General features: G+C 42.7%; 3 protein-coding genes across 10 annotated transcripts; 1 reads left to right on the forward strand and 2 right to left on the reverse strand.

Moving 5' to 3' along the window:
- Positions 1–50,188: 50,188 nt before the first annotated feature.
- KLHL25 (kelch like family member 25) lies at positions 50,189–68,733 on the forward strand. 4 transcript variants are annotated; one of them, XM_071568448.1, is made up of 3 exons: positions 50,189–50,460; positions 60,527–62,356; positions 67,243–68,733. In XM_071568448.1, the coding sequence occupies exon 2, from the start codon at positions 60,544–60,546 to the stop codon at positions 62,311–62,313; it is 1,770 nt and encodes a 589-aa protein (XP_071424549.1). In that variant the 5' UTR covers positions 50,189–50,460; positions 60,527–60,543; the 3' UTR covers positions 62,314–62,356; positions 67,243–68,733. The 4 variants fall into 4 exon arrangements, with proteins under 4 accessions (XP_071424549.1, XP_071424550.1, XP_071424554.1 ...); XM_071568453.1 differs by lacking the exon at positions 50,189–50,460 and adding an exon at positions 55,623–55,640; XM_071568452.1 differs by lacking the exon at positions 50,189–50,460 and adding an exon at positions 55,673–55,712.
- Positions 68,734–75,278: 6,545 nt separating this feature from the next.
- Positions 75,279–168,040, reverse strand: AKAP13 (A-kinase anchoring protein 13). 5 transcript variants are annotated; one of them, XM_071568497.1, is made up of 33 exons: positions 167,973–168,040; positions 163,824–163,900; positions 136,073–136,154; positions 133,610–133,746; positions 126,929–127,275; positions 123,812–123,865; positions 120,908–120,970; positions 118,606–118,789; positions 117,218–117,326; positions 109,428–109,470; positions 108,196–108,301; positions 102,886–103,057; positions 99,699–99,766; positions 99,149–99,215; positions 97,823–97,961; positions 96,743–96,858; positions 96,045–96,191; positions 95,145–95,395; positions 94,386–94,511; positions 94,175–94,292; positions 93,398–93,646; positions 91,643–91,719; positions 90,131–90,312; positions 89,966–90,048; positions 89,418–89,597; positions 88,515–88,679; positions 87,328–87,396; positions 86,356–86,426; positions 85,786–85,830; positions 84,588–84,638; positions 83,774–84,214; positions 81,712–82,021; positions 75,279–80,876 (listed from the first exon to the last, which is right to left on the reverse strand). In XM_071568497.1, the coding sequence occupies exons 2-33, from the start codon at positions 163,887–163,889 to the stop codon at positions 80,827–80,829; spliced, it is 4,368 nt and encodes a 1,455-aa protein (XP_071424598.1). In that variant the 5' UTR covers positions 163,890–163,900; positions 167,973–168,040; the 3' UTR covers positions 75,279–80,826. The 5 variants fall into 5 exon arrangements, with proteins under 5 accessions (XP_071424598.1, XP_071424597.1, XP_071424596.1 ...); XM_071568496.1 differs by lacking the exon at positions 167,973–168,040 and adding an exon at positions 167,409–167,619; XM_071568495.1 differs by lacking the exons at positions 163,824–163,900; positions 167,973–168,040 and adding an exon at positions 145,454–146,195.
- A 17,051-nt stretch (positions 168,041–185,091) lies between these two features.
- On the reverse strand, positions 185,092–285,510 carry LOC139677991 (A-kinase anchor protein 13-like). The gene is made up of 7 exons (XM_071568500.1): positions 285,441–285,510; positions 261,420–261,474; positions 231,894–231,990; positions 220,603–220,647; positions 204,725–204,872; positions 193,807–194,103; positions 185,092–185,279 (listed from the first exon to the last, which is right to left on the reverse strand). Exons 4-7 carry the CDS (start codon positions 220,633–220,635, stop codon positions 185,092–185,094), a joined length of 666 nt encoding a protein of 221 aa, XP_071424601.1. The 5' UTR covers positions 220,636–220,647; positions 231,894–231,990; positions 261,420–261,474; positions 285,441–285,510.
- Between the last annotated feature and the right edge of the window lie 2,848 nt (positions 285,511–288,358).

The raw sequence follows: 288,358 nt of genomic DNA on the forward strand, positions 1-288,358 counted from the left end.
CAGCAGTTATGCTGTATTTTGAATTTCTAAGTTTTAACTGTCATTGGTCATGATAAACTAAAGAAACATACTCATATTTTTTGTGAAGAGTTGTTTGAAAAGCCATATCCAGAGTAATAAATGGTTTATTGTTAGACTAGCAGAATATGTCTCATGGAGGATTTACTTGGTGCCTCTTAGTTCTGGTGCTGCTCAATATTTTCATTAATAACCAGAATGATAAAATAGAAGCTAAACTTATTAAATTTAGTCACAACATTTCTACTCAGAGCAACTAAATTCACTACAGAGGACAGGTTTAAAATTCAGCTCAGAAGAGATAAGCAGGAATGGTCAACAATATAAATACAGAGTGGCGACAACTGGTTAAATAACTGTATGAAAGGGGATCTAGAGTAACCACTAAGCTGAAAAAGAGGCAAAAATATCACACTGTTGAGAAAGGGACAAACCATGCTGGGATACAAATAGCAGTAAGGCCTATGAGATGCATGAAAACAGCTTTTTGTTGCCCTTGGTTGGACTGGTGTGTGTTTAGCTGAGAACTGCAGTGTGTTAGTGGCACCACACGGATCCACTAAGGGAGAGCAGTAAAACAACGTGACCTACAAGGAGCCAGTGAAGGAAATGGGGCTGCTTGACTCACAAAGAACAAGATGGGAAGAGAAGGAAAAACCTACTCTCATGCTCAATGTATAAACCAGGATGGATGAGTGAGCAGCTGTGTGGTATTCAGTTGCAAGCAGGGGTTAAACCACAGCAGCACCCTGAGTAACTCTGCTTGGTATTGACCTTCGTATGTGCTTGAGACCTGCATTCAGACTCCTCTCCAGTTTGTGAGGAGATGACACTGGAGCACAATCAGGAATTTTTGGGATGCTGTTTTGTTTTATTTGCACTGAGATTGTATTTATTTTATTTCATCTGACAGCTGTTTTAGACCATTTCATTCTGCTGGAAGCATGATCAGGTCCAAAATGTGGGTTGTAAATAGCTGAGAAAACTGCACATTTAAGTCTAATTTTATGTGCAGCATCTTTTATTAATGTTACAACATTTATTGTGTATTTTAAGTCATCATTGATTTTTATTAAAAGAAGATATTTTTATTCTATGTGCATGCTGCCAGCAAAATAAAATATTATGTTTTTCTCCCCTCAGTATGAATTCTCATTAATCTTCCCTAAGTGCACAAGAAAGCAAGAAGCCAACTCTTTCAGTTCAAGGCAGCATCAATGCCCAAACTCTGTGACTGAGACATTGTCATGTATTCATTCCACCAGGACCCAGACAAGCAGCTTGATTGCATAAACCAACATGTGCAAGGTGGGGGACGAGGCAACAAAACACTCCCCTGTGACTTATTACATCTGGGAATGATTAGTTGATGTTATTATACAATTAAGATTCAGAAGAGAGGGATTAAATAGCCAGTAAGAACACTGAAATATTTTAAGGTGTGTGCAGGCAGCTGGGAGCTGTGGGTAAGGCCAGGCATGCAAAAATGACTGCATTTTGCTCTCAGTCTCCTGGTGCTTTCTGAAGTCCTCTTGGGTCTTAGTGATGATACAAAGGTTTTCCAGCAGTATAACAGTGCATGCTGAAGAGATCCCAGACTCCACAAGAAGCCTCATTCATTAAGAGTTCTGCTACCTGGCATAAGTAAATATGTAATGGGTAAAATGGTTTTTGTTTGATTTTCAGCTAGATTGGGTAATATAGCTTTGCATTAATTGAAAGCTTGAGCCTGACCTTGCATTATAAACTGGGGAGCAGACTCTAAGGATGTGGTTGCTTAATAGACTGGAATGCAGGTAAACCAGCTCTCAGACAATTTTGGTTCTGGGCATTTTGATAAGACACCTGCAAGCATCAGCTATAATAATAATGAAGCCAGGACAGTGGGGTTAATGCAAACATGGAATAAATATGAATGAGTAAATGCTGCAACTGAAAATGGGGTATGAGAATGTATACAATTAAGGAAATTAATACATAAAGTAGATACTTGGTGTGTGAAAGCATACAGAAGTCTCTAAAACTCTTTTCCCTAAGACTCTAACTTCAGCCCTGGAGGATCACCGTGTCATGCCATACCAAGGAGCCTGTGAACACATGAAAGACAGAAGTGCCTGCTGGTTGGTTTTGTGTGTTTGAGCATTGCTTTGATTTTAATGATAAAAAGGGATCCTTTATCTCTGATTTATCTTTTACTATACAGGTGTGCAAAAATCAAAGTGCTAATTTCAGGTACCTGTTCAGGCACATGAGCCTGCAAAGGAGGACACCCAGTCAAGATACATCCAACCATTTGCAGTCACAACAACCTCCCTCAGCATCACCTCACACCAAGAGGGTCTGCTGAAGGTTCTGGCACTACTAGGATTGTGTGGGCCTAGATGGGAACACCAGATCTGTGAGAAAACAACCTCTGTTTTTCTCCCAGAAAAAACATTCTCAAAAAAAGTGGTTCATTTCTAAGCTTACCTTCACCCAAGCACATCCCAGTACTTAAAGAGCATCCATCAAGGAGAAAGAAGTGCTGTTCCAGATGCCATCAAACACTCCACAGAAACAAAGTCCACTCACCCACCCTCCCTACAAGTTTTGAGGCTCAGTGGCTTTTTGTCTTTTCCTAGTCATCCAATTAAGGCCATGTAATCAGCTGTTCAATACTACAATCAGCCCCAGCAATCAGCCTCCTGCCTCTGCCACTGATGAATGCCTGGAAGGGACCTCACAGTCAAGAGACAAATTGGCCACTTTGTTGAAAAAACAACAAAACAAAACGAAGTGAGGGTGGAGGTGCATTTATGACCCCAGATTTGGGGGCCCAGGAAGGAGGCTGGTATCTTGCTGATGCCTTCAGTGCAAGTCAGAATTTGCCAGCTGCTCTGCAGTTGCTGTGAACAAAGGCTATTGGAGTGTACTGGCTTGTGTCACCCAAGAGACTGATCTGACCTAACTCTGCATGAGCCTGAAACCAGGGGAGAGTGGTGCATGGGTTGCTCTGGATGTTATCATAGGTTATCATATGTGTTGCTGAACTGTAACAAAATTACTGTCAGAACTCTCTCTTGATTCAATATGTGTTAGAGAAACCATCTCAAACATTCAGTTAATGGACAACCCTTGCTTTCTCTCTGGCAGATTAGGTTTGACAAGGTAAAAATAAATCTAGGACTACTGAGCTCCTGTTAAATGCATTTTCATGGTCCTTAAAGCCTAAGATGTGAATTTTGTCCCTGCTTTGTATCCAAAAGAGAAAACAGACATGCAATGAAGGCCTTTTTCTTGTGAATCATTATTAAGTTCCCCAAGTTACTCTTTATTTTACCCAGTCTTCATAGACCCAGATCACTGCTGGTGATTTCTTTGCCCAAAGCTCCATAACAGAGGCAGATGGGAAGCAGCTGAGAGACAGAGGAGCCATGATCCTCCTGTATTTCATCCAGATCATGGCTGGCAATTGACAGTGTTCTTGCCTGAGAAATCATCTCCATCTCAGAAATCACCTTTGAAAAGGAAAGATTTGTTCTTGTGTTTCAGATGCATCACTCATTTTGCTTATTGATCCATTAATTATGGTCTGTGTCTTTTGATGGTCAGGACAGAGCAGCAAACTGGGATGATTGTTCCAGTGTGACTCTTGAGAGATAGAATTAGCAAAGCTGTTCATATCAGTCACTGTAACAAGGTTATAATGTAAACCACTGAACAATTAGGTGGGAGATTTACCTCCCTGTCTTAAAAGCGTTTTTATTACTTAATCAATCACAAGCAATTTATAAACAAGGCTGAAGTTTTACATAGAGCCATAAACCTATCTTATTTGCTTCCACAACAAAGCAGGAAAAACAGACTCCAAGTTTCAAAAGACATTTGATCAATTAAAAAAAAATAAAAAGCAGAACTACCTTAAAAGAAGATAAATTATTTTTCAAAGGGAGGAAGGACTTTAGCAGAAGCTGGAGGAAAAGTCCATCTTTCTGTCTGTTTGCTAGTCTATAACATCATCCACAAGAGTGGCTTGAGGTAGTAGTGTTGCAAAGTGAAAATGTGAATCATTTGAGGCAGAGGCTTTGTTTGTACCTGCCTTTCTCAAGCTGGATTGCAGCCACTGAATGCCAGTACAGTGTAATTGCAAAATAAAAGTATTAAGAAGGCTGAGTCAGCAATGTCATGTGTGCTCCAGATGCCCTTTTGCTTTCAGAGCTTCTGACTCAGTGCTGGGACAGGATTGCATTAAGAATCTGGTTGGTAGAGACAGGATACCTCTGAGGACAGCTTCTCCAAGCCACAGAGTGCCCAGACCCTCCTCACTTTCTCCTTTGATTTGTCTTGTGATTAGAATGGATTTCTGGCAGTAACTCACAGGCGGGATTTCAGCAGACAGAAGCAGCTGATCATGGGGTGCACCACAGACATATACAAAGATGCCCCAGCCTGAATCCTTCCTTAGCCAGTGTGTTCAGGAGGCTGTTCTGCATCCTTATACCACCACTTCCCCAGCATTTACTGGTTGGACCAGTTAGATTTCCATACTGGGCTGTTACCTTGATTATAGATGAAATCAGCAGTTTCTGGCTGTGTGTGTTTTAGTTGGTTTGGCAGCAATCCCTGCTCTACCAGTCCCTCTACCTCTGACATTCAGTGTCTCAGCAATACTGCTGACTTCTGCGAAACTGGGGCACCGACACAGACATGAAAGTCCTGCTTTGGCAAGAGCTACTGAAGAGCTCTGCACTGCACTACATGCTAGAGCTGGACTGAAGGCTGAACTCACCTCAGTTTGCAGTGATCTAATTTTTCCACCATCAGCTTTTTTTCTGCTTTTGAGTGCTCTTATCTCACAACTTCCAGTCTTGATTCTTCTACTATTTCACACCCCACCTGTTACCTCTTTATTTACACCATTCCAAAGCAGAAATATACTGATTTGATTTAGAAAAGTGTTACTTCTATACATCCCTCACTTCTAGGAACTGCCCAAGATGCAGATGGATGGCAAAACAACTGGCTTTCTGATAGGGTGATTTTGGAGGAATAAATGGAGAGGATGCTCTTGTGTTTGCAGTATTGTGAGTCTAAGGCAGGCTAACTTCAGAGAACACAGGGATCTTCACCCAACCCCACTTCACCACATCTGCAACTGAGGAGATATATAAATCCATCCTGCTCTCCACCCCAGGACAGCCACACCCCACAGTGGGGAACAGAGACCTTTCTCTTCCTAAGGGCAGTGATAGAACCTCAAAATGCCCTGACAGGCAGTCACTTCTGCCCTGTACTCCTTGCAGGAACACCCTTGTAACACCACCCACCTCAAACCCCAGGCTCAGACCTTAATTGGGTAGGTGATAACAACAAGAAGCAGCTCAGGGAGGCACTTTGGACTTCACAGTTTTTCTCAAACTGACTGCCCCTTGTTTCAGGTTAATCTGTGCAGGAGGCAGCAACCATTCTCTATAGCTCCATCGTGACAGGACAAAAAAGCTGCCTAATGAACAGACCTGTTTCCAAAGTATTCCTGATTGAGACTTCCTCTCCCTGTGCCAGGTAGGAGTCTCCCATGTTGGGTGGGCTCTTTGCAGTTGCAGTGTCTGAGCCCCCAGGACTGCTGGGTAACAGCAGGGTGAGCTGCAGGGTGGCATTGCTCGTGGGCCTCACATTTCAAGACCTAGTAGGAACAAATGTGTCATCACATCGTTCAGTGATTTAATGTCTCTCAGTGGTTTTGACAAATAGAAGCTTCCTGGTTTCAATTCATACACTTTTATTGCAGATAATGAAAGTCAGATGCTCACTAGTTCAGCACTGAGGTCTTGCACAGCTCAAGCCCAGCTTTTGCCCCAGAGTGACAGGACAAGTCACAGTCAGAAAATATCACCCTGCACCTTTGGGGTACAGATTCCTGCCCCATCCTGAGATTTAAGAACATATTTACCATAATAAATATATCATAAAAATATAGCAAAAGATTTTAAAATTAAGAGAGGAGGAAGTGTTGATCCTTGTGATCCTTTCCACCATAACAGTCACAAATAATTGCAGCACATAGTTCCTTAAAGTATATATAGCATGGAATTATCATTGGATGATTTAGTGTCCCAGCCCACCACACTTGTACAAAATAAATACTTCTAATTGGCAATGAAAACTCAAGATAGGTTTCATTGTATCCTGGCCCTTATTATCAACATTATTTATTATAGATCAAGTACTGACAAATGCTTTCTGTGTTTTACAGGCATAAGGAGATAAAGACCCTGTTCCATTAAATATACAAACAGTGTTTAACTGAAGGCCACCAAGAAACTCGTTAAAGTCAATACCCATTTATCTTCTCAGGGGACTATCCATAGACTAATTTGGTCTTGTGAAATTCTCCTCTTTGAAGGCCAGATACAATGTACTGGGAAGGAGATTGTCCCCAAAACTGTGCTCCATCACAACTTTTTCTTCTATGAGGTTATATTGGGATTTAACACAGTGAGGAAAAGAAACAGGTGATGTGTAGCAACATCCATGTTTTGGTAAATTCCCCAGAAGACAAGGCAATGAGTGGAGACAACAGGACTTTGGTATCTAAGCAATTCAATAATATGTTTTATTGCTCAAATAAAAAGCTCTGGCTGCTCATGCCAAAGACAGAAATGTGAATATTGTTTCAGTACTCTCTGAAAAGCTTCTGACCTATTCCTCTTCCAGAGCACACAGCACATAGATGGGTCCACAGCAGCTGTGGGAGATTTCCTTTCAAGTTTTTTCCAAACAAACATCAGCTAACTAGAAATTTTATTGAAAGCTAACACAGATTATTTAATTTCTTTATAATGTTGAGCTGTTGGTGGTCTGAAAGCAGACTTTCTAGTGAGATTCACAATGAATGTTCAAATATGTACTAAAAATGCCATAAGAGTAAGCCACTATGGCATCTCAGCATTTGTTAGTCCAATTCTTCTGGACACTAAAAGTGAACTTTACTTCACTGAGTATATCACAACACCCAGGGAGATTTTAGGTGGTTTCATTGAAAATTCATGAACCTCTTTGAATTAGCTAACCCAATTCCTCCACCACTACTGCAAAGACTGGCTGGATCAGCAGAGGTTTCAGGGGTGAATTTTACAATTGTGTGCTGCTTTCAGATGCGCAGCTCTTCAAGACCTCTTCAGCTTGCAGGTCTTGCATTTTATTTCTGCAGATGTTTAAAATTGCATGTGGGACCTAAAAAGAAATATTCTGTTTATTTATGTGCACCTGCACTGTGACATTTCATGAGCTACTGAAATCAGGTTGAGTGGTAGGTTTTATATATTACCACTTTTTTATGGGATAAATGATACCTTGTACTTTGCCCTGTTTCTTACTCCCAGTCTGGCTTCAGCAGTGATGCACATCCATCTAGAGTATCTCAAATGCTGAAATTTAGAAACATTTACTTCCCATCCCACTTCTGCCATTTTTCTGAGTTGCAGACCATTGATTAATACAATAAGCCTCATCAACTACAAATGCAGTACAGCAGTTATTGAGCTAATCTATCTTATTTCTAAGCAGTTTTTTATCATGTAATTATTGTAATTACTTTAACAGACAAAAAACTTCAAGTAATGGGAGCTTTCTTCTCCACTCAAGCCAGAAATTAGCAAAAGAGCTTTTCTCTTGTTTATTTAAGCTCCAGAAGTAGCATGGGATTTTCAAAAGAATAAGAGGATATCACAAGTTTTACAGCTTCTGAACAAGGATAAGCTTTAAACTGTGGAAGAAGATGACTGAAATGAGGGGTAGTCAGAATAGCAGTTGCTGTATCTAGGATGGATATCTCATCTCCCACTTGTAAAGAGCATATGTGACCAGTGGATTTTGCTCCCAACTTTTATGAACAAAATCAGAGCGTGTTTTCTGAGACTAAGGATGAAAACCAATGGTGTGGATACTATTACAGAACCATAGAATCATTTAGGCTGGAAAAGAACTTTGAGTTCAACCATCAACCCAGCACTGCCAAGCCCATCACTAAACCATGTTCCCACATCTAACACATCTTTTAAATATCTCCAGGAATGGTGACTTCACCCTTTCTCTGAGCAGCCTGTTCCAATGCCTGACAACACTTTCGGTGAAGTTTTTCTTATATCATATCTAAACCTTTTTAGGCCATTTTTCCTACAATGCTCATGAGATACTGAACAGGAGGTGGTAGAAATATGGAAAAAACAAACTCACATGATGCTGCTCTTATTCAGCAGAATCCGTATTTGGAACATAGTTTTATTTATTTGCTCTTTAAAAACAAAAGATTTTATATGAAATATTCAAGTTTAATATTCTTTACTTTCTCTTTTCCCTCAGTTTTCTTTCTCTGTTGTATTTTCCCTCATGTTTCTCTTTTTTCCCCTGTTTATCACAGAAAAGGAGGCTCAAATAGGAATAAATAATGCATATGGAAAAACTTCATTCACAAAAATATTCACATATAGAGGAAAGAAAATGTAGTCAGTTCAACAAGTATTATCAACAAAAACCCCACAATTCTCTGAGAAGGGATTAACCATCAAATGTAAATAATGAGCACCCTTTGGCAAATGTCTTCATACTTCTGCCCTCACCTCAAACATATCATAAACCTGCAGAGCTGTGAAAAGCTCTCTGGGAACAGTCAGTTTAATTGCCAGAGGTTTTCTCCTCAATACTACATTTGCAAATGCTGTAAAATGCACTCCTGAAACCTTTCTGTGTGGCATTACTTTGCAGTGCTTTGTGTGGCCAGGTACTGAAAAATCACTTGGCTATTTCCAGCTCTGTGGTTCTGTGATCCAAAATAAGGATTTGAGCTTTTGTGACTTTAAAAGTCTCTGGGCTCCACTTTCTGGGGGCACTGGGGACGCAGGAGGGTATGATGTGGTTGGCATTGCTTCTCCACCCTCAGCCCATCTGAGGACATGCAGCCATTGAAAGGTATCCCTGCCCATGGTAGGGGGGGAATTGGAAATAGGACATCATTAAGGTCCCTTCCAAACCAAACCATCCTGTGATTTTTATGATGATGATTCTATGATCACACCCTTCCCTGCATCTGCTCTGCAAAGATTAAATTCCTTCCAAATAGGTCGATGGTTTGATCTTCAGTAAAATAAATTTCACTCTTTTTCACAGTTAAACTCTTCCCAGCTCTCTGGACAGGAGCTGAGAGCAAAGCAGAGGAACCAGACACTACACGATGAACAGCAGAAATGCTCAGCAGTTTACTGCCCTCCCTGACACCTGCTCCCTTGGAGGTACATTTTACCCTATATATCATCTCTAAATGGGACAGGCATAGTTGTGTCCACATATTTCTGCCTTTCAGTGCCCATTGCACCTGTAGAAATCATGCCTTTTATGCCATGGGGCTAGTTAGCCCAGCTAGCCAGTGGATCAGGGAGATCCTGGGAAAGCACACCCCATGCTCATAAATTAGGTGCCGGCAACTTTGGAAATTGGCCCTTGTCATCTCAAAGCACGTTCCCTTCCACACCATTACTGCAGAGCTGTTATGGGATTCACCAGGGCGAGAAGCATTTCTGGGCACTCTGTGAGGCAGCACAAAATGCACACTGATGTACCTTGCATAAAAACATGGACTTTAATTGTGCAGGATCTTGCTATGCCAACTTTGTCAAAGCTGGTTTCTTCTTCTGCTAGGCTCTTTCTTTCAGAGCAGGAGCTGTGATGTTTCTCAGGGAAGTTCCAGCCACCTGGAAGGATCAGGCTCATCTCTTCCTGCCTCATCAGCTCTCCAGTTCTTTTCAACATTCATTTTAAAATAAATTTTCCCTCTTCTCTTTGCATCTATCTCTTAATTTGGCTCACACCCTGTTATGAGTTTTCTGATTGAAATTTATTCACCAGACAATGTCTTTATGACTGTTTTGCCTCATTTAATTCTAAAAAATAATTTGCAACCCAGTTTTTCTAGAAGTCTCCTTACAAAATAACTTTTTGTTTTATGTTATGGGCAAAATCTGCAAAGCTCTTAGATTGCTGCATGCAGGACATTAATTCCAGTTTGTGAACATGTTTCTCTGGAATCCTGCAGCTCTATAAGTGGAATTACTTTGATGAGTAAACTGCCAAATCAACACTTGTCTCACTCTCTTTAAAAAATGATTAAATCAACTCTCCTTCACCTGCCACAGAAACAAAGAAAACAGACGGATCCCCTTGTTGTGACTCAACATTTTCAGCAGTTACCAAGTGCTGTCATGATTACTTTTTTTCTCTTCTGTGAATAGTTTTGAATTCACATTTTATGGCAGAAGTAATAAAGGTAAAATTTCCATTTTCTTCCCACTTTCATGTGTTTCTGCTACTTGAAAAGATTTCAGAAACTGCAGAAATTGATGGATTAGGATTGAGAATGGGATAGAGGTGACAGCTAAAGCTGGGTCACTGTGTAGCCCCAGCTGCACAGATGGAATAGCACTGCTATCTGGTGGCTGCTCCATGACTCATGGAAAATACCTTGGTTGTCTCAGGCCTCTATTTGGAGGCCAGGTATACATAGCACAGAGGTTTACCACACAGCTGATCCCAGCAGAAAAGCCAAGGATTAGCCAGGCTGCTGAGCTTAAACTACTTTGACTGACAGGAAAAAAAAATAGGAAAGGGAAAAAAAGCAAAGAGCAGTTGAGAAGGGTGAAATGGGGAGAATATATATTTGCCAGATTGCTGGGGGACATGGAAAGGTTTGCAAAAAGTTGTTTCCAACATGACAGTTTCCTGATTGTCATCAGATTTCACTCTGCAAAAAATGAAACAGATAATATCAGCATGTCCCACTTGTAACAGTCACGGAATTGAAAGCTGTCATGTTGGTGCTCAAAACATGTTTTTGAAAAGAAAATGAATGTTTCTTTTGTTGGAAAAAAAATATTGTTTTAAAGAGCTGACATCTGAACTAAATGTTTCAGTCATGTTGAAATGTTACACTTTGACCACAATGGGAATGTAGGATGTGGATATGGTTCATTTAATACAGTATTTCCAGTCTTTTCACCCCTACCTTAGTCTGGTGGCAAAATCAGATGAAACAAAAAATGTTTTCAAGCAGAACACCAGGATCCCAGCCAGATTTTGTCAAGAAAGTAATTTGGAAGAAAACAGTTTAATTAGAAACAATGCAGACCATCACTGCAGTTTAGCTTTTGTATGTACAGAAATGAGTCAGCCATAAGTTCTGGATCCATAGGGATGCCCATGAGTGGGGCTACTCCCAGTAAAACATCCTATGGCCAGCCAAAACCATCCATCTGTGCTGAGGATCTGCAATTCTGTGTTGATGAGCAAAAGATGTGGCACAGAGAGGTCTGGACCCATGAGCTGAAGTTGTTAATTACAACAGACCCTCACTTCACCTTGAGTTTGACCGTCAGAATAAGCATTGGTATTGGCTGAGGTGAAATGAAGCAGCGAAATCCATTCTGCAGAGATCATTCAGGAACTTTCAGGCCCATCTAAGGAAGCCTTGCTTTCTCCTTGACAGTTTAAAGACCAGCTGGGAACAACTGCAACTGTGACTTGCTGCTCTAAATATAGAATAACACAAATTATCACATGCTGACAGGCTTCAGTTCCATGGATGAGTCTGCCAGCAAGGCCTTGAAAGCATCTCCACTCGGCCGCCTGCAGATAAACCTGCTGGGAATAATGTGGTGAGTCATTTTCTTCATTGTATAGACCAGCTCATCTCATGCTCTCCCCCATCCCTCTCAAGTTAAACTGAGTCTACATGAGCACCCTATTCCTTTTTATCACAATAGAGGTTCTTTCTCATTGACATAATATGATGGGGGAGAATTATACCCCTGCATTAGACAGTGCCTGATTTTTCCTATAGCAACACTAATAAATCTGTGCCTGGCACTCTATCATGTACATAAATCTGGCCCTGCAGACCACCAGCCAATGTATTTTCCTAGTTCTCACACAATTAAAGGTGCCAAAGCTTTTTCCCTCTTAAGTCACACTTCTGACAATCCTACTAAAACAGTATTAAGGAGGGAAAGAGTCAGCATCAGACCAGCAAGCTGTGAAATGTAACAGCGTTGAGATGTTTTGCATTCCTGCAATTAACCTTCTTAATGCAAATTTATTACAGCTTTGGAAAAAAACACAAAAACAAAAACAAACATTGTGAATTTTTAAAAAGACATTCACAGCAAGTGTTAGAAAGAAGCATTCTAACCATTTCAATGCTATTCCTCAAAATATTAGTTGGGAGATTTGTAGTAAAATAATTTGTGTGATGTCTGTGTACAAATAGTACCCATTGTCTGGAGAATGCACCTTGTACTCAGCAAAGGAGAGGAGTGCCTGCTTGCCCATCACTGAAGAGGACTGTTATTAAGATTGAGCAATGAGTAGACACATTTAACCCTCAAAACCAGTAGAATTAGTCCTTTTCTCCACTTTTTCTACAAAGCCAAATCCGAGATTTTCCCTGAAGGAGCACTAAGTCAAAGCTGTTAAAAAGACTTGAAGGACTCATCAAGCAACAAAGATGAGCAATTGGTTCGTGTTTTCATAGCACTGGGAATGGCACCTATTTGTGGGACCAGCCAGAATAAAAGGAATTTGAGTTGCAGGTGGATGTAGAGGATAAAATGGTGGTGATTTAAAGAAACCACATGTGCAAAGCAGATTCTCAGGACTCAGAAGGACTCTGACCAAACACACAGTAACAAGGAAAACAGAACAGGCAAATGCAGACGGGGTTTATCCTTCTGGGACAGGTTTGTTTGTATTCTACTCATAAAGTTACTGCAAAGGCCTGGAGAATCCTGGGCTATTTATTTTATTATCATGTGTCCCTGGAAATGTAACTGCAAACCTCAAGGGAGCAATTCATACCACCAAAGTCTTATCACCTGTCCAGATAATCATGGAAAAGAGAAAGGCCACTTCAGCTAGCCTAGGATACAAATTACACTCCAGAAGCGCTTATCTGTCACCACTGGTGTATGGGGAGCCTGGGGCGATCAGACTAGAGCAAGTGAATCTCCTGATCCCAGTGGACCACAGGGTAGAGCCATGAGAAAAACAAGAGCATGTTTAAGCCATGGGAGAGCAATTGGACCATGGGCCCTCTTTCTGTGATGGCACCCTCTGCCCAAAAGTGTGCCACAGCAGGATATTCCCAAAATTCTCTGAGATGTAGGATACAGTTCTTTGACATACCATGGATTGTCCTTTTCCAATGTGAAATTATTCAGGCAGCAAAGTTCCAACCAGCAGCCTCCAAGTCTCCTACCCAGAACATGGCAAGTCCCAAAGCCTTTGTTCTCTCCTCATGGTGTTTCATCTCCTGAGAGAATCAGCACTGCAACAGGGAACAGTTTGTTCTGTTTCCTTGATCCTCTCCCTGCTGATGCCTTATATCCTTTCCTTACACGGCTCCATTAATGCCTTGCTTTGAGCACATGAATGCAGGTAGTTTGTGAATCTCCTTCACTCCAGGGACTGGGATAACTCCTTATTCAGGATGGAAAAGCATATAAACAGAATATTTAACAAAATGACTGTAAGCAGTCAGTTATACTTGAACAAAGAACTGCAAACTAATGGCCCTGTAATGTGCTTTATACCTGCTTCTTCTCTCAAACTGCACCGCAAGCTATTTACAATTCACATTCCACATACCCCTGCATCTGAAATGTCTTTATTTTTCACTTGCTTGCTGATTAAGTGACAGAGTCTAATCTCAACACAGCCTCCAAAGTCGCATCAAACACAAATCTTCCCAGAGATAACCAAAAGAGCTGTTCTATTTATTTCCAATCTTTTTCAACTCAGTATTTGCATATTAGAGTGGCTATTGGGGAGAGAAAAGTCACAGATACAAATCTGACATTCAGATGTCAGCTTCTCCATAAATAAGGTCAACTGTGATGAGGACACTTGCTAGTCTCCAATTATAGGTCTCCTAATGCGTAAATAATGCTAATGAATGGCATCTGCCATGGAGCACAACTCATAAAGAAGATGTTAATCAAAGCCAACCCAGCTGAAATTTGCCCCTCTTGCTGTTTCCCGGCCTTTTGATTCACAGGAGATTAAGACGTTGACTTGAAAGCGGCTTGAATCATTGGGTGTACATAGCTGGGCTCTGCCCAGCCCTCCTGGATCAAAATGTGTCCCCTGTCACCTTCTCCCTTTCCTGGGCATCCTTCCCAGCCCAGAGCAAAGAGTGGCCTAATTTTACAAACTAGGGCAAGCTCAGCTCAGGTTCCAGCCCAGGCGCTACCACCTGCAATTCAATCCCTGTGGAAAGAGGATCTTGGTCCTTTCCAAGGGAACACTGGCCACAGCTGCGAGGACAAGTTCTCTAAGCCTATCTTCAAGAGCCGACAGGGTAGATGAGGGCTCAGTGAGTTTAGTAGCTTGGAGAGAGGGAGCTGACATAGACAGTGCTTGAGCCTGGCAGGAGTGCCAGCATTTGACCTCTTGCTGTATTTTCTCAGGTAAATAGCTCCCTGCAGGGCTATATGATTCCAATTGCACAGCACCTGTAGCTGGGGCTAATTGGTGACTCCTTTTTATCACCTCTCCAGTATCATCTGGATAAACTGGCTGTATCACTCTACAGGCCCAGAAACGTGAGTAGGGTAACAGGCTGAAGATGAGAACACAGGGCTGGAAGCCAAATGCTTCTGGGGCTTGTCCTTCAGGCATCTTGGTTCCTCACTAATACTTTTATCCTCTCCCCTCATAAATCTCTGTTTGCACCAGGTTGGTATTTTTTGCTTTTTTTAGAGCAGTGTCATGGCAGCTTCCCAAGTTGGAACCCCTGGTGCAACCTTCAAACAGAAAGCGAAAGGCTCTCATGACCAACAAGGCGATAGTGGCACAGGTAGCAACATGCAAGGCAGCTGCTGAACACCTGGGCTCTGTACCTGGTTTGGCCTTGGATTCCAGGGTAACCCAGTTAAGCTTTTTGTGTTTCAGGAGCTGCTTGCAGCCATCTTTGTAAAGTACTTGAAGGCTTTGAGGATAGATAATTCACAGCAGCAAGGACTTGCTAAAATCTGGATGGGGTATTTTGTCTTTCTCAGATCAGGGCAATAAAGTACCAATGCAAAGAGAAAGGCAGCAACAGTTAACACTAGGAAAGAATTGACTTCCATCTGGTACAATAACTTCCTTTGGGCTTTTCTCCAGCTCTACCTCAATAATCTCCTTTTATTACCCTTTATATGAGTTTCAAATTCCCCGTCTGCAGAGGCTGGCAGAGAGGGAGGTGGAGCTGCTCTTCTGAGACAGCACTCTTGGCTTTCTTTGACCTGGTGACTATAAGCTGGAGCTCAGAGCAAAAGCTCTGGTGAGAAATGTGGGGAAACTGCAAGAGAGAAAAGTCCAGTGCTCTCCAACCTCCATGCTCCTCCATGCAGCAGCAACATGAACCCATAAGCCTGGAGTTTCCCAAATGAACTTGTTGGTGTTACTCTGGGGTTGAAAAGGGAGATTAGCAAGCGAGAGGGCAAGGGATACCCACAATAGAGAGCATGAGAAAGGCAGGAGCTACCTGCAGCTGAATGCAAATGCACTTGCAAAGCTTTGTTTGTAAGCAGCATGAGAAAAAAGCTGTGGATTAAAACCAGCTTTTGGAGTAGCAATAAGACAGCAGCACTGCTGTGAAAGCCAGTGGCTCGCAGCTCACCACGAGCCTTTCAGCTTTTTCCTGGCCTCACCAGGAAGGTGCTTATTTACAGTTTCTTAAGAGGACAGAGAGGAGAGATGTCTGGATAGGGAAGGAGTGGTCACAGGGAAAGGCAGAAATTTTCTCACTTTTTAAGAAGCACCAGTGAGCTGTGAATCTTGGAGCATCATCTTTGCTTCCCTAGTTGTTCTGTATCACTGTATGGACTTCCCTCAGCACTCATGCAAAGCAACATGTGGAGTTGCCCCTCCTGCCTGAGAGAGCCTCTCCCCCTCTATACAATGAGACATGTGCAGTGCTCATGTGAAAACAAGACCAAACCTTGTTGAAGGTACTGCAACACCAGCAGACCTTGTGTTACTGATGTAGTACAAAAGTCTGGGAATTTGTTTTGTGATGTTTTTTCTTCAAGCTAGCAGGTAATCATTCAGTCAGATCAACGATTTCAGTCTCTAAGACTTTTCTTCATTACTGCATTTAATGAAAAGTATTTAAAATCCTTACATCATCAGCCTAAAACCAGTAAATAAGAACAGCTCACACTCAGACAGCAAAGTCTGGCTGTGGAGGTTGCCTGTGACCTCAGAGTCTTTTGCCTTATTTCAGGGATTTTCTTATTAATAGGAATTCAGTGGCACAAAAGGAATGGCTAACAACTTTTGGATCACGAAGTTTCCTCTTCGTATTCAATGCAAATGGGTCGAAGCAGTCATACAATACAAAATTTGCTAATATACTATCATCTGCTCATATATTATAAGACTTGCTTATTGCTCTGGTGATTGACTTATTTTTAGTAAGCAAGAAGCTGAGCATCGTGTGCCTTCCAAGTGCTTGAGCACAATTATTGTATTGATTTGATGTGACAGTAGCTCTGTGTTTAAGGTGGTTTATGTTTTTTAATTTGCAATTAAATAAAAGGATGTCTTCTCCCCAAGATGGCTGATGGTTGTTTATACCCTGCAGTAGTTGATGAAGCAAACTTTTATTTGACTTCATAAAACATTCTTGTTCTGTCACTCTGAAGCACATTAACTAGAGTTCTCAGAGTGGTTTCTTACCTAGCAAAAGATAAAGCTAAACTCCAATCTATTTTAAAGTAGGCAAGGTAACAACATCAATGTTGCAATGGAACTATAATGAAGTAAGTGAGCTGGCAATATTGTACTATTGATAAAAGTAATAGTGATAATATATTTCTATAGCACCTTTCATCCTGAAATGCTCCAGGTATTCACATGTTCCTTTGCTCTCTCTATGCCTCCCTTCTTCTCTTTCACTGTATATATATAAATATATATCTACATATATTTTATTTAAACCTTCCTCTTCTTCCACGGATTATGTCTTCTCAACTTTGCAGAAAGGAATAACCTTGATAGCTACTTAAAATCAGGTACTGCACAATGGTTACAGAGCTATGGATGAGATTGCTCCATTGTTCATGGCTTGAAGGGAATAACCCTCCTATGGAAGCTCCCCAATGTCTCACCCATAAGCAGGCATCTCTTTATGCTCATGCTGCTTGACTACTTCACAAATCTGAGGTGCAGCACAAAAAATTGAAAAATAACATTTTCTCTTTGAAAACTGTGCACAGTAGCTCTGCAGCTCACTGTCAGGGAAAGAGTTGTAAATGTGAGGTGGGCACATCTGTGGGTCCCTCTCTCCTCCACATACCATGTGTGACAATGGCAGGAGATAACTGATCTTCCACCCACACATGCCATAATCTCATCTCAATGTCCCACTCTTAAATATGGAAAATTTCCTCTGTCAAGGCTGCCAAAAAAAGATGAAAATTGTCACTGAGTGTTCCCTTAAAAGCTTGTTTCATTATCTCTTGAAGATCACAGAATATTTTCTACCATCTTCAGTGGCTTTGAGTTGATCCCAATTCATTACAGAGTTAATGGATATTTGCCAGCACCTGATAGTTCAACTTGGAGGGTCTATCAGCCCTTGCTTTGGTGCCTGCCAAGCTAAAGAGTTAATTAACTGGAGGACATTTAAAACCAATGCATATTTCAAGCATAGAAAAGGCCTGGTTTTGCTGACCTCCATCCAGCTGGCCTTTGCCCAGAGCTATAACCTCCAAGTGGTGCCATTGCCATCTCTCCATTACCTTCGTGATTCCAGAGATTCCTCCTCACATGAATGTGGCATGCAGAAACACAAAACACCAGTGGGGTCAAATGTTTCCAAATGTTGTGTAGCACATCTCTCTGGCCTTGGGTGGGCCACCAAAAATTCCACAGATTCTGGGCTATCCATTCATCAATGTAAATTGAGTTCTCATGTTTGCCGTGCCATAGGAAACATGTGTTGATTATCAGATGATGTACTATAGCTTATATACAGCAAAATTACTTTGTCACCCTATGCTTGTTCAGACAGAAACAGGCTGACATAGTAATTCGCCTGTATATAAGACCTGAAAATTGATTTGTTTTGACTGCAGCAATCCCAGTTTTGCATGAATATTCCAGCAAGCAATTATAACAGAAATGTAGTAGAGACTAATATTATTGAATACTCCCCTCAAGAAGACTATTAAACTAGTCAACATGTCATTCTTTGCCATTATTTAGCCCAGAGATCTGACATAAGGAGTTGCCTCCATCCCATGTAGGAACCAGTTTGTGTCATGTGATCTCAACATCTACCTCAACCAACCAAAGTAATAAATTATGAATATAAAGGACTCTAAACACTGTTGATAGCCAACATTTATAAGCAGCCTACATGCTAAAATGTGCATTCTATTGTCTGATCAATTTTTAGGGCAGACAGGACAATTACATCATCCAGCTACCACGAAGGAGAGGCCATTGTATTTCACTTTATCAGCTTTAAATAACAGGACACAGACATTTCAGTGCAATGCATTGTTGAGATATTGGTGCACAGACCCCAAACAAGTTTTAGTAGTAGTTGAAGGCAGATGTGAGTTTATGACAGACAGATACATTTCTGGCAAGTTCTACCACGAATGAAAGTGAGATTAACATCAGATTCACTCTGCAAGGGGATGGAGTGGGACGGAAAGATCAGAACATTTATACACAAGAGAAACTCTGATTAAAGGATAATTCTGTAATGTCTTAGTTATTGTGTGTGTCATTTCTGAGTCTCATGTTTAATCTCAAATCTTCTAATTTTGTGGGGAGAAGAGACAGCAAATGAAGAACAAATATATAGCACATAACATAGTATTGCAGAGTAAAAGAATTAAAAATCTCTTTTTCTTCCATCATAGATAAAGCCTTTATTTCAAAATTTCTTTAACTCCACATACAATAATAACCTCTTATTTAATTACAGGTGTTGCTTTGAAGTGACTGATTTTAGAGCTATTCATTTTCCAAAACTTTCACATTGCTCTCAGTTTAAAACACATTTAAAGAAACAGTTTAAGACTATGTATAATTTTAAAAAACATGTTCAAAAAAGCCCAGCTTGTAAAAGGATACAAATTTATTATTCCCTTCTTAACAGAAAACATGTTATCAGAATATCATAATTTACATATTTGTCAAATTCCTTGGAGTAAAAGTCCTCCAAAACTAATGGCTGAGTATAGAAGAACCAGAAGAAATTTTTAGAAAACTAGGAAGCCCACATGAGCCCGCTGAAATACCCTTATCTGGATACACCTCCTGCCCCTGGCTTCAGGGGAACTGTGCTGTCCTGCACCAGCTCCAGATGTGGCCATGTGTTAACTGAAACAGACCCACTGAAACCTAAAGTGTCAGAGAGACCTCAAAACCCCCACATTTTCTTTTCCCCAGGACTTTTGATCTGACAAACAAACTTATAAAAAAAAAAGAAAGGCAACTTAAAGTGAATGATTTATTTCATGCTATGCAGGAGTCTGAGAGAGTTATGTGGTGCTTAGATTAATAATGACACAGTCTGTCTTGTGTGAAGAAATGACCTGGCCCAATTGGTCCCAATTCTCTCAGCTCATGAAAACCTTGTGGCAAACCTTGCCATGACAAGGAAAGATTGAACAATGGGGACTTTGTGGTTTAAGAAGCAGCAATTTTGCACCTTACTTACTTAAGTCTGCACATTTTCCTTCAGTAGAAATGTACGTGGCAGTCTCAGGCCACCCCTGAAATGCAGGTACAAGAGCTGTCTCTAAAGCTTTCAGCAGACCTCTGGCAAACTGCTCCCAGGCACTGCTTCCCATATAGTTGTTTGCAGGAACCACATAAATACAGTTTCTAAGTGCAGGTTTAGTTTAGACATTAGGAAGAAGCTCTTCACTCTGAGGGTGGTAAGGCACTGGAACAGGTTGCCCAGAGAAGCTGTGGATGCCCCCATACCTGAAAGTGTTCCAGACAAGACTTGGATGGGGCTTTGAGCAAACTGATATAGTGAAAGGTGTTCCTGCGCAGAGAATCATAGAATCACAGAATGGTTTGGGTTGGAAGGGACCTCAGAAATGATCTAGTTAGTTCCAACACCCCTTCCAACCCCTTCCACCAGGCCAGGTGGCTCAGACTCCCATTCAACCTGAACTTGAATCACAGCAGGGGGTTTTATGAGATGGTCTTGAAAGTGCCTTTCAGCCCAAACCATTCTGTGGTTATGTTTATAAACTGCTTTGTGACACAGGCCAGATTCAGATGTCCCATTCCAGGAACAGGGGATTCAGAGAGCACCTTAAACATCACTGTCTCTCTGCACAGGAGTTTAGAACTGCAGCAAGGGCTTAAGTAAACACAGACTCTTCACGCACCACATGCCCAGAAGTGCCAACAAGATCCCATCATCCTCCTGTTCTTCACACATTACTCAGTTTCAGTGCTGAAAGCAGGACCCAGGACTCAGAGCCTGCTGGGAACAAAGCCACCCTGATACTGTTGTATTTTGCTTCTCAAAACAGCAGACTTTAACTCAGCATCAATGCAATGTTGTAGTCACACTGTGAGATGTAGGACCACAAACAACAGGCATAGGAAAAGTCTTTCCAATCCTGAAGACAAATTTCTAGAACTACAAAGCTGTTCTTATTCCATATACTGGAGAAAAAAAAACCAAACTCTTTTGAAGACTCTTGACACAAGAACCCTAGTCTGTATCTGATTCGGTGACTTCAGTCTTGGGACTTGCCTGTGCTGTACTCTGCTTTTGAAATCAGAAGCACATCCATATGAGTGTGATTCCGAGACTAATGGCTTCTTTTTAAAGAGGATTATTCCTGGCCAGTGCAGGCATATGGTGCTGGGAACCCCAGTGGTGTTGGACACTGCTGTGCTGGATACATGCACAAGTATATGTGGGTGCTGGGATGCCTCTGCTTCAGGCAGCACAGTGCACTAGCCATGATACATTTCCTACAACCTAGTTTACAATCCAAATCAGAACATGATTTGCTGTTTTAAGGAGACTGCAATTCTCTCTCCTGCTATTTCTCTCTCTGTCCCTCTCAGAGATCTTGGACTCAAAATTGATCCTAATAAGCCAGCACTGAATACTTCAGTGAATACACCTGTGAATATTTCAATTTCTTTGCACAAGATTACCTGTGCTGTGAACCTTCAATTTTTATTGTATCTTATAGCATCAAAAGTAGTCACCTAAGGCTGTGCAAAGAAAGAATTGCAAGTAGCTGGCTAACACAATAGGTGAAAGAAGTAATTTTCTTCTTGTTGACAGAAAAGCTTATTAATTACAAACACCCCTTTGGGTCATAGGCACAGGCACTGTATTTATTCACTTGAATTATATTAAGGATTTATGCCCTAAGAGGGTCAATGAGCCCCTTCCAGACAGTCAGGGATGTCCAGTGAAGCCTTTGTGTTTCTTAGTGGCAGTATCACACATGGGGACCCTCCTGGGGCCGGTGACCATCCTGTGCCCACTCCCTCAGTGACAAGCATCTGTTCCTTTGAGCTCTGCATTACCCTGACTTCACTCAAACACAGACTTCAGCAGCCAGGAGTTACATGCAACCTCTCCGTGGGACAGGCAAAGGAGTCACCAGAGGTAACCAAGTGAAGAAATCTGAGTACAAGTCCAGGGGCAAGAAGAGCAATAAAGAAATGAGAGATGTTTTCTCGGTGTGCTGTGCACTGAAAGTGCATCTCCAAACACATGGGCCCCGCAGCACGCAGACAGATTGCAGCCAGATTTTTGTGGCAGTTCCTTTGGGAGCAGAAGCTTCTATTTGTGAAAAGTTCACAAAGGCTGGAAGTGATTTTAACCTAGAAAAGCACATGTAAAAACACGAACCTGTTCCCATTGCAGAAACTACATGTTTTGTGTTTAATTTTAAAGATTTTAAAAGATTGAAAAGTGGGAGCTTGGCAATTAAGAAAGAAAATGAACTCTGGGGTGAATCCTGACCTAATGCTCTTCTTCTCCCCTTCTCCTAGAGTGGATGGAGATTTTTTTTAAGCTAAAAAGGCACATAATTTGGAAGTCAGGAGAAGAAAGCTGTTATTTTTTTAGCATGCTGCAGACACCCCGTGGAATTAGCTATTGCAGCAGGTCAACAAGTCAAATAGTTTGTAAGGATTCAAACTGACTCAGATAGTCTTATGAAGACAGACAACCACTGGCAAGAGCACAACATCCTGCTAAAGGAGACAGGGAGAAGATCAAGCTGCCTTCTTCAGACCCAGCTTGTCAGCCAATCTCACCTGCAGAGAGGACAAAGAAATGGCCACTAATGCAACAGCACAGGAGGAACAGCCTCAGAGAAGGAGGAAGCATCTATTACAAAGTGCTACTAAATCTTACCCACTGCGTCTGTTCTCCTCTCCCTCCTCGGGATGCTGAAATAACTCTCTTCATCAGCTCCTGCTCTCAGCCTCATGGGTTGACAGAGTTCTTTAGGAGATAGTAGTCTTATCTCTGGGAAATATTTTCAGAGAAAAAAAACCAATCCAAATCAAGTTACATTCGGAAGGACTAAATGAATTGTTTCCACACATCACATAATGCTGCCTCCAAATAGGCATTTTGCTTCAGATCAGGAGTGGGATTTTGAAGTAAATCTCCCAGTCATCAATTTACCAGGCATTGGTTCTGATTGCAGAGCTGTTTTGATGCCCATGAACTGGATTCCTTTTGGAGAAAATTAAACCAGAAGCTCCAGTCCAAATGTGCAGCAAATGTGCTCCAAACGCTGAGGCAGACACAAGACATAATGACCAAGTTAATGTTTGGTCCTACAGACAGCTTTGGATCATTTGTATGATGGAGACATTTGGTCCATGGGACCAGATTAGGTCTAGCCAGAAATAAAACTCCCAAGCTTCATGCATCACAGCAGAAGTGCCCCAGCATGAGCTGCTTCAAACTATTCTTCCACTTCTACTCCACTCCTTTGCTTACTCATCTGATATAACCTGGAAATCAGAGGCAGGTCTACACATACAGCTTTCCCTATCTAGTCAAAGAAAGAGAAATTAAGAGAAATTCAAATGCATAGGCATCCAAGCAAAAATAATGAAGGTCAACAAGGGCAATTTCTGCCTCGACAGGAAATGTTTGTCTCTATCAAGAAGTGATGGAGATGACACCACAGGCATTTTGTGCAGGCCAAAACCATGCCCAGACCCCAGTCCCTTGTGTTCCCTTTTGAAGGAAATCTCTAGACTAACAGTTGAGTCATAAAACCCACAAACGTGCTACCAGATAACAAACACATTAATGACAGGCAGCTCCAGATACAAACTTAAGACACTTCATTTCAGCATTGGATACAGGAGAAAAATGCCAACCCTGGGCTTTCTATCTTTGCTTTCTGAAAAGAAAAGCCTGAATCCATATGCAAAATAAATTTACTTATTAACCAAAATATTTCTTATCTCAGCCTGATATATTTAAGCCTTCATTCTTGCATTCCTTTGGGTTATTTCAAAAGTTTAAAGAGAAGACAAATGTTAGAAGTAAAAAGATCTTTTTTATTTTTAAGATCCAACAGCAAACTAAATGTTAATCTTACATGTTTTTTCTAGACTCAGGTCAAATCCATCATCTTGAATCCTTGGGGATCATCATCCTCTGATTTTTTTTGCTTAGGTTCCAAATCTTTTTCCTTAACTAAATTTAAACATTCCTTCAAAGTAGTTAAAGAACATTCTTTTTTTCTTTTTTTTTCTTTTTTTTTTTTTTGTATCAGGAGTTGCCAGCAAGGAGGACCCCTATTGATTCTGCTTTACTTTTTTGATGGAAATACTGGCAATCTTATGGATGTTTGTAAGCAGGATGGAACTTTAATGGTTTTGATCAGTCAAACCAATTTAAAAGGTGCCAGGTCATTGGTGGACATGTTGCAATGGTATTTTATTCAGATAAACTGTGGATAAAAATTGAACAGGTATCTTCTCTGTGGGATTTTCCACACACAATTTTAACAATTCAAAAGTAAGCTGTATTTTGAAAGCAAGCTATATTTTCACCCTTTTCTACTCGAGGAAAAAATCTGCTGCTGTCACTCATGCTGTGAGTTCGAGGTCAATCCTGTACAACAGGTCATGGCCTGTACAACAAGTCCAGAGCAAAATGGTGGGGGTGGTTTTCCAGAATCAGAGCTAACTTAAGCACCGCATTCCTCTCTCTCCAAAGCTTCACAAGCAGGGAAGGACAGAGATATTCCAGTCTAGATTTGAACCAGAATCCTGGGGAAAGGTTAATTTTCAGAATCACAAGTTGTTCGGAACTCTGAACCAGTACCAAACTCTGTCTCTTCTCTAATGAGAAACAGTTTTGTGCATCTCTTCACACACCCAGGGAATATTGCTCAGCTTGACCTCTCTCCAACTTTATGATTGGAAGGAGTATGATACACAGGAAGCAAAATCTCCAGACTGAAACACTGCCAGAAAATTCCCCCACTGAGTGTAAAAATGAGATACAAAATTGGATTTCAACCAATTTAAAGTTTTAGGAAAAGAATAGACTGTGGCCTAGCATATCAGAACAACATTATCCCACTGATTCACTCTGGCAGGTTGACCAGGCTGCTCTCATTAGTTCCAGCACAGCAATATTAAAATCTGAATATTGTCTCTAAGGCAAAAAAAGAGGTCAGTGGAGGGAAACAACTGTTTCTGCAAGAGGCCCTGCTGGTCTATATGCACTGACTGCTCCATAAAGTCATCAGTGAATGATGGATATGTGCCACAAGCCTTTTCTCACTCTTAAGGTGACATTTCTTGAGATACATAACCATGTGGGGGGGGTGAGACTGTCCTACCCCTGCCCATCCTATGGACAGTGCAGCTGCTGACCATGGCTTTCCAATGCTGTCACTCATGTCCTCTTTTCCACTCTGGGTTGTACCAGTTTCTCTTTCCTTTTAGGATGCTACTGAATCACATCAAACTGAAGTCCTTTCAGCAGTTCCACCCAGGATCAATGAAATCAGAGTCCTCCTGAGGCCTCTGTTTCTCAGGACTCGTCTCCCTCTCAGCTTCCCCTAGGACTGCAGCATGCCTGGGCATATCATACACAGCACCCAAATGCATCTTAAATAGCCTGGATGTAGAGTTCTGAACCCCTCTCTACACCATCAGGCACAGGAAGCCACTGCTGCACTGTATCATGTCTGCACTGAGTCGCCACTGTGGTTTTCTCTGACAGATTAAGAAGAGATTTATTTCTCTCCTTCAAGTGCTTTTTATGCTGCCACCAAGCTCAGATTTCAAACTTGAGCTTGATTGGGCTTTAATGGATTTTCTACACAGCATGGCCATTGAGCACCTCCTGTGTGCCTCTGGAGTGACTTTGCTGCACAGGGATATAAAGTGCTTAAATGGTAGATGGTGCTGTTACCCACTTAGCTACCAAGGTCTGGTTCTAAACCACGTCACAAATCCATCTAACATTGCTCCTGATAGCACAGCTTGCAGGAGCTGGTATCCATCTTTTCAGCCGAGGTTAATCAGCACTTGAAAATATTATACCTTAGAGAGAATATTTATTCATTTGTTACTTTGTTCCAGGGCTCAAGCAGGGACCAGCTCATGCTGTCAGGCTGCCTACCAAGAGTGCTTGCTTTGGACAGGAAGTAAATGGAAACACCAAAAAATTACTCCGTGGTGAATCTCCATCCAAGGGGGAGCTTTGCAACCCTTTTCTACAGAGAAAAGAGAAATGAAACAAAAAACAGCAAAACTCAACTGAGACAGTGACATATAGTGAGAGAAAGGCAGGAGATTGCATAATGTCCTGGATATCTGGACTCAAATCAGTGCTCTAAAAGGCAATTTTGCCTGATGAAAGATCCATAAGAGGTTCACCTCAGTCCAGCTGTTATTTACAGTTTTGGCATGGCAGGTACCCACCAGACAAGGTGACTGAAGTGGCATCAGCAGCTGATGGGGATTCAGAGCTATGGGGCAGGTAGTTCTGTGGGTCAGAGCAGGGTGCTGGGCTGACCCCAGACTGACACAGCCTCTGGGGCAGGAGAGGGCAGGGAGGAGGGTTTTCTACATCACATTCTGAATCAGCAAGTAACTCCTCACACTACAACCTGCCCTTTGCAGATAACCTGTACATGACAGCAAAACAGACAGGAACTAGCAGCTTACAGGTTGTTTTTTTTCTAAAAGAAAAATCTAAACAGTCCCTATGAATATTTTGATTATCTCAGGTCTTCCAGAGCTGTGAAGAAATTGAAATTTCCCCTTTAGTGTTTGTCCATTGCCTCTTCAATAGATACAAGCCTCACCAAGCACCCACACTAAATCTGCCAACACTTATTTTCCACCATCTGCATAGTAATTGAATGAGGAGCTGAGTCTAATATCCTTAAATTCCCATTTTGACATGCTGGAGAGCTCCTGGCGCATAAGGTGCAAGGGGTTATTTAGTCTCAGATTACTGACCCAGAATGAAGAAATCCAAGTACCAGCTTTCCTCTCCTCTCTTCCCTCACCTCAGTGGCTTTGTCAATTAAATATTCCCTATCTCTTCAGCAGAGACAGCTCTCGTATCACCAGGTCCATCCACCCTATTCTTAATTGCTTAAAGAGTCTCCTTCCAGCTGGATCCTTATGTGTTTGTTGGACATGGTCACTGGTGGTTGTTTTTCTTCTTCCTTCACTTTGCCACAAACTCTGTTTTCTTGACATATTCCTGTGTTCCCATTCAGGGTCTCAGTGATTCTTCACATCAAAGCACCAGGGAGCACCTGGTCTGTGAGATGAACTTCTCAGATGACACTCTTCCTCTAAGTAGCCCCAAGCCTCAGTCTGCGCAATAATCTGAATGAAATTGCAATTTTTGCAGCTCAAACCTATTCTCTCTGTACTTGAAAAGTGGTCTGTTTTCTCAGAGGAACCCTCCTTCTGCTTCCACCCAAACAAAGCTCTCTTGGAGGCTGTGAAACAGGCTGATTTGCTGGTGGAGGCGGGAAGGCCATGCTGTGCATCATTAACTGGTGAAGACCTTGTTCCTTCACTCCTGTGAGCTGCCTATCTCTAAAAAAAATAATGCTCCCTTATGCCTTATGTCACTTAGAGCTGAGTACAAAACTCATCCCTTTGACTTTGCATTCCCAAAATACACTACCAAAGCCCACAAAGACCCTCAGGCACATCTTTGTCCCCTATGGAGCTCCTCAAGGCCTCCCGTTCTGTAACTTCTGATATTTTAGGATTAGGTGTCTTGATCCCAAGCTTATCCTGCCAGCCCCACTCATCACTTGGAAATGCAAAACCTTCAAAAACACAAAAAAATCCCACCTTGGAGTACCCTGAGATAAAATATTAGTGCATGAGACAATAAAATGTGCAGTGGTGGTGGTAAATCAGGTAACTGATCCAGCCCCACCACCTCAGTGCCTGAATCTTGTTAACATTTTCAGGGCAGGTGTGTCTGAGCATGGTCCAGCACCACATCACTGGTCAGCTGTTGCTGTGGGAACTCTGACCTGTCTTTTACATCAAGCAAACTCAAGAGGATAAATCAGATTTGCAAGCAGTGATCTGAATGACAACGAAGAATCACCAGCTCACCCTTGTCCATATAGTGACTCCTCCAAGGCTTCCCCTTACTGAGTGTGCAGCAGAGCTGCCTCTGTTCACTGCTTGAAAGCTCATCTTCAGAGTTAGGTAAGGAGTCGGTGTGCAAGCACAGGGATACTATAAAAACACCTGTTTGAACAAATCCCAGCTCGGTTTTGGCTCTGTTGGTATGCTATGGAAAACCAAACTGGTGATCAGTGCATTCTTCAGTCCTTCCCATGGAAATGGTGCTGCTCAGACACAACACAGAAAAATATTCCTTTTCGTTGGATCCTCCTTGTATGTGCACTGAGCATGGCTTGAGTGGGGGATCCTTCCACATTACATGGGGAAGAAGCTCCACCAGCATGCGGATGCTCTCACACCTGATGTTGTCCAGCAGCCAGTGGGGGAATGGCAGATCTTTGGTGGGTTTGCTCTGTGTTGGTGTCACCAGGTCTCCCTCAGGAAGCCACACAGGGAATGAAACTACTACATGAAATTTGCAGCACAGCCTCAATCTGAGAGGAGAAATTTGGCCTTGGACCAGAGAATAGATGGAAAGCTGCCCTGCTCTTCAAAGCTGAGGTCAGCACAAGACTTTTTAAAATACATCTTTTCTCCTAAAGTGTGATTTTTTTTTCCTAAGCATGGTGAATTCATCTTTACTGCAGATATCAAATCTCACAGCACTGAGAACAAAGGAGCCTGTACTATATAGCACAGTTCCTTTTTATGACTTTATTTTTAGTAGTATGCAATGACACAAAAGCATTTAGTTAAAATAAAACAGTAGTTAGTGTGAAAATAAGCCATAAAATACACTACAGGGCTCATATTTTGTTTAAGATTTACTAAATATATGGGAAAGACAAAAGCTTTGGAGGATTTTCCATTAATACAAAATATTATTTGCTCTTTGTCAAGGGAGAACTCTCACTAAGTGTTTTAAAACACAACATTACCCATCAAAAGCATGAAAGCTTCCTAGATTTTATGAAAGCTTAATAGCTAGTGAAATGTTATTAAAAATAGCAAGTCTCACACTTTACAAATTCCGTAGTAAATTTTAATATGAGAAATCAGATAAACATAATACCCACAGAAGATTCAGGTCTAGTTTGGAGAACAAATTGCCAAAAGCAATGAGGAGCAGATACCAAAACTGACATGAAACAGAAACTGAAGCAGGTTTCTCAAGTGCCTGAAATGACACAAGTGCATAGAAATATGGTGAAAAGAAACAAAGTGGTTTAAAATTGTTTTTGTTCCCTTAACATTGAAAATTATAATTTATTTAAGCTACATGTTTTTATCTACCCATCACATTGTTCAGTGTCTATGAATAGTAAATGTGTGGAAATGTAATTTTGGCATAAGAAGTTAGTTTAGCCAATGGAAAATTTATTGCAATTCAGAATTAACTTTCCAAGTTCACACAAACCATGGATCCCACTTTTACAATCCAATCCTCAGAAGCCCCCCTGTATTTTTGCAGTTAACATAATATTTGTCAGAGATGTATAGGAAAGAACATCCAGAGGAACATTCAGGCTCTCATCTTCCTTACAGTTTTGCCCTCTCCCGTCAAGTTATGCAGATCCTTGGGTGCACATATAACCCTAGGCAGAAACAAATGCTGCTCCTGCCTTTGCACAAGTTGGAAATGAAGTGCCTCTGACTAACACCTCTGCTGCTTCAGCTAGGAAGGCAGAAGAACACATTATTCAGAGGTTTCCTCTTTTCCTCATCTGTATGCATGTTGCATAATGTGTAGTACTTTAACATCAGGACAAAAATTTTTATTATGCAAACTTATTGTGACTATCAAGTTCTCATTGAGCATTAACAAGCTCTGAAATATACTATTAAATGTGTCACTTTAACTTCAAATTGAAGCCTATGTATCTTTAATTAATAAGTAGATGTATATGAATGTAGCAGATGCTGCCAGTAACTATCTTATTGGGTTAGGGGATGGCAAGAGTTCTTCCTCAGCCCTGGCTGGGAGAGCAGATTCTCCTTTTATAAACTTGGAAGCCAGTGTACAACCATGTGCATAACAAAAACCAGGCTGTAGCTCCAGAAAAGAGGGCACACTTAATTAGACCTTTTGTCTCCTCTGTGTCTCTGATCTCCACCTCCTCACTATCATGATTTTGCCCTTTTCTTCTCTCGTTCCCATCTGCAGCTGGAATCAAAGGGTGTATGTAGGAGGAGTATTGTGGGCAGGATTTCAAGGGAATGGTAGAATGCTTCAGCTGGCTGATACATAGAAACAAATAAGCCACTGGAAGTCTCCCAAAGGCTGCAGAGCATGGCCAGAACATGGACAGGAACTAGGGAAAGAAGCATCCTCATACTAGTTGCTGCTTTCTATCCTCTGAGCCAGTTCCTCACCAACTCCACCTGGGAGCAGACCTGCCTGAGGTAAAGGAGAGTACTTACAGGAGGCAAAGATTCCATTTCTAATCTTCACATCCTCTGGAAGAACACCTTCCAACCCATGGTAAATTTTTTAGCTAGAGCGGCTGTGACAGAGATGCTTGTCATCCCTTGATCCTGTAAAAAGGGATGGAATATTCATGGAACCCTAAAAACCCCTTAAAACCCTCCTGGTTCTGGTCAAAAATTGCCAGAGACACCTATGCCATGGGCACTACACCCAGCACGTGGACTTCCTCGGCTCTTTGAAGAGCAGGAAGGGGGACTAAAGAGAAGCAAAGTGATGGTTATCTTTAATAACAGGCTGTTACTGAAAGGTGGGATAAGCTGATTACAGTGCAGGCTGGGTGTAATTTTAAATAATTGACATAGCACTTAGAACTCATATCAGGATGCTTTTTCACTGCTCATGCATCAAAAGGAATTAAATACATTAAATAAACGTATTAGAGGGGTGAAGTACATCAAGTTGGTAAATGGATACAATCTGATATTATGCAAATTCAGATCAAGTAGCAGGAGATGATTTTGCTTGCATTGCCTCTAGCTAAAAAAGAGCAGTGAAAGGACGCTGTACCTATTCCTTCCTGCCTTTGCTATTGGGATTTGTTAGCTGTATCTCAGAGCCTGCTGCCCTTCAAACCCAGATCAGGACCCAAAATAAGGGGGGAATTCGCTCTTTGCTGTGATCCCAGTAACCCTTGCACCTGGTTGTTCAAGGTCACGTGTACTCCTTTTAAATAGGTTCCTCCGTGCCATTTGATCTATGTCAGATATGAAAGTAGGAAAGAGGAAAATCCCTAGAGCCTTAACTGAAAAGAGAAAATATCAGTAGCTCTAACTGTCTAAGCTTCTGTAGATCATAGACCATTGAATTCAACCTGGTATTTCTGTTCAGTCTAAGCATTTGTGCCTGTCAAAACTGTCCAGGCATCTGATCTGGGAACTGAAGAGACTTTCACCTGAAGAAACTACAGCTTCCCTTGCTAGTTCTTTCCAATGGTTAATTTTCCCCATTATCAAATCATAGGTAAGTTATATATCCTCCAACTTTAGTGTAGTATTGCCTCTAACAATTCGTATGAACGTGCCTCATATGCTCCTGGGCTGCTCTCTGTGTGCGTGAGTGTTTGTGTGCCTGTGTTGTCTCTTCCCATTTTTTAAGTCATTTAAACAAAGAAATCTTATTTAAGACACTGGTTGAGGAATGAAGTTATCTTCATAAGTCTAATGTAGAAAGAGAAATCTAGGCCAGAGAAGGATCTTAGGAATTCAACTGTCTTACACGTCTTTTTTGGAAAAGCTAGCAAATTTTAAGGATATCTTTTTCCTGGTAGGAGGAGCAGGAATTTAAATCAGTCTCTTGTGGTCCCATTGGTTTAAGCATCCGTATCTTGTGGATGTCAGCAAAGCCAAACTGTTCTGCTGAGTTTCTATAATCTACCAGACCACTCCAACATAGTCACGGTCCTTTGCTCTAATCTAACATGTCACCAATTTCACCAGCTGGCAAACCCAGCAACAGTGGCATTGTCTGCTTTACAGATAACAAGCATCTTAATAGGGGGCAATTAAATATTCATTTAGGAACTGATGGGAATCGAGTCGCAGGGGAGTCAGTCTTCTAAAAAGCCCTATTCCACCAATAATTGCCTCATCCGTGTAAAAAATTTGTGTCTCCAAATTGAAGGCTCTAATCTTGGTTGCCTAAACAGCTGGTAGAATTTGTTTCTATATTTCTCTCTCCCTTCATATTGCTGTGCAGGGTTGTTCATAGTATGACATGGTAAGAACACCAGTAGCTCTCTCTGTCCAGTTGGACAGGAAAAAGACCAAGTGACAACACAAAGAGGGGAAGAAAAAAACAAATCAAAAAAGGACTGAAACAAGAGGTCATTTGAAGGGCATGAGGGGTCATTCTTTTGCATTAAATTTTCTTTACTCCAGCTATAGTAATAAAATTTCCAACACACTGTCACTTCATCTCCAGTTCATTGAATTCTTCTCTGATGGGCAGTTAGTTGCAAAGTATCCCTTTCAATGCACAAGGTGTGTGAGAAAGAGCTTCTTTGTCTTCAGAAAGAAACCATCTCTGCTTTTGAACTACTTCCTTCAACACTGATAAAAAAGGCCTTTTATCCTTCTTTAAGGGCATCCATTTTAAGCTGGAGTCAGTTAGCTTTTCAAAGTTAACACAACTCGATCAAAACTGAGTTTGCCTTGGAAACTGCACATTAACTAGAATGTGGTGTTTGATTAAGGAAGCAGAGGAAAAGTACAATGAGAAAAGTTCTCTGACTTTTTAAATATCTCCTGTAGGAAGCATTCAGGCACTACCTCATCTTTGCTGCCACTTAAAGAGGAGGGAAAGACAATACAGTGTAGCTGTAATTTAATAGCCTGTGAGGGATATGCCAACTCAAATGCTCTTCTACAAGAAGTCTGGCTGATTTTTCCAGTTCTTCATGGGGCTACAGGTAATGCTGGAAGCTGCTGGAGGAAACTAAGGATGCAAGAAATCTGCTTATCCCATATCTCTGTGGTAAAAGCCCAGGTTCACCTCATGGCACTTCTACCCTCCAGCCTGACTGAAGGGATTGTGGCACAAAATACACCAGCTAAAGGACTAAGAAATTATTTTGGCTTCTCAATTCAGCTTGATGAGGTAAATGTATGTGGATGCAAATATGGATGATCTGGAGAAAAGCAGCTCAACTCATGGAAAACAATCAATCATTTTGAGAAATCAAATTATTTGTATATAGATCACCAAAGAGTAAATAATTTTTGGATGCTTCCATCTTGGCTATAAGCAGGCTGAATTCGCTTAGATAACATGTTAAAATAATTCAACCACTGAGACTTCTGTAAAGCCACAATTATTATGAGAAAAAAATGAACTTCATAACATCTTTTTGCTATTACATTCTGGACTTGATGTCCTGAAACATTTCATCCCACTGTGCTGTACCACTAGCAAAATTTATCCTGGTCTCTATTTCTTCTTCAGAGTATTTTATTGCAGAAAGAGAAAGAATACTATAGGCAGAATAGAGACTCTGATTTGCAGAAACACAAGTGATTGCAATCTAGTCATACAGTTTCATATTGTGACTATAATAGCATGGGTATTTCAGCTCATAAAGCAATTTCTTGATAGTCCTCCAGAGAATCTGTAACAAAATTAAGTCCCATAGGTTGTCTTAGAGGGGCTGATAATATTGCTGCTGCAAGAGTTCATGTGTTTCAGACCTCAGTGACTCTTCTCAGCCCTACTGCCCATGATGTGCTTCTTAAGACAAATATTCCACTGAAAGAGCTAAGCCAATTTCCTGTACTTTAGTGGCAATTTACTAAACCTTTCTTTAAGAAGCACATATTTTTAGTGATAGGGGAATCTCTTCAGTGCCCAAGCTATAATTTTGTTGAATATTCAACTGTAGGTTATACACATTTACGAGAGTGAAAATAATCATGTAATTAAGCTTGCCACATAAATTATCATGTGTTTATCTTATTTATATAGCAAATCCCTCCACTAGAAAGTGATTCTCAAATCACAGTCTACAAAGAAATGCTGAATACACAAATTTATACCACAAGACCCAAAATGCTCTATCTCAGAAATGCTTTAATGCACTTCAAGCCAAACAGGGATTTCCAAAGGAGCAAGGAGTGTTTCTGCTTCAAGTAACTGCACTGGTTCCAGGCCACCCCTGCCAGGAGGGGCCAGTCTGACAGCTGGCATGAGCAGAGATACCTAACTCAGTTCCCTTTATTTGGGAGAATTGTCCTAACCGCAAAAATGTGCACAGTGAGAAAGGCAGAGACATGCCATTCTCCACAGAGGGGCCCTGGTTTCATCTTTCTTTCAGGGAAAAACATACATATTAGAGGTATGTCCACACTGAAAACCTGAGGTAGCTCTCCAGGAGACTCCCCATGGCAAACACCTGTCACTCCATCCTCCTGGTTCCTTTTGGGGGCCACAGTATAAGTATATAAAGGAGGGCTATGAATACAGTGAAGAGTTTGGAGGGGAAGTGGCAGAGATCATTTGGGTTGTCCATCCTGGAGGAGAGGAGGGTGAGGGCAGAGCTCATCATGGGCTGCAGCTTCTCACAAGGGGCAGCTCCGAAGTTTGCTCTCTGTGACCAGGGCCAGGACCCAAAGGAACGGCTGGAGCTATACCAGGGGAGGTTTAGGCTGGATATTAGAAAAAGCTGCTTCACCCAGTAAAGTGGCTGAGCACTGGAACAGGCTCCCCAGGGAAGTGGTCACAGCCTGAAGCGTTTGGACAGCGTTCTCGGGCACATGCTGGGGTTGGAGTGGTGTGCAGGGCAAGGAGCTAGACTTAGATGGGTCCCTTCCAGCTGAGGATATGCTGTGATTCTATTATTTCATGGCTTCTGATGCTTCAGGAGCGGAGCTGCCTGTCCGCGCCGTGGATCCCGCCAGGGCACAGGGATGCGCTGGCGGCGAGTGCCATCTTGTGGGGACTAAACCTTGGAGCCGGGACACGAACAGCCCAAGGCAGCCACGGAGCGAGGGGGATGCTCGGAGTGCAGCGAGACCCGCTGCTGCGATTCCAGCCGGGACAGCACCCACCGCCCAATTCCCCCTCCTCAGAGGCTGATTCGTGTAACCTTTCTCCTATTCCATCAGCTATCCAGAGCGTAGGGATTAGAGCAGAAAAATAACAGTACACTTGCAGTTCAGGCAGCTGAAGGTGTTGTGTCTTTTAGATAAAGGTATCCCAATCTCCCAAAAAACTATGGGCACATCACATCTGTTGTTACCAAATCCATACTACTGCTGTTCGTTGAAGTTCACCCTGTATCAAGGTCTCGCTATGTCAGCACATTTCAAGGCAGTCCTTAATTTGGAGTGTAAGATCTCCATCCTTCAAAAAAAGAGCACTCATTTTAGATTTTTCACACAGAGCAGTAAATACTACATCTTTGCACGAGCTGGGGCCAAGGAAGACCAACACGCTATGATTTTTCTTTTCTACTGGGTGTCACACTTCAGAGCCTTCAGCAAGTAAAGGTGAGAGAAATCACTTAGTGGCACATTTTGCTCCTTTTTGCCCCAAGCTGAAATTGTCTGTGCACTGCAGTTTGTAAAACTCTCCATCCACAGTGTCCAAGGAATTCTAGAGTAATTTCCTTGTGTAAGACAGGTCAACATGAATAAGCAGAGCTGAATAAATCACAGCACATGAATGTTAAGTGAGATTCTGAAAATCATGAATTGAGTCATTGGAACAGCTGACACAAAGCAGTTCATTGTCATAATCATGGAATGCATTCCCATCTACCCTCCATAACATCCCAAACAAATTCTGCCATTGGGAATACCAGAGAAACATCATGGATATAAATGGGGACAGAATTTGGCCAGCTCACATTCTATAGCATTTGTAGATCTCATTTTATAGACTATTTAGCTGCAATTATCCTCCAGTGCTGAGCCAAATGCACATCTGATAAAAGCCACTCTGGGTAACATCCATAAAGACAACAGAAAGGGATCAACTTTAACATCTATTTAATACATCCAGGTCGTCTTCTAATAAGACTCACACCAGAGTACCAGCTCCAGAAGCCTTTTCTTTCTTTGAGGCTCTTACCTACTTAGTTTTCAATAAGCTGAAACCCACTTTCCTTTGTAAAAGTTTTTTCAAGCCCTCAAGATCTCAGTAAACCACATCTCTGCTTCAGTTCTCTTGTTGTAATCTGTAATCCACCTCCCCAGTTCACACCCACACTAAGTAATTTCTTCACCTCCCTGCATCTCCACAGCCTTCATCTTTCCTGCTTGCAGTCACTCATGGCCACCTTGAGCTTCTCAGTCAGCTGCTCCAGTCCAGCTAGAAATAAGAGGTATCAGTCTGGACACTGGTAGAGATAAATTTGACTTTGTATTCCTTAGCCAGCCACACTTAGAGCCCTCCTACTTCCCACATGGTTCTGGGGAAATCTCAGACCCGCTGTTAGCTTAAACCTCCAAGGAGGAGGACGTCATCCCTGTTCTAAGGGGTTTGATGTAATTTGCCAGCAATGGGGGGTCCATTTTCCTGGCTAGACCCATCAATCTCATCACTGTCTACTACCCAAGAGCACCAGGAGACAAAGGAGACTGCTTGCAAGCCTGCTCTGTCTTTAATTCAAACCATTTTAATTCCTCCTTCCCCTTTCGGAAGGCATTGGTCCCACGCTACTGCTGCTTTGGGGTGTTTGTGGTTCCCTCTGAAAGGCTGTTGAGCTGACAGGCCCACTGTGCTCTTTCCATAGGTGCCCTGATGCTTTCTCAGCAGACACACGTTCATTGGAGCAATTGTTCCATACACATCAGCTATGAGACGATTTGCCATTCTGTGTGGGGAAAATAAGACATTGCAAAATCAGAAAAGCATGTAAAAAAAAAGGAGTCTAAGAACCCCATCCTCCCTGCAGCTTCTTCCCAGTGGGGAAAGTTAACCTGGGAACACACAAAATGTAATGGAGAAATAAAATGCTTTCTAATGCATGACTGGAATAAAGCAGCATGACACGGTTAGCTTGGCGTTGCATTCTGATCAGTCAGATGGCAAAGACATCATGCTTCACTTAGCCCCAATGCACCCACTGTGTGACAAGTATGAAAAGATATGTCGAAGGGAAAGGAAGAGAAGGCTGTTTTGGGACCAAAAGACCTTTCTGACCCCACCCCTGCACTCACAAAAGGGGTCCTGAATAGGATCCCAAATGAGCCTGGGGAATATTCATATGTTCTTAATTTACCATGACTGCTGCCTACTAGCTCCAGAGAAGCTGGATTAATAAACTGCCTTTCGCTTGTGACACCTCAGCATGAATTTTGCATTAGACTCAATTCAGTAAAGTTCACAACTGACACACTTGCTTTTATGACAATCCTTTTCAATTGTTTTTTGCACTGGGATGTCATAAAGATGTTTGAGGTTTTTTTCTGGTGAGGAACTGTCTTTTATCTTGAAAAAGAGCTTTTATAGCCCACTCATACCAATAGCACTCTTGAATTAAACTGGAAAGCCAAGCCCCTGGTCTGTTTATACTATTAACAAGACAGGCGTTTTTTAGTGTCAATGAAAGCAGTGACGTGCTTGCTTCAGAGCTGGGCTTGTCACAGCAGAAAATTTCAATGCAGTGGGGGTGGTGATGATTAAAACGCAAAGAGGACACAATGTCTGATAAGATCAGCAGAACCTTTTGGAATTATTAATGGAAAGCAAGTGGATCATGTCCACCAATTAGAGCTTACATGGCACTTGCTAAATTTATCAGACCATGAATCTGTTCTTCCTTAATTGATAAGCAGGTGGCATGGCTGATCTGCATCCAGATTTGAAGGAGAGATAAAAGTGGATGGATAGATGGATGGATGAATAAATGGATGATCTGATTATGAGATATGTTTATCTCTTAATGATACACCTTAGTTAGATATTACCTCTCAGCAGCAGTTACTCAGGTCAGGGATCACTCAAAAGACAAATCTCTATTGGAGCTAGATGAAAATGAGGGGTATAGGTTTGGAGAACTATTTGGGAGAGACTTGGACTGCAGTCTGACAAAATAACAGAAATCAAAGTTGGCTGGATTATTTCATTCCTGACCTGAGGTGCAGGCTCAAAGCCGTTATACGGAATTCAGCCCTGCAAAACCTTACTGAAACCAGTTCCTGAACTAAAATCAGTTCCTGAACAGTTTCATCTGTGAAACAGGGAAAATACTACCATACTAGTTTTTTCTCTAACCCTTTGTCTTTTGGGCCTCTTCAGATAACATCTTTCAGAGAAGGAAATGTTCCTTACTATGCATAGAGTTTTAATCTCTCTTGGGGTCTCACACATACTCAAAGCCATCTGGTTGGATTTGCAAAGACAGAGTAGGCTGATGTGTGCAAAGACCTACTATCCACCTGCTCTCTGTAGCTCCTCCCATTTGCTCCTGTGCTGCATGAAAGGGAACTTGGTGCTATGCTTCAATCCCAAATGCACTCTGGTTCCTTTTTTATAAAATCTGAGCACAAGCTGGGGCAGATTTAAGGCCTGGTGTGTGGAAGGGAAACACATTTTCCAGACAGCAGGTTCAAAGTGCCTATGTAGATCCTTCCCTTCCTCCACAGAATTCTCAAAGCAGATGGAAATCCAGCTCCTGAAATAATCTAAACACCTGATGACCCTGAAACATCTCGGCTTAAATATATAGAGGACAACCTGGAAAGAGTAAGAAGATTTCATCCATGTGTACTTTGGATGACTGCACCTCTGTGTTTCATAGCCCCAGTTTGATAAACCACAGTTTGGTTCAAGAGCTTATCCCAAATAAGCCACCAAGATCTATATATTACCTCAAAGTTGGCTGGGAAAAGTGATTCTTCAGTTATATAAAATGTATTGCAATTACTGTGCTAACAAAGCCAGGTGTCTTAGTTGTTCCTTCGTTCAGAGAAGCAGGAGAAGCAGCACATCTAAAAATGCCTTAAAACCAGCTCTTTGGATAACCAGGGCAGTACTTCATGGATATCTGCTCAGATTAGTCTGACTGTGCTCCCTTGCAAAGGGTCAAACCTCCCATTTTTCACCAGGGATAGAGCTCTAGTTTCTGGCTTCTCAGGTGTCCAACTGCAATACCGTGATTATAGTTGTTCAGAGCTGGTTCTTTGTTGTTTGGGCTGTGAATTAGGGAAAACTGACCCTGAGATTAGCTCAGTTTGTTAGAGCCTGGTGCCAATGATGCCAAGGTTGTGGGTTCGGTTCCTGTAAGGGCCATTCACTTGAGAGTTGGCATTGATGATGCTTGTGGGTCTCTTCCAACTCAGAATATTCTGAGATTTCAAGGGGGAGACAAAATTATGTGATGTACCAAAGAATTCAGACTTCTTACAGGGCTCAGAGGAAAGAATTGATGCAGTCAGGAATTATCAGCCATAGGAAGGAAAAAGACACAGGAACCCAAGAGACATTCCCAGTCTCTGCTAACTTTACAAAAAAACCATCCTGCAAACCCTGTCCTTCCAGACCTTCCTGTTAGGAGCAGCTCCTTCCCTCCCTCCCTAAAAACACTATCTTCTGTTTGATGTGCTGTTTCCATAGCAACATTTAACTAATATAAACCCCCTGGCCCCTGTGCAGCACAGGTAGTATCTGCAACTAGCTTTAAACATGAAATAAAAGCAAGAGGTTCAGCCTGCAAAAGGCCCAGCTCCAATTTGAAGTGTGTTTACAACAGCAGAGCAGTGCCTGTGCACTGAGGAAGGGAAGAGATGCTCTGTCTTTTAATTGCACAAGATGTACATAGCAGGTAATTAATATGGAGCAAAGTCTGGAGATGCCTGAGCTTCCAGCCCTCTGAGCAGCAGTGCAGCACCAGCACCTCAGATCCTGCATGTGGGATGCAGCAGCTCCACACACAATGCAGCATCCTCTGAACATCTCTGCAGCTCCCTGGGTACCCCTTGATGCACAATGATTTGAGGACAAGGGCCAGGGCTCACTCTCCACCTGCCACCACAGCTGTCCCACTCAGTCCCCCTTTCCTCAGTGGCTGTGAGGTCAGGACCCAGATATTTGTAATTAACACTCCCTACACCCTCTCTCCCCTCCTTTGGGAGCCATTTTAGGATCTCCTGATGGAAAGCATGAGGGCTGCAATTGCAGCAAGGCATCAGAAACAAACTGCTCTTGTGGATTGTATGAATCGCAGATGTGTGGACACTCTTCTGCTAATAAATTCTGGGTTGCAAACAGATCAGGTGTGTGATGTTGTGGTTTCTAAAGATAACAAAGCCTCTGTGTTTTTACTTATTCTGGCAGAGCACCTTCACAGCCTAGTGTTTCCAGGGAGTTAAGAACAGGTAAAAGGAACTGTAGACATAGAAGAGAAGGCACAATATTTTCTCTGAGCCAGCAAACCCCTCTTCTGATTCCTTTGGTTTCACTGTTTGTCTGATTTAATATGAAAGCATCTAAGAAATCCCCTGGAATAAGGGCCTCTGAGCTAGGGTTGTCATATAATCTTGCACAGTCCCAGGAATCAGAGATTTTGGGTGAAATCAGTCTAATACAAGATACCACCCAGGTAGACAACACACCACAAGGTGTCCTCTCCTCCTCCCTTTTAGTAATCTAATCCTTGCCGTTTTTTTCAAGAAGAACTTGTGCATGTGGCAGTGGGACTCCTTGAATTTGCAAAGGTCCTTAATTTCATGGTCTGAACTAGACCTTTAGAGTCAAAATTAAACAGGTGGCAAGGACTGGTGTTGAGATTCCTCTGAAGGAAGGTGATGCTTGAATCCTGCTCTAAAGGCCAGACATTTTCCAGCTGCCTCTAAAAACTCACTACAAAAGACAGAGAAGATCCATCGCCCTTTTGTGTGTGAACACGGGTTTTCATTCACACCCCTCAGGTTTTCTGGTCTGCAGTGGGAAGGTAAGGTAAGCCAGAGATTTAAGGAAATAATCAATATTGTTCCCTTCAAATCCAGCACTGGGAGAAGCAAATTTCAGTCTTTCTCTCACAGAGGTGTGGAAGGGATTTGCTCTGGGTGTCAGTAGCTTGAATTCATCCTGGAATTCAGAATGAACATCTCATTTATCTGAAAAATTTTGTTATGCCAGAGCTTCTCATCAAGTCTAATTGTTGTGGCATATCAGTTTGCCTCCTGAAACTTAATTCTCGTAGATGTAAAGAGAAAAAAATTAATCCAGTTTGAATTTCACAGTGAACAATTTTTGGATGGAAAATGGTTTTACAGTGGGGAAAAAAATATATATATTTAATGAGTCTTTGCTGGAAATCTTGCATTTAAAAAAATTGAAGAAATTTAAACTACTGAAAAACATAAATAATGGAATCTGGAGTCTGTAGCTGGTTGTCATTGAAATTCAGAGTAAGGTAAAGAGAAGATTTGCATAAATATGGTACTTTATTTTCCTCACGATTTTCACTGGCATGGAGAAAACAGGGGAAGGAGAAAAAAAGGGAACTTCCCCGCTTGGGTGCAAAAATTGCTGATCTCCCAGGGCCCTGGCAATGGTCTGTTTGTTAATCCCCCTGTGAAAAGCACTTTGAAACCGCTTTGAAACTCTCCTATGGGACAGAAAAATCAACAGCCAAACCACAGACCTTAGGGGATCATTTCTGTGGCTGAAACAACACTCTAAATCTCTGTTACTTCAGCTTTATGAAACCATTATTATTTACTAGTACGTAATATTATTGATTTGGACATGAGGTGATATAAGAACTAATGCAGGCAGGCAGGACTGATATGGGGCTGGCAGCTCAGTTTAAGTTTACAGTAAGCACTTCTGAAATCAGCCTAATTATCAGTGACACCAGTGAGCATCTGGACCCTGCTGAGGGTTTGGCAGAGATAAGCTTAAAGGTTTACTTCTCAGCAGAAGAATTCAAGGAGGTGTCTGTGCTTACTGGTGGGATGTCAGGTCTGAAGAAAAATAATTGAAGTAAATCAGTGGAAATGGACCTCTAAATTCAAACACATACCAAGTATTACAGCTTTCAGCTAGAAAAGCTTCACAATCAGAGCGGAGTCTGACTGCATAGAAAGATGAAACATTGCACAAATTATTTGAATATATGGTGCTGTATCACATAAAAAAAGCCAGAAAGGTGGAGGAATCTCCAGCCTGAAAGACATTCAGAGCTCAGCCAGACAAGTCCCTGAGTAAGCTGGTCTAGCTAGGCTTCTGCTAAGCTAAGTGTTGGGCCAGATGATTGCCTGTGGTCCAGCCCAAATTATTGCATGGCTTGAAGACTGTATCACTTCTATATGCCAGTTCAAATGCAGAGAAAATACTGAACAGCATAAATACCTTTTAAAAAATTCTTAAAGCTTCAGTCCTCTGAATTGCATATTAACATGGGTGTAGTAGCCTTTTAGGAGGCAGCATCCTCCAGTCTGCTTGTAATATTATGATCCTGTATTTATTGGTATTTTTGATGCTTCTTAAATTTCACAGCCTGTCAATGGCTAGCAGGTTGTCTCCAGCAGATGTTAATACAGCTATTCGAATGCAGAAGCTGGAATTCAAAGGGCAATATTGGCAGGTGATTATTCACAGGGAGAAGTAAAAAGACTTAGGAAAGAAACAGTGTCCAATTATTTGGTTGCAGCATGTGAGAGTATATTTTGTAATGAAGTCTTAAATCTTTGTAAGGATTCTTCCTTGGTTATGAAGCAGAAATTGAAACACATTTCAGAAGATTCAGGCCTGAAGAAGAGAGCAGGGTGTGGACATGATGGTCTCATTAGGAAGAGGAATTCCTGCCAAGGGTAGTGCTTTTCCCTTGAGCAGAGGAACCTCACAGCAGGTAATAGCTTTTTTTCCCCTCTATCACATATTCAAATTGCTGCAAACACTGTTTTACTCAGTGCTGAGCATGGATTTTGCATAAGGGCATGTCCTTAGACTAATAAAGCCCAGGAACAAAAATAAAGCAGACTTGGGCCAACACGGGAGGAAGGAGACAGGAAAAAGCTAATGTGAAGAATACTTTAAATTACTTGGGTTTGAAATCTCATCTAAAATCAGCTTCTCACCTAAACTCACTGATGTGGCAGTTGGAGACTGAGCCAGCCTGTGCTCTTCAGCACAATAATGCTGCACCACCGCCCAGCTTTTATCTGGATTTTTAAATGGCAAGGGTTTTGGCACACATATGGTGAAAATTTAGTTCTATAGGTTCTCTCTCTTCCATCATTTCCCTCATCATCAGCAACAACAGAAACTGTGCAGGCAAGATCCAGAGATTTTTAGTGCATCCAGGGTTTCCAACCACCCATCTGAAAGAATATTGTATAGCCTTGGATGGGAGATGCTACTTGGAAGGGAGTAACTAAGGGATAGTGGGGAAGATGATTTGTTTGTTTGATTTTGGACAATTACCTTTCACACTTTCATAAATGGTTAAAATAATTGCAAGGAACTTGGACATTGACAATTTTCGTATATGCATTTTATGTAAATCTAAAATAGAAATGGAGGGTCGAGTTCACTTGGGAGCTTGGGCAGTTTGTGAAATGAATGTTCACCACTAGAGGACTCTACAGTAATAGTTAATTGTCTCTTTTTTCTTTTTCTTTTTTTTTTCACTATATGCTCCCGCTGTTAATCCTTTCTCTGAGGACAAGAAAGATTGGTCAAGAAGTCCCAGGTGGGGAAATGTGCCTTTACAGCCTAGATTTTGAAACAAGTTCTCAGACAAAGCCAGTTTGGAGTCATTGAGCTTTTTGCCCTGTTTAAAATGGAGAATAAATGATCCCATTTTCAAGAAAACAATTCACATGTCATATCGCTGGGAAGGGGGTTGCTGAGGACCTCCTGGGATCACCTTTTCATTCCTGCACTTACCCATGCCAAAAGGATGTTTGGGCTCATGGAGGTGGACAGCCCAGGGACATAGACTTCAAATCGTAGGGCTGAGCAGGATGCACCGACGCAGTGCTGGGGCTGAGTCACAGCAAGGCTGTCTGTCCTCTCCCTCTCCTCCTAACATGATGCTGTCAGGACCCCTGCCCAGCTCCAGGCTGCTTCCTCTGGAGTCCCTTGGCTCCCCTCAATACCCCCAAGCCAAAGAGGGCAGCCAAAAGGCCTGTTGTGTCCCCGGTCACACTTCCTCTCTGCCTTTCTCAGATTCAAGGGATGGCAGAAAACTGGCCATTGATGGATAAATTAGGGGTTTGGAAGCACTTTTGGTTTTTTTCTTTTCCCTCTGGAACCACTCAGAAGGAAGTCTAGGTCTAAAACACAGACATTTAAACTCCAGGCAGCCAGCCAAAGTCTGCGTCTGCTCTCGGACTGGGAACACTGAAAAGATTCACACTGGATCAACAGCAGCCCTGCTTGAAGCCCCATGTGCTGATGCATGTGCATGAGCTGACACCAGCTCTCCAGCTGTCCTTAGGAAGCTGAGACCTTGTACTGTTTGCCATTTGTCAGGTTCTTGAGCTCCAACACTCTGGAGTCAGCTGAGTCCAACGTTTGTGCTGGCAGGATGGCCTCATTTAGCACGATCTCATGGTGTGAGGACATCTCTCCTTCAACCAGGCTGCTAGGTCTCCCAATCTTACCAGTCCACTGGCAAGAAACAGCAGGAAGATGGCTACTCTGACACCTTGCATGTCTCAGCTTTTATCACAGGAAGGTAATGCTGGAGAACAGTTCCTTGGACTGCCTCTGAAGAGAAGGGGGCAATGCATCCATCCACCTGCATTGCAAAGGAAGACCTGACTCATGCAGCCCCCTGCTAACACAGTTTGGCTTGTGCTGCCTCCAGAAGACAGAAGCACCTCTGCACTTGACCTTCCCTGATTTCTGTGGCCTTGGACACTTGCAATGGGTGCCTTTCTGCAAAAACTGCTCCCACCGCCTGCTCCCACCACACACCGTGGAGATACAGTGCTTGGGAGAAGGCCAGTTGCAGGTCAGCATGCACATGGGTACAGCCACTGCTTCCATCACTGGTGGAGTCTTTTACAAATTAGATCAGAAATAAATCTGCTGTCAGTGAGCTACAGGCAGTCAGAAAATCTCTAAGGTTTCTCTCAGATACATGATGAGGGTCATGATGTTTAATGGGATACAGAGCACACTCACAGCCCATGGGAGGCTGTTCAGAGCCAGACAGCCAAGTCAGGGGCTCAAAATTGTGGTGGTGGGGGCACAGCATGCCCTGGAATAAGGGTGATCAGGGCCTACACCTTCATCATCTGCAGCTAAGTCCTTCGTCAGGGGGGACCACTATTACTACTAGTTGCCCTGAGGTTTGTGCCAGACCAGGATTTGACATCCTTCTGATGCGTAATGGTGTTGAAGGCAAAAATGGTTTAAGATCCTATTACCTTTCTCTTCACTACTATTTGGAATTGCTGAATGTTGCCTCAGTGCCAAGAAAATTCTTTCCTTTACTGCAGCTCTAATCACTTGTTCCAAAATGCCTTTGATCTCCAGTGATTTTCTGGCAATGTTCAGAAAGTATTGTTTGAAATCAGTAATAATCCCTGTTTATTAACATCTTTTAGGTGTAAGGGACCTGGGTGTTGTTTTACCCCTGCAGAATGTTTCCAGGGCTATTGGAAGGAGGGTGTGCAACCAGGAAAATGTGGTCCCCACTGGACTGCCCATGAGGTGCACATTGTTACAGGCATCTGAAGTGATATAGAGAGCACAGGTGCACAGAGCAGTCCCAGGCACTATGCCAGGGCACAGAATCATGGAATAGCTTGGGATATTCCCAAGAGACCTTAAAAGATCATCCAGTCTGACATCCCCCGCAATGAGCAGGAGCATCTTCAACTAGACCAGGTTGATCAGATGAGCTGTTGTGAACCAAGCAGGGGAGAAAGAGGACATTAAAACAAGATGGAGGTTTAAATGCAAAACTTCAGCAAAACAGGTATCTCTGCAGTGCTGGCAAAATTAGCAGCTGGGGCCAGTCTCTTGGTGAAATGCTTGGCAATCTTGTTTTGCAAACAGCTCTGTAGTGGTGCTTTGGTATCCTAAAGAAAAGACACCAACATAAGGACATAGAGTCTTGCCTGCCTGCCTGAACCTCTGAAGGAAGCTGGCAGGGCTGAAAAGGGAAGGAGGAACAATGCCCTTGTATGCACAGGCACTGCACATCATTGGGCTTCTTTTGTGCTCGAACACCTAACCGGAATGAACAAGAGAACACTTTCCACCATCTTCTTCTTTATTTCCTTCGAGTTTCTATAGAGGGATCAGTCATCCTGGGCGAGGTGTGTGTTATTGATCTTTCAGATTCTGCTATCCTCATTTGTGGTACTTGCTATAAGATCTCAGCTACCCTTTAAACTTGCAACACCGCAACAAGTCAGAGCAGCCAGGGTAGGATCTGACTCCATTTTTAGGCTAGAATTATTTGCTTCGAAACTGAAAACAAAATCACTTGACCATTTGCAAATGAAATCAAATAAGTCTTTGACAACTATATTTTTATTTTGAGTGGCTTGGATGAATTTCAGCATGGGGAAAATCTCTGGGTGAGCCTATCACATTATGCGCTTAATTTGGACTTGGTCCAGTGAGGATTTTTGGTGATTTTTTTATCTCCTTCCCCGTGTTTTTCAGGCTCGTGTACACACAGCCATTGTCCAAGGGATGGGATACCCTCTGAATGCCTAATTAAGCTCCGATTAGCATTTCTTCTAGGAGCAGATGCAGCTTTTCCAGCCCAGCAAACAATGCCATCTGTTGTTCCCTGGCTGGAAGTTCCATCCCAAAGTCTGCTCTGCTTCTATATTTAATTGTGAAGTTTCCTGCTGCCAAAAAAGTAAGGTCGTTTAAATTTGGCATCAGGAGGAAAAGGCGGAGAGGGAAGGAGATTGGATTTTTATTGTTACTGCAGGGAATGCTAAATTGGTTTATTCTGACTGGCAGCTCTGCAGCCTGCCCTACTGTGCAGGACAAGCTCAAGGGTGAAACCTTTGATCAACACTCACTGCAGCTTTGCATCCTCTCCTTGATGTCAGGGCTGCCTCTGCAGGGAGTCTTCAGCAGCTTTTCCTAGCTGTGCTACCACCAGTTCCCTGGATGGATGAATTCAGGGTGATAGCATGGTCCTCAGGCACTGGCACTCATAGCATTGTGCTGTGACCTTCTCTGAAGACTTTTGGTATTCATAACAGAGGAAAGTAATCACAAACAACTTTGTCTATGTTCCCAGTAGCCTTGGGGAAAAACTGAATTTGCATGGCCTTGACCAACCCACTGTGACTGCCAACAAGGAAGCCAATTGGAGTACTGATTTTTGGGGATTTGTCAACTGGCTTCTGGCTTGAGACCGACTAAACTAATTTCACACAGACCACTTAGCAGCCATTAACTGGTTGTGACATGACCTGTGATGGACTGCAGTGACCCAGAGGAGAAAAGACTAATTTTACTATTTAACCTTTTGGAGACTGGGATGTTGGAGGATGGAAATATTCACGGAAAAAATATAAATAGATGCACAGAAGTCTTTTGGCCAGATTTCATCCCTCCTACTACTTCTATGAACATCAGCTACTTAGCTACCTCAGGAGCTACATCTATGATATAAATGGATAAAACCCGTTAGTGAATTTTGGCTGGGGTAAATCTTTTGACTCTCTGTCTTTGGGAAAGCGAGGATTTAATGGGAACCAGGCAATTAGCGTTGATTTCTGTAATAAGTTAAATATTTAACTTTGCAAACATTTAAATTTTCCATCCATAATGAATGTTATCCTAAATATATATTGCCAAATGGTAAACACTATTATTCAAAACTTCTTTGTCTTTTTTTTTCCCCAAAAATTTTTTAAAAAGTAACTCTTCCCTTTGATGGTTCATCCTGAAGGAGGGGATCTTGGTCAGCAGTTTCCCAAATTATTCTCAAAAAGTTGCAGAATCCTCTCTCCCCAGCTGGCTGACATCAACTACACACCATGTACATCAAACCAAAAGCCAATGCAAGGTATGATTTGTTTAATAATGCAAGAGAATTTCCCCTTTACACTGAAATCATAACCACAGCACTAGTCAGTCCCTCAAAACCCCTCTGGGATGCTTGAGGCAAGTACCATATGTAAGGAGCTGGTATTAACATTCATCATAAATTAAGCTTCTTTCCCCTATGTATTCCTCGTTCTTAAATCCTCTTTAACAAGAGATTTAAAAACATTTTAAAATGTCTGCCAGGGTTTTACCCTTTCCTATTAAGCATTCTCATTGTGCTACCCCTGCCTTCTCAGATGTCTGGCTCCCCATCTCCTTCACGGTGAGGACCTAGTTGCCAGTCTGTATGTCTGGTGTGCCCATCACTGCCCTATCTGACCTTCTGCTGCTCCCTCAGAACAAAAGCTGGTCTCCTAATCCCATCTGCTTGAGCATCTTAACACCAGATGTGTGCAGTACTACAGCACAGGATGTTTCCTGCAGTGTTTCCTGGGACTGCCCTCTGTTTATCTCTGCCACAGATGGCGGAGTGAGGGAGTTACACAGCTCAGAAACTGGTGGGTGGGAGATTAGCGATAGACGTCGTGTCTTAGAAGTGTCTTTTCAGGTAAAGTTTTGCAGGGAGCTCTCCTGAGCTTTGCAGTTCCCTAAGATAAGCAGCTGCCAGAATTCTCCTTGCCATGTTGCAGGGTACAGACTGGGTTCACACAGACAGGTTGCTGGGACAGCATTTTGCTTCTGTAGTAGCACTCTGAATGTGCTTTGGAATTAAGAAATACGGCCTTGCTTTTCTCCACATACGCTTTTCATACTCCGGAGAAGTTGGGTGGAACTCAGAAGGAAAAGGGAAAACTAATCTAGTCTTTCATGTCGTTATAGTTTAACAGATGTGTTTCAGGATGCCACCACACCCGTCTCTTGCACAAATCCCTGTTGTCTTCCTGAACAGCTCATTAAAGTTATTAGCAGGCTCCAGGACAATTTTCAATCTAAGAGCAGCTGTGCTTGTAGCTGGAAGAACAGCAGCACTCCAAGAGTTAAATTGCAATGATCTGGAACAACACAGATCCAAACCCCAGGAATTTGATACAGTTCAACATCTTCTGTGTACTTTGTTATTTACCATGCACAGCTTCTGCCAGCTGTAGCTGACCTTCTGTTTCAAGCTGGGAAGAGAAAAAGGGACTGTATTTTGTATTTATTGGATTTTTTTGTTTCAGTATATCCCCATAGCAGCAACCTTTCACCTCCTCCCATGCTCACACGGCATAAAATTGGCCTTGCACGGAGCACTTCAATGCAGTCACTGCTGTGAAACCGGGACAAGCAGTGGTAGTTACTTTGGTGGGAAACTTGAGAAATTTCCTTCTCTAGATGGAAGGAGTAGCCCTTAAATAGTCCATCCCTGGGTGTACAGGAGGTTCAGCACACTTTGAACCTGGATATTCCCACCCAGCTCGTATCTGAGGAGATACACTTAATAGAACTGTTAGTTTTTCCCCTTGAATATTATTGAGGAACATTTGTGACTTAGTATAGGGAGTAGGACCCTGGAGAAATGGGGTCGTGGGAGAAGATAAGGAACAGTTCTTCCCTGCCTCCTGTGTGTATTCAGAATTTGTGTAGACAAAATAACCCTCTTTCAGCTTCTTTTTTCTGAAAGATGAAACGCTCCACACATCCCAGGGAAGGCACAGCCACTCACAGCAAAATTATTCTACAGGGCAGGTCCGCAGTTACCTGCTGTGCCTCACTGCAGGGCGGGGGTTGGAAAACACGGGTGGGATCTGAGGCACTGCTGTTTCCAGCAGCTCTAGTGTTATGTGAAAATGTTATTGTTTCGAAAAGTGTTATTGTTTCTAAATGAGTTTCCCCAGTTCAGCCCACGGGTGTTGATGAAGGCAGCTCTTCCAGATGACGGCGCTGCCCCACGGGTAGTCCCCATGCAGGGACACGGACAGCGGGCGGTCTCCACGTGATCCCAACCCCCGCAGCTTCTGCGGGGAGCGGGACCCCGCGGGCGGGCTCCCTGACCTTCGCATTCCCCACGCACTCGGATTCTGCTGAGCCCGGCGATTTCACACATCTGCCTGGATTTCAGCACAGTTTCGCTGACTTTCCCTGTCCCGCCGCAGGCGTGGGTGGGAGGCGGGTGGGGGACAGGCCAGGACATCGCTCCGTGGGATGCCGATTCTGCGGGACACGCAGAACCGGGGGGGGGGGCGGCCGGGTAGGATCCTGCAACGCGCTGACTCAGGGTGGGCAAAGGCCGGGGCAGAGGGAACGGGTTTGTGCCGTGGGGCTGGCAGAAGTGTCCCTTCCCGGGACGCGGCCGGCGCTGGACCGGCCCCCGCGGGAGCTGAGACGGCTTGGCCTTTAGGACCCGGCGTGGCACGGCTTGCCCTCGTCCCGCCCCCAGGGCGCCTTTGTCTTCTCCTATTGGTCATTCGTCCGGAGGGGGCGTGGCGGAATAGGCGTATCACCGGCACGGCGCCTGCTGATTGGTCGCGACGGCGGCGGCCGGCCACGCCCCCGCGGTCCCACGCGCGGCCGGTCCCGCCCGGCGGGTACATTGTGCGCGGGAGCGCGCGGGGCCGCGCAACGCTCCGCAACGCTCCGCAACGCTCCGCGCTCCGTCCCGGCAGCCCTCCTTCCATCACTGCAGCTCTCCTTCCATCCCTGCATCCCTCCTTCCAGCCTCTCATCCCTCCTTCTAGATCTGCATCCCTCCTTCCAGCCCCGCATCCCTCTCTTCAGCCCCGCATCCCGCGTTCCATCCTTGCATCCCTCCTTCCAGCCCTCCCTCTGTCCCCGCCCTCCGTCCCGGGAGGTTTCGCCTCTGCCAAGAGACGGTGAGTGATTCCCCACCCAGGTTTGGGTTCACGCGGCCCCCACCACACCCGCTCCGGCCCCCTCCGAGCAAGGGGTTTGCGGTGGATTGGGAGCCGGGAGGGGCGGGGATGTGCTGGACCCCCGAGTGTCGCCCCCGGTACCGGCCAGGGGTTCGCTGGGGTTCGGAGCATCGTGTGCCGTAGGGAGGAAGCATCAGGAAAAGGTTTGGGGAGGAGAAGGGCTTTTCGCTTCCAAAACAAAAAATGAATCGAAAAAATGAAAAAAAAAATATTAAACCCCAGCTGTTAGTCTCTTGGATATGAGAGTAGAGTGGCGCTGCTTTTTTAGTTTTGGGGGTTTTTTCCCCTCTTCTCTTCTACATATAGATCTCAAATTTGTGCTCTAAGGAACACAACTTCCATGGCCTCTGATGAAATCGGTTCGAGCAGCCCTGTCTAGAGAAGTGACCAGGTTTATGGGAGTGACTGAGCTGAACTGACAGAGGAGAAAAAATAGTCTTCCTCCCTCTGCTGTCCTCACGGCCCCCTTGGCATTTAAAAAAGTTAAAAGCCTGTTTGGTAGTTGTTTGTTTGCTCTTTTGTTTGTTGGAGGTTTTTTTCTTTTTTCTTTATTTTCTTTAATCCGTCTACTTATAGTTGTTCAGGTGGGGGGCTTAGGTCTGCCAAATCTTTGCTTGGAAAATCTGTCCTCAGCCTTTCATAAGCCGACAGCCGAGTGTCTCATACTATTCCCGTGGAGAGCCCCAGTGTCGTGACTGTTTTCTGTTTTCCTTTCCTGGCAATGTCTGTGTGTGTTCCCTTGTGATCTGCAGGACTGAGTTACACAGTCGGGATGCCGTGTAGTCTTCCCCCGAACAAACCTCTTCCTCTCCAGGACAGATCCAGAGCCACAAGAAAAACAAGCTGACTCTATAACCTTTATACTTTGGCAACTTCCCTTGTCTTTCCTTCTTCCTTCCTGTGTCTTGTGACACTGTTTTTTATTGAACTTACCTTAGGAGCAATTCGAGATGTGTGTAACACACCCCACGTGTTTCCTGGGGGTGGGCAGTTGCTGCTGTTGGCTCAGCTGCTCTGGTGACAGGCTCCTTCCAGAGTTCTGTGCTCTCCTGTGCATTCTATTCTCTGCTCACCTCTCAAGGGGTGTGACTCCTTAGTACCGTGGGACCCTTCCTGGGACCTCTCTGTTTTCCTTGTCCTGTTGGCTGCTTTGGATCAAACCTTATCTGAAAACATGTGTTGTCTCTTTTGTGTCTTAAACCCCAAACTTCTACTCTGGTTTATCTCTGATAAGGCCGTAAGGCACCTGGGGAGGAGGCATAGGTGGAAGTTGGCTCTGCAGCAGGAGTGTGTGAGGTGGGCACAAGATTCTCAGGACTAAACCAAAATGAGAATTGCTGCAGAAACAAACTGGTTGCACCGTAATATAGACATGGGAGACTGTAAGCAGCTTCAGCACTGAGGAGCTTAAATTTCCCAACCTTTTTTTGTTAATTTTCTTAAGTATTTAGATTGTTATCTGAAGTCCTCCTGCCTCAGCGTGTGTGCAGAGCATGGTGTTCTCTCGTGCTGTGTTTGGGGCAGGTTCAATTAGCTCAAGCAGAGAGCACGGTGGCTCAGATGTGCTTTGGGGGAGGAGATAAGGCCAGTTGAAAAAGGTTTGGCTGAAGGAGCTAGGCAAAAGAAATTTGTGAAGGTGACAGCTTGAGGACAGAAGGCAAGATGTTGCACGACATGTATGCCACATGTGTGAAAATGAGCATGTGTCTGATATATAATATAGTCCCTCTCCAGCTCTGGACAGAGTGGAGTGCTGGACAGGGTCTGGGGTGGGGACGAGTCTGCACATACCCATGTGTACATATGCAAATGTGACTTATGATAGCATTTCTGTCTCTGTGGTGGCAACCAGCCGCTCCCCAAAGCCTGCAGGAGTTTGGGTCCCTCCTAGGAGCCAGTTTAGGCAATGTTCAGGAGGTGGACGAGTGAAACAGGAAGGGCAGGATGTGGTCATCTGTGGAGGTGGAAGAGGACAGGCAGCACTTTGCAAGGTGGGGAGGGAAGTGGCAGTGTTACGAAAGAGTGTTGAGCAGTGGCTTGGCTTGGGCGTGAGTAGGTGGAGCAGGACAGGAAGAGCTGGCCTGGGGTGTCCATGGCCTCTGGTGCTCAGGGACTGTGGAAGGGGCAGGTTTGAGGAAATGTCAGCACTTGAATGGAGGGGTAGATTTACTCCTGTTTTTTACAGACTGCAATTGAATTGCAGTGTCACTGGCACTGCTGAAACAGTGGCTGCAGGAAAGCTGGCTAGGAAGCATTTAGCTGTAACAAGCCACCACAAGCCCCCTGGCCTGCCCTTTAATCACCAACACACTGGCCTGTCTTTGCTTATCAGCTTTATATTCCCACAGTGACTATTAGTATCACACCAGCCTGTACAGACAGCTCTGTCTTCCCTCCATTGCTCAGGCCTGGGAATGTTTCTTGTCCTGTAACAACTGTCTGCTTGCTGACCATTACACTTTGCAAAGACTACCAGTTTTATATAGCAGCCTGTCAGATTGTGGTGAGGCAAATTTATTACTGTACCACACTGGCAATCACTCTGGTGTGCCTGCAGTGTGTGCACAGATGCCCAGGACAGCCTGGGCTGCTGCAGTGCTCCCACTGTGGCCCAGAACTTGCTAGCTGAGTGTGTGGTTTGATGCTGTGTGAGTACTGAAATGGAAAAATCAGAGATGGGTGTCAGATTTGTTCCTTCTGTCCAGAGCCAGAGGGCAGTGAGCCTGTCTCACAGCCCCAGACACTTCAGTATCTGTCAGTGCTTTACAATCCAGTTGGGAATGGCTGTCCTCCATGCCCATCAACATCAAGGGCTAATTGATTTTGAAGGCATGAGGGCCTCCCATCTCCATGGTTCTGAACTCCAGCCAGAATTGCAAATGAGCAAGCCAAACCTGGCAGTTGTACTATGATCTCTTGCCTGGCAAGGGAGTGGGGAAGACAAAACAAAACCCCAGCTTAACTGGCCAGGCCCAAAATTGAAATCCTGCCCTGACAGCAGGCAGACAGACCTGTTTGGTATGAATGTCCATGGCTTATGGTTAGCCTGGCCACTGGAGCACTTGGCTCTGCCAGCCTCAGTGCCAGGAGCCAGGCACAGTACACAGAGAGTGGGAGGATCTGAATATGATCTCTGGAGTCAGCAACTGCCGTGGTTATTCTGGCATTAATTTGGCATACACCACATCTCATCTCCTAAACTCTCCCTGGGAAGTGGCATGTGGTTCCTCTGTATTTGAAGCACCAAGGGCCTTTTGCCTTTGCAGCACATTAGCAAGTTGGCTTGCTTGAAAAGGACTTTATCCTGCCCATATGGGGCTGGGCGAGACGCTGAGTTCAAGCAGACTATTTCCATTCTGGAGCTTTTTTGAGTATAATCTGGGAGAGGGGATTGCGAACGCTTGCCTCCTCTGCAGCCCTCCATTCATTTTGCAGAGCGCCTGTGATTGATCTGGCAGAATGGGATGTATTCACGAGCGGAGCTGGAGGGCAGGCGGGAGGACAAAACCCCACCACAGCCTCTGAAATGAATCACGGGCTCTGAAAAGATCTGCTGGAGTTAAGGCGTAGCAATGAAAAGCTATTGTCTGGAGCCTGGACTGTGGCTAAAAGCGTTATTTATCCCGATTTGGGTAGTGGTTGTAAGAGGGTGTGGTATTCCCAGGAATGGCAAAGCCAATGTGCTTAGTGATGAATGTGAACTCTATTTGATTGCCTCACAGGTAGCTCAAGAAGGTTTATGGAGTATCTCAGTTGCAGTGTAGCAAGTCCAGTACCTGATTTGCAAATAAAACTGCATTTATTGTGTGCAAAGTGGGTGTCCTATGAGTATTTTATTGTGTTTGGAACCAGGATCGCCTTTGGCTCAGATTAGTTCATCTCATAGATTTGAGGCACTACTGCCCCTTTTACCAGTGCTTTTGCACAAACCAAGAACCTCACTAATTGGTACATCTTGACAATAATAGTTTTGTTTTCCATGGCAAGTGGCATTGAATAGAATCTTGTGGTGGCTTTGGGCTCAGAGTGGGACATGCGTTTAAAGGAAGGAATGGTGGGTACTGGTGAGAATGGGATATGAGGATATGAGTGGGATATGAAACTCATACCAAGTTTCTGAAACTGACTTTCAAAACATTCATGTATGTACCCGGATCTTCTCCAGACAATCTGATTCCTGGAGCCTACAGAATTGGGCTTGGAAAACCTCCCAGTTTCTGTCTAAGCCAACAGAAGGAGCCTTTTACATCGTCTCTCTGTTTTCTGTCTAGGATGTACAGGCTAGACTAGGAAGTGAGAAAACGAGAAGAAATGATAAGGATTCCTTCCATTCTCAAAGTCTGGGGCAGGATCAGAAATTCTGTTCTGGGGGGATGGAGTCAGCTGCCTTTCCTTTGCTTGCCTGTTTGCAAATATGATGAAACATCAAGAGTTTGTCAGGAAGGGCAAATGCAGAGCAATACCCTCTGATTCATGGCAGTTATGTTGTCTGAATTCCAGTGTGCAAAATCACAGTTGCATCTTTGCTGTGTTAGTCATCCAGAAGAGAACAAGAACAAATTTGGCTGACACCAGCAAACCACTAAATTCACCAGGATTGCTGGAGATGAACCCAACTTGTTAGAGAGCAAAATCTGCATCCAGGCACACAGGAGCATGGCCAATGCAGAGAGTGTGCCTGGGAGATGATGTGGTGAAGGTCCTTTGCTGCCCACCTGACAGCAGCCCAGGCTCCGTGCTCAACAAGTGGGGTGCTGCACTAAATGCCAGGTGCTATTTAATTCCTTTCATCTCAAGCACTCTTTACAGAAGGGCATTATTAGTATTGGGGATTTCAAGCAGATCCAAGCTGTATATCTGACAGTCCACTGTGTTGTGCAAGGACAGGAGAACCAGCTGAAAACATCTTTACATTTGTTCCTTCGCTCCTCTTGTTTTTTATCTCCCTCCCCCACCACCTCTTCCTGTTTTCTGCTGAGTTTTTTCCGCTTTTGAAGCTCGAGCTATGTCTGAGTACGTGAATGCCTGCATGTAACAGATCCCCTTTCTCAACCCTTTTGATGGTCTCCAGTGCTGAGAAATCACGTCTGTAACAGCTGTATCTGGCTCCGTGTTTGACAGTATGTTTTCTCACTGCTCTTTCTCCTAAGCAGCTTTGCAAGGAGCTCTTTCCTCTGAAGCAAACACAATAGGTGATTTTCTGTTTCTATTTTGCTACTCTCTACAGTAAAAAGGGGGAGTTTGTTTTATACCAGTAATTTTGGCCTGGGAGAGCACTGCTGGCCTAAGGACCAGATGGTGGAGTCAATGAAAGTGTTGAAAAAGTACAACTATTTGGGATGAGGGAACAGCAGGAGCATTCGTAGTGGGTAGATAATTGATCCTACTGCTTCCAGGGAGAAGTTGACCTTTGTGTGAGTTCAAGATGGTATTTCCCCCCACAGGGTTAATATTGTGAAATTGGAGTGAAAATAAAAATGGATCTTATTCCTATTGTCTCTGCCTGCTCAAGGTGGGTCTGCTCTGGTTTGGAAGGAGTGGCTCTAGGTTGTAGTACAGCCCATGCATGGAGGGCCCATATATCTGACTTCTTGGGAATTAATCTTCACTGCAGCATGAAGAGCTTCTTCCAGGTCTTCTGAGCCGAGCCAGCAGGGAACCTTACTGCTTATTTATTTACTTATTTACAGCTTTAGATAGTTCATGGTTGAGTAGGACAAAAAGAAATGCTTTCTGGTTGCTGCTTCTCTGATTGGCAAACAGAAAATGCCAGCTTGGGATCATGGAATTTGGGCTCTTTGTTGGTGTTTAGCCAACCTTTGCAGTCTTGGGAGAACACATACAAATCCTGTAGTTTTGCCCTTCTAAGCAGGAATTATTCTTGATACCCTGAAGTCCCACTGGGGAACATATTCACTCTCAAATCTTGTCCTCTTGAAAGAAGCAGGATCTCAGCTGGCAATTCCCTGCAGATAGTAAATTAATTTGGAGATTTATGGAGGGGCTACTGGTTTGAGATGGAGGGGAAGCTCCAAGTCTGGCTAAATATAGTTTGTGTGTCAATGGTGCTTTTGAGCTGTCCTCTCATAAGCAGTTCTTTTGTGATTGGGGACAGGGCCTGATACAGCTTCAAAGTGTCTGTCTAAGAGGTGCTTGGATTTTTCAACAGCTGATAGAGTGTTTCCTGAAGTTCTCCTAAATGACCCATTCCAGCAGGGTTACAACATGGTGACCCACCAGCCTGGGAGGGACAGCCTTCTTCTGGGACCTGGTTTATAGGAAGCAAGAGGCTAATGGACGGGACAGTTGTGCTTCTTTGAGTGGGGAGTTTGGCCAGCTCTGTGCTTTTGGATTTCCCCCCTGTCTTTTCCAGCATTGTCCTGTCCAGAGAGATTGCTGGGCTATTTTCTTCATGAGCTGAGGTTTGAGGGGTCTCCTCTCCCTGAGCCAACTCCTTCCCTCCTTTGGGGTTGCTGTCTGCCCTGTCTGGGTGAGTGGAAGGAGTTTCAAAGCATCCTTATCTTACTCTGCTGGAAAAAACCTGTCTTTCCTATCCTGGCTGTACAAAGGCTGCAGACAGCCAGGGGAATACTGCAGCCAGCAGACAGCATTGGATAGCTGTCAAAAAGCTGATGCCCCTCTGCCCTCATCCATATGGAAGAAGGATTATCATCTGCCTCTGCATGCAGTTAAGATCCTTTTAAAAGGTTATGCAGTAGATAGTTATTTTTTCAATAACTGCCTTTCAAAGGAAAAAAAAAAGAATGTAGCCTGGAGAAATCCAAGCCCCAGATTGTTCAGGTCATGCCTTCTGCTATTCTCATTGACATGGCTGTTCCAGCGACAGCTTCCTGCATGATGGAAGATGCAGCTGGGAGCTCTGATAACCCCCAGGCTCTCACAGAGCTGGTGGAAGCTTGGCAGGAACCACTGACAGGTTACTTTGTGTAAAATATTCCTTGTTCTGAGTGGCTCTGCTTTTTCTCTTTAGCTCAGGAGTTGGGTAAGGGGAGTAAGGAATGTGGTAGGGGCCAAATTCTGCTCTGCATGCCTGTGCTTCTGAGAAGTGCACACATCATGGGTCCAGCCTGTTCATCGCTGCAGTTAAACATTGTTTAAATCGAAGCATACTTTTGTGCACATCATGAAATTGTAGAAGATCATTTACCTACAGGCTTCTGAGGTTTGTAAACTGCTAAGTTTTGGAGGAAACCCACCAGGTGCTGCTGCCTTCAATTTCTGTTTGTCTGATACAGGTGAGATGACAGCAAGGTCTCTGGTAGACTGAGAGATGTTGTGAGGTGTGTTTGCTACTTTCTGCTTGTGCTCAGCTATGGCAGGATTCAAGAAGCCCTCAGAAAAAAACTGTTTGGATGTTGCTGAAAACCACAAGCAAGACTTGCTGGTGAGATGGCTGCAGCCCAGAGTTCAGAAGCTGCTTTAGTTTCAGTTTAATGGTCTGTCTAGCCCTGCTCATCTGTGACCAGTGACATCCAGTGTCATAACCTGGCTCCAGGAGAGGCCAAGTAAAGGGGCTGTGACTGTGGCCTCCTTAGGTTTCAGTCTTGCAGCTGCACTGAGGATTAGTTGGTGGCCTGTAGTGGGACAAGATATGAAAAGCAGTGCTGGGGACTGAACTGGAACCTGCCAGTTTATTCCCTGGATTTTGTTCAATACACATAGGATAGAAATACTGTTTGCAACCAAGTTCTCTGGGTTAGATATTTGATGCTAGAAGCCTGAGATTTTAGATATATATGTATCTGTATGTGTGTATGTGTATGTGTATATATATATATATATATATATATATATATATATCAAATGGCTTTGGTGCAGCTTTTATATAGACATTTTCATTTTCTAAATGACCTGCTCCTTCCAGTCTGAGTAGCTGCTTTTTTAATCATTGCTGCCTTCCTGCAATCTTTGTGTTTGTTTCCATAGCTGTCCTATATAAATGGCTTCATTTCTTGTGCATAAGCAAATCAAAGGTTGACATTGAATGGCTGATCTGAGCTGTGAGCAAAGAAAGCAGTGGCAATGCCAGGGTGGTTTCTGAGGTTGTGGGAATAGGCACCTAAATCAATAGCTTTTAGCAGACTCATAAATGTTTCATTTGTATTCCTCGCTTCAGAGTTGGCAAAGGAATCCATATAACCTCTTAAATCAGTGTTGTTCCTGCACTGGGTGTAGCTGTTGGAAACCTTTCCTTCAGATGCACTTCGAAGTGCTGTTCCATAATGGCATTTTCCTTCTTGTTTTGGAGCCTTGATTCTGCACAGCCTCCAATCACAAGTGAAATGAGCTTGTCAGCCTCAACCCCAGGCTGCAGGGGTTTTGGTGGTGCCATGTACATATCCAACCTGATTACCTGCGTCAGTGCTCCTGCCGTGACTCGGAGGCTGAGTAGGAATTGCTTGAGCAACCTGTCATTTCTGCATGGGAAAGCACAGAGATTTTTCCCTGGACCATGACACAGCCCTAAGGAATGAGTGAGGCCTTGGGAAGACCAACCTCAGTAATTCATAGCAGCAGGTGGGGAAGCAGCAACATGCCCACAACTTTTGTCCAATTTGGACTCTTTTGGAGGCGCTAAAGAAGCAGGGGTAGGAAGTGCATGACCAGAGCCTGAATCAGGCAGCATATCTGGCCATCCGCCTCCACTTAAGGTCATCCACCCATGGAGTGTGGGAGGGTTGTGCAGCTCCAGGTCACTGCCAGGTCAAGGCTGTGACCTGCGGCAGCCTGGGAGCTCTGTGTCCCTGCTCTCAGCCTTTCGTGGTTTCCCCTGAGACCCCCAGTGCTGGGCTGGGGTGATGGTGAGCTCAGCATGGCTGGGGAAGAGAGGGTTGAATTGCAGCACTTGTGTTTGCAGGATAGAAAGACCCTTGAGGAACCTCAGGCAAGTTCAAAAAAAACATCCAACCAACATGAACATCTAAAAAACCTTCCCCAGCTGTCTGGCTAATGGCTGATTTCTGAACAGCAGTGGCTGCAGTGGAGGTACACCAGGATGACCCCATTTTTCTCCTTTTTGGATTAGTTTTTCAAACCTTGGGACAGTTATGCTATGAACTTAGTATTGACTTTCTTCTGCAAGAGAGAGCTGTTTGCACATCTGTCTATCTGCTTTAGTCACATGGGGAACAAAATACAGCTGGTTAAAATATTTTGGAGTAAATGACTTGCATTTTATCATCTAGGCAGTATTAATTTGATTACCCCAAAGGGGTTTTCTTTTACAGGCAAAGAATGATACCGGGTAGCACTCAAATGAAATAGTAGCTAATAAAAGCCCTCTGTTTGCTTCTGCCTGTCTGGTAAAAAGCGTAATTTGGCCGTCTCTTTTGTTTTATTCTGATGTGAATCTGTCCTACAAAACATTTCAGTCATGTGAAGTGTCTGGTGAGTTTTATCATCAAAAGCTACAACAAATGGCTTTGGTAAAATTTGTTCAAAACTCCTGGCTTGTGCTGGTAGTTAAATATTCCATAAATAAAACCTCTAGCAATTACTTTCCCTAAACCTGCAGCAATCTATATGAAAATCAGAAGCCAGACTTGATTTCTGCTGAGCCAAGAACAGACTGATGCCCTTTGTCCTGGATAGTCTGCTTTCTCAATGCTGTTTTCTAAGGAAAAATAACTCTTCTGCGGTTTGCCAATACCCTCTAGGGGCTGTTGAGACAATCTACCACCAAGTTTGGGGTTTGATTGCTTCACTTTGTTGCTCTGTTGTTGAAACCAAAGTGGAGAATTTCCCCCTTCACCCTGCTCTGCTTTTCCACCCTGTTCAGCCTGAGTTAAATTTTTTGGAGGGTGTGAAGGTGCAGGAGGCAGGGGCTCTGCAAACCAGGGTGCAGGAGCACAAGGCTGTCACCTGGTGCTTCACGTTTGAGATCCATTGGTGGTGTATGAGGGTTGGATAACAAATGTGTGAGTCTTCCATGCCTTACATCAGTAAGGACAAGGGAATAATGGTTTTCCTGTTTGTTCCTCTGCAGGCAAGAGCTCTGCCATCATGTCAGTCAGTGTCCACGAGAACCGTAAATCCCGGACTAGCACCGGCTCCATGAACATCTTGCTTTTTCACAAAGCTTCACACCCAGACTGTGTCTTGTCCCATTTGAACACCCTGCGGAAGCACTGCATGTTCACTGATGTCACGCTTTGGGCAGGAAACAGGTCATTCCCGTGCCATCGGGCAGTCCTGGCTGCCTCCAGTAGGTACTTTGAGGCCATGTTTAGCAATGGCCTCCGGGAGAGCCTGGATGATGAGGTGAACTTCCACGACAGCCTCCACCCAGAGGTTCTGGAGCTACTGCTGGACTTTGCTTACTCCTCTCGGATCATTATCAATGAGGAGAATGCTGAGTCCCTCCTGGAAGCTGGAGACATGCTGCAGTTCCATGATGTCCGAGATGCAGCAGCTGAGTTCTTGGAGAAAAACCTCTATCCTTCCAACTGTCTGGGCATGATGCTGCTCTCGGATGCTCATCAGTGCCGACGGCTCTATGAGCTCTCCTGGAGGATGTGCCTGGTCAACTTTGAGACTGTTCACAAGAGTGAGGACTTCAACAATCTTTCCAAGGACACTTTGCTGGATCTCATTTCCAGTGATGAGCTAGAAATTGAAGATGAAGAAAAAGTCTTCAAGGCTGTCATCCAGTGGGTGAAATACGATCTGGATGAGCGTAAGGCTTATCTCCCAGAGCTTCTGAGGAATGTTCGCCTGGCTTTGCTGCCTTCTGAATGCCTCAAGGAAGCCTTGGCTTGCGAGGACTTGATCATGGTGGATGAAAGGAACAAGCTTGTCTTGGATGAAGCTATTCAATGCAAGAAGAAGATCCTCCAGAATGATGGAGTGGTCACCAGTCCTTGTGCCAGGCCTCGCAAAGCTGGGCACACTTTGCTGATCCTGGGAGGACAGACCTTCATGTGTGATAAGATTTACCAAGTAGACCACAAAGCAAAGGAAATTATCCCCAAAGCAGACCTGCCAAGTCCACGGAAGGAGTTTAGTGCCTGTGCTATTGGCTGCAAAGTGTATATCACTGGAGGCAGAGGCTCAGAGAACGGGGTCTCAAAAGATGTGTGGGTGTATGACACTGTGCATGAGGAATGGTCCAAAGCTGCCCCAATGTTAATTGCTCGGTTTGGACACGGCTCAGCTGAACTGGAAAACTGCCTTTATGTGGTTGGTGGACACACTGCAGTAGCTGGAGTCTTTCCTGCATCTCCTTCTGTTTCCTTGAAGCAAGTGGAGAAGTATGATCCCATATCCAACAAATGGACAATGGTGGCTCCTTTGAGAGATGGAGTGAGCAACGCTGCAGTGGTGAGCGCCAGGCTCAAGCTTTTTGTCTTTGGTGGGACCAGCATTCACCGGGATATGGTGTCCAAAGTCCAGTGTTACGATCCAGCAGAGAATCGATGGATGATCAAAGCTGAATGCCCACAGCCCTGGCGCTACACAGCAGCCGCTGTCCTGGGCAGCCAGATTTTCATCATGGGAGGAGACACGGAGTTCACGGCAGCATCTGCTTACCGCTTTGACTGTGAGACAGACCAGTGGACACGCATTGGGGACATGACAGCCAAACGCATGTCATGCCACGCTTTGGCCTCGGGGAATAAACTCTATGTGGTGGGAGGTTACTTTGGCACTCAGAGGTGCAAAACGCTGGACTGCTATGACCCTATGTCAGACACATGGAACTGTATTACAACAGTGCCTTACTCACTTATCCCCACAGCTTTTGTCAGCACCTGGAAGCACTTGCCATCATGATGAGAGCCAGGGCTCGGGGGCTTGTATCCAGGAGGTCAATAAGGTAAGGGTCTCCTCCTCTTAATTTGAAACTTGCTGCCTTGTCTTAGTTGTGGCTGCACACACCAAGCCAGAGTCATGGGTTCCAGGTTGTTCATGAGGTTGTTTTATGGGCAAGGAACATTTAAAGGTGTGATGTAGAGCCAGGAAAAAGTAACCAGTCCTGCAGTACTGTGAGCCTAGCTAGCTCCCAGGGTTCTTTTATTTCCAGCTGATCCTCCCAGTATCTTTAGAGATACACCTACATCGAGGGCCACAGCTCCTCTCTCTCTGCTCCAAGGTAGCTGGATGTGGCAGCATCACCCTTGTGTGGGTGGGTGGGGAGGGGAGGGCAGATGTGTCCGCACCTGCACTCATGGCTCTTACCACAGAGTGCATCCTGTCCCCATGCAGTTGAGGGAGTTAAGGTTTCTAAAAACACTTGCCTGTGAGCCCTGGGAGATAACAGGCCAATAAGTGCTTTGGAAGTGTCTCAGCAATTAAATATTTTTGCTGATTTTCTATGTGATTTATTCAGAACTGATGAATATGGAGGCAAGTGACCCTTGGAATGCCAGCAAATTCCGGATCTCTTTTTATGCTCTGTATTTACATTTCAGTGGGTAGCAGAAGCAAAAGCTCAGAAGCCATTGTGCATTTGATGGTCCTGGTGTTTATTTATCATCCAAGTTGTTGCTTGTTAAATCAGACCTTCTGAGACTTCTGTGTGAGACCTGAGTGGGAGGGAAGGGGTTTTGTAACCAGAAGAAGAAGGTGTTTATCAGTGTTTTGGGGTGTGTGAGAATAAGAAAGTTGGTAGAATCTCATGATGTCCTGTCTCATTCTGGAGCTCCAGTTCTCGCTTGCTCAGGGCAGGTGCTACTGGGACAGGACTGCTGGCTCCTCCTCTCTCCTCTCCAGTGGGATGTTTGTTTGCCATTCTGGTTACCAGTGTGGCACTACAGAGCTTTGCATGTCTTCATCAATCTGTGCTGAGATGCAGCTGGCCAGGCAAAGGCCAGAAACTTCTCACCTTGCCTTGTCAAAGCAGATAGTGGTACGGACAACAACTGGATTGTGTCATCTCCGCAGGAAGTCTGTTACACCTCTGCTAGCTCACTCTGCAGGTTTCACAGAGCCAGCAACACACACAGCCCTGCTTTGTTGGTAGAAGCTACATCCCAGCTAACTGAAGGAGCTGATTGACACACTTCACTTAGAGTTTTACTTGGAAAGTGGGGAATGTGGGGAGGGAAATTCTTACACAGCTTCCTCGAAATCCACTTCACTTAATAGAAGCAAGAAAGAATGCTACTCAAACCTTGTAATACCCTCTCACTTCCCTACTTCCCACTTGGTGTGGTTGGTGTGCCTGGGAATCACCCAGCAGGTGAAATTGCTGGCACCTCCCAGCGATCATCTCTTTTGATGCCAACTGGGAACCAAGGAGGAGTTCGTGGCACATCTGCTGTGTGTTTGCCCATTGTGACTACCTGCTTTTCTCAGGTGGGAAAAAAAAATCACCCAGGGCATTACACTGGCCTTTGTGAAACACCTGGTTTTAACATGGGTTGGACCACTGTGAGGGCAGGGCGAGAGTTGAAAGGGTTAAAATGAGATTTGAGAGTGTTCCCAGCACTGGAAGATAATGACCTTTCCAAATTCTCCTCAGGCACTGCCTAGCATCTGTCACAGTGGCTCAGTAATCTAATTAACTGCCACTTTGCTATTAAATATAGCGGCCAAGAGTGTGAGGACTCCATCATTTTCAGCTCAGGTCAATGGGGCCTCCCTTTAAGAGCCATCCTAGAGCTGAAAATTAATTTTATCTGGTAGCAGATGCAGCTGAATATTAAAGCTCAACACCAGCTATGTTCTTGGGAATAGTTTGAGGTAGGAGTTGATTCTTCAGCCACCAAATAGAAAGTCTCCAAAGTCACAGGGATGTTACTTTCCTGTCCTGCCCTTTTTCCTCTGTACTGTATTTGGTTTGTTCAGACCTAATAATTAGCTTTGTGGGAATTGCATAGATATATTTTCCCCCAGTAATCTAGAGCCTGACTCAAGCACAAGAAAACTAGGAGCTGTAATATACCAACCTGCAAATAAAACTGGTGAAAAGTGTCTGTGTGAGAGTTTTATGTGCTTTTCTGGCTTTGCTTCCACTCTTCGGTTAAAAGAAGTATTTAAAATGTACCCAAGCTCTTGCCAGAAGGAATATCTCTCCAACATGATTTTTCATGAAGGTTTTTTTTTTAAACTAATTTATTGTTATGGCCTCAGCCACTGTGACAGCTCCTTACATAAACCACCAGGATGGGCGAGTGAATGCCTCCAACATGCATGTGTTGTGACACTGCACCAGCCAAGTCCTGTGTGCTTGCCTTGGGTGTCCTGGCTGCACCTGTGCCAAAACTGGGCTCAGGAACTGGGGTAACAGGTTGTAGGATCCTATGACTACACAATTGTCCTGTAGCAGGTCTGGCTGAGGGATCTTCTGGCTTGGAGCTTCCACCAAGGACAGGCTCTGCTGCAACACCTGGATAGGCCGCATGGGATCCTTCTTCAAGTAGAGGCACCCAGAAGGCAGGCTGGCCAGCATGTGCCCAAGTGTGCTTTGGGAGTCCGCCTCAGATGGAGAAGGCTCAGAAGGGACAATCAGTCCAGAGCAAGCTGGACTGCTGGGGAAAGGCCTGAGCAATCACATGGAAGGAAGTAGTACTTTGTACTCATGGAAAAAACAACCTCTTGCCTATAAACTGGTCCCTGAAACCCAAGTAATCTGTGCTCAGGAAATGTTGATCATAAACCACCCAGCCTGCTTTTCATTTAGCGTAAAGCTGACCAGCTAGAAATGTTTCCTTGAGGGCATGGCCTTCACCCTTCCCAGCTGGAGCCAGGGCACCTTTCAGCAGAGGTCCCATTGGCCCTGCCAGGGAGGCCGTGTGACATTAATTTAGTGCTTACTACCTGCAGTTAACTCCAGGGATCACGCATGATTAGCAATATGAAACATGAAAGGTTGGTCTCCTCCCACCAGTGGCGGTGGAGCCACGAGGCAAAACATTACAAAAGGGAAATAAAATAGAGAGCACTCGGCTAATAAAGACTCTCTGTGTTACAAAGACAAACCCAGCCCAGCCAGGAGCCCTGGGGAAGGATGCTGGGTGGTCTGTCACAGTCCTGTGCAGTGACAGTTGATGGGGACAACTCCGCACCTCCCTGGAGGTGACTTCAGGAGGTACCAGGAACAAGTTCTCCAAGTTGTCTGTCTCCACATTAAAAGTGGCTTCTCCAAACTGTCCTGTGTGATGCTCTCATTTCTGTGGAGCAAAGTCACAGATGGAGGTGGGATGGTCACTTCAGATTGCAAGGTCCAGCCGGCAAAAATTAATTGGAAAAGGGTCACTGCATCCATCTGTGCTGCCTCCTGAGCCTCAACTGCTCCCCTGGGGTGGAGATGTTGGAATTTCCATCTCAAAACAAATAGAATGAGCCAAACCCCATCACAGAGAGAAGCCAGGGGTTCCCATTCCAGTAGTTTTTTAGTCCTGCAGGGCTCTCCTCACAGTCTGGGCTGTAGAAAGTAGAGGCTGGTGGCCAGGCACTACTCAGGCCCTTGTTCCTTGGACACATCTGGAAGCTCAGAGCCGATTTTGTGGCTCCCACTGGAGCCCTTTGGTGCGTTTAGTGCCCTTGAGGGCTGGGGATGGCAGCAGTAGCTGGTGCCTGCTCTTGGGTGGGAGCTGAGCTACTGAGGGCTGAAGGTTTTTGAGGCTGAAGGTTCTGGCACCTAAAAGCTGCACTTTGGCCCCAAAGCTCCTGCAAGGATTTAGGTCACATGTCAGGCCATGAACTGTATTCTGATACCACACTCATACTAAGCATTGAATGTTGTCAGTGGTTTTTCCTGATTATTATATTACAGCTTAGATAATAAGGCATTTGCAAAGACACATTTACTGCTGCCTGGTGAGGCTCCCCTTCCACCGGGAGCAGCACTCTGTCAGCTTTCACCTTGCAACAATCTACAGGATTTTATTGCCACGCATCATTCCCAGCTCCATTCACAGAGCCCTGCTCACAGAAAGACATGCTCTGATGCCAAAACATGTGTACCTGCAAACAGCAGCCTAAAAAACACTCAGGATAATCTCCTGGCTCCTAAACGCTGCCACTCACCTGCATGCTGCTGGGGTGGTTGCTTGCAACCTGTTGCAACTTCGCTGGAATTGCCAGAACAAAGTCACAGCTGGTTTCTCTCAGTGGCTCCTAGGGAAATCCATTTGCATGTGCATAATAGCAGGGCCGGATAAACAGGGATTGCAGTTTTTTGCCACTGCTGCTCTTTCCAAGTGGCTGGTTGTCTCTGAAGCCAGTTTATCAGGCAGCATTGGAAGGGAGTGGCTGGCCTGGGGAGGAAAGTCGATGAAAATCAGGCTTTTCCTAACCCTGGGCAGATGGAAACGTGTAGTCTGAGCTCAGCCCCCAACTGGATTAATCAACCTCTTGGAAATGTCAGTGATACAGATGTTTTTGGAGGAACCTGTGGAAAAAGAGAAAAACAGTCTTTTGTCTGTTCCAGTTCTTGGGCCCGCACTCCTGCTGCACCACACCCCCCACCTCCCCCCCCCCCCAAAAAAAAAAAGGCTAAACCTCTCTTTTCTCAACTTACCATTCGCTTTTCATTTCCACAGAGGTTTCCTGCCTGTGTCCGAGCCTTTCCCAGTTGAACACCCTCTCTCATGCGTCAGAAAAGCACATTTCAACTCCCAAAGAAACCAGCTGCTTTTTCTACCTCCACCCATTTCTGGGATTCAGAGTGGGGGTTACCGCGGTAACTGACAATGCTCACCTGTGTGGGCTGAGCCCAGCATCACCTGTTAACGAGCTTTCTCTTTCCTTCCCCAGATGCCAGAGTCACATCCACATCCCCTCTCTTGCAGTTGGAGCCGGCAATGCTGTGACTGAGTCCCTTCCTGTCCTCCCACACAGGACTCCAAAGCAAATTTCACATCCGAACCTACACCAGGAGTGGGAGACACAGCCGGGCCCTATGCTGGCATCACATCATAGGGCCACCAAGGGCCACCCAGCCCCACCACTGGCCACTGACAGTCATGCAGGGATGGCAAGGAGCTGGGAGCACTGGCTACAAGGCTGGGGTGGGGCATGAGGGTCACAGAGATGGCTCATGGGCACTAGGACTGGGGAGATGAAGGTGCATCCCTGAGCAAGCGTTGCTGGGGAGCCTTTACATTCTTTTTGTTACTTAGCTGGGCTGGGGGGGCGGTTAAGAGATCCTAATTTTATTTTAAAGGCAGTGAATTTGCAATGCCTGCTGCTTGGGTGACTTGGAAACGTTTCTTAAAGGGAACAGGGGTGAGAGCACCTGGCCCTCCCCATCCTTTGGCCACTCCGTGGAGGCAATGTCGGTTGAAACATTAAAGCGTGGGAGCTTGGGGCAGCTGCCAGCAGCACCAGGTACTGGTGCCTTTTGTTTTGCACTTTGGGCCTTTTAAAATTTTTTTCTCCCTTCCTCTCTGCAGCCAGTTGTGATTTGGTTGGAGGCTGAGTAGCTCCCCACACACAGCTGCTGGGAAGAGCTCAGAGGCTCTGTTAGTGCGCCAAGGCACTGGCACCGCTGCTCAGATATTCACCAGATAAAGCCCACTGTGTGCTCAGAGCCGGTCTGCTGAGCTTCCCTCTGCGTGGGTGAGGGTGTAATTAGCACAGGAGCAGAAACGGGTGCAGCTCGTGCCTTGGGAGGGGGTTCTTGCCTCCAGCAGGGCCTCAGAGGGAGAGCAAGTGAATTAGGGGAGCGTGGCAGGGCAGACAGGGGAAGGATCTCTCTCCTTCCCATGGCACCCCACATCCTCACTGCACCTTGGAGAGGTGTGTTTCTGACTGCACGCTGCCTGCCAGTGGCTGGGCTGAGGCTGCCCCAGGTTATCTGGACATACTGGCTGCTGACTGTGTTTGGGATTATCCATCCAAGAGCTGTCAGCCCAAGCTGCTCCTCACTCATGCTGTGAAGCAAGGCACATGGATTTGGGATGTCAGTACAGGGATGCAGCTCCTGACTGGCCTCTTTTGTGCTGGCTGTCACAGAGGACTGGTCCTGATTTACAGATCTACAGATTCTGCAGGCTTGCCTTTTGCCCCTGGATTAGGCTGAGCTGTAGCCTGGCCAGCTGAATGATGCAATGCTATGAAAAGCCTTGACACGGCTTCAAACAACAGAGGCCTTTTCGGAGCAGCGGTCGCCCGTTGCTGCCGGGAAGAACACACATTTTGCACAGCCAGTCTGCGACACACTGAATGACATTTATTTACATTTTCTAGTAGGTTTCTTTTTTTTTCCCTTCAGCAGGTTGTGAACTTTAATAAAAATGATGATCTGGGAAATGGTTTGTGTGTTTTTCACAGGAGTCTTCATTCTCAAGTAAGTTGGATTTAGGTCTAATAACAGGGCCGAGGACTAATAACAGGGTTGGCTTGGGGTGGTTCACAAACAGCCTCCAGAGCAACCAGCCTGGCTGTAATTATTATTGCTTCAGTGCTTGGGAAACTGAGGCACAATGTCAATTGTCTTGTCCAAGGTTAGTGGTAGATTTGGGAATAAAGTCCAGGCCTTCTCATGTCCTGAGGACATCACACGTCTCCTGCTCTGTGGCTGCTTTCACTTGGTTTGTCTGTGTCATGATTTTAGAAGCAAGTCTGCAATGCTAATAATACCTGCCAAGTAGGTTGAGGGGCCCAACACAGACACAGACGTACTCCTGCAGGGAAAGCCAGTGATTTCTAAGGAAGACAAGAGGAATTCATACTTCTGTTTTCCTTATTTGCCTTTGCTTGGCTGCTGCAGCTCCCAAGAAGGGGCCCATTGACAGGAGAGATATGGCTTTCCATCTGGGCCCCTGTCCATGTTCTGTCCAGGTGCATCTCTCCCTATCCCAAAGGAGCAGAGGACTGATCCAGCCCTGTTCTCGGAACACTGGATTCTCACTTGCTACACAGCTCCAGTGCTGAGGGCTGGGACCATGAGAGCATCTCTCAGAGCAGCAAACAGGCACCAGGCAAACTCACATTTGCCTCCTCTTATAGCAGGGGCTGATCGGTTTGTGAAGCAAAACTTCTTATAGGTGTTACACACAAAGGGATTTGAAGTCTAAATTTGTGAGCTGTAAAGGACAGAGGGAACATGTCCCCTTGGCTGCAGGAGCTGGGAAGGCAGCAGCATTAGCTGACATGAGCTCCATAGGAAAAGCTCATTAAAGAATCCTTTGGGAAACCAATTCAGGGTAAAAATTACTGTTTGATGAGCAGGAAGGGGGAGGAAAGAGAAGGGGTATGTGAATGAAATCCTCTATAGTTTTGTTGATTCAGGTTTTATATGGGACTCGGGGATTTTTAAATAGCAGCTGGGGAGGTGTTGCAATGGGCTTGCTTTGATATGAGCCATGCAGAGACCTGCTCTTTTGTATTTATTCTGGAGCTCTCCTGAAAGACAATTCAAAAGCCATCAGCAGCTGCTGTGACAGCAGCGACCTGTTGCTATGGAATTAAATGCGATGAGAAATACAAAGGTTTCTTGGTTAGCAGCAACAGAGTAAAAGGGGAGCAGGAGATGGAAATGGATGTAACAGAATAAAGCTACAGCCAGAGCAGGGCTAGGGTTTAAATGGGAGGTACAGGGGTAGAAATGTAAACCTGATTTGTTTTCCTTTTTTAAAAGGGCTTTTTCACCATCTCAGCAGGTCAGGCACAGCTTTGTCTGGGAGTGAGCACTTGGGAAAGAGTTTTGTCTCCTGGTGTTACAGGTTGTGTGTTCCCAGGCTCCTGGGAAACATGCCCATAGGCTATAGGCAGCCCTCTCTGTGGGGTGTCAGGAGCACATACATCTTCCTCACCAGGTGTCAGGAGCCTGGTACAGAGATCACCTGGAGGGGCAGCGGGGGTTTTCCCACATCTCCCTTGTTTTGCTGGGCCCAGTGCCGCAGGAGAGCTTGGGCAGGACACAGCTCCTTTCTGCCAACCTTGTGGCCCTGCCTGGAGCCTGCCTATGGGCTCTCTCCACCTCGGTTCCCCAGCTCTGTAAAAGGGTGCTCCTCACTCTCCATAAAACACTTGAGAGGAGAGGGCAGGGACATGCTCACAGATGGAGCTGGGCAGGCAACTGGCAGGATCAGACCTCTCCCAGGCCTGAGGACCTTCATCCCCAGGGACTGACCATGCTGAACATCCCCAGTCACAAAAGGCTGATACTCCTATGTCTCATTTAAATGAAACTCATAGTGCCTTATTGGTTTTTAAATATGCATTTTCCCAGCCTGACCCCAGCTGCCCTTGAAATAATACTGCTGTGCAGTGAAGCCCTCCAGGGAATTATCTTCTGAGCCCGCTCTCCCTTTGTCATGAGAGTCAATTAAAAGCAGAGTAGCTGGTGATTTAATAGCTTCGGTGTCTGAGGAAGCCCCACATCCATCCAGAGGCCAGCTCTGGCATTTAAACACATAATTGGAGTGGAGGAGTGTTTTTTTCCAACCATCCAGCATGCCTTCAAATTCATCCATGTCTATACAGAGCACTGAAGCCTCGTGTCCTTGGCTTGTCATCTTCTGCACATTAATAATTCCCCAGCATTACACATTCTACTTGTCCCATTGTTTTCCTATTTTCCTATTTTGCCATGCACCTTTTCCCTTGGGGTAAACTCAATAATTTTAGTCTCTGAAGAGGGTCCAGGCTCACAAAATGCCACATGTAGAAATGCTTCTCAGTAAGCAGCATTTGAGTTAAGCTTCCAAGAGCAGGAGAAACCATTGCCCCCAGCTCCCCACAACCAAGTGGAAATTTAAACTGGGATCATTCCCTCTTGCTCTAGTACAGAGCAGGAGGTCTGAGCCCTCCAGGCACAGGCAGCAGTGGTGGGGGCCCCAAGGTGGGAGCCAGCAGCAGGGACTCACAGTGGGACTGAATAGCTGAGGCTGAGCTCATTTATTCTTCCTTCCTCACAATCTCCCTTTTCTTCCATTTCACCACCTCCTTATTTAACATCCTCAGCTGTTGTGCAGCACCATCACCCTGTTTGCAGCAGCGTGACCTACTTTGCAACAACGTCCCAACTTCCTCACTGAAATTGCGAGCTGAGAGCCCACCCAAGCCATTCGGTGTTTCTCAGCTGAATAACAGATCCAATTAGGTGGAAAAGCCTGGCTTTCATGCTGTCAGTGCCTGGACGTCTCACTTCCTGCTCCCCAGCACGCGCTGCACCACTGATGTCTATGTCTCACAGGCATTGCAGACAAGGATCCCTCTGTGTTTGTGTGCCTTCCGGCAGAAGAAGATGGGGGAAGGCCTTAAGAGGACTGATCCCAGCTACCCAATGTGTCCTTTCATTCTTCATGACAATCTCTGTGGACCACGGAGCTCAGGAATCAAGTAATTTGTGGATTTTCAGGTTGAAGCCTTCCCTTCCCAGCTGAGACTGGAGGAATGGTCCTGGACCAGGCCAGCAGTATGATTTAATATGACTGACAGAAAGACCTATCTCTCAGTATCACAACCCCAGTCCTGTGAGTCTGTCCAGAGCAAAAATTGTAATTCTGTCCCCGCATTCTCCTTTTCCACTCCAGCAGGGATTCTTCTCCCTACAGCCCCAGCAGGCAGCCATTCCCCAGGACACTGGCTCTGCTCTGTCGTGGGGGATAGCTGGTTATTAAAAGGGATGTGTAAAACCAAAACAAGGTCAAAAAGTTTTAAGGCCCATTGAAAAAGCCCTTTTGGCTTCTAACTGCGTGGGATGGATGGCCATCCTCTGCCCTGAGGCCAGCCCAGCAGCACTGGGATTCGCTTGTCTTTCCAGCAGGTGCAGGGAGGTGGGTAAACAGCCATCACTCTGTTTCTGGGTCACTGTCTGGAGGAATTACACATGCACACACAAACAGGAGCTGCTTCCCTGCACCCAGCTGAGCACCCGCCACCCCTCTGCCCACGCTGCCGCCCCACCGGTCTCACGCTGCTCCTGGGCTCTCCATAGGGCCCTGCTAATGACTCACTGCTCCTGCTTGGTTCTAATTAGGCTCCTGTCTAATTAGGCTCACTGGAAAGATGTGGCTGGTGAGAAACAGCACTTTTCTGAAAGGAAAGGGGAAAGAAAGAGCATCTGGAGACGCTGAGTGCCAGAGGGAGAGACGCCAGGCTGAGGCGCGAGGTCAGGGGGGATTGGGAATTGCCAGCTCAGCTGCAGCTGTGCAAGGGATGTACCATAAGGAAAAGAGAGCAAAGGGACCTCCAAGGACCCTCCTGGGCTCAGCCCTGCTATGTTTGGAAGCAGGAAACAAACCTTGGCTCCATCCCATTGGGGTGCCAGGATGTCCTTCAGCCAAGAGCGAGGGCTATTTATAGTGCTGTGATCAAGTTACTGACACGGAGAGGAGCCCCAGGATGCAGGGAGAGCAGGACAGGGCTGGGCAGGGGAACCCAGTCCTGAACCTGCACCATCCTCCCCTAGGCTCCTTGGAACAGAGGCAGGAGAGCAGGCCTAGGAGCAAAGCCTTATTTTGGGGGTGTTTCAAGAGGTGCGAAGACAGTTTTAGGAGGGACAAAAGGGACATCCACTGTGTCTGTCCAGCCCTGTCAGGGCTGGGGGTTTTTACTTGTGTGAAGTCTCATATCAGTTGCTAGTGTCAAATGTTATTTTCTACTTAACATGGTCCAACCCCCTGAAAATCAACTCATTTGCTATGTTTAACATTCCAGTAACTAATTAACAAATTCCAGGTGCCTTCAATGGCAAAGGTAAGTAATTTCTTTGCCATTCACCTTGTATCTGATCACAAGGCATCTCACTCACTCACTACAATAATTAGGGTTTTGCCTTTCCTTGTCTTAATAAGACGTCCATGAATGAGAGGCCTGTCTGCAAGCCCCAGCCCAGCTTGCACCTGTGTCCCCCCAGACCTCCAGTTTCTCCCCCTGAAGCCAGTGCCAAGACTGAACCCAGCAAGGGCAGAGAAGGGAAAATGCAGATAACACAAATGTTAAAGGTATCAATAAACTGTATTTCCAAAAAGCCTCTCCCATGCCTGTCAATGCTCCTTTTAGAGGCCCAGCCCAGTCTAAGGGTTCTGTATGACCCCTTTTAGGTGATTGTGCCAGTGAAAAGCCAAACCACATTCCAGCAAACCCACAGAGATCTTATGCTCTGACTTTGGATGCTAAGTAAAGGCCAAGGCTGCTCAGAAACACATCATTGTTGTTTGGGGATCACTGAAAATAACTGACCCATGAGGTCTGGGGAGAATACCCATTTAATTATCTTAGTTGTGTTGTAATGGCTCAGAGCATGGACAGCAGATGAAATTGGGGAAAGCTGGTTTAGGAAAGTCAAATAGCCACATGGAGTTGGCCCTGAGCAACAGAGCCCTTTGCTTCCTCCTCTGCCAAAGGCAATTTTTGTTACCTGCCCAGGCTTCCTCTGGCCAATGGAAATACAGGGGTTTGGTGTACACTGGTCAGGACCAGAGAAGCTCATGGTGCCTGGTTTGCTCTGCACCCCAGCCTTTCCTTGGCAGGAGCTTGATTCAGCAAGGATTTTTTTCATGCTCTCCCTTCCTCCCAATGCCTGTTGTATTGCAGCAGCATCTTACACTCCCTGCAGCTGCAGCAGCCCCTGCTGTTGTTCTACTCCGTGATAAAAGGCTGGGGGTGCCCCAAGAGGTGGTTTTGTCGGGCATCCAGGTGGCAGAGCCAAGAGGGGCCACAGGAAAACGTGCTCTTCAAAGGACATACCCAGGAGCCCATGGTTTGGCAAAAGCTTTTATTAGTTTCAGTAAATAGGTGAGCTGGGACACATGGGAATGCAAATAAAACCAGGACTACTGAGCAGCCGTGGAGATAAATGAGCTCTTTCATCTCCCGTCTCACACCCAGGAGCTGCCTGTCTCAGAGCAAGTGCTGCGTGACAGGGCGTAGGTTTGGGTACATTGACAGGTTTTCAGAACAGCACGTGTAACACAGATGAGAGGAGCGGGGAAATAACACCCAGTGCGGGCTATGGGCATGGGAAGTGAGTTGGCCTCATGCCTGCTAGGGAACAAACCAACACCCCCAAGCAGTGTTCATGCTGATGACCTGAAGGCTTTGATCAATACATACAATCACAGAATGGTTTGGGTTGGAAGGGACCGTAAAGACCATCCAGTCACAACCTCCCTGCCATGAACAGGGATACCTTCCACAAGATGAGATTGCTTGGAGCCCCATCCAACGTGGCCTTGAACACTGCCAGGGATGGGGCATCCACAGATGCTCTGGGAAACCTGTTCCAGTGCCTCACCAACCTCACTGTAAGAAATTCTTTCCTAATACCACCACCCCAGGGGAGAGGAACTACATGGACACTGGCTACAGTGTTTCTGCTGGGTGTCCTCTTGCAGGGGACATAGAAGCACATAAAGCACACACTGCATCCTGGATCCTGTCCTGTGATGAGACGTGGCATCTCTAGTTCTCAGTCAAATGAGCTAAAACCCTTGTGCCCAGGATTTCTGGAGACACAGAGCTATGTTAGGGGGTTACAGAAACTGTGTCTTAAGCCAGAGCATGCAGCTCCCAGACTCTCATTTATCTGCATTCACAAGGCTGAAGTGGCAGAGAGAACAGCTGTGACACTTCCTGTTCTTCTAAAAGGAGGAAAAGCCCTGTCTGTGGAGGAGGGGGGAAACGCAGGGAGCTGAATACCATCACGGCCATCTGTCCTTCAGCAAAATGCAAATTCTGTACAAGGAGGAAAATAAAGAGTCCAGTGGGTGCAGACTGGAATGGAGATGATAAAAGCAATGCAAACATTTGATTACAGGTTAGGGCTGTTCATTCAGCCTTGGTGCAACAAAGTCAACAGCAGAAATACCAAAGGTGTGGGAATAAATCAGGCAGAAAACTCAAGACTCGAAATCAAATTTATTCAGAGGAAGAATGACTTCACAAGATGTTGATGCTGATAGCTAAAAAGGAAGATAAATAAAAGCTTGTTACAAAACCTAATGGTTTCTGGTAACTTACAGAAAAAATGAAGAATTTTACAGTCAACAACTTGCTCACTTTTTACATAATTACAAATTAACATACAACAATTAGGTTTTACCCTCTTCTTTAAAAATCTTATTTCTCAACTTTTTTTTTAAATGGGTTCAACATGAAAATGCAAAGCTTTATTTTTTTTAATAAGAAACAAACCAAAAGCAGAGGTATATCAGGTTATTATAATACACCTCAATGTTCTGGGAATTACTCCAAGTGCATTCCATATTAGTACAAAATAAACACCAGGCTAAACTTTAACCATAGGCGAACTGAACTGGACACATTTTTTTTTCTTTTGATTCAGTGTTTAATATCAATAAAGAAAATAGTAAAAATACTTTAGAGCATGGAAAGGATGGATATCTACAGACAGCTTAAATACATATGAAGCTCACAGCTGTATGCAAAGCAGTGAATGTCATCCTGTTCCCCCTCCCCCCAAGCAATGGAAGCTGAATATATTTGGGCAAAGCATCAGTGTCAGTGCAATGCATGTGGAAGGAAAGGGCATGGAGCCCTGGAACTGCAGGTGGGAAGGGAGCGAGCGTTACACTTCCCATCACTGAAGAGCACGAGGTGTAGAGATATAGCCAGTTCAGCTCGCCTATTTTTAAAAATTAGCTGCATCACCAGATGAAGAGTCATGGATTGCTGCCCCTTCTGGACAAATGAAGTAAGAGTTATGAGCAACAGGGGAGGTTTTTATTTCAGAGGGTGCCCTAAATTATGATAAATCCCAAACCTGGCCAGCAGGCAGAATAATTTCCAGAGTTCTGGTTAGCAAGGAATGTTTTGTGGGATTTTAGCAGATACTCTCCTGTGCCCCCCTGTCCAGTCCTCCCTTGCTCCATGTCACAGATATCCTAGACAGCTTCCTTTGGATTTGGCACCTGAAGAACCACTTCTGACTTGGTGGCATTTGGAAGGACTGGAATTGGGTGTTTCAGCAATAGCTGTGAGATATTCTAGTGACTCAAGGAAGGTGCAAAGATGATTGGATTCTATGGATGCTCTTGCCTTCAAAAGGCAGTACAAATCTGCACAAGTTCATGGCATTACTGTGCTTCCCAGCAGTGGTCACACCTCAGGAGGGAAGAGTCCACTCTCAGCAGTTCTGAGAGCTCCTGCCCTAGGGATGGCACCTGAGAGGTCTCCTAGCAGCCTGGACAGTAAATAACTTGGTGCATGGAAAGGGTCTCACTTCACTTATTTGGATGTATCCCCCCCCCAATCTCCTTTGCTCTGAGTTTCACCAAGAAAAAGGAGATGGAGGACAAACCACTGGTAGGACTACTTCCCTATCTGCTGTGAGGAAGCTGATGGTAAAGCTGGCATGGGCTCTCCCAGGGGATACACCTGAGCCAAGAGAAGCTAGTTCTCTTGTCCTGCCACTCAACTTATCTGCAACAGGACTGTAGTCAGATTCATACCCACTTTGGTCTAAAAAATGATATAAGAAGCTTGGCCCTTCCTCCTCTCTTGGGGTAAACCCAAACCAAATCAGGAATATGTCTACTTGCAGCTCAGATTTTGCTGGGGATGCAGAGATGGGAGCAATGACAAAACTGATTGTCTCCAAGGAACCAAAATAAAAATGGATAAGACCAATTAAATTTAAAGTGCTTTATGGCATCAAACTGACATCAAGATACATGTTGAGATGATCACTTCATTTAAAAGAAGCTAAGGCCAACCTCATAGAACTCCATCGAGGGTCACACCCTTTGCTACAGCTACTCTCTGTCACTGGGGTATTCTGACACCCCCAGCTTACACTGACCACTTCTGTACTTCATCTGAGCCCACACTCCCATTTTCTCTGGACACTGAAACCCCTCCTGTTGGACAGTGGCAAAGACCAAGCCAGAAACACCTAAGAAAAGCAAATCTGATTTCTGCCCTCCATGAAACACCAGCACCAACAGGGTCCTTTTCTTCCTCCAACCACGTGGGCTTTGCCCAGACATTTTTGAACCTGTTCTGTGTCCCAGGAACCCAATGCAAAACAGGGTGGTTGTAAGTGTTCCAAATAGGATTAAGGGACTGGTTCTGGGAACCAGACACAGCATCAGGCTGGGCTGAACAAATAACAAGCTTTCAACAACTTCAGGATGGATGCCAGGCATGGAACTGGAGCAAATGCAATTTTAAGGCTGGGAAGAGGAAAGGCTTTGGTACTGTAAAGCTGGGACCATACTCCAGCAGACAACCCTAGGCAACCTGCAGGGATCAGAGTGGGAATCTGAGTCTAGAAACCTATGCCAAAAAAAAAAACCTGAGAGGGGAAAAATAAAAGGCTAAAGAGATAAAAACAAACCCTTACCTTCCTAAAGGTGAAAGAAGAAGGAAGCAGTGTGGGAGGAAAGGCTTCATTCCAAAAAAGTGAATCATACAGTAACAGACATCCTCCTCCAGGGACAAAGGTCTGTCCACCAGAATTTAAGACACAAACAGCTTTGATATACATGATTTCTGGTCAGTGTATTTCTGACTCACACCTGTGGCTTCTGTCAAGGAACCACAGGGACCTCTGGAGATCACTTAGCAAATACTATTTTCATGTAGGGCACTGAATGCTCTCTTTGATTTGCACAGGTCAGGATTGAGGCTCAGCCCTGCTGCCCTGGGTCTGCCTTTCTCAGAGCCATGGGACATTCCTGTGTCATGAATTCAAGATGTGTTGTGACTGGGGAAAAGACAGTGGGATAAAACGAAAAATTCGTAATGGCAAAGGCTGTTTCAGACTGAGAGGAACTCTCAGACATACTGGGGCCCAGATCTCTGTTCACACAACAGTAAATGAGCAACACACTGCTTTGGTTTCCAAAAATTTCAGCTTGGCACATTCGTATTTGTAGATGTATAAATAATAGGGCAGAATTTATTTTCTGAAATTGGTGGTTTTCTTATGAAAAAGATAACACCACACCACCAGCACATACCTCCTTCAGCTCCCCTTGGGTTCAGGAGAGGAGCATCTTCCATTTCTCCAGAGAAGTGACCAGACCCTCACATCACTGCAAGGCACTCCATGCTTTCCTTTGCCTCCACAAAATTGAGAAAATCTAACCAAACTATTTAAACAAGGAAACTAACTGATACTGATAGGAGGAGCCTTGTCTGAAGTCACTGTGTCTTTTTCTAGACTTTTTTTGGCCTGAAGATGCTCTGCCTTAAAGAAAGCTCTCAGTTGGAACTGTGTAACTCTGGGCATGGCATGAACTGCAAAGCAGCACTGCCCAAACCCTGGTTTTGTAGGAACCAGGGAGAAGAATATTTGGTTTACCAATCTTTTGGTAACAAAACAAAACCAAAAAAACAAAACAAAAAAAGGGGGGGAGGAAAGAGAAAAAACCCAAACCATCCCCCAAACAAAACCAAAAAGAAATAAAAAAATTAAACTAAGTAAACTCCTTTTAAAAAAGAACTCTTTCAAATAAACAGAAAGATAAATATTTTGCAAGCCCTGCTTGCAATTAAGAAAAAGCACCAAATAATATTAAAAAAATCAAAATACAAATAAATTTTAAACCTTTTTCCTTTCTTCCTCTTTTTTTTGTTTTTTTTTTTGAGTCTTAATAGTGTAGAGAGCTTCAAAAACAAGCAGGCACTTGAGGTTTCCTGCACTGACCAAGACAGTCCAGCCTAAGCATCCACCTCACCATCAATGCTGCTGATACTCATCAGCACTAACTCTGAAAACTGCTGTGGATTACTTCTTGTGATAAGCCAGAGAACAAACTGAAATCAAACAGTAAAAGAAGATAAATGGTTTGTTATTTAAAAAAAAAACAACTTAGGAAAGGAAATACACTTGACAGCTTCAAACTCTGAGCAAACCCTTGAGCTATTTTGAAGATGGTGGCATTTTGTAACCATTTACAAATCCACTTGGGTTAGTTCTCCTGAGAGGCTTTGGAAGAACAGTAATTTTGGAGAAAAGGTTGGCTCACTGCATGTCTCTTCCCCTGCTGAACAGATCCCTGTGTTCAACAGCTGTACAAACACCTCACAGCTGGCACAGGCAGAGCTGCCCTTGGACCCTCCCCTCCTGCTGATGGCAACAAAGGGATGCACAGACACTTTCACCCTAGAGTGCACAGTGACCTGCCACAGTGGACCTTAGGGCCTGTCCCACAGTGGTTTTGTCCATGAGAACATTTTTCTCCCCCAAAATGGTTACCAAGCACATGGTATTGTACAGGCATAGGAGCCATCTCTCTGGACTTGGCTCTGCTCACAGCACACAGGCCCCTGACCCATGATGTCTCACTGAAGTGCCCTGAGACTGCTGTTGTCTCATTCTCCCTTAGAAAGAAGCAAGGGAAGCTGACAAAATCCAGGGAAACAGAAGTCCAGTGGTAACACAAAAAGTGGGTTAAAAAACCCACAAGTAACAGAATAAAGGTTCCTAAAAAGATTTTTCAGCCATTCCCCCAAGAAGTTATTAGGCTTGTATGGGGATATCAAGTAGAACTGGAGAATTATATTCCAGCAAAAATGATAATCTTTGCTTTGGGAAGGAGTGAGCTGGAGCTCAAAGTGATCATGAGAAAAAATGTTGCTTAGAGGTGTTCCCACTTGAACACTGTCTGCTCTGGCTTCCTGGGATTGCCTTACCAGCCTACCAACTTTCTCTTTTCTGCACCATTTTAAATATACACAAACATGTTCTGCTTGGCTCTGGAAACAGTTTGACATTTGAATCCTCTGCCCCATGGAAATCTTTCAGAAGGAAAGATTTTTTTTTCCTCTGAGTTGTTTTTTAATGCTGTTACTGCTTCCTGGTGTAAGGTACCTTTCTGAAACCAAACAGTCCATATAGAATGAGTACAAAACGAGTGTTCAGATAACTGGTGTTAAAACTGGAGCAGTAAGGGCAAGATATTTAATATCTACACGCTCCCTGAAAGTCATCAGGTATCATCTATCCCCATGGGCCGACCTTGGCTGTAAGCATATCCCAGTGGATACATAGATACATATATGTATATATACAGTATATCTATATATGCCAGTGTGTACGCACCATTTGCAGAGTCCTAATCTTTTGTTAAATGCTTGGATTTGGTTATATTCCCCAGAAAAGGGGAATTTGAAGGCACAGACCCTTTAAGGCTATGTTCTCTCATCCTTTAGCAGTAAGAAGAGACCGAAAACACCTATCCCAATCCATTCAACCCAAGGTTTGCACAGAGAGATGGCACTATTTTCTGTGCAGACAGCCTCCTGGGTGAGAATTCACACAAAACCACAGGAAAGAGGCCCTTATCCACCACTTAACAGACTTCATAACATGTTTTAGTTAAAACCTCCAGTCGCTTGTCCAACGCAGGCACCAGCCACGTGCTGGTAACAGGCAGGGAGATGTCCACGGTGCCAATGCCATAAGTGACCAGTCTGTGCTCAGCAGAAGATCTCCTCACCCTCTGGAGGTGCTTCTGACGAGTGAGAATCTGCAGCACAAAAACCAACAGGTGGCAATCACTATGGGAACACAGGGATACAGCAGGCAAAGCAGGATTCCATGTACACAGAAATCCTGTTGTTTGACAATTCCACTGGACCCCTTAAAAGATGTTCAGTTCCCTGAGCTACCATGAAATCACAGCTTGTAATAGAGGAGCTTCCCTGTGCAAAGGTTGGAAAACATCAGTGAGTTAACATGGATAAATCTGGTCAACTGAGGGCATGTGATTAAACTTCATGCGGGTCAGAGGTTTGAGGTGCAGATCTGAGTCCTAAGGGAATGCAAAACAACCAGAGGAAAAAATGCATGGGTTTTTTGTTTTTTTTTTTTTCAGATCAAGCAGTAAGATAGACAAGCTTGAGGGGAGGGAGAGGCCACCAGAAGGGTTCTGGGTATCACTTTCAAACTACCACAGAGCTAAAGCAGAGATCAATGCCTCAGGATCTGTAACAGCCAGGAGCACCCCAGCAACAGCTTCTGAAAGCACAGACACCAAAGCAGGACATTTTCCTCCTCGAAACAGAGCATGCTGAAAAATAAGCAGAGAATCCAGCCCATGGGAGCTGCTCAGGATGGGATGGGGAAGGGGAGAAGCAATGAGCAGTGTGTCCCTCTGACAACCCCAGGGACTGGAACAGGCAGAAAAGCCCACAGAAGATCACTTCAAGCTAGGAACTTCACTAATCACAGATGATCTCCATTCCCACGTTACCATCCCCATTTAATGCTAAACTTTGTAGCTTCCACAAGTTCGCTGGCTGAAGGAAAGCAGCCAGCTCACCAACCCTGAAAACACATCTGTGATCTTCCATGACACTCACCAGACTGCTGGGAGCGATGTCCCCTGCCCTTTTTCTTCTTTTCCTTCTTCTCCTTTTTGGCTAAACTGAAGAGGCGAGTAGGCATCTGGGTCTGTTCCTCAGCTGCCTTGTTAGTCTGGTTTGTTGTGCTAAGCAAATGGAAAGTGCTTTTCTCTTTGTGTGTCCTTGAAAGACTGTTCCTTTTGGGGGAGACAGACAGTTCTGCATCAAAGTGCCCTTGTTTAGGAAAGGAAGGGCTCTTCTGCTTGGAGGATTCATCGATGCTGGACTGGGAGGACACTCTTGCAAGTTTCTCATGTAGATTTGAAACCTATAAAGAAAAAGAGTTTCATGAAAGAGGCAATAGAGAACCTGGATAGGAAAGGTGTGTCCCAGACCACTCACAGGGACAGAGCAGTTCTTGCGAACATCCAGCCCATTCACCAGCAGAAACGTTGTGCCTATCCAAAGCAAAGAGAGAACAGCCCTTTCTGTTTAAGATGAAAAAACGATGCATATAAAGAGTAACACTCCACTATCTTTTGCTCCTACATGTACTATGCTATGTATCAACAAGCCAAGGGCAAATATTCCCTAAGATCTCACTACCAAGACTCACCCTGCATCGTTTGCACACACAGATGGTGGCAGGAGGCCAAGGAACAGCGTGCCTCTCTGGGAGGGGAACGCCAGCACAACGGAGCAGCATGTGTCAAAGGAAGCCTTCCCAAGCAAAAGATGAAAGCAAAAACATTTTTCCCAGTTTTTTTTCTTTCCTAACGGCTGTCTCAGGATGTAATTGAGCTCACACATTCAAAGGGAAGATCAAAACGGCAGCCCAACAAAGCCTCACTGAACCCTCTATTAATAGCTCTGCAATGTCAGTAAGTACCTGCCTCAAAAAGGTGCTTCCTTCTCCTAAATGCTGTAAGCCTTGCAGGCATTTTACCTCTCAGCTTCTCCCATAGCATCCATGCCCCTCACATGTCTACATGTGCTTGATGCTGGAACAGCTTCACTGGCTGCTTGGAAAACTTCTGGCTTGATCACGAACTGGATGGGAGGGAGCAGGCCCTCCTCTGGTGATTAGCTTTTCAGAGCTCACTGCTCAGCTCCAAAATTAGTGCATTCAGGCACCAAAATAATTTCCATTTTGCAATCCAACATTTATAAACTAATTTTGCTAAAGCTCCAAGCTAATTACAGTCAGAATTAGTGAGTTACAAACAAACAAATGATCAACAGGCTTAAAGATGAAATTCAGCCCATGTTTTGTCAACGATGCTTTCTCTCCTCTTCCAGAATGCTGCCCAGTTTTAAAGAAATAAGCCCCAGCTTGCTGAAAAATGCAGAGAGCAGGATCTGTGTGGGGGCTTTTCTTTGTGCTTGTGGGGAGCCAGGCACAAGAAACCTCTTGCAGCAGAGTTGGGGACCTTTGCTCGCTCAGCCATGACTGGATTGCAGATGCCCAGTCTCTTCAGGTCAGGGGCAATGCCCATCTCTTTGCTAGATACTGAGAATGCTTTTGGAGATGGATGCCATGCAAACAGCCCTGTCCTGCAGTTATCAGCCTCAAAAGAGGCTTTTGTGACAGCTGGAGGGTGAACGTAACCCACAACACTCCAGCTGTTTCTGGGAAAGATGTCTCCTTTGCCTGACCACTTCCTGGAGTTCAGCCCTCACAGGGTGAAGGCCAATGTCAGGCAGGGCAGACCTCCTGGGATTGCCTAGGACATCTCTGGGAGCCAGCCACCTCCTCTCTGCCATCCCCCACACATGGCATGTGGAATTTCGCAGAACTCAGGCTGTTGTAACACTCCATAGCTCAGCACTGTCCAGTAACCCCAAACAGACCACATTGCATCAACACTGGCAGTGCCTCAGCAACTTGAGAGGTGCAAGAAACACAGCCCTGCACACTACATGCAAGGAAAGAGACAGTTTTAAATACCAGGCTCCACATGCCTAGGGCTGAGCTGGCACCATTCTATCCCTGCAGGCATGCAGCTGGCCCAGGAGTTGGCTGGGAGCTCCCTGCAGGGCTCAGCTTCCCAGGGAGCCTGGCTGCTCTGGCATCATTTACCTGGCTGTGGTCAGGCTCCTGTCGCATTTGACTTAATCGCTCCGCAAACTGCACCTTCTCCCTCTCCAGCTGCTTCTGTGCCGTGCGAAGCCTCTCCAGGTCGAGCTGGTATGCAGCCTTCTTCACCTGCAGCTCCTCTCGCTCCCGCTCCAGCTCCTGCCACCCTCTCTGGACCTGCTCCTCGCGCTGGGCCAGGTGGGCCTCCTGCTCTGCCAGTTCCTTCTCCCGGACTTCCCACTCCTTCTCTCTCCTCCGCCTCTCCTCCTGGTGCTGTGTCTGCTGCTTCTTCAAGTTGGCCAACTCCTGGCGCTGCTTCTCCAGGTTGCGCTGCTTCTCCTGCTCCAGCAGCGAGGTTGGCCGGAAGAAGCTTCGGGTCAGAGCCCTCTCACTCAGAGCCAGCTTCTGGTCCTCAATGTAGGTGTCCTGCTGCAGTACAACACCCTAGGAAAGAGTGGATATGAATCACTACAGCATCCTCTCCATGAGGAGATGCCCATCCCTGAAAACCTCAGGATGCTGTACTGAACTCCATTTTTCTCCCACCAAACTCACAGAGCAGCACTGCTGCTTTATGCTGGGCTACCAGAGGCTGCTGGCAAAGCTTCTCCCCCAGCAGCTTCCGAAATTCATGTGAGCACTGGTTCCTTAGGTAGCAGCTCATTCCCACACCTGGCTGGCATGCTGCCTGGAAGCTGGCTATGGGGTATCCAGCCATGCAGGGATATGACAGGCAGAGAATGGCCAACAGGGGATGAAGTGCGACTGGCACCTCATGCAAGCAGCAAGCTGAAGCAGGATGGAGGGCTAAGCCTACCTGCAAAGCACTGAGCAGCTTATGGAGGCTGGTAATGGTTTGGAGGACCTGCTGCAAGAAAACAAAAGCATTGCTATTAGATCTCACTTGGTGCTGGGGTAGGTGTACAGCACCTTTCCTCTGTGACCCACCATGGGTCTGACAAGTTGTACGGCCATCCCTCTGCACCTTCCTTTTCCTCACTCTTCTCTTGCAATGACTGCATCATCCCCAATACACCAACACATTCCTTGGACATCTCTCAGAGGTGCCTGGTATCACCTTCCTCCCTTTCCTAGCTGTCAGGGCAGTGGGGGAAGAAATATCTGCAGAGGCACCTTGTGGTACAGACTTCATGGGAAGTCCTGGTTTTTCACTTCAAACCACTTCCCACAGCATCAGCTTGCTCAAGAACAAGCAGAGTAACTGGAATGAGACCCAACAGTTCACTTTAAAACTTTCAGGAAAAGAACTTCAAGGAGTTAGAAAAATTAGAAATCTTAGAATGGATGTGGACTATTTGTACTCTTCTCCCCTGGCTGACCCATACAAATCCCACTGCCATTAGACAGAAAAGCTGTACTACAGCAAGCACTCAAGAGCAGCAGGTGTGTTCTTGGAGGCTCTCCGAAAATGTAAGTAAGTGCCAATACCTTGTACATCAATACAGAACAACCTACTTTGGAGCAATGCCCTATCCTCAAATTTAGCCTAGCTAAAATTTTCTCTGAATCTCTCATATCCTACAATTACTTTAAGAAGAAAAAACACTGCAGTATTTGCATTAGTGGTGATAGCCAGTATTAAGAGAAGTGCTTCTCATTGTGCCATTAATGCTAATTGGGAGTTAGGAATGTGTATCAAAGGGAGAACAGAAATTTAATTGCTCCAATTCACTGCACCTGCAACATAAAATGAAACTCTCTCTGTCTGCAGATGCACAATAAATACAGCCCTGTGCATCCTGGTGGTAATTAACCCTTGTTGCCTATAATCAGCACATATCATCCTGCTGGCAAGAAGATGACAATCAGCAAATTCCCTGTCTGAACATTCAAGGTTAAACAAATAAATGACACAGTGGCTTCATCTTAATGTATTTAAGTCTAGATGCGCTTCAGCAAATGAAATGTCTTTTCTTCTACATTACCACTTATTAAGACAAATTCTCTTGCCCCTTAAAAGAAGGAAACAGCTGAGCAATGGAATCAATTCTTACCTCGTTATTCCTTTTCAACATGAACATCAGATTAGCATTTCCACCCTATGACAAGATCACAAATTTAATATGAGGACAATCAGAACCACAGCAAATGTAATTAGCTGAACTAATGACATACTCGTTCAACACCCCCTCCACCTTTCATTCTGGGAGAATTCATGCACTGTTTTTAGGCAAGTTAAAATCATATACAATAAAATGTTAATTAGGTGACATTTTGTAGTTATGTCACGGATCGATCCCCAGCAAGAATAGGTGCAAGGTTACAGCTAACCTTATAATTTCAATAATGATGCATAATTAAACATATGCTTTGGCTGTTCTGCAGACAGACGGTAGATAACCTGTGCCACCCAAGGAGCAAAACTGATTTGCAGTAGTTTTCAAGTCAGAGTTTTACCTACAGTAAAGTGGTTTTGGTTGCATACTTCCAAATTTATTTAATTTTATTTTTAACTTGTTAGGACATACCTAATTGCCAGGAAATTTAAGCATTTTTCAAGACTACAATTGTCACTCTCAAGAAATCTGAACTCAATGCCACCAGAGAGATAAACCAAGCTATACCTTCTTTAAAATGCTGTCTGATTCTGTTCTCCGAAGATCCTGAGCATCGTCACCTTCATCTTTCGCTCCACCTAAAGGAAGAAGCCAGCAATGACACTGGTTATTCAACCATAGATGAACTTGCTAAAGGCTGAGAAATTTAATACAGGAAACTCACATGTTTCAGAAAAGGGGACACAGAGCACTTGACACATTAACTAAATGCATTTGCTCCCTAAATATATGGAACACGTCAGCACTACCAGAAAAAGTGGATGTGAGTTTAGATTAAGATTGACTTTGGTTTCAGAGAACGTGCTGATAAATTCGGCACACTGCTATCAATTGGTGCTCTGTCTACCCCCACACTGCCATCCACTACCACAGAATACGTGCTGAGAAGACATGAGGCAGAGTAAGAGCAGATGGAGGATGATAATAGAATCATATCAGGGTATATTATTGCAGGTATAGTTTCAATGCCTCTCTTGTGCAAGTTAATTTACATCTGGGTCAGATACTGCTGTGTGACACTCTGTGTAATTCTATGCTAACAATTTATGATTAACCTTAGTTATCAGAAACTTGGATCTTCAAAGAAACACTGGACTTCTCTTTCTAACTTCCCCTTGGAAGGCTCATATCAGTGCTACCAAGCAGGACTGAACTGACCTGTGGGGAACAGGAGGGCTGTAACTCTCCCCCTGTGCTGCCCTTTTGCTCAGGGCTGGCAATGGAGTGGCATGGGCCTTCCATCCTCTGGCTCTTGCCAAGATTCTTGTATTCCCCTTGCCAGCTTAGATGCAGCCCGAGGTGAAAAACAACACTTGCAGTGGTAACCTACTGCCCTATTTTAATGATAAACAACTTTAAACACACCTGAATCTATGTTAATGTGAAAGACACCATACCTAGCGCAAAGACCCTCTTCCCCCACCCCCACCCAGGAAGGCTTTGCTATTAAAGGCTGACCCTCAAATCCTCCTAACAGACCTTCTCTCCTGCGCCACGTCCTGGGACCTTCCACCTCTTTGCAGGAGGAAACACCTCCCTTCTGCTTTGCTGGAGGGGAGAATGAAGGGGAGTCAGGTTATAAGCTTTGCCCGAGGTTTCACAGGTTGTGAACAGAAGAACTGGAGAAGAGTGCCAGGTTTCATACCTTCTGGCCTCCAGCTGAACAAACAGGCCCTTCATTCTTTTCCCAAAATCTCCCAAGACCCTACAACTACTGAATTACAATCTAATTCAAAAGAGGCTATTTCTACAGAAAACCTAGAGTTGGGCAACAAACAGCCTGAGGTTGTCCCATTCATCATTGCAACAGAGAGGCACAACCCTAAACAAACCCCTCCAGTGTGAATATATTTGTCATTATGATGACAAGGCCTGTGAAGGGCTTTGCAGCTTTTGAATGGAGCTGGGAAAACTACATATTTCTCATGTCTGACTGTCTGGAGCTAACACTGCTCCTTTAATGCAGGTCAGACGAGGTCCAATGATCCCAATGCTGAGACAGACACTAGCGCAGCAAAACTGGTTGTATTGGGAGTGTGTGCGAGACCACAGAGAAAGGAATTTGAGGACAGGGAAGTGTCTGATGACTAGGGCAAAGAAAGAGAGCATTGGGAAGCAGCCAACTATGCAGCTGAAATAAAGTGTCACACATTTCCTTGGGAGAGACTTAATTGCAGGAATAACACATGCAGTTGTAGGTGGAACAAATGCATAGAGAGCAAAGACAGGGGAGAAGGTGTTTGATTCAGCAATATCCTCATCCATTCGCAAATGCAACAGCACCAGGACTGCTGCTGCAAGATAAGTGAAGAACAAAGAACAGAGCCATAGATATTACAATATCAACACAAAGAAACTAATCTATTGAGGAGCCAAGTGCTTTCATGTGGCACAGAAGTAAAAGAGTAAGGATTGAGTTTTAGAGAGCATAGAGAGAAAGGAGTTAAGAGTTCAGATGTTTAATCCTCGTGTAGCCAGAGGTTCTCGGCTACCATCATTCCACCTGTACCCAGGCTTTTTACTAATTTGTGATTTAATCTATCAACTATTATTGGAGAGAAGTTGTGAAACCCAAATCACCAGCTGAACGAAGTCCTTCTGAATCAAGAGGATACGATGACATGTATTATGAACAAATGCTGGTGTGCACACACGTAACTACTCACCCTTGGAAGCATTCATCTGATGACTGTCAAATCCTCCAAAAGTTTCTGCCCTTCTAGGAAGAGAGATAGGGCCAACTCCTCCTTCCTGTTCCATGGCACTGCTGCTGACCTGCTGTCCGAGGGCAGTGCCCAGGCTCCTGTTCACCAGGTCTTGCAGCAGTTCCACTGATAAAAAGCAACAATGTCTCTGTTAAAGGCCACCTCAGGCTTCTGAGCTATTTTCATCACTGCCTGAGCTCAGGTCAGAAATTCACACACTTGGCTATACCAGTAACCCATGTTTCTGTGACAATGAAACAAACAGTAGGCCCCTGCAAAAACTCAGTCTGCCTGACCATTAACTACAATTCGTGGAGCTCTGTACAGGCTTACACCTCCCTCTCTTTCTCCAGGCAATCTGGCATGCTCTGATAAAAGAATTTAATAACTTATAGCCTCTCCAAAAATCACACTGGAAGGTTGCCTGAGTTTCCAGCTACCCTTGCCTTTATCAATGAACTTGCTTGTCCCTTGCAGGCACCACAAGTGCCTCCTGGAACCCAAGCCCCATCTTTCTAAGACTGCAGCACAGCAAAAGCCTGGATGGTCAGACTTTCAGCCAAGGATAAATCCTGTGCTGGTCCTGACCTCAAAGCAGGTTCAATGCATTGTTGTTCTTTGTGCTGGCTTTTCTGCCTTCTTTCAACACCCATCAATATCTGCTTCATTTCCTGATCCTCATGATCTGTCCCTCGTGACCTGTCCCTGAGACAATACCATGAGTAGCAGTACCTTCTCATCTGTGCTGTTATTCTGACAAAGAGAAGACTTACCCTGCAAAACTGGTGCTTGAGAACTGATGCCTTCACTAAAGCTGAAGGGTCTGTCAGTTACTGTAACTGACATGTCACCTGACTGGCTCACCTTCATTTATTGCCGTTTTCATAATGGCCTCTCCTTTAGGAGCCTCCTCTGTGTTGGCTCTGAAGAGCAGCCTGGAGCCTGGCATCTCTTCCTGCACAGAACTGTCAGCCATGTCCTGGAAGATCTTCGTCTTCTCCTCCAGCAAGAGCAGGATCTGCTTATCCTTCTGCTGAAGTTGTTCTGTGGGGGTGAACAGAAAACAAGAGATGAAGACAGAAAAGAAAAGCTTTGGCAAGGAAACCTGAGCGATTCCTGAGATACTGGCCCCATCTAGTGGAACCTGACAATATGTGCTGGGTTTGGCAGCACATATTCTGACACAGTATGACCGTGCCCTGCACAATCCTCACAGAGCAGCAGCATCCAGGAGGCTCAGAAAAAAAATCATGCAAGGAAGGTGAGCTGCCAACTAGGATTGCAATTATTTCCTGGATGAAGGATTCTCACTCCTTAGACAAAAGTCATAGTTCGACCATAAAACCCATCTCAGAAATTCCCGTATATTTTTCCAAAGCTGCTCCCCAGCTCTGTCCCAGGCAGGATTTTACCTTTCAATCCTCTCACTTTTGCATCGGATAACTTCTTTTCAAACTCTGACTCACAAGGGACTCCTTCATCTTCATCTCTATCCCTGGAGAGGAGACATGGCTCCATTACTACAGCAACACAACCATGTGCACCATTTGCCTCACAAGAACAGCTGGGTAACTTACATGGTGTTCATTGTGTCCTGAATTATCTGTATCCAACCGTTACGTTCTTCTTTGGAGCTGGCATGGACTTCCACCATTTCAGGATCTTTTCCACCCATGCTGATCAGGAACAAACCCTTCTCTTCATGAGCCACTTCTCGTACAATCAACTTCTTCAGAGAGATCACAGTGGATTTCTGGTCCTTCAAATGGAAAGAAATGGGTGAGGAGGGTCAACAGTGCTACTTCTCGGGTGCAAACTAGCATTGAAAAGGTCCCAACAATCTACAGAACTACATCTCTCAGGCTGTAAACATTTTCTGACCTTATTGGCTAATTAAAAAAAAAAATCACTTTAATGGGGTCAAACAACAGTTCTGCAGGAAAAGCAATTTCACTTCATTCCATTTCAACAAAGAATTAATTCAGAATTGACTTTGTGGTTTTGTAAACTCTACCATATTTTCCTCTGATCTCAGTTCCTCCTGCCCACGCTCTCCCTGTCATTAATATCATAGCTCCGTACTCTCAGTGCAGCTTGCTAGCGCCTGCTTCACACACAGTATCTTCACGATCTCTCTCCAGGACAGAATAACATCTTGTTTTGAAATGCCACAAAACCTCTGCTGTTCTCAGAGGCTCACAGCTGACTCCTATGTGAGAACTCATGTGTAAGATGACGTTCACTGTGTGCTATGGTGTCTACGTAATCAGCCTGCTCGGTTACAACGCCCATTTGCTGCTGTGTCATCTGCACACAAGTCAGCCCCTCTGTGCACTGTACCAGATGCTACAACTGGAGAGAGTTGGTAGAGGTTCACTAGCAGGACTTATGTGCAAATCAGCTTTCCCTGTGTAGGGCACTGAGCCTGTGCAGAGGGTTGGTAGAACTCCAATAACAAATTATCAGCTTTCAAAATGCTCGAAGAGTGGAAAGGTCACAAGGTTTAGCCATTCTAGACCATGCCTGGAAGGTACAGCCCAAGAGACTCCATTAGGCACTAGGTTTTCTTTAGCAGGTCAGTGTGCCCAGCCCTTTTCAGGGGCCTGCCCTCAAAAGCTAATGTTTTTGCTCTTGTGCATTACAAATTTATTTCTCTGACATTTATTTTCAAGCTGTTCTGTTGAATTGACTGCCCTTGCATTTCACACCACCACCCCCCACAGCAGCTCACAATGTATTAGGACATTTCCTTCTGCCGAGGTTCATTTTTACAATGTTTTCATTATCTCCTTGCCCCCTCCCACCCCAACCACTGCTTCAGTGTGCACAAACTGAAAAGCTCAAGTGTATCGAGTGACAGGCAGGTTTTCAAGGCCAATTATCAGCTGCGCCAGGGCGCTGCAGAAAGGGGAGGTGGGGCATGAAGACATGTTTTCCTATCAAAAAGAATGAAGTCTGCTCAGCAAACAAAAATGTTCTAAGCAAGACAATTAAGTTGTTTTGCAGAAAAGTGGCTGGCTTTGCTGCACAACACACATCACAGGTCTCTCACATAGAAAAGGAAGAAGGATAAAAGGCTGAAGTCTTACCAGTGAGGCAAAGACATACTTCTGGTCCTTCTCCTGAAGGAACACGAGCATATCAGAGAGGAGAACAGCCTGGACTTCTGCAAAAGAAGCAGCCTATCAGTACAGTATAACCACACAATCCACCCCAAACAGATTTATTGTAAATACCACCAGTGCTGGGGAGCAGCAGGGCTGGTCTTACAAATGCTGAAAGCAGGACCAAGTTACCAGGAAGAGCAAGGGCAGCTCCTGGAGCTGACAGGTCAGGTTAGCTCTCAACTGATTTTGCATTAAGCAGCACAAATAAGCATCTGGAAAACCTGCAGGATTTGCTCTCATCTGTTGGAGCAGGAGTGCTCCTCTCCAGCCATATGCTCACTAGTAGTTAAGACATGGGCATGAGTGAAAGCCAGTGACGTTTACTCAATGGAAGCTCTGTTTTCTCAAACAATCAATATTTTAGCCCTGGAGCAAAATATCGGCACAGGAAGTTTTGGGTTTTATGGTTCCCTTGATGAGTGGTTTGCAGAGTGTAAATTATCATGCAATAACAACATTTGTCAGCTACAGTTTCTTTCCCAGGAAATAGTGACTTCGGAAGCCACCACTAATTCTGCTTTCAGACAAACACAACTCTTGTCGACTCCGAGGGGAGCCGACAGAGCCCATGTGAGACACAGGACCTGGCTTTCTTTCACAGGAGAAGGAAGCACAATCTCAAGCCAACAGAGGATTTTGAATCAGACTTTTCCCAGAGTACACATACAGTATTCTAAGTCTCCTAATGACATATCATAAAGTTGTACAGCAACTACCAAGTGTAATGCCCCACCCAGACCCCTCAGTACAAAGAGGTTTTGTGTAATGTACTTGGGAAATCTTGTGACAGAGAGGAAGCAAACCAAAAAGTTAAATCATCCCATGGGTAAATCCTTCCATTCTATTTTGGGAAGACAGGATCCATTACAGATGAAAGAATCACTAAACTTTAAGAAAAGCTGCAAAATGAAATCCAAGGTCTGGAAGGCTTGCAAAGGTGGCATTTGATTCCCTTTTTGTCTGTTCTGTGCATTTTGCAAGACGGGAATTGCTAAAACCCTCTAAAAAAAGTTCTTTCTCTAACTCCCTGTGCTGCATTTCAAATCCTGCAAAATAGCCTGAATGTAAGAACTCTCTCTGGGTCTGCAGCTCGCCTGCAGGACCTGCTTTCCCTGGGAGTTCACACTACAGACATGTTTATGCATTTCTATGACTAAGAAATGCAAATGGAGCCAGTGCTTATCACAGGATTTCACAACGGCAGCATAACTTCCTTCATCCATTATCTAAAGCCAATAGTAGTCATGGGTGCCTCAAAATCATTTATAAACTTCCTGTTTCCAAAACCTCGAAATAAATCATATCCTATATGGAATTCCATGTTATCATCACCTCCCTGCACAGCACAGCACCAGGCTCCCAGTCCCCACTCATGCCCACAAACCATAATTTAATCAGCTGATGCTGGAGGAAGAGAAGGGAAGACCAGCCCGCCTGCCAAGCCTGAGACTCAGCCCTGTCTGTTCTTACTGCCACCATGTCCCAGCTGAAGGACTCCCTGGGAGACCTAGTGTTTAATTCAGTGGTGAACTTCAGTGCACAGCACCTTATGAAATCTACTTCCACCTAACAAACAAAAAGCAATTAAAAAAACACTGACCCAAACAAGAGGCAGCTGCAGCAACACCAGAGCCTCTCCTAAACAGTCTGCATCAGCAGAAGGCAGGACAGTCTTACCTTTTAGACGTCCAGCTGCAGTTTTTAGTGAAACAGGCCCATCTCGGATGAGTTTCCGATGCCTCAAGTCCTCTCTTGCAAACATCTGGCCACTCTTCATCCTCATGATGGACTTGCTATCCGTCCGGTTGTAGATCTCACCAAGGCGCATTTTCTTTTCATAATTGCTGACTTTGCTGTTGACTGCAGCAATCACATCTTTAACGAGGTTTAATGACTGAGTCAAGTCTTCATGTTCAACTTCATTTTCTTTAAAAAGGAAACAGAAAGACCTTGATTTCACTTCATCTTTGTGGAGTCTAACTTCCCAATTTTACTCCCTTCCTTCCTCTTCTCCCTCCTACATTCCGGCATTATAAATTTTAATATTTAAATGATAGGATGCTTTTTTCCCCCTTAAGGAGAGTTTCACAAAACCTTTCACATATAAGTGGGTTGAGATTGGGGACTATTCCAATATACTTTGTATATGAGACAGTACAGATGAAATACACATATTAACCACAGATTTTGGCCATTACCAAAAAAAAACAGGCTGGGAGACTTTGGAGACTAAGCATGTTGCTCCGTAATTAGCTACAGACAGACTTAACTATATCAAAGTACCTGAACAACTAATCCTAGATGGAGATATGGAACTGAGTTATCTTATTACAGCTGCGTGAGACAACAATGGCTGGATTAGCTGGTAAGAAAATCTGCTTCAGCTGAGAAGGATCCAAAAAATATACAATGGATGAACAAAGAGATGCTCAGAATAGAGGAACTGGTCCCTACCTTTGGTGTACTGCAGTATCCTTTGTAAAAGGACTGGGTACTTTGTGATTCTCTGTGTTACCAACAAGATACATTCAGGAATCCCAAGACGCCTCACCAGGGAGCTGCTCATTTTTTTCTAAGGAATAAAGATGAAAATTTCATTTCTGTAGCAAAATGCTCACCAGAGTGCAGAAAAGAGATACTTTTTCCGTTGACTACAAGGTCCTACCTTGACAAAAGCCTGAAACCGCTTGTCCTTTGAGTACAGATCTTTGAAGTAATTGACTGCCTCGTTGTGGTGCCCACAGAATTTGCCATATGTTTTCTTCATTCGCTCTGCACTGTCACCAGAGAACTGCAAGACATAAGACATATAGCTCCAATTTGCACTGAGCTCCTAGTGTGGTATCCCAGGAAAGCCTGCCAGTCTCTCAAAAGAATTTGATGAAACTAACTTAGTCCAAAGCATCCTAAATCAAGTAAGTAGGTCTCTAGAAAGTAAAAAGCTGATTTGGAGAGTTCACAGAGTTCACACCTACAGCAAAATCTGGGATTCTACTCACTGGAGTTAACAGCCAACAACAAAAAAGTCAAAACAAAGAGAAGGCAGAAAGCAGGGATAAAGGAAAGTAAAATGACCCACCCAAAGTTAAACAGCGGGTCAGTAATGCCGCCAAGAGACACACTGGGCATATTATGCTGTGAGCTCCTGTCTACACTCCAGGCTATGGTCAAACTGTTTTGTGCCTGTCAGCGAACACTTCTCTTTCCCACAAAATAAACTGAACTAATTTTCAACAGTGGACCTTCCTCTGAAAGAGAAAAAACTGCTTCAAAAGCAGAGGCAGAGATTTTTACATGTGGGAAGAGTAAAGGTGCCATCAACTGTGATTATCTGACAGGCACAAACAGGAGGGAAGGAAGGGGAAGGAAAAGCGCCTGGTTTCCAGCTGTGTTCTCAGAACTGCAAGCATTTTCCAGCACTTACTTGATTCAGTAGGATGTCACCTATCCTCTTGATAACAAAGTTCTTTTCACTTTTGTCTGCCAATGACTCCTTCTTCCTTTCCAGAATCCGCTGGAAAAAGTTACTGTGGATTTGCAGGAGGTTTTCCAGGCAGGGAAAGATCTTGTCAATGACTTGTTGATCATACTGCAGTTCCTTTAACATGGCTGCACTATACACATCGTTCATGATCTTCAGGGTGCGGACGTGATGCATTTCCGTCTGCATCAGCTCTGCAGAGGATGGAGACAAGGTCAAGACCAAGGTCACTACAGAGTGCACAGGTTACAGCACAAGGAAAAGCTGCCATGAGAAAGCTCTTCCATAACTAGGCTTCTCCAAGTGGTTTCAGAAAATTTCATGTTAGGTACTGAAACATCAATAAATAGTTTCATGTGTGAGAGAAACAGTGAGAGAAATAGTTTCACTTGTGACAAGGGGGCAGAGGAGTCCCACAAAAAAGAGCTTTGGTCACTGAAGGCTGAATCTTCAGCCCTAGTATCAGCCCTAATATGACAGCCCCAGCATATTGCCCTTCTGCCATACAGAACGGCTCCTGAATCTGTCAGAAGACTTCCTAGTTATCTGTTCTGCTGTAACTGAGTTGAAATGTCATCAGCAGACAAACCAGGAGAGGAAATACTTGGGAATTTTTGATGCCTTCTAGATATGTGAATTGCAAAAAGAAAGGCTTCACAGAATACATTACGTTTCTAAGAACTGCAAGAATGAAACTTTGGCTTCTAAGGAAACAAGTCAGCGTTTTCTGACCTGAAGTTCACTGACTTAAATTCACTGACCTAAAGTTTCCCAGATCAATGCATGTGGGAACATCAAGAAGCTATCTAAAACAAGTGAAAAATTAAGATGCAGGTATCTCACCATAAATGACATCTTGCCGCTTAACAACATCTTTGTTTTGCTGCTGTAGGAACTTGCTGTCCACTACTTGGCTCCAGGACTCTGCCTCCAGCTGCTTGGAATCTAATTCCAGTTCTCCCATGAGCTGTCCTTCATTCATGTCTGCACCTTCACAAAGCAACGTAAGTGCCATTAAAATGTGGGTAACTTGTCCCATTTGAGATTCCTGCCTACTCATTTAGGTTTAGGCTTTGTCACACCATGGACATCATACACGTTCTCCTTTACTGACACAAATGATCATATTCCACGTAAGGGCCAGATTATGAAAAGCACTTTTAAAGATTATTTCCTAGTTGCACAGAAGTAGTTCACTACTTTCACATGCACCAAATTCTAGCTCAGATAATGTATTCTGAATCTGGAATACAACTTCACAGACAAAAAAACACAGCAGAAGAGGAAATGTTTTTCTCTCAGCTAAATTCCAAGTAACTCAGCTGTAACCGAAACCTTCTAAATGTTTTCCCACAATTCAACAAGTAAAAAAATCAGTATATGGGGCTTTGTTTATCATGCTGATATTCTAAGATTAAAATCAATGCACTTTAATTGTCCATTAGAAAGGAGGACACTTGCTGAGAATGGATTTTCTATTTCTGGAAGGCAGCACTGAGTGAGACCTTTCTTTTGCCATAAATGCCATGGGGATCTCTTACCTTCATCAACCAGTGACTCCATGGATTCATTCACCCGGCTGATTTTATGTAAGGAGTCTGTTGACTGTGACAGGAATTTCCAAGTGTGTATTAAGCTGTCATCATTCCCAACTCTGCTGAAAAACAGAACATACAATACTATTCATGACATAAAAAATTCAGCCAAATGTACTTTCAAATAATCAGAAGAAATGCATATTAAATATGAATTAGAAAAAAGAAAAAGCCAGCACTGCATGATTATGTACAGAAACGTGCTTTTGTTAGTTGTTGATTCCCACTGGGGATCAAGAAGCTGTAAGAGCTACAGTTTGGAGTGCTGGCGCTTCTTCGGTAAAGAATCACACCTGAGGTTTTATGGTTTGGATAACTGCATTCCATTATTTTCCATTTTAGTCCTCCTCTCCCATCCTCACTGCTCTTGGTGCAAGCAGTGCAAAAAACACAACACCAAAGACTATGCAAGAGTCCTTATCATTAGTCTGAGAAAGATGGGAAAAATGGACTGAAATACATTTCACCATAAATAGCAAAGGCATCCAAACTGCCCAGAACATGCTAGTCCACGTTACTGCCTCATGTGTGGAGCTGCTCGACATGCAAGTAGGGTAGGAACCATAAACTTTCTTCTACAACTCTTTTTGTAATAAATTATTTATAGTGCAGTCCAAAAACACCAGGCAGACTGCAGCTCTGTGCCTTCATCCTACTGTCATAGACACAAAAATTAATACCGTACCTGAGATACAAATGTGTGTGTGCACAGTATCCAGAGCGCAAGGCAAGGGAATTTCCTCCTGGAGCCCAGAGCATCCTATGAAGTGGCCCTGAATCTAACCAGGCCAACTCAGATGCCTCTGAACTCATGCCATGACTAAACTAACCCAGACAATCTGATCATGAAGAAGACAACTGATGGTATCACACATAACATGGGTATTCCTGGCTTTGAGATCCTCTTTTGTACCTTCAGCACAAATCATAGCACAGAAATCTATTCTCAGTGAGGTCTGAATTTCTTTATGTTTGCAGCACCAGGTAAGAGCCACATACTCTCACGTGTGCAGGGAGAAGCCTTACCCTGCAATGTTCTGTATTGAGACACTTTTGGAAAGTGCTGTAGGCTGCTGTGATGATCTCCTGTTGTTGAATATTGAGGTGACAGTGCTTTCATCAGGAGTAAGGATCGCAGAGCGAGGACGCTCCTTGGGCTGTGAGCCTGCAAGGCAAGGGTCAGAGAGGAGTCAGCTGACGCAATCGCCTCAACTGCTGGTAACTGTAACGATGATGATGACTTCAATGATCCAGGCTATAGAATTCACATCCTTTTCTCTCTAGAATCCTCACCAGGGGACCTCAGCAGTTAAAACCAGCCATAGGAAGGAAAGAACATTGACCCCTGTGCAGAACTGACTGCACTACACTACATTTAAAATACCTAGGTGGGATCTGCAAGTCCTGACACATACACTTGGGAAACTGAATTTAATTTTATGTGATAAATAATCACATGTTGCCATCTCTTCTATTGCCTTTTCATTTCCCTGGCCTATAATTATATACATCGTGTTGCTTCTGGTCAAACTTTTTGAGATAGGTTTCTCTATTGGTACATACCGCAGAGAAATGAAAATCCTTATTTCCTTATATTACCACATACTTTTAACTCATCTTTTCATATTAGTTTCAGATTTTGCCTTCTTCAGATGAATTTCTGCTTTCTGGAGCATTATCTCTGAACTTCATGATAAATATCACAGTGAGTAAAACTGTATTATACAGTGTGGTTCCATAGGGAAATCTCCAAGCTATCACTTGTCTTATCAAAGCTTATCACTTAAGCTTGTCAAATCATGGCACTATAAAGCCCATTTGGGCTATTTCAAGCCTATTCTTTACCCTTGGTCATACTGCTCTGCAGTGCAGTATGTATCTCAGCACAGCAGGAAATATTTGTCAGTATTCCTCCTATTCAAAATAAAACTTCTTATTTTGACTACCTCAAAGGCTAAGACTACTTAATTAAAACAAAAAATACTGTATTTTGAATAAACATCTTCTCCACTTAATACTAATAGTTGGATTCTTCTCAGTGTCAGACATAGGTTGCATCTTCCAGATTTTGGGGACTTAACAGCTGTAGACATTCAGCAAGCTACCACAGTCAAGTAGTTATTCTAAATCTGAGATAACTGTACGTTTGCTTAAAGCTACATGGACACTGCAGAAGCAGATGGACCCTGTACAACTTCAGTACAGCTTCTGAAACGTTAAATACTGCTTACCACACACAGAGGATGTTCTCATTCCTGCTTTGATAAATGCTTATCTTTCATAATATCAAGTTACCAGTTGTCAGAACAGTTAAGAACATCACCAAAGCAGAGGGAAAGGATGTTGTCTTACTTTTGTTTCTCATGGTTACTGTGGGTAACGAAGAGGTATCATGTGCCTGCAGCATCCCTCTCTGTGGCTGAAAGAAAAATGAAATTCACTGTCATTTCCTCCTCCTTTCTCCCAGCTATTTGTTCCATATAATTAAATTTAAAAAGTTATGTTTATTCTGAATCTCTCAGAACAGATCAGTTTTTGGCTATCTGTGTATTTTTAAATAGGTTTTTTTCCCATCATTGAAATGGGCAAAATAAAAGATGGAGAAATGTGCAGCAAACAGGAAAAAGAGAAAGTGTTGACAATACTGAGGAGAATTGAAAATCTTCATTGTACAAACATTATTTAGCTTGGAGAACCAGGTTCCTTGAATTTGGGGTAAGCACAAACTCTGCAGGTTCCTCATATAAACAACATATTTAATAGTTTTCATTATATGAAAACTTCAGCACAGGGGTTGAAGTTCTTTCCAGCAAGCTGGAGACTTGGTAACATATGACAGAAGATGTTATATATCTGCATAAACTTTTTTGTTTATTCAGTAGAGTAGATGAAAATCTCTTACCTTCATTTTGACCTTTGCACAAGAAGCAAAACTCTCCTTACAGCCTTTGTGAACAATTGCATTGCAGTCTGTCAAAAGGGAAAAAATTCAACCCGTTAAACAAAACCCCACAGAAAACAGGTCAGTTTTCACTGTTTGTAAGTTGAACTGTTAACTAACACTACTGAGAATTACAACTTTCAGGCATCATTGTGGTTTACACGAGTAGCTACAAATACTAAGAGACAGGCTCCTCTAACAGGATAATTAGCCTTTTGTTTGTTAATAAGATGTCCTCATGGAATTTAACAGGAAATTCTATTTAAAAAGATCAATGCAAGGTTGAGTTGTCAGCGGTCTTAACCAGAGGGTCTTAAATTAAAGAAAAAAAAAAGGAAAGAAAAATGATGGGATTATTTCTCTGAAAGTAAAGCAGGAGATGGAAACAGAAACCAATTGGAGGGCCAATATTTTCTCTGAAAACACAAATACTGCTCTTATCAAAACAGAGACTGTGAGATCCAAAAGACAGGAAAAGGATGGGAAAATTCATTTACATAACTCTGAAATGATAGGCAAGGTCTACAGCACAGAAACCAAGTGCTACCGTACTACAGGGTTACTAGGAAAAGTAACAGGTGACCATGTCTGGGAGGTGGGGACTTCCTGCTGAAAACTACACTGAAGACACCGTTTTGGTTGGAAACCACAGCACTTAACATGCAAAGACCATCATGCTTTAACCCCACCCTTTGCTGCATATGTGCCAGAGCAAAACCTGTATGATTTTTTTGGAATACCCTGAGTCTGTTCATCATCTCTGCCAGAAGATTTCTGGAAATCAAAGCTTACAAAGATAATTAAAATTACTTTTTTTTTCCTTCCATAATAACTGATATTTGGGTTTGAGGCTTTAACTCTTTCAGTCCATAAAAGATCACAGCTCAAATGTTCTCTCTCATGTGAGATTTAGTAGCTTAGAGGAAATTATTTTCACTCACTCATGAAAACATACAAATAATTGTATTTTACATGTGTGTTACACTGTAAGCTTAAAGTTCTGATATTTTTATTGAAGAAATAAGACAAGAAAAAATTCTAAGTCCAGAATGACCAAATATCCTCATGTCCCTGGAATCTCTCACATTTGAGCTTACTTAATAAAAGCCAGTAATTCTGATATTTTGACAGAGAAAAGGGTAAGGGCATAGAGCGTTGCTATTCTGTTATTGTCTCACAATTTCCTGTGCAAGAAAGACAGAACAAAGAAACCTTCATGTTCTTGCAAAAACCCACAAGCACTATCATTTTTTCCGATCGAACAAGGAAGAGGGACAGAACCTGCTTCTGGAGCATGAACAGAGGCAATGAGACAATTCAGAATCATTAAATTCACACTCAAACCTTGAAAGCCTGAAGGCAGCTCTTTAGTATGTACCATTTGGCAATACACCATTTGGATTTTTCAGATTGAAAAATCTGCTTTCAGGGACTTTATTTCACCTATTCAACTCTTCAGCAGGCACGAAGTTCCTCTAACTCCTCTGCATCAGTAGCATTAATAATTAAAACCACCAAAAGCTTATTTTTTTGCATCATTGATCATAAAACAATAAAAAGACCAGGGAGGAAGCTATTAAAAAGTAAGCTTTTTTGCTGGCTCATTTGTTTCATAGTATGCTCAATCTTTTAGCATTGACTAGCTGCTTCAGGAAGCTGGGGGGCATCGCTGAAAAGCTGAGACATTGATATAAAATGATCCAGTGCTTTAAAAGGCATTAAGAGTCATTCACAGACAAGCCAGAGCAGCAATGGTAGTGCTAGTTTGCAACAGCACAGGAATAACAGAGTCTCTGCTGTGGGTTATCCATCATTTCCAGAGCATCTAATACTTGTTTTTAAGATCCAATGGGAGGAAGGAGCACTCTTACATGTGAGATTTCAACCTGGGCCCTCATCAAACCTTCCCCATGGCATTCATTTTCTGGCCAATGAAGAAAACTTACAACAATTTTCTGTCATATCTTGAAAATAAGGAAAGAATATCTATGCTAAAACATGTAACGTTGGGTTATTTTAACTCATTAGTATATAGAGCATTAAACTGGTGTTTTCTAAGTGGCTTCACAAGCTGTAAAGAAAGTTGAGCGGACAAAGGGAGAGGATGCCTTTGAGAGCTTTTAAATGTTGATGCTTTCCATTTCCCATCAGGCTGACAAGGAGTCTCATGCAAACAGCTCTGATGAAATCTCTTCCAGGAAACTCAAAACTGCCATCCAGGATTCAGCTGGCTGCTCCTTCCCCTGCTCACATCTACCAGGAGGAATAGAAGGCTCCAGCCTGGAGCAGTTCCCATATATCCCATTGCTAGGCCAGTGGAGTAAAAAATTACTAACAGGGAGGAAAGGGGAGCACTGAGCTGCAGTGGGGAAAAAAAAATTTTTGTCTGCATATTCTATAGCTTTGGGTTGCTGCATAAACCAGGCAGCATTCTGGGCTTGACCACACAGACTCTGCTGACCTTATCAAGCCACAGGCATGAGAAACTGTGTGATAAGAAAAGAGAACAAAATCACCAATCTGGCAGAAACCTTCAGCTGTGCTTCCCGTCCTGCCTGCACTGTACTGCACGTACTTCATACACACACAGGTAGCTGCCATTTGACCTGTGATGCAATTTCTTGTATAAAGGGAGAAGAGGGTGAGTATTTCCTTTTCTGTACCATGTGGTTTACACTGAGGGCTCACTGAAGCAGTATTTCAGAGAACTAAAGAAATACACTTCAGATGGGTGGGACTTTTTTCCCATTGGAAATAAAAGCCAGGATCCAAGCCAGCTGTCCCTGTCTTTTGTCCATCTTGTCAAAGCACCTCAGGCCCAAGCCATAACATGCAGCTGAATTAAATAAAGTTCTCCAGCTGACTGATAGAGTCCAATAAGGGGTAGAAAACGCCACAGGATGCTGTGATGGCTTAGCTCAGGCTTGGAATGAGGTTACAGGACACCTCCATGCAGCCACGACTCAGTCCAGTTTCCACAAGGCAACATGCTGCTCCATGAATCACTATCTCCAAAGTCTCCCTCCCACCCTAAATCCTTAAGTAAAAGGAAAATAAGTGTAAGGTTCTCAATTTCCATGTCAGATTCAATGAAAAACAAAAGGAAAGGGAGGGAATTCACCTACCCATCCCCTTCCCCCCAACTTACTTGCACAGTAGTACGAATCCTTATTGAAAGGCTTCATACAGTGGTAACAGGTTGCTTGGGCTACAACGGAGGTTGCAGTGAAGAGATGTCCATTTAACAGCTTCTTATCTTTTTCCTTCTCCTTGGAATCTTTGTCCTTCTCTTTAGTCTTTTCTTTATCTTTCTCTTTTTCCTGCCAAGAGAAAATGACCAAATGCTTTGTTACTTTGCAGAGGTCTATTCTCTAGTTACAAATTCCTCAGTGTTTGCCTTTGGCACTGCAACAATATCGATCGGTGCACACCTCAACAATGGTCATGTGTCTGCACAGCTCTCTGTTAACAAAGCCACCCTGCAGCCCCCAGGGATGTGGATTTACATACTATTGACTCACAGATGTCTCACCAGCAGAGATGAATCAGAGTCTGCTCTGAAGGCAGCTATTTTCTTCTACCTTTCTATTATATTTGCTTGGTTTAAGGACTTTACCTCTTTTCTTCTTCTGGACTCTCATCCGTCTCTTCAGTGCTTTCAATGACTTGTGTTAAATGCAAACACCACGTGCAGTGCGTATCAGACTTCCAGCATAGTTAATTTTTAAGGCCAACACGTAAGGCTTGAGATTCGCGACTGCATTTTTAATCGAGAACACAAGTTCTTCCTCAGAGCCTGTACAGCCTCACTGCCACAGTATTTCCACCTCTGTTTTCCTTCCAACCAGCAACTTTTCCAATAGTTACATTCAACCCCAAGTAACCACGTGAAGCTTTTTGGGAAAATGGATCTTCTACAAACTCTTGACGTATGGTACCACAGAAAGGCTGAGGAACAAGAGCAACACCATAAAAGCTCCTCTCAACTTTCACAGACCACAATTCAACCTCTGGGCAACTCAGCTTTGGAAAGACAACAGGCATAGCCAGCTTCTCCAACTTTAGCAGAGTTCTTGCTTACTTTTCTATCATTACCATAGATAGAAAATACTACATACTAAAAATTTGAAATATTTTTCCCTGCAGCCTTTCATGGATTTGGAATTCTTCCAAACAATTTTTAAAGGAAAGTCCCCAGAAAAACTCCAAATTTGCATTATAGCAACTCCTTTGTCTTTCTATATACCAATCTACAACATGTTTACCATATGATTCAGCTCCAGGCCTGCACTTTAACTGTTACTGCAGATTTCCTGGCATCTGAAAGAAAAGCTTAACCAGAAATTGGTAAAGGCTCCTGTAAGCTTATCTTTGCATTTTGTTATTTATATGCCACATGTTCTTTGCCTAATATTGTCACAGCCCAAATATCAGAGTGCTGCAGAGCAGCCCACGTGAGCAACTGCCATGAAGTGGTTAAAAGGGGTACCAAGCTCTCCAGTCACCAGCAGGGAAACTGTTGAGCTCCCGATGACACACTTAAATAATGAGTAACTCAGCCTGAGGACTCTCCTCTTCCAGCACTTCCCAGGCAAAATGCCCAGTGTAGGAGTCTCTCCCTGCAAAGTGTCATAAACAAGAAGTCTACTTACTGGCCCCAAACGCTGTTATGTTCTGCAAATAAGCAGAACTAGAAGCATTACCATATGGAATAATCCTGTCTGAAGCAGAAAACCTGCCAGGAAGTGTCTGTGTTGCATCACATCTCCGCCTCCTTTGAGCTTGGCTCATCAACCCCCAGAAACCTCCACAGTCACATTCTCCATCCGCTGACTTGCCCACCTTTAACCATGTCCAGCCTGTCAGGATTCAAGAACAAAACTCTGCAGTTTAGGCCTTGGCTGATGGTAAAAGCTGATGCCTGGAGTTTTGCTCTATTGCCAAGTCTTGTGAAGCTCCAGGAGAAAAGATCACTCTAAGCTCAAGGCAAATCTTGTGACTCTCATGATGAAAGGAGATTTTCTACTCTATACCTGATGTCTACAGAAAAGCCCAGTAATTCTGAAGTCTGGAATAATACCCTGTCTTCATAAAAATCACTGTAAAAAACATTTTAATGAAGCTGAATGACCCCAGTAACAACAGGAAATGGGCGCACCATTTTCAAGGAGGAAACAACAAACTTCACACACAGGCTGCCAGCCACTCCACTCAAGGACAACTTCTCAAAATGAGATTTTTTTTTCCAGCTTTTTTTCCTGTGAAAGTTACTGGAACTTTATTTTAAAAAAGGATTGAAAAAACAAAACCATTTTCCTGCGTGCTATTGGAGTTGCCAGCAAGATCCGAAGCCCAGCGTTGTGGCTGAACTGACATGCACGAACAGACACGACAGGTACCGCAGCCCGAAGGAACTGCAGCAGCCGATCCCTCCCCCAAAGAACTATGAAGCTCTTACCTCCCAATGCTTAAGTCCTACCAGCTTCACTGTTATCTGAGGTACTTCTGCAAATCTATTCCATTTTATGGACATCCTTCCCCTGGGGGGCAGGAGCACTGCTCCCGACCAGCACTAGCCCATCCCCGCGGCCGGGAGCTGCCAGCAGCCTGCCGGGGGGATTGCAGGCACAGCGGAGTTGAGCAAAAGGGGGAGGGCGGGACGATTGCTGCTGACTTCCTTGAAGATGATTTTAGCTACTTTGCTGTTGCTTTCATCTTGCCCTACCCAGCTTCTACTGCTAAAATAAAAAACAACCTACTAAAACAAAAGTATACAGGCAGAAAGGGATGTGATTCGTCTTTTAGAAGTCACAAGTCACTATGAGACCATCCATTTAAAAAGTAGAGGGTAGTAAATCAAACATTCTGTAATGTTTGGGACAGAAAAAATGCAAATTTTAACATACCTCAGTGTTATGTAGCACTTCAGCAAACAAAATGCTGCAGAAGATGCCCAGAAAGAAAGGTTTTTGTGTCTTTGTGCTCCTCCTGCTCTGCACGTCAGGAATATTCCCTGTCTCCTAATCCTTTCGAACACTTACAACTCCTGCTATATACACTGAAGCGCTGTTGGTGGTATAGCACTGCCTTATTAGTCCGCAAGGCAAGGGAAAAGAGAGATTACTCATGCTAATTGTCGTCATTTCTCAGAAACTTAGTTGTTTGGGTTTTTTTTTTTCTCAAAATGACAAAGATAGAGCATGTTTTAAACTTCAAAAATGTGAATCAGGGCATGTATCTTATAGCAAGGATTCACTGCTAATCCCTGAATAACACCAAGTACATGCCAGAGATGAGTAAATTCACAAAAGCTTCTATCAGAATCCCTTACATTTAATGCTCCAAACATCCCCTTAACTTTTTTTTTACATAACTGTTTACACCATTTTCCAAAAGAGTGCTGCCATTAGTAGGCTCAGGTGTGCTTTACTTTACAGTTCATCTTAGAAAACAGTGCATTTCTGAAGGTTTGGAGATTACTAAAACCTAGCTGTTAAAGAAGTTGAAACCTCCCTCCCTCCTGACAGCACAGACAGCAGCAGAAACCAACTTCCTGTCCAACTTCCTCTTTCAAGGTTTGTTGTTTTAGTTTTTAACGCTTACGAGTCTTCCTCAGCTATAATGCTTCTGAGAAATCAATGTTCCCAATAATTTTTTTGTCAAATTATTTAAATGTACAGCTAGAGCCCTAAAAATGTTTGTAATGCAAATATATCACTGTAAGCAGAGAAGAAATTGTAATTTGAATATTCTGGTTTTTTAATTAGTAAAAATATCACAACTGATATGAACTGCAATTTCTGGAATGTGTGTTATTGTTGGGATTTTGGAGCTATTCTTTATGTACACTTTCAGATACAATCATGATATTAGTGAAATCAGCCTGCACTTATTTAACAAAAGGAGAGTAAAATTTCTCAAAGCAATTCTGTTGTATTTTCTTACATGTTCCAGCCAGATCTCTTATCTCTCTCCAGTTCTTGCTTTAGAGATTATACATCCGAAGTGCAAGGACCAGTTAATGAATTTCCAGTCTCGTTCACAGTCTGTGCAAAATTACCCTGAACTCACTGGTGTTTGCATAGAGGTTTCTATGTAAACAGATTCATTTTTTTGACATTGTACTTTGCAACAGGGAACTGCATTGTCTTAAAGCTGCTCAGCAGCAGCTCTGAGCCCCCAGGACTCGTGGCTTTGTATCTTTAAAGTCAGACCCACAAACAGGAATGGTGTGTAATTACACCTCTCAAGGGCCTTCCAAGAGTATTTACCAACATATTAACTACACACCACATAATGATAAAATACACACTGGCCACTGAGAGTTAAGGTGCTTTGAGCTTCTGTCAGACAGATAAATAGAGGTGAGGCTTAAGTAAAAAATGCCCAACCAAGCCAAAAAAAACCCCCAAACATATTTAACCTTCAGGAGACAATCTAAGGCAACAACTGCCCATTTGTGTGAAGTATTTAGCATTAATGAATTATTTCTGTAACCAGTACTGCTCCCAGGAAATTCAGCTGTGCTCAGCAGCGCTTAACTTTCGACAAATTAAACCCAGGGTTTCAAGGATGGCAAAAAGCTGGAAAAAACAAATATTTACCATCACTAAAGGTCACTGTTTGAACAACATCTCCTGCAGTACACAGAAACTTTGTGGCAAAAGTAAAAATAAAATGAAAACACACTACAGCCTTTGGCGGCCAGTCCTTTCTTACAGGTCCTGTCCTCATTTTATTAAAAACCTCTCAGTTCTGTAAAAATTAGACTCATCAATCACTACAAAGCCATAACTCATGCCAGAACACAATCCATTCTCTATAATAAATGAAGGTTCATACTGTGGGGAAACAGTAAAACAAAGAATCAAATAATCATTGTGTCTTCAAGGTTGGAAGAGACCTTCAAGATCACTCAGTCCAACTGTCAAACCAGTACTACCACTGTAATGTCTAAACCACATCACCCAGAGTTAGACCCACATGCTTCTTAAACACCTCCAGGGATGGTGATTCCACCACCTCCCTGGGCAACATATTCCAGTGCCTGACAACCCTAACAGTGAATATTTTTTTTAATATCTAATCTGAATCTCTCCTGTCTCAGCTTAGGGCCATTTCCTCTGGCCCTCTCACTGCAGGCACAGTCGCCATGTCCAGATCATCATTAAAGACCACGTCCAAAGCTGAGCCCTGAGGAAACCCAGTAGTGACCAGACACTGAGTTCCCAGAGTGTGTTCTAGGGCTCAGTTTTGGAGTGCTAAGATTTTCCATGTAGTTAGTCCCTATTACAACACAGACAATCTCCCCCTCACAAAACGAAGAAATGAAGTAAAAGAAAGTAAAGAAGAGAAAGTTGGGCAAAGATGTAAATATGGAACACAGAGCTGAAATACAGAACTCATCTCTGCTGTCTATGGACATTTCATGGCTGTATAAATCACAAGAGGCACTTACTTTGCTCTTCTTGCTGCTGGACATTTTATTCCTGAGGTAGCTGAAGGTGCGACTGACTTTTGTTACACCTTTACCAGCGGGGACACTGCTGCTTTCTTCAGATATGCTAAAATCAAAAAAGAAAAAGGTTGCTTTTATTTTTTTTCCTTTCCAAAGCATCTATTAAATGAACAGATTTTTTTTAAAGGAAAAATACATTTAATAGCCAATAGAGTCAAGGGTTGCTTCAGGGTGTTACAGCAGAGAAGGAAAAGTGAAGAAGAAATGCCAATCCAGTTGCTTTGAGATAAATTTCAAGGAATTCTTCTATCTGTTTTTAAGCAGACTATGCCATAGCACCCTCTGCTGCTCTCCTGCTCAAATAACCAGGATTCACTAATACCTTAAAGAGCAAACTCCTTCCAAGGGCATCTAATGAACTCTGAAAAAGCCTTTAACAGAAACCACACTCCCTGCAAAGCCTCCTTGAGAAATGAGAATACCAATACTGAGTTACAAACAATGGTTATGTGTCTTAATTTAGGCATTTTTAGGATGCCAGATATTTTTTGACAGTGTTTACATGCACAAACTTACGACTTCTTCAGCTATGGTAGAATAAGGAAACTATTCTTAAAATAAAGGACAAAAGTCTGTCAATAGGAAGTACAACACAAACCAAAAGCAGAACAACAGCAATACAAATTAAATCAAAGAGGAGAAAATAGCAGCAAGTAGGGGGAAGAGCCTCCCAATCATGAAATAAAGTTGAATCCATCAGTGCCACAGAGACCAGACTCAGAGCTCCCTCAGTGCCACAAACACCCTTCCTCTGGGGAAGCACTTTTAAACCCACCAGGAAGATTATCTCCTCTGAAAACTTACAAGGATGAAAAGTAACATACAAACACATGACTGTTTTGGCCACTGTTACAGAGATACAGAATTAGCCACAGGGAGGAAGAACTCCTTTTAGTGTAAAATGTAACTCACGGTTAAACTGATGGTGTGCAACAACAGATAAACTGAAGTTATCAGTTATGAATAAAAACAAAGCCTTGTTAGAGATGAGACCCAGAACCAAGTTTCACATTCTGTGATCTAAAATATTCTTCAGCATTTAGACATACAAGACTACTTTTTCACAAGTCTAACAACTTCTGATTTCAGCTAGAATGCACTGGTGCCAGGAAGGCTTTTGGGTGTCCAAACCAGAGCCCCATCAGATAGGTGATACCCCCAGAATACTGTACCTCTGAACTGAGGAACCCGTGGAGCCGCCAAACGACTGCGTACCTGGAAAACATTGGAGGGGTGGGGTTGACATGTTAGACTGCAGCCTTAGCCCACTGATTTCGAAAAACTTCATTTGCATATTTGGATGGTTCAAGAGGAAAGGGAAATGTTTTCCAGAAGTGAGTGTTTAGAATAGCCTTCATGTGCTCAGGATAAAGCCTGTTCCCTGCATCCTTAGCTGCTCTCAAATTAGATCCTGAGGTGAAAGCCTGCTTAGTATTTTTATCACTCTTCAGCAAAGGCCATGCAACTGTTAAATTTGCTGGTAAATCAGGGTGTCTGAATTAGAACTGCCAATTCAATGACAATAGGTATAAAAGAGAATCATTCTGCCACAATGCCTTTATTTATACACCACTAGAAAGAATCCATTGTATAACACATCCGAGTTTCAAGTATAAAACTCTTCTGCTTGATAAAATTATAGTTCATTTTCCCATCAAAATCCTGAAGCACTTCATAAAGAGTAAAGGAAACAAGGGGAGCCTTATTCTGTTTTCTGCAAAACGTTACCAGCCTGGGGCTTTGTCACAAAACACTGCTTGAGGAAAGGCTAAATTTCAACATGAAGCTGAAGCCCTGCCAATGGCACCAATTCTCTTTATACCACAAGAAACCTGTTTGCACGATGCATTTGGAGCAGGTCTGGGAGCTGACACCATTCACCGGAACCATCGAAGAACACAGGCTTCTGCACATATATTGCACAAAAAGCAGGATTTTGGTTGAAATTCTGTTATCATTTTAATGCTAAGGGTGAATGCAAAAGAGCTACTTGCCATCAGAGGCAAAGATGGTCCTTTATCCAAAAGCAGTAAGTGCATTAGGAAAAACTGTGCATACAATACTATGCTTTCAATATAGATTTTTCTAACCACCCATTCAAATGCCAACACAGATTGAGACAGAAATATAATTTCTTAATATTGAGAAACTAAAATACAGGCATACCTCATTGCCCAGTGCCTACTTGGAGATGTGTTAATATTCCTTTGTAAAATCTTTCACCTCATTAACGATCTATACCAAATACCATCTAAGTTGGTAATACTGTAATATATATGAAATGAAGTCTACTATTCAATTTCCCATAAGGGATATTACATTTTTATATAACATCCAGTACCTAAGAGCCTATTAAGATCACACAAATAACTTACAGACTCCCAAGTCCCTGGCTAAAGCTCCAGTGACTCTGGTTCACATCTCAGTTCTAGTTTGCTTTTAACTTGACTTAAGCCTCCTTAATATTTTCTTTTTTTAAAATCAATTCATCAGTTTCACTGAATTTAAGTATTCACAAACTTTTTTGTTTCTTTGAAGTTAACATAAGGAATATGAAGAAATGCTGAACCAGAAGTTGTTATAATTTGATATTCTTGACTGGTTTTCAGCACCTTGAGAAAGTATGTTGCATGGAAACTTCAATTCTGTATCATTTATCTTTTTTTACATTAGTGTTTTACCATAAAAATGGGGAATTTGATGCTGGCAGGCAAAATGGATCCAGACAAAAATCAAGGTCTGTTTATGATTTCATTTTTGAGGTTGTACTATAACATCATATAATTAATACTGTTGCAAGCCATAAAAGCCATGAAGGTAAGAATAGAAAAGCACCTTCAGGTTTGGTTCTGAAGTAGAAGAGGGGAAGGAAGGTTTATTTTCATAACCTTTTGTTTCATGTCATGAACAGGATCAAAACTGAAATGCTAAAATTGACCTCACAACAACCTAAAAAGTCTAGTTGTTTTTTTTTCAAAAGCCAGAACTGCTATTTATGTCCAATGAACTTGGGCTAGCAGCCACATATTAGTGTATTTACATGAACACCTTTAGGCACCACCCACCTAATTATTTCATGTGGTATCTGGACTTGAAATAATTTATCAAGATCCATTACGTAGAAAGCAGTGACTGCACTAGGACATCCCAAACCAATCTGCAGCTCCCTAATGCTGGCAGTAATTAAACTTTTGTGGGTCAAGAAATCCGAAGGCTTCATAATAGCTGTCCAACCACCTGAAATCCATGTCTTAAATATACCATATAAACAAAAAAACACAACTAATCCTCCACACTCAGAAAAACAGGCATGGAGAGACTGAGGAGCAGTAACTGAAATTCGAGTGCAATCTCAATGCTAACACAACTGTCCTCTTATGAGAAATGAACCCTGAAGATGGGAAAAGATAAACTGGTCTGGGATTACTACATGAAAAATGCCCATGGCCAAGGCAGTCTTAGAAACAGCTGTGGCTAAACCAACCTTTACGTGAAGTCACCAAAGTACCCTCAAATACACAGGAATAAAAGACATGTAAAGAGAACATTTCTGTTTGAGACAATATCTGACATTATTTTAAATGATCATCATTAACAGGAGCACTGTTGGAGAAGAGAAGGTAAATTCTGGGAAGCAGAAATAGCCTCTAAAATTGTCATGCCCTAACATGACTATTAGATGTTACTTAATAGGTTGGATGCTCAAAGCAAACAAACAAAAATAAATAAAATAATAAAAAAATAACCCAAACCCACACATGTACAAACAACCTTCAAACCCCAAAAGAACAAAACTCCCCCAAAACCAAGAAAAAATTCCAAATCTACCAGAAAGTTTAACTGAGGGTAATTTTTACTGTGGGACTTCAGCACAGCACAGCTGTGTTTGCAGTTCACTTTGTGGAGATCACAAATAGTGAGTTTTGTCAAAGGCAAAGAGAAGAAGAGAGCAAAGAGGAAGGAACTTAAATATTGGAATGGGTAATATCACACCTGGGCACAGGACTTTCTTGAAGGAAGGGACAAACCCACAGTGAAGACTAGGAATGGAAATGGAGCAGAATTTAGATACCTACAATATGGATGGTGTGGAGATTGTTTTAAATTCAGGAAGCAACCAAAATCTGTTGGACTGGAAAGCAATTCCCCCCATCCCAGTATGGACACAAGGAATGTGTCTGGTTTATTTCAACAGTCTAATAAAAGAAGCTTAAGAAATAGGAAACATTTTCAATTATCTTTGATATGCCTGTTAAAAAAGCCAATAGGGGTCTAAATTACTTTAATTCTGCCTCAGTTGGGCTTCTTTCAGCAACAGAGTTTGCTGGAGGGGAAAAAAAGCTATCAGATAACTCTTCCCTGTTTCCCACAAAACTACTTTGATAATAATACCAGGACCTAGATGTGAATACCTTGAGGATTCATGGTGTTTGACTGCAATGTGTGCTTTTTGCTTAGGAGGAGAACTGCGAAGTTGCTGCCAAGATTTTCAGAATTTAATAACTGGGGCACTTCTCTTCCACTGAGCAATGTACTCACTCTCACCTGTGGAGGGCAAGGATCTACCTCTGCTGCCAACTCCATGCCCTGCAACAATCTTGAGGCAAGTATTTTGCTTTTAATAAAAAGGTAAAGATTATATTGCTGGTCAGAATGGCAGGTGATGATATTTGCCACACAGATACCTGGATGAGACACGACGGTGCTGATGCACGAGATTCTTTGGATTATATTCCTTTTATTCTGCCATTAGTTAGTATTCAGATACAAGACTAAGATAATGCTGTTAGGCATCGTGCAATGGAAAGGTTAGTTCAGTATTTGCAAGGTGAAATTCCAAGGTATAAAGCAGAAAACTGGATTTCCCTTTGTTTCCACCCATAATGCCTGCAACACACAGAAAACGATTACTTACTATCCAACTCCTCCTCCTCATCACTGGAAGAAGAGCCAATAGAAAAGAGAGTTTTAGACTTAGGAATGAGTGGAGAGATGCTGAAGGAGAAGGAGATTCGTCTCGATGGTCGAGTCCGGGCCTGGGCTGAGAAGTGGGTTAACAGCAGACATTAGAGCATGCTTGAAAATGTGTTTAATAATAAAAAGGAGAGGAAAGCAGCCAAAGCAAACTAAAACCAAAGCAAAGGAAATGTCTGCAAAGCAGCTGGCTCCAGAAAAGGCACAAGAAACAAAGAATTGAGAACGTGCAAATTCCAGAGGATGCAGGTCTCACTGCATGCATAGCTCGAGGTTCGAGGCTTTCCCTATTTCTGCTGGTGTCTTTTTTGTACGACCTCCTAATAAAGACTTACAAGGAAACAGTTCATTTCCCAAACACACTACCAAAAACAAAGTGGGTCTCTGGACAAAGGGCATCAGCTTCACTGAAAGAACTGCCAGGGAATCAAACTAGAACAACTCAAGATATTTATTTGAAGGTGCTTTCCGCAGCTAAACAACACAGCAAATCTGCCAGATATTAGAAAGGACAGTTTATCTGAAGTGCTGACATAATGTATCGAGGAAGGTTCTTGCCACTTCTGTTTCTAAAAAAATACCAAAATTTTAATAATATTATGCCCTTCAAAATTTCCAGCTTTAAAAAGGAGACACTTAAACTTCCTTTCTATTCTTCCAAAATAAAACAGGAAAAACCAAGCATCTCTTCTGCCTTCTTCTAAAACTCACAGTCCTTTCTTTTAAGAAACGGCCTAAACATGAAAAAAGAGCCTCTGCACCCTCTTCTGTCCTCATCTGGAAGATGCCTACCAAACAGAGTGCCAAACTCACCAGTCAGTCTGTGACATCAAATCTATTTACTCTGAAGAGCAGGCCTTGCATAGCAGCAGCTTTGCAACAATTCTTTTTAAGTACAATCTTCTCCAAAAAGAGATGCAGGAACCAGAGAGCCACTTTTCACTGAAACTTGGATTCCCAAAGGCTGTGTTTCCCAAACCTTTTCTTCATACAAGCACAACTGAAAACCTCTGAGCTGTGATCTGACTGCTGGATACCCGTGGCTCACACGGTCCATCAGCGTGTCCTCAGGAAAGAAAACTGGGACAGGGTTGGAGAAACTCTGGGACGGGTCTGACCTAAGGGCCCTACTTAAGCACCTACATTAAACATCTTCAGTGCATATAATCAGGCACTTTTAAGTCATTCCATGGATAAATCAATCCACTTGCACAACAGGGAAAACAGGCTAAAGATTTAATCAGTATTAAACTTCCAAGAGAAAGAAGAAGCAATTATTGCTCTCTTTGAATAAAACATGCCCTTTCAGCCACACACAATGAGAATTTTTTGCATTGCTGATATCATAGGCCAAAACTGAATTCAGAAAATATAAATATTGTCCAAGGAATATCCAATGCAATGCAAAGCAAACTCCCCAGAAATTTCCTTCAGCCATTAATCATAAACACCAATGGCCCAGAGGCAATTCGACTAAAATGTGTGCACACTTATCCAACGTAAGCAGAACACCCTAGAGGGACCTAATGTAAGGCATTTAACTTGAAGAATTCTTAGCAAGACTGGTGCATTAACTTTGTTTAGACTGCCTTTCAAAGGAGTTGTTCTAGTGTTCCAGACCTGAAGAATATGATTAGGCAACACTGCTTTTTATTCTGTAGTCTACTGTCTATTTAGAGTACAAGTCAAGATGAACAATAATCCTTTACTGTAAATTAAACCACCTTCTCCAGCACAGTTCAACTTCCATTTCAGTGGTTTTATTAATAGCAATTCCTGGCTTTATAACAATACTCCACACTGGAAATTCGCTCTTCCAAGGCCGAAAACATTCTTCCGAGCACTCCAGCCAACAGCTCTTGTGACCTCCCTCTATAAAATGCTGAAGGATTAACAGTTGTGAATGGCCACAAGAGCTCTTGGAACATCTGAGAAATCAGATGGAGTGTGAGATATAAGTGCAGTCTTGGAAACTGCTCCTGCCTCAACACACATGACAATAAATGGTAAAAATAAGAGAAATTTCACCATATATTTATTAATTTGGATTTAGTTTTTAAATTTTTTGTGCATTGCACGTTGTTTTCTTCTCATTCAGACACAGCTACAGGAACCAGATAGGGGGGGTTAAATTTTTTTTAACATCTACCACAAAATTATGCAAAATTATTGCAAAATTATGCAAAATCATTTCCAAGAAATCAATGATTTACTCTTGCACAACTCTGAAACATTCTGCTGAATAACATGGCTGTCAAACCCCAGTGACACACGGAAGTTTATGCACTGAGACCTTCTAAAAGGCACTAAAGCTAATTCACATGACATATGGTCACAACTCAAGCAACACTATTCCTCTTTTAAAGTGACTAAGGAAGAATGAAGTAAAAACAGAATCACAGAATGGTTCGAGTTGGAAGGCACCTTAAAGATCCAATCCCCCTGCCATGGGCAGGGACAACTTTCACTAAACCAGGTTGCTCAAAGCCCCATCCTGCATGACCTTGAGCACATCCACGGATGTAACACTCACAGCCTCTCTGGGTAATTTACTCATATCAACCACTCAAATGCACTGATCTTCAAAAAAGAAGACTAATTCTGCTATTTCTTCCACGGCCCCTCCAGAGATCTTACTACATCTTCTCTTTATTTCTCCACAGGACCATTGTGCCTAGGCTGACTCTAGAAGAACATGGAATAATCAAAGCTGTCTACCACCAGCTCAGGCCTCTGTGGCATTTTTAATGTGGATAATAGGACAGCAAGGAGCAGAAAGGCAACCCCCACCACGGGCCTGAAGGAAAGTATCAAGGCAGACAGGGATGAGCCTCAGCCATCCAGGCTCACTCAGCCACTGACAGTGTGTTTTTGGGGAGCAAGCAAAGTTCTTTATGCTGTTTGTTCAGCAGCTGGGTGCAATGCCAATAAATTGGCTGCTTCAAAAAACAACAATGAAGGCTTTCAGACCAAGGAGGGAAGCAGAAGCACCAGTGCACAGGGCAGGATCCGGCCTCTGGGCGGGACAGAGCTGCCCATGTTTTGGTTACCATTGCTGGGGGACACATCTGTTCCGCCACATTCTTATTAACCATGGAATAATCATAGTGAAGAATTTAAAAACGTCTCCTCAAAAGCATAATCCCAGTGAGCTTCCTCCAGCAAGCCTCCTCCTCCATGAATAAAACACCTTTCTCAAGCGCCTATCCCTTTTTCAGCTTTGCAAGGAAGAAGCACTGAATGAAGAGGAAAGATCAGAGACCATCACTAATTTACAAGACATGAGCCAAGATGTCAGTTTGGTTTCTGGCTGGCAATTAATAAAATGAAAACACGTGGAATCCAGCCCTTCCTAAGCACATCCAGCTGCAGCCTTCTGAATGACTTTTTCAGCTGAAAGAATCAATTCAGTCAAGTTGCAAAATTAAGTGCTTGTTATCGCTATGATTAAGCTAAACTGGAAAATTTCATAGAGTCATCTTTTATTATTTTCTTCAAGAATGAGATTCAATAAATTACCCCCAACTGCTCCAAAATATTTGATGCAAAATGAATAGCAACAAACTCCTCAAAGGAGACCAAGACATAGATTCTCAAGTTTCCATGTATCAACTTTAAAGAATCTAGATGCAGGGAAATAAGATATCAAGTGGAATTTACCTGACATCAAGGGAAGAAATTATGACAGGATGTAAAATTAATTTTTTTTTTAAATAACAAACTCAATATAGTTTTCATACCAGTAGTCTAATTAACGAAAAAAACCCCAAAGAAACCGAACATACTAGGGGTACACTGGGAAGAACAAAACTAACCTAAACAAGTTCTTCTGCCCTTCCACCCACAATTCCATTCAGCAGTGAAACATATTTCACATAATACAGGAAAGCAAGAGCAGCTACTAGTGCACATTCTGCCTTGGGAAGGTAGCAAGATACACTCAATAATACAGATGACAGCGTGGATAAGGGAAAACTGTGTTACTCACTGTCGAGCACAGGTTTGCTAATTGACATCAGAGACATGGATTTGGTCAGTGGAGATGAAGCAGCAGAAGAACAGAAATTAAATCCTTGTGGCTGTGATGTCTGATGAGCCTGCAGAACAAGAAGAACCATACTGAATAAATACATCAAGAATGACAGAACCATCCAACTTCAGATCCCAATTTAGTGTTCACGATTACTGAAATTCTCACTTTGAAACAATGAAACAGTGAAAAATTTAAACAATCCCAGCATAAAGTAAAAGGTGAAAAAATCAAGTACCATGAAAAGTGTAATCAATGTTACACAGGTGATATGCAACATTTTGTTTTGTCTTTCAAGTGTAAGACAACTAATTATGCAACAGAGAGACTCTGGCTACTTGATTTTCTTGCAAGATATTACAAGACAGATATTGTTAACTGTCCAAGGGTCACTGGAATTACTGCCATGACTCCAACTCCTCAGCATAATTTGACTGTGGTCCAACATAGTAAAAAAATCTGATGCTTAGCAGGGTGTTCCCCCAAAATGCCATTCCCCAAAGCAAGAGAAGACATGAAAGCTGTGACATAACAGCTCGACAGGCCAGATCTTAAGTTCCATCTACTGCCTTGATGTACAGCAGTGACTCTATAAGGCAAACAGACTGGATAGTTAATAGTTCTGACATCAATCCAGAAAATACTGTGGCTGAAAATTCCAATTCAGAAATCCAGGGTATTTATATTATTAAAGACAATAATTACTTTTTTAGTAACAATTTTCAGGGACTCTCATAATATTGTGGCACATCTGTCTCAAGAGCTATCACAGACTTCTACTCCAGAGAGGTTACTCTACATTTTCTTGATAAGCAATTACCATTTTGCTTAATTGTTGCTTATAATAATAAGCCTTTTGATTCTGGTTGCACCTATGAAGGAAAAAATATCCTTATTTTCCTTCTACAATATGAAAATAAACCTGAAAACTTTAGCAAATAAATCTTTACTTGGTATTTGCATGTATTTTAGGACTGCAAAAGGCAGCATAAGTATTAATTGCAGAAGCAACATATTTGATCAATATAATCCCAATATCCATGCTAAAAATTAAATAATTTTTCCATAATTACTCATGCAATTGGTGAAAGAAAACTGGAAAGTTTCTTGTTCTTACCTAAGGCTTTGCCAATTGACCATGTTGCCCCAAAGAACCAAACAGCAAATTTAAGACAGTTGGAGATTCCACCATGTTAAAGATGGAAGATTTTTAACATTATATATATATATATATGCATACATGCATACAGGGTGGAAGCCTTTGTGAGACTGTCACTTGGGAAAATGACTTTCAAAATGGTGATGTAGCATTTTCCTGACATCTAACAATAGCTGGACAGCTTTACCTGGTGATCGTAGTCTCTGATTTCTCCTTGCTCGAGTTCTTCAGTGAGCAGGACCAGGGACCCACACTGATTGCTGCCAAGTGGACTCCGCCGGAGGTCTTTGGAGCTCAGAGAAGAAGCCTCCAAGTTTGTAGAGGGCTTTTTGTTCTCACCAGAGTCTCCAGCAAGGCCTTCTAGGCTGTAACTAAAGAGAAAGCAAGAGGTTAGATGCTGACAAACTCCTAGGGAACAGTGTCTTTCAGCACAGAGCACCTCCAAGTGTGAAACACATGGCAGTCACTAACTGAACTGTGCAGGGAAATGCAGGTGTTACTGCTCAACATGTAACTTCTATTTTCTTCGGAGCAAAGAGCAGCACCTTTATGCTCCTAATGAGACACAGCAGTTGCCTGAACAACCATTCAAACCCCTGGTCAATAGCCTTTCCTACTGTTTTTGTCTCTTCTTCTTGAGCAGTGCACAGGAAAATCCAGAAACATCCCTTCTAAAGATTTTGGTATTTCCACATATTCTCTTTTCTAGCTTTTTATTGGGCTCTCCCTTGGAATAAAGCCACCCAGATTAAAGTACCTTGTATAGCACAGTGCTGCCTGTCCTGGAGCAGCACCCCTCCCAGCAGCCACATCAGCTGCTGTAACATTCATCTCTGCAGACACTAAATGTATTTTAAAACTTGCCACTGCATAAAGTTTTGGCACTGATAAGATCCCTCTTTCTGTCAAAGCCGGTTTCTTTTTTTACCTCTTCTGTGATCTTTTTTTTGGAATTCAATAAATGTTGTCACCCCCTCTTTCATATGGGACTATTTAATCTGGTAAATCTTGCCCTAATATTCTGCTTCTGACCCTCTTGCTCCTTATGCCCAAGCATAACAAACTCACTGAAATGCCAGTGTGGGATCATGTGCAAGCTTTACAGATTCACCTCCCAGTAATGAGCACAATTCCATCGCTAATGTTTGATTTGAAAATCACTAAGTCCTCCAAGGCCTACCCTGGATTTACCGAGGCCAATCATGACATCTAAGTGGCCAACAAGCTGACATGTAAACAAATGAAAAGGAAAACACACTCCAGACTGTGCAAATGATTTAAACAACCAGAGGAGCTTTAAATTCAGATAGACTTGCAGAGTGGTGCTTAATGTTCTGGAGTCCCTTAGAAGCATTAAGTGATTGATAAATATGCACCTTGAAAGAAAACATTGCAATAACCATTTAATAAGTAGATTTAGTATATTGAAAACACTGTTTTCATGGTAATTAATGAGAAAAAAAGGCTGGTTGAAGCACTGATCATTTAATTCGCTTTAGGAAGATTGCAACTCATCAATGTATATTCTCAGCAGGCACTAAAAACTTTATTCTAAAACACCTGTAGAGAGAAATAATTTTTATTTATTTAGAGCAGAATATTTTTTTCTTACTTCCCAAAGTGGTAACAGTAATGGTACACAGAAAAAATTATGTACTAGTGACAAAATCAGCTAAAACTTGCAAATATTAGCTCATTAAAAAGTTATTAGTGGGTGATACTGGTCTGTAGTTTGCTGATTGAAGTATATAGACCAATACTATAATTAAATCTGTAACAGGAAAGACAGATTAACTTCAGATTTTACTCTTCAGACAAAGAGTTCAGTAGTTCTAGTCACAACCAGCCAGAACAGTCAGAGATAATACTAAAAAGCTATAAAATCTGGGGGGCTGGCTTCCAAGCAATATTAGGTGTAAAGTTGTGACCTGCAAACATCAATCTCAACTCTGTGACTTTCTACAGAAGATGCAAGCTTTAAGTGCCTGGGAGATTTTCATCTGTGATGATCAGACTGGTTTTTCATAGTAGGTTTTACATGATTAGTATCTTTGAAAGAAAAAACTACATCTTTCAATTTACAAAGAGCAAATCTGTATGAACTTAAAACCTTTATTCGATTATCTGGAACAGAGTAGTGCTGAATCATATTTAATCTTGTTCTGATTCTCTGGCTGACATAATTATCATTATGATCATTGCTGCGGAAAAAACATGGCTTAACGTCATCACAGAACAGAGCAGCTCAACCCAACAGTGCAGCTTCTTTAATGCTGGAGGCCAGTGAAAAGCAGCCACCACCTTCACCACCTGCACCCCAGCTCAGAAGATCCATTCCCAAGATTAATTGCTGAAAAAGCAGACCAAGAAAACAAACACATGCACACTTCAGCCAGAGCAGCAGTGGGAAAGGTGATGCACAAAAAGCTGACAACAGGGTGTTTGCAGTGCTCCTCTGCTGCTGCACACCATACTTGTTCATACCATACCTTCTACAAGTAAAGTCAGGACCCATGGCAATGTACTGTACGCCTGAGGGACACCAGCTCAAACTAGGAACATCAAAAGAGGCAAAGAAAGGAAAAGGGCAGTGATTATTGGATTGTTACAGAACAGGGGAATGGTAGAAGACTCACTTTTACATGTCTTGAAAAAACCCCAACCAACAAACTCAGAAACAATGCAGTGCCATATGCCTTGTTGCACGAACACAGCACAGTGCCCAAAATGCCCAAGGTTACCAATGCACAGGTAGCAGGAACAGCCCATGTGTTCCCCAAACCAATCCCACTGGTTTACAATGTACTGGAGAAACCACTCCTTGTGGGGAGGGAAGTTTTTTTGGAAAAACATGACTGAAACATACCAAAGCCAATTACTGCACAAGTAATCACATACAGCCGTTGTGTTAGTAATGATTAGTATTTTTCTGGTAACTCTCATCCTTGAATCAGAAAAAGAATTCCTTATAGATATTTAATAGTTTAAGTCCCCTCCATAGATATATTAACAACCTCACACTACACTTAGGAAAAATAAGGAAGGAGACATTCTGAAAAGCTGCAAAGCAAGTCAGTGAAAGAGGCTGAAAAGAAACAACAGACTCATCTTACTATTAACTTGGGATTAAATCAAGAGTGCTTCTGATTAGAAAAGCTTTCAGCTCCCATACCCCAAAAGAGTCCCAAAGTTGCACCATGAAAGACATAAGAAATGCAAATACAGAATGCAAATATTATGGTTTCTATTTTAAACACTGCTTTTGTTATTTTTGCTCTGTCAGCTCATGGCCCAATTACAGGTTTTGCAGACACAGATAAATCCATCTTCTTGTCAGCTATGACACATAAATGATCCCTAAATCCTGGAAAAGCTGTCCAGGAAACATATATTGTCTGAAGGGAATTTTGCATCAGCACAGATCTGCCAGAGCAGCACGGCACAAGTCCTGCTCCCAGCCCCTGGCCTGTGATCCATGCATGGAGAGAGAGGACATGGCCAGAGAATGCTGTGCTCTGGGACATGGGACTACAACAGTAGAACAAGTCCAAGCATTCCTGGGCCGGGAACTGTGAGTGCCAGAAGCCTCCGAGAACACAGGGGAGGTTTAAACCCACTGACTGCATCGTGTCGTGCCAAGTCCTTATACAGTGTCCACACACAATATTGGAAACATTCTAGAAGAGTTTGACTGTTTGTGTTCAATGGTTGAGTTCAAATAACTGCTACCTGTTTTATAAAGGTATTAATTGGGTGAGGATACACCCAAGTGCTAAAACTGTAAGGAAGGGAAGTAGAAGGATGGAAGAAGAGCAGCTGTATTTACGTAGGAGGAAGCCTGAAAGTGGTGTAAGATCTCAAAGAAGGAAAAAGATCTTTTGGCAAGGGCTGTAGAAAGCACTCTTGCAGGATCACAGTCCTGCTAGGAAGCCACCCACACCATATGGCAACACCATAAAAAACAAACAAGATCAATGCAGAGCACACAAAATGCCTCCAGAGAAGACAGCTTGGGGAAGGGGGATGAGCTGTTACCTACACCAGCATAAGCTGCTGGAATCAGTTTCAGGCTGCTGCTCTGCAAGTGGGGTTAGAGAGGATGGTACCAAAATGGTTGGGAGGCCAGAAAAAGAGAGGTCGCTTATGAAAGAATTACCACACATTTCAGATAAGACTAGGGACTTTAGGTTGCTATTTGAGACATTTTCTTTATTCTATGTGTAAGCTCAGTATTTCAAGTTATTTTGACTCTAAATAGTAACACAGCTTCTACAGGGGAGCCTTAAGAGAAGAGATGACTGAAAAAGATGTTCATTTGCATGAGCTGAGAAGATAAGCACTGCACTGCTTCCTCCAGAGCACTGTGATGCAAATAGAATGGCTTCTTAGAAATAAAAAACTGTGTTGTTTCTTGTGCTTTTTTTTCTTCCTTTTTATTTTTAAGAGCTCTCTCCTGAACTGTACAGCACTGCTCTCAGGGCTTCATTTATGGCGACGCATGATAAGGCACAGGGATTTTTTTGGTCATAACATCACAGTAACATCTTTTGCACATGTGGAAATGTGGTAGTTTGTTTACACAAACATCACCCCATCCATTTCAAGAGAAGTGAAATACTGAGTTAACCTGCCATAGGAGGAGAGGTAGCAGGCTGTGGGAGATGAGAACAGGTTGAATCACTGAAGGGCAGAGGCTAAACTGCTCTATTTCCTTTAGCCTAAAATGTCTTAGTGTGGACAATCCACATCTGCTGTGTCAAAAATTAAGTGTCCTGTTTTATATATTAATAGACAACACAAAGGTAATGTAACTGAAAATGCATATCTGCATGATGGAAGAGGATTTGAAAAAATATGAAAGTTTCTATAGAGAGGAAAACCACATGGAAGTAAAGAGAAAACCAGAGCTTGTTTCCTATTTTTTTAGGAAGATAACAAGAGCAAAATTAAAGCCATTTAATTCAACCAGCTGCAGATCTGCAGAGTGTCACTAAATCTGAGAGTGCATCTGATCCATTCCCTCCTCACGTGCCCCTTCTGCAAGTCTTGCCAGGAGTCTTTGATGTGGTTTAAATCCCAATCACACACAATGCTCCCAGGTAAACAATTATTTTAACGCAACTCCAAATCTTACACCTGGCAAAAGCCAATTAAATGATATGTGAGATTTCTCCACGTTATTAACATATCATCCTGGAGAAAATGACTAGAAGCATGTGCTTTGTGGGGCACAAAAACTGCCCTGGGTCAGACTGGAGAGGGAAAGCAGCCAAGCAGGATGCACAGCTCTAATGCCAACGCTTCCAGAGATATTATGGGTTTGCTAACATGAGAGTATAGAGTTAGTACACACTCAAACACAAACCAGTTAGTCACATTAGTTGGCTTTGTACCTTCTCCTATGAATGGGAGGCTTCTTTATACCATCCCCCAGAACTCGCATTGAACTGAAAATGAATCATGGAGAGTGGTCAGCAGCTTGAATAGAAAAAAAATGAACAAATGGCAGCTAAAGGATTAATATCCCTGACACACAAACAGAGGGAATGGACATACAGGGAAAACACAAAATTAAATACTGAAGGAAGTAATGAGTCTCTGTGTTCCTCCTCTCCTTTACAAATAGATCTGAGTTTCGGTTCTTGTACTTCACACAGAAAGAAGATTGTACAGGTATTGACCATGTTGCAACTTTGCTGCTGCCAAAGCCAGTCAATTTGAAGTTTAGACAAGGCTAAACTCTTTGACAGAAGCTATTAGCAACAGTGATCAACACCAGCTCCAGTTCTGCAGTGCTTAATCCATTAGTGAAAAACAGGGGCGTTTCTTCCCGGCTGGAACGTTAAACACACTGCAGCATTGTTGAAAGACAGGCATTTCAAATCCGCTATGAATGTCAGGAATTAACCCAAGGATGATCATCCTTTTGTGGCAGCCTTGTTAGTTTTCTTTGCATTTTTAATAGCAAAATGTAGACATGAGGATTACCCGTGAAGTGTGTTTGAGGAGAGACGGGAAGCAGAGGGGAACTGAGCATATTTTCACATTTCATTTAAGATTATTACTTTTTTTTCTGATCTTTTTTGTGAATAAACTTTTATGCTTGTCCCTCTTACAAAGAGATAACATGAAACAGTGGAAAAGACCAAATCCGACAAAAGGCTGATTTTTTTTCTGTTGGCTTTTTGGGTCCTGTATCAACAGCTCTATTTAAGCTTGACTTAGCTGTAACTTCTCACAAGGTGAAAGACTATTCTTGGTGTGGATGGGGGCTGAACCAGGCTGCAAGTCCTTTGCTGGGACAGAAGGCAACTCTCAGAGTTCAACTGATGGTGCAGAGTCTGCAAACCCATTCCTCTTCCTGGCTCCACAGCCCAGTTCTAAGCCTTGGTCTGGTCTTGCTGGCAATTACACTTTATTTGGGTAATTTCTCCCTATTTAATGAGTGCAACCTGCTCACCTATAGAGCAGAGAAGTGCCATGGGTGCCCGTGGGAGGGGAGGGGGCATAGACAAAGGGTGGCAGGTGGTGAGAGCAGCAGAGATCCAGCCCAACAGCCGGACAAATCTCAGCTAAGGCTTGTGCTCCATGTTACTTCACTTCAAAGGTTTGCAAAAGTCAAATTACAATAAGGGCTTTTCACCTTTGAATGGAAAAGCATCTATTGCTTGTGAAATAAATGAATAAGGAAACATTCCAAGTTTAACTGATTTCAATGAAAGTCACTTGTTCACATTTCACTTTCTCAGTATTTGTTGTTGCTCACTAAGCAACCGCAGTCTCAACATCACAACAGCCACGTATCAAAAGAACAAAGAAAACAAGAAAATAACAAACCAAATAATCCAAATTCCTTTCTAACAGAAGCATAAAAACAAACATGAACCAAATCAGCACCATAGACCCACCCATCTTTTTTTTTTTAATTAACCTACGTGACAGCTATCCTCATGCAGCCACAGCTGTATCTGAGAACATATGAGAACAATTACTGTTCCTTTAACTCAGATTTTCTTACATTTACAATGAATGTATTTTTCCCTATCAGAAACAGCCTCCGAATCTGATGCAGTAGAATTTAACCCCATCTGTTTGGTGTTATTACCCTCAAAAATCCTTACGCGACAGGCCCTACACTTAAAAATAAATGTCTCCAAATGAGTTTATGAACTTATGGACTCATTCTGTCATAAACATGCAAGTATGCCTTATGCTGACTCTTTTGTACCTTAAAAAAGACAAGTATTACTTAATTTATGTAAATATTTCTTGAGGACCAGGAATGAAGCTCAAAAAGGTGACAGTGGTAGAAAAAAACAGTAACAAATCTTTCACCCTGTGTTACTCAGAGGGTCCTGAATGTTTTTCATCATTGACTTTGAAATCTGAAGGGTCTACAATATTCCCTTAGTGATACCCACAGCTCATAATGTGTGAAAGATGCACACATTCCTGATGGGAGGCTGCAGCCCCTCCCTGGATTATCCGAACAGGTCAATAACAATTTACCAAGAATCCATTGTGAGCGATCAGTTTTAATTTAATGCCATCCATAACCAAATGCAAAGGCTCCCTTTATGTTAAGAGCAGATCCATGGCCATGATGACAGCAGCGGGCAGATGGAGATCTGTGTGATGAGCTGCAGGGAGGATACAGCAGTCTGGCCCTCCTAAAACAACTCAGTTGTAATGCTCTGGAAGCATTAACACACATGGCCAAACCTCCACTGGATTCAGAACATGCAGGGTTTAACCCCAAGTGTCCGGCAGCCTGGATGCTGAGCCGTGCAGAGCATTCGCAGGGAACCTTACATCAGTTACTGCTTATTGGTCTGCACCTTCCTTTACTCCATCTTCCCGCTGAGACGGGGGACTGAGCAACTTTTCTTCTCACAGTCATTTGGTCCCAGCATCTACACACTCAACGTGGCTCTTACACCTCTCCCACTTATATCTTCTGAAGGAATAAATGGGAAAACTTCTCTTTTTTGTGGACACCACCAGGGGCATTGGTGATGAGTTAGGTGGGACTTACTGTCAATGACAGACTGAGGTGGAATCAATTCTGAGAGACAGGGATGACCCATCTCACCACTATGAACAGTCCCTCCAGACCTTTTTTTAAAACCCTAGTGCCTGTGCTATGTTTTAATACAAGCAGAGCAACAATGGCCATGTTTATTTTGTGGAAAAAGAGATTTAACACTCTGATAATTCCCTTAGCAAAGCCCTTCATATAGAACCAAGTGATGACAGTTCTAATGAAACACCTGTCCCAAGGTAACTCCATTCCCTCTGGAAAGCTCAAGCATACTGTAGGTATTAAGCACTTTAATCCTGAAAGTTAATTTAAGGAAAACAAACAAAAATATGTTAGGAGATTGTCTTCACTCCTTCGAGTGAAAAAGAAATAATCAGAAGTGACATCCTCGCTCTTCTGTTTTATCACGCCAAGCCTAATAAACACGCATGAATGGGTGCAGAGGAAACCAAAGCAGCTCTACACTCACCTCCTCTGGTTTATTTCTGCTTCATTGGTGGCGTTCTTCCCTGGCCCCCAGCTGTGCCGACGGAAAGGAGACAGTGGTCGCATGGAGTTGCGCAGGACAGAGGAATGAGTGGGCACGTCTGTGATACTGTCCAGCTCCTCCTCCTTCTCTCCTCCCTCAGAGGCCACCATGTTGGTGCAGCTGCCATCCAGGCTGTGCCTGTCCTTGGGCTGGGCAAAGTTCACCGTCGGTGGGAAGGGAAGGGATGTGTCGCTGCCCAGGGATGAGTTCCTCTCCAGGGACATGGTGTCATCTGCAGAGGAACTGGAGCTGGTGACATCACATGCAGACTGTTCCTCTTCAGGCTGCTGTGGGCAGGAAAAATTAATTATATATTAAAGCAGAATGAGAGACTGATTTGGTTTGGAAGGGGCCTTTAAAGACCACCTACTCCAAAACCCCTTGCCATGGGCAGGGACTTTGCTCACTAGATCAAGCTGCTCGAAGTCCCATCCAACCTGACCTTAAAACACTTCCAATGATGCAAATTCATTTAACATTTTAAATAAACGCAACTATTTTTTACTTCATGTGAGCTGAAAGATTTGTTAGTCGATAGCGTAAGGCAAATAAACCATCACAGAACCAAGACTTTTTGTTCTGGTTTTAAAAGAGGGTCAAATGCTTTGCAGGGTGATCTCTTCCACCCCACAAGTCCCTGGTTGCCGTAACCCTGGGCTGCAGCTTGAGTCCTCTGCCTGCCTTCCTCTTCCCAGTTCCAAGTTTCATTCTGCACAGAAAATCCTGTTCCTCTCAGCATTTTGGGCTAAACCTGTTATTGATCAAGGTGCCATAAAACTGCCAAAGGCTTACTGAAAGCAAGTGATGGGTAACTGGGTCATCACAACTGATGACAAACTCCAGCCTCTCCTGTGAGACTGAGATGGGGTTGTAGAGCTCAAGGATGACGCACTGTTCCACTGCATCATGCAGCACAAAAGGACAATTACTCAGTAGCAGAAAACAGACAGGAAAAAAAATGAAAGCTTAAATCCCCATCCCCTGCTACTTTCCATTAAGCAGAAAGTTAATACCAGGGTCTGCAGCATTTTTCAAATCCAACTGTAATTGAAAAATACTATTCTACATGATCAACCTCCCTGTATTACAGATCTTGAGTCATACTGCAATTTTTGGGTTTAGTTTGCTCCAAAAGCAGTACGTAGAAGCCAAACTGGTTCTCTTTGGCCCAAGGCCACAGGCTGACCATACAGCGTAAGAAGAGCCCGTGGCTCCCTGCGATCCCCGTAGCTAGCATAAAAAACACAAGCATCTCTCTGACATCCCCTCCGGTCTGAAATGGTGTTTGCCTCGAGGGACTGACATGGGAAGTTTCAATTTATCCTCCTGCAGAGCCCTGCCCTGTATCATTTAAAATAATAACAGTCAGAATGCTCTGTCAGGCCATGTACAACAGACTGTTCAGCAAAGCCACAGTGGGTAATGGTCCTCAAGCAGTGGGCTCGGAGGGCTCGGCAGAAGTTGAGCACTGGAGGAGCTGCAGGCTCCAATGGGATACAAAATCCCATTCCCAGAAGGGAAAGATGGGCATCAGAACCCATGGAGAGCAGGATGAATGGGAGCAATGCTGCCTCATGGCAGTCCTGACCTCAGATCCCAACCCCAGTGTTAAACACTCCAGAGACTTTTGCTTTTATTGGCTTTTTTTGATGGTTTAAATAAATGCTGTCACACTATTTCCCTTCTTACATCCATCAAAGGGAAGAAGGAAAAAAAAAGACATCATCCACAGCACAACACCAAATAACAGTATACCTTCTAAACACAAAATACTAAAAAACACACTAAAAATACAACTCTCCAAAAACATGCATTCCACGGTAAGGTGTGTCAAATATTAATGGTGAATTTTTGTAAACTACATTCTGTAAATTAGTAAACTATTGGATTTGACAGATTTGAAGTGTAGGTTGAAAGAAAAGGGAACTGAAATGGATGCCCTGCAAAGTTTTTGATGTTGTTTGGCATGATTCAAGATAATCTGATATTTGTGTGAGTCATGATGAGAGCTTACTGAATTGCTTAAATACTGACAAATCAAGTAGTTATTATGTGGATAATACTCCTGCAGTAGAGGAAACAGTCTGCTTCACTTTTATGAGACAGGAAAATACTGTCAGACATTAAGTCAGGCTGGACGAGGGTTTGAACAACCTGGTCTAGTTGAAGGTTCCCTGCCCACAGCAGGGGATTACAACTGGGTCATCTTTCAGGTCCCTTCCAACCCAAACCATCCTAGGATTCTATGACTGGGACAGCACAGCACCAGAGATGACTGTCTCTGAGCTGTGCAAAGTACGGGACAGTTTGAAAACACTCAGTCTGGATGCAACTACAGCAACAATAGGGCAGAACACCAAATTATATGGGGAGGAATTAGAGTAAAAAAAGAGGAATTTTCCCAGATGAAAACACTTCTCCAGTTAAAAATGCAGAACAAACACCACTTCCCTAACAAGGAAGATTTCGGGCTTCTATTGTAAAATGCAGTTCAAGGAGATATTTTAAAAAAAAGGAAATACATTTGGTCCATTTCAACTTTTACCTTGAGCATCAGACTGACGACAGAACATAACAAACAATTCCCTTGAACTTGTGACCCATGCTTATTCCTCTAAAAATATTCTGCCTTCATTTCAATGATGTTTTCTGGGGGTTTTTTTGAAACAAAGAAAACAGTTAATATGAAAGAGGACTTTGTCTGCAAAATGCCAAATGTGGCTGACGCATCTCAAAAACATCTATATTGCAATCACCTCTGCAAAAAATTAGCTATCAAGTCAAGGGCCAGTAAATATGCATTGCTCTTTGATCCTACTTGACTAAGAAAATATACTGTTTGCTGAACAGAAGTAGTTCTTTAATGTATTCTATTCCTACAGGAAAAATGAAACATTAAAGAAACAATTTTCTTCAAGTTAGGCTTGCTGGATTGGCCCTCAACAAATTCAACCCTTAACTCTGACCATAAACCTCATGGCTGAAAAGAGCTTTCACAGACATTTGCTAATGGACATTTTCTCTGCTCAGAAACAGTACTTGATGAGAAGCTAGTAAGAAAAAAACCAGATAAGGCATAAAAGTGACTATTCAGAGAAAGCAATCATGTGCTTCTTCATGAATAGGGATAAGGGAAATCACTGGATTGGTTCTGGTATAAGATAACTTCTTCAACTAAAACCCTCCGCTGTAGGAGGTCTTGATAAGGGGAATTAAAATGTTCTTTCAATCATTTCCATGATGACAACAAAGTGCTGAAACATAAACTCTCCCCGATCTCCCATGTGACAAAGACATTAAAGGTGTTACATTATTTTAAAAAGAAGATGAAAAAAATTAAACCATGGCATCCTGAAGTTTATTTGCAATACCACTAAAGGAGTCAACATACTTGGTTGGCTTGATATATAACCCAGCAGAGCAAATTTTTACTTGGATTTGCCTATGGTTCCAAGTTGCCTAAAATGAACCTTAATAGTGACCTCCTATTAATTATTTATCATAACCTTAATGATTCAGAGTGGAGGAGTCTCCCCCTGGTGAAAGTCATTCTGTTCAAACTTTTATTCCTTTGGGTGTGTATTTTCTGCGTGGCTGTTGGGGTTTTTTGTTTGTTTTTAAACAATAATTCTGAAAAAAGGCAAAATATTTATGTATTTGTGTATTTCTTTGAGCAAACCAAAACATAGGAAGAAATTCAACAAAATTCAAGAAGTTGAGTTGCAGTCCCTTCCTTTGGCAATGATCTACAGGTTCCTGACTTGCTCCGTCTGAATCATTTCCCAAGAGGCACATTAAAAAGCTTCCCAGTAACGCTGGATTTCAGTGGCAGGTTAAAAGTTAAGATGAGCAAAGCGTATGGGCTCCACCCCAGGATGTTGCCAGATGATTGTGAGAAATGACTTTATGCAGCATTAATCATTCAGAAAGGAGGGTGCTGCAAAGGCTGCCCAGATGACTGACTGAGACAGAGAAGGAAAAGCAGGATGATGAGGATGCAGGAATGAAACGCTGACACAGAAAAAAATAAAACATTTTGCTGAAGCCATAGACTTGGAAGCAGTTTTTGGATCTCAGTGACATTCTCTAAAGTCTGAATAAACAAGGCAGGTTTTAGTGCTAAAGCTCCCTGAACCCGGCAGCTCATGTTACACAGCTCAGCACAAGTCCTTCAGCGACAGAACGAAAAGAGATAAGCTCAGGAGAGGGCAAGGAGATGGTAAAGAGCATACACCAAACACCAGGGACAGGGTAAGGCAGCTGTAGATTTTATGACCCTGCAGACTCCAATTCTTCAAGGTCCTGGGACAGAATCAGTGCTTACAATTTATGAATTTCAAGTGATGTCTATGGAAGCAGCCCAAAGACCCTGGACAGACAACAACTTGTTCTTCCTACAGTTCTTTTCATGTATTAAGCAGTTAACAAAGAAGGAGTTATTTCCACAATAAAAAAGGCCAACTCTAGTAGACAAAAGTTCAACTCTTGTTCCATAGAAAAGAGAAACAAGAACAGGACCAGTAATAACAATAATCATCACAATACAGAAATGTTTGAGATCCTCTTTTTGTTCATAAACATATTCTTTCTCTTCCCAATTTGATATGGAAATTGTACTGTTTAATAGGTTTATAACTAATCAACTAGAACAAATACATGCATCTTACAATATTTTTCAGAAGAAAGATTACTGCCATCACTTATTTTAGTGATTATTAAAAATATTTATAATTTGCATTTCTACCAGCTGGGCTCAGTAGTCCAAAACAAAAAAAGATTTAATTAAGGAACAAGCTCACAACACTAAACTAGTGTCTCTGATCCTTCTAGAAATAACTGGAACTGTAGAAAAGGCCCTCAGATAAATACTGAGAAAGGAGACAAGGAATCAAATTAGTCAGCCGAACAGAGACAAATAAAGTGACTGAGGTTGAGATTAGCTTTGAATAACTTCCTAAACTCAACTCAGGAACCTTTTGAAGCCATTTGCAGATGAAGTCTGCAATCACCTGCATAATGAGAACAAGGCAAAGGTTGCCAAATTAAGAAATTCTCTTTCTACAAAGAAAAAAAATTTCCTCCCTCTGTCCTCTCTCCACTGGCAACTGAAGATCTGTTTTTCCTACCACCTCCTCCTTTCCCTGCAGCATCCTTGCTACATTGCACTACCTATTCTTTTTCCGTTTTAATTTTCTTTCTTGCATTTGGAGAAGGAAACTTTCCACATAAAAAAGGGAAAAAAAGCTAAAATTTGCTGTGTTTCCACAGCACTCTTCTCCTACACATCCCCACACAGGTATTAAATCAAGCTCAAATGGCAGTTGGCTGTTGCAATTTGCGCCACTCTACAGAAGAAAACTGAAGAGTCTGCTCTGACAAATGGCCTTGTATTCCCACAATCCAGGGTCCCGGATCTCTTTGAGGGCAAGATGGGAAAGGGTGAGGCTGGTGAGCTCTGTGCCCTACCACATGCATTAAGGATGACTTTCCTGATCATTTATAGCACATGAGATCACTTAGCCTGGGCTGTGGTGTTTCCCGTCCTGCTGGAAAATATTCGCCATCCTCTGATTTGATTTAAGCAAACAGATATTTTTCTGAAAGCAAGTGTGAAAGCTACTCCTAAAGTTTAGTTTTTTGGAGCAAGAGCAGTGCCTGCTCAAACAGGTGAGTTGGAGCTGAACCAAAGTGTGTGATTTCATGGAGACCAAGGTGATAGCTGTTCTCAAGAAGGTTCACATCTCCCTTGGTTCTGCATCACTATATTCTTTCTGGGTGCTTTTTCATCATTTATTTACAGAAAGAAGAATATAAATTACCAGCAAAACGATTCTGAAAGAGGAAAACCTAATCATTCTCTCAATAAATTCAGACTACTCTGACCCAGACGCAAAAGACTGAGGCCAAAGACAGGCATCCTCTGCTCAGGAGACTGACTCTGTCTCTCAGGGCTCTCCCACTCCTCCTTCTCAGCCATGAGCAACACCAAGGGCACAGGGATGACTAAGGTTAGTAATGACTTCTGTTGTTGATTTTAAGCAGACTTGAAAACATTTTCATTTCACTTGCTCGCAAACAGACGTTAGAAGTATGTCACCTAGGCAACAAAACTATTCCCTGGAATTGGCCTCAAATATTCAGAGTGAGTGTTTCCTTCCTATCACACTGAATTTACAGAAAAACACTGGTTCCTCTGAGAATTACAGTATATAAATATGGAGGTGTCAGCACAGAGGTCACAGTTTGCTGGAGAAAAGCTCTTTGTTACATGGGTTAAAGATGGATTTTGTATCGTCTGTGCAATCCCCAATGACCTTGCAAGAAAATCCACCTTTTCAACTGTTCCTCTGGTGCCTGATTTACTTTTGGACAGACAAAATTATTTCCATTTTTTTAACACTCAGGGCTGCAGGTTTTGGAATTCTGCTGAAAGTAAATATATCCCTCATGTTTCTGCATTGGAGGAGGAGACTGTATCCTTCCCATCTATTTCGTTCCAGGATAATCGTTTCCAGGTTTCTAATTCACCAGTGAAACCAAGATGATCTGCCTTTGCCAAATGGGTATATCAGATCGGGCCTCAGAGCTTTTTTTAACCATATCCCAACAAGGCCTTCCTACCTTTCCAAAGACAAGGTCTTCCATCCCATCACCAGGCAACGGGAAGAGGTCAGACTCGCTCCCAGACTCTCTTTTGAGACCACCCTGTGATGAGGCACAGACACCACTCAGCCCATCCTCCAAGAAGTTCTCACACTCTGTGGGAGCAAAGCAGAAAGAGTTATACCCTGATGTCTTCTGCAGCATTCACACATCCAACTCACAAACAATCAGTAAATTCCAGGATTTAAAACCAACAGTACACACAGCTTTATAAATTGTTCTAACCTCCCAAAACCTTGTGTGAAAGTTCTTAGTTTATTCAAGAGTCTAAAACTCCTTTTTAATGCATCATTGAAGTACATGGTGCACACTAAAATTCTGCATGAAACAGCCATAAATACTTGTAGCTTAAGGTGCTGATAAATGTGCTACGTATCAGGTATTCCACATAGTACATAACGGGATGTTTCCCATCAACTGCAACAACTGCAAAATTAGATTCATATTCAATAAACATAGAAATGTAACTTGACAATATTTATTTTCTCATTTAAAGAATCAATTCCCTCTGAATGCCAAGGTACTTTTAGTGAGTATTAGGATGATTGTTACTTTCCTTCTCCCACACTTCTCACTGAAAAACCACTGGTATAACTTTAATGGCAAGCTTTACTTTCTTAAGATACAAAAATTAGGTGATTTTTTGAAAACTCTCAGCTTTCACAACTCCCGACATTGAAATGTAAGCATGTTGTATTTCTTTCTCTCAAATGCCTCCAGCTGTTTGCATCGGGTTGATCCGCAGTACAGAACTAGACTGCAGCCCCTGTGAAAGCCCTTGCTTTCCAAAACCCTTAACAGACAAGTATTTGCATAAAAAAATGCCTGTATAACATTTCATTTGTTCAGTCTTCAGGGAAAAGTATTAACGACAATTTTGGCAATAACTGAACATTCTTTGCTCCCTGCTCAAAATATTTGCTAATTATTAGTAGGATTATTAAGTAAATGAAAAAAGGCTAGTTCCTTATCAAGTAGTATATTTTTAAGTTAATCACATTATGACAGCTAGTGGTTGTACTGCTGTTAAGTGTCACCACATTTTTCTTGCCTTCTCTTCACTGCCCAGCACCACAGAGCAGACAGAGGATGCGTGTACAGTAACAACATTATTTTTAGAAAGGCCAGAACTGCACATTAATCAACATAAACACCTGCCTCTTTCTGCTTGTGCTACAGACACTTATTACTATAATTATTAATATAAATTTGTATACACAGATACCTAATTACATAATTAATATTACATCTCTGTAGTGTGATATTGCATTAGATAATTAATAGGTGTGCAACTGATATTGATCCATAAGAACACACAACTAAGATCTGGCCAGTCAAACGAGCACATGTAATTTTGCAGACTAGTGGAGTGCAATACCTCTTGCCTGAAGCATAAAAATATAGTGCCAAAATGAAAGGGATTTGAGGATACAATTAATTTAGAAAGCAGCATGGCAATGCCACAGGTTCTCCTGTAAAAACACTCTTGAAACAGCTATTCACTGTTCATGACTCTTCTAAACAGAGCAATATTTTATTTTTTGTCAATAAATATTTAACTTTGATAAAAGCTGGAACTTCTGTTTAGAATAAAACCCTTAAGTCAGTAACCAACATTATGCCTTTTTAGCATACACTCTGAAAAGACTGAGTTTGAATTTTGCATTGAAACTCAGACATTTTCTTTCAAGTTTCTCAAATAAACTGAAGGAGATTTAGGTGAGACCACTGCTCATGAAGTCAGCAAGGCAAGAAGCCTCTATGAACAGTTCAAGTAAAGTCCCCATTCAGAGCCCTGATAAATTACTCTATTTGTTTTGAACATGCATAATCCAATGAAAGGAAATGCTTTATTTCTTATCTTGGACACCAACCCCTCTTTGAAGCTTGCCCAGACAAGGTTTTCTGCCCCAGTGGAAGAGCCAGAAAGCCCCAGCCAGCACACAGTGCTGGGAGCTTGGCACAGCCAGTGGGCAGGGTGTGGGAACGATGGCTCTGAACAGTCTTCCTGCTTCCTGAAGCCTGGAATCATGGCAACTTTCACAGAGGGGAAAAAAGAAAAAAATCAAGCCACTGATTTAGGTCTAAATATGGATTCAGTCAAATTTCTGAATTTTTTTCATTTTATTGTATTATCCTCTTAGCTAGAAACCACATCTGTGTGGCCCATGGCACTTCTGAAGTTTGGCTAAAAAAGAAAAGAAAAGAAATCAAAATACTGGAGGACTTTCAATGCATAATTATTTGAGGAGGAGACACATCACACAGCTCCCTGCAAATCAAGTGCTACAGCCACGTGCTAACAGTGACTCACAGCACATTCATTACACAGTGTCTTTAGTTTATGTGTTTTCCCTGTCAAGGCAAGAATGTCAAAAGTAATACAAAAAAGGAAGGATGTACCATCAGCACACTGCTCACCTGGAGACTCCCGTGTCCGCTTGCGCTCCAGCAGGGAGGAATCAGGGCACGGCTCCAGAGAGCACCAGCTTTCACGGTTTATCTGGAAAACAGACCACAGCACATCAAAGAAAGGCCCCTGTTAGTCTATTCTGCAGTGTCCCTCTGCATCAACCAACAGGTGCAGAGTAATGGCTTAACTTTTTCCCAATAATAAAAATGTCAAAAGTAACATACGATTTTTTAAGATTTTTTTTTTAGTGTCACTAAACAAACTGTTAAAATATGCCAAAATCTTTATTTCTCTGTGGAAAGTTTGACTTCAAGGAAGCTCCTGCACAAGGAAGGAGTTAAGAGGGAGGATGAGCCAGAGTTTAAGCAACTAGCTGAGGACTGAACAGCCCTGGCTTCAAATCCAACTTGCATTTGTGGGGGGACTGCAGGCAAAATACTCCTCTGCTTTATGCCTCAGTTCACTACCAATAGAACAGCAATTCCTTACCACCCACACTGCAATACAGACAATTACCCCAGAGATAGCAAACTGCTCTGATGCTGTGGAAATGCGGGCTTGGGAAGTGCCCAGGTCATGGTGAGAACAAGAACCATTTTGAGTTTGCATTAACTGAAATGATGATGATGATAGAAACGCCCATTTTAACACTAAGATGCATCACATGGTTTATTTCAACAGCAGCCCTTATCATCTCAACCTGATCCTCACCCTTTCCGTGTCTCCCAGTCTTTCAGCAAGGATGACTGATCTCTCCTCAGCCCTCATCCTCCCTCTGCCTGAGCTTTCATCTTCCTTACTCAGGTTGTGCCGTCCAACATTTTGACTCTGAAGTCTGCTGAACTATCCACAACCCTTGGTCATCCAACACTTGCTTTGCATCACTTTTGACTCCAGCCAGCAAACTCTGGAAGTCCCTTTACTCACTGTGCTGTTTCTTTGAGCCAAATGCCTTTACTTGTCAAATGCAAGCAAATCTCACTTGTCCCACACCATGAAAATCAGAGGTTATTTCCCCTCCAGACCTGCCTCAACACGCAGGTTCCCACATGTTAAGCTGTACCCTAAAAGAAAGTTACTGAAATGGATTATTTTGCCTGATATATCAACTATTTCTTCTACCCTTTCTCTGATTTTCCTTTTCTCCTGAAATACTTTCCTTTTATCTCTAATGAATATTTACTGTTTACTTTTTGCCTCTGACCCACATTCAAATCTCCTCCATGATTCTGGTCTATTTTTGCAGTCCCTTGCTGGATTCTCATCCCCTCACTGGTTGCCTTTCTCTTATGTTATGAAATACACTGCTATTGCCTTTTTTTTTTTGTTTTAAATAAAGCAAACCCAAGACTCTCCTACCCTTGACCTGACAGGATGCTTTGACTAATGACCCCTGTCCTCGTTTCCTTTCTCACTGAGATCATGGAACTTGTTACTGCAGTCATTGGCTGGTGCTCCTCACTGCTCTGGCCACATCCCCTGCCTGTCACCCGACGGGCTCCTGCCAGCACCTCTGCTCACCTCCTGCTCTCCACTCCCCCAGACTGTCAGCTACTTTCTACACCACATTTTTCTTCCTCAGGTTTTGTCCTCCTCCATGTTTCTGGGATGACAAAACAGGGTTGGAAGGGCCTTTGACAGGTCAGCTAGTCCCTTTCTGCTGCTCCAAGACAGGCTCAATTATCATCTGAGAGGTCTTAATCTTATGTGCCCTTAAAATCCTCCAGTGGTGAGGATGCCGTGACCTTCTCCTGTCAGCAGCTCTTGCTGACGGAGGCAGGGAAGGTGCAGAGACGTTCTGAGAGGGGAAAAATGAGCAGGACTCTCCCAGAAGAGATGAAGGAAACATTGTGCTCTGCCAGAGTCAGGTCTTGGGGTGACCTCAGTGCACATTGCACCTGGACATCCTTCCCCATTTCCATTCCATTTTACAGGCTGTTTTGCTTAGATACAATATACACTACCTACCAGTTACCCATCGACTCTACTCATACATGTATATTATACACACATTCATCCAAGATCCCATTACACCCCACTATGCACACAATTCGCGCCTTCCTTCCCTGCACCTCCACTCAACACACAAACCTGCATATCCATCTTCTCCCTTTTACATACATCTATATTAAATGAGAACCAGAGAAGTAAAGAGAAGCAGTCTGAAGTCTAAGAAGGATTTTCTCAAGCAAAAATGCAAAACAATGACTTTATTGTTTTTGGAAGTGACACAAAGATGTTGAATTTTAACTGTTGCATGGACAGTAGGTCACCATTCAGAGTCTTTCAACAAAGACTCCCTGTTCTCGGTGGGGCTGTGTGGTATGTAACCTTAATAACTAAACTTAACTGCAGAATTTACTCTTTTTTTGTCTTCAAAGAGCTACAAAATTAATAAATATCACTTTATGACTGTAAAGTCAATAAATATCATGTTATTATTCTTTTCTCTCCAGACAAAGCAGAATCTATTTGCACCATTCCTCCTTACATTTTATTAAAGGCAAATCTAGAGGTTGAGCCTGAACACACATAGAAGGACAAATGCAAATGTGCTCAAATCCACACAAATGAAGGCATGACACATTTCAAATAAAAAAAATCAAATTCTGCCTCCTTCTGACTGGCTTGCACCTAACTCCTTCCTCATCATACTGAATCTGACCCTTCTTACTTCTAAACAAATCTCCATCAAATTTAAAGGAACTACTCCTGATTTATACCGATATCCACTACTGGAAATGAATCATTAAACCGCCCGTTCAATAATTAGGAAGAAAATAAAATATGAGGAGGTTCAAGCTGTCTGTTGAATAAACTATATTAGGCTGAATTAACATTATATTTTTCCCTTAGTAGAACCAATTGAGTCATTCACTGAAAATGCATTAAAGACATTGGCATTTTTTCAAAAAAGATTTGAGTATTTTTCCCATTTCCCAGCCAGCTCTCTCCTCAGTCCTGTGGGTTTGCCAAGTATTGAAAACGTCTGCTTTTTTTTTCTATTAAAAAAACTAACACTGAGGATTAAGGTGCTGCTTCAGATATACCTGATTATGTACAAAACAAAACATTAGAAACTAAATATTTATCTCAGTACCCCTAATTCAGGAAAAATAACAATCGTCACCATCAAAACACAAAGGAAACCACTATTATATACAAGTATTCCCTATGCCAAAACGGATCATGAAAGCACATCCCCAGGCACAAAAGACTGAAGCCCTGAGGATTTTCTGTTTGCCTGTGAAACACCAGCAGACTAAATGTTCAAAGAAGCTTTAGGACACCAGCTGGAGCTGTGAGCAGCCCACGGTTCCATTGCTCTTTCTGGGCACACACATTATTTCCTGACTCTCAGACGTCTTCCTGCAGACACTGAATTTGAAACTTGATGTGACTTAACATAGAAACTTCTTTGCATAAGAAAAGGATGGTGCTGGACAACCTGTGAGACAAAATGGGGCTGGGGTGCTCCTCTGTCCCACAGGAACAATGTATGACCCCAGACTCTGTTCCCAAGCTCTTCCTTCCTCTCCCCTGCACAAGGGTCTTGGCCAAGGACTTATCTAATCCCCTCCAGTCTTTGAGGTCCCATGAGGTGCCTGCCCATGAAAACCAGATTCAGGACCTCCTTTTCAGAGACATTTAAAAAATATCTACTTCTGGCAGAGCAGTGTGCTAGAGGGCTTGCTAGGAACAGGCACGTCGGGGGCCACTGGCTACTTGGCTTCCATGTACCTCTCCTACCTTTCCAGAATGGAAAAGTCTTTTTGTTCTCTCCCTCTGGTTTTATTTTAACTATTCTTGCCCTCCATCTCACAACAAAGAGAACACACTGACCTCTCAGGAAATCTTCTGCTATTTCAAAAGTTTGTACTTGCCAACCTCACTGGTAGTGATTTATAAATCAACACTTCCAGAGCAGAAGGAACCAGATGACTTTAACTTTCATTTCCTAGTAGATCTCCTCTTCCCTTCCCTCCATATTGTTTTAACTTTGTCCTAAATTTACACATTTCCATTTCTCTTCTTTTTTTTCCTCAGCTTCCTGACTAAGATCTACCTTGCAGCTAAAACCAGATACTACTGCACATAGGAAAATATTTAGGAGACTAATTCTAGCTTGCTTAATGTATCATTAGGTGCCTGCACACTTACTGAGCAACAACTGTCACATCAGGGAAGATGTGAAATATCCACTGCAGAACAACAAGAGCAGAAAAAAAGCAAAATTTTAGATTCAGTTATAACTAATTTCTTTAATAACCAGAAACGATACAATATTTTTAAAAATTATTCAAATCTTAATTATTTTCTAGGAAATACCTATTTCTGAAAATTTCCTGTAGGATACTTTCTTTGAAGAAGTTCATACACATAATTGGAATTCAATGTTTATACTGAGCAACATTTAACTTTACAATTCCATTTGCAATGGAATTATCCAGTCGCCTTTAATTCCTGCACTGGAAATTAAAGCAACAGTTGATTCACCCCTTACAAAATCCAGCTCTCAAGATCCTCCAAACCTCTTTCAAAAAGAGCATGAAGGATGGGGCACTTGGGGAAGGAATTTCCACTGTTTTCCTTCAACATCTGCTGCTGCATAAGAACGCCATATATACAAAACTCATATAAGAGCAAAAATCACTGCTTTGGCAATCATCTTGCCAGACAATATCAAGAGCAGACATATCAATTTGCTTGCAAATTCCGGATTTATTTTTCATTTAAATTTTTTTGTAATCTCCCTGTGTATTTTCTTAGCTTTAGGGGAAGATACTACCATGTGGATGCAGAACACAAAGACATTCTCCAATGTATGCCAAAAGGGACCACACTTGCATTTCTGCAATGATTTCTGTGAAGATTTTCCTTCTAGCACCGTGAATACACTACACTGAGCCTTTTACCTTTACAGAATTGGTGACACCACATCAGGACAACATTTTTTCAAGAAGATCCAGAGTGACTTCATTCACAGCAACAAGCAGGTAGTGCTATAGAAGACTACATTAAAGAAGTACACCAGAAGAGGCTCCTACAACCACAGAACATTTTACATGACTGAATAAATTAGCACTTTGTGGTGTAAGAGTGATGGTAATTTCCTAGAATGCATTTTTCCCCCTGACAATGTTCTAACCAGGGAAAGGAACATGTGCCCCAAGTACATTTTCCAGCCCCTGGCACTGGGCGTCCTCCACCAGCAAAATTAAGGGTCCTGGTAATGACAAACTTTAATTAAGCTTTAAAAATAACATTACTTGGTTTGCATAAAAACCCTCTCTTGAATAACACGGGAATAAAATTCCCACAAACGTGTGTGCCTAAGGTGACATTAATTTCACTTAAGTTGTTCTTCCAGTCCTGATTCTACATGAGACACAAACAGAAAAACTCAAAAGCTCTTCTTATCATTCCAAATACACTTCTTACCCTCAGTCCTTCAATAACCATAGACAGATACAGAATTAAAGTTCAGAATTATTTTAGGGCCACATGATTGATGGAAACTGTGCACTCATGGTCTGGGATGGTGCTTTCCTCATAAGAACAACCCCAGTGAAGGAATGAACTTGCTTATGTGTCTATTGAACAAAAACATAAAAAAGAAAAAGCTTTCTAAGTATGATAATATACAGTGGAAGGAACCCTAGTTTCAGTTAATTTGGGGACCTTCTCCACATACTACTTTTAGCTGCAAATGGCACTTTGCCTTAGGTGGGCAGGGTTCATTCCAGAGGATCATCTCTGGTGCTGGGGTAGAACTATCAGAGCAGCCAAGGAGGAGAGAGAATAATTAATAGTGGTGCCCCTTTAATTTAAAAATGCATTAATTAGTAATTAATGCTGGGTTTAATTTTCATGAATGATGTTCTGATCTTTAACTGGAAGCCAAATGGGATTGGTTCACCTGAAAAGCAGATAAATCAAACCTCAATAACCCAGTTATGAAAAAACTTACACCCACTGCCTACACTTCATAGTTTGGGCATTCGCATACAAAGGTAAAATGCAGATATAGGCAACAAGCAATTATAAAATATTCCCAATTGTGATTGTTCAGTCTCCCATTCCCAAAGCAAACCCAGTTCTTACTCTCCAACTCTGCAAAGCACTGCCTGTTCATCCACACTTGAACGCTTGTCTGACTTCACACGCATTTGCAAGGTGCCAGCCAGTGTGGTTTTCGTATTCTGTCCCTACATAGTTATATTTGTGGTAGCAGGCACAACATAAAAATGACACAGGGCTGCCAACACACACATGGGCACACTGAGACTTCCCATTTTGGGCTTGCAGTAACATAGCACAGACTGCTTTACCCTGCACGTAGCTGGTCAGAGCTCAGCTAAATGTTCAGACAAGCAGATATCCCACATACCCCAGGCTCTTCTCCCTCTTCTACTACAAAGCAATCCCAGTGGGAGTGATGATGGCAAATTTTTATGTCATTTCTGCATCATCCAGGCTTCCCTGCACAGTGGCAAACCACTGTGTTCAGAACCAAATTCATCATGTTTGCACTGCTGCAGCAGCCAGTAAAGAACATGGAATAATGGCATCATAGAATGGTTTCAGTTGGAAGGGAGCTTAAAGAGTACCCATTCCAATGCTCCTGCCATGGGAAGGAACATTTTCCAAGAGATCGGGCTGCTCAAATCCCCATCCAACCTGGCCTTGAACACCTCCAGGGTCAGGACATCTTACAGCTTCTCTGGGCAACCTATGCCTCACCAGCCCTACAGTAAGGAATTTCTTCTTAGGACGAAGTCCTACCTCTGACACAGAGGCTGAGACACCAAGTAACCTGCTGCCTCTTGTTTCTTCATATGTGGGGACGAGGAAGAAACTCTGTTAAGGCCAAAAATAATTGTGTGAATCAACCCTCAGAATTGCTGAGGTGTTTTTTTTTTTTTTTTGTAACTCCATAAGCCAGTGCTTCAGACACAATCTAAACATGGAAAAATTGAACCTCAACACAGTGACCCTTCAGAAGAGACATGCATTGCAAAACAATCAGTAGGAATGAAAACTCTTTTGTGACTGTATCTAAAAATGGTTGCAATCAATGCAAATATAATCCCATCTATAAACATTTAATACCCAAAATGACATGAGAGCTTCATTCACCACTTGTTCCAGTTGTCCTTCTCCATCAGCTGATTTTATTTCCTATGTCATGACTGAGTCACCATCCCTGGAGGTATTAAAATGACATGTAGACGTGGCACTCATGGACATGCTTCAGTGGTGGACTTCTCAGTGCTGGGTTAATGGTTGGACTTGACGATTTTAAGGGTCTTTTCAACCTAATCAGCTCTATGATTCTATGATTATTCAGTTCCCTGTCTTGAAATGAAGCAAAGAACATATTCATCTACCACTTAAACTACAGCTTGTCTAAGTCAATCTGCAACCCAAACTGAAAGCTGTTTGGTGCTTTGTAGGTATCTTGATAAAATTTCAATCAGATCAAACCCTCTTGATGGATCCAATTTGGGTTTGTTTTTGTTGTAAGGGAATTTACTTGCTTTTTAATGCTTGACACTTAAGAAACCCTGTCCCTCTTAACTCCCCAAAATACAATCACCTAGCTAACATATAGTTTTATTTCAGTACTTTAATTAAAACCAAATCCAATAAAAACCCCACCCCCAGCTCCCTCATTAAAGGTCTGATCCAACTCCCATTAACGTCAAGAGATGATCTGCCACTGACGCACTCTAGTGCTGGCTGGGATCCTTAGATCATCAAAATTTAATTTCATCTACCAGTTATGTTATAGAAACCAGATAAAACATGAAGAACAACTGAAAATCGAGCTAAAGTTGATTGCAGCTATAGCTGTCACCAGCACCCTCCTATTTTAAACATCTGTAGCCAGTACAGTCTGCGTTGGGAGCAGCAACGCGTGCACACACGCACACATATATGGACACTGAGTCATTTGCAGGGACAGACAGTATAACCCACAGTTTTGAAACTCCATTAGGAAAATGCTAGTTGGAACTAACAAGAGCCACATTTTGTTATAAAACCTGAGCTTTGCTCAAACAAGAATTAATTTAAGGAACTGATGACATCAGAAATACTAAAGTCAGATCATTCTAGTGAATTACATTTCAACTAAGGCATTCAGATTCTCTTTATAAAGAAAAAGATTGTGTTTTTTATTAGCAACTATGACTGTCAAGGGTACCAGACCTTCTCCCAAGAATTATTAACCAGTCATTTCATTCAAGTAGAGTGTGCACAATAAATCAACATTTTTAATGACTCACAGGATGTCTAGATACTGAATCCCATGGGATTCAACCCTCAAACAGTATCATTAACATAAGAGTTCAAAAATACTAAAAAAAATTGAGTTGGTAGAGAAAACAACTTACAGTTATTTGTGTCACTGAAAACCAAAACATAGGTTGAATTAAAGGAAAATACTTTCATCCCTAAACAGAGCAAGTTAACAAAAGCCAAGTCTATTTTAGTGCAGATAAAGTAGGACAAGAATGAATTGAAAATAAATTTGTTGTGTGTTCTCCTCCTGACTTGGAAACAAAAGCATGAAGCAAAAATTCTCAAAGAGGAAGCCATACAATCATGCAGAATATCACTGCTTCAGCTAAGAAAAAAGGGAGAGGGAAAGGAAATGCTCTTCCAGGAGTTAAGATCTCTAAGTTGGGCTGTGTTTTGCAGTCCCTCTGGCTGCTCTCCTATTTCCATTCACTCTGCCAGGAAACTGCTGAAGCTCCAAAAAGCTGTTATGGAGACAGGACATTCCCAGACTGCCATTGTGCCATTTGGTGGAGCACTTGCTAATTTTAGATTAGAGAGGGAATGCACTGGGCCAATTAGCCAAGAACCACTCCTGACTCTTGCTCCAACCTATCCTCAGAAAAATTCACACCCAAACAACAAGACCGACACCACCACCCTTCAAACACAAACGAGAAACAAGAGGCAAAAGAGGATACACTATGCCTTTTTTTGTCAGAATACATCTTTCAGTGGGGGCACATGTGCATTTCAACCCCAAAAACAACCACTGGAAATGAAAACTTTTGCCCCCTATGCAGAAAACCCACCTGAGAGGGTTCTAAACAAGGAGGCGACTGTTTTATGGCAGAGAGCAAGAAAGACAGACAGGAAGCAATCCCGAAGAGTGCATGCCACAAGATATTATCTAGCTGCAGAGATAACATTTGGCACGAAATGGTTTGATAACATTCAAAACCATCTCCACAGTGAAGAGCCAGAGCTCTCCCACCTGTCCCTCCTCTCTGTGCAGCCCAGCTGGGGACACAGATACAGCAGAGAACAGATTGACCCACAGGAGACAGGGAAAGGAACCCATAAATAAATGCACACAAACACCATACCTTTAACAACACAACATCTACAGTCCTGTCCACCTTGGAGATGTCGCACAGGCTGTACCGCCTCTTGTGGCGTTCGTACATTTTGTCCAAAAAGCCGGGAGCGGAGGAGCAGAGCCCACCATGAACCCCGGGCTGACCACGGCCAGGCACTCTCCACACCTCTCACATTCGTGCTCAGAGGAGTCCCCGTGTCTCAGCACAGCAGCCTCTCCGAGCTCCTCAACAGGAAAAAGAAAATCCCAGAGCTGCGACCGGCTGATAAAGTCTTCTCGGAACAGATTTGCTTACACAGGCAACGCAGGAACTTATAGCGAACAAAAGATATTTGAAGATAGCTTTATACATATAGGATTACTTTTTTTGCAACTGCTAAGAATGGTATCAGCCTTCCTGTTATAGTAATAATAAAAGAATGTTTTCCAGACAACTTTGATATCCAAAAAGCACCAGAACAAAAATCCTGCCTGAAAAGAGAACAAAAGCCAGATGTGTGCAGCAGGAACCCTGACACTCCAGGAAGAAAGGGAGAAGGTAGGCTCAGCCACGACGGGTCTAATTCAGGAAAAAAAAGAAAAACAAAAAAAAAAAGCCAATCACTGTATCCAACGTAAATACTGTCACCAACGTGTTTTGTCTTTCACACCCTCATTCACTGAAACAAAAAAAAAAAATCTACTTTTCTCCTTTCTAGTCAGTCCACTGTTCACCAGGCAGGAGGGCTCGGTTTTGTGTTAAGTTTAAATTTCTGATGACAGCACAGGGCAAAAGGAAAGAAAATAATAAAATAAAGCCACTCCCCTCCCGATTTGGGCCGGGACGTCACTGCTAGCCTTTTTAGTCCTGCACCAGTGTTCTCCCAGCTTTCAAATTTTCTTTGCAGTTGTGGGAGCATGATTCAGAGAGGAAAAAAAAATGAAGGGGGGGGGGGGGGGGGGGGGGGGGGGGGAGAAAAAGTAGCAGCTTTTCTTTGCCAGCCTCTTCCACCTCCGGCTGCAGGCATTCAGCATGTCTGTTCAGTCCAAAAACAGACTGAGAGAAAAGGGATGTCTTTGGAGAGGTTAAAAGACTCTCCTACTCCCTCAGGCCAGGTGAATCAAAGACAGTTTCAGGGTTAATGCTTTCCTAAACCAGGAATGGAAACTTATGATTTAATCAGTGCACATGAAAAAAAAAAGGAAATCAGCCATTTAGTTTTTTTGTTTTGTTTGCAACACTAAAAGATTTCAGCTACTACTTGTCCAGAAAAGACATTTTCCCCTCTTTTTCCTAGGTTAAAAGGCAGAGCTTTTTTTTTAAGAAAAAAACAAACCAAAAAAAACCCCACCAAAAAACACCCTTAAGTTTTTCATGTTTCTAATGCTGGGCCAGCCGGAGCGACTCTCTGCTCTCAATAGCTCATTCACATCAGCTGGGCCCTGCACGCTCACTGCCACATGGTTTCCTGTTTTCAAACTGCCCCCTTGCAGCCCCCTCTGCTTTCCACCCCACCCTGACCTCTCCAGGGACGAAATCTTTCCATACTTCCCTGGCTTTAGACATTCTCTCATTCACTGATTCAAAAGGGAATTGGGGGTGGTTCAAAATGAAGAAAAAAAAAAAGAAGAAATGGGGAAGTGGGGTCTTCTTTGACTGGGAGTTTGTAACAACCAGAACTTGCTGCTTTGCTAAATAAAAAAGCTGAAAATGCAGGAATTTTTAATCGCATGTTGCAAAGCAGGAAATACAGAATTGGAAACAGCACTTATAAACCCAAGGTTTATTTGCCAATCTCCAAAAGCCATCCTCAACAGCACTGGGCAAACTGGCCCACCTGCTGTTGCTGGGATTTGTCCCTCTCCTAAAGCTTAGTTAGGGGTTGTTGGTCTTTTCATCCAGTCCTGGAGGGTGGTCCTGGTCCCCTGGTTGTATAAGGAGCTTTACAAACACCATCTCAAACTCTGGCAAAGGTGACTCAAACCCTGCAGCCTGCTGAAATGGAGAAAAAGCATGTTTTCAGCATTTGAGTGCAAGATGAGTCTTCCAAAGGAAATCTAAACCCATCTGCTGCAAACAGGCACTCTGGCTCCTCTCTTCCCAGTGCTATAGAGTCTTCTGGCTGTCGAAAAACATTGCACCACTGCCTGCCTGTGAGTAACACAGGAACTGACTCTCCTCCATGTCTGTTTGGTAGAACATCAAAAAATCAGGAATTTACAGAACCACAACATACTATTTTGGGCTCCTGGATGACACCCCCAATCCGTACAGATTACACAAAAGCAGAGTTACCCTCCAGATTAAGCAGGTTCAGTAAGCAAGCGAAGAAGAGCATCTTTTCCTAAGACCTGGTGACACAGTGGCGAACCCCCATGCCAAGGTCCACCTTGGAAATTGCTGTCCTCGTGTGCTGGACAGGATGGGGACTCGTCACGGATGAGCTGCCCCAGGTAAGGGACACAGGTACACTCTTACCTAGTCAATGCGAGGTATCTCCCCCAACTTTCATCAGGCTCCAGTCTCTCCCTCACAACCCAAAGCTTCATCTCCACCACACCACTGAACTGAGGAGGATCTCTACGAAGCTCTCTTACAGCTACAATCCCTGGCTCGAGATCTCAGCCAATGACACTGTTCTCTTCAACAACAAGCGAAGCTTCTGCTTTCAGTATTAGGACACACATGAAATGTAGTCGTACTTTGGGGACTTTCTGGAGGCACCAGTTTTCTCCACAAGTAATGAATCCCAGCAATCATGTGCCTGTCGAGATGAGGAATCAGAAATGGCTGTGACAGCATTCCAGGCCTTCAAACACTACCATACAAGGCAGGGATTTCCTCAATCTAAATTTACAAGACAGGAACCTATAAACAAAGTGTGTGAATTTAGTTCAGGTGTAAGAATTTGCAACAGTCACCGTGTCTTAATGATGCTCAAATGTTTCACTGCAGATATTTTTGTTTTCAGATCAATTTAATTATGTCTGCTGGCATATACAGCCAACATTTATCCAAATAACAATTGCACAACTCTGCCCAGATGCTCCATTTAAAGGACTTTACCTTTGATCCACAGAGTTCCTCTGGCAACCAGAAGGAGATGTTCAGGTACAGGGCTCAAGTAATGCCCACCTTGCAGAGGAGACTGCCAGGTGAATATCCCTATGGACTGCAACAGTGCACCTTCCACGGAGATCCAAGACAGGTACAACCTTTAGCTATACCAACACCCACTCTTCTGTAGCTGAAATGGTAAACATCTCCAGCCAAAGGAGAGAGGAGACACATTTGGAGATGTGCAACTTTCATAGCAGAAAGTTTAAAGAGGAGGCCAATCTTTGGATGGCCAAAAGCCACAAGTAACACAGTGTGTGATTTCATGGGGCAACAGGGAACTGAAAGCTCAGGTGGAAGGTGCAGACAGGTGGCAAGAGCTGGCTAAGGAAGCTGTCAGACAAATGGCCAGGCTGGGTGACTCTGGGCTCAGGATGTATCCCAGGAATTTGCACATGTACCAGGACTGGATGCATGGCCATGCCCTGTCTGTGAATCAAGGTATGACCAGCCTTCCTCCATAATTATGTCTTGATCTAGTAAAGTTTGTCAACTGAACAAACTGAACACCTTGACTCTCCTACATCTACAGCCACCGAGAAAAAAGAATCAACACAAATAAACAAAAATCCCCCCCTTCCCTTCTGTTTTTCTTAAGATTCCAAATCCCTAATTTGTTCCAAGAGTTTTTTCTGTGGTTATGTTCCTGACTCACACTCAAGATCAGGAGGCTGGTGATGACTACAGTCCATCTCATCTTCAATTCCAGACTACTGTTGAAGGATGGTGGGAAGGGGAAACGTGATATAAACAAATAGAAGATAATATGCCAGACATACTCTCCCTTGGGAGACCATCACTCTCTTCCCACATTAGGTGGGGCTTTTGCTGCATTGTTTCAGGCTAGAAATCTTGCCTTGCACACAGCCTGACATCCACACAGGCACAGAAAGCAGATGCAGAACACAGACTGAGCTGGGATGGAGCAGAACAAAGGTTTCCAGTCTCTTTTGTCCGGCTATTTAAGGTAGTCCTTGAATGCCATGTAAGTGTTTAGACAGTACACAGTATTTACACTCTGAAACACAATGAGTCAGACAATCAGAAGATAAAGATTAAATTAAAGAAACCTTGCTCTAACAAGTAAATAATTATCTTTTTTTGGCAAATTGCACAAAATGGAACAGAGACGTGAGCAGCAGCCCCAGCCACCGTCTGCTGATGCGACAGTTCTGGGCTCCTTATTGAAAACATCTGGAAGTGCTGAGCCGTTTAGTGCAGACAGGAGTTTGAAACTATCCAATCGTTTCATATCCAAACCAAAGTCCAGCGCTGCAGATTTCAAGGGAAGGAAAAGAGGGGGAATTAAAAAAAAAAAAAAAAGGGCACTTGATCACACCATATGATCTGTAACTCATCCAGATAAAACTCCTCCTCCTCCACTCGCTAACAGACCTCTTAATGACAAGGAAATCATGGTTATCCTGAAACAGACTGAACTATTGTTATCTGTTTCAAATTACTTTTGCCATATCGTTATGAAACACTGAAAATGATGCAATCTGCAGAAACGCTCAAGCATATTAACTTTTTTCACTGCGCCTCTGATAGGAACTAATGGAGCAGCAGATGAAAAGGAAAATTCTGCCTGCTTTAAGCACGTCAAAATTCAATTTTGGGCACTAAAACCAGGAGATAATAAATTCCTCAGACAGTAAGAGAAAAGGATTACAATTTTAACTGCTTTTTTCTTAAAAGGAATCAGCTTTTTGGAACGGATTTTTAAAATGTTATGTTTCTGGCACTTGCACAGATAGACAAAACAAATTGCCTTTTTCCTAAAACTAAATAAGGCAAAACAAATCTGCAGTCTAACGCTGCAAAGCTTGCAAGAGGAGCACATCCTATGTGGAAGGGATCCACATCCACCGTGTCTGCTGCAAAGCAGGTCAGCACTGCCCAGAGAAGACCAAGATGGATGCTCAAATGGGGATTTTGAAGCAGACCAGACAGCTGCTGACCACAGCGGGCACTTGCACCGCAGACCTTGGTAAAGACCTCTGGGCTGTTAGATAATGCATTTCTCATATTTGCAGGAGCATTTTAAGACTGAGAGGAGCTTAGTGACCAATCCAATCCCACCCTGCCCATCTATCTGCATCCCTGTGGTGTCGTGGCACTTCGGTCCAGAGCTGCATTCCTCTGGCCATGGCATGACCCACCAGTGTGCCACCTTCTTCAAGGGGTGACCCCAAAAGGCTGGTTGTAATTTTGAATTCCCCTACCACGTAGGGCCTAGAAAGAAGAGGAATCACACAGAGGGACACAGACAGTCCCCCGTGACCAGGCATCACAAGGATCCCACCTGTGGCAAGCACTGCACTCCTGTTAAAGGAGAAGGGCAGAGATGCAGCAATAAACCTTCACAATCCTGGTCCTAAACCAACTCAATACTCATTAGTTTGATTTAATCCTTGAGGCAAATCACTTAACCAACAAAAGTTCTATTCTTCAGCTTGAGTACCCCCACCTCTGTCTAAATTTCCCTATCTAAATCATATCTTCACACAAAAGTCTGGAGAGAGACATTTCCTCACAGAGCAATATCACACTTTGGGATGACACGACTGAGTTGAATTTAATATCCAAACAACCCACCATCCAGCTGCAGCCTGTATTTGAGCTCAAAGACAGAACTATCTAACAAACAGCTAAAGAGCCATGGGGGAATGAGGAGGGCTTGGAAAGCTGTCAGAGATATGGATACACGGAGTGTGTGTTTTGAGAAAATACAAAAATACCTTGAGAGACCTTCAGTCACTTCCTGACCTTCCCTTTTCTAATATTTCTCAGAGACCTGGTGTACATTTTTCAGGAATTTCCATTGTCCAAATAACCTTCAAAAAATGCTGGAGCTTTGGTCTGCCACAGAGCATTCCAGAGGAAGTCAACTGCCCATCTTACTGTTCCCAAATGGCTACAAGAGAAACACATCCCACGCAAGAGATTAGCAACCCCTCAGCTGACTTTACATCACTGCAAGATCTAGTTCTTCCTTTACCAAAAATAATGGCAAATAAGGATGTCTGGCTGGCTGAAGTGCTGTGAGATCTTGGACCATGCCACAGATATTTATTTAGTGTGTTATGGGAGTTGAGAGAAATACTTCTGCTGTCAAACATTGGACATGTTGCTTTGCTCTGTGAATTCCAACAATGAAAATGGGGAGGGTAAAACATTGAGTGGATAAAGCAGGAACAGTCCCCAGAATAGGCTGTCAAGCATCACCTGAGCTATGAACAGCAGAAGCAAACCACCCTCCCCAAAGCAACCCGGGATGCACGTTTCCTGTGTTCTCCAGGATGTCAGCTGCTCCCATGCTCAGGCACTTCCTTCCCACCAGGGCATGGGGTCTAATGACCTATAGATTGGGTCAAACACCGAAAATATGAGGACTTTCATATAAGAATAACCTAATTTGCAACTAAGACATTTGGATGAGAAATTATGCTTTGGGTTTCACAGCTGGCTCAGCCCATCCTCAAGCTGCTCCTGAAGAAAAAGCATTCAGTACTCTGATCTCATCCAACACTAAAGTTGGGCATGGTAGCTTTGCTTAAGTTTCTCTTCACATTTTTCAGTTGCTGGTAATGAACATGTGAATTTTGCACGCACAAAGTGAGCAACCCTAAAATTAACTCAGTTGGACAGAGCACAGTGCTAATAATACAGAGTTGTGGGTTTGATCCCCATAAGGGCCATTCACTAAAGCATTGGACTCAATGACCTTTATGGGTCCCTTCCAACTCAGAATATTCTGTGATTCTGTGATGATCTTTGCTAATTATGCTGGTTCCACTCTAAAGGCAGAATTACAATTTCTGGGATCTGGAAAGATAGTGACATAAATAAGAGTATTTAAGACAGTGAACTGCATTTATAGGAGTTTTCAAACCCTCATAAGCCTTATACAAGTCACTTGAAATTGGTTTGGACAGGCTGTCTATCCACCAAACACTTGAATGCCTGCTCAATCCACAGGATACTCAATCAAGCAATGTCTAATAACTTATCCTTGCAGAGAAGTTAAGGAAGATATCACTGCATTTGTCTGAAATGCAAGAAAAAGGGGATGTTTCCTTATCTATAAACTTCACAAATGCAAAACTCAAGGGAGTTTTTAATTTTTATGTCATTCACAATAAAAAAAACCATATTCTGACATGCCTGGGATAGATAAAGGACATAAGAAAGTACTGATTTACACAAACTTGAGGAAGAGTAAAGTTCTACACCTCAAGATATGAGGTTAAAAATCAGTATGAGGTTTTGTGCAGGAAAGCAAACCACCTGATGATTCCAGAGCACAGGAAACATCCCTGTATTATGAGAGGACAGCATGACCCCCATTGCTGCAGGCATGGCAGAGGAGCAGGCAGACATCGCCTGGGCTGCTCGAGCATGCCTCACCACAACATGAGATCAGTGCCATGAAAGGTCTGAAGGATGCTTCTAATCTGAAGAATTATGTATTTAGCCAAAAACAGAGACAGGATAGCAGATTGTTTAGATGAATTGGTGGATTAAGCCCAGCAAAAATGACGTATGGTATCTGTGAGTGAAATTAATGGACAATATAAAAATGACACATTTTGAACTGAGGAAATTATTCAACTTTTGCCATTCTTTCATGCCTACAATTTAAGGCACCGTAATCTAACTGAAAAACAGAGACAGGTCATTGAAATGAATAAACCATGCCAGAAAATGATTCAGCTTCCCTTGTGGGTTTTTTTTTTCTTTCTGTTATTAATTGAAGTCCCTAGGATTCAGCCCTTGGGAAGCCCACACGACCCAGTGTATTGTCCTGGCCAGGGACTCTGTCAAAAGGGAAAAAGTTATCTCTTCTTTTATCTTGTAATTGAAAATCTGGGAGGGGAAGTGCTGGGAAAGTAGAGCACTGTACAAAGGCACCCATCAAATTCCCAGGTCAGCTTGTTGCTCAGCTGCTAATGAAGGCATTGGAATGAAGACACTGTGGCATTTGTTTTGCCCTTCCAGTATTTCTGTTTGCTTTGTGGGAAGGAGGATCTGAGCCCTGACTGGTAACTGAGAAGCTCTGAGAGCAGTCAAGCCCCCTCTCCCAGCAGTAACAAACACTCCAGCTCACTCTCCTACCTACGCTCACATCCAACCAATGTTTTCATGCCCTCTCTACATGCATTTGGAAACTTGAAATAAAATCCAATGCAAACTTTGAGAGGAGGCATTTGGACTCCAGCTCCTGCCAGGGAGGTCTGCTTTAGGACCACATGAGTATTCCTTTGCTCACTGTTTTATCTGTTTCCCTGGTAGTCTCAGCAAAGAATATTAAACAACCACGTCTTTACAGCTCAAGAAACCAGGAGAGAATGTTGACCCTTTGGAAGAAACCTGGTTTTATCCATTTTTACCCCACTTTCATCCCTCTAGACTAAGCTGGGTAAGGATTCATTGGGTCCACAAAGCCATCATTAATGACTGCTATATCAATCCATGCTAAATATGTCCAACTTTAGAAAACATTTTTAAAGGAATTTCAGGACATAAAACACATATAATTAACAGCCAGATATGTGGAAGCATCACCATTAGTGAGGAACTTTCTCAACTGTTGACACTGTTCCAGAAAAATAATAAAATATTTATTCTAGGGTTATAAACTAACACATGCTACGTCTCCTCTACCAGCTTTTCAAAGAATACTCTACAGTAACATCTGTTATTGTAAGGATAACTCCTAACTGGAATAATGGATCCAAGCCCTGCTCTTACACTTCTCTTCTTAAAGGTAAGGAATGTCCCTGTAAACATGGGGAATGTCAAGACAATACAAGTGTTTCAGAGAAACTTCAGTTGCTGTGTTTGTTGCTCTCCTCTCTCATTTTCCACCTGCCGCAGCTTTATTCAAAAGATAAATAAATACATTTAAGCCAATGGATCATCGTAACTGGGGCCAAAAATGTAAAAAAGCAGCATTTATTATACCTTGCAATTGCCCTGAGTTATCTTTCTGGACTGCCCCAGGACTGCAAATTTTTGTGCTGCAGATAAAGAAAATGGAGCATTTGAAATTTCTTGTCAGTGACTACAAGGAAAGGGTTGGTTTTGTTTTCTTATGAAGAAAGGGGAAAATGTTCTGAAGCTTCCTCTCCAGGCTAAAATCTAAAGCATTTACAAGACTCAGGAGCACGAAAGCTTGCAGATAATCAGCAGAACTGATGCCAGTTCAATCAAAGCAAATCAGTAACAGCAACTGGGAGGAGTACAGATGATGTACCATCATTCTGTATTTAAAAAAAAATCCTTTTTGTTATGCAACAGTTAAATAATTTAACTGCTTCTAGTTATTAATATTATTCCTCAGCTAGTCTTTTTTGGCTATAATGCAGCACTGATCTCTTCTGTTTTTGAAGTTTTCCTTTTGGAGAAAAAAAAAGAAAGGCAACTTCAAAACATGTAAAAATTAATGAAACCCATATGTGGGATACTGTCATTATTCCATGTTTATAAGAGGATCAGGTTTTGTTAAATGGGCTTATTTAATGCCGAAGCATAAAAAATACCCAGCACAAGATCTGAAAGCTATTGAAAGCAAAATATTTTCTTTGTTAACCCAAGCAGTCAGTAACAAGCAAAAAGGCACAATTTAAACTAAAAGCCACTATATATTTTGATGCAACTTTGTTTACAGTTTCTCTGACAGCTTATAAAGTTCTCCTAAGCAGAGAAACATCTCCTAGATAGATTTTAGCCTTTTGACTCTTTTCACACCCCTACTGTATTTAAGCTGAGACAACCTAAAAATCAATGTCTTATGGAAACATCTGTTGATAAAAGCACAGGATTTAGACTTTTTTTCAACAGCTGTCACTATTTTATGCATTTTTTTGACTAGGCCAATTGGTAAGACTGGAAGAAAATAAAAGCTGGGCTCCTTTCCTGCCTTTGGTCTCTCTTGAGCAGCTGCAGTCGGCACCTCATTCCCTCCTCTGTACTGGGAGTTTGGGGGAAAATGCTGAATGTCCCCAAAGTCTGATCTTGCTCACAAGCCTCAGACAAGAAATAAAGGAAATACAGCTCCCAAACTGGCACCCATATCATCTCACTTACCTAAATACTGTCTTAAAATATCCTCTGTTGTAGCTGCTTTCTGCCATGCACAAGGGACTAACACACACTTCACTACCCATGTCTCTGCCTCCTATTTCCACTTCCAACAGCACTCCACAATGAACCCTAGGTTTGTCTTGCCTCACCTCCTGCCCTGCCATTTCATTGCTGGGATCCAGACATCTGCTGACATCCTCCATAAAAGATAACACGCCATATTTTAAGAGCCAATCTGCCAAAAGGCATTTGATGCTTCAGATAGCACCACTTACAACACAGAGAACACACACTGCTCACAGTAAGACATGCATAAAAACAGAATGTACTTTTCTTGGGAGTCTATTGCTTTCCTAACAAAAAACCCCAACAAGTCAACCAAAATATGCTATTTTCAACATTTAATTCAGCAGTTACCTGAAACAAGATGTTTCTATCTAAATTCTGTCTTCTTGAAAGAGAACAACTTACAAAGCTTTTAAAGCACTCCAGTTATTTTCAGCGTACATTCAAACTGTCATGAGCCAGAGAAAGCCAATAACCCGAGCATAGATTCCCCCCCCCCCCCCCTTGCTCTTTTTAACAGAGAGGACTTGTTTAATCTTACCTTCAAACTTCTTATTTCCCTGCCATGCACATGTAGAGTCTCTATTGGTTGTGCCAACTCTTGCCCAAAAGAACAGTCACAAAAAAAGCCAGTTTAAACAGAAACTGCTTATCTAAAGGAGGGAGAGCCCCAGGTTCACAAGTGAAGGAGATATTTCAGCATTAAAGAATTCTAGGAGCTACTCCAAGACATAAATTTTTGTTGTCTGGTACACTGTAAGGATTTGAAGCCCAGAAAGAAGCTATTTATTTAGTCTATATATACAGATTTATAACAAAGGCAGAGGATCCATCTAGGGTCTTCTGGGTGCTTTTTGCATAGTTTACAACATACAAAGTAAAACTCAGCTTATTCAAAGACAGAAACAAGAAATAAAGTTTTGACAAGCAAAATCAAACACTGTCCCTCAGTTATCTAGCTACGGATAAAAAGGTCTTTTGAGGTTTCTCCCCCCATCTCCTCAAAACAGATTTAAAACCAGAATTTGCAAAATGTCCTAAAACCCACTTCAGTCCATTCTGCAGGGAGCAAAGGACTTTCTCTTTCCCCTTACCTTTGTAACACCATGGGACCACAATTACAATCATGCCTCTCTTGGGTCTTCTGCGGGTAGGAGTATGTGGGCATGATATAAGCAACCCTCCTTCTTTTTAAAAGGCTCAAAAAGGTATATTACTGCTCTGTTTTACCCCTTGCATGCAGGTATTTGAAGCTAAAACTTCTCTACCTCCTCCTAGGCAAGCAGGTCAGTAAGTATTTCCTCACCTCTGTGAGTTAAAAATAAAAATAACAGCAGAACAAAACACCAAGAAACCCTTCTTTAATCTCAGCAGATTTTAATAGCCCACTCCTGTCCATGCCTTTGATAAGAATCAGTGTGATCTGCAGTGCAGTACTTTGGAGGAACAGAAGAGATTTCCATGCTCCTAAAGATCTCTGATTGAAACCAACGTTTCAGAGAACTGCACCTCCAGCCTTTGAAAATGTGTGTTTTGGAAATATTCCTCCCAGCCACTTTTAGGCATTTAGTGTGTCCAGCTGTGTTAAGAAACCAAGCAAAAGTTCAGTGTCAAGCAAGTCAGGATTATGATCTTTTGTGATTTATGGAGGTAAGCACAGTCTCAGACAGAAGAAAAACAAGTCACTTGATGCTAAACAGACTCAGTGCCAGGGCTCAGAGTAATAAGCGAGTGAGGGCGAGGCTTCACGTTCCTGCCTCTTATCTCACCAGCTGGAAAGACAACACATACAGAGGGAGAACGCAGCCAGCTGGTACAACATAGGCAGACAGCACCAAGGTACTTGCAAACACAGTATGTATTAGTGTTTGAGTAGAGAAGACGGAAATGCTCCAGGAGAGTGAGGCACATGGTATTTGATAAAGCTGCAGGTAAGAATATGTCCTCAAATAACTAAGCACATAAATAAGGAGAAACTATTAAGTGGCTGTTAACAGTATCAGGGTACAGATAAGCAAAGTCTTTAGGGAGAAGGAATATCTAAGCAGGCTGAGAAAACCATAGGCCAAGCATGAGACCTTCTGCAGATCTGAAAGGAGACCTACATAACTCAGGTTAAACACAGGCTAGCAACAATTCCTCCGCTTCAAACTACACAAACAGAAGAGAAAACCAACGAGGCAAGCCAGAAATATTGGCTCTGTCTTTTGGATTAGTCTCTTGGGCACAGCTACCGTCTCAATTTTCCTTAGTACATCACTGGTAATAAGATGATAAACACAGTAAGCAAAAAGGGAGTGAACAGCTAAGTTCACTGCTTAAGACAAAATCAAAAGTGTGCTACATCAAATACATGCTTATTTAGGCATAAATTTAATGCTTAAGAAAAGCAGAGAGAGAAGAGGAAGGAGAAGAACATTATTAACTGGAAGAGACCAAGTGCAAAAGAAAGGTTGGTTTAGAATTTGCTCCCATATGCTAATTCCTATACACCTGATCAACTATATTATACCAAACCATTGCAAAATTCTGACACATTCTTGTTACAGCCTCTATGCTGGGGTTATTCCAAAGCAGAAGTCCAAAACACAGACCACAACAGTAAAATACCAAACTGCTGATGGAAGGAGGTAAGCACAGTGAGAAGAAACTCTCTCATCCCTTATGTCTATCTGCTCTGGGGTCCCAATAAGAAAGTCACTCCTGTCCATGCTTTATACAGAGCCCACCCTTTGGAGACGACACCTCTTCTTTGGCATGACTGATGACTAGTACGAGTCTTCTACCAAAATTGAGAAATTTCACTTCCTTAAAAGTTTTGATGAATTTGGTACTTGGACAGTAAGAACAGCTATGGCTGTCCATAGCCCAAACATAACACCAAGACACTGCTCTGACCCTGCAGGTTTTAATTCTGACTTGCAGCTGCCTCAGCTCAGCCAAACCCTCACATACTTTCATTTTAGGCATCACAAGCTTGGATACCAAGTCACTCAGTCCTTCTGTGTAGACAAAAATATGTTACCATTCACTGCAACATTAACTATCTATTCTTGTTTCACAGTTCCTAGGCTTAAGACCTCTCCATCACCATCAAACTGCCCTGTGCTACTGCAAAGATTTCCCTGCAGAGCCTCCCTCCCTGCAGCTTGCACAGCAAAGCCCAGAACAGACAGTGAAACCGGGGCTGATGTGTCCTGCACAGTGATGAATTTACTAAGGGCTGACCGCCTGACAAAATTTCCTCCCAGATCTCTAAGGTTCTGTTTTGAGCAGGCAGGGCAGACACAGGATGATAGTGGGTGTGAGAAAGGGCCTGGCAGATGACTAGCACAAAGCCATGATTGCTGCTTTTATAGTGTTAATGGCGCTGCATCATTGGCACCTGAGAGCCCGAGGCTGCTGCCACCTTTTCTCTTGGCGCAAAGCTCAATCCTTCTTTGGCACCAGTGGGTCTGGGAAATTGCCATTTTTCAGCCAAGAATTGAAGACGGAAGAAGGTTCCTCCCAGGGAAATGGTGGGATGGGGGTTGTCACCCTTTAGTACTAATGCCAGGCTTAGGGTAGGCTCCCTTTTGGCTGGATTTTTCCATGTTTACTGTAGTTACAGGACAACATTTAGAGAGTTACACAAGTGATTTTAAAGAAGCAGGATGAGGACAGATCCTTTTCTTAAGCCTGCACTTTCCACCAGTGGACCTGGCTTTTATTTGTTTCCAACACTTCAGCTACTTTCTCTGAAATTATCCATGCTGTTGGGAAGCTCCCCATGATCTTCTGCAGGCCCTTTGGAAAACTGGATTTGTAACCGTCATCCTATAGTATGTACATATGTACACACATGCAGATGGAGAAAATGGACTTCAGTGTGCACAATGTGAATACTGGTAGATCCTCTGAGGGAGCAGTTCGTTAAAATAGGTAGTAGGTTCAGTAGTTTTGAGCCACAGAGCACCTCTCTACCACTTATCTGACCAGGAGCTGGCACTGGCATTAGAAGTGGATGTCCCTGTACCCCTTTGCCAGAATTTTCCCCATTTATCTGCTGAATTCAGAGAAGAGAAACACAAAACACTACAGCTGTAGAGGAGGAAAACTCTCTGGATCACACTTACCGTTCAACACAACAGTTATCTCAATGCCATGTGGGTTTCTCCTCTCTCCCACAAGCACTTTCCACCCAGTCTAGTGCATCCAAAAACCAAAACCAACGGGTAACAACAGACCTCAGGCTCTGTCCCATCAGAGCATCATCTATCTTATCTGTAACAACTCCCTGGGAAGGAGGTTTCCTAGTCTCCCTAGGTGGTCTTGCAATTGTTTTATGATGATAACAGGATGTTTTCTCAACATCCAGCCTAAATCATCCTGGCAAATTAGCAAATCAGTAAATTAAGGTGCCATGAAAATCTGAGACTTTAATAACCATTATTGCATGTTGGCAGACTGCTAGATTGCACAGTGGTTTTCTTTTTGTTGCACTGAATGAATTTAGTTCTTTCAATCTCTTCTCATATTTCTTTATCTCTTCTTGTTTCCTTCTGGCCACTCTCCAATATGCCTGTGTCCTCCTCAGAGCAGGGCACCCCAAACTGGATTTGATGACACTTACGATGGCTCCGCTGTGTCACACATGAGGAAGTCACCTCCCACACCTTATGGAGGACACTTCTTCACTATAACTCAAAACAAGATTCATCTCTTTGGCAACAGCCTCTCACTGTTGATTCACCTGTAACCCACTAAAAATCCTCAGTCTTTTTCTATCCATCCTTCTCCAGCCTAAACCTGACTTGGTAAGTGTGCACTTTGATTTCTCCTTTACAAATGAATCACTCTCGGGCTGCTTTCATCTCTTATCTGGATGCACTCTCCCAATTTCTTAAGGTCACTCTAAATCCTGACCCTGTTCTCCCAACCGCCTGCAAACCCTCCCAACATGATGTCATCTGAGTGTTATAAACATAGCTCCATCTACCAAATCATGACTGAAAATACTGCAAGTTTCCCCCAGAAAGTGACCTTGCTGATTTATCACACATTACTGCACTACTTGGATCAGTGGAGAGACAAAAGTGCAAGTCTTTTTCAAACGCCACTCTCCGTAAAGGTATTTAGAAATGCCGTGTTTATCTAGCAGGCTGCAACTTCCAAAAACACAGACATCAATTAGAAACTAATTCCTGTGGTAAAGGTAGGATGCATTAAATTCAGTAGGAACTTATTAATAATATTAATAAATGCAATGGGAAGGCTATTTCCCAGTGAACTCTGTTCCCAGGGTCAGCCAGCTACACTTTCTCAGTCACAGGCTTAGACAACTGAAGCCGCTGGATGAACTCAGCAGTGCAACCTTATCCATCCTGCCACGTGAAGACAAAGATTCAGCAAATAAATCACAGTTTCTGGGATAGACACATGAGAAGCATATCAGTTCATTTCAAACTGCTGCTTTACTTTTATCATGCTGGAGCCATCAGGCACCATTTAAAATTATTTTAGTATCTCAGTATGCAAAAGCCAAACCAAATTTCTCATCAGAATTAAGAATTATTAAATTTTTAAAAAATGTTAAGCTCTGATTCTAATAGATCACATCAAGTGATTGTCCCATTATTGTACTCATGATTCCCAAACTGAGCAGGAAGACAAGGACCAGGGGGAGTCTCTGGCAGGATAAGCACCCACAGCCTACCTTGAAAAAAGCTTGGGAAGTTCTGGTTTACGGAGTTTCTACAGGTGAACAGATATAACCTCTGAGAAAACATTACGGAAATTTAAGAAACACACTTTAAAAACGCATTTTAATTGGCAAAAACATTTTCCATTATTTTCTCTTCAGTGCCTATAACCTCACAGACTATTATTTTCCTAAACCTTTTTCTGCAGCAACTTTTTCCAGGATATGCACAAGAGCATCTCTCAGGCAGAGTCTTCTGAAACAACTATAGGGGAAAGTGTGAGAGCTTGTATCATACATGTAATACTGGCATCATGAATACAGCTAATTCTAAAAACTCTTGACAATTTTTAATTCCTCAGAACACAACTCAGGAGTTTTCCTCCTTCTTGTCCCAGTATGCTCAAGCCACTGTCCTTCACCCTGACAGCACTATACAAGAAGTTGCACTTTTTAAACTCCAAAATATTTTTTTTCACAACTCATGCATCTGAAAAGCTTTCAATGCTGTGCAAAAGTCTCACCCATAAAAACAGGAGCTAATGCAGTTCCCAACATCCAAAGCTGCCGACAGCACTGCAGCTCCTGACCAGGTGCAAACAACAACATTTCTCTTTGCAACAAGTTAAGAAAACCACTTTTACTAACCACAAATGGCTTTGTAATGAGAAGGCAATGAGCACCTGGAAGACTTCTGGCTACAAAAAGAGCCAGCCCTAAATAAAGCAGAGACAGGACGTGGCAGGAGATGCACACTGTGCGATGGCTCTCACAGTCCAGCTCCACGTGTGAATTGAGCTCTATTTATAAGCCTTCCCCTCTTTTTTTTTCAAATGAGCTTAATATACTGCAGTTGTTATTTTGTTTCTGTTGAACTTAGCAACAGGAAACCCTGTCAGTCCTGCAGCAAACTTTCCATTCCCCTGGCACTCCCATTCCTGCCTAGGAAAAGCCAGATTTCTAAAGAGGTGTTTGACAGGGCGGGAGGGAAAGGGAGAAGAAAGCACACACACAAAAATCAAAACGCCCATAAAACATGCAAACTGGAAGACAAATTCAGTAAGTTTCCTTTCTTTTATCCCTGTTTGAAAGGAAAAGGCAATATCCTACTTCACATTTTCTAAATATATCTTAATTCACTACCAAATTCCTAAGTTGTCGTCAGGAAAATTACCTTTAATAAAGGGTCAGTAAAAAAAAAAAGAAAATATCAGCATCTTTACACTCATACATTCCAGTTATGAAAGACTACCTTATCAGACAGGACAATTTTTAGCTTGGAAAGTTATTTTCTCTAGTTCCTGGCTAACTCACCAAGCAAACAGCTACAGAAATTAAGCCTTAACTTGTTAAAAACATAATAAACCTGATTTTATTACAAGCTTTGGCAAGACTGTTCTGCTCAGGAGCTTTATTGCATGATGAGCACAGATTTTTGGAGCTCCACCCTGTAGTGTGAACTCATCCCTGCAGTATTTTCTCTTTTAACAGCTTCATAATGGTAGGGGAACACACAAACACAGCTGCTCAAAGGCAGCAAGCACCGACACAGGCTGACAGCAATTTAGCATGTACAAAACACTTTCTCAGGTACAAGAAACCATACATAAAATATAGGAGCAAATGCAAATCCAGCTAGGAAAGGTAAGACCAAGAAAACACAGCTCTTGACAAAGCAGAATACGTACTAGAGATGCTTTAAACCAAAATTCTGTTCATGTCAAGCCCAATATACACCTTTTTATTTAATCACAGACAGTTCCTAGTATGGCAAAGCACAAGTAATAAAGAACAATACCAAGAGGTTCCTGCTTCCTGGCATGACTTTTTGATATTGTTTCACCGACACAAACACTATGGGCTTTCACCCCACATTTGATCTCTATATGTCTTCCCACTATTCATTTTTCTTCTAGCTAAGGCACTAACACTCCCAGCTAATGATGCCTTTAGACCTCACAGTCTGTGCATACACACCAACACTGGCTGCAGCCACGGCCCCTTCGGCCAAAAACTCTGCGGAAGGACAATGCACGGGAAGGGATGGAGAGACTCTCCACGACCATGCAGGCAGCTGCTGGGTGCAGGAACCTTGAAGGTGCTGCTGGGCCCCACACAGCATCACCAGCTTCCAGTGCATTCCAGGACATGGCTTTTGTCAAATTACACACAAATCTTGGTACACAAGGAACTTCTTGGCTCAACTGCTGTCACCGGCTGAGAAAACATAAATGCGGCTTAATCCAGCAGTTGGAAATGTGAGGTCTAAAAAAGCCCAGACTATTTTTAAAAGGCTAAAACAATGTCACAATGATGGATGCTGTTCAGCTTTACAGAGGGTACAGAGAGTAGTAGTAAACTAGCAGGTTTGGTGGCCAGTCACAGCAGTGGTGGAGTGTCTTTAAAAAGCACAGCAAGCGACAAGGTGACAAAACGTGTACTCACCACTTCCTCACGGGCCGTGCTCTTGCTGCTGTCCTTCAGAAAATCCACCTCGTCCTCAGTTTTCATTTCCAACTTCCCTGTGCAAACAGAGGGTCCACAAAGGTAATTTAAAAACAAACTTCTTTCAGTGCTACTAATATTTTTCTGTTTACCCAAAAGTCTCAAAAAAAATCAAACCAAAACAAAAAAAAGAAAGTAAAGAAAACTTAATGCTCAACCCCCTTCAACATCCCTTCAAACAGTTCATTTGACTTCCCACATCTGTTTTTGTTCTCGACTTTCCTCCTTGCTTGTTATTAGTTTTAACAGTTATCGTGTCTGGGACTGAAGGAAACTATGGAACAGCAGCAAGCACGGGGTAAAACTCCTGAAAAGCTGAAGGTGAGGCCAAGCACATCTGTATGTATTTGCCCATGTATTTTCTTGGCTACAATTCATCTAGATAAAGAACAGAATTTTTGCTAGTTTCCTTCTTACCATTACCCAAAGATAATTGAAGAAACCAGCCTTGCCTTTTCTCAACAGGTATTTTAAGTGTTGAAAAAAAAATAATCACAAGCAGCAAAAATTCATCCCACCTGCACTGCCTGGACTAGGAAGGCAAACCCTTTTGCTGCTGGAGTTTACAAAGTGCCAGCTGATTCTCCCTTTCCTCATGCTCCCACGATGGCATCACCACTGCAGTAGCACAAATATCATGTCCCAGCTGCTTTCTCTGCCCAACAAAACTTTCATTAGTCACCACTCCCCAGGGATTCCCCCTGCTCACCTTTTCCTGGCATAAAGTCAACATGGTAATTCTCTTTCAAGCCTAAGCTAATGACTCTCTTGACACACAGGACACTTTAGAGCAGCAAAGTGATTTCACCAAAGCCACCCAGATGGAGAGTGGCTGTGTCAGGGCTAAACCCCTCTCTAATCCTGCTCCCTCTCTCATTTCTACTAAAAACAAATGCCTTCTTAAGGGTGATGCACGTTTGCAGTGGGTTTACCCATTCAGGGATTTGGCAAGAGGAGGCTCCCATACTCACAGGAAAATTCCTGTAACAACTATCACCAATGGTTTTCTACTGGCCTTAAAGCCTCCCCTGGATTTTTGGGACTATCTGGTTTTGCAATGTTTTGTCTCAACTGGATGAGCTTGCAGGCAGATACAAAAATCAGAGGTAATGCAACAAATTTTCAGGAGAACAATTTGTTGTACTCTGTCACTTCTTCCTAAACTTCTATTAAAAAACATATCTCAAAGGAAAAGCACTACAGTGCTGTCACAGAGGTCTCTGGGCATAGGGCACCTTATTGCATGTGTGGTACTGTTAATGACATTTGTTACTTGTTCATCCTGCCACTCTAACAGGGGAAGGAAAGACTAAGTGTTTTGCCATAGGGAAAATGGCATTGATAAGTATGAGGTGAAGACTGATAAAGTTCAAAATAAGGTGTTATTCTTCTATCTGTCAATGAACGTTTTCTTGAAATGCTGAGATCTATAGGAGATACACTGGGAATATTTTTCCAAGGAGAAGAGCTAGGGAGCAGTAATTACAGTGTTAATTTAAGATGACAAACCCCAACCATACAATCTAACCTTGCCAGGTTTGGTTTCTGCCAAGAAACTGCAACTACTCTGAGGTGTTTTGTCAGCAAAACTCATGCCATTTCTTCTCTTCTCACCCAGCCTGACTACTGTGGTATGACTTCATATTCTAACTCTCTTCTTTTTTAACAAGTAGTATCTACCTGCCTGACTTGCAAAAAATGTGCTCTCAGAACCCATTACTCAGCTGCAATGAAGTTCTGAGTCTAAAGCTAACAGCATGAGGAGACGCCTCAGGAAAGCAGGATCTTCTGCCTTCATCACAATCCTTCAGTGTTGTGATCGGCCACTAGATATTTGTCTGGATAAGGAAATTAGCCTTTTGAAGTCTTTGTTTTGGGGGTAGACAGAAACTAAGCAGAAGCAATGAGATAAACAGGTGCATATTTGGGAGCAGCTTCACAATATAAATAAGAAATTAAAGAGCTCAATGATTTGGAGTGATGGCAACAGCAATTACCAGTTTATTACATTTCTGATAAGTTACCATGACAATAAAACCCTCTGATTACATGTGTTTCTGAGAAATGGCCTCATGACCTACACTTCCCTTGGGAAGGCTTTATTGTATTTCATCAAAAAAAGATGCAATTCATTGTGTGCACTGACAACTCTGTCAGGGACACAAAATCCTCTGTAAAAACCCAGCCTGCAGGGAAAACTCGCCAGCACTGGCACAGCAAAGAAGAATTGAAGGCTACCACTGAACTTGTACACAAAATGCGCTACCCAAGGCTAGACATCAACATGAAGCATGTGTACAGCGGCAATAATAAATAATAAATCACTTCTCTTAAATTATTGCCATATCAGAGTTCTAGATGCTGCTTTATAGGAGGTGAGTTTCAGAAATATTTCAAATAGCATGCCTGGATTCATAATAGCTGCTTATCGCTGCTTTAAGCCAGTATTTTATCTGGGCTTTCCTAACATTTTCTTTCAAAAGAATCTTGAGAAGTTCTTCAAGGCAAAGTATCACTGTTGAAATTCTGCTTCGTGCAGCATCTCATTGCAAATAAACAATTTTTGCTAAGCAGAGGTCCAACCACTGTATCCCAAGACCCTTGAGCCCTAAATCCTTATGTATTTTAAATCAGTAACAGGATCACATCCTCTTTTTGCCCCTTTCCATGCCCTAACACAGAAAGATGCCTTAACATCAGTTTCCTATTTTTGCTACTATCTTAATGGATGGTCTAGCCCCTTTTCCTTTTAAAACCTCGCCTAGACAATGTCATGCCTCCCAGAATCCAAGCACAGATAAAGACCTGGACTGTACAGAGGGAGCCGGCAGAGCCGCAGGCTCCCAGGAAAAAGGAGCCCTGCCAGGTATTGAGTTACAGCCACTCCCATTCTATTGAACTGTCAAACCAACAGAGTGCTAGAACAGGTTCCTTCTGAAAACAGCTTTGTAATCCAGTTTTAAATCTTTCTACTTATTTACTAATGATATGGTTACAGGTTATCTCTCGACACATAAACATCCTAAAAACCCTGAACTAAACGTGAAAAAGGGATTTGCTGGACCCACCACTGAGACTCCCCAGTGTTTTCTCCTGCTCCCAGTTATCCTGCTATCACGCATCAGAACAAACCCTCTGCCATCACCCCATGCTGCGTTAAGAACAAAAAAGCCAGCTTCCAGCATTAAAGCAGTGAAACAGATTTATAACTTCACAACTTTCTGGTTTATATCATGGCAGACTTTATTTTTAATCTTTTAAATGCTTTGTTTGTTTGTTTGTTTGTTCAGTGCTAGGAAAGCAAGAGGCACTGTGTCATTTTCTCATAGCAGAGAAAAAAATGGCAACTGAAAAAGTTCAGCTGCTTTCACTTAACAGCTGCCTGAACAGGTGGAATATAAAGATCAGATTAGCTCCATGTTTCAGTACCAAATTCACCTATCATTTAATTCCAGTCTGAGGCAAAAAAAACCCATTTTTTTTTAAAAATTAAATTTATCTCTTTGTTTCCCTCTTTGGAGTTACCTGGTGATGTTTTCTATTAGCTCTGCTGCAGGGGCACCAGACATGTGCGCTGTCCCCAAGTCCCATCGCTCTCCCCCATCACTCTCATCCACTGGGAACGCCGGTTCCCCTTCCCGGCTGATGGCAGCAAGAAAAACTCATCATCCAAGTTCCAGTACTGCTTAAATGCACTGGAAAGCACCACCGGCTGCTCTGCCCGACAAAAAAGCTCTGAAGCCCGGAAAAGGCGGTGGGGGTAGGGCTCGCTAGCTTTTTTAAATGACCTAATGCTGCCAATTAGGAAACAGCTTTGGGCAGTTCAGAGGGACATTTGCAGCTGTTTCAAGTAGACAGGCAAAGAAAACTCCGGAGAGCCCAGCTGTACCCTCTGATTCCATGTTAACAAAAATAAAGGAGAGGGAATAGCAGCACCGAGGAAATAAACCCCCCTTCCCAGATGAAAGCATGTAACTTGAAGATAAAGTAATCCAAATAGCTCCCTCCCATTCATTCCTTCTCCAGGGAGGATTCACGTGCTAGAAATTCTTCAGTACAGATTCAAAGGAGATGATGTCCTGTCCTTACCTCCAGTGCCAGCTGAGTAATATGCATTTGAACTGGAAATTTTTACATGTAACTTCAAACTTTTCCTTTCTCAGAAGAAAAACCCCAAACACCTACACTTCCTCTGCAGTGCAGGCCTCCAGTTCTTACTTCCCCTTCTTTGCTGATGAGATGCTAGAGGCACGCCTACAAATCAAAAACTAAGAAGTAGGAAACCAACTCATTTTCCTACCTGTAACAGGCTCAGCTCCTTGCCCTGCCAGGCTGCTGTTCTTCTTTGTTGAGGAACTTAAATCCATTTCTCCATTCAGGCTGACTCCAACATCCACTGCAGTCTGGGGCTCAAGCCCCACTTTCTCTGCAGCTGGTAATTCAGAGGAACAAGGTGGCTCTGCTGTAAAAACCACTGCATCAAAACTTTTTACCATTTTAGGAACTTTATCCTGAGAGGAGCCATCGTCTGCCGATACCAAACTCTTTACTCCCACATTTTCCAATGACTCAACACCAAGTAAACAGCAGGAAGACGGCAAGAAGGGCAATTCAGGTACAGCTCTGCTTTGCTTTCCACTGGACTCAGCCAAGACCTCCCCCTGAGCTGCTTTCACAGCGGGACCAGCATCGCTCTCGCTGGCCGGACAAACAGTGTCGGTGCTGGAGTCACTGTCACACGTGGGCTCCTCTGCGATGGGCTGAAGTGCTGCCCGCGGAAGGACACTCTCTATATCCTCCTGCTCCCCCGGATATGCTGCAACAGGGGTCATTGTCACCGGCCTTAGCACTTCCTTACCCTTACAGGCATCGCTCGGGGCTCCTGTTTCTGAGGAGTCCTTTAACTCAGAGGTGCTGCTTTGATGGGAGATTTGTTGTAGGGTTTGATTGGGATCACGTTGTTCTTGGTTCAGCCCCGCGTTTGGACAAGGGTCACTCTCCGCACCCAGTGACTCATCTGCTGAGGCAGGTCCATGCATGGTGCCTCCTTCTGCAACCACTGATCCAGCTTGACACGCTTCTTCGAGTTGGACTGTCCCTTTCAGCCCAGCACCCACATTGCTGCTGCCCACCACAGCCCCCCCGAGAATGCAGGTGGAGGGTTTCACAACAGCTGCAAGAAGTTCCTCTGACAAAACCTGCTCCATGCCATTCACACAAGCCTCCCACTCGGGCTCAGCCTTGCTTTCTTCAACCTGCTCCAAGGAGCCCTCATCCCCAGCTTGGTCCCCAGGCCTGCCAGCAGCTACCCTGCCATGCTCCCCGCTGTGCTGCCGGAAGAGCTCTGCCAAGCTTGCCGCCGCCACCACCGCTTCCTGGTTTTGTTTAGATTCCTCGTTATGAATTGCAGAGGGTGTGCCCATTAAATTATCCTCGGTACAGTCTGCACCCTTGGCACATGGCTCTAATCCAGGGTCATTACCTTGCAGAGCTGCCTCCTGCCCAGTAGGTGCCACTGCACCATCTCCCTCCTCCTGACTGACAGCTGGTCCCTCTCCCGTGGAGAGGTGAGTGGGCAATTTCACCTCACCGTTCAGCCCCTCCTGCTCCCAAGCACTTTCTGATATCCCTGCTTTGGTCTGGGCAGACTCTTTCTCTGACAGGCCTGTGCTTGTGTCCTCTGGAGGGAGCAATGCAGACTCATGTTTGGTCTTAGTTCCTGGTTTGAAGCTGTCACCCATTTCATCTTTGATGCCAGTCTGAGCAGCAGAAAGGCGACAGCCACCAACTTCCTGACCTCCGCCTGCAGAAACTGCACTTCCTCCATCTCCAGTTCCTGCTGGCTGCTTTTCACTGCTCTCCAGTTCTTCAGCCCCATGGTCAGTGACCTCATGGATCTCCTGGCAATGTGCAGGTTCTGCACCACTTTGATTAGATCTACCATCATCACTGTTCTCAGGTTCAGCATCAGGGCCATCAGTTTCCATACTGCCTTCCAGTAAGGGCAAGATGGATTTTCCATCTGTGCAGCCTGCTTCCACCTGTCTTTCTTGCTCCCCACTCTTACTGCTGCCATGGATTACTGAACCATGATCAAGTTTTGATGCACATGTGAGAACCTTCACCCCATTCACCACTGGTAATGCTTCCCCAGCGCTCACAGTGACATTGCTTTGGCTTCCCATAAAGTCACCATTTACCTGACCAGTGCATGCTCCAGTCTCTTTGTTACCATCAGTCCTGCAAAGGTCAACAGAGACATCACCAGGGCCACCATCTGCATTTGTAACATCACAGGCCAGTGGCATTCCCACATTCGCATCCTCCCCATCCGAACACTCAGTGCCATTAAAACCACTGAGTAAGGGCTGAGCAGTACTGGCTGACTCCTCCTTAGCTGATGATTCTTCTTCCAGGTTTGCGGTCCTCTCACCAGCCTCTGCCACCTGATCCTCTTCGTGCTGCTGGCCCGCAGCCCTCTCAGCTGCCCCAGTACAGTTTCTGCATTCGGTCTGGCCCATGGCCACATCCAGGCCCTCCGAGGAAGCCGAGGCTTCACCTGCAACTGCAACCGCAGCAGCAGCACTGCCAGCTGCACGCTCCTTGGCACCCTGCACTTCCTGATCAGCAGTATCTGTACTGTCCAAGCCAGCTTGATCCAGAACAACTTCAGCAGATGTCATTCCAGCTGTTTCATTTGTATTTCCAGAGGATGGAAGATTTACAGCACCGTTTACACTTGCACACGGCCTCACAGTGCAGTCCTTCTTATCTGATAAAGTTTCAGAGCCTTCAGCAGAGTTTGACTCCACCTCTTCCTTTTTACACAATATCTCTGTGTTTTTACTTTCATAGAAGCACTCTGGGCTGTTTCCACCCCCCAGGCTAACCAAGTCATTGGGTGCATCATTAAAAGTTCCCAAACTCCTGCTGTTGCATTTCTCCTCCTGCTGGGTTTGGTCTGAGAGCTGCCCAATGTCCAGATGAACCAGAGCAGATGGATTTTCCTGCCTTTCTTCTCTTGCCATTTCTTCTAAGGTCTGAGAGGTAGTGGTCAGGTGACCATCTGGCTCTGCTTCTTTAGCACAGCTGTCTCCAGAATCCCCCAGTACAGGCTCTGTCTGTTGCCTTGAACTCTGTAACAAGACACACACACACACAAAAAAAAATATTACTTCACTCAGTCACACAATTACCCTGCCTCAGTTACGTGCAAGATCTGTATCTACATAATCCTGTTCAATATGACTCCTGCTCCCTTTGTACCTCCACCTGGTGTCACCCAGGACAAATATACTTCACCCAGTCATAAATATACTTCAGTGGGTATTTTATGTCTTGGTTTTGTTACAAGGTAATACTGAAATTATTAGATTTCTGACAGAAATGCGGTTGAAAAGAGCATCTGGAGGTCATCTAGTCCAACCACCCACCTGAGACTGGACTGCTGCCAATGCAACATCAGGTCAACCATGACTTTATTTTGCCAAGTCCCCAAAATTTTCAATGATGGAGTAGCCACAGCCTCTCTGGGCAAATCTGTTCCCATTCCACGCTACCCTCCCATGAAGAATTTTTTTCCTAACAATCAGACTGAACATCCTAAAGCTGAAATTTGTCTCTCTATCCCCTTGCTACACCATCTGCCACCAAAGAGAACTGTAATCTTGGTAATTTCTCTTCAAGTACCTGTAGTCTTATTTCTTGAGTGCACTTAAATTCAAGATCAGCAAACAGCAGAATTCTATCAAATAATGCAAATATATAGAAGCACAGTCCCAAAGGGTTTTAAGCAACTTTAAGAGCAACTTCAGACCCCTGCCCGATGGCACCGTCCAGCTCTTGCCAGCGTTATTTAATTTTCTCTATATGGATGGAAGTGCTACTTCAGACATGGACACTGGCTGACACTGGCCAAACATACAGCTTGTCTTCTGCTCCTAGGGCTGAACTAATCATCTAATTTGTTCCTGAGAATTTAAGGCATAATTAAATATCTGAAATTTATTTCCTAACTGGAAACAAGAATTTCCAAATTATGACACACTATTAAAATTAATACATGCATTGTCATGGAACAGAAGCAACATATTCAATTCCACTCTAATCTGCATTTTCCTTCCAGAGCATCTGCTTTGTCAAGCTTTCATAGTTTGATACAATCAAACCTTTACTTAAAAAGAACCGCCTGTTTCAATATCTCCTTTCATATTCTCTTATCTGCAGAAGAGAGCATATCAATCTTCACATCTAAGAAGTGGCTTATTAACGAGCAACACTAAACCCTCAGCATACACCCTTCAGCACCCCCTTGGTTTGCTTAGGGTTTTGCACCATAAACTTTCTGAAGTCACACTGTTTTCTTGCTAAGTGCCTGTGACTCTCCACAAATACAAAACTCTAATGAACTATGTGAAATTTGAGGAGTTTTTTGCATTTATTTGTAAAAATATTCCAAAAAATACATGCATCCTAGAAGTCTAACTTAAACAGCTCCCTGTAAATTTTGTTTAAGACTTCTTAGGAAAATAGAACTTCCTAACAAAAATGTCAGCTTAAACAACCCTGAACATTAAAGTGGCCAATGTTAACTGTTGCATCACAGGGAACTTATTGCATATACAAACAGTGGCTAAAATCACCACTGCTACCTTCAGGATATTGTGTTTACTTGTCTTTCCATGCTCTGAAGTTTGCAAACACTGAGCAGTGGCACAGAAATACTGAATCACAGACCACTAAATGCACTTCTGGTGTTTGCCATGCACCTCCCTCCTATTCAAAATAATCTTGCTACCCAGGTCCCATATATGCCGTCAGCTGTGCCAGAACTCCCTGGTTTTGAGGCATCCCAAGACAGGTGGGCATTGGAGGCATCACATCTCCATGTCCATGCAGCACCAGGGATGGGACACAGGGCTCTGTGTGTGCAGTGGTACCCACAGGCTGCAGCTACTTTTTGCAAAAGCAAAACAGTGTGCCAGGAATCTGATGGCTGTAACCCTACAGCAGAGCATGGATACCGTGCTTCTGGTTCCTAACCAGGATGGACAGACACAGACAACAATGACACTTGCTTGTGAACAAGCAAGATTTTCAAAAGGAGGGGCCATGGCAGCCCCAGCATCCTCACAGTGAAATCACTCTGCTGCTGATAGCCGGAAAAATATAGCCATCACCAAAGGAAGCCAACTGGCTTTCAACTGACCCAAAATAAAGCTAAATGAAATAATTACAGGGCTGCTTTCCAAATTCAAATCAGATTAGATGTGAAGTAAAACAGTGGTGGAAAGAAAAGTGTATTTCTGATTTCATTGTTGGGCAAAAGGTACACATCTGGCATTTGCATGAGCAAATAAGCAGCAAGCAGGATATGCTTGCCGTGCTTTAGTGTCTTTTGATGGAAAGGGGAAGAGATTTCATGGTCAGCCTGGGTTTGCCACTCATGCTACCAGTTCCTGTTGAGATCAGAAGTAATTATCTCAGGTACCCAGGGTACCTGAGCAGGGTGAAACGACTCAGCATGGCCCATATCTTTGAACATCCTTCCAGCCAACTACATGCAGACAATTCTTTCCTCCCTTAGTTAAAGTAACAAAAATATCCTGTTACTTAGATCCTGCAGCTCTGCAAAAGCAGATACATGAGCCGATGTAGGAACACCCATAAGTGATGGCAGCTGCGCAAGATACGTGGGTGTTTCTGTGAAATGGCACTGAAGTGCTCTGCTGTTTCACCTTCCCATCCCAACCCAGTCTTTAAAGCAGTGAGGGGAAGCCCTTCCAAAGCCCCACCATGGGGTCTGATAAGAACACAGTGAAGGGACCACTATGGACATATACCTTGTATGGCCAAGGTAGGCTTGTCCTCTGAGTCCTACCCTGAGGTGCTACGGAAATGGCCATTTTCTTCATCGCCACCCCAGAGGCTTTCCCCTTGGACTTCCCTCTGACCCTGAACTTTCCATCTGAACAGAGACATACCCATTGCGCTCTCTGCCCATTAACCCAGACTCACTCCAGAGCCTGCCTTGAGCTGCCCCACAGCTACCAGAGGACAGCATGTCTCCAGGGAGGTTTCCTTGCCCATCCAAGCAGGTTCCAAGCTAACAGAGAAGGCAGGAGCTGGGAGCAGAGAGAGCCCACAAAGCCAAAGAGAGCAGGTGTTGCACAGCCCCAAGCCTGCTTCTCTTCTGAGAAAGAACATTTCCTGCCTAATACAGCTTTACCAGATCTCCCCATGCCCAAAAAAGAAGAAAATAGGCAGGTGTCCACCTGGATGCTTGATGACGACACCCAGAGAAAACGCCTAAGTAAGTATGTCCTGAAGAATGCCTATGTATGAAAATTCTCCCCAGGTGCCAAGCTGTAACCAACCATCTCTGCTTCTCTTTCATCACCTCAGCCTGTTCCTTACCTTGTGCTGGTGGCTCTGCATGTGCATCTGCAGGTGCCGTATGTCCCTCTCCCAGCTGGCCGCTGCCCCCTCCTTGGCCTCAGCCGTCAGCATGTACACATCGAGACCACGGTGGTGCTTCACGCTGTAGTCCCCCAAGTGCACCGTGTGAGACAAGGTGCTCCAGGAGTCCGGCTCCCTGGCCTCTTCCCTGCCAGGAAACAAGGGCAGATTAATAAGCAGGCAAGGACGGGGTGCTCTGTGGCAGGACATGCACGCTCTTCTTCACTCTGGACAGTCATCTAATCATCGGCCCAAGCGATGCACAGCACCGGCTCCAGCACCAGACAGACAAATACACACTTGAAAATTAATGTGATTTAAGAGGTAATGCCAGCCATGAGCTTTGTTTCACAAGGTACTTGTCAGGTAAAGAGACCTGTGGTTTTTACCCCACACTATGGCAGACTAGCAGTAAAGGGCACATTAACTACTTTTTAAACTGAATTTATCACAGGTAAGGATTAACAAAGCAAGAAAAACAGACACCTGAAAGACAGAAGTGCAAAGGGACAAGTTGGAAGGAATGAGGATTGATATAAATTGATACAGATGCTACAACTTCCACAGCAAAACCAGCACACTGCTCACAAACATCGAACAGCCATCAAATCATACCAATTTTTTCACTCCTGAAATGAATTTAACTTGCTCTGTGAAACTGTCTCTGTGCAAGTTATTCTCAGTATTGTGAGACAGCTGTTCTTCTGCAGCACTATCATGGGTTATCTTTGTATCAATCAAAAGGAAAGAAAGGAAAAAAAGATGCTATAGATCAGAATGACAAAATAACTCAGTAGGTAAATGTATTCAACAGACATTTCTATTCAGTTGTCTTTTTGAACGTCAAACCTTGATTTTTCACAAGCTTGCAACTCAAAGCAGTAATTCCTCAGGTCTCACTGAGCTGACAGTGGCTACACTGGCCCATTAAGGGTGTGAGGAAACACTGAGGTGTGCATCTAAAGCTTCAGGTTCACAGATTTCATTTTGAATCACCTTTTCAGCACCTTTGCTAACAGGTTTCTTAGTTTAAAAGTTGCAAATCTTTCTTATGGGCAAGTGCCCACTAGCAAACCACAGCACTGCCTCTCTGGGATGCCACGCAATTTAGAAAGCAAAGTCATAATGAGCAAATGACACCATGATCAACAACAGCAATGGGCAGAGCAGGGTGGGGAAACGGTCAGACAGTTCATCACATGGCAGCAAAACCTGTGCAGGCAATGCTGGTGGCAGTGACTGCCCCTGCTCTGACTTGGTACAGTAGATGTTCTCCTTTCTGAACTCGTTTTGTGTTAAATCTGAAAGGAACTTCAGAAAAAACAAACCTACAACTTCCACCATTCACCACTATTCAACTCAACTGCCTTCAGCTTGATTTAAGCAGAATCAGTATTTCCATAGAGAAACAGAATGAAGCAGCTTTTTTCTGATGCTGATTAGTATAAATCCAGAGGCACTGAAGTCAACTGAGCCATTACAAGTGACTAAAGAAATGACCTTCCTTTATCACGGAAACACAGACATTTCTGTCTGCAGTACTTTTCTTTTCAGATGTCATGTATGAGAAACCACTGTACTCAGGGCCACTCTCAGAGTACAAGACAGTGAGCACAAAACCCACAGTCGCCCACTCATGGGGACAACAGCAGCCAGATAAAAGAACTGAGCACAATAAATGTGCTCTACTTTCTCATCAGCTTCAAGGACACTTAGAGGCATCTCCAAATCAGCACCCACAAAGCAGCCTGAATGACGTGCTGAGCCTCAAAGAACCCTCAGCAACTTCAAAAGCCTCAAAATCTGGAGCAAGATGACAGGCAGCCCCCCTGCAACACCGTGAGTGTGCCCACCCTCCAGCAATCCACCACCTTCACACGGCCCAGACGCATCAAATAATCACTTCTGCTTACAAAGAACAGCAGCTTCTTTTCATACTCAAGCTGCCAGTCTGTGTTACACTTTACGGAAAGCTTTAAACCTTTTGAGAAACAAACATCTTTCTCACATCTGGCCAAGTACAAACTCCAAGCTCTCAGTTTTAGTAGTGGTCACCTACATTACACAAAATCAAGCAGTAAGGAAATGAATGGCTCAGTCTATTGAATCCTCCAAGTCACTTCTTTCATACAGTGCTCCATCCCAGAACTATGGTATGCAGCAGAGAGGACAAATGGGGATTGCAAGCGTTAACTCATTTTCACACTGCTGTTCCTGTTGCTCAGGGAATCACTTCCAAGGCGACGTAGCTTCTATGAAGACACTCCTACTCATTTGTCTTTGCACACTGAGCTTCCCTGTTCATGCCTTTCCTGCATGTCTCACTGCAAACCCTGGGTTTTATGGAGAGATGATAAAAACACACTTTCTCCCAGGAACAAAAGCATTGCAGTTATGTAGTTCGTACCTCCTGGTTGTGAAAAATGCTTATTTTGTCCAGATTTGGAATTTTTGTACTGGTTGTATAGAAGTGCATACCCAAGCTTGTCTGCTAGGAGATAAAAACAAATATGCAAATATTTACTGAAGATTTATTAACAAAAATATGTATACAAACTCTAGCATTTAAGAGGTTTGAAAGTCTTCTGTTCAGCACAAAAATCCAGTTTGCTGCACATTGCCAGCAACAAAGGAAATCTGTCTTCTGATCAGACTTAACCATCCTGGGTCAACTCTTTCTCCTTCGCCCTTTTCAACAGCTTCCCATCAAAATAGACAACAGATACCAGTGAACTGAAAATTTGATATGAATCATCTCCAAGCCCAACTTTTGCAGAAGAAAGTATCTTGGTTAAAAAAGCAAGGACTGACAGATAAGACTGACAGTGTTCACTAGCTCTACCCTCTGCACACTCATGCACTGAAAAAGCCTGGAAGAAGTCCTCCAGCTCTGCTCCTTGCTGCTTTCCTGCAGTCTTCTGTCCCATGGAGGTAAACCCAGAAGGGAAATTGCTGTGTGCAAGGAAGGACAGACTTCCCAGCCTGCCCTTCATCTGCGGAAAGGTGGCTCAAAGGATGCCAACTCCAAACAGGCAGAGGAGAAGTAAACTCTCAGGCCATGCCCTGCTCCATCTGGAGCTGATTAGATTGCTGAAACCACAGGATCACCTCCTGCCCATCTGGCATGTAAGACAAAACAACAGATCATAGAATCACAGAATGCTTTGGGTCAGAAGGGACCCTAAAGAATGCCTAGTTCCAACAAGGACAGGGAGACTTTCCACAAGACCAGATTGCTCCAAGCCCCATCCAAGCTGGCTTTGAACACTGTCAGGAATGGGGGACATAAGTAGGTAATGTTTTTTAATTAAACCTTCCAGCACTGCCCAAGTAGACTCATCTCTTTACAAGGAGGAGTCACACTGGACTTATGTGCTGAATCTCTTCTCACCTCGTGGGGCAGAGGAAAGCCTGCACCGACACAGCACAGCGCCGGGCTTCCTGCAGATATGGCAAGAGACTTCTAAGAAGAGGAAAGATAACTGAGAAAGGGAGAACAAAAAACTGAGCAAAAGCTCTGCCTGCCTTCAAAAGCTGCAGAAACTGTGCTCAGTAACAAGGGTTTGAAATTCAGCAGTGTCTGTGCTCACAGCAGGTGTGTCTTCCGGTACCAAGATACGAGGTTTGAACCAGAGGGAGAGGAAGAGGAGGGTGGGAGAGATCAGAGAATAAACAAAAAAACTTCAGTGAGTTAAGCAAAACTTTGTGTTAGGAAGATTTATCCCACAGTTTTACAAAGGGGCAAGGAATATAGTGTGGGAACTCAAGGTGTTATTTCCTGGGGATATCCCCTCCAGATTTTTGAGCTGAAACAAAACAAACTCAGTAGCATTGGCAGCTCTTAGGATCTTACTGCAAGACTGACTACAGCTGTGGGTTTATTCTGTCAGCATCAGCTCCTAGATTCACATGACAAAAAAAAAAAAGAAAAAAAAAATCCATTTAAAAAGTCTATTTTAAAAAGCCCCTAACAGTATGGCTGAAGTGAAAAGCTAGGAAAGGCCAGAATTTAGATGCTCTTTTCTGTAAGGTAAATAAAAATGTAACTAAATTCAATTTTAATCTCACATTCTTTTTATGACTTGTATTATTATATCACAGTGAAAATATCAGATCAGACAGACTGTGATCTGGGATAAGCAGGGAATGGTGCCTACGGGGATAGGAAGCTGGATTGGTGGTGATTGCCAAACATGTCCATAGCACAGGTAATTTAAATCAAGCCAAAAATCCCTCCTGGGAAACCCCAGCACCCAGATGTAATGCAGTCACCAGCATTTAAACCAAGATATCTTAAAAATTTGACAAAATAGAACTTCAATGCTATTTGCAGAAGTGTTGGGGTAACATAAGATCAACTTTTCACCCACAATCTTTAGCAAGTTCCCAAGTTCCAAATGGCCCAGGAATGTAGAAAAAAAATGTTTCTTATGTAAGAAAATTCTACATATTCCTCGCTAATTTGAACAGTTTTGATATTGAAGGAAAGAGTTAAAGTTCATCTGATGCAGAAATAATGACTAACCCCTCAAGGTGCTTCAGCCAAACACAAACTGCAGTGGCTTCCAATGCCAATCTGAATTCAGGATTGTATAACCTATCCTTCAACATTGGATTACACATTTAATAACTGGATTAAAAATATTTAATGCCAACTTTTCAGTCCACTGATCAACACACCATACAGTAGCAAATCAAAGAGAGAAAAGCTGGCCTGGTCTCCCAACAATTGTTTGTGCACATATCCTAAGGCAGCATGTCCAGTATTTCCTACCACAAAGGGTCTGTGCTCCTAAACCCATGCATTTCTCAAGGCCAATGTTAATTATACATTAAAAAAATATATAAAAATACAGTTACAAACTGTCATCAACAATATTTGCCAAAAAGTACAATCTGCATTCCATAAGAGTAACTGTTATTAAATGCACTTCTCCATTTATTTTATTTTCAGAGTCTTCTGTAACAAGAAGGGTACCCTGCTCAGGATGTGGAGCTGTAGGTCCAACACAGAACTCAAAGTCAACTTGGAGTCTCATCAGTAAACAAAAGAAATTTAAGGTGAATCTATGAAATACACTCAAGAGTGAAAACAGATGCCATTTGTTGCATTTTAAATACGAAAGTGCAGTCATGGATACTGCTCCACCAAGCAGTGTTTTCTCTACAGCTGAAAACAGCAACTCAGATCAGGACAAGTGATACAGAAGGAAGACTTGTCTCTGCAGAACATCTCTGTGTGCTGCAAGTGAGATCAAGGCTCTGCAACACAACCCAGAGATGAAGCCACTGCTTTGTCTGCCTCTGACACAGAAGTTTACAAAGTCTTCTACAATAATCTGTTCAAACTTCAGTCCCCACCATGAATGTCACTACTTTGAGCAAATCTGCTCCAGAGACTAAATATGAGCATCCTAACTGGGTATCCAATCCAGCCCACCCATGCCTGAGGCCAAAACCTCTGCAGTTCTGGGAAGCCACTTTATCTGCATTTTCTAAATTTATCCTGAAACAGAGCTGTCTGTCACAAGCACTCACCAAACACAAGGCTGTCCAGCACTTATGGCTCCTATAATTTTTGGGATCACTTCCAGATCAGGATTGCTGGGAGAGCGAAATAATTATCTTCTCATATCTTACCAAATCTTCTCAAATCTCTTCTAAATCTCTTCTTTCTCATCTTCACAGGCCTGTTTCCATGATCATCTCCCAGGACTACAATTTCCAAGCGAGAAATCAGATACAGTAAAAAGCTGTTTCTATCACATGGACAAAGCCTTCTCTTTCATATTCAGAAGTGGATACATAAAAACAAAGGAGAGGAGGGAGCCAACTAATGAAAATACAAGTCATAGGGATGTGGGGCACATTAGGAAGTCAGTAAAACTTGGAGCACAATGTGGGTGAGTAGGTGGAAAGAAAAACACAAACTCTTCCTGCTCCACAATGTGCTCACCTTGTTGCCCTGTCCCTCTGCTCCCCAGAAGAAACCCACAGCAACACAGCATCTTTCTAATCATGATGTTCAACCAATTAAATTATGGTGTTTTAATTGAAAATCCCAAAGTTCCGCAACGCACAGCCGCAAAACTAGACCCCGTAGATCAATAATCCTCCCACGCTCTTATAGCTAACCATGGTCTTAACACACACACATACAGGAAAGGAGGGTTCAGCCTATACATTTTCAGGGGTACAAGCACCCTGTTCCCATACAGCTGCCACCACCTGGCACTGAAGCCACAGCAGTCAGCAATGTTTTAGCCCCAGGAAACCAGTGACTTTGGCCCACGCAAAGACCAAACTTAATGGAGAAATCTAACACTAAAATTCAGTGAAAAAAGTCCATCTTCAACTACCATCCCAATCTGGCATGACACTGTAAGAAGTGCTTGATTTTAAGATCCTGCTTTAACTTCGCTGAACATGAACTGGATATTTCTGAAATTAAACACTTGCTTAAATGATGTGCTAAATTGGGGTGCAAAAAAATGACATACAAGGCAAATCCTCTTGCAGCTCTGGCTCAGAAAAGTGTATTCAGCTATAAAAGTAAAGCCACTGAAAAAGCTTCCTTATTTGAGAGGCACCACAGATATTACAGCACAGACTTCATCAATTACTTATGTAAAATCAGAACAATAGCAAGTGATAATCACATATTGCAAAACATTCACAAAACCCTTCTTCTACCAGTTCCTCATGTGTGCTAATTAAATCAGTTTAATTTTGGAAATACAGACTTGAACTGACTTACAGCTTCACAGACTGAGCCACCTGGTTGTTACCAGGAGATTTGCAGGGAGAGCAATCCCAGAGCCATGCAGAAGTGCTTTAGAGCAATAAGCAGAGAAACAGCAGCAAAAGTAAAACTAATATTACAGTAAAAAACTCCAAGATTGTTACAACTCTGAAACTTTTCTTTGCAGGTATTAAAAAATTGCAAGAGTATTTTTTTAATGGGCTTTACTTTTCTCTCACTTCCCTTTTTCACAGGGACATAAATCACTCGCAGCTGTGAAGAAACTACAAGCATTTGGCTTCACTGGGGAAAAAAAATGCCATTACTAGACAGAAATGAAATCAGAAACAGAATCAGTGTTTGTATGTTTTACAAGGTGGCACTTCCAACTTCTCTGCAATTCCACAGGCTCTCTGTGTCTTGGAGCCATTTTCCTCGCTGCTGTGCAGAGCGCGGCAGAACATGGAGCTGGCAGGGGGATTGTGTTACTGCGCCGGCTGCGCTGGAAAACATCAGCTCCTGCACACTGCAGCTGTCCCGCTGCACAGGCCAAGTGACTCCCAGATACTCCCAGAGTACCACCCGCCTGTTTAGCAACTGTGCTGCCTCTTCAGAGCCAGCCCTTCCCCAACACGGAGCACCCAGCTCTACCCAACTCAAACACTGGGCAAGCACAGCCTTCAGCCGAAGACCTTTCACTGTGGAATTCGCTCCTAGCACTTGGAAGTCCTTGAAGCTCAGAGAGGGCTATGCAAACTACACGGTTCCCAAAATGTTTTCATGCAAGTGAAGAAAATTTCTTTAAATTACGGTTAAAAATAGTCTTTAAATTTGTATTTTAAAAAATAAACATCATCAAACTGCTAGCAAGCAAACAAGAATGCTCCTAGAAAAAATCCTTATATAGATATATCACTCCTTATCTTATATATATCTTATTTATATATATCTATTATACATTATAAATCTTTATATTTTCCCCTGTAAAACTCCTGCCCTTCTGCATTATCCTATTCCATTTGCACCACAGGACAATGTTTGCTGTGCAGTTTTCATTTCAAAGATGAAAAAAGCACCTTCAGGAAGGATACACCATCTATGAATGTTTACTGGTGGTGAATATTTATTTACTTGTATGAATATTTATTATTGAATGCCGCTATTGGCACACTGCTTTCCATTTCTGGTGACCTACATCTCTATCACAATTCCTTGGTTTGGTCTTGAAAGAACCAGCACATGCACCTTTCCCGTCTGAGCATGAAGAGCCAGAGCACAAGTTCAAGACTAAAGAAAGGAATACTTCAAGAGTTATAAAATTAAAAAATTTAAATAGGAAGCCCCTTTTTTTTTTACATGAAGAACTGCAACAGCAGAAAAAAGAAAGTTCATCTGATAAACAGAAATTCAAAGTGTCACCAGTGTAATTAGTTTTTGAGAAAAATATTTACACTGCAGCTGAATGAAGCTACTTTGCAGCCGAACTATAGCAAAACTGCAACAAGGGAAAAGGTTTTGTGTCTGCTCTTTAATGATTGTATCCTAATTATGGCCAAATTTCACCCCTTCCCAATGCTGGCTGGGAGAATCATTGTAAAATGCAGGGCCCTGCAAATTAGCAGGCAAGAGAACAATAAGTTCCCCCCCCCAGGATAATGCATCACAAAACACACTGCATTCATTTATTTGGCAAAGTGCAGTTTAATTACTTGTTAAAATAATGACTCCTTTGTAGGGGCCCTCACTAACATGCGTTACTTCTCTGTATTTTGCTGAGTGGGACGAGCTGAGCGCCAAATTTGCGTGCATGGATTATACAGCGTGCGCATAAACAGAGGGCAGAAAGGAGGTTCTACAGTGTCCTTTGTGTTCTGACAGCACATAAATGACACTCACTCCCTTCACAGAATTTGTCTGCTTTTCTGTATTTTGAAACTCTATTTCTCCTCTCAATAGGGATTTTCAAGCCTCAATCCCATCTTATTGCAGAAAATGCTCGGCACAGTAAAAATCTCTGCTGGGGAATCAGGATGTGCCCATTTTGCAGCTGTCACCCTTCCATGGGGAAGGGCCATGGCAGACTCAGTGTCACACGGTGCTCCCACTGCTGCAGTCAGCCCCAAGGCCATAGCACGGTGCTCCACCACCATCCCACCCACTGAGAAAGGGGACTATGATTCCCAGTATCCACAAATTTCTCTTTGTAGGCCCTCATGGAAATAGGAGGGTTTTCATTGTCACGGGATTTGTGGCATGGCTGTCAGTTGTTCATACATTATACTTCCATTCAGCAGTCCAAGAGGAAAACAAAGCATCATGAATAGTTTAGGGATACCCTAAGAACAACAGGAGCTGGGATCTTGATGGTAACATTACTGAAGTTACTTGTGTCTTATTTTCAAAGATGAACTGTAAAGAGAAATCCCATGGATTGCACGAGCAATATCCTGTAAAGGCAATGGCACAGAGTCACAGAATCCCAAACTCTTCTTTTTTCATTCTACTTAGTGAGAACTGCCATTCTGGTGCTGGAGCCTGTTGTGAAATACTCTACCAAATACACAAATAGCTGTTTTAATAGGTTTTTTTACTTCTCATTTCTACTTAAATTACCAGCTCTGCTCATATTCAGGTTGCAGTATTTACTATGAGCTCTATAATCCAAGTTTTGGTCAACTTAAGCTTCTTGACAGTATGTAAATCCTGTTAACTTGGTCAGTCTCACCTTGGAGAACTTCATCCTGCAGTTACAGGATGAATTTGCACATTCCATTTTTAACAAGGTAGGCTATAAGAGAGTTGTGCTTTCACACTAGGACTGTTGAACTTGATGGAAAGAAAAAAGCAACACTGTCATCATCTCTTACTAAGGCCAGGAAGAGTGGCAGAAGAAAAGGTTAGATTATAGGTTACATCCCACTCTGTACCTTCTCTTTCACCCTCATTTTCCATATGGTTGGCTGAATATAAGATGAAACTTAAATGTACTCACAGCAACACAGATTATATTTTCTACCCTCTAGCACTCCACCCAGCAACTACACAAAGCAGAATAATTTACAATCCGTAATGGAGAAATGTTGCATGATAATGTGGACAACACAGCAGACTCCTAAACATGACATTGGGTCACTCAATATAAACCCCAAGTATCTAAAAATTCAATTTAAGAAAACAAAGTTAATAACAAAGCTTAAGAGAACCAGGCATCAAAATAACAAACATGGAGACTAAATCTTTTCTTCTACACAAATACCCTCCTCAAGCCTTATTTAAGCTCTTTGTCTCTATTAGCCTCAGCTATTACAGCTACATCTCCAACCATTTGCTATTCCAAACTAACTTGCAATCTTTCAAAGGATTCCTTGTAAAACAGTGCAATAAATACTCATGTCACTAGTTACTTGCTGTGTATTGTAAGACCTGGCTGCTTCTCAGGACCAGTCACAAGAGAACTGATTCTGTTAAATATTCTGTTCTCTGTTAAATATTTGCATTAATACTTACCTAATTTTTTTTTACCTATACTGGCAAGATACTTATGCTGTACAAGATGGTGCCTTATTTCAATACAATGACCATTATTTCATTTAACTAAAAAAACCCTATATCTAAAAAGTAAGCACACAACAGTCGACCACCACCACAACACCTGCTATCCCCACCTCTTTTGGACAGCTGTACTTGCTCAAACAAAAGCCTTTTCATTTGTGTTTGCATAAGGTTTGTCTTAATTAGTCAATATTACAGTGACTCACTTTGGGGGTTTATGAGACAGCTGGAGCAGAACACTGTGCAACACAAAGGAGAACATAACAATATTATTGCATCTCCCCTAACTCCTCAGGGCCTCCCCCATTGCTGCTAGCAAAAGAGGTAAGAGCAAAATTATACAAAAATTGCCTTTAAGGGTGGAGTATAGCACTGAGACACTATACAGTGATAATGTACAGCAAAGCCAAGCATGGTAGACAATGGAAAAGCAGCAGCGGAACCACCAAAACATCCTTACTCTGTCAAGAGCTGGTACAGCTTCTGGTAGCCCCTCTCCAAGGCCAAGCTCACAGGCGTTGCCCCTTCGTTGTTGTGGATGCTCAGAGCTCCTCTTCCACCCGGCTGCTGGAGCAGAAACCACGTCAGCCGCAGCAGACCCAGCCTCACCGCAAAATGCATCAGTGTCTCCCGAGGGATGTTCTCTGAGAAGGGGAAAGAAAAAAATAAATCAATGGGAATTTGTAGGCTGTGGGTTAGGGTAATGCTATGTCCCCACCTCCCAGCCCCACCACACACAGTGGCTGGCACGGAGCTGACAGCCCAAAAGCCAAGGAACCTGCAGCACCTGGCAAAACACCTTGGCTGCCAACATCCAGGAGACACCAGTATTTCAAAGCAAGAGAGAGGCTACAGTGGGACTGGAAGGGCTCAGGATCTCTCATGGTGAGATTTAGCACAGAAGTCAATGTGAAAACCCCACCATTTCTTGAACAGCCACAGCCGCCACCACCAAGCTGCAGCACTTTCAAACAGAAGTATGGTCAGGTGGGTTTTCCTGCATGTCCAAGCCTCCTCCTCACTCCCAGGCCCAGGTTTTAGGGACAGACAGTTTTGTTATCTAATAGGATGCTGATTTGTCCCAAGGCACGAAAAAAATCAATTACATTTGAAACACAAATTCAAAGCAGTTATAAAAGAGAATAGTTAAAAACTCATATAGACAAAAAAAAATAAAGCAAGGGTTTTCTTTCCTGGTTTGATTATGCCTCAAACCAACTTTCTCAGCTTTATACAGTAGCTCTGTCATTCTGAGTAGAAGCATTTATAAACTCCCAATCTCCGCTCCTGCTTTTTGTGTTTAATAACCATGACCTTCCAATTTGGTAAAAGTCACTCTTGAGCCCGAGCTTTCATCTCAGAAAAATATCCCCCTACTCCAAAAGCTGCAGCTCTAGAATGATGCTGTGAAAAGCTTTAACCAGAAATGAGCTCCAGATGCACTGCTGAAATCCAGCATTTGCAGATCAAAGCCTGTTATTTCTGTATGAAGGGCAAAAACATTTGGGTTAAAAAGCTGTGAGAAATAAAAATTTGTTCTTTTAATTAACAAAGGATTTCATTATTGACTGACAGCAACAACAAAAAAAGCACCAACTGGGTCTCAGAAAGCCATGCCAAGGAGCACACTTGGTATAAACCCTTTAATATCACAGAAATGATTTATTGGGTTATTAATTTGGGTGCCAGCCAAACATATATATCAAGTTTTAAAATGCATGTACAAAATGGCTTTAGGATTTAATTTTGTATTTTTTTCTTTAAGAACTGTGCCCCAAGAGAAATCACTTCTTCAAAGTGCTGTTGTTTTTCCTGCTTACTAATATTTTCTTTAGGGACATCATTAAGACCTTCAGTGAAAAACAAAACGGGGCAGCTCTTCCCTGTCTAGGACACAATTTTCCCCAACTTTTTGGATCGGTTCCTGAAGAACTAATCTGTATGCAAAACCAAAGGCTTTCTGGCACCATTTCTCTTCCAAATGACTCCAAATTAGGTCTCTGGGCTACAAACCAATCCTTCCCCACTAACCTCCCCTTGATTACCGTAAAGCAAACCCAGGCTGCCCTGAATACACCAGTGTCTGAATGGGGGTTCCAGCCGATCGGAGAGAATAGCAGAACTTTCTCAGAGACAAATTCTCAGCCTTTGGGCAAGCAATGAGAAGGATTTTGGTATTAAATGCTATGGAGTGTAATGATTTAGAAATAACACAAGGAAGTTAGTCAATGGTTTTAGTCTTGGATTTAAAGAAAAATGAAAAATAAGATGCCATATAGACAGATATAAATGAAAGGCTACTGATGAGGCTGCAACAGGAATAGGGTAGATAGAGGTAGGATAAGCCAGAGTGAAAGTAAATTCCTAAAGTTTCACTTTATGAACTTGTACATGTTCAAAGCTCCCACATTACCTGTACACTGGCAAAGTCAGCACAATTAACATTGTACAACTCTTTCTACAGGGGTGTAGGAGGCACAAAGGCACTTTTATTAAGAGCACGTGACATGCTGTTCAAATAAAGGATGTGTTGCGCTGGTCTGACCACACCTGTTCTAGCATGAGATCTCCTGGTTTAGATGCTTTGTTAAACAGCAAAATCATTTTCCTAACTAAAACAGACAGTCTTGCACCAAATCTGAGCAACGTGGAGATACAAAGCACAAGCACAGATCCCTGGACCAAAAAGCTTCCTCCTGCAGCAGCTGAAAGCCTTACCAATAGGTAAAAGCACCTTCTACTTACAACTCACAGCTCACCACTAAACACACAGAGCAACTGTAAATTCTGCTAAATGCAGACAAATACCCGGCCCGTACCTGACCCAAATGGGTGCCCCTCTCCATCTCCTATGTCCAAAGATGAAATGCCCCCTCCCAGTTTGCCCAATGCCCTCCCAATTATCCCAATCTGTTAATATGACTGCACCTTCCGACGGTGTTTTCCTTATTCTTTCAACAAAATCTCCTTTTTCACCACATCAGTGCACAGAGTAGTTCCAGAATTTCTATGGAAGTGTCTATGAATGCAACTGAACTGAATGTGGCCCTGCCCCAATGCCTTTGAGCAACGACGACGTGCCCCGATCTGTACTAGAAGACATGGCATGTTGCCATCGGAGCATATTAAACACACAAGCTCACCATCCAGGCCCATTTAGAAGACTCTGCCTAACATATAAACTGGCATGAGGCCACCCTAACAGATGGGCACAGATGATGGCAGCAAAGAGACAAAGTACTGTACATCCAGCAACTGTAGGGGCCCCAGGCAATGGCTTTAGAAGGTTCTGGAGTATGCAGAACTTGTATGGCTACAGTTAAAAACGTGTGTGCCATCTGTGGGCTGGATGAACCACTAATATAAAATGAAAAATGCATCTCTTGGTGTAGGGAATTGCTCAAAACTAGACAAGAGCTGGTCTGCATCAAGCATGGGCACTTTGCTGGATGGAGAGGGGAGGAAGACAGACAGATCCTTTCAGACTTCCTACCTTTGAAGGGATGAAGCCTGTAACACAAAATGTTGAAAACTCAGTCAATGATTTAAGATCTTGTCAGTGCAAAATGCATGTCCCAGGCATGGAAGAATGTCAAAAGCTTTAACGTGCAATAACCAGAGCTCATTCTCCTAACCCATACCAAACATAAGCTCCTCATCTTAAAATGGTTGCCATTTGAATGCCAACAAAAACCTTCTTGTAATTCGGAAATTGTGGAAATACAAGACACATGATACTGAAAAGGCCAAGGCTGTTTTGTTCCTTTCTCATTTCCTAGTAATAGGCAAGAGTTGAAGCATATGATTATTGTCCCATAATGGCAGGGCACTCTAATCCAGCTGGCAAAACACAAGACTTTAGATATATTATTTTTGTGTAATTCTTTTCCGCTGTGATACACAAGCAGACAGTTTATGTGTGCAACTGAGGACAAAATTTCCATAGAAGACTGTCAAAGGTAATTTGTTAATAGTAAGGGATTAAGGTTTAAGGTGCTCCTAGCTCAAAACAAATAAGCAATGAATAAAAAAAAGTTTGTGTATGACATACAAGAACACTAACTAAAAATGTTCATTTTAATCTTGATTAAATAACAGAAAAAACCTACTATTCCTTTTTTTAAAATCACTTATATACAGAGTAACCTATACCTAACTGCTCAGTTTATCTTCCATGCCCTGAGACACCTCACCACAGAACAGCCAAACATGGAGTGGGCAGCACTGCTTGCTAGTCTTCCTGTGCTGTTGACCTTCACTTACTTCTCACCCAAAATCACGTATAGTTGGCAATTTTAAAACCTACCATCAATTCTGGCCTCAAAATCCTGCTTTCTGCTGGAAATGTTCTCACTGCTTAGATCAATTCTTGAGAAACAATGGTAAAAAGCAGCCAGAAACAAGCTGTCACCTCTCACCGAGGTCCTACAGGAAGACTCCAGCAGACAACTGCACTGAAGAAAGGCCAAGGCCAAGATGTTGTGTTTGGAGTTTTGAGTTTAGTTAATAAAAGATGTATGGGTAATTCTTTTCTTAATCTGATAAACAAGAAATTTTTCAAAGCACACCAGAAGATCTTTATGTCCCCATTCCAACTAATATCAAAGGGAACAGAAACATTCTCATGCCAACAATTTCTCAGCCACAGACTAAACGGTACATCTCAGTCCTGAGCAGCACATTTCAGATGCTGTCTGAACAAGAATTACTTTCTGCTTCCCATTTTCCACTGCAAAGGGCACTAAATTTAGGTATGGAAAAGATTTTTTACATCTTATCAAGGACTATAGCTGAACAGGCCATTTTCTGCTGTTGGCACTGAACAGATCATGCTGATTTATGCCATACAGTCCTTGACCAGAGAACACAGAAGGTGAGCAGCAGACTGGAAAGGATATTAAACCCAACAAAAAGAATACCTGTAACTATTACACTATGGTTCAATGAGAAACAATAGAAAGAGTACACCAGATGAACAGATTAAAGTTCTAGGTCTGAAAAACACCATCAGCTGCAAATCTTTAATATCCTCCCATGGGAAAAAAGGCTAGTTCCTAATAATCAAATTCTGAAAGTTTTAAAAATATTTTTTAGGCTTTTTGTTTTTTTTTCTTTAAAATAAGACACTTTTTTGACTACTTTCTCTCCTCAGACATTCTCCCTTTATGCAAAAAACCCCCAATTATCTCTTACAGTGACACTCATGTTGCCCTGTACACTGAAATCCTACCGGGTTTGTATGTGATTTTATTAAACCCATAATCCATCCTGACTATTCCAAACCAGGGCAATGCATTTCCTTCTTTACCCACCTCCTACCTGGCGAGCTCAGGGAGTTTAATTTCCCAAGCAGTACTTAGTGCACAAGAGTGTTTATCCTGCAGCATTTCTGGGAAGCTGCACATATTCAACACATCAGTAACTGCAGTCTGTTAAGGTTCTATCTAATCAGATGGACTCCTGGTTATCTGCCTGCAATCCTGGCTCACTATCTCACAGTAGTCCTTACACTCCCAGAGGAATTGCTCCATATAGTGGTGATCACAGCAACCTTCTGCCTAAATTAACCAGCTCAGAAAGCTCACATAACCAAAACTGTAACCATAGGTCTGCGTTTCACTGCTCAGTTTTAATAAACAAAATGAAAAGACTGTTTCCTTAAAGGCTTTGTCAGAATATTACTTCAAGATATTTTGAAAGTGATCTGTTTACTAGTGATACAATTAAGCTCTCCAAGCTTTCCATACCTGAGCTTTAGATCCTCCCTAATTCTTTTTCTGCCTTTTTTTCCGCACTGCAACATAAACAAGCCATAATCATTACTCATACCTCAAAATATTCAGTTGTGGTTTTTTAGTTAGCTTATTTTCTTTTCAGTAATTTAAAATAGAACATCACAGTCCTGTATTTACATTGCATAAATCCTCAGAATACATATTAAATTTTGATTTCTAGACATAAAGTGTAACAATCTGTTCCATTTAAATAGCTGCCTTTAAATGCCACTGAGAACAGTAAATAACCCTCCTTTTGACAGCAGTAACAACTACGTTCTTTGGAAAGTTACAGCGCACTTGTAATTATTAAGACAGACATGATTACACAGCACCTGAAAGAAATGCTGTGTTTGGAATACCACAGTAACAAGAGTAATCCTTAATTATGGATATTCTGAACTTGTGGATGCCATTTGAGTTCATCCAGATAGATAACTAAGAGCAAGGCCTGCTGTGGAGGCGGAGGGAAGAGCTAGGGGAAGAGCACAGTCCTTGAGTTGCAGCTGTCCCTGAACAGCACCAATGAGGAGGGAGCTGTGCAGGGAGGAGGGAGGTCAGGCCACACTTGCCCAAGGGGGTTCAGGCACACTCTTCACCTGCAATTAAAATCCTGTCCCTACACACGTGTGCACCTGCCCATGCCCTGCAATGCAAGGACACAGTGCTGCACAGCTGAGCAGGAGCATGGCACTACAGCATGGGCCAGGCTTTTTTCTGCTATCCAGTTCATCCAACCAAATGGTTGAGTACCCTCTGTCTGACTCAGCAAGAGGATGGAGCCCAGGGACCTCTGATGTCAGGGATCTTAGGTTCTCCTATCCCCAGTTCTGTTGGCTGTATTTGTTTACTGACACAGCAGATTAGTTAATCAGTCTCAGGACACAGCACTGGGGGACACTTCTGGCAGCTTCTCTGCCCTTTGGAGTGTGTGATGGTGATGAACTCCCTGCCCTCTACTCAAAGACTGGTCAGGGTTGAGTGCAGGTGAAAGCAAGGAGAGGCCTCTACATAAAGACATCCCCTCCTCAAAATTCAACCTGGAGTTGTGCTCGATGGTGGATCTGGTACCCAGCATCTGCCTGCAGAAAGGCCATTGCTTCCCAACTTTTACAAAAGTTAGACTCCTACTTCAGGCCTTTGGAAAACTGACTTTTAAACATGCTTGACAGCAACAGCCACCATTGAACAGCAGTTCCCCATCAGGCTGAGGCACTCAGGGAGCTGGCTGAGGCTCCCAGCTCGCTCCTGCCTTCAGAGGTTTTGCTGAACAGCAGCGTTTTGTTTCCAACCCACAAGAGCCCATAGAGACATGCCAGCTTAGAGGCAGCTCTAAACATCTTTCAAGAAGGGATCTGACATTTTCTTTTGTTCTGATTTCTATAGTATTTTCTCCTTTGAGAAGGTTATTTGAAGTTATCTGGTGCTGACATTTAGGGAAATGTGAAACATGAATTGGAATAGCTGTTCATAGGTAGTGAAGCAGTGCAGGACAGCATGTCCCATTGCAAGGGCACTTGCCAGAATATGCCTAATAGTTCAAATGCTCCCACAGTTTCAATCTTTGTAGCGCTTTTCTCTCTCCCACACACAACACATAAGCACAAGGGTGCTATGTTTTACCAGAGACTTTTCTAATCTAGTGCTCCATCATAAATAAGTCAGGGACATCTCCTCCATCTCACTCTAGCAAAATAGTTTTCTGACCAAAAGGATGCTTACACATGCAAATCTTTCCCATCACAATCACAAAAATTTCCCCAAATTCTCTATGTATAATTATCTCACTGCAAAAAATAACTCTGCTTCTAAAAAAAAGGAACATATTTTAACACCAATACTCTTGGATGAAAGCTGCATCTAATGGCATTACATTCATTAATATTCACTATTGTCTACAAAAACCTCAGCACAATATACCAAAACACTCAGAGTTACAAAATTCAGTGCTACAGAGCTCTCCTTTCTCACTGTGAATGCCATGGATGCTCCACAGGTCCATTAGCATTCAGAGCTCCACACAACCACAACTTCCAGGCATACAAGCACATGCTGAGCAAACCAATGTCAATCTTATGGCCTGATTTCCCTAAATGCTGATTTTCCAAAGAATAATCAAAATCAACAAGAGAAAACAGATCTCATCCTTCCTGCAAAATCAGCAACAATTCAGAGCTTCAAAGTTTTCATTATCACTATAACCATATTTTTATCACTTAAACCAGAAACGCCTGCGTTATCACAACTTTTTTTAAATGTAGACAGAAACATCAGTGACTTCCACACAGAGTAAAAAAATATCAAGAGATTATCTCCCTGTAAATATACGACAGTTGAATTTCTAACCAGAAACCATTATATATGATCAAATCTTTTAACATCTGCTAACGCAAGACTTGCCTGTCCATGCATTCAGGTTTACAAAAGCACTCAGCACGTTGCAGGAAAATAAAGAAGGAAAATCTCCTGTGGAAAATCCTGTTGCAGTGAGCAGGACTGAACTGCTGCACCAGGCAAGCCACATGCCAGTCCTATTCAAATGTTTACACCACTGCATCCTATTAAAGATAACAGATCCTCATAGTCACATTTCTGAAGCAAAACTATCTGCCAAAATACCCTGAAAATTTACAGCAAGGATCTGTAGATACTGGAATTAGCCCCACAATTCCCTAATATGCTCCTTACACTCCCCTCTGACAAATCAGAACTCCAAGAACACGAACATGCCACAGCATCAAGAACACCTTAGCACTTCTGCTTCAGCAGTCAAGAGACTTTGGGCCAGTCTTGGGGTTTGTTTATAAGCTCTCAGTAGCTCTCACTGCTGTGGTGAAGGGCCAGGCTTTCCCATCTTCCTCTTCTCATATTTACAAAATAATCCAGGCTTCTTTGGGGGAACTTCTGTGTTAATCTACCTGATGTACAACTAGGGTGCAATATAAACCCTCAGGGAAAAGCCCCAACTTCTCCAGAAAAAAATCACATTTATCTTACACATAAAATCTTTGCACCTGTGCTATAAAACCAACATTTACCAAAAGCACCAAATTTTTGGCACAAGGATATTTCCAGGAGCATCAGATTTCCTACATACCATTGCTACACACAAAAAACCCCCCATTTGGGTATGTGTTAAAATATTGACCATTTACATCAGCTCACGCTGTTTCACAGGAGAAGACCCAGAGAAAACATCAATCAGTGCCTTCAGTACTTTATCTTGGCTGAAGGGCAAAGCATAGAATGCAGATGCAGTAGGTCCCTTCTTGGAGCAGAGAGGCCACCAAAGCTTTTGAAAGGCATATGGGGGCTTCCCACAGAAGGGAACCTTTTCTGCCAGGCTTTTTACCTCTCTCCCAACCCACAAGTATCATTGTGCCCTAGAGGTACTCACCGGTCAGGGACTGGTCTGCTCCCAGCACATTCCATTCTGCCGGCAGTTTCAGGTGCCGAAACGCCAAAGCCACTTTCTCATCCAGAAAGTCCACGTCCGCAGCAGGGGGTCTCGACCGGTCCAAGAACCGTGTGAAATTCAGTGCCTGCTGGTTGCCAGCACAGGTGGCCAGAAACTGGGCAGCATCATAGGCTTCATCCTGGACAAACTGGAAACTCTCTTCTGCCACAATCAGAACAGGGTGACCTTCTCTGGAGGCACAAAGTGCCACCCTCACTGTCTCACAGCAGTCATGGCCTGCAAAACAAAATCAAGAGAAATTGAAAAAAATAAAAAATGGCATATGCTGAAGAAACACAACTGAGTAACTCCTTTGACACACATAGTCTACATTAAATTGAGTAAGAGCAAGTTTTTGATGGTCACAACTCTAAAAATAACACAATCTCAGGAATTTATATGCATCATCAGAGATAAGTATTTCTTAGAGACTTTAAAAGGAAAAGAAGTGTAAAGATGTGTAACTCTTCTCTGTCCCAATATAAACCAAGAACTATCATCCACCCTTACCTAACCAGGCTATTTACAATCAGTTAAAAATAAACTCAAGAGTGTTAAGTAATTCCAGTGAAGATTTTGCTAACATACCAAAGCCAGATTATACAGTCAAACTTTCCTTTCCCAGTTCCACAGGACTCTGGTAACTCATCGGAAACTGCAATCTGAGTGCTGCAAAACCACATACTCCAAATGTTGTCACAACACTTGGCTTGTACTGAAAACACTGAAATTTCACCTAAAACAATGGCTACCAGAGCTTGACCTGCCCAGGAATGCCCTGTGCTTGGTCACTGCTGCACCTGTCCCTTGTGTTTGGGTTCACATGACAAAACTAAAACTAAGCTGCTTCTACTAAATAAAAACAAGGAAATGGCCACTTTCCATATTTACAAAACAAAGTTGGAAGTTTGATAACTTTATTTATTTAGGAAAGGGGAAACTGCAGAAAGGAGGTCCTGGCACAGCAGCAATTTCATCGACTCTGAAACTCAAAAAAAACACCAAATCCAAAATCCACAACACCTTTTTGCAATTTTAAAAGGAAAAATATACTATGTGTCCAACACAGTCAGCACTTGTAGTTGTCAGACATGCCCCTTCAATAGTAAGGTTTGTGTTTCAAGTTCACTATGTGGCACAGTTTCTTGTTCCAGCCTTGCACTGACGTCATGGCTGGTTTTGCCAGAACAGCATGGACCCTGCACTAATTACTGGAAAAGCTTCTTTTTGCCCATGACCTCAGCATACTACCACATTCATGAAACCCTGCTTAATTAAATACAAAATGACGATTTATTTTTAAAGGCTTGAAAATTCAATTTAAGCCCCTATTTGTGGTCAGTGGGAAAGTTTTCTTCTTCTGTCAGGGCCTTTTGCTGTTGATTTCCCTGACAAAAGAGAAAATATGTCCCTAATCTTCATGGTCTTTCAGCCAAACTCTAAAATCTGCTCTGAGGCTTTTGGCATCTGTACAGGTTTTGTGTGCTGAAAGAGGCGATCCTGAAGTTAATTGAAAGGTCAAAACTGCTATTAGGACACTGCGGGTAGCACCAAAATTATCAGAGATGAGGCCGCGTGGCTTCTTAAGGCGAGCAAATGCACTGGAAATGTATCAAAGGCAAGTGTACAAGTGGAGAAAAACACACATGGATGTTGCTGCAACAGCTCAGTTCAACCAGGAGGCTCCAAAGCTGAAAGGTGAGAAAACTTACTTCCTTCCAGCACCAGGCATCTATGAGCAAGACAAGGATGTGAAAACTGAAGGCACAGATTTGCTAGTATTGATGTTATAAAAAAGAATAAGGGTAGGAAGATCTACTTCTCGTCTTGGGAATACTGCACGTGCATTCTAATACATTACTGTTCAGTGGGTGGACAGGGAACTCAGTAGCTCAGATGAAACCCATTCACAAACCTCACTCATCCTCACAGAAGAATCCTCAAATGTTCAAGGGAGAAGAGGGGGGACAGTACGACTTTGGGGGAACTTGCCTTTATAGCCACTTATGACTGTACATCCCTCCCCCTACACCTTCTTCCGTTGCTGATTTTCCTAAGGATAGACAAATACGAAGCAGGTAAGACATTATTTTTATTTACAGCCTCCATGAAAGTGGTGATGAGGTTTATGCACGCTGTGAGATGGCGATGCCAGCCTAGAGGAGCTGGCTCAAGTGCTGCAAGCAGAGCAGTAGAAGTTTGCCAGAATGAGGAATTTAAAAAAAAAAAGGAAACATAATGGAAGATTCCTTAATAGCATGGAACATCTAACCCTTTGATTATTAAATTTTTTTTAGAACTATTTTCTGTCTATTCCCATAAGAATCCCATCTGCAAAATAACCAAGAATATGGACGGTTGGTTACTCTGCCAGAAAGTCAGTGGACTTTCAGGATTGAAGCAGCAGGCAAAAAGAGCCTGTGACCAGCTACGGAGAAACAATTTGGGATAGTCACTTCCTTGTCACAAAGCAAAATGACTCTTCTGTGGGACAGTAAAAGCTCCTTCATTGAGACAAGTAGAGAAGCATCATGGATGTACACAAAGTTCCCTTGGATAGAGCAGATGTTAAACACAAGATGTGAAATGCAACACAGGGGATGGTGACAAAAAGATCATATCCTGACCTGCAGCCCACAAGAATTCTCTTGAAACTTCCCCAGACATCAAATGCAGTCTAGAAGAGGAGGTGACAGACCTAATGATCCATTTTCATGTACCAAGATCAAACATGCATCGTGCTAAACCCTAGGGAATGTTCTTCGAAAAGGCAACCACTTCACAACGCTTTGATGTTCTCCTTCCTCACATCTGAGATGTCACACTCGGGGGTAAGAATCTGGGACAGGTTCTGACTTTTGGCTCCAGTATGTAACACGAGCAGCCAATACCAGAAAGATTGCTCAAGAGGTCTCTGTCTCCCTGCTTTGAAACCGCTATAGGAACAATGTGAGCAAATCTGTCCCCAGTACATGAACTTTCTGAAAGAATCATGGGTGGGGCAATGCTTACACCTGAACTTCAACAGCCCTTTTCCCAGAGCATTAGCAAAAGTGAGGAAAGCTTTCTGGCAGTCTCAGGAGATAAGTGGTTATCATCTGCAAAACCAGCCCAAATCTGTTTTTACAAGGTTAAGTAACTTGTCCAAGATCACAAAGAACTCTAAGCAGTGCCAGAACAGACACTTTTGCTTTCGTTCATCACCTTTCAGCTCTGGCTGGCAGACAGCAGGATTTTCTCCTAACAAGGGTTAAGCACAAAGTTATGCACTTCACAAGCATCAGGGTGGTTGACAAGCAACTGCTGCAACCCCCTCATTCACATCCCCAGATGGGGAACAGAAAAATATCTGACTCATTAAAAAGGTGAAAAAAACCCTGGGTGTGTCAGTGGGCTGGTTTTGGCTGGGATAGCATTATTTTTCTTTGTAGTAGCCAGTGTGGGGCTGTGTTTTGGATTTGTGCTGGAAACAGTGTTGATAATTCAGGGATGTTTTCATTCTTGCTGAGCAGAGCTTACACAGAGTCAAGGCCTTTTCTGCTCCTCACCCCATCTCACCAGAGAGGATGATGGGGACACGAGGAGTGGAGAGGGGACACGAGGAGTGGAGAGGGGACACGAGGAGTGGAGAGGGGACACGAGGAGTGGAGAGGGGACACAGTCTGGACAGCTGACCTCAACTGACCTCAGGAATATCCCAGACCACATGGCATTATGGTCAGTGTACAGAGCTGGAGGAAGAATAAGGAAAGGGGGACATTTGGAGCGACGGTGCTTGCACTCCCAAGGCAGTGTTATGCGTGATGGAGCCCTGCTGTCCTGGGATGGCTGAACACCTGCCTGCCCATGGGAAGTGATGATTGAATTCCTTGTTATGCTTTGCTTGCACATGGCTTTTGCTTTACCTGTTAACCTCTCTTTATCTCAATCCACAAGATTTCTCACTTTTACTCTTTAAATTCCCTTCCCCATCCCACCAGGGGGGAGCATGCAGCTTTGTGGGGCTTAGTTGCTTGCTGGGGTTAAACCACAACAGTCAGGAAGAGAGATGAGCTTCTTTACAAAGGTTTGCATTTTGGTAGGTAACTGAATAAATCACACAGGTGAGTACATCCCAGAGAAGAGATGAGAAATCTCCATGCTTTACAACACAAGCAGGTTCGCAATGCCACCCAGCACCCCTCCTGATTGCCTTCAGTCTTCCAGAAATCAGGCCATTTGGCCAAAATAGCAATCAAAAGCAAGTTATGAAATACTGAACACCATCACGCTGATGCCACCCAACAGTATGCTAGTTCAAATTTTAACTCTTCTGACAAACAACAGGGTTTCTCCCACACTGGTATGTCAGACTGCACAGAATAACTTCATGTGTACGACTGTACTTCCCTTCTTCACATTTTTTTGCCATGGTACAAAATGTGGTCATTTATGTGCTGGCTTGACTGTGATAAAAGTCAAATAACTCATTCCTGAACTCTTGCAGGATTGCATTTTATCCCATTTCACTTCCTGCTCCTCAGTTACTTTAAATCTAACTTGGAAACAATTCACAACTTGGAGTTGTTTTGAGAAGTGCCAACATATGGCAGGAAAAATAGAGAAGTAAAAAAACTATTTCAGTCTATGCAGAGATGGGTGCAGCAACTAATTCTGTTGCAAGAAAGCGAATTCTTCATCGTCACGTAAAACCACACTTTAAAAACTATTTTAAAGGAGACAAGACTGTTGAACTAAAGAATTCCTTACTGGGAATGAATGGGAACACCTAATGAAGCTTGCTTTGGGGAAAATACAAGAATGAAAATTGAAGACATGGTGTTCTGGTCTTTCTGTACTTAGCCCTGAAGAGACAAGATGCATCAACATGATAACACAGCCTCCTCTACATGATAACTATGCAGAACAATGAGCAGGAGAAAAGGTGGAGATTTCTGAGCTGTAAGTCATTAGCAGACAAGTTAATGTACAGCTCAGACCTATCCACCTAATTGGTACCTGTGCCAGTGATCTGGGGTGCAGTTAAAACAGCAGCTGAACTCTTCAGACTTTTTCTAGTTAAACAAGGCCCAAATGGAAACAAAATACCCCTAAACAGAACTACATTAAAAGATGATTTCATTTCCTACTCCTCCAAAAGTGGAAATCCTGTCCAAACCTCCTATTTTCAGAATTCACAATGGGCCCCCAGCCTGGGCAGCTATTTAAAGCCCTGCTGGAAGCACATGTTTGGGTTTGCCTGGTAGGTGACTAAGGACTCCTGTGCTAATTGCATTCTCTGAGTTACCATGGTGGAGCTGGGTCGAAAGAGGTCTTACACAGAGATTTAAGTTGGACAGGAAGGTCAGACAACAAATGCGGTGAATCTCATGGACTATCTCAGATTTGCATCCAAGAGATGTTGCCATCTGGTGGCTTGTGGACAGGCAAGCCAAGGGATCTCCTGGAACCATCCAAAAAGTGCTTCTTTTCTGCTTCAGAAATGCTGAATTCTGGTTTGGAAAATCAGAGCAGAGTTTGAAATGTGTTTGTGTGATTTATACAGTTATTATATTCACTTGTGCAACACAGGAAGCCTTATGAAATACATAGGCACAGCACCAGCAATGGACAAGAGCCTTTGTTTTTCCTTTTAAACCTTTCACTACTAATATGGAAAGTGCAGAAAGAATTTTTAAGGCCCATTCCATACTGCAAATGCCCTAAAAATCTATAGAAGTGTAAGATCCAACACATTACATCTTAAATAATTTCAATACAGATTCAATCACTTTTTCCTGTGACTGATGTCATCCAAGTATTGGCATCATTTTCTTTTAATTACACTGCCTTGAGCAATTAAATACACCAAAGAGGAAGGACTGCAAAAAATCTTCTTGGCTATGCTGTTTTAGTCTATTTTAAGGTTTTTTTTTGTTTCATAATTAGGAGTATTTTCAAATTCTCAACTGGTATTGCCAAGTGGCCATTTGTTATGCAACTTGTTTACCCTTTTGGTCTACCAGTACAAACATTGTAACTCATGAAATACAGCTTTTTCTATGAAGACTTGTTTCTTAGGGGAAAACAGTCTGTGGCAGAAGAGAATAAAGCATGAACATATGTAATGGATTTCATAGTAAAAAAAAAAAGAGCTTGAAATGAAGATATTTCCAAGCTAACTGAAATTAATTTTCATCTATCCTTTTAACAAGCAGAAAGAAAGGAGGGGAAAAAAACAACCCTGAGAACTGTGGAATTAAGAGCAAGTTAAAAACTGAAGCTGCTTCTCCTCCTTTCCTTAAGCATGGAGAGAAAGTGAGTCAAGGCATTGAAGTAAATGGGAGTATTTTAGCCCTGTGGAAACTGCTGGCAAGCAGCTACCAGTAGACAGTCAGTCTTTCAGACCCTTTTTCCACCACCAATTTTGATCCTCCTCTGCTCTGAAACCTGTACAGGAATCCTGCACCTTTTGAAATCAACCAACAAGAGAAAAGTGATTTTGGTATTACAGAGCTCAGACTGATACAACACATTACAGCAGTACTCACAAAGGCAATTATATCCCATAAAATTATCTTACTCCTTGTTTGGGTGACTTGGCTCACAGACAGAGTATTTATTACCCTTGACTCATTTGATTAGGAGATGCTGCAGCTCTGGATTTCAGTACTGTCTCTCCCTATGTGAAATTTCATTTTATATTTCCCCTGCATCTCCCACAAACTACACACCAGTCTTTAAATGCAAAGCAAAATATGTGCCCAGTCGCAGAGCTGCTGTGGTGATGGCACACAAACTTGCACTAGATGCACCATACAAATACCCAAGCCTCTGACACATCAGCTGCTGCAAGAAAATTCTCCCAAATCTGCCCAAGAGCTTCCCAATGCTGAGTGGCCTCCACTGCTCATGACAAAATGTGGTTGGGGCTTTTGATTCATGTGGACAACAACAAGGTTGTTCCTTCTTCTGCTGGTTTGTTTGCCAGAACATCACTTGAGGATTTTTATTATTAGGTTGGGTTTTTTCTCAGTGGGGAAAAATCTCTCCAGCAGAGAGGCAGGTGTTGAGGCTGCATTCTTGCAATGAGGTTTCACTTCCCTGGTTTACACAGATTTTCTACACTACCATATGCAATCTGCTTGGCCTCAATGACCTTCCCTACCCCGCAGAGATGGTGGGAAGAAAAAAATACATTAAGATTATGGCAGTCTAAGTTGCTACAGGAATAAAGACTTGCTGAAAAGCTCAGTTTATGACCAACACTAGCAGGATGAGCATCTGTGACATAAGTGGACACATCCATCCCCAACAGCACAATTTCAGCAGCCAACAACAGTTTAACCACAGTAACACAGCTGGTATCAGTTCTCTGCTTCCTTCCCTGCTCAGACCTTTGGTATTTTCTTAATACCCAAACTCCAGTGACCAAGCTTTTGCAAACAACAATAACAAAACTTGAGCAGTATCCAGAACCATTACACCTCTGGCTGCCACCTTAACATGGTGTCTGATAAAAAACAGCATTTGAAATTGTTCTGCAGAACTACAGAGTGCCTCTGGTACTGAGGAAAACTGTTTCAGTTAGTGAAAATTTGAACCAGATCACATTTAGAAACTGAAGAACTGTAACTGTGACAGTAAAACCATAGTTAAGTAAGGTTTCAGCATCTTTTCACCAAGACACAAGCTTAGTTGGATGATGGCTGGCAAAAGAGCTACTGAAAGCATATGCAGCATCACCTACTGTCTAATTCCTGTATCTCAGTAGCTCATTTTGATACTTCAAGAGATGATTGATCATCGCAGATGAGAATCTGTTTCTTACAAGGGGAAATTATTTCCCTTAAATTAACACAGCCAACAGCAGGGCAGGATAAATAACCATCAAATCCTACAAAGCAAGTGAAGAAACACAGGTAGGTCTTTTGTCCTTTGGCTGACTGCTGACTCTACACTTAGCCACATTTTCAGATTAAAAAAAAAAGCTGCTTCCATAAATTTACAATCAGAAATCCTTTCTCTGATTATATACAGAAATAAAAGCTTATATTTGAACAGTAGTGTGAACTATACATATTCAGTGTTTAAGGTTGATGATAAAGATAGCATAAGAAAGAGGCAGATTGCTCTAGTAATTAAATAAAATACAGCAGTGATTTAATTCTGCAGTTGCAAGCTTTTATTTGAGTAAAGTCTTTCAGGGTATAGACAATTTCCACATACAATGACAATTTAGGAGGTATTTTGACAGCACACATTTCCATTCCATTTTCTTTAATTTTTCATCTGTAACAACTTTATGTTGTTGAGACTTTTATGTTTAAAAATGTGATTTTCTTTGAAAGCTTTGCTCAAACATTCTGCTTAACTTTGTCAGCAAATGTAATCAAATAATTTTTCTGTCTGTTTTTCACACCTCCATGCATCAAAAAAACTGAGAAAGTCAAGGAAAAAAAAAATAAAAATCTGGGTTTGTTTTTACATTAGCTTTAACTGAATTATAGCCACCCCTTGCACCTCAGCCCATGATGGATTAACTGAAGTCTCCTGGGAACCATATCAAATTTTGAGGACTTGGAACAAGAATGAGGGAAGAGCCTTCAAGTCCAGGAGGGAAACAGAGGTGTTTCAAGGTAAGCAGAGAGGTTTGGTATGCTCCTGAGTGAATCAGCCCTTCCTTCAGCCACCTGAGCCATCCCCAAGTTGCAGCTTTGCTCCCAGGGATGTGCAACATGTCTCGCATCACACGGACAAACAAAAGATGTTCAAAATAAAGTACAAGACTGTGGCTAAAAGCTGTAAGCAAGAGTTTCCTTGCAGAGCAGTAGCTGAGTGCCTGGGCCTGGGTGTTTAAACAAGGGCTGGTCTCGCACACACTGTCTCTTGTTCATGGCTAATCCCACAGCGAGGTCAAATAACCACCAACTCTGAGTCACCACAGCCATCTCCAAGGCAACTGGTGAATATACAGTGTAAACACGTATTACAGATTCACTGTGCATCCGGGAAGGAGGAGGAGGAGGAGAAGGAAGAGCTGGTTTGAAACAAGTCATGGTTCCACTGAAATCAGAGTAGTCAGTGCTGAAGAAACACTGGACAAACTCACTGGTGTCAGCAGACGGTATGAAAAAACTTGGGTTCTTTCCAATTTTGCTTCTACCCAGCACCTCCTTCACACTAAGGTTTTTTTTTTCTTAGATAGTTTCTTCAAAATAAGGTATAAGCACACCAGAGGGTGTTATCCATCCACATGGTTGCTCTACATCTGAAATGTCACCTCTTCCCTTGCACCACAGCCCTGGACAGTGCAGGATGGGACTACCTTTCTGAAAGGTCCATTAAATCTTTGCCTGATAGAAGCTGTATTTTAGGACAGCATCCATTCCTATCTAGCACCACACGCCACAAGATCATGACGATATTGGCTAAAAAAAATAAAACAAAACAACCCATTATTACTAAAAGAACAATTGAGAGAAATTCTTTTTCCTTTGAATCATGAACAGAGTCAGATTTCCCACTTATAGCGAGAAAGTAAGCTCCAGGGAGGGTCCCCAGCAATTCAGTTATGTCTAGGGCTGGCAGGAGGGGCAGTGCCCAGAGCATCACCCCAGTACCACCTGGCAGCCACTGCCTCAGCTGCATCCACTGCTGCTCCAAGGACAACACGGCCAGAGATGAGAGGAAAACACCGCTCCTGCCTGGAAATCCCACTAGGCACACTGGTTCCCATATGGGCTGAAGGGGAACACTGAAGCTTTTCAGTTCCTTTCTTGGCGACACAGCCACAGTCCCATGGGGGAGTGAGGTCATTGTGAGCGGGGCTGGCAGAGCCCCACGCCCACCACACAAAAGCAGGGAAGGAGTCACCCCCTTCTTCCTCTTCTGGGAGAAAATAAGCACTAATCTAATTGATTGCATGGGGCTCCAGTCGTCAGTAACCATAAAAAGGCTTCTCTTCCCAAGCCAACTGAACAACATGAACAGCACAAAAAGAGGAGGAAATGAAAAAAACAGAGTGGCCAACTTTTAGCCACTCATTCCCAGAACAAAAATCTCCTTAGCTCAAATTTTACTCCACATGCATCTCTCATAAAACAATGCTTAGAAGATAGATAGAAAGACAAATCCAAGAAACATATTTGATTGCTTGAGCTACACAGTGCACAGTGAAAATGTCAGGCGTTCTCACACTACTAGCAATGTGCTGCATAGCAACAAGTCAGAATGAAAGGTTAATGGTAAGAACCACAGCCTGGAACACAATCATTCCCACGGTCCTGAAGTCACCAAAGGGAAACGCTGCACTGATTTGGTTTGTTTTGCTGATGGCATGAAGGTTTAAAAACAGCAGTGGGCTTTCATGTAGCACCAAGCAGCACACACCCCTCCCACTGCAGAAGCTCCAGAAATGCTGTGTTGAAACTGAGCTGAACAAGATTTAGGGGAAGGGGTTGTATTTCATCAGAACTAGAGCAATGAACCTTACAGAGTCAAGGAGGTGGTAAGTGTAGGTAGGACCTACCAGTCTTACACCATTTGTACAACAGCATCTCTAACCTGGCAAATGTGTCTTCTACTATCTTTCATGCATTTAAAATCTTTTTACTATGTGTAAATGTAACTGTGTAATTTCTACGATGAAATCTCATCATTACATGTTAAATAACTGCAATCTCATAGTCACATAATTCTAGCAAAATCAAGAGATTTTTAAAAGGCAAAAGGAGTCATCCAAACCACACGTCCTACCCCTCTGAATGTTCAAATGAGGAATAAGGCAATTAACAACACATCTTATATTCCAGTCCACTTGTAGTAACCAAATTTCACAGACTGATACACTGATATGCAAAGAAAGCCAATTGTTTACCAGGAGAAATTGTCTCCAGACTCCCAGGATTAATTTTTCTCGTGCTTGTGCAGTGTTGGACAGTTGATCCAGTGAAGACCAAATAAAAAACTACATCATCTTCAACTTTATCTTCCTCTGTCAGCTGCACTGTAATAACAGAGTCACCCTAGGAAAAAGAACAAGAAACAAGGTTAGGTTTACATGACCAAGATTTGCATCATATAAAATAAAACTCAGCCTACATGGCTCACATTCCCTGTTCATACACACCTTTCACACAACTTGGGGCCCATCCTAATTTTTAGATATGCAAGTAATCCTCAACCTCACAGCCAACCAACAGGGTAGAATATACACTGAGCCCAGCTCTGGGAAGAGGCATGTAGAAATCTCCAGGGCATATTCACAAAATAGCAATTCAATATGGTGAGGTCACACCAAATCTGACAAATGCTTAGTTTTTAGGGTTTGTTTCAGTACCTTAGTGTCTTTTACCATTTTGCTCATCTTTGTTATCAGCAATAATTATATTTATAAAGGGCACAGATGGTTATCATAGTTAACCCAGCACAGAATACAGTAAAAACACCTGAAATTCATGCACCTGCATGGAAAAGAACAAGGTCAGTATCCACCAACTTCAGTTTCCCATGAAGAGAAAGTAAGGAAAGAGGATGGCTTGCAGTTACTACAGAACTAAGTGAAGCATTTTCACTTGCTCAGAAAAACACAGACTCATTTAGGTTGGAAAAGACCTCCAAGATAAGAGAGCCCAACCATTAACCAGCACTGCCAAGTACATCACTAAACCATGTCACCAAGTGCCACATGTACACATCTTTTCTTGGACATCCCACCATACATCATTTATCAGCCTGAAAAATTACATAAACTATGAGAGACTGAGAGCAACAGTCTGTAACGTGACCTTCTGCCCCTTTTCTATCAAGATCAAAACCAGTTGGATGCCCCAGTTTTACACTGGAGCTGTGGTTGCCAGCTCTTTGCCACCACTCCACTGAGCATACGGTTATTGCTGGAAATCTGGAAAAGATTTTATTATTATTCTTATTACAGATTATGTAATTCTAATTTGCATCTTGAAGAGAATACACATGTAATTTCCTTCAAACCTTCTCCTTAAGATCACTCAGTTCATCCCTTCTCTTTGTCAAATATAACTACTGCAGAAAATTCCCAAACTTCCCAGCCCTCCCATACACCCATGCCATGTCAGCATCGCTTCCCACGCTCCGTCTCACGTCTCCCCCCCCTTTCTCCCTCATCTCTTTTTACTCTTCCTCCTCCAAGTTCATGTCCAGTTCTCCGCTGATCCAGCTTGTCTGGTACCTCTTGCCAGGGGCAGGACTGCACCTTGTTTTGATAGAAACAAGGTTTTGAAGTGCAGTACACAACCAGCCCCTGGTCTCAAAACCAAATATGTGGGTCAGTGCTGTAAACACATAGGAAAGAAAATCATAAATTTTTAAAAAAGAGAAGATAAAAGAAACACTGAATCTAGTTTGCTTTTTCAGAGGTTGCAGAGTTACAAATGTGCCTTTTAGGAAGGTCTCACACCATAACATCAGACCAGACTCCTAGCCGGGGAGAAAGGAACCATGTAGCAAAAGTATATCTTATACAGAGTCAGTGTTAAAATAAAAACAGGTGCAAAAAGAAATAAATCAAGCTGTAAATTCAAGCATGACGAGTTCACATGCTGAGCTGAAAACTAAATATTCCATTTCAAGCAAATGGATCCAGTTTTGAGCTGATGTTCAAAAAAACAAAAGCTCAAGTTTTAACCTACAAACCCTCTGTGCTTTGGTTCATTTATCCATCTTTGTTAAAATCATTTCTCCCTTAAGGCATTAACATAAAAGTACTTAAATGGACTGAAAATGCAGGTGACACTTCAGAGCATTCAGCAACAGCACTGAGTGTTTAACATGATAGCTGTTAAAAGAGATTTTTCTTTTATTTAACTCAGAAATCAAGTACAGCTAGTCCAATTTCTGTGAAAGCACAGCAAATCCACAGTGTTTGTGGGAAGACATATGTCTGTCCATGCAAACTACTCATGTTTGTAAGAAAAGCAATTTAATTTGCATCTGTACTGCTAAAGATAATTTCCATACTTTGTTATTGACAAAAAAAACCCAGTAAATACATGTAAGAAACCCAAACACCAGAGGTTCCACACAAACTGAAATTTAAACTGGGACTTTATAGCTGAACTTCTTATATAGATATCTGACCTAATTTTGAAGGTGGAAGGTGATCAGACCAGGTGACTTCCAGAAATTCTTTCCAAGCAACTTGTTCCATTCTATTTATTTTAATTCAGTTCATTTCAGGTATAGTTAGGTCTAGGGAGAGCACAAATTGTGATCAGCTGGTATGAACTTAAAGGCTCTTCAGCTGTGTCTAAGCAGCACTTTATGGTGGGATGGTCTCCTCTACCCTGCTACCTCCTCTTCTGGAGGGCCCTTCAACAAAGACTGTGGAACACTGAGCATTTTATTTATTATTTTACTTGAATATTTAAGTTGTCGCCAAATATCTTTCATAAGACTGATAAGGTACTTCACTTGACTTACATGTGTCATCTGAGCTACCTCTCAGTTGTACCGTGCCTGGCAGAACTCACTGTCCATGAGGAGATCGGAGGTCCCAGAAGCAAAAAAACCATCCTTCTTCAACACACATTTCTACCTCCCAGTTACAAACAATTTCATTGTTCACTGCCAATTTTAATTTGATTTTTAAATTATATTCAAACAACGTATTTATTTGGAAAGGAAATACACAGAACAAATCCCTCTCCTTCCAAGATTTTTGGAGTTAAAGAAAATCAGTTACAAATGCAGCCAAATTCCTCCAACCCACATAGAAGACTTCCCAGCCCTATTGCATTCAGCCTCTAAAAACATTTTAATTGAAGTATGTTTACCTTTATTCATTTAATATTGTCCAAAAAATGTCATCTGTTCAGTATCACTGCCACACAAGGTGGTTATTATAACCCTTCTTTCATCCTGAATGGCTAGAAATGGGAGGCCAGCCTGCCAATATCCCTTTGGTGAAAGTACAGACAGATCAAAGCCATTCTCTGGAATGCTCCAACAAATAAGAATAATTTAATTTCAAAACTAGTTTGGATCGACTAATATTTATTTGGCTTAAAGCCCATTAGAAATGAAAACATTCCATCTTGGTCCATTCATGAAAGAGGCCACCCTTTCCCTTGTTGGGATTTGAAAAATCTCTGGTCTCAGATAGTTGTAATGGGACATAAAGAAGGTGGATGTGGCTCTTTCTTCCAAATATATTCCATTTTCCAAACCAAAGGGCGAAAGCAGGTCTGCCTTGCCAAGCAACGGGTGCACTGGAAAAGCCAAGCCTGACCTTGGGCTGTAAACTAGAAAACAGTTCAGAAAGGGGATTTTTTAGAGTGGCCCATCTCTGAAGCTTTGGCTTAACTAAGGCAGCAGAAATACAATTATCTCTAAAAAGGCCCAAATGCTGTTATTAGGACTAAACCCCAGAACTATCCAGACACGGCACCTGTTTGTCAACATATTTTGCTGGCATTAGCACAACTACACTTTTTTAGGTATTGTTTTTTCCAATACTGCAGTTAAAGGCAAGTGGATTGTGTGTAGGCACAAAGCACAAGCAAGTCTGAGTAACCCTGTTAAAAATGGGCTATTTACCTTCAAAGGCGCTTTTTTTTTTTAAATATATGACCTCAGCAATATTTGGAAGAACCCTGAGAATATTGGCTCTACCAGCAAACAGGTACACTTCTCTACAATGGACTATGAAAGGAAAAAATGTTCTTAGAATGCTGGCTAACAAATTTTAATGTTTCTGGAAACAAACAAACAAAACCAAACACCAAAAAAAAAGGGCAAGCTGTATTTTTATAGCTGAAGCATGTGATTTTTGAGCTCGTTTTCCCCCCCATGGAATACTGGGAATTTTGAAGTACATTACTTAAGCCACTAACCACCCACTCTGACCTCCACACACGGAGAGACTAAAAATACTTACGAAAATGAAGATTGCTTTAGAGAGCAATACTGCAGCACTCAAGTGTTGCTTCAACATTTTGCTTTTAATGAGAAAACACTAAAAACAAGTAATCATTAATCTGTCCTAAATAGAAAAGCAACATTTCTGCTGCCAACCACTGATAACAAACTCTCGTTTTTTCATGTAGGAAAAACCTACTGAACAGAAAGTCCATAGGTTAGAAATTCACAAGAAGAAAAGAAACCTTCCTCACAGTATATTTCCTTCTGAGAGCTGTTGCAGATGCTGGTGTTACCACATTTTATTAGCTGGATCAGGTGCTGGATTAGATGAGTAAACGTAACCTGCCACTGTAACAAGTTTTGTTTTGTTTCTACTGCTTATAGCCTGATTCAGATCCTTGTTGGGTCACTGCTTATTGCGTATTTTGTTTGTTCCCCTTTGGGAAGCCCTAAACAGATCCCAAGAGAGCTTTACTGTACACAGGAGGACAGCACACAATCACAGCTGTGGTTTCTTCCTCCTCCTTCAGCTCACGCTTCTTGGTGCATTTATTTAGTCATTTTTAGATGGAATTAGACTTGCTGTTACCCCAGCTACTGCCTGACACAGGGCTGTAATTCCAGCACGAGGCAAGACCTTTCACATCCCCGTGCTTTGATTCTCCCCATCAATGAAACGGGAATCGTGGTTCAAACACAAGTATTCTTCATCCAAATGGCTTTTAAGGGAACAGCTGGCTTTTCAATCATATGACGTTTTCTTTGGAAAGTGTGCAGCACCGACAATAAGCAAGCTAGACAAAATCAAAGGGAAAGTCGAGACAATTCCACCTCAAACTGAGAACTGCAGAAGACTCTGAAAGCAGCTGGAGGATAGAAAAGGTGCAACTTTAGAAAATATAACAAGAATCATACAGTAAGAAAAAAAAGTGCAATTGTTTAGATGCTCAATGATCTACCTCTGGCAGTACACACCAAGATCAACAGCTAGACTTTTGCTCCCAGACAGTGTCCATATTTTGGCTGAATATCCTGGAAGATCCCTCCCATATAAGGTTACTTTAGGTTGGTGCAAACTTGTGCTTAAACCCATGGAGAACGACATCTGGGAAGGATACGTGCAGCACATGGACACACGGACATCTCCATGCAGAACAAAACCAGGTGCAGCCACACAGGCTCCTGACTCCAAAAGGAAATGGGGGTTCGGGCAACTATTTTGAGAGCAAACATGACAGTGCTCTCATCTCCTGGAATAACCCCTCTGATTGAGAAAGGCTTATATCCCAGTTTTTCAAGGTCTGACTAAGTGCTCCAGCCAGTCATCTGTCACACAGAACTATCACTGCTGGCTCATAAAACCACGAGATGCACTTCTTGTATGGTAAGAAAATAACCTACATCCAGCAAACTCTTTCAGGATGCTATTCCCAGGTTAACAGAAGCAGATGAACAGCTCAGCCTAAAGGGGTGGAATCTGAGGATGGGTCCTACCTTCAGAACACCCCTTCCCTCTCTTCCCTGGCATGGGGTGAGTTGTCAGTGCACCTCAATTCTGCAGCCTGAAGCATCCATCCCCTTTTTCAGATGAGGCATTTACCCTGCAAGCTCCCAGCACATGTATATAAAAGGAAGGGACCATGGGAAGATGTCAGAGGTATCTGTTACAGTGAGATAACAGCAGTCATTACAGACATCCTTAATTTCACCAGTACTGACGCAACTTCACCTGTATTGACTCATTTGGTGGGGGGGAGGAAGGAGGAATCACATCAAACATAGTTTATTCTGCAGAACTCCAGGCCCCAGAAACAAAGGTAGGGCTCTGAAATTTGCCTGAACATGAGCAGCTCTAGAAATCCCTCCTCGCCTGGAGATATCCCCTGTGATAAAGGCAGTGACCTGGGTCAGGACCGTGGAGAAAGATGGATGTTGTTCGGGTGGAGTGTTGCAATCTCCTGCAGATAAAACCTCCAGGGAGAGACTCCAGAAATAAATACAAGGGCAAGCTGCCAAGTTTGGGGCAGATTTGTGTCCTTTTTCATAGTCAATGACTTCAAACTCCTTGATTTTTAAGCATGAAGCAGAGAATTTTTCTTAAATTAAAAAAAACAACCAAAAACAAAGGAAGACAATGAGAATTAGTCTAATGTTTAAATAAAATAAATATATTTTTTTAAAAAAATCAATCTCCAGACCTAACCTTATTTCCTTTCTAAATTAGAAGCAGTGCTATTATTTCTGCCAGTGCAAGCTTTAGGGTCAATGGCATGGATACTGGGCCCCTCTGTGATGAGAAAGCCAGATTTTGCAAAGCAGACTCTTATTCTTTAGAAAATACAATCACAGACCATTATGTCTTCCCCACAGGCCACCAAAAGAGCAGAATGATGATACATATTTTTCTGCCACCACATAGCAAATCAAGGTGATACCTTCTATATTTCACTTACACTGCACTGAGCCAAGTGATCTCCTCTTCCAGTGCTAGCCACAAAGCCACAACTGAAACAATGACATATAGGCCAAATAACTTTCTTGTCTCTACCACTTTCATCCCCTAAAGGTGAGAAAGAATTTGGTCCAAAAATAAAATTAGCTGAGCATGTTGATGGATAAAATGTTGACATGGGGAAAAGTAGAGATGCAGAGTCAAAAGAGAGTCAATTTTCTATGGGTAAAAAAGAGTATGTGGAAAAACATGGACATTTATGATAAATAGCCCTGACCTGTGGTCTTCAGGCCCAAGCTGGCTTCCACAGATCATCCTGAGTGCGACCTGCACGCATGGACATCCCCATCTTGCCTGTCTGTAGAACCAACATCATTATGGCTGATTTATTAACACCATCTCAGCCACACCACATCCCAAGCCAGTCCAGAACTCTAATCCTGCAGCAGGGTTTATTTGCAAAGAGGTAAAAGGTTTAAGGAGAGCAAGGGGTGGATTTCCTGCTTTGAGCCAGTGCCAGCAACACAAACTCCTGCTGAAATGAGTACTCTTGAAGAAATCTGTTATTAGTAGCCCACATCCTTTGACAAAACATGTCTTTGTCAGTCTCCAAATCAATCATCTCAAAGATGAATCTTTATTGAGTGTCAAGATGCTATTATAAGTATTACACACATATTAGTCCATGCAGTTCAAAGGAAGTCTCTACAGACTGCCAACAGAAATCCATCAAAGTAACAGGATCTTGTTAGTGCTGAAAAGAGAGACATGATTTATCTTTATGGATAGATCTTCCTGACATACCACTTTGCTACACAGAATCAGGAAGGTTATTAGATTGGGCTGTTAATAGCTAATTTAGCTGTATCATTGCCTTAGCACGGGGGTCCACGTGCTCTGCAGCACTGAGGTACCCACACCTGCTCAGAGGATGCTCAGTGCATCTGCTTGGTGCTGGCCTCTGATACACACAGCCAGCCTTCCCAAAACCAAACAGCTAAGGCGTTTCTAATAATTTTTAGCATACAGAAAGACTTCATAAAATTTACACTAAAATTAGCAGCAAAATGCAAAAATCACAGCTATGGAGAAAAACAGAAAGGATGAGGAAAGTGGCATTCACACTTCTGTGATAAAATGCAAATGCCCAGGAAAGAAGTGTGATGGGAACTTCATGGTTTGGCTGAATTTGGCAGTATAGTGAAGAAAATATTGATTTAATTTTCATTTCTTTGGACAGTTTAGTCTTAGTCAGACTATCCACTTAAAGCACTGTGCACTTTCTGTCCTCAGTCACCAGGACCTGTAGCAGAATATTCCCTCCAGAAATTGTGGAAACTACCTCAATTCCTAGAAAACACACTCAAATTCATGTGAATGTCTTGCTCTGGCCTCATCCTAAAGCCTCTTCTGTTCTTCACTACACTTAGAGAACTGACCAGATCATTTTCTTACCGGCTACTTGAGTGACTGATAGTATTTCCTACTAATTATTCACCTGGCAATAACAATAAAACTGCAGTGCTTAGAAGCAATAGCTGGCAGTCTGAAAGCATGCAGTGACTAACAGAAATCCAGCTACTCTCTTGGCACCAGAGAGGTGGAGAGAGTCACAATTCTTGGAAAATAAAGTACATGTGATGACACATTATTAGAAAAAAACTCCTATCACTGCAATATTTTCACAAATAGCCTTGAGGTGTCTTAAAGGAAAAAAAAATCAGGTTTGAACACTAAGATCCAAAGGCAGAAGAGAGCTGAAGAATGGTGTTTTCCTGGTACTTCAGCCTCCTCTACAGTACAGTAAAACCTTCAAAGACAGAGCTCAGTGTGTTTCAGAGCACTCATTTTCCTGCCAGCTGCAAAATATCCCCAGCAGTCTTTAAATATTTCACAGCTACAGTACTTTGAGCTACTGTAATGACTAAGGCAGTTTTTAGACTGACATTTCTGCCATTAGAGAACAGAATCCATTATAACCATTATTTTCCTGAAGAAGTAACCCCCCTAACCACAACTACAGACCTACAAACAGATGAAACCTCTGCAGCTTTCAGAAGACACGCTTTGAAACAACGACACAAACACAAGCAGCCCTGAAAACGTGTCCTGCGACAGAATTGCCACTTGGTGGCACTGCACAGCACTGAGATACAATTATCCACATTTATTTTATTTTCCATTTAAGCACAATATGACATTGCATTACTGACCAAGGTGGAGGAAGAGCACTTGCAGAGACCACATGCAGGAAGCAATAAGAGACACTGCAGGTGAAGTTCAGGGGATTTTAGAGGTTATGTATAATTGTGCCTTCAAATCAACATCTTCATAACCACTGCTCTCACATCAGTATTGCTGTCAGAACTCTAGTCTAACAACATGACTATCAGCACTTTGTTAGAGGAAATACAGCAGGGACATGTATCCCGATGAATGAGATGGGAAATTTGCTTGATCATTTTTAAAGGTAACATAAGAATATTTATGAACTGTATATATAAATACATTTCACAAAGGAAGTGTAGTTGAAGAGTTTCTTCATCCTCTTAAGCCCAAATCCTGATCTCCACTGTTCATTCCTCCCAAGAGGAGAGGAGGTAGCACTGTTAGTGATGCTGGGGATGGGACACAATCCCCTGGTGTCTGTCCAGGCATCACGCAGCTCATCAGCTACCACAAGAAATAAAGAACCCCAAATGAAGAGCCAAAGACATATATATAATTTCACCCAATTTTAATATAACATAGTGTGACAAAATAAGGATGAAACAATCTAACAGCTCCCAAAAGCAGATCATTGTCTCTGCTTTCCCACCCCTACCAGCTGTACCAGCTCTGACATCTTTCTTCTGCAAATCATATTAAAGTTCACACATAATGCTGCAAAGTAATGCTGAGTTAAGGGCAGAATTTCAGACAAGTGCTCCAGACTTCAAGCCAGACCATTTATTGTTTACTACCACTTTCATACCCACAAAACAGGATCACAAAAGAAAAGTTTAAATAGATAATGATGGGTGGAGGGCTTTGAACCCCAAATAACCAGCACTTTTAGTCTCAAGACAATATGGAAGAAGGGTTGAGAAAAGGTCACTGCACTGCAATTTAAGCAAGAGTTTATCCTGCAGGAAGGAGACGCTGATGGTCTGGCAGTCTCACCCGACTTCTCTGGCCAAAGTTGCCTTTAGTAAATGCACAAAACTGTGTATGTCACAAACAACCCCATGCTAACATCACACAGATCTCACGGGCTAGCAAATATCTCACTGAAGAGGTCCAATCCAAGCAATCAGACTCATGATAACCAAACTGTGCACCCAAAGTCTGCATTTAGGTATGGGGGAACCCAGAAGCAGCAGGGAGTTTGCCAGGGGATGGTGCTGAGCTCAGGTGGCAGCTGCCAGACACTCATTTCCACAGAAGGGATGTCTTTCTGCATGATGTAAACCAGAGCAGGGGAAGCAGAGGATGAAAAGAATCCAAATCAAAGATCTGACTGACAAAAACTCAAAAGATGAGGTCAAGCACAGTTTAGTGAGGAAAGTATTTTGTATGGAGGATGAAAGCAGAGCCAGACAAGCTCAAATATGCTCCTCTCAAAAAATCTATTCAGGCATCCCAGCTGACTTTCTTAAAATCAATCAAGCAGCAGGTTCTTCCACATGCAACAAAAGCAAATATTTTATTTGTAAAAGGTGCTCAGAGGCCTTCACTCATTCATAAAGCAAAGACATTTTGAAGGTGGGGCAGAAAACTAGTTTATCATTAAGAAGAAAACAAGTACCCAACAAATAAAAGACTGGAGATTTATCAGATCTTCTCACCACAGAGCTGAACTAAACATCAAGGCTGGTTCTCCTCTTGCTTAAGGACCTCAAGAGAAAGTAAGACAGGGCTTCTGTATAGCAACCTTTGTGAGACATTCCCACATCAAAAGTATAGAAGGTATGTTCTATTTTTTCTGTTGGACTGACTTTACATATTTAGGCATCTCAATGGCCTCTGTTACCATCAATGCCACTAAGCGAACAAATTCAGCATTAGCAGAAAAGTAACTAAACCACACATGCCAACAACATGACAGTATCTTATTGCAGAATCGTAAATGTATTTCATTTTGTCCTTTTGTCCCCTTGGTAAAGATTTCTGAATGGCACTGATTGTCCAGTACCCAGTAATGCACAAGTGACACCTGAGATGGTTTCAGTCACAGTAAGCAGCCGATGTCAGGCACACACAGCTACAACACTCACTGCACTGAGGGACATGGAGAGCCACAGCACTTGGGACACACTGCTGCCCCAACACCCAGGCTCTCTGCATTGTGAATTTTTTCTTCATTCCTTTAATATTTATTCAAAAGTGGTTTTTTTTCCTTAAAATATGAACATCAGAGGGTATCACAATTGTTTTTCTGAAGAATACACAGTGCATTTCAGTAGGGCATCATTCGATATGAATATATAAGTGGGGGGAAAAATATTAGAAGCATTATTCTTTTTTTCCATTTTAGATTAAAGCAGGACACACCGGGAAATTTAGAGGAGTAGTTCATTCATTAACAGAAGAGAGGACCTACTGTACCCAAACCCCAGGTTACATTAAGAGAGGGTCAATGCATTCTTTCTGAGGCTTTTGAAGTTCATACCTCATTAAGTTGCATGACATTTTGCCTGGAAGTGGGAGCTCTCATCTCTATCAAAAAGTCTCCTTGAGAAACTCTGCAGGTTACACAGCTCCTAAGTGGCAGTTTAGACAAGAGACTCCATCCACAGACCTGATTAAAGACCAAAGTCAATGGCAGTATTTTTATCAATTAAGTGTTTGCCCTCTCATGCAATCACCAGTTATGACACATTTAGGTTTGTCACTCCAAATAACATGGGCACACCTTAGGCAAACCATGCAGAGGAGGAGTGCTGCGATTTAAAACAAGTTTGTTCCTTTTAATCTAAAAGGAAAAAGGAAAAACTTTGCAGCAATACATCACCCTTCTCCAGCTGCTAATCTTTTCCATTTCACACCCACTGATCATTATCACCATGAAAAGAACAGTCCTGTCTCAAAGGAAGATCTAAGGTTGTAGCCTTCGTTGTAATCAAGAGTAGATGAACTTAATGCTTCCTAACGCAACCCCTGCATGTCATCCAAGTCTTTTTCTAAAACATTAATTCCCAATACTGCTCTCAGGTTATTTTTCTACTACAAGACCCCAAGTCAACACTGATTCCAGAATGGCAGGAGATGTGACTGCATCAGAAAAATGATCAGTAACACTACAAAGACCCCACAGCCAGCAGAGGCTGAAATTAGAAGCCAGGCACATCACTTTTGAAGTACAATTTTCAAGACTATGCAGCTGAAAACTCAACCTTGATAATTCCTTCACATGCACGTCATATTTTTTAAAGTTTGGTTAGAAACCTTGACCCTCTTGAAATTAAGTCTCCTGCTGAATACTCTACTAGACTCACAATTCATGATAATGTTTCTAAAATGATAAACACCTTTGCAAAGCTCTCTCTCATTTTCTTTCACTTGTCTGGATGTTAGCAACAGTTAAGCCAAGTGACTAATGTTGTTGTTTCATCTATAAACAGGGAACTTAGTGAATCACAACAATAGAAAGGTCACTTACTAATAAATCTCCATTGTTTAGAGCATTTTTCATCCTTTTTTCCATACAACTTGATGATGTGTATATTCCAATAACACATTGACAAGAGTTAGGAAGTACCTTACAATATTGAAGTTGGAATTTTGACTTTTGAGGGTAGAAAGATAGAACTTTTATAAAAAAAAGATGATGATCAGCTAGATAATTGCAAGTACTTTAAAAAAAAACAAAACCAAAAAACTCTGAAACTCCTGACTTCACACTTCCCATCAACCGAAGACTCCTTCAACCCTTCTGTTCCACCCCAGCCCTGACAGCAAACAAATAGCTTGGTCCTTCATCTTTGAGACTCTGGGTTTCCTAAGCACAAAGTCCCAGACACATCAGAAACAAGGTTTGAAACACTATCCTTCATCCACTATGCTGTGAATTCCCATATCAACAGGACAGCACGGAAATAAAAGAGGGATGTGAGTAAAGCTAGTTTTAGATTTAATCCAGTATCTGTTCATCAAGAAAATGTTCCCTAATGCAGTCTGAGGGCAGGCAACCAAAGGACTGTCCAGCCACACCGACTTTTTTTGCAGCTGAAGAAATCAACGCATCTTAAGGATGTGGGTTTGAACATCTTTATTTCAAATTCACCCCACAATATTCAGCCACAGGCTCTGCAAAATCACCCTGCCTTTTCTAAAGGCAATGACGTGTTGACAGTGGTAGGATGGGAGAGCTGCTTGACCTACAGCCTGTGTGAGCACCGGTGGTGTTGCTTCCAGGCTATATTGAGGAACAGTCCCCTGCCCTATCTCTCCTGGCACGAGCCCCTCTGCCCCATGACTGCACTGCTGTGAGCAGCATCCAGTTCCAGGGACAGGGAGCTTGTTAAACGGCATTAGGGGAGGTAACAAACAGCTCTGGCTCACAGATAGGATGCTCCGGGGTTGGGACCTGGCCCCTGGGAGCAGCTGTTTGCAGAGAAAAGGCTGAGCTGCTGTCCCAGCCCAAACCTGCAGCAATACAATGCTGAGCTCCAATTCCTGGTAACCTCATTAACCACCAAACAGTCAGGCAATATTTAAATGAGACTACTTAATCACAAAAACATGACACTTGCTGTTATTACAGGATGTGTTTTCCACCTTATTTCTTAATCTTCACACTTAAAAAGGCAGTAGTCTTATCATAGTAGTAGGCTGTGACCTCCGGTGGTCACATGCTGGCAGAGACAGGACAGATGATTTTTACAGAAGAGGTAAATAAAAGTCCAAGCTGCCAAAGCATAGTACCAAGACAGATGCAGCAGGTGGGTTTCTTTCTATTCATGCACATTGATTTGAATAATACAAGAATCTCTACCCCCCCTATTAATGCATATGTGAAAGTACAATCTTTTCCATCACCCACAAAACTTTGGTCCGAAGTACACTGAACATCTCAGCTTCCCAAATCTCTGTTCTTAATTATAAATCATTAATTGGGCAACCCAGTAATTATCAGATGGGATAAAATATGCTCTAGCTCTCAAACAGGCTTGCAGCAACTGAACTGGAGACATCATTGTTTACTTTCTTCTCCTAAAAGGAGCTCAGTAATGCTGCTGCTGATAAAAAACAACTACCTAGTGGAGCTTTCAGAATGAAACTCATGCAAGATTTAATAAAATAATAAACAAAATTATGTAATCCTGAAGCTAAGGTAGTGGCTTAAAAGAGGAAGAGTATAAAGGATGTAGTGCAAAGGTGTCAAGCAAGAACAAAGAGTGAAGTGTGGGAGAAGCAAATTTTCCTGAAAGTAAACAAATACAAGGATATCCTCTGACATGTCAGTATTGCCTGTTATTTCCAGTTGCTTACAGAAATGAAATTCCTTATAGAGAAATTCATAGGATACTGTTCTCAGTTATGTGAAAACAGGCTGTAGGAGCCCATAAGTGGAAAACAGAGTTGCCATCACTTTGAAAAAGGAACCTGATGAAGTTTGTTATTCACTTACCAATGGCCAGGCCACAAAACTGTTGTGTCTACCTTCAGAAAAATAAAACCACCAGAAAGACAGATTTTTCTTTGTGTTCTGCTCATACCTAACAACCCTCAGATGAGCAGTCAATTAGCAACATGTGTAAAACAAAACCAATCTTAAAATGTACAAAGCATTTATACTGAGAGCAAACAGAATGACTAAATATTGACTTTTCAAATTTCCTTAAGCTACCAAAATCTGTTTGTTTTGAAAGGGAGCTGATTTGGGTATATACCTGGCCAGGAGAAGAGGAGGAAGAGAAAAAAGGGAGTCACTGCTGTATTAATAATGTTGCCACCAGTTTATTTGCATTGCAAAGAAACACTACACTGAGTGCCATATAGTCATCATTTGACACCAGGCTACATTTGACCTCAGCCCAGTTCTCACTATCACACAGTGATGAGGACTTCTAAGTATACCACTCCAGTATAACACATTAAATAAAACTCCACACAAAACAGTGGGAAAATAAACTCATTCAGTAGATAAGACCAAGAAAACAAAGCCTCCTGATTAGTTAAGTCATATGCTGTTCAAATGACATAAGGGTAATTTTATCCTGCATTCCACCATTCACGTGTTTCTACTGCAGCACCTCCATCATATATTTGCACATAAGTTTCATTCTCTTTTCAGGTGTCCTAAGTTTAAATTAAGTTTCTTCAAAGTCAAGTTGAATTCGACAGGCTTGAGATTTAACAAATTCAGGCAACATTTAGTTTCAAAATACAGAATATAGTATACTACGGGAAAGCCTTTCTCCCAAAGTCAGGTAGCGTTTTAATGTTGCTTCATGCACAAGATATAGCATAATAAGCAGAGAATGAATTCCAATACAGACTTCCAGTTGGTAATTAAAAATAGGCAAAATTTAAAGCTGCCATGGCATTAAAGACCAATATGATTAATTATTTACAACACACAACACTCTCCGAGATACAGGTCTATGACCAGTCCTGATCGGTTTTAGTTCCTTCCCTTTAAAAGCCACATTTGCAGGGAACTTTCCCTTCAAATTTTCCATCCTTGCACGCAGCTCTGCACTTGCTGGCGAGGTCTGTGGGCAGGACCATGAGCTCCAGCAGCTCACCCTGCCTGAGCATGGCAAGGCAATATGGAAAGCAAACAGTTACAGAGCTGGCTGGCAGCTTTGGCACAAATTTAACACACACATTTGTTCACCCCCACAAACCCAGGTTTAATTTGACAATCCCCATGTTCTGCAACAAAGCTGCTATTCAAGAGCGAGAGGAAGCTTGTTCCTTGTTAATGGAGTCATCGAGGTTATGAGCTTCCAGGAGGCTGACGTAAACCATACCCCGCTGCAGCCGAGCCCTGCGCTGCTTCCAGTTCCTCCCTGCCACGTTTAAAACTCCAACCAGAAAAATATTATCCCAGTGGGCAAGCACTGCACACTGGGATGCCCCGTTTTCCACACAGGCAATTTCTTCTTACCACCTCTCAACACATCAAGTCACACGAGCGCAGACATGAGCTCCAGGGGAGGAAAAAATAAAAGCAGGGGGATACCTGCACAGAGACAGCATTGTATGCCTCAAGAACCTATTTAAAACAGTCAGCTGGAAAGCCAGAGGAGCTCTGTGACTTACCTGGCCTTTACCACTGAGCATTTGCAACTGAACCAATATAAATAATCTCCTCAGGGAGCAAAGAGAAAATGAGCAGCACCTCCAAAAAGATGGTGGGAAGTATTTTGTGGCAATAGTAGGAAAGGGAAAAAAGTATTTTAATTAGTACTCACATATAACGGAGCTTGCTGTGGATTAAGTTTCATGACCTCAGAACACTGAAACAAAAAAGAAAAAGCAAGTTTAAGCTATTTTTCATAAATTTTTTGGTACTTTTTTACAAGCTGCTTTAGCACCCATACATTACTTCTTCCAATAATCACTTCTACACAGCAATTTTTTACTGCCTCTTTTTGGTTTAATAAGATTTTTTTTTTTAGTTTATCCTCACATTAAGCAAAGACAATTCTAAAATAATTGGTAGAGCAGTGCTCATCTGAGTCACCTTCACTGTTGGCACTGATGACATGCCCCAAGTGAAATTCACTTCCTCTTCATGTCCATCTCAGTTCATCTTTCCTCCTAGTAACCCTCAATTCATACCTGATTTTTATGACAAATTAAAATCTTTAACTGCTATCCTTCCAACAATTCCCCCACTTTCCCATCAAAAAAGCATTTGCAAACATTAGTAGTTCTCTCTGCTGCTCAAGAAACCCGACTATTACCTTCCTCAAGTTAATTTTGTGCCATTTTCACTCCTTTCACTAGATTACTTGTTCAAAAAACATTTTAAAAGTATTTAAAAAATAAACCATCAAAAATGTTCCTTGTAAAACTGAGGAAAGACTTCTAGAAAAGATTATGCTCACGATTCTGCACCAGCACTTTTCATAGGCAAAAACTACCATTACTCATCCTACAAGAGTCATTTTAGTCAAGAATCTTTCCTCTTTCAGGTCTGTCTCTGGAATTTCTCTGTAACATGGTGAAGTTTCCAGTACTGAGCTTTGAATCAGTTGAACCAGAATTTCTCTTGCATTAATTCCTCCATTGCAGCAGAAAATATTCACCCTAAACAAAACCTCTAAGTTTTCATTCAGTATGTGTATTAAGAGATCCAGGATCCTAAGATGAAGGAATGCAAAACAATTAAAAATGGAATTTCTGCTGTTACTCATGTCTCCAGTACTGGTAATGCTCTGCAAATACTTCAAACCCTTTTTAAAATAGATGAAATACCACTCTGCTTTTCACACAAAAAATGCAGGATCTTTTTCATGCTTTGTTCCTGTCCAAATCCCACGGTTTGCCTTTAGTGAGACAGAAATTAAACCACAGCCTAAGTTTTCTTAGCTGATTCCAGCTATCCTTGCTCCTTCACATGCTCTCCCAATTTTACAAAATGTTTTTGTACCAGTTCTTTTAAAATGACAGAATGACCTGCCAGACTTGTGCATCAAAACAGCTCCTCTGCAAAAGATCCCGTGAGGCAGTCAGTGGACAGACAAATATTTTGCAATAGTTTTAAATCTAGTCCAGTTCATACTTATTTTCAACCTTGAGATTCCCCTTCTTACAGCAAGAATACTTCAAAATGGTTATGACCAATAGTTTTCACTGTATTTTCAGCTCTTAAAAAGACTGGCTTACTCATGAAAATAGGGGATTAATAACACTAGCTGTCATTTGGGCAGGTGAGCTCCAAGGACAGCTCTGAAAGCAATCCTCACTGGTGCCTTGTAACACACTCCTGAATTCCAGTCCTACTGAGGGCACAAAAAGAAAAGGAAAAAAGAAGAAACAAACCAAAAAAATGGACAAACCCTGCCAATCTCGCTCATGACCTACTTGTGCCTCTCTCCTGTTGTGAACCTGGTTGTCCTTAACAGGGGCATAAAAACATTGCTCATTTATTATTTTAAATAATAAAGTGAGATGGCATGCTCTGAGCTTTGCCATCCAACAGAAGTGCAGACAGTTTTGTTCTGCTCCATCACCTTCCTGGCAGATGCTTGAGAACAGCCGAGCAGAGAAATGAGAGAGGAGAAAGAGATGCACAGATCAGGATGGGGCGGCATTAGAAACTCCCACTGGGTCGCCTCTTTCTGCGGTCGAGGTCATTTTGGCTGTGATGAAAGTACCACAAGTCAGAGTCCAAAAGCAGCACATACTCAGTGTGCAAGGAAGGGAGAATATTGACACTTCTTATGTAGGAAAAAAGGGGAGTCCTGTGAGTTCAAACTCATGACCAGTTTATGTTGGGGTTTTTTTGCAAGAGATGTGCACAACAGCAGCAGTGAAATAAGGTGACACTGCTGAACACTTGGTCTTGTCAGAAAATCTTGGAAATGCTTCCTGAAGGAAGATTTTTCTCCCCATTTTTATCTTACCAGTTGGCCCTTACATCAGTAACTTAAAATGATCTCTTGGTTCATAATGCACGTCATTCCAATTTTTCTAAGGACGCAAACTCAGTTTGCAAGGAGACAGGCAGGTTTGGAAGATATTTTATTTTATCTTGTTAGGAAGTGCTTTGCCAAAAACATAGGAGAAAAACTGAGTGACAGATAAGCCTGAATGACTACCCTCTGTCAGCAAATAACTAAATTTAGTTTTCTAGACAGACAAGTGAACTTCTCCAACCAGTGGGAAGGCAGGGTGCAGCCTCTGGAAAACTTCTAAAAACTTTAATCCAGTAACAAAAGGGGAAACAGAAGGCAGATCATACTGGTCATAACCAAATCAAGATTCATAAGGACTCTAATATAGTCAATTGACTACTTCAAGTGTAAAAATGAGGAGGAAAAAAACAGTATAAAAGAGGTTAAACTATGCTTTCTCCCAGTATTTGAGGAGCATATCCTTCAAGCCAATGCCTTCTAGGAGCCCCAGAAAGCAATTCCTATCTTTTGGGGCAGGAAGAACTCGCTCTATCAGATACTGTAAACTGCAGTGAGAATACCTGGCCCTTCTTGGGGGATCAGGATCATGAACTACCTTGAAAGCCAAACTATCAAGAACAGGCAAATATAAATCCCATCTCTCTTGCCCACCTCCCACTCAGCACATCCTCATGGGCATCCTCATGGCAGCCAGTAGACACTGCTCCAGTAGCAGTTGCCTGTACTTAAAACATTGATATTATTTCTTGCAAATAGCTGAATCTTTTTAATTTCAATATCTGGGAGATTTATCACATGCTCCATATACATCCAGACAATTACACTGCATTATTTCTACAATTATACTGTTTTCCACCTCAGGATAACACAGCAAAATCCTTTCCATTTGCAAATTTGAAAGTAGGACATGATATGAAAATCTAGGTTCAAGCTCTTCAAAGCAACAATGATTTTAGACATTACAAAAATCTGCAGAGGTCAGTAAAATAGAAAGCTACTGAAGCCTTCTCAAATGGATGGGTAACTTTCTGCTCTGTTAAGCATTAGAGAATTGTGAGTTGTGTTAAAGTCTCTTCTAGTGAACTTCAGTGTTATTTTGCACAAAATTTCATGGATGAGGACAAAGGACTGTTCTTCATTTCTCTGGGTATAGTAACTCTGAGGGGAAAGAAAAGGAAAAAACCATTTACTTGCTCATCCAGGATTAGGGCTTCATTGGTTACATGCTGTAAAAATGCAAACAAAGTATCTGCCCTGAAGAGTTTACAAACAAGCAATGGCAGTAGGAAAAGATAGAAACACCTTATGCCAAAGCAAAAAATCCTCTCCATGCACTACTCCCAGCTACCATTTAATTTAACCATAATTAGGTGCTGTTTCTTCTAAGCATTGCAGGCAAAGAAGGTATTTTGAGGGCAAATATGAGCAGGAGGTCAGTGGCCCTCCAGAACAACACATCCCACACCCACACACAAGCTGCAGCGCTGAAGGACTTTGCACACTGTGTAGACAGGAATGCCAAAATGGCTTTTCCATTTTCCCATCACACGCTGTTCAGACTTGCATCTTTTGGCACTGGGCTTGCATCAAACGCAGGTCTCACTGCGCAGCTTCTGTGGGCTACCCAGTGTCCACTCCTGGCTGCTGGGCTCCAAGAACCACACACACTTCTTACAGCATACAGATGGAAGAAAGAAAACATTGTGCTACTCTCAAGAGTTGTCCATTAACAATTTTTTATATTTTTATCAAAAGGAAGAGTTGCAGGATTGGCAGAAACAAGAACAACCAATATCACCTCCAACAACTGACCAGAACTGCATCAAGCAGGATGAGGGTTTCATTCATGTGGTATATCTGGGAAAGCCTACCCTTTCCCTCCCCCTCAGGCACTAAATAAACTTCAATTTTAAGTGCTAGAGTTCTTTCAAGCTTTTCAAGTTCGATTTTAAGGTAGTTTGAGTAAACTTCAGTTTCACATACACTTCAAGTTTAAGCTTTGCTGAACTTTACCTGAAACTCAGCACTTGACCTTTTAATTTTTCATTTTGACATTTGATTTTAGAAACATTGAACCTTATTTGCAAAGCTTTGTCTATGCACTCCCAGTTGAACAAAAAAAAACCAAAACACCCAACCAATCTTAGCCATAAAGAGCTTGTGGTTGCGGGCAAGAAAGAACAGCCAAAAAAACACATGAAGAATCTGATGGTTACGGATCGCATGGAAAAGCATTCCAGCAGATAAACAGAAATGCAGAGAAAGCAGGACAGCTTTCCAGCTGTAAGCATCACAGCATCGCTGGGATGAAAGCCAAAAGAGGATTTATCTTTTTTAATGTAACAGAATTTGCTTTTTATAAAACCATCCTGTAACATTATTTTGTAAGGACTTCACTCCTTGAAAGGACTAAAATTTGACTACAAGGCTTTGGAGTAACACTTCACCAGGTAGTCCAAACAACATATATCCCACAGAAATTAGAAAAGAACTATTGATACTGATTTTCTGCAAGAGAGCAAGACATAAACAGAATTCCTTTTGTACTGTACCACTGGCACCAATAAATACATTCATTGTGGAACAAACTGCCTTAGAGCCAGCCCTCAGATCCTCACTCTTTAGGCAAATAACCCGGAAGTTGTAAAAGAGTTTAAAGAAATCCAGGTATTTCCAGGGAGTACATATCCACCCCGCCTTGCTGAGCTGCATCACTTCCTTCTATATGGCTGCACTTACAAAAATAAAACCAAGATTCCAAAAACACATCACTTCTCATTCAACAAAGCAGTGTCCTCAAGGGCACTCCTCCACACTCTGGTTGGATAAAATGTTAATCCATCAAGTACTTACAAATACCAAGAGGATTGGGTTTCAGGCCCTGCAGAGCTGCTGCTCTAAACTACACAAGATAAATAAAGATGGGGAAACAGCAAGTGGGGGGACCAGGGAGGAGACCAACTGTATACAGATGAATTCCTGCTGGAGCCATGACTGCATGCAAAGAGAACTAAAATAGCAATGTCTTTCACAAGTTTATTGTTCTCCTCTAGTGTCAAGGGAATTACAATTTTGAGTGGTGTATGACATTACTGTGTTGTACTACCCATCATCAGTCTCCTCGTTTTTCTGTTACAACACAATTATTTGAAAAAAGGTGTTTCTTGGTTTGGTTTGGGAGTTGTACTTAATTTTTTTCTTTCTTGTAGCAGAAAGTCTGAAAATGGAAAGAAACAATAACTTGAGGTTGATTTTATTACTTATATTTTCTTGTCTGGTGTTTTTCCTGGGTATCTTCCTGCAAAGGTCAGACCTGCAGTTACTCTAACTCTGTAGTATTGGGTGGACAAGGGTTTGCTCACACACTCTGTCCCACAAGTTTCATCCTACACTGAATGAAAACCAGCACACACCATTCATAAAATGAATGAGCATCTTAATTGGCGTACAACTGCCATGTCCTTAAAATGCACGTGAGAGGAGACTGAAATAAACCCAGGACAAAACCAACAAACAGCTTTGGCAGAAGAAATAAACCCATAACCCAGTTCTTCAACAATGTGCACAGAGAAATCTGTATAAACAGAGTAACTGCAATTGCAATGAGTAAAATAAACCCCAAGATAGAAAATAGATCCTTGCAGGCATCATACTACCAAATACAGAACAGCTTTCTCCGTTGCTATAATAATGCACAATTTTGTATATCTGGTCAGAAATAGGAGGCTGGAGGGATTAGGACAAGTAACCCACACCGAACTTATTTTGCAGACATACAGGAAAGTGATACCACCAGCAAAAGCCATTGAACATGGAAAGGAGAAGAGGTGAGGAAACAAGAAACCACACTTCAAACCTGCAGCAGCGAACAAGCTACCGACACACTGCAGAATCATGTCTACTATCACAGCTGAGCTTAGAACTAAGAAAACCTCAGATATTTCTGTACAATCATTTGAGTTAATGTAATTCACTGCACATTATGTTTTCTCACTAAATTGATTGCTTAGGAATAAAAATATATCCCTCATGTAGCATTTCCACAGGTGATACCACTTCCCTGCTGTGCCTGTCTGCAAACAAAACCATATGATGACATTCAACTACAGATACACAGGAGTTTCTTTTGGCTGCAAGGGATGGAAAGGAGGTTTAAAGGTGTTCTGTGTTGGCTTGAATCTACTATTGCTTTCCTCCAAAGGCTTGGAGGTAACCTAGCAAGCCATCCTCAGGAAAACAAGAGACACACAGATTCCTTTCACAAAACGAAAAGGAACCTCACAACCACCTTTTCCCTCTAGGAAAAAAAATTTAAAAGAGCATATTTAATTTCAAATTCAGCCTAAAATCTGTTGATTTTTGGTTTGTTTTTCTTTTAACAGTGTTGAAAACCTCAGTACTGTGGCCTTCACCTACAACAGCCCACCCCTCAGGAGTCAAGGAGCTGCAAGAGCTGAACAACTTGCAGAGGGGCTGGGAGCCTCAGTGCAGCACAACCTAACAGAGCGTCACTAATTGACTGATGATTTAATAAAATGCTCTGGATATAGATTAACTTGCTTTGCTTAATGTAGCTCAGCTTCCTGGCAGCAGGCACTGGCACGACACTGTTCCTGGGCTGGGAGCTGGGCTGCACTCACCCCTGCTCCAGCTGACCACCTGGCCACACCACTTCACTTACCCAAATCTTCCCCATTATCCTTCCCAAAATAATGACGTTTAACACAAAGTTAAGATACAGGCAAGCAGATAATGCACACATGCATAAGAAAAATAAACTTAAGCCTTATCTGTGCTAAGTCCCTAACTCAGATTTGCCAGCCCTGTCTTACTACAGAGATGAACACATAGACAAATGCTCTTAGTCTCAGCACTAAGTTTCTTCTTTTTTCACTATTTCAATCTCATCATTGTAAAAAAAAAATCATTTAATGTCTTACTTATTCCTGCCTGAAGCAGTGTAGGGTTAATAAAAGCAGTGCTGAACCCCATGCCTGGCAGGGGAAGGCAGAGATCCCTCTCAAATGTGCACATCTGGTTTTCCTGCTCCCATCTCTTCAGCTATCAGCAGACATAAAAAACAAACCTACACAACTCAAATCACAGCAGCTATCTCCCTACAGTCCATATGCCCAATTTCAAATAAAGAAAGATACTGTAAAACTTGGAAAAACAGAGAGTAAAAGGATTGTTAGCCAGCTCTAATTATACAAACTGATCTCATCCTCTTGTCATAAGCCTCTTTCCTGTTTCCGGAATCTATTTGTGCAACAGAAAGACCAGCCTTTTGTAAATGTCCATGGGTCATCAACACAGGGTGATTAATTTCCCATTTTACAATATACACATACCGTCAACCAATTCACTTGTAATCCGATATAACCCTGCCCTCACTTGTCAGGTTTTTTTCCTTTAATATATTACCAAGGGCAAACAATACTTAAGATACCTATTTGTAAAATCCAAACAACATTTCAAAAGGAACTATCGTGCTGCTATAATAAAATAAAAATCACAGACCACATCTTCAGCTCAAGTAGCTACATCCTAATAAAGTTAAGACCTAACAGTCAACTTGAATTAAAGAGCACCGTGTACGCAAGAGCACACATATGTTTATACTCAAATTAAGTCCTCCGACAGGTTCTGGGGCAGCTGCTTCACGTATGCATGAGACTTTCATCTCAGGCTCAAATATTAACTTCTAGAAATCCTTAGCAGACATTCTAGCTGCCTCTTCAAATGAGCAAAATCCAGTTCATACCTTCCAATACATGTAGTGGTTTCAAAACACATTGGCAGTAACATGTGGGAAAGCTCTCAGTGACAACCAGCTCATGTTTGCCGGAGCGATTCCTGACTTGGGGGTTTAACCAGGAACGTCATGAAAATTCCCAGGTATCAAGCTTGGCAGCATCATGCAAATTATTAGTTATTTTTGGAAACAGAAATGCACCAGGTGAAGAATGGTGGGGAGGGAAGAACGGGCTTTGAAGAGCGTTTCATCCCAGTAATAAAAGGGTAAACACGATGGATAGCTGTCATCAGCAATGAAATGCCTATAGCCTTACACATGCAGTGGGGGAGAGCAAAACCTCCTTAACTATTGATTCCAACAGCTCCTGACCATACCATGTGTCCTAAAACCAGCCTTCTCCACCGTACTATTCTCTGACTTTCAAGGCTGTGCTGTTTTAGGAGCTACACTGAGCAATGATGGCTTCAGCAAAAGAAACAATTCTCCCAAGCCCTAGAGCTGAGTAATAAGGCTCAGCTTCATTCTGTGCTCCCCAAACTATGGCACTTGTACTGCATTCCCAAAACCACAGGCCTGGAGCAGAAAAAGATCTATGATGCCCAAAGCACCATGTATGCTGTTATGCTGACAAATATTATTAAATATTTCCTAGAATTTACAAACCAGGTAGTTACACAATGTATATTTCAGCAAGTGTATGCACCAACCTTAACTCTCCACAGCAGAGAGTTCTAGCCACAGAGTTGGGAAAACTGGCATCAAACCAAGATCCAAGAGATGTTTCCACTCACATTTTGACCAAAGCAGTTTCAGTGCCCAACATTTTAATGTACTTTTCCTCTCTAAAGAATACATCAGACTCACTTTTCCCTTTAGGCTCCCTTTTGCAAATGCTCCCACTGTGGCTACAGGCGACTTACTCAGGAAAAGCCTAGTTGGCACTTCTTTTCCAGAAGAGGAAAACTTCTCCAGAAACTTGGATTTCCTACAGGAGTAGCTGTGCTAACCTCACTCCCTGTGGCACAGCATGACCACAAATGCTGCTCCTAAATTAAAAATTGTTTTTTCGTAATTGCTCCTCTTCCTTCAATTCACAAAACTAGGGAAAAATATTCCCCTCTGAGCAAAATACTTAAGGTAGTGACAGAATCTGCTCATTTTGCTGGAATATCCTTTCTGAGACACATTTTCAAGAAATGCACATCATTCACCAAGGAAGTGCAGTGATGGAGTTACCTGGTGCAGCAATCCCGGGGGGAAAAATGGGAGCTGCAGCTCTCTTCTCAGGACACTGTATTACAGTGCACCTAGGGAATGCCCCATAAAAGTAAAATCCCAAGCAACAGAATGTATTACATACCTAGGTCAGAAAAGAGAGAACAAATCCTATTTTAAAATAAATTAAAGCATGAAATAATAAAAATTCAAACATGCAGAGTTTGTCACCAGTTTAACTACCCCACCTTCTGTGTTTGAGCCTTTCTGCAGCTCACTCATACTCAAAAAAACACCCCACTTCACACGTGAAATAGTTTCTTTCCTCTGCCTTTACAAAGTGGCCTTTCACATTGGTGCCCCAGGAATGGAATGGGTTAAGTGCCCACAGGTCCCAGCCTTTCCAGTAAATCATTTATTACCCTAGCTCGGGGACAAGGAGCTCTGCAGAAGGGAGAGCCCACGCTGTGCAGCTGTTCGCCAGCCAGGCACCTCTCCACAATTATAACACAGGATTAAGCTCGGGGAGTGGAAATCCGTCCCTTCATTGCTGATGGCTTTTTTCAAGTTATGCAGCTATTTTAAATGTTACAGAGCTCATTAACATGAAGTTCATTAAGCAGTAACCACTGTATGAATGAAATGAAAAGATTATCATTATAAGCCCAATTATGGAAATACTAGACTAGCAGGCAGAAAAAGGAAAGGGTATGAGAATGCTGCTCCTAAACTCCAGTTTAGCCTTTTTTATTTTCCCAGATCCTTCAGAGGAGGCACACCCAGAAATCAGATGTGATGCAGAGGCTGGTTCTCAGGCAGGGCTCCAGGTGAGAAGCTCTTGCTGCCTGTGCTGGGCTCCCCAGAGATTTCACTGCTGCTGCCATGCAAAAAGTCATCCCCGTGGTCACCCCCAGGACAGGTCTGGCATCTTCCTTAGCACCAAGCACTGCTTGCTGCAAGCTCACCACGCTCCCAAAATCAGCAGAAAGTTAAGAAACGCTATGACAAATCAAGCCACAAATTGCTTCTCTGCAGCTGATGTGCATTCCTCCTTCAAACATGATGAACTTGGGAGGCCACCCCTAAGCAAGCTAGTTACTCATTCCTGATAAAGCAGGTTTTATTTGTAATTTTGACAAAGATTTCATTTCTTTCCCAAAGTCTGAAAATAGGTATTATTCCCCTGCTCAACCCCACCGTAAAAAAGGGAACCCAAATAATGACAATAAGTACTTGTCTCTCTGCAGTAACAGCAGTTTATGATTAATCCATTCAGCTGTTGCCACAGCTCAGTAACGCCAAATGATTTGGACTCAGTCTCAATTAATACACTGCTCTTCTAGGCAAGACCATGGAAAATGTGAAGTATTGCAGAAGGTAAACAGGTTAGGGACAGTGGGTGAAGAAAAGAGGCAGCTTGCTGTGGTTTTCCTCCCTCCCTTGACAGAGCTCAAACATGGCAAGTACCCATTTCCAGGCAAGACTCAGAGTTTTTGCTTCAGGCTAGCAGTTTTTGCAAATTCAAGTCAAGAATGGGTGTAACTCATGAGTTTTTGAATGAGTCAAAACAGCTACTGTCAGTATTGCAATAACCATATATTCACTTTTAGGTCAGATCCATCCCTTGGTCTGGTTCACCACACCAAAAGCTGGTATTAACTGAAAAACAAACACAGAAGCCTCAACAATACAACTGCTCCAGGACAGACAGACAGTCACTGTGCCGACCAGGAGGCACATCCCACCAGCAGCTGGCGAGACCTCAGCTCTGATCCTGACTGGCTCCCATGGAAATCCATGGGCTGTAATCATGTGCCTGCTGAAGGACATGAAAGCTGTATCTTAAAATATTACCAAAAAACAGCTGATGCTGTAAGTGTCAAATGCTATTTTACACCGTGGCATGTGGTTGATACAAGAGGCAAGACCACACATCTCTTTTCTGTTTCCACCACAAAGAAATGGTATTTCATGGCCAAATAAATTGATGAATTTGCTTGTAACATGGATTTTGGTATCAGCATCCCCTCCTGCTGTCAAGGATAAGCCTGGCAAATGGCTTGGCAATGGGCAAACCCATTCTCCCAAACCCCTCACCTCAACCCTCGCTGAAACCTGAAAGAGCTGCCAAAACATTTAACCTTACTTTAACTGCATGAAGCAGTACAGGTGGCTCCAAGATGTCCTTCAGGTTGTTCCCACACCAAGCAGGGAGGAGCAGGGCAGGCCAAAACACTCAGCTCCTGGAAGAGAGGGAAGAAGGAGTCACCAGGTGCAAGGGTCAGCATGGCTGCTGGGGTTTCGACAACCAAACTGGCATCACAACAGCTTCACCGGGGGGATGGAAACCATCCTCTACCTTGCAAGCTGTAGGAGGCACGTGTTGCCTCCCACAGCAGTCCCATGTGGTTCCACAAGCATACACGGGGCAATGACCACACTATGTATAGGGCTACCTATAGACGCACATTGGCATCTGGCACCACCTAAGAATAACTGTGCTGCTAAATTGTATCTGCTGCTGTCTTGCTATTTGGTTTATCCCCAAAGCTGTTGTTCTGCTGTCCACCATTGTATCCCAAACCACTAAGTTAGCCTTAAGTCCTTTGCATCCATCAACACAGCCTATCCCAGACTTCACCAAACTCTTTGTGAACTCCCTTACGGCAAGGTATTTTAAAAGGAACAAAAGGACCAAAGGTAGATGATGGCACCTGATAGCCAGCAGATGAAGTCCAAATCTACCTGCAAATCTCTGCCAAACCCTTCTGGACTGCCTGTACTTCTCCACAGGCTCATCTTCTTCTATGGGGCAAAATCTACTCAGTAGATGCACCCATAGGGATAAATCTGGTCTACAAAGCACACCTGGAAAGTGCAGTTATAGTGGATTAAACGTCAAAATGAGAAAAAACTCAGGTTGGATTTTAGCTTCTTAAATGCTGTGTGGGAGATTTTGTTAGCTAAATCAAAGTCATCAGGGTACCTCAGGCCATCATTTGGTACCACACCAGGAAAGGTTGTGGCTACACACACATCACCAAACAGAAGCAGAACACATCAACTGCCTTCTCCTGTTCTACCAGATAGACACTCTGCCCCTGCACTCTCCTCCCTGCTGGAAAAGCATCCATAATCTGGGAATCTCACAGCCTAAACCAGCCTGTCAACCTCACAGTGCAACTACAAGCACAGAAGTAACAATGGCAAAACTAGTTACCAGCTGGGAAATCAATTGTACTGTGTGAATTAGCCAGGAACATACTGCACTGGAAGGTACTGTACAGAAAATCTGACTTCTTCATCTACACAAGGACAGCATCACCCAAACACCTCAATGTTGGTTTTACACAATGTTTTCTTAAGATTAACAGATAAAAGTCTCTTTTATCCATTCTGCTGAGAAATGGGGAGAGTTTTTTGCAAGGCATTACAGGGTACTGCATTTTATTGCAAATACATATATTTAGACATAGACCAAACTGAAAAAGAAGAAAAAATTTCATACTCTTGTTCCTCTTAAAGTATTAGGATTGTGCATGAATTCCTTCACTGCAATGTCACACATTTCTGAATTACACCCTTATGCCAAGCTACTGGAGCTGAAAGAGGAATTACCTGAACTCTTAAACCCCAGTTAAGAGTGCAGAAACACTCTTTGGATTCATTAACCAGTAAAAACCACCCTCGAAGCCACAAATAAACAGACTGGAACTTCCCTCTGGCATTTTTGTAGTGTTACTTTCAGGACCACATTTTAAGATGGTTACTGTTTGATAAAGCAATGATTAATTATGTTAAGTAAGCAACATTAACCCAAGGCTCCTACTTGCCATTCTGTGTTGATCTTCAAGTAACAGCTCTCCAAGGCACAGGCAACAATACAGTGGTTTCATTTGTTTGTGAGTCACTGATAACTTGGGGTTTAACAGCATATTTGTATATTTTGGCAGAGAAAGCAGGGTTTGCTGTTACCCCTTTGAAGCAACAAGGAATATGGGTATGGCTAGCACTGCTAAAGTAGACAGCAAGAGCATGCTGCAAATCACTGCAGCTTTCTTCTCATATCCACTAAGGAATGAGGGTGTGTTTATGGAGGCACATGCAAAGCTCATTTGGATGCTCAGGACTTGGAAAGTATTAGCAAGTGAAGAAAATCAACTGGCCTAGCAATGAAAAGCTGTAACATAGATCATGAAAGTCTTCTTCCCATTTTTTTGTTTGTCCAGTTTTAATCTGTGGGAATTTTTAGACTCCTACAAGGAGCAGCCAACAACATTAAAAAGTCTTGAATGTGTATTTTAGTTCCATATGTAAAGACCCTGCACAATCAATAAGGCTGACCACATGAAGTGCCAATTCCCCAAAGAACTGATTTCTGCTTCCCATGAAACTGTTATGAGACAACCCCTGCATGCCTAAGCACACCCATTTCAGAAGCATTTCCTCAAGAGAACTTCTTCTCCTCCTCTTCCTTTGCTGGGAAAGTCATTACCAACCGTAGATGAACACTGATATTGCTACTGTTTTCTAGATCTTTAAAAGATGGCTTTAAAAATTATGTTTCATGGGCGAGCTCATCCTGCTTTATAAATAAAAAACTGCTCAGTATCATCACAGAAAGATGATGACATACAATAGTTTTACAAAAAGCAACTTGGTTTCTGCACTGCTATGCCAACAGTCCCAACAACCTGTAACTGGATAATTTATGCCTAAAGGGATGATAGTAGTGACGTCACCCAGTGCTCCCTAAAGTAAGTAAGAATGTAAAGGAAAGTCTTATTGACACTTGCCTTTATACAACCTGTTTTGCTTGGTTTTAATAAAAATAGGGGGCAAGCCTCATCTCACTGCTAGGACAAGATTATTTGATAGCAGACTGCTCATGGTCTTGTTCCCTCCACACTGAGACAACTAAAGAAGAAACTACTGAGACTCCTGATAAATTACTGAGACATCTTTATGACAACAGAGGAAAATAAAATTTAAGGACAGTGTTACAGCTATTTACAATTTTAAGACGACAAAGTAACAGCCTTTGTGGATTATATATGTAATTCCTGTATTAGATGACTTCTTTTCCTAAAAAAGTGCCAAATATCTTAAGAGGTAAACTGCATCTGACATGCCCTTCACAGGCGGAGGAGCCAAGCAACAAAAGATACTCTCTCTAAATTTCTAAATTAAATTCATAGCAGAGAATGACACAGCCAAAAAAAGGAGATAGCCTGTGTTGAAAATCTATTTGGGAGCAATCAGTTGGTGCTCTCACAGATGCTTGGTAGAGCCCCAACATGTGGAACTCAGGGTTTCCAGTTACTTTGATGGTTCTTCCCAAGCAAACACCCACCCTTCCCAAGCACTGCCCAGTGCCCAGCACAGAGGAAACCACTCCTCAAACTTGCTCTTTTTTCCCTGAATACAAACCCATTTTATTTTTCTGAGAAGAGTTGCGTATTTTGTTGCTCTGCCTGCTGAGCGCTTGGACACATCGAACAAGTTATCTCACCATCTGGTTGTAATTGCCTTCACAAAGCTTTCAACAAATTCAAAGAACAGCACCAAGAGGAGGGCACTAACGCTCTAGAGAGAAGAACTGCTGATTATTTGGGATTATTTGATACAGCTGGAATTTGTCCATAGACTAGACACCCAAATAGAGCCAATCCCACAGCTACAGCACCCAAACAAATCTCTGGAGTATTTCTGAGTTTTGCCTGTTGCCCATTATAAAACCTCCTCACACTTTCATATCAAAAGCCATCAAGGAAAACACTGCTTCTCCTCCTCATCTCCCAGAGACGTGTAGATGTCATACTCAGGGACATGGTTTAGTGGTGGTCTTGACAGTGGTGCGTTGATAGCTGGACTTGATGATGCTAGAGGTCTTTTCCAAGCTAAATAATTCTATGATTCCATATAAACAGAATAATAAAGTATTATTTGCCTAAAATCTGCTTTGCTTTGGACACGTATAAATGCAACATTGATCCACTAGCCACTGCTTCACATTACATTTGTACCAGCAGAGTAGAGGGCAGATTGCAGCTCCTCTCATTTTGACACACATACACAATGTTCCTCTGAAAGTAGATGATAGGTTTTGTTTAGAGAGCAGCATCTGACTTGGCACAGTGGATGAAGAAAACCCAAGAATTTTAAAACAATAGAAAGTAAAATATATCCATATTTCACATGTCTGTACACATTGCAGAGCAAGCAATAATATTAAGATGTTAACTGGAGTCCCATTAATCCTGATTACTAAGAGATAGGAAACAAAAATTCTTTCATATACACTCAGTTCACTCTTGAAACCTAAACTCTTTTGACAGCGTCTCCTTGAACTTGTAAATAGAAATATTACCATGCTGGATGAAAAGGGAAGCAAGGATGCATCCAACCAAGAGCACTTCCCTGCTTACTCTAGCCCTGGGCAGAAACAAATTTTCTCCCTAGAGATCTGCACAAAACTGAAAGAAGTTTGGATTTGGTTTGGTTTGTTTGTTGTTTTTTTTTTTATTTCCACTAGCAATCACAAAGCAATGAAACAAAGAGATCAGGGATACTTTATGGCTCCCTGCCTTGCCTCTTCACAGCAACCTGTGCTCCATAAACTCTTTTTGGTGCAATAACATGCAGCAACCTGTTAACCCAGCAGAAGATGAGGTGCCATGGGGACCCGCAAGCAGTGAAAAACCCCTGACCTCTGAGAGCATGGTCCTGCACAAGTGCTCTTCAAAAGTATACAAGGTTTCAGCCTTCAAAATTGAAGGGTCAAAAATGGAAAGAACAGTAATATTTTTGTTAGCCATTACAATTTCTTACTAATAATAAAGGTAGGACTTGGTCCAGAAATTTGATCTTAAACTGAAGCCTTCCATGAGTTCATCCTAAATAGCAACTGCTTCTTTTCAGACAGCCTTGTAAAACCACATTAAGATTGAGCTAAGGAACTTCAAACTCCTTCCACAAGACCATCATGCCTAAATGTGGGAGATACTAAAGCTTAACTCATGGGCAGTTAAAAATCTGTGCAACAGATTAACACTTCATTGCAAGACCACCATCCCCCTTGTTCCTGGGGTCCAGTATCAGAGTGATTAGCTAAAAAGTAAAGCAAACAGCAGCAGCCTGCAGTAATATCTGAAGTCCACATGTACTTCTAAAACACTCTTTTCTAACAAGTTCTTTTAATTCTGCAACAGGTTCTTCTTCTCCCCCTCTACCATGATATTCATGTGACAATCTCAATGCATTGTGCCCTCTTGCTAGTATGGGCAAAGCCCAAAATAAATCCCTGTCAGAAAACAAGGAAACAGAGGAAGCTTGAACAGTGAAGGCAAGGACTACTTCAGCATGGCCATCATCAAGACCTACCAACACAATGCCTCAAGGCAGAGGAAAATGCCACTTAAACACAGCCTAACTTGATAGAACAGGCCTACTTGCTTTGAAATACTGGGTGCAGCTCATGACAGGACAGGCTAGACCTTTCCTGGGAAGGTGACGTGTCATTCCTAGAACAGGGTATGGACCCTTAGAGAAGGCAGAGTGGTTGGAAACAAGAATAATGAAAATTTCAGTTTGAAATGCACTTTGAAGGGTCATCTGGTCCATCACCCTACTCAAAGTGAGGACATGACATCAAGGTTATGACATTATCCCCATGCTTTCATTGTTCAAAATTGTCCCAGTCAATGTGGTCTCTTCCTCAATTCCCGTATGTAAAATTGAGCTAAATAGGGTCATCGAGTTGTATTGCCACAGGAAGGAAACCAAATTCACCATTAGCTGCAAGGCATTCTGACTCCAGCCGACAAGGCTGTACGATTCTCTTGTTTAATCTGACTTTATCCACTGATTTTCTCCTTTATTTTCAAAATTTAAAAAAATAATTGAAAAAATGAAGAACTTTCACTCTGCTTAGAAAGCTTGTGACAAGGAAGAGAACTTGTATGTTTGAAACCAAGTACCAGCATATAACATGCACTGACACATCAATACAAGCCTTTCTCCTCTGTGTTAAGGAGGTATCTTGGTATAAAACACACAGGGCAAATCCATATTCTTGTCTTCCACTGCAGCTCCAGGCACAACCAAGGTCCCTCCATGCTGAGCACCATGGTGGCACACAGCAAGAAACCCTTTTCCACCATGTTCACAGGTTAAACAGATAAATGCTGGGAGGGGACACAAAGGGTCAGAAAACAAAACAACTCGCCCAAGGCTCTGCAGATGGCTGCCAACACTGTCTGCAATGTGGCTGGTATCACCACCCCACCCACCCAGCAGTGACGCCCCCACTTTCTTCAAAAGCCAGCTTGTCTCCATCACCATGGTGCTCTGCCAAACACCAGCCACACAACCATGGCATTAAGTCACTTTAATGCTCAAATCAACACGTCACTAGAGCTGCCCAGCATTTAATTATATAAATTAGGAGATCTGTATAATGGTACTAAACCAGTAATGAAAGAGAAGGTTTAATGATGCAACAAAAACCTGCAACCCAGCACTCAGACTAGGGGTGGGTTACACAACAGCTCAGACAATTCAGCATTTACGCAGCTGGCTGCAGACTTGCACAGTGCAGATCACGTTTTCCCAGACCCATCAGCTGACTCCAAACATGTGAGATCTACTCTAACACAGCCTACCTACCTCACCTGCCCGAGAAGGTCAAGGATTCCACAGCAGAGATGTCCAAATCAAAGTCAGCCCTTTTCCAAAATCCACATTCAAACTCAACATATGCACCTGAAGTCAATCCTAACAACCACCTGTATCCCACAAGTAGTGCTCTTCTCCCAGCATTAACACTCCCTTGCACAGAGATGACATAGCTCCAGTGAAACCTGTTCAGTTGACAACTGGGGTGACTTTACCATTGTGCCATGTGATTTACCTCTCAGCTTCAGCCCCAATTAAGAAAACGTTATCAGCAAAGAGTTAACACAGAGATCATCCATCAGCTGACATAAAACAAGGTAATTTAGGTATTTGATGAGAACTCAGCATGAACCATCCACATGGAAGAGAATGCTTCTACTCCAAGATTTCTGGCTGAGGTTCAAATACTTCCAGAAAGTATTGATTTCTATTCATAGCATTGATATAGCTTAAGGGAGAAATAATTTGGTTTGAAATATTCTTTTAGACTCTGTTGACCTTTTATGTCAATAAACACAATACCAAATTGCAGCTTAGCAGGGTAATTTTACCTTCCTTTTGTTAAGTTCTCAGATGAAAAGCACTATACCAGCAGCAGGGCTGAAAAGTATCATTTGGATTTCAAAAAGCAGCAAGAATCACGGTCAATCCACATGTTCAATATCAAAGGGCTCCAAAGAAAATTGACAGGATCAAAACTGCAATGGTAAGTGTGATAGTATCAGCTGGGAAGCTGCTTACCAATATTTGCGGATGCTTGTTCAAACAAAAGCCTCAAGAAAAGATTCTGTGCCTTATCTAGAAGCCCTTTAAAATGTCACTAGTATGCCATTGATCTTAATAGGAAAATGCCACACTCTTATTCCTCTCACTTGTAAAATAAACTGTTAAATCTATTAAAATCCACAATGGATACTCAAACTCCATGTATTACCATTCCTGCACACTTTTGCCAAGGCAGAAGGTAGCACAGCGTGCTGTTACAAGCCATTTGTAGGTGCAGATCTGCAGTTACTACATCAAGGCAGATGGCTGGAAAGAACCAGTATGCAACCACAAAGCATCTTCTACGCTGCAAACCCTTCAGCAGGCAGCCAGATTTGCTTACATATAGCTCAACTTCTCTATTCCCTCTCTCTGAATAAAAAGATTGCTTTCATTCAGTTGGCTTTTTTTCCCTCTCCAGAGCAGAAACACGTGCAATAGAAACATCTTTAAAGAGACAGGTCATAGCAAGGCAGTGTATTACAAGTAGAAAAGCAAGGGGCATTATCAAACAGCATTAGCACATGGCACAGATTTTTCCCAGTACACAAAGAGCCCAGGGCTTCTGTAACTCCAAGTGCATGCCAAGAGAGGGGGTAAACTTTTGTCACCAGCAAAGATTCCCAAAACAAGTCAGCAAATGTCCATATAACCTCTGTCTCAAAGTCTGATATCAATATAAGCTGAATTCAACTGAGCCGGTTACTGCTCTGCATTCACACAGCAGAAATCCTGGCTGCGCCTGCATCCTCCCATGTGTTTCTCATATGGGATGGAGGTGGCCAGAGTAAGATCTACTCATTATCTTCTCTGCAAAGTGCACTCCTCCCCTTTTTATCATTAATCAAGAGTTACAACCAGTCACCAAACTAGCACTGCAATGACTTCACTAGCAGCTGCCAGGCATCCTGAAAAAAACAAAAACAGATTACATTAGAGCTACCGTCATTTACCAAATGCTACTACAGGTACACCAGGCTATTGGGCAACTTTGCTGACATACTTGTCAGGACCTTTCCTTCATGGACTTACTGTAGATCTCCCACAAATATCCCCTAAAGTAAAGGATCTTTAGTTAAAGCAATGACAATAGTTTTCTCCCAAAAGAACACCCTCCGCCTCCTCACCTACCCCAAGCAGGTAGAGCAAAGGAGCTTTTTGCTCAGTGAAGGAAAAATAAGAAGTTAAAGCCAACTAAATGCCAGGGCACACCCTTTCTCCCAGTGTACCTGTAAATGACCACTTGTGCAACACCACCTGAGTGTCAACAGGAGCTGTGGGCACAGCCCAAGCACGCACACAGCAATAAAGCAAAGGCACTACCTGCATATCCACGTGCATGTAGGGTTTTCATGTGCCTATCTACCCATCCACAGCTATGCAAGTGGTGATTCACTTCTTGCAAACCCAACCCCAAAGCATTTGGATCTCCCCTTTCCCATATTCCTGCAATTATGGCCAATCTTCCTATTAGATATTCCCCACATTCTTCAGGACTTGATTGTCACCCTGCACAGCACCAAACAGGATTACTCAGTAACAAAACAAAAATAAAACTTAAAAAAAAGTAATTAAAAACACAAATAATATTTGGCAGGTCTGCCTGAGGTGGGAGGGTGTCTTCAATCACAGTCTTTTTAATACAGCATGTATAGACTTATCAATACGTTTTAGCACCAGGCAAGTTTTTGCTCCTTGCTTTGCTCTGGCTGATGACACACTTGCCATCTGACCAAGGACTTCTTTTTACTATGAGTGGGGGAGAAGGGACAAAGGAGTACATAGAGATGATGGTCAGAGGAAGCACAATGCCAGTGCTAAAGTCTTCCTGGCCAACAGCCTGTACCGTGGACAGGCCAGCCCCGCCCCAGCTGCCATCCCTGGAACTGCCTTGCCCACACAGGAACTTTTCCATGAGCAGAGCACATGGAGGAGCAGCACAATGGCAGGAGACTGAGGCTCCCAGAAAGCATCACGTTGGTGCACAGAGTGCATCTTGCAGAGGGCACCAGAGGAGCTTTTCCCAGCCACACACAAATGCTCACTAGCTTGCCCCTACAAGGAAGCTTTAAAGCCACAGATTTAATAATCAACCTGCCATTCCAACAGCATGAATAAATCCCCTACTCGACAACACAGAGAAGCAAAAGTACTGCTCCAAAAACTATCACTTGAGATAGATACTGTTCCTAACTGTGCCCAGACTCACTGATCCTCAGTCAGTGTCTAAACCACTGATCCATTTGACTGGTTTTAGGGGAACAGTTTGCTCAGCACTTTGTTATTTTCTTCTGAAAGAAAACATTTTAAGGCAGGGGTCATACTACAGTATTTAATATTATTCTTACCTTGGGTCAAATGCTTTTATTCTCTGTGCTTCTCATTTGTTGATGCTTGAGTTATCTTTTTCAAGATAACAATTTTACTTTTGTTTCTTTTTTCCCCCTCCAGGTGCTCTGCACTTAACAGCAGCAGACTTAAACCTAGATGTCATTCCACAGATAACATCTACTGCTAAACAACACTTTTTTCTGATCTATACTTACAAAGTGCTCCAACAAATATGCTCAATTAAAATGTTCACCATGATGTCTAAGGCGCACATGCACTTTTCCATAGCACTTTAAGACTAGAAAAGCAGAGACAGGCCATGAAGAACAGTGATACACTGATGCCAATTTAACTTTTCTGTGTCCTATGCACAAATAATAAGAAATAATATGCTTTACATAAATGAATAAGTGTTGGCATGACTACAAACAACAGAACATAAAGACACCAGAATTTAATGTCTGCCCAGAAATTCAAACAAAGAACGAGTTTCCATGAGGAAAAGTATTCTGAGAAAATCTGCACACATTCCCTGATTCATTCAATCTTCCTCCCAGCAGTTTCAAATACTCACTCTCACCCTCACCTTGTACAAAAGCAAAAGGGGTGCAAGCCTACAGGACAAGCATTTAGCACTAGAGGTTGCTAGAGATCACAGACTACCCATCACATCCTAAGAAGTGGTTGCTGACACAGGTGAAAAAATGCTCCTTCACTGAGAGCCACAGCCTCACAAAAGGTGAACAAATCTCACAGATCTTGGATCATCCAGGGAAGGCCTGACACTGATCAGTACCGGGAAACGACACAGCCAAGATTTAGAGCTGCTCTTCTGCAGGCAGCTGCCAAGCCAGGGATTTCATTTCTGGTGAGGTTTCAACAACTGCTCTATGCCATCCTCAAATAGCTGCCACCGAGAGGTCTTGCTCACCCCTGAGTCGCCACCAGTCACATATCTGCTGCTCGCCAGACCAAGGGTGAGCTAGGCTGACACCCACGTTTCTCCTGCCACGTTACTTTTCTGCTGGAGCAGGTTCCCTGATATGGGAGCAGGGGCTGGAGTGCTGGGACAGCCCAGGGAAAGCCCTGGGCCTGCCCCTCAGGCATCCCTGTGTGCTTGGAAGGGAGCCAGATGAGGAATCCAGGACTTTCCCCAGGGACCTATGGGAAGGGCTCTTCACTGACATCTAAATTCTTCAGGGTGAGGCTCTTTACTGACATCTAATTCTTGGTGGTGGCGCAAGAGGAAGAGATCACCTGAGAACTTCAGGAGGAGGAAAGACAACCAGCAGAAGCTGATTAACTCCTAGGCAACAGAGATCTTCCCATGCAAACCCCCAGAGCAGCCACAGGCAAGGTGTATGCATGTGACTAAGGAGGAATGGGAAAGGTGGGGTCAGTCACTGAAACAGAGAAAACGGAGTTTTTCCGGTGTTTCCACAGCAGATAGACACCTACCTACTGAATTTTATTTATTTTAGGGTCGGAGGTTGTTTCTCTTCCTTTTTGAGATGACGTGGTCAGAAGAAAGCATCAGGGCAACTCAAGTCCTACTGCTTCAGTTGCAGGCTGAAGAATTTCACCTTCACTTTTCCCTCTAGCCAGTAACTTCAGGATTAGGCCCTTTCCTAAATACTTACAGGAGCAATTCAAAGTTGGAGTCTAAGCCAAATAACCCCAAGGGATTTGCTTTCAGTATCTTTTCCACAGCTTGAACTACAGCTGTTTTCCTTTACAAATTCCACCTCTCAACTGCCAGAGCACCAGGAGAGGAAAGGAGTGAAGTGCTAAGGTTGGAAACAAAAGCTCATCATAGAGATGCAGGAAAACATCAAATCCAGTTTTCCTGCCAGCAAGACACTGATCACTAATGCACCGATTTAACTCCTGCTGTGCAAGAACACTTGAGGTTGGACTTTCTCTTTCTCAAGGGTACAGAACAAAATTCTGAGCCAACCAGGACTAAAAGGTTTCTCTGCACACCTGAAACCAGCAACTAATTTCTCTGACCTATCTTTAAAAAACATTGAAGTCCCCACTGGAAGTACAAATCTTTTTTCAAATCTTGCATGCCCCACCTGACCATGGTTTGAAGCCTCTCTGCCAGCCCCAACCATTCCTTAAGCAACCAAGGAAATGAAATACAAAACATTAAATAATGTGGAGGGTCAGACTTAAACCAACACAGACAAGGAAATTGCATGTTAAGCCTCCTGCTCTGCGCTTGATTCACCTTGTTTTGTTCAGCTACTCCTCTGTTCCCAGACCCTTCCTTCTCCCAGTGCAGAGAGAATTAGAACAAATCAAATAGCCTGGTCTAGACACAGGTGGCATTCACTCCTGTCCATTAGGTTTGGTTTTGATGTAGAGATCACAACAATTTTACCTGGTTTGGAAACGTCACAAAGCCAGTACTATTTAACAAATTTCTTGTAGCGTTTGCATTACTGCAAGAAGGACAGAGTAAAAATGACCTGGGGGCACCTGGAAGGAAAGAGTCCCATCACCCTTCTAAAAATTGGGCACAGTCTAAGCCAGTCATCTCCTCCCAGCCTAAAGATCAGTTTGTTGCAGTGATTTTGGGATGGAAGCAGCAGGCTCATGCATGGGTGCCCATCTTACTGCTTGCAGAGTTCTCCTCAGCTACCTTGGCTAGCAATTTCTTGAATTTTTAGATGGCTGATATTAAACAAGATAGATGTCATTTTCCTCTAGTAATCATCACCCAGCTGCTAAGATCATATTTGAGAAGTCATGGCAGTTTGGTGAAGTTCCCATTGACTGGAAAAGGGGGAAACATAAGCCCCATTTTTAAAAAGCGAAATAAGGAAACCCAGGGAACTATAGGCCAGTCAGTCTCACCTCAGTGCCTGCCAGGATCACAGAGCAGATACTCACAGAAACTACGCTAAGGCAAACGAAAAGTAATGAGGTGATTGGTGGCAACAACATGGTTTCACTGAAGGCAAATCATGCCTGATAAATTTGGTGGCCTTATACAACAGGGTTACAGCAGTAGTGGATGAAGGAAAGGCGACAAACCTCATCTACCTGGACCTGTGCAAAGCATTTGACATGTCACACATGACATTCTTGTCTTGAAACCAGAGAGACATGGATTACATGGATGGAGCACTTAGTGGATAAAAAATTGGTAGGTAGATCACACTTGAAAGAGTTGCAGTCAACATCTCTGTGTCCAAGTGGAAAGCAGAGACAAGTAGCATTCCTCAGGGGTCAGTATTGGAACCAACCTTGCTGGAAATAAGAGTGCTGCAGCGCTGTTTGGCTGGAGGTCCAGTTGTGCTCCTTCCCTGTGATGATGGGGACCGTCTCTGGTCAACATCTCCAACACAAAGGGTTGCAGCAGCAGGACAAACCTCACAATCCACTATCTTGCACAAAGAACAACAAAACATGAATGATATTTATATTCCCAAGAAGAAAGATCACAAACTGCAGTGGGGAAAAAAAACTCTGAAATGCTGGCAAGTTGACAACTTTTCTAATTAAAACAAAAAGCAATCTTTAAAATAAAGGCCTCTAAGACAGTTGTTTTTCTTCACCAATAGCATATACTGTTTACTGTCAGTCTGTGTTTACAACGCTTTAGTAATAGATTAAAAGAGTCTCATAAGCTTCTACAGAAAAGTACTGAAAAGCGCTTCAAAATTGGTGCATGAAAAAAGCATATATATTCCACAAAAAAAGTTACACATGGGCTAAATATCAAGTGCTGTTACGAATTTAGGAAACACTAAAAGCGCCTTTTATTTTCAATATACTATGGGAAGGAGCCAACATAGGACACAACTGCTTAACTGGGAAAAAATGCACATGGCTCAAAGCCTACAGTCTGTCTTCTGATCAGATGCAAGCGATGAGTATCACAGAGCTTCTCCAGAAGGTTTTAAAGAAGGGCCAACCCATCACTGTATTTTAAAGTGATTCAGAATATTACTTCATTTCTTCTTTACACTGCCTTTCAACAGGACAAATCTTCTCATTGTGCAATGTAAAACTAAAATCTTAGAAAGATGAAAGGCGAGAGTACCATTTTGGGGACTAAAGATGAGCAAACCATGCTTGGGAACTGCTGTGGGAAACATATGCATTACACAGCGAATGATGGCCACTTGAAGGATCCAGAAGATCTCTGGTTTGCTTTTCTTTTGCTCAGTTGAATATGTTTGCCAAAAGGATGCATTTCTCAATATTTTCCAGCTGTAATTCAAACCCCCTCCCCTACTGCTGGATCTCACTCTTCCAAGAACATCTCACAGTTCAATCACGGGGAATAGGTCTTCCATCACAAAACCATAGAGACATCTTTTATTAGCAGTGCTATTTCCACAAGCATCCAGGGTGTTAACAAGCAGCACATGCATAAGGATGAGGCCATGGAGGAAGTTCATACAAAGGTTTGCTTGCTATGAAAATCATCTTTAACTTCCCACGAGTACGATTCCATACACATTTGCGGTAAGGCAGGTTGTATTATTCTCTTCTCTCTTGCCCAATAGTTGCTATTACTGGACCTGGCGAGGCAGCATGTGACACAGAAAAATGCAGCTGCATTTCTGGCTTGGAAGCCTCTACAAGAGCCTATGAGTCATGAACCAAAAGGCCCACAAAAAAGCAAAAGAGAAGAATGCAGATTCAGTTTTCTTTTTATTGTAAGCATGTGCCTCTATTGGATAGTCCTGATGCACATAAAGGACAAAACCAGTAGTAATTTTGAAGTCTCTTTAGTCAGGTAACTTGGGCCTGTGGCCACTTTACATAAAAAGAGAATGGAAAGACTACAACTGACCACAGTGTCTGAGCCACACAATGTAACATATGCTGAGACATGCCTCTGAGCTATGCTGTTCTACAAGACACAGGGTAACATGGGGGGTTTTGTTGTTTTGGTGGTTTTAATTGCCTTGGCAAATTTCTCCCTGGAAGTCCAGGATACCTTCATCCCCAGATGTGTAAAGCTGAGAGCTCTCCTGCAGTGCCATCTTGCAGTAAAATATCCCTCATCCACCCATTGCACCCACAGAAAATAAAGTTTACAATGCAACAGTTTGTGTCTAAAATGTGTCAAATATCTCTGATTAACAATATGACACCATACGAGGTTCACTACTCTTTTACCTCTCCTGAGGGATCAAATATTTCACTTTTTGTTTTTTTCTAGATGAAAGCTTACCAAACACACGCCTTTCCTAAACTGCTTGCAACGGGTATGATAAACACAAGACAGAAGGGAGCGTGAGAGCAATCTGGGCTGAGGTCTGAAGAAGAATGTCTCAGGACTTCTCTTTATCACCAGCACTGGGACTCTGTCAGCAAGAAGCTGTTCCCACACTACATCATGCATTCTGCCTTGCAAGCAGCAGTCCAGCTCCAAGCCAGCTCAGCAGAAGCAGGCTGGAAGAGAGCAGTGGAAGGGGAAAAATAAGGCACCAAGAATTACCCCTCAGTGAGAACAAACAGCATGAGCTCACCTTAGTTTCCATTCCCAGGAGATGTTTTGTACTGGGCGGATGGAGCATGAGAGGAATGAACACTAAAGGTGCACAGAGGCAGCATTGCACAATGCTGCTCATGCATCTACCGAAACTGCTGGCTCTCCTCGGTCCAGCTGCTGCATTAATATACAACCACCTTACAAAAATAAGCCTTTATGTCCTTTATTCCCCCAAACATAAAGCTGAAAAGCCAGCAGCTGGTGTTTATTCCCATTTGGAAGGGTCACACCAGCAACTCAGCTCTCACACTCAGCTTCACTCTTGTTAAAAACCAGCTTTGATCACGTTTACCCCACAAACTTACTGCATATCAGCATCCACGATGATTAACCACCAAAGCAAGCACATGTCTTGCCTCTGAGGTACACTGTGTTCCTGGGGAAGCATTGCTGTTACAAGGCAATGAAAGACAGAGGCAAGGAGTGGAAGGCAAGTTCCCTAAGGCAGACAGAAAATCCTTAGTGATTTTTCCTGGAGAATTTTCCAGCACTTTCTGAACTGGAGCAACAGGAGGAAAAAACACTAAATATAACCTTGTGCCTTCAGAGGGCAAGCATACAAGCAACAAGAGGAAACTTTCTCAAACAAATGTCACCAGATCCATCACAGCTTAAATGGAAACAGTGTGCATCCAGGTTGTTGTGCTCAGACAATGGTCACATGTAGTAAGATTGAGAAAGGTGTTCAGCATGTGCAAAGAGTTAAAAAAGTTTGCTCAAATACAGCACAGAAATATGCATATATCCCAAGACAGAACAACCACAGAAGCTTAAGGAATGCACCTCAAAAAAGTGTAGGCGTTACTAAGTTTGTTTTGTAACTTTTGCTCAGTTTGAGGAGCCAACTCTGTCCAATCTCCAGTGAGAGCCACTTATATTTGCTTCCCGTGAAGAGGTTGCCCTTTCCAACTTAAACTCCTAAAAGTACTGTGAAAGAAAGGTATGAAGGCTGATGTTGGATCCTTGGGTCTGACACGAGATCTCTCTTGGGAGCAGAAACTCCCTATTGTTCCATGAAAAGGCAATTCCCCCACTCTCCCATATTGTATTACACTGTTTTGTTCCTCCTGTGCATTCTAAGTCCTGGACAAAGTCAGGAACCTTTGGCAATGCTCAACCAGACATGCTTTAGTTGGTTAGATATTATAACACTGCAGTACCTAAAATTGCCCTTTCAGGCCCTCTATGCCAGGCAGCCCACAAACACCACAGAGAAACACTGCTTGGCCTTGAAAGACTACAATCTTTGCCAATATTCTCTATTACTCTTCAGGAAATGACAGGCTCATTTTCCAGAGTGATAAATTCCAATAAATTCTTCTTAAACTGGATGGAAATCTGAAAGTTTAACAGACATAATAAATTGTGCATTATCTGTATTACCAAGCCAGCTTTAAACAAACAAATATATCTAAATTAGACTGCAATCTCTAAATCTTCCTCCATGTGAAAAGCAGCTCTGACTTTAGCAGGGCTACTCTGTCAAGGAAAGAGGGGTCTTCTCTTTTATACTATGTAAACCATGGGAAGTAAATTCCTCCCACACAAAGCTCTCACATAATCCCTGCTGCAGCTTGCTCCTGGCTCACAGGCTGAATATTCATCTCCATACAGCTTCAAAAGGTGCAGAGTCTTCAGCATCTCTGTCAGGCACTTTTTTCTTTTGTAAAAGGAGGAATGTACTGTGAAATGAAAAAAGTTTGGGTGGGTTTTTTGTATTCCCTTGTAAACAAGATTTATGTCCCTTGCAATTAAAAAAATTATAGTCCAAAAGCATACCTAAAACCTTTAAAGGACTAAATATAGAGACAGACCTGGAAGATGACTCCTTACCATCATCTCCAACACTAATCATTCTTGCAGGCCTAGGGCTCTAGGTAATGATTGTGCATCAAGGTCATGTTCTTGTCTGGACAAGTTTATTTGCTGTATGTTTTTAGCAACATACAGACCACACATGGTAGAAGGACACAGCAGCATAGAAGCTAAGCACAAAACTTAACAGAGTCAGGAAAGAGTATCAACTCCTCCAGTATTATCCATAAATGTCAGCAAACATCATTCTACATCACTATTTGTGCCTAAAAAACCTACACTCCATCTGCATGTCTGCAAGAGGACTTCTCATGTGGCATCACCTATCACACACAAAAAAGGGACAATGCACAAGGGCTGATGTTTCCATATATCTTCCTTATCTACTCTATAGGACATGATTTTAAAGTTGCTTAAATAGCCCAAGCACTGTACATTAAAATGTAAAAGTCACTGAATGACTCTCCAACCCTGAAATGATGAACATCTTGTGCATCCCTTTCCCCTGGGCTCAAGAAGAAGCTGGGAGAGACAGCAAACATAAGATGCAGAGCAAAGCAGAACTTCCAAAAAGGTGGGAGATCCCACAGTCTCCACACTCCTCCTCCCCCTCCATGAAAGTCTAGTTAATTTCCATGACTACAGCAGTTGGGTAGAAGGTCAAACAGACCTGTGATTTCACTGGAGTAGGCACAGGTTACAGGATAAGTCAACTTTGCCTCAGGAGGCCACAGCGATAAATGTCATTCCAGAAGTGAGTGACACTTCAACTATCCCATGGTGCAATATGAACATAAGTTTAGAAAAAACTATAGATGCAAACAATTCACAGGAACACCAACAAGCAAGTTCTATAGTTTTTGTAGGAATTCCTTCTTCCTTTTCTTTTATGCATTTAATTTAAAATACCAATCTGTGCAGTACAGAGATCAGTGGTCAGGCTTCGTAGATGCTTTGATTAATTGCCAGTAACTTATTCCTTTTAAGTATCAGATGTTTAATTAAAAAACACAGATTATGCAAAATTGGTTTGTTAGGCTGAGGTCAGCTGATACAAAGGGACTACAATCTTAACAGATTTTCCTTATTGCATTGCAATGGCTTGAGTACTTTGTTTTATTATGCAAATGTGTGGAGGTCATGACTGAAACAGCGTTCAAATAAAAATTGTTCCAAGTCACTAAATGTATCCCAGGTTCTTGTAATTCCTCCCACAAATAAAGAGCAGCAAATGTTTATCCCTCTGTTTTCCCCAGTGTTACTGGTTTACGTTCCTGTAGCTGAGGCAACCACACCACGCCAAGCAGCAAAGCGCCTTTCAGAAAGATTAACTTCTTAAACAGGCACAAACAGCCAAGGTTCAGCCCCAGCCAGCCAAGGTGAGAGGCAGACACACAACTTATGAACCAGAGCATAGCACAAGAGATCATGGGATGACCTCCTCATTGAGATCATCTCCCCACTTGAAACTCCACTCACAGCAGGGTCAGCCCTGAGGTTTTAAGATTACACCAGGCTTGATTTGTTTGTAGAACGTCACTCTTTGCTAAATAAACTGCCGGAAAAAATGAAGTAAGTAAGAAAAAAGGTGGTAATGACTGTCTGGAAAAAATATGGGAAGGAGCACAGCAACAAGTGCTAAAGGCATCCAGAACAAAATTTTATCTGCTGACAATGTTCATGACACCTCACAGCAGTGCCAGGAGCTGAGGAATACTTTAAATGAGAAAAAAATGCAAACTTTCCAGTTCCTACCGCACATTGAGCCCCATGAAGACAACGGCACTTCAAGTCTAGGTCGTCGAAGAGACTGCAATTCCAGGACTCACAAGAATGTTGGACACAACTAAGCATAAAAACCCCAACATGTAGCTTTGTAATACATACACCAGTTTAACAAGCACTAAGTTTAACTAAAATTGTACAATCAACTTCCCCCTTCCCTTTCTTCCTCTCCCACCCCTGGGAAAAGACATGCAATACAAGTTATTGCTGCAGTAGGCAAACATTAATAGCGACTGAAACCGCTCCACCATCTATTCTTCTTTCCCTTCCTCTCATTTTTATTTTAAGAAAGCCCACATAATGCTTCCAAGAAGGGCTCCAGCATAACTGAATTTCTCTTTCTTTGCTAGATGGAGTATAGACCTAATTTAGGATTAAGTGCAACTCAACATACACCTTATCTCAACCCACAAATATCCAAGATTAAGAGATATTGAGGAAACCGGCTGACAGGACAAGACAAAAAAAATTTAAATTCTTCCACACCATCCATGCAGTGGATTGCATAAGGGTAACAACAAGGAGCTGAACCAGAGTACATGGCAACTTGATGGGGACTACTTATGGATATTTTTCAGGGATCTGCCAAACACTTCATATTTCACAAGAAGAACCTTGTGTCCTGTAACTCAGCTCTACTCCTTTTCACAGAGCTTAAAGTGTGACCGATGGTAGGAGCCTGATCAAATTCCTTGCTTTATTCACGCCTGAATTAAAGCCTTGGCTCAGCAGACCAAGTTACACGAGCTCTCCCTTTCTCAGAGGATGCCGGCCATTAGTGCTGCTGCCAGTACTGCAGGTAACACCAGCAAGTCCCAGGGAGCTTCAGTTTGGTTACAAACAAAGAGATTTCAGCTCCTGGTGTAGCAGTTGGTATTTCTGCATCCCTTGTTAGACACTCCAGTGATAAACTTCTGTTTTCATCTGCAGATAACTTATTAATCCTCTTGAAAAATCCAGCCTACTCTGATCTGGGAAGTGCGAATTTCTTCAAGTAACTAATCAAATCACATTCACATGGATGATTTTCAGCTGTCCACTGCTGAATATCAAAGAAAACGTTTTAAAATGTTTATAGGTCAGAGAGAGTAAACCCAAGTGTCTCATAAAGGCAGCAGTTGCCATTACTGGTTGGTTCTGCAGAGGGAGCACTGCATCTGGCCATAATAGCCACATCAGCTACAAATGAGCCTGCCCCCATACCCTCTGGAAAAGCACCTTCTTGTTCTGTTCCTGCCACAGGCAGCACCGAAACACTCTGGGCTTGTAGCCTTCACCCACACACACATCCATCCACAACCTCAGTCCAAGTCTGACTGCTGCCCTTGAACTCTTCTTCAGCTCTAGGGATTTCCATGCCCACCACAGGAAGGAGAGCTAAGGCTCACCCATCTTCTTTTCAAGGAAGCAAATCAAAAGTCCTAATGGTTTCCTTAAAGGAAATTTGCCTGATCTCTGTGCAGGGCATGTGGGAGACCACAGAGAAAAGAAGAAAATTCTTGTTTGCTGCCAGGAAGTAGAGCCCAGCCTCATGGGCATGGAGAAGAGTGTCAAGATGTCCATAAACACTCCTGGAACAGGGCAAGGGGTAATAAGAACCTCTGTTAGCTTCAAAGAGGTTTCTATGGAGGAGAGCATAGAATGGTTTGGGTTGGGAAGGACCTTTAAAGACTACCTAGTCCAACCCCCCACCATGGGCATGGACATCTATCGCTAGGTCTGGTTGCTTCAAGCTCCATCCACCTTGACCTTGAACACTCAAGGAGCAGAACTGCTTGTTTCTCAAGGGACAGACTGACAAACCCGTGACAGGAAGGAGAACAAGGAAAGAGCTGATGGCTTGGGTCAAATGGGAGGAGTGAGCAAACAAGGAGAGACCTGGGTCAGAGAGAGCCTGTGTGACTCAGCCAAGCGCTCACGTAGCAGGAGCTGGCAATCTCCACGTTTAGAAGTCTGCCCACACAAATGCAATATTTTACAATCCTATAGCACTTTTAAAGTGTTCCAAGTGCTTCATAATTGTTAATTAAGCAATAGTACTCACAAATTAGAAGCAGAAGTCTGAGATACAGCTATCTCAATTTTTAACAGTATGAAAATTGTCATGGTTTGACCCCAGGCAGCAACTAAGCCCCACATAGCCACTCAATGATTCTCTCCTCCAGTGCGATGGGGGAGAAAATTGAAAGGGTAGAAGTGAGAAAAAGACAGGTTAATAGGTAAAGCAACAAGCTGCATATTTAAGCAAAGAAACACAAGGAATTCATTCCCCACTTCCCAAGGGCAGGCAGGTGTTCAGCCATCTCCAAGAAAGCAGAGCTCCACCACATGTAATGATGATGTGGGAAGACAAATACCATCACTTTGAATGTCCCCCTCCTCCTTCCCCCAGTTCTATAAGCTGCTGATGACTCCATATGGTCTGGAATATCCCTTGGATCAGCTGGGATCAGCTGGCCTGGCTGTGTTCCCTCCCAGCTCCTTGCACCCCCCATTCTGTTCACTGGTGGGGTGGGTGAAAAGCAGAAAAGGCCTTGGTTCTGTGCAAAGTCTGCTCAGCAGTAACAAAAACATCCCTGAGCTTGATTATCAACACTGTTTCCAGCACAATTCCAAAACACAGCCCCATTTTAGCTACTACAAAGAAAATGAACTCTGCTCCAGTCCAAACCTGCACAGTAACTTAGGGAATAAAAATTACTTTTAAGAAGTGACATACTCACCCTCCTCCTGCCTTACAGTCGCAGGCTGAGTCCCCCAGCAAGACAGCACAGTGCTCGCTGAAAGAGGCTGGTGTTGAGAATTTGAATTCAGACTCCTGTTTCAGAGCGTGACCCGATGCCTTGCACACCGCCAGCGATCCCACTCCAGCCACCTCCCTAAGCCATTCCTTGATCGCCAGCCAAACCCCATGCAGAGGTAATCTTACCAAAGTAACACCGGTATGTGGCTCTAAATTGTGATTTTGTGCTTGACTTGCCTTATCTGCCTTCCCTTGCATTTTGGCGGCACAAATTATCTTCAGCGATTTCATCTTAAAGCTCATGTTTTACAGTACTGATTTCACTTAAAAGTATTTTTTTAAATTTGCTTTTATTAGTTCAACCACATTTGCCAAGTTTTAACAGACGACTTCTTTCTCAGCTGCCTAATTTCAAATTCACCTTTACATAAAGCTTAAGAGGGGGCAAAAAGTCATCACAAGTAAGTGGGATGTGATGCTTAACATCAAGGTTTATGCAAATACGCTTTACAGTATCAGTTGAGGGTCAAGAATCATGAATTTATTCTGCAACATGGGAGAACTAAAAAAAAAAAAAAAAGACGAAACCTAGCCAACACTTGGAAATATGTATAAACCTCATTAATACAAGGCTACTAGGAAAATGCAGATGTGAAGTCACACCTTGTTTTATTCAGGGGAAAAGCCAAAGTGTACAAGAGCCAAACAGAACTTATTCCGTGCAGTGGCAGACACTGAAATAGAGCAACCTTACTCCTTCAACATTAATAAAACATGTTGTATACAGAGCTTTTTTCTTTTCAGTCCTTGAAACCCTGCCAAGTCATAAGCTTTTTATGGGAACATTGAAATGAATGTTGATCAGAGCCATAACCATACGAGTTTTAAATTTTACCACCACTTAGAGGCAAGGGTTTCCCCCTAGTCCCTCACACATCTGCAAACCTGTACATTTTTGAAAAACTTGATAAACTAAAAAAATTCATATATTCTCCCTCTATGAAAACACTGAATTCCCTCTTAAGATTATCAACTGAACTCAGACCTTGAAAGCACTATGAACTCTTTCACCCCCTAAAATAAAGTTCCTCAAAGGTAAAATTTTAGATTTTATATACAAAAAATAATAGCTACTTGGTAAGTGAAATTAAAGCTCCAGAGGTCACCTCATTACCAAGAACACAATATTCTCCTCCCATCCCTTCCCATAGTCATCAGCATCTGCTTTTTCCAATGCCTAAGCTTTATTTTTCAAAAAGTTAACACTGACTCATAAAAATACAATTAATTTGGAAGTACAAAGCTGCTGGCATCCAGACAAGTGCTTGATCATTTTGCTGTCACATCTAATGTTATAGAGCTTCAACTGGGTTGGAAAACTTAATAAAATAGGGGGCTTCTTCCTTTCTAATTAAGACAGCAATGAAATTTAACAGCCTGGCATGGAAACTTCTTTCCAGTGTTATGTTTTTGGAATAACTCATCTACTCCCACAGATCTTTTACAACACACTATCCAATACTTCACCCTTTTCAGCTTGAAGGCTTAGATTTGGTGTCCTCTGTATCAAGTCAACTGGTGTGTCAAAGATGCTGCACCAGAAGACCTGAAATGTATCTGCCATCCTTAGTATCTACTCACCTTATGTGTTCCTACATGTATTCTGTAACTTTAGCACTAAAATCTGTGTCAATTGAAATTTATATCCATTCTATCATTGACATAAATTTTAAAAGGTATTAATTGGGTGTGTAATGGTTTAACAGGGAAATGGACAAAAAATACACTGCCTACATCCAAGTAGGTCTGTCTTTCAAGTCCCTAGGCTGGGAACTTGTGTTGTTTGTATACCATCCTGATTTATGTTTATTTAAATAATGACAAATATTAGTTTTAAATTTACAGTGATTGCTTTATAAGATGTCTCCAATCCTATCAGGATAAAGAGCTTACACTAAACAAAACAGTTTGTTTATACTACTAGTACATCTCATAGGAAATACTTAGAATCCCACATGTTCAAAGCAGGACAAAATTACAGCCCACAAAGGGCTGCTATCGCCTGCTACCAAGAGGCCAGAAGGACCACATGCCGATCACAAGGCCCAAAAGTTCAGGTCGAGGGAGGCTGGTCTGCAGAACCTCCCAGTCCACCAAAAATGTCACATGGCCACCAGGCCCAGCAAACAGAAAGAAAAACTAAAATCTACCTCATTCTTTGGCAGCAAAGAAAGACTAGAAGATGAGGGAGAAATAAAGAAGGAAAACACAAGTTAAAACTTTGACACATATACACACTCCTGGCTAACACAAAACTACTAGGAGAAAGCAAACAAGAAGGCACACCTTGGTTCAGAGAAATCACAGAAAATCCGGAACTGAAAGAGATCCACAAGGATCATCAAAGTCCAGTTGTTGGCCATACACAGGACATCCCCAAGAATCCCACCATGTGCCTACGAGCATCATTCAAATGCTTTTGAACTCAGACAGGCTCAAGGCTGTGACCACTGCCTTGGGGAACCTGTTCCAGTACTCAAACACTCTTTGGGTAATGAACCTGTTCCTAACATCCAGCCTACATCTCCCCTGACAGATTCATTCAGGGCAAAAGCAAGGGACTAAAATAGCCACTTGAGTCCACTCTAGGCAACGAGAAATACCAAAATAAGAGTTTAAGGACAGCAAGACTATCATGTTATTTGTGTTGGCAGAACCACCACTCCCTCAATAAGCAAAGGCCATAACAGAGATATTTATTCTGTTATTACTGATTTGCATCTATAAACACACAAATCAAAGATTTATTAACTGTAGTGAGAGCTCAGAACTTAACACAAAACATGGTTTCTGTTAAGACTCAGCTGACTAGGATGCACAAAAATTCAGAGAAAGGTTTAAAGACTTTTATGTTTCATATAATATTGGAATTAATTTTAGATTAAGGCAGAAGAATTGTCTATTCTACAAAACCTTGTATCTGTTTCTACTATTGATAGCTACACAACAAATCCCTTATGGCACAGCACGCAGCTGGATGGGAACAGGAGAAAGGTCAGCTCCAGCGTACAGAGGGTCCCAAAGCAGTTAAGAGTTGTACAGGTACCACAATTGTAACCCAACAGCCCAAACATAGCAACATTGGAACTTTTCCATCTCAGATTAAAAAAAAATATCTTCAGTAAAGATGAAAGTGAGTTTTAATGCTACCCTAAAACAACCATTCACACATGCAAACCCGTTACTGGTGCAGGTCCTCAAGTGTGAATGCAAAAGACAGAGCAACACCCTGTCAAGTGCATTAAAAAATTACATGTGCCTATAAAGATGCCTCTGTATATCCAGGTCCTGTATTTTGTCTCATACTGACTTTGTACTCTGGAACTGTGTTTGTACCAGGACCAGCAGAGCAAACCTCTCCTCTACAGTTCATGCTCTCATGTGCTAGTGCCACAAACAGAAATTACACAAGAAATACTTAAAATCGTGGATACTTAGTGAAATCTCCTCAGTACACTTTCCAGGCCCTCTTGCCTAGTGACTGCACCAACCCTCCCTTCTATCTAGAGACTGAAAAAGCACTTCCCCAATTTGTACACAAACAACAGCAAGTCAGTTTTGAAGGGGAAGAAGGAGAAAGGCAGCACTGAAAACTCTAAGGATTATTTACGAACAAGCTGAAGCCCTATAAACTTGGCTATTGAAGAAAGATAATCCTCTCTAGCTTATGCCAAGTGGGTCAGACAGAGGAAGAACCTCAGCAGTCTTCAAAGTCAAAGCAGATGGGGAAGTGAATAAGTGACCATGTGAGTGAAAAGGAAACAAGCTTCTGTTCATTTTAGCTTGTTTCAGAGCATCAGTTTTCTAAACACCATCAAAATATTACACCTTTAACTGACACAATCAGAGCAGCTCACTTCTGTAAGAAGTGTTAGAACTACAGAGTAATTACTTAAGACTGCTATTGATACAAAAAAAATATGAAGTCCTAGCGTGTTCAGATTTAAGATGTTGCTTAACTCAGTAGAAGGGAATCAAATAAAGTGGAAGAAAGGTGCTGAGGCAGAGACAGAGACATGTTCTCTGCTTTGTGTCTATGAAAAAACCTCTTGGGATTCTTTATCATTAGTGTTTCAGTATCACAGATATAAATATTTATGTAGCTGTAAAGTAGGCTCTACTTTAGAGCTAATTGTAGCTCTAATTAGAGCATTTTTAAAAAAACACAAGCTTGTAACTAAATTTTTTACCATTTTTGAAACAAAAAAAGCACAGTCCATGCATGCCACAAAATGAACATACATCACATTCTTTAAAAAGCTGAAGTTGACCTCTTGGTCCTTTCTCAGGCTTTACATTGCCAGACAAGATCTGGGCCAAGATCATTTCCATACAGAGGGATGCATCTCTGTCTCAGGCTAACCTCATCATCCAAGTGGTGAAACCCAAAACCAACTAATCTCTCCCAGGGTTATGCTTGTGGAACTGGGAATCCCTCCATCTGCCTCAGCAATAAAAAAAAGATCACTGGCTGCAAAATAAACAGCACATGAACCACAGAACAATAGCCCCCTCCAGTCAATGCTGCTCATGCCACCCACTGAGGGCTAAAAATTTTCTAACAAATCCCTCCCCCTAAAAAAAACCTTTCATACTTTGAAGAAAGATCTTGTGCAAGTTGACAACATGCAACTTCTTTTGGATCCATACAAAGGAAGGTCTCCCTTCCACTCTGAACTCCTGGGAGTTTTGCAAGCTATCTGCAATGAGAAGCAGCAAACCCTGAAGGAGCACAGAAATACTTTTCATCAAGAACTGCAACCAGTGGAAGGAGGAGTATTCAGTGCTATAGTTTGCTAGGGAGACACACAGAGCCAAGGACATGCTGAGGAGATGCTTGTCTTCCAAAGAAAATATTGCTAAGAGAAACAGGCAACCTTCCACCACTTATTTTAGGAGGTGGCTGCTGAGCTGCATCAGCTATTTCACTGGTGCCTCCATGAGTGTTTTTTACCCACACTTCTGCTGGAAGAGCCAGAACTGCAAAACTTGTAAGCAAACTCCACAGGAAGAGCCACTGAGAGGTTGCACAACACCAATCCTCTTCAAACACGTATCCTCACTTATGCAAACTCTAGTATCTTCTGATATCTAGGCTGGGTTGTGTGGAGAACAGTTAAGACAAGAATAAGTGTATGAAGCCTTTGCTTATTTTTCTGCATATGTGTTTAATTATACATCAAGAAATATGTTAAAATAAGAAGTGTGAAGGAGTGGGGAGAGGCTGTGTTATGAGTAGTAAGAGGAGGGGAGCCTCAAACTACAATCACATTAGCTTTTGTCCCTATTACCAGTTAATTTGCAAGCTGAAAAATTAACTACCTTGCTTTATGTAACTTCTTCCGATGACTAATATTCCTTTTAGCAAAGATATCATCCTTCTTACAGCAGCTTTAAACATTTTAAGATGCAAAATGAGGATTCCCCCATATCCCTCTCCCCAGTAAAAAAACCCCAAACACCTTAACCCTGAGGCACCACATGAAGTTGCATCTCTAGTGAGACCTCTTCTCTGCAGTCTGGTGTAGAGGGAGGGGAAAAAAATATATACAAGTTAACAAACTCATAATGGCATTTTAATAGCATCGCCACAAAAAGGATTTTTTTAATTTTTTTTTATGTGACACGTACATTTGACCTGGGTTAACACTGCAGTGTGGGGAGTTGAAAAGGGATCACCTGATGAAACAGAAATACCTCTCTCCAAACTATATTGCAGAAACTACAGCCAAGCACCCCAACCGCAGCAAACAGTAAGAGCCTTCTGGAATAGCACACGTTCTGTGTCAGCAAAGCAGCATTAATACAAAACTCAATTCAAATAAAGGAGTACTGACCCTTCGGAAAGGGTAGGGCTTCATCAGCCTTCCATCACACCACACTAAGACCCCCAAAGATATTCAAGCCATTGCAAGAAAATTATTATATCAAAAGGAGGACAACAGTGTCAGCCTTGTACATGTTTTGTTGTTGAATAATTATAGTGTTTACCTTCCCACCCTAACACATTACTGCTCTGGACTGAACTTTAAAGCAGAGTACATGACAGAATTAATTATGTCCTTTCCTCTTAACTACCATTCCCTGGTTATTTATTAGCTCAGTCTGCATATACTCATAGATGTGTCTAATATACCAAGTTAAAAGAATTTAAAACTGCTGCCTAAATACTTTGCTGGTTTGCAGAGTCCTCTCCATTCTCTGGACAGGCAGCAGCACCAATAAATACAGCCTTAGGCTGCAAATTACTCCCTCCTCTAGCAGTCCAGGGAGACCTGGGGGAACCACAAGCACACTGCAACAGGCAAGCGTGTCTCGTTGGCAACACGGATTGTTGCTTGGGATCCAGCACTATCTCAGGCATGTTCTACACATCCTTCTGCTACAGTCTTTTCTCTGAATTAGTAAAATGCCAAGGCTGCCAGCATGTCCAGCTGTCTTACAGCCAACTCCAGCTTGCAGTTTAGCAAACCACCAGGTAGACAGATCATCTATTGGAACTACGAGGTCCACCGCTGCTGGAGCACCCACAGCTTGGAGGCCACACACCAGTTCCTGTGTGTTTCTGTAAAGGACAAAAGCCATGCCACACAACATACCCTGAGTTCAGCACCTCAAGCAAAAAAATGGCAGACAGACAGACGGACGGACAGATGGATGACAGACAGACAGACAGGCTACCTAATGGAAAACTAAAGGGAACCCAAAAGTCTTTCTGGAGTTTTCTGGTTTGCTAAAATGAGATTTACAGGCTAAAAGACCTATTCACTCTCCTGAAGTTCACCCTCAAGGGGGACAAACACCAGGGATAAGCAGATCGGAGATGACCTGTGGCTTAAGACTGAATCAGATTTCTTTCACTGAGGTCCATCATCCCAAGGAACACAGGCTGGTAGCTTCCATGCTGACCGTCCACTTTAAGGAGATCAAAAGGGACAGAGGGTGGGCACTATTACAGACCCAGCAACAGAAAGCAGAGGGAGAAAAAAGAAAACCCTTTCACAGACACTTCACAAAGAGCAGCAGCACTTTTATCTTTGTCAGCATAGATATTAGGATACTATATTCCCGTGTGAATACTGCACTCACTATTTGGCTTCATCCAGGATCACAAGCAATTCCAACAAATACATCAAATTAGCTGCATATCTGGGGATTAACTTCTTGTCTTGCATCAGAGGTCAAGTATTCTCCCCATCACAGAGAAAGGAATATACACTCTGTTTTGGTATAGCAGCACACTTAATTCTTCCACTCATCACACAAGTCACTGGAGCACTGAATTTGCACTCAGGAGAATGTCCCTGTGCTATGGAGCAGCACAGGAACTGGGTTAGAAGTAGACAAGACCATGTGCTTTCAATAACAGAAACCCTGTTAATAAGCAAGCAGCTTGAATTTAGTATTTTAGAGGTGTAAATGGGGTTCAGAGATGGAAAGGGGATGCTAAATTTGTTTGGATTCTCCCACATTTAGGGCTAAAAAAATATAAAACTCTCAAGCTTCTGATTTCTTCATGTTAGAAACTCCTGCATAGAAGGGAAACAAGGAAGAGAAAGGGATGGAGCTAGAACAACTGTATCAAAAATCCTGGATGTATTAAGGTTTCATTTCATAATCAAACAACATTAAGTGATACCATTAAGTTTACTTTCCAGTGAAAAAAAATGCAGAGCATCTCCTGAAAATTGTTTTATAAATTGGTGAAACTATGCAGTAATACGCAGATGAAAGCGGTATTTCATTATTCTGTACAACGTCCACTTTATTTATTAAATGAATAAATTATGTCCTTATGTCATACTAGAGGCACTACCACTACTTTTGTTTACTACATCTTTCCAGCCTTAACCACAGCACACGCAGCACAGCTGGCTGGCAGCTCAACATTACAACACAACATGCAGAAGAAGTTAAGACAGGGGAAGTGATTCTGAAAAAAAAAAAAACTAGAGGAAAAAAAATCTTGCTTCACTTACCTAAGCAAAGTTGTCATAAGAGAGTTTTCCAGTAATAAAATCCAAGAAAAAATATCTGGAAAAAACATAAAAAAGGAAAAGTTTTAGTAAGTAGGATAATACTCACTTTTTTCCTTGGGATTGTGAAAAGTCAATGATTTAAAGAAAAATAAGTACATTCACTCTTTCAGTTGCATTTTAAATCGTTATGTGTAACAAAAAGGTGCTCCTCAGGCAGCGAATGTATCAGAAACAATAGGCAGATTTTTCACTGCTGCTGCCAGCATTAGACCAGTGCAATTCCCCATATGTCAATCACACTGGACTGCAATAAAACTAGTGTTACCCAGCAGAGGAGTCAGGCCTAAGGCAATTAGCTAAGCTGCCCCATTTAGATTTCCAGTCATTTCTCTCTCCCACCAAGATGGCTTATCCGAAAATTTGGACCAAGCTGTGGAGTGGGAAGCGAGGAGTCAAATACACACACACACACAAAGACTGAAGGTGGTCAGAACAAAAATGTTGCTTACTAAAAAAATACCCAAATCATCACAGGACTAATTGCAAAAGACTGAGGCTGCATAACACAGAATAATATTAAGAAAGCTGATATGTGAGACTGCTATGTGAATTACCCGTAAAAATGGCATGTGGCCACTACAGGTCTCACCAAAATCACCCACTGCTACCAAAAAAAAGCCCTCAAGGCTTGTTGAGACTCATGAATGCAGACAAAAAAAAAAGAAAAGAAACCACACACCCAAACTAACTGAATATGGATGACTGCAAGGCTCCAAATCAAAGAGGGAGTTGACCACTGTTTAGGAGGAAGAAATCACTGCTTGTTCCAAGATTAAAAACTTACAATTCTGGACCCGGCTGAAGCACTATCATTCACTAATCTGGCACAATTTAGTGGGGCTGATCTCCCCCTCAGACAGACGGGGCATTATCAAAAGTTCCTTCATTCATTTTGCTTCCTGTTAGTCAGTGAAAGCCCCTTTTATTTGCTCCTCCAGAAGTTGTTAAAGCCAGGGAAGACTTTCCGATAGAGAAGATAAGGTAGTCGGATTTATTCATGAGAGGAGAAAGGGAAGTTGTACAGGCTGATTACAGCTGCTCCAAAGCTGAAAAGAAGAGGTTTGGAGTAGGAAGGTGGAAGATGATGGATTTTTCATGAATAAGCATTATACCACTACCATTACTGTAAGAAGCAGCATTAACTCTACTGATACTCATCTGTGTATTACTCTTAAGTTGGCATCAGCAAATAAGCACATGTGGTTGAATAATTCAAAAGCACATGGACAAGGCAGAATGGGATATTTTTTAAGAGATTGAGTAAATATTTTTTTAAAAAACAGAGTACCTAAGATCATAAGGATAAACTGGGCAGAATCAGAGGGAAGACACTTCCTAGAAATAGTCTCGAGATTAAGACTTTTCACGTATTTTCAGGGTCACATCCTGTTCTTACTGCCAACATGAGCACTCTCAGACTTCCAGTGGAGAAGGATGGTGATTTCCACATTACTTAACATGTGTCAGCAATTTTGAACAGTTGTTTTGCAGTTTCTAAGAGCAAACCAAGCAAAGCCCCACAAGGGAGCCCAGCATAGTACTTGGCAGATGAAAAGCTGCCTAGAAATTCTATCAAGACTCTGAAAAAACATTCCCCCAATAATGTTCAAACGAGCCGATATAGTTAGAATAGTTTCTAAATGCAACAAGATGGAAATGCAAACAAAAACATATTTCTCAACTTTAAAAAGGCCGAGCTAAAGCTGCAAAGCTCTACCTGAAGTTAGAGCTAACAATGATGGTTACAGGGGTAAACCCTGCCTTTTCCTTCCCCTCTCCCAGCCTATTCTTCTTCAAATGAAGGAGCAAAATAAACAAGAATCAAAATACCCACAGCACAAAATCACATGCCGCTTTAAGGCAAAGAAAATAACTACAGCTCATCATTACTCCATCCAGGCCAAACACACATCAAGTCACTAATTGTTTTCCCCTCTGACAATGCCAGACAAGATCAATATAAACAAAAATAATAAATTATTTTGCACTGTTATTTGAATGTGAAGACTTAAATCCCAGGTGATGCATTTTCGAACAGGCACCAGTTTGAATCAGATAAGGATGGAGTGTAAATCTCTGTAGGGTGGAAAGAGGCAATAACCAAATCTAGAATGGCATGAAGACCCAACAAAGATGCTCTACAGGTCACCATATGGAGGGTGAAGTATTAAAAGTACTTATGTAAAATGGGACAAGACTGACAAATTACCTCTTGCTTTGCAGAATACCCACATGCAACCAAAAAGCTGCAAGCTACTAAAAACTTCAGAGCTTATTTTGATCCAGTTTCTCCTATAGGTTATTACAATAAAGATACACTATACAAAACTTTAGCATGAACTGTACAGATCACTTTTCTCAGGGGTCATATAATTTCTTCTCAGTGATCAAAGAATTAGGAAACCAGGAGACAACAGTCACTTTCTATTCTGTCACCAGCCTGTATCTCTTCAGACACATCACTCAAGGCAAAGCTCAGCTGGCACCCACTCTCCCCACTTTGGGCTGCAGTGGAGATCTTGCCTGTTGCAACAACCAAATTCAAGCATAAACCACAACAAACTCTGCCAACACTCAGATTTAGAGGATATCTCAGAAAAAGCTTCCAAGTGTCAGATTCTCTCACAGTAAATAAGGCTAATAGTGCTCACCTATCTGAAGAGACAATGTACTATTATAAATCTCATGCACAAAAGCAATTGTACATGTTAATTTGCAGTTTCACACTATGAATAAGGACAAGCTTATCAAAGCACAAAGGGTGTTTCCTACAGTGGGAATGTCGTAATGGGATGACAAGACATAGCCTGCTTGTTCTGCATGTTTGGGAAGATTGTTGGGTCTTTCTTGTCACAAAACAGCCCTTGTTACATCAACATTTAATTAAAAACAAGCGACAATAGTCCACCCAAAACTTCCCATTTGTTTTCAGGTCTGAGAAACCCACACTGGCAAACTACAGCTGATACTCACTGCATTACAAAGAAGTGAAGAGGCATGGACTAGGTGTTCCTTGGTCCAGTATTTTCAACTTAATAAAGACCCAACTGCACCACTTGCTAGAGCTAATGAGAGGAAGTCAGACTAAGTCTGAACAGTCTTCCCACTCAAGCTGACAGACTACCAGAAAATCACAACAGGAGGCCCATTCTGACTGTTACTGAGCTGGATGCAACTCATTTGGTTCAGTTAAAATATGACTTTACACATACAACAGTTTCAGAAAGGCCATAAAAAGAACAGGTTTACTTGGCTCTTGCATTTCACTACCCTTCTGTCAATTCAAGGCCAGTTGCTGTGATGATGCTGGGGTTTAGCATTTGGGGTTTGTATTAACCCCAAAACCCAACAGTTCCTGTTTCTAAAGGCCATGTTATGTTTCTCATAGGCCTGGCTATGGATACACAGATGCCCAGTTTCCAGCATCTGTACTGTTATATTTGGAATAGCTGCAACTGAAGGCAACAGAATATTTCAATAGTAGTTTCTTTGTCACTGCCAGAATCTGCTTTGCCACAAGCCTCCAGGTCCAGATTTCTGCATACACTACCAGGAGCATGTGGCATTACCAGTGGCTGGAGTTCAGCACGTTCCTGGGCAGTTCTACAGTAATGACATTTAGAGTGTTAAAGGTGGTTTGAGCAGAGTTCCAAGAGGAAAATCAGCAAAGAAATCCAAAATTCAGAGAGCAAACCCTGTACATGCAAATCAAGCTTTGCAAACTCGTGACATATTGAAAGAGTATGGGTTCTCCATCCCATCTCTGAGGAAAGCTGCAGCACACGCTTAATGGTGCCAGGAAGGTTAGAAGGCTGCCAGAGCATGCACAGGAGAAGGTTTGTGTGTAGTAAGAATAAGCAACCTTGACTAAATTCTTGTAACCAATTAAACAACAATTCTCCACTGAGAACAGAACATCACTCAGCTTTTTATCTAATCCTCAACCCCTGCTTCTCAAGCTGACTTTCAATTTTTAAGTCTGCCACCTTTCTTCAGGAGCAGAAGACAGATGAATGCCAATTCTCCAGACATCCTGGTTCTAAGGCTTTTATTTGCCTTTTAAAGACCATCAGTACTCAAAAGTGACCTAACACGAATGAGCTTTTACCAGCAAGTCTGCAAACATTAAAACATGTGAGCAGCCATGTTAAATCCACCCAAATTACCTATCTGTGAGGCTCTCCGACTGGACTGGACTTCAGGCCAAGGGATGACCAAACCTGTAAGGTGACTATGGGTTTTCTCTGGTCTGCATCCCTGTGTTAAACTACCCAGTGATGCTAAGCAGATGCATTTTGAATGTGCTGCTTCATCTCATGTAAAGGGAGGAGAAAAGGAAAAACAGTCAGAAATAGTACTTATCTGAAAAAAGCAAATATTTTAAACTAAGTACTGCTACTGTTTGTAGAATGGCCTGGAAGAGAGAGATATCTGAAATTTCTTTAAATACATGTGTTCAACTTCTAAACTGAAAACAAGTCAATCTGACAAACCAGCTCAGTTATGATTGCTACAACAAAGCAGAGGGTCCTGTCCCCCAAGTCAGCACAAGTTTCTGGCATAGACACTGGTGTGTGAGATTTTAACATTCCCTTTTCCATAAACAGTCATATATCAAGCTCTAAAAATTTGCTTCACAGAAACATTTGCACTAGTAAAACTCAATTATTCTAATATTTGTATGACACATGCAGGAGGGGTACATAAAAAGGTTATGGTGAGCTCATTTAAGAATTTAAACAACGGCTTGATAAAAAGGTTTTGAATTATTCACTCAGCTCCGCTAATAAATTGGCTTCTAAAGGAGTCTTTAAACAACAGCCCAGAAGACACCATATTTATAACAAAAAGGCAGGACTGAAGCCTCACACTGTCTCACAGCACAAACCATTCATAATTACAGTATAAATGCACACAGGCACAGTATCATGCCTTGGTCACAATCCTGCTACATTAACTGGACACTGAACATTTATACTAATACTCATTTCTGGAGAGGCAGAACCACTTCTGTTTAAATATCCTAAGTACTGCTTTTCATGCTAAATAAGAGCAATTTCTTCAAGAACATCCAAAGTTGAGAGAAATGCTCAAGAACAGTACTAAGCACAGTTGAGAAAGTTTTTTATAAATATTTACTCATGTGGGTTGGCACACAAGTATTTTGCTAAGTCCCCTAAAACTTCAGAGCCAAACTCAACTGAAGACCATCAGCATACATCTCAGTTACAAACTCCTACGCTAAGTGTACACACAGCATAGCAGTTTTCTGCATAGTTGTTCCTCACACACATACCAGATCTTTTTTCTGAGCCTCAGGACACACTTGAAATAATGGTCATCTCCAGAGGGAGGAAAAACAGGGTCTTAGAAGGGATAACATGAGTGGTGCTCCACTTGTCTGATACACACATCCTCTTACCATCTGCTTCCTTTCTCCCCATCCCTTTTTCTTCCTCATCACAAGCTGCTCTCAGTAGTTCAGCTTGATGAATGTGAGTCAAGGTTTCCTCTCAAAGTAACTACTCCAAGACCATTTCAACTATGAGCACCACCCACAGAAACATTCCTATTTGCATATCATCTTCACTCCTGCATCAGTCTGTTCCCAAATAAACCCATATGCTGGTGATACAAGGTCATGAAGTTGCGAAAAAAAAATCAGGATGCCCTCCCACTGCATCCAGCCATGCTCCCAGAGGAAGGGCAGGATGAGTCAGTCTCCCAATATAGTTGGTTTCAGGCATTTCTGACAGCATTATTTTAATGACAGTATTTAATTTCCTTCAGCCATCTCATGGAGAGTGCTCAAGCTAAGTATTAATGAAGTGTTTTAACACTCTCACTATCTGGTGAAGATGTGAGGTATCACCTAACCAGCTGCTCAAGATTCACACTAAACTGCTCTGGTCACTAACACAAACAAGAAAAGGGTTTTTGCATCACATGAGCTAAGGAAAGGCCTGGGGGTGAGAAGTGTGAGCCAAAACTACCACATTAACAAATACCACTGAGCCCCAGGACAACAGTAGGAGCCCTTCTTGAGCAGAACCAGCAGCAAGCACATCAATGTAAGACCACCATAACCCATAAAAAAGTACATAAGGGTATCTTACCATTTCTGAAAAAATGAGGGTTCAGATGATTTTGTTTTGCTATTACAAAGCCAAGTTGCTGCAGCAGTGCCATCAGCAACACATCTTGTGAAACTTTTTTTATTTTTTAAACCTTTAAATTCATCTTTGCTGATGTACTTTCCTTCAAACTCCACCTTCTTATTCACATGTTCTTACAAATCTATCTATTTGAAGCACTGGTTTTCCTGGCTATGGGTAAGGCTTAATACCTGCACCACTGCAAATGTAATTATGGCAAAAGACCACCACTATTTGTAGACTTCCTGTTCATCAAACAATTTTAGTGTACCTTCACCTTGAGCAATTATTTACAGCATTGGAAATCCTTAAGAGACACTAGAGACTGCAGAAGTTTACTGCTATCTACCCCTCCATTAAGCACTGATGCTTTGTATCAGCTTCTGGAATGACTGAGGGGAAAATAAAAACACCAGAATAACTCTTTATAAATCTGTCCAATGAAAAGAAGAGGGGGGAAAATGTAATTCAGTTAAAACTCCACATTAGCTTTAGTCGAGACTGGAAGGCATTTTACACTTCAGCTGAATTAGCAGCTTGAATTCAACTTCAGGCTCCAATGCAGGCTTTAAGTCAAATTCCTCAGCAGAGTAAAACCCTTATTAGCCTGTCTTCACTGTAATTTTAATCTTACTTAATTCTGAGTATGTAATTTATGTTAAGAATAACCCACTTTTTTCAGAACAGGATATATTGCATGCAGAATTATTCCCTGGCTAGCACACTTAAGGTTTCCCTTGGAGAAATAATTTTTTACATATTGACAGCAATGAAAAAAAAAACCTGAAAGCTTTAGAAAGATGCAAAAGAATTTTCATAAATGCATCACAGACAGTTGTATTAATTCACCTAATATATCCCTAACCCACTGAAACCTGGCCATGCAGTCTCACTTCAAACCAATGCTGTGTGCTAGAAAGATATTTGATCTGTGCAAAACTGACATTCCTTTTTCACCACACACACAAGGGGTAGGAGAAGAGAGAAAAACAGTTGATATTTCTACCTTTAGAAAGGAACAAGAGCACCCCATTCCTTCTCCTGTCCATTTTTCCCCACTTATGATGAAAATTGCAAGCAGAAAAATGAAAACGGCTTGTAAAGACATCTCAATTTTGATTTCCACCAACAAGACAAAATTCATAACAATTTCTCTAGTTTAAATGAAAACAACTTTAAAGCACTGTCTAAAGTTCACAAAGTCTGCTTTAGAGTCAAAATTGTCAATAAAGCTGCCACACAGCACTCAACTAAAGAGTATTTACATCCTGTATCCAACCTAAAGCTCTGAAGCCCCAGTTATTATCTCTCCCAATCACGAAACATTCATTACGTATTTCCTGCATTATTTGCATGGTTGCTTAGTTTGGGGGGTTTGTTTTTTTTCAATGCCCAGTTACTGAAAAGCTACAGAGATCTCTCACCCAAGCTCAGAAAAAACACCAAGTGGACTACAAGAGTGGTTTCACACCCTCCTTCTACACTTGCTGGTGCAGTTTATGTTGTCCCCTTCGCTCCCATTCCTCTTTAGAGGTGATTTTATGTAAAAAACAGTTTAACTCTTACCACACATCTCCTGGCCCACAAACCAACACATCCTTTCCAGTGAAACTTATACGCTGTCAGAGCCTAGTGGTATAATCTGAATAGGAGAGACAGAGAATAGATATGCACTTGCCAAGTGAGGGGTTGTGATTTGAGAGTGAAATCCAAGAGAGATGCATGGACCAGGAGAAGAGCCAGACTGTGCCAGGAGCACGAGATCAGGTCTGTTCCATGTCACAGCCTGGCATCAGAACACCAGATATCTTAATGACTTTCAATTACAATCCTCACAAATGTAAAAAAAAATTAATCACATGCTTTGTCCTCTGTATTTTCCTCCATTTTGTGTGGTGTACACATTGAAAAGCTAAGGAGAGGGTTTCCAGGACTTCGCAGCACGTATGGCCCTGCACTGAGCTGTGCTCAAAGCAGGCAGCTGCACGAGGGAAGAGAACTGGAGAGGACTTGGACAGATGTTTCCATTCACAAACACTGCCAAGGAGCCGGGAATGCCGAGTTCACTACCTTGGCGTTATTTACATTTCACAACATCCAGCAATAACCATGCCACAAGCAGTTTAGAAAAGGAAAATATCCTACAGCAAGGAAGCATTTTACCATCACCATCATTAAGGGGGCAAACTTTGCCTGGTTTCATTTTGCCCACTGCCATCCAAACAGGACACCAGCATTCTGAGCCTCATCAGCTTCCAGCTAATTAACACCCATTCCCTTTTGCACACACGATTGCTCCTGAGGCACCAGAGATAGTTAACTGTGCCATCCCTGAACCACCTGGACTTTTTCTTTCCATTTTCCAGAGTAAATTGATTTTTAATCTAGCACAGAACACAACAGTGCCACAAACCAAACACTCCAAAGACCAAACCTGAACATATTCTTATAAATGGTTGGAAGGGTGTATTTCAGAGGCACTCATCCAAATCTCAATCCTGAGACCCAACAGGTTTGAGAATTAGCTGCCAGATCCAGTTTGGCAACTAGAACAGCTATTCCAAGAGTGGTCCCATCCACCCAAACACACTGGAGTGTTAGACATGGACCACATGCAACAATGTGCTCTGCATGTCCAAGGTGCTCCCTGCAGCAAGAGATAGGAAGGGTGATGGGAAAAGCATATTTTCACATCAGCGCTATGATCCTCAAAGTCCTCTCTTAGCCCGCAGCAGAAGTAGGGAGAAAATAAAAAGGCCAGTATTACCCATTTCTATCAATGTCAGTACTTGTTTGAGCTTTCAAAGGGGTTCTGTATCTCAACACACACTGTATCGTGTTTCTCAAAGTTTCGTGCTGGTGAACATTGCCCAGACAGAGCAACTTTACTGGGAGTGCGTGCAAGGCTCCCCTCCTGCCACTGCCACAACGGGACACCTTCCTTCCCAAAGTAAACCAGACACTAATGCTATTTATGGATCCTGTTGCAGAACCAGACAGGCTCCCCAGCCACTATTCATCAACGTGCAAATAGGTTTTATTTCATGGCAGGCAAAACAGATTAGAAAGGAAAAGTCCTGAAGTTCTGTCTTACTTTTTGAAAGAAATATGTATTTGAAGAGTACTTGGAAATTGAACACAGAACAGTAACACCCCCAAATAAAATAAAGACTGATGACAAATTCTTTGAAGAACACTTTATTTTTTAAAAAACTGGCAATTTTAAATTAGTTCTTACAGGATTTTTAAAGAAAAGCAAATATCCATGGCAAAGGCAGCTGATGTTCCAAGGGACAGACCTCATGAAGAACATCAGCTCCATTGCTCCTCCCCATCCAGAAGAAAGACAGGAAATGTAACTGTGAAATATTCCTTACTTTGCAGAGAAAAAAAGCTACATCAGTTTCCAGAGACACAAATGGACAACATTCAACAGCACCACCTTTAAACATTAACGCCAGCAGACTCCGACATGCACTCCCATGTATTGGGGTTTCAGTGGGAACCACAGCTTTGTTCTTACAAGCATTTTTCACAGAATCACTTTTGCATTTAAAATGTCAACCGTAAATGTATCTGCTATTCAGATAAAGCACCCAAGAGCACTTAATTTTATATGCAAGAAGTTTTAGAAAGCTCTCAAAGAGCCCAAGGACATTTGGAAGGAAAGATGTAAGTTTAGAATGAGTCTTAGCATATCATCAGCAAAAAAAATTCTATTCTTAGATACCTCCCTTTGGTGTTTCCTATAATCTTCCTTTTTTTTTCTTCTACTCCTTTGAGAAAGTAAGTTGTTTGGTTATTAGGAAAAAAAATGGAAGAACCTGTTCTGCAAGGCATACAAACAAAGCAGTATCTTCCAAAAAAAGAAAAGCTCATTCAAAGTATGTAAATATTAGGGCTGGTAACACAAACAATAAAACCACAGGAAACACAAGAAATTAAGAATAGATCAGGACTCATTCAATTTCCTGGCTGCTGGATATATAAGCACTTTTCTGGGTTGAATGTATCAGAAAGGATTTATATGCTGAATAACAGACATCAGAGAGTTGACCTGGGTAATTTAAAGAGGCAAACAGAAATCAAGTGTCTGTTCTGATCCTGCCTGTGCTCCTTGGCAGGACAAGGGCACCGACCAAGGCAGCTACACCCAGAACCTGGCACATCATAGCACCAGGGGTTCAGCATCCTGCACTAAGCAGTGAATTCAAGTTTGCTAAAGCCACAGAGAAGGTACAAACAGGATTACTCCTGCATCTTCATGGGACACTACTTAATGCCCAGGACACATGCAAAAGGCTGCTGTTGAACGAGGCACTGCTCACTAATGCTGAGGCTGAGCAAGAAGCAGAGGTGACAGTTAGTTCCCAGCATGCAGGGTGGTCCATGCCATCACCACCCTGCAACTCTCCCTGGCTGGAAGGCACACTCCCAGAGCTCAGCACTGCATTCCCCAGCTCGGGCGTATTCCCAAATTCCCTGTTGCTGCTAGGCTTTCATCTAGCAGCATCTCAACAGCTCCTTCCATCCTCTCCATTATGGGCAGTTTTTTTGCCAACCAGCCAGAAGCAACAAGGTCCCAGCTAGACAGAGTTGTACATCTCTTGTGCGGAAGTTTAAAACTGATCTGCTGAGCGTTACAGTGACATTAACACAATCACACTGCAACAGCTCCTGCTCCGCCTCCCAACTTCCACCTAATGCTTAACCAAGACTCCTTCTTTCCTTATGGTATCCCATGGCTCAGGTCCAGACTTACCTGGATCAAAAAAATCCCTACAAAGAAAACAATTTATTTCCTTCACTGCAAACACCAAGTGATGAACCTATTCAAAGAAAAAATTTAACAAGACTTAGAGCACATTTCCTCCAAAATGGCCTAAGTTTCTCTTGGCACCAAAATATCACAAGCCCAAGGCATAAATGCACACAGATATTTATCCAAACAGTATTAATCTTTTTTCATTTTTATCAGAAGCACTGATTAGACTAAGTTTTTGGCAAAAATTGGCAAAACTTTTACTAATTATTTCCTGGATAGAAGGGAAGACAATCTTCCAAGTGGAGTATTAAAAACTTTATCAGTTTACACTCACTTGCTAAGCTTTATCCTTTTTAGACATTTCAAATGCTCAATCTTCATATAATGCAACTGTAAAGTTGCTATTTATCTGCCATCTATTATGTATGCATATAAATGCATCTATAAGGACATAATATGTATTAACAGACATCGCAAATGGGCTAGATCCTGAAAACAATCCAGTAAAGAATGGGTAAAAAAAGCACATGTTTTGCAGTTTCAGGAGGACATACACAATTTCAAGCACATTCTTTGCCACAGGTTCTCCATCCTCCTCAAGTAGTTTTGAATTTTCATTACAAAACTTGCTCTCCACTTACTCAAGTGTTTTCCTTTTCTCCACCCATCATAAGCTGTTGCTGGGATAGGACCTCTTATTAGTCTCAAACAACCCGATGACTTCTGAACTTTGAGATTATAAAGCAAGAAAATTACTGAACACTCACATGCAAGTTGATTGGCTAAGAAAAAGTAGCACAAAGTCCTGCCAAAACCCTAGCTAATCTGATAAAGGAAAAACTAGGGAGGTCTAAGCACTAAACCTCACGGTTTAAATTACCCACTGTTGGTTGTCCAGGTTGGAAGTGATGACATTAATAAAAGGAGTACCAGAGTAATTAAAAAAGATTTCAAGGCACTGACCCGATCTCTTCAGGGGACAGGAGCACAGGTAGTAATTGCCTCAGTTCCTGTGCTAGCTGGGATGAATGAGGAGAGGTTTAGGAAAGCCCAGCTTACCAACAGGTGGCTTAGGGGATGGTGCTATCGTCAAAATTTTGGGTTTTTTGATCATGGCGCGAACTCCGTGTTGCCCAGTCTCATCAAAGCAGATGGGCTTCATTTATCTAGGGAGGGCAAAAGAACTGTAGCCCATAAGTTGGCAGGGTTAGTTAGGAGGGCTTTAAACTAGGTTTGAAGGGGGAAGGGACGGCAACTGGGCTCTCCAGAGACAGGCCTAAGAGCATAGAGCCTGAGTTGAGAATGAAATCAATGGCCCAGCTGAAGTGCATGTACACCAATGCACGCAGTATGGGAAACAAACAAGAGGAGCTGGAAGCCATAGTGCAGCAGGAAAACTATGACATAGTTGCTGTCACAGAAACGTGGTGGGATGAATCACATGACTGGAGTGCTGCTATGGGGGGCTACAAGCTCTTCAGAAAGGACAGGCAGGGAAGGAGAGGTGGAGGGGTGGCTTTATATGTTAGAGAGTCTCTTGACTCTGTTGAAGTTGAGGTCAGCAGTGACAAGGTTGAGTGCCTGTGGGCCAGAATCAGGGGCAAGGCCAACAAGGCTGACACCCTTGTGGGTGTCTGTTACAGACCACCCAACCAGGATGATGAAGGGGATGAATTATTCTACAAGCAGCTGGCAGATGTCTCAAAATCTCCAGCCCTTGTTCTTGTGGGTGACTTTAACCTGCCAGATATCTGCTGGGAGCTTCATACTGCAGAGAAGAGGCAGTCAAGGAGGTTCCTGGAGTGTATAGAGGACAATTTCCTTCATCAACTGGTAAATGAGCCTACCAGGGGAAAGGCCCTGCTAGACCTACTATTTACAAACAGAGAGGGGCTGGTAGATGATGTAGTGGTTGGAGGCCGCCTGGGGCATAGTGACCATGAAATAATAGAATTTTCAGTCCTCAGGGATGTAAGGAGAGTCACCATTAAAACCTCTACCTTGGACTTTCGGAGAGCAGATTTTGGCCTATTCAAAGAACTGATTCAGAGCATACCCTGGGAAACAACCCTTAAAGGTAAGGGGGTCCAGGAGGGATGGACATGTTTTAAGAGGGAGATTTTGAATGCACAGCAACAGGCTGTCCCAGTGTGCCGAAAGGCCAGCCGGAGGGGAAGACGGCCAGCTTGGTTAAATAGGGAGATTCTGCAAGAAATCAGGGATAAAAAGAAAGTTTACAGACTATGGAAAAAAGGGCTGGCTACTTATGAAGAATTTACAGATAGAGCTAGGTCATGCAGGAAAAAAATTAGGGAAAGAAAAGTGGAATTTGAAGTAAATTTGGCTATTTCAGTTAGGGATAACAAAAAGTCCTTTTATAAATACATTAATAACAAAAAGAGGGGCAAGGAAAACCTCCATTCTCTGTTGGACTTGGAGGGAAATATAGTTAAGGAAGATGAGGAGAAGGCTGAGGTACTTAACACCTACTTTGCCTCAGTTTTCACCAGTAAGACAGGTGGCCCTCAAGACAACTGGCCTCTGGAGCTGGTAGACAGGGAGAGGGAGCTGAATACCCCTCCTGTATTCCAGGAGGAAATAGTGACCGACTTACTGAGCCAGCTGGATCCTAACAAGTCTATGGGACCAGATGGGATCCATCCCAGGGTGATGAAGGAGCTGGCAGAAGAGCTTGCCAAACCGCTCTCCATCATCTTCCAACAGTCCTGGCTCTCTGGGGAGGTCCCAGATGATTGGAGGTTGGCGAATGTCACCCCAATCCACAAAAAGGGCTGCAAGCAGGACCCTGGCAACTACAGGCCTGTCAGCCTGACCTCTGTGCCTGGCAGGGTTATGGAGCAGTTCATCCTGAGTGCAATCACACAGCACCTTCAGGGTGGACAAGGGATTAGACCCAGCCAGCATGGGTTTAGGAGGGGCAGGTCCTGTCTGACCAACCTGATCTCTTTCTACGATCAGGTGACCCACCTGGTGGATGAGGGGAAGGCTGTGGATGTGGTCTATCTGGACTTCAGCAAGGCCTTTGATACTGTCTCCCATAATATACTCCTGAAAAAGCTGGTAGCCCATGGCTTAGACAAGTGTAGCCTCTCCTGGATTAAGAGCTGGCTGGAGGGTCGGGCCCAGAGAGTGCTGGTGAACGGAGCTGCATCCAGCTGGCGGCCAGTCACCAGTGGTGTTCCCCAGGGGTCTGTGTTGGGTCCAGTCCTGTTTAACATCTTTATTGATGATTTAGATGAGGGGATTGAGTCCATCATCAGCAAATTTGCTGATGACACCAAGTTGGGAGGGAGTGTCGACCTGCTGGAAGGCAGGAGGGCTCTGCAGAGGGATCTGGATAGACTTGAGAGATGGGCTGATTCCAATGGGATGAAGTTCAACAAGGCCAAGTGCCGGGTCCTGCACTTTGGCCACAACAACCCCCTGCAGCGCTACAGGCTGGGCACAGAGTGGCTGGAGAGCAGCCAGGCAGAAAAGGACCTTGGAGTACTAATTGACAGGAAGCTCAACATGAGTCAACAGTGTGCCCAGGTGGCCAAGAAGGCCAATGGGATCCTGTCCTGTATCAAAAATAGCGTGGCCAGCAGGACCAGGGAAGTGATCCTTCCCCTGTACTCTGCATTGGTGAGGCCACACCTTGAGTACTGTGTTCAGTTCTGGGCCCCTCAGTTCAGAAAGGATATTGAGATGCTGGAGCGGGTCCAGAGAAGAGCAACAAGGCTGGTGAAGGGACTGGAGCACAAGTCCTATGGGGAGAGGCTGAGGGAGCTGGGGTTGTTTAGCCTGGAGAAGAGGAGGCTCAGAGGTGACCTCATCACTGTCTATAACTACCTGAAGGGAAGTTATAGCCAGGTGGGGGCTGGTCTCTTCTCCCAGGCACTCAGCAATAGAACAAGGGGGCATGGGCTTAAGCTCTGCCAGGGGAAATTTAAGTTGGATATCAGAAAAAAATTTTTTACAGAGAGAGTAATCAGGCATTGGAATGGGCTGCCCGGAGAGGTGGTGGATTCACCATCCCTAGAGATCTTTAAATGCAGATTGGACGTGGCGCTGGGTGCCATGATCTAGTAAATGAGCTAGAGTTGGACCAAGGGTTGGACTCGATGATCTTGGAGGTCTTTTCCAACCCAATCGATTCTATGATTCTATGATTCTATGAAATAGAGACCAGTCCAACTGCAGAAGGAAGCATGTCACATTTAGCAAGGTGCCTCTTCTCCAGATACATTGTCTGCAGAGATAACATTTTACCTCCCTAAAGGTACTGCCCACAGGTAAATCGCAGAATTTCAAAAACACAGAAAAACATGGGACTGACAGATAAATTTCATACCAATCAAAAAACACAGCTTGTAAATTGACTAGAGGGAGGGAGAAATTTTTCCGAGACCTACGTGACATGCAGCCAGTTACCACTTAAGTTTGTCTTTAACTTTCCCACTTTTGATGCACTTCACAAAAAATTAATCCTCTTAACATCCATGCAAGCATATTTATTATACACAGTTTTAACTTGTAAGCTCTTCAAGCAATGAGCTTTTCTTTTTCTAGCTTAATATACCACTCATGAAAAAGAGGACCAAAGCCCCATTTTAACTGTGGAACAGCTCTCAAGAAATCTGCTCCCATCACCTCATTCCCCACCAGCTTCTTAGAGAGAAACAAGGCACTCACTCAAGAACATACTTTTAACCCAGTTAAATGCACTTTTAAGCTAGTTATGTGCTCACATCTCAGCCTCTGTGCTACACACACCCTTCTTCAGGCTACATAACCAAAAGACTCTTCCAAAATTAATTAGTAGTTCTGGCCAGAGTGGAAAAGCAGCTCCAGACATTGGAGATTCCCAAGCCTCTGTTGCATAAGCGAATTCACACACCTGTGCCCAAGTCAGCAGGAGCCATCAGCACACAAACACAGCCACCTGGTGGGTATCAACACAACCCTGAGCACCCTCCCATGATGAGCCTGAGAACAAATGTGTATTTTCCTGTTGGCATCCGCACTGTATGATACAGAAAAACCTTCAGTTAACAAACACGTGCAGCAACGTTTCAGCTTGAATCACACAAAAGTGTAAAGAGACATCTAGACCATGTGAAATGAATGTTTATTACACAAGACTTTTAAGTGCATATAAAAGGGATTTAGTCTTTTCTTTCTCTACCCGGCTGAGACATCCTACCTTCCCTGCAGCTGCTAGGAGAAGAGAAACTATAAACATTTACATTTAATGCAACAAAAAGGTTTGCTCACCACCTCTAGTGTTCCACTGTGCTCTTAGACGATGACCACTCATCATAAAAATGGGTGGAGTGGCTGCAAAACACTCAGTGATGGAAAAACTGACTCCCATGTTCAAGAGACACTCCTGCACAGGCTGAAAACCCCACTGAAATGGAGTGTTGTTATTACTCCCCGGATGGGAAGTCTTTCAGCTACCGATGCAAACACATCTGCCACACAGCACGTGAGTGAGTATGTTTTACTTTTACCTCCAGAATCCCCCTCTGCACCAACTCAAAGACCTTCAAATCAGACTACAGAAACTGTTTTAATTTAGCTCACACATGAACTCATTCATCTCCAGTTTAGTTGTTTAAACCAATTAAAAAACAGCTCTCCTAAGTACAAAGTGCAGACTTGAAGATGCCCAGTGCCATCAGCACCGCAGCCTTTCTGCTGTTCTGAAAGATTTGTGGTAAGGGTACAAAACAACAAAATTCATCACGTAACATCAGAGCTACATCACATAAGCCTCACTCCTCAACTGACTCACTAAGTGATATTAACTCAAAAAAAGGGCAAGCCCTGGTTTTGCTGCCATCTTTTTTGAGGGTCTGACAATTAGGAAACGTGCTGTGCACAAACACGTGAATCAAAAGAAATTACTCTGTATAAGGGTCAAATCTGGCCATCCTGTCTCCCCTTCCCCCAAAAAATAAATCACTTCCCCCACTCCTTTAACACCTGCTTCCTTCATCTGAGCACTCATTGTCCCACTGCTATTATGGGACCAAAGCCTTCAGCATCCCAGAGGAAACTCAGGAGGGAAACCAGTGTATAAAGCAAGCAAGACTCATTCCCTTCAGAAATTCCACACCTCGGCATCCCCTATTTTCTCTCTTTTCCTATTGACAGCAAATTCCAAGATTTGGCTGGATGTTGATAGCTGCACATGCTGGGAAGCCAAATGTGCCACACATCCTGCTATTGAACTCCACCATGCCCACAGGCACTAGCATGGAACACTTGCCTTGCCCTCACACCTCCCCAAGGACCCACAACCAACACCACAGAGCAGGAAACGAGGCTGGACAGCCAGGCATGACCCAGCACAGCTTTTTGTATGGCTGCCCTGATGGGAGAGACTTCACGCCAACAGTCACGCTGTGCTCCCCTAACCCATGGCTGAGGCAGAGCAGCATCGGGGACATGGCAAAGGGAGTCTTTGGACAAATCCATAGCCAGCATCAATATCCATCAGATTTTAACTGTAGGAGGTTGCCATGCAGACTCACGCACCCACTTTGGTCTTCCCTACACAGAAACAGGGATACCTCCAAGAACACAATGAGTTGGTCAGCATCTGGGCATGACACATGCCAGGTGTGTTAATCCATGAAAAAAGAACGGGTGAGTCAGTAGTTTGAGTCTGAAGACGCTCCAGTTTAGAACAACTGCTCTGTGCCAAAATCCTTGTTTGTAATGGTTTTATTAACTGCAGTGTTCAGACTTACAGAACAGTTACACCACTGAGGGCAGAGACACGTTGGGAAAAAGATTTACTTTCCCAAGTAACTTTGCCAGAAACCTCAGATACAGTTTAGACTGAATCTACAAACTATGTCACAGATTTTAACATAACTTACTGCTGCAATTTGCATTATTCACGGGTGATAAAAAGCACAGAGGACTCAAACATGACACATTGGGCACTTTCAACACAGTTTTGAATATGGGTACTTTTAATACAGTTTTGAACATCATCATCAAATGACTTACACCCTTCTGATTTAAGATGAGCACCTTAAATCACAGTCATAGAGAAAAAGTCTCATCAAAACTCAGTCTCATAAATATTGAATTCATCATTTACTTTCTTTTCTCTTGCACTCAGAAATAAAACCTGAATTAGCTGCTACAGAAGAAAATCCTTAAATCCTTCCTTTTACACTGGATCAGGCTAATCTCAGTGGTGCTGTCACACTGCAAATAACATCTCACATTAAAAAACAATTTCGAAAGATCCCTCACGTTGTATTTTGCAAATGTAACACTAAGTTAAAAACAGTTCAGCAACAAGACTAAAGGGAAGTGACTTCTGTGAAAGGTAGATCAGCCACCTGAATGTTGTCAAAAAATACATCAACAAAGATTACAAGCAGTCAGGCACTCTGGCAAATGCTAAACATTTTGCATAATCTATTAGAAAATTTCACAAGTGCTTGAAACAAAGATATAATGGATCACTTGCAACTACCTGCACTCATAAATTCACAGGATCTAATGAGCTGTCACCAGCCCACAATTTTTAAGGAAATCAAAAGGTGACCTCAAGCAAGGATCAAACCTACAACAAAACTGTGACAGTTCAGTTGGCACACTGACTGATTAAAAATTATCACCAGTTTTGGAAAGACAAGAGCAGCCAAATGTCACCCAAAAAAATTTTTTGACTGAAGAGATTGGATCACTTTGAAGAAATATAAAAGTGAATTCCCAGTTTTTCATTAAGGCAAGAGAGAGAGTCAAGAAAAATACAAGTGGTCCACGAGAATTAACTTTGCTACAGAATTACAAGTTTACCCATGAAAAAGCATCATTCTGAATGCTGTAGTCAAGGCCAGAATCAAGGTCCTCCACGAACCGTGGAAGCCCCAGAGGCATCAAACCCAACCTCACACCAAAACCATGCCTGGAATATATTGTATTTCAAGCCCTCAACATAAGTGCTGTAGGAGGTGCTGACAGTAGTTTGAAGGGTAGTTTTTCCTTACGCTTTCTCCAATCCCATGTACAGTATTTGAGAAGTTCCCAACATGCCTTTGTTACAGTTCAGTGTTAGGACTGTGAACTACTGTGCTATGCCAGCAAAGAATTCAGCTTTTTCTCACCCATAATAAAATCCACCCAATAAACTCTTCAGCATTTGATTTTAAGGTTTGGGGGGGGTTATATATATATATATATATATATATATATACACACACACACACACACATATATATATATGTATATGTGTATATATATGTGTACACATATATATAAATAAATAGCCTTGTTAGACTGCCTGACCATGTCACAGCATGACAGATACAATAGAATTAAAGCTTACTTTTTGCAAGATATCACAGTGCATACTTTTTAAAAACTGTTGACTACTTAAAAATATTTGTGATTAACTTTCTTCCCCTGTTCCTCAGCAATGTAGCAGCCTAACTAAAAAGGTTATTAATTTTTTTTAATAAATAAAAATGGCAGAACTTCCTTTGCAGAGATGTGTCTTGAATCTCAATAGAAATAGTTGCAGTCTTAAGGAACTTAAAGAGAAAACATTATGACTTTTAACTCACTGGTTTATCTTAGGAACAGATCTATCTCCCAATGTCATCTTCACATGCTATAAAACAGGGATGGGCACCACAGTCAAATGACTTTGCAATCAGAAAAGCACTTCCAAGGGTGTGGGTTTCTCCTGCTGGAAGCACTGGAGCCTTTGCCACAGCAGTGCCTTGTGATACCACAAAGGAACACAAGTCGGGGAACTGATGCAGGCAAAGGATGAACTTTTTTCTTAACTGATAAAGCTATGAATTGCATAGAAGAAAAAAATCATGTATTCCTAACTGGAATCCATTTCCTAGTCTGGTGCCCTGAACAGACCCACAAACCACAGCACAGCTCAGCTGGGGAACTGAAATTGGCTGCTTAGACCTATGACAACGCATACACGACATGAGATGACAAAATTACAACTTGAGTTTAGGATGACACTGAGAAAGTTTTACCCATTGCACACCTCCACTTGCCATCTCTGGAAGGGCAATAAACTGTTTACAAGCTTTGTGGCGACACAGCGTTTTTTTCATGTAGACATAAACAGAGGAGTCACCCTGTTTCCATGCCGAAGTACCATAAATATATGGATATATTGTTCTGAAAAGGATCTGTATAGCTTGACTGTTGCAACAAGTTCCCAGCATAGCTGCTTTTCCTGGAGCGCTGCCATCATGTTTTCTTATCACTAACTGAAGTAACTAACCAGCTAACTCCCAGTGATGTGCTTTGCCTTCTAGATCTGCATAAAGGTCATTTGCAAGAGAGAAAGGCAGGCATAATTAATAGATAGCTAGATAGATAGAAACCATCGTGCCACATCCACAGCTTTGTTTCCAAAAGTCACTAAGAAGTGCAAAACCAGGCTGAAGTGTTTGACTATTCAGTAAGTACAAGGAGTGGCCAATTCCGTCCCCACAGCGAGACTGTTGACAGCTGTTTTAGAGAAGAGAAAAAGTGAAGCATGACTAAGCTATTCATAAAATCTCGTTATATTTAACACCCTAACAAGTTTTGACTTAGAAGAAGTGCAGTGCTTCCCAGCCATGTATGTCCAGGTGAGTACACACCAGCCCTGAACCAAGCTTCCAGTTGGATTATATCCCCCACAGCAAACACCACAGAAGCAAAGCAGAACTCGGTCTACACCCAGAGCTATCAGCTGCCTCACAGCATCATTCATTACCTTGTCCTACAGGTGATCAATGCAAGCAACCACGTGAGCTTTTGGCACCGAGCTGCGCCCAGTAATCACCAGCTGCAAACTGCAAGGTGCTTTCCACCCCAGCCTCTCACGTGCCTGCAAACAGGGGTTATCCTCTGGCTGGAAACCACACCAACTGCCAACGTCCTGTCCAGGAGACTGGTAAAACACAGGCCAACAACCACTCAGAGAGGGCCTCCTGCACTATCAGCCTTTTGCTCAAGTTATTAATTTCTTACCACCACTTTCCACCAGTAGAGCAAAGCCAAAACCAAATAGTTCCTCCATACTAATCAGCTGTTTAGCTGACTTCAGGCTATTTATTGCCTGTGTGGGGAACCCCTATAGAAATAGCATTTAATAGCACTCAAGTAGATTGCAGAGATAACCAGCTACAGTAATAAGAAGAAAAGCTTCCAATCTGCTTCAAGGTCGGTTTTATTGGCAAGTGGATCACCACCAAATACCAGGTAGAGAAAACCAATATGTTGGTGCCCTGGAAACAGCATGGAAAAGAGACAAATACAGCAGGCACAGCAGCTTCTACTAATGATTTTTTTGTTAAGTAGCTATTTATTAAAACTTATTATGCCAGAAGAATATTATATGAAAGCATCCACTGCCTTTGTAACGTGGGAGCCTGTGCATACCACCAACAAACCTTACAACGTTTTTTTCCTCTAGTATAATTTATTGACCACTGTCTTAATTCATGCTTTGGATAGAATAACCAGATTCCTTTAACAGTAGTTAATCCTCCTCTTAGCAAAGGAGTGTACCCTAGACCAGAACACGGCTTACTCACAAGCATATCCTCCTGAGAGATTAGAAGCAAGTTCTGCATATGCCTGAGTCTCAAAGCTTCCCTACACAGACTGTATTTAAAAACATCCATCATCGGACAGTACCTGGCAGAGCTCTGTTCCTATGAGAAGCTTTAACTTCTTAACTGCGTTTTCCTTCTTTGATGCAGCAAAGCTGTAAAGCAGGAACATTGGGCTCCTGCCTTTCTCTCTGGCTGCAGTCCCTGGCTGGACTCTGTTACTTCAAACACGTTGTGTCCTCACCTCTGGGGCTATGCCGGCCATTCCTTGGCCACCAGAACCAGGCAGGAGATGAAGGCTGGAACGCCGTCAAGAAACACGGCTCATCCACACTACCTGCGGGAGACTCGTCATTCAAGCTACCTACAAAACCTGTCTGCCTGGCAGAACTCAACATCCATGCCCTTCCAGCAACAGCCCCAGGCCAGCCTGTCTGCCCAGCACTGGGCAGCGCTGGAAGGACATACAGACGACCTACAGGCTCAGCCCATGAATGCGGAACAGGTTCACGCCTGAACTCGTGCCAAGGGAAAACACATGCCCAGGTGATTCTCACCTTGCCTAATGTACCCTAACCTGCTATCAGGCTTGTAAAACAAACAAACAAACAAACCCAACTTAAAGAGCCCAAACAAAATACTGTCACCATGGAAATGTACCAAAGCACAGCAAGCACCATCTGAGTGAATGCTCCTCTAGTCCAAACAGCAGCTTTTATCCACAGGTACAGATGTTATGAGGTTAATGTCAATCTACTTCCATTATTAAGGTATCTATGTATAACAATACACCCCCTCGAACATCATAATAAATGAATCATTAGTACCTTACCTTTAAGGACCTGTGTGGAACTTGGTTCACCCTTCCAATTCCACAATAGCTTGGCAAGGGTGTGCAAAGCATGAAACTCACGCCCAGCAAGGGACAGGAGAGTCACTATAAACTGAAATAATGCAGCTTGGCCCTTTAAAACCGATTGGATTACATTAGCCAAAACTCCCAGCACACAAGACATCTAAGGATCTCAGACCAACTGTCTAAACTCAGCTCTGAAGCTACATGCTTTACATATTTCTACTGCATCGCATATCTCCATGAGTACCTAAAGTTTTACGGCTGATGAAGATTACGAAGAGCCACAGCAACCAACTGTCCTACAGCAGTACAGGATTTCTAATCCCTTTATCGAGTCCCTGTCTGGTCATCCACACCAGAATCGGTACAGCACACTCTTCACAGAAAAAAAAACTTTATAAGTCACTTTTTTTCCCACTTTTGAGCTCCACCTAACATGAAGCCTTGTACACTGGAGCAGAACCAATTCCAGAGGTCAGCAAAATCAAACTCTCCAAATTCCAACTCCTCTATATGACTTACAGGGACAACGCAGTCACAGAAGGTGGATTAATAAACCCCAGCAGTGTACAGGTTAAGAAAAACTACCCTTTCCCAGTCCTAATCCAGAAATTCCTGCATTTGCTCCACAAAAAATGCCTGCACTCGAGAAGAAAAAAAAATGTATTTTCAAGCAATCGACTGAAAGGCATGAAACAGGCCCCATGGCAATGACCCTCTGAGTGACTTCAAAGGCCACTCAGCGCCAAAGGTGACACACACCGACACCAGCGTGTCGCGGGTGGACTCTGCATGAGAATCCCCGTAGACTATCTGTGAAATAAACTAAGATACAAAGTTACGACTCCGAGGCTTGGCGGGGGTTTCAGACCGGGGTATCCGTAATTCCAAGGGGGAGGAAGCGGCGGGAGGCGGGGGCCAGGCGGGTGCGTGTGCCCGGGCACTCACCCGGGCACACACCGGTGAACACGCACACCCGGGCACACGAACACTGGGGTTCTCACCCGGGCATACGCGCACCCCGGCACACACGCGCACCCCGGCACACACGCGCGCACCCCGGCACACACGCGCACACTCACCCGGGCACACACGCGCACACTCACCCGGGCACACACGCACCCGGGCACACACGCACCCGGGCACACACGCACCCGGGCACACACGCACTGGGGTTCGCCCCGGCCCGTGCCCGCGACAGCGGGGCCGCCACCCCCGCCCGGCTGCGGGGGGACCGCGCCCGGCCGCGGCCCGCAGACAATAGCGGCGGGGAGCAGCCAAGCGAGAGAACACACAGAAGAGATGGAAAACTAGTGAGCGCCGTAAAATGAAAGGGAATAAAGCCACGCGGAGACCAGGGCCGCGCGGAGCGGCTCCACACGAAGTTGCGCGGAGAAACACCAACACCCCCCGCGAGGAAGAGGAGGAGGAGGAAGAGCAGGGGAAGCGTGCGAGGGCGCGGGAAGGGGAGGGGGGGCTCCCGCACACCCCCGTCCCCGGGGAGCGCCCACCCCTTCGCCGGGGGCCTCCCCAAACTTTCCCCCACCCCTTCGCCCAACTCTGGCAGGGCAGACTCACCGCGGGGCCCGGCGGGCGGCTTCGCCCCTGGCAGCGGGGCTGGGTGGGAAGGGAGAGGGACGGGGAGGGGGCGGAGGAGGCGGCCGGGCTGGTGCTCTCCGCCCGGGGAGGCGGGCAGGAAGGCGGGGAGGAGGGCTGGGGGCTGCCGCCTCGCAACCTGAGCCGGCGCCGCGCCCGCCCGCCCGCATGCGCCGCCCGAGCGGGGCTGTGCGGGGCCGGGAGTGCGGGCGGAGCGGACACCGCCGGCACTTGCTTGGGGACAAGCTCCGGCTGCGCCTGCCCTGCCTCCCCAGGAAGGCTGGGGAACCCCCGGTGCCTCCCTTCCCCCGGGGCTTCGCCCCCGCGGGGGCCCCTTGCCGGTGCCTCGGCTGCTGTGGGAGGTGCAGCTGCTGCGTGTATCATCTGGTGCTGCGGCTGTGAAAGGGCACAGGCAACTTACGCTGCGGGTTTGTTTATATTTGAGGTGGGATCTGAGGATTGCCCCGTGCCTGGAAGTGGGTAAGGCCAGGTTGGATGGGGCTCTGAGCAACCCAGTCTAGGGGAAAGTGTCCCTGCCCATAGCAGGGGTGTTGGAACTGGGTGGTCTTTAAAGTCCCTTCCATCCCAAACCACTCTGATTCTATGATCCTGCCTTTGCATGTGGTGAGCTCCAGCTCTAAGGGCTTGTCCTGGCTGGGGATGGGTTCTTCGCATCCCCCCTCAGCAGTTAAACCCTCTCCAAGTGCCCAGAGCCCAGGCTGTCCAGCTGTGAACAGGATCTGCTGCATCTCTGTGCCTGTCACCCAGCCCAGAGACTCGTCCTGCTTCTCGCCCTCTTTCCCAGTTCCCCTATGGTTGTGTGCGGTGCGTGTATTTGATGGAGAAACATCTCTCATACCATTCCCACGCCTTGCCCTGGAAAAACAGTGGAAATGGCAACCCACCATTAGCAAATGAGCTCATGTGGCCTGTGGTCTGCATGTGGCTGGGCTGGAGGAGGCACTGCGGAATGAAGATTAATGATCTGTTGTGGTGGTGACTTGCCTTCAGTTACCGTTTTTGTTGGAAGCTCTTTGGAAATGTGTACATGTGGTGGCCCAACATTTCCACTTGGCTTCACCTACCGCACACACATGTATCCCACTAGCCCTGGCAGTGGCCTGGCGATCATGTCCACAAAGGCAGGATCAACACTGAGTTTAACATGCATGTCCTGCCCCACTACAGCTGGTTCGTCTCACCTCACAACAACCACCCCCAAAACCTTCACAATACTTTTCAAAGAGGTCTTGCTGCTGGCCAGAGCACTGGGCAAAGGCTACAGGTAATTCCCGTACATCATGTTCTCTCTAGGTAGAACAGAAATAATAACACTGTGTACAGTGCAGAAGACTATCTGCTGAAAACTCTGTGTGTGAAATTGGCATTGGTTTCCAAAACATGCACTGTTGATTCAGTTTAAAGCAACTGAAATAATAAAAATTGTTTCAACACTTGTGCATTGTGGTCATTTTGGAGACTGGAATGTACCAGTATTGTAGACCCTTTACAACTAGATGTAAAGCAATAGTTTTTCTTATGTGGCTCCAACAGGATAAGGCACATGAGAGTAGGGACCCTGGAAAAACATTTTCATTTTCCTTCCTGTCACTTCTGCAAAACGGGCTTATGAGGCATATAACTTGGAAGTGCCAAGATCCAATAAGAGGGGTCAGGCACAGTGATGGCTCAGCAAAGAGCACCATCTAGTGAAAAGCCACTTCTTGACGAAACTCTGTCCCCTGCAAGGCGCCAACCAAATGACTAACCCAGCCCAGCCCAGCCCAACCTACCTCATCTATCTGAAGCAATCGTGAGCAAGGTAGCATGGTAACAGATAACAGCTGTCTAAAATTTTCCATAACACTCACCAAGGTCTTCAGCTCTACCCTGTTGGTTGTCCATCAATGGAACATCTCCTTGCTTGTCAACTCCAATCTGTCTTCTGCTGCTTTGCCTGGAGCTGACACAGCCCTGGTCTTGCTATAGGTGCCCCCCAGCCACACTGTGGGGATCAGAAGCCCCAGAGAGAGGACTTAACCTTCCAGATGACTCTGTACCAGTTGTGTACATGCCCTTGCATATGAGCTCATATGTTCTGTTCTTGCAAATTGTTTGGAAATTCTTTGGGGGAGTCTTTTCAGCGGAAGAGTTTAAAGGTCATCTGCCAGCATGGCTGTCCAGGACCATTTACCATAGTGATAATATTCTAAACAGGAGGAAAGGAAATGAGCATGGAAAATACTGAGAAAAGACAATGCATCAGCTTAGCACCAAAACAGGAGGATCAGCTGATGGGCCCCATTCATCAAAAGTGTTGTGGTCTTTTCAGTCAAAAAAGGTGAATCAAGACAGACAGAGAAGGTGTAATTTTTCGTAATTTTTACTCCTGCCAGAGTGGGCTTCTCCAGCTGTGTAAACATGTCCAGAGTGCCAGGTGCTGCTGGTGACTTAGGATGGAAATTAGTAAAGGTAGACAGTATTGTGGGATGGGTAGGCAGCTCCCCAGACTCCCATGGGTCAGACAGAGGCTCAGTTTAGATCTGAGCCCAGGTCCCCCTTGCCTGTGGGAGAGTTCCTGGTGCCCCAGGACCAGAGACCACGGAGTATCTGCCATAAAAAGGCTGTATCAGCCACTTCAAATTCCCAGCCCCTGCTCTCAGCAGCACTTAACACACCTTTTTTACCTCTCATTTCCCCAAGATTAGTCTGCACTCTAATCTTTAAATTGTTACCCACCCCCAAATTCTCTACATCAAAGTATCCTGCCTGCACCCACATATCACTACAAACCAAAACAGAGAGGCAGTAGAAGGAAAATTTGTGCAGCACTCTGTGGATGCCAACCTCTTGACAAATCATTTGCCTTCAAATCATCTCTGACACTAGCTCCCCAGAGT

Source organism: Pithys albifrons, chromosome 13, assembly GCF_047495875.1.
Source record: "Pithys albifrons albifrons isolate INPA30051 chromosome 13, PitAlb_v1, whole genome shotgun sequence".
NCBI lineage: Eukaryota > Metazoa > Chordata > Aves > Passeriformes > Thamnophilidae > Pithys > Pithys albifrons.

Coding starts and splice junctions, on each gene's coding strand:
- AKAP13 (XM_071568495.1), bottom strand. CDS start 145,534: ATGTACGAACGCCACAAGAGGCGGTACAGCCTGTGCGACATCTCCAAG. Junction 90,049..90,130: donor CAGGACACAATGAACACCAT/GTAAGTTACCCA, acceptor TCTCCTCTCCAG/GGATAGAGATGAAGATGAAG. Junction 89,598..89,965: donor AAAAGTGAGAGGATTGAAAG/GTAAAATCCTGC, acceptor TCACCCCCACAG/AACAACTTCAGCAGAAGGAT.
- KLHL25 (XM_071568448.1), top strand. CDS start 60,544: ATGTCAGTCAGTGTCCACGAGAACCGTAAATCCCGGACTAGCACCGGC.
- LOC139677991 (XM_071568500.1), bottom strand. CDS start 220,635: ATGAAACTTAATCCACAGCAAGCTCCGTTATAT. Junction 204,873..220,602: donor CACAGCAAGCTCCGTTATAT/GTGAGTACTAAT, acceptor TCTTTTTCCTAG/GGTGACTCTGTTATTACAGT. Junction 194,104..204,724: donor TCTGGAGACAATTTCTCCTG/GTAAACAATTGG, acceptor TTTGTTTTGCAG/GCCATGACTGCTGTGAGACA.